Genomic DNA, 208,979 nt, shown 5'->3' with positions numbered 1-208,979 from the left:
TATTGTAAATAAACCAACTTATTAACAAAATTTATCAAAAGCATATCAAACATGATGAAATGATATTTTAAAAAAACAAAATGTCAAAGTGGCTTCAGTTCGCACTTAAATGGCTTCATGGTGCCCAGAAATCTTTCTTTTGCATTAATAAATTTAAATAAATCTTAATTTTTCAAGTATAATGACACATTTCCTAAACTTTATTATGAATATATGTATTACAAAGTAATCATTTCAAAATAATTCTCTTACATATCCAAACAATTGTCAACGGATTATTTGTGACTTTTGTCCTGTGACTGTTAGGTGATTTTTTGTCCTGTGACTTTCTGTCCGTTTACCAAAAAATAGATAGGGCTCTCTGATCTGTTTTTGGGATTGTGATCTATTATAGATAAGAACTGTCACAAACGGCTCCAAAGGGTATAATCAATTCAAGTAAATGATAGCTAAAATATATATATGTATAGGAACATAGCCCCCTATGACTTTTTTCAAAGCGCTGTTAGGACTATAGGACATGATTTTTTTACTAAGGACATGTATGTGCCTTGAGCCTTTATCAAACAATCGTATCTTCGGAAAAGTCATAGGAATCGTATCATTAATCAAATCGACTCTTAGATGTAATTTCAATTTAACAAAGTTGAAAACTTAATCGTTCTATTCTATAACATAAAATAAAAGATGAAAAAGGGTTTCAGTCAAGAGTGAGACTCCTTCCTAAAAATGGGAACTTTATATACTTCATACAATGCTATTCTTAAATCTGTCCCGAAGTCAAACTATTATGTGCTTTAAATTTCTTACGAAAATGATCTTAAATTAAAATATAATTATTTATTTTGATCAATTATAACTGTTAAAACCAAAACAACTTGAAGAACCAAAATATACGTACCGTATTCTATCTTTGTTTTCTCGTTGACGATATTCCATTACCATTCTTCTTTTTGCTGGATGAAATACTGTCGCTCTGTCGAAGTTCAATTGCAAAACTACATATGACAGTACTTTTTTTAACCAAAGCATTTTGATTAAACCAATCAAAATACCTACATTGAAAGACTTGTTCCCTGTCCTTTAAAGGATATCTGAGATACCCGGTACGGTATATTAGAGATAGAGGACCAGCCTATTGTATTTCTGCATGGTTTCGAATTCTAGATATCATGTGTTATTATATTATTTCTCACTGAACCTACATTTACTAGAAGTATTTTAAAATTATAAGCGAATTAAAACTGAAAAAATACCGTATTCTGTCATAATAAATAAATTGAAGTGCAATCAGCAAAAGGTTCTGTTTGCAACATGTTTGTCGCGTTTGTGTTACATTATTTATCAAATAGCACTAACGATATTTTTTCTATTATTTATTTATGCTTCATAGGTTTGAAGGCTGTACAGATATGATAGACATGTATATACAAGTTTAAACAACGTTCGAACCTATGATTGCTTTGGATTTTGTTTTACACATGTGCATGCAAAACAAATTTCTTGGTAGAGGGGTCTAAATACAGCACAAACAACGTTTTATAAAAAGACCGAACAGTGAACAAGTATATTTTGACAAAACGCATTTGACTGACAGGTCGAACAAAGGATGTTAATCCTATGTTCAGTATTTTAGTACTTGATTCAATATAGTAACAATTTTTTCGTATTTTTTTGTTGTAAAACTTGTACTTTACTATATCAAGATTTGTTTGCTTTTGTTTTTGTGAGGGCGAGAAAAAGTAAACTTGAAGTAGTTGAAAACTATACAGGTACATACACATGTCCGACTTTATTTTAATATGTCGGAATTATATGCCATAATATAGAAAGCAAAAAATAACCAATTAATCAACTGCCATGGACATAGTTTTGTTTTGTAATTCCAAAATGTTTTAAATCAAAATATAAATAAAACAGATAATTTGCTTCGGTTTAAAACATATGCGGTATGGGCTTTGCTCATTGTTGGGCGCCGTACGGTGACCTATAGTTGTTAATTTCTGTGTCATTTTGGTCTCTTGTGGACAGTTGTCTCATTGGCAATCATACCACATCGTCTTTTTTTTATATGTGTCTGTGTGTGGAACAAAAATACAGTAACCAAAACAATTTGGCAAGTGGAACTTCTTATTGTCCCTTTATTTAGCTGATCATCAAACGTCTTTAAATTTTGCTCATAGGAATCTTTACTCTACAATCATTTACGGTACCAACGAAACAAACACAGAAATAGGACAAGTAGCTCCTCATAACATATCATTTCCCTTGTGTAACTCTGTTAACTTATATAATAAATATTTGTTCAGATTTCTCATGCCTCATGCGTAGGCCTCAAAATATATATGTACGATACATTGACCACTGTTATACTACTAGTTCCAATCTATATATAATTCGTATAAATAGCAAACGGCGAAAATCCAATTTCAAACAAAAAGAAATATATATTAATATGAAATGGAATGAAGTTAGGTGATAACTAATCGCCATCGTGGCGGGTTGAGCATGCGTTTACGACTTTTCCTTCCACAGACATGTAGGTTGAAAAATCACAAACGTTCATGTAAAATTGTAACCAATTAGATAATTGGTTATTTTGATACATTTCCATGTCTTCATATGAATTGGTAAAACAGTTAACAGTAATTAAGTAATTTTTATTATAGTGACATGTGTAATATATCAGTTCAGTAAAGTTCAAAATATATATTACATACACAACAAGTGTGGACACAGATTAGTGTGGATAGTATGTTTGTAGGTGTGACAGTGTTTTATATGACAAAAGGAGTTCTGCGATTTTCCTATATGGTGTTATTAATAATGTTAACTGAGACACTAATTGCATTAATTACCAAATGATTTTTACGATAGAATATGACCGTGTTCACATCAAACGCCGTGTACAGTAAGCATGTTTACACTTGGTTTAATGTAATCTACACTAGTTTCACATAAGATTTGTCCAAATCTATACACCTTGTTTAGGTACCTGTACATAAGATTTGTTCACACTTGTAAACTATATGTCATTTAAATGTCATTACGTAGAACCGAACTCAAATTTTTAACAACTTTTCCAGCAGTAAGGGAACGACCATTTTACTTTAAAAAGGGGAGGATGGATTTTCCCACAATTTGATTAAAAAAAATCGGGTCATACAGATGATAAAATGAAAATATAGTCTGATTCCAAAGTTTCCCCATACATTATAGTGTTAAATATTGAATTGGTACCATCGAACAAAATTGAATATTAACTTTCGCGCGAGAAAAAATTCAGACTAAGACCCCCCCTTTTTTTAGGTAAAGTGGTTGCTGCTTTAAAAAGTCATTTTGGATGATTTGCAGTAGTTTAAAGATGCCTCGACTACGGATTGAAAATACAGGCTGCATCAGCGTGCTTAAAGACAAAGAAAAAGAATTGCGATGTTAAGGATCACTACATTTCTATCTTTTCTGTTTGTTTCAAATTATATTTTTTCTCCAAAGAGTATTTAGCAAGAAAGGAAAGGGTGATGTTTTTTGTTTTTGTTATTTCTTACTAATTAACGGATCTGAGATAGTAAACCTCACCCTTTTTCAGTAATGCATTTTTGAGTGAATCATTGTTTGAGTAAAGGCCAGTGGCAAATATTTCTGTCAGTGTGTACGTCCAGTCGATTCGGGAAGACCTTTTCAAATGGATTATGTGCTCGGCAATAATGGTGGATGAGTCTTGTCTGTCTTGACATGGGGTTAATAAGGCTACGTAAAGTGTTTTTATAACAAATAAATATATCAAGTATAGAAAAACATTTTTGTAAATAACTTTATTCATAAGTGTTATAAGTATCAATTTTATATAAAAATTGCTTCTTTTTTAAATATACATGGGAAAATAAGAGTTCTGAATGACTAGTTTTTTGTACACTTAACCTACACAAGGCCTACATCGACTATCGACTGCATGTAGACAAAACATAATTTACACTACATGTAAACATTGAGTTTTATCAATGGGAACGTAATTATGTTTATTTTATGTGTGAGTTACACGAACACAACACCGAATTTAGGTCAATGTGAACACGGCCTATGTCCACATCTTTGATTTTGGATACATTTTGTAGCTAGGAGAGCAACACATAAAATGTTAGTTTACATTTGTTTATATAATAACAATAATTGAGGTTTCTGTATTCAACATCAATGTGAAATCATAATGCAGAGACTCTAAAGACACATGCAGCGCTTATGTGAACCCTTGGTCGGTTGCTTTCTGTCAAATTAGTTTTTTTCTATCAGGGTTTTAAAAACCATTATTTAAGAATTGAATGCTTCTTTTTGTAACTCCATCGGGATGTAAAAGCGTTGAACGAAGTATATTTTGTACGAAGCGCGGAAGCGCTCCATTTAAAAAATGTGCACACGGTCAACGCTATTACAACCTTACGAAGTTACAAAATGAAGCATTCAATACTTATAATTACATTTCTTTTAGCTAGGATCATGAAAACACGGTTTTTATCAAGTTTTTATTTAACTTACTTGTGCACTTTATTGTGGAACCTCGGCTTGTCATTATGCATGAGAAATTTTATTGTGTTATGAAGTTGATTAAGGAATAACGCGAGATTGCAATGTAGCCAATCAAAATAACGTGTTATAATGAAACCTACATCTAGTGTAATTATATCTTCATGGCAATGGTTTAAACTTTGTTTTATATTATGTAAGATGTTGTAAGATTGACAATGACTAAATGTTATCCTCTGTATGTTGTCGCAAGGCCCTCAACAATGAGCCAGATTCATGTTTTGTTTCATAGTGAACATTTACGACACCCCTGTTTGAAAGAGAGACATTTCAGAAGCAAAACCGATCCCAGAAATATTTTGCGATTTAAAAAAAAATAAAAAAATTCAGATATCATTTTTGTACCAGAAACAAAAGGAACCACGAAATGTTTAATTTTAATCTTTGACCAACCTGATGTTCCAAGTTTATTTTCCTCTATACTCCACAAAGAAATTATATTAAATGTGAAAGAAGTGAAGAAAGTGTTTCGTGATTAATGTACTGACCCATTAAAGGGCATTTGAAGTATACAAATACGAGAAAGATATATTTGATTTGAATACCAAATATTCATCTCTCTTTCATTTATCTCTTTCTTATTTGTGTTACTTTTTATATAAATCATCACAGAAACAAGCTATTGGAACCATATTTAACGTATAACTCTTATGAAAAAACTACACCTATTTGTCACTGCACGAACTCATTATTAAACTGAATATTAATTTCAAGCACTGAGAAGGACTTCAATCTGTTATTTTTACGAATGTTTCCTTGATTTTGATTTAAACGTTCTGAGAAGGAATTCAATCTGTAATTTTTACGAATGTTTCCTTGAATTTGATTTAAACGTTATCCTGAAACACAAAAAGGCCATAAAAATGTGCTCCGGAATATTCCGGACTGGATTGCAATTTCAAAATTGGGCATGGTAAGTGAGTCCGGAATATTCCGGAGTGGTCGGAGTCCGGAGCCCAGGTGACTCCGGAATATTCCGTACCAGTCCGGAATATTCCGGAGTAAGGGAATCGGGATTCATGTCCAGGTCCAGAATATTCCGGAGTGGTCCGGAATATTCCGGAGTGAGGGAATCGGGATTCACCTGGGTCCGGAATATTCCGGAGTGGTCCGGACAGATCCGGAGTGAGGGAACGGGGATTCAGGCGGAGGGAATCGGGATTCGGGCGGAGGGAGGATCCCCTGCAAAAATTTTAAGATTCAAGATTTTATTCATAACCTCAGACACATACTTGTGTACAAGAGGACAGTATATATACAAACATATTAAGATAATACATAACAAGACTGGACAAATGAAACACAAATACATAATATATTATAAAAAGACAATTGGTATAATTAGATTAAGTATTTTATACTTTTCTTTCGAAAAGAATCATTTATATACACAAGGAATTGTATATTTAAATATATATTATTCCTTGATATACCCAACCAATATACATGTATTGCATACATACAATGTAAATAGTATTAAAGTTTGTTTTTTCCGTAGCCTTTTTCAAAAGTATTGTCAAACATATTTCGCCGAGCGGAGCGAGGCAAACCTTTTTTTGAAGGGTTATGGAACCGCCGAAGGCCCAAGAAGTTAAAGACCTGCTGAGTTATTTATTTTCAATACATTACAAGTCAGGTAATTTATTTTCAAACTACCAAAGAACAAACCATTTATTTTTGTAATTATCAAGGCTGAGTTATTCATTTTCAAAATCCTCCTGCCCCCCCCCCCCCCCCAGAATATCAAATGGTCGTCCCCTAAATAAGTACTAGGCATTTTTAAATAATGTTATAGTAATGTGCTGTCTAAGCTGTCAATTTTCATTCAAAAGGTAGACGAAATGCTTGTCTAATTTAAAACTGTTATATACAGAGACATATTTCTGAAGAGTGTATCATTCAATAATGTATACTTTTTGTATTATGAACTATTTTGTACATGCCTACCCTTCCGGAGCACCTGATATAACCCCTAGTTTTCGGTGGGGTTCGTGTTGTTTATTCTTTAGTTTTCTGTGTTGTGTTATGTGTACTAATTTGACTGTCCCTTTGGTGTCTTTCGTCCCTCTTTTGTAACTACTAATGTAAATAATATGCTCCTGTTACGCAGTATTCTGCGGGTGAGTTTTCTTTAATAAACTAAACTAAACTTAGAAAAAGAGATAAAAATAACCAATTATGAACGAAACTATAGTGTGTTTATTTGAAAATTTAGCAGATATAATTTTTTTAGCAATCAACAGTAGTCATATATGTTTTATTTTACATAAAAGTTGACGTGCTTTGTATTCGCGGTAGAATCCGCTACTCTTCTAGATGAGGGTACGGAATCGGCCGAGTAGAGACGAATGCTCTGAGCTGCGCCGGATAGAACTCGACCGAGATGCACGTAAACATAGCCAGTACTCCGGTACTGGAATGAAAATACGGATTTTTTGTGTTATTAAATTTGCTGTTACAAAATATTAAAAAAAAAACATAATCAAGGATTGTATCTCCCTCATGCAAAGCTCTGATTCCTTTCACAGATTTGGCAATACTTTTTGGAACTTTTGGATTATAGCTCTTCATCTTTTTATATACGCTTTGGATTTTACATATTTTGGCCACGATCATTATTGAAGAGACATGTATTGTCGAAATGCACATCTGGTGCAGAAAAGTTGGTACCGTTAATGTTATTACATACTTTGCATACATATTTTTCAAAAACAGATATATGTAGCTTTTAACTTTGTTGTCATAACATCACTGAAACACCGGTGTCACTACCCTCCAAAATCAGTGGCCATGGCTCTATTAGTTCACATCTTTGCTGCAATTGTCGCTTTAAATCTTGTTGGACGAGCCGTTCTGGAAACGGACCAATCATATATATTTACTGATCTATTATGGGAGTTTGATAGTATGAAAAGGAGTTACCAGACTATACAGTCTGATTTAGCAACAGTCAAATCGAGGCTTCAAAGTTTGCATCAACATATTTATATTGAAAGAGTATGGTATGATAAAAGACATAATTTGGTCGAACACAATTACTTTACCTTGACAATAAGCTGCGAAAAATATTATTGGTGGGTTTGCCATATTTATATGATGTATGTAGTACCAAAACGTCACTTTGTGAAGTGCTAAAACATACTTATACATTTCTACCTGAAGACGGATAAAAAGACCTCAAGAATAAAGATTTTTTTGTACGTTTTCTTTAAATTCTTTGAAAAACATGCAAATATTTGGACAACTAAACCATTTGTTCAGCATAATATTTGAAATACTCATGTCCTATTAACGAGTTCAAGCGGTCAAATAAGTGGACTGATCATAACTTCTGTATTTTCTACACATTTCTTCTGGAACAGAATTCAAAGCAAAACTGTCCAAATTTATTTTGAAAACATGGGTTATCATTTATCTATGTCAGAAATATATGAATTTCTTATAGACTATATATCAAATCTCAGAAATTACATCAAAATATATTGATACTTAAGAAGACAAGGTCGGAATACAACATAAAATTTAATAAGTAAACATAATAAAAAGTTATCTATACAATATTTGTTGTAACCACCCATATGTAGATACACCACGTTATTTTTCACGGCTACTTTAAGGATGTACTTAGGTGAGATTTTGGAATAAGTGTCAAATTTTCGAACTCCCAATCTTTTTCCATACGATACAAGGTAAAATATGTTGCCCTATAGCACCCATTTATCTTTTAATATAAGACGTAATTGCTCGTAAAAGGTCATTTGACAAAATTTAAGCAGATTCTCGATTTTCTTTCTTTTAAATTGAGACCCAAATTATACCAATGGAAATATAAGGTAAAGGTCCAAGTCAGCCGTTTCCCGCCATATTTTTTTAATCAAATATCTCGAACAGTACTGTAGCTCCAAGACCTATCCATACTTTAAGCTTATTTTGATCCTTAACTAATATTTCTCCTGCATAAAGTATCAATTTTGAATATTTGATCTATTTAATTACCTAAGATCAACTAAGTACATTCTAAATGTAAACTGACATGTATAGGCAGAGGAAAATATGTCAAATGTCATTTTAATATTCTTTATGTTTTAGTTTCAGAACCCCGTCCGGCCTTCTTAGCAGTGTGGACAGCAATTATTGATTATTTGAGGAGCAGTGATATAATCAAATTTAACAAAGTTGTCACAAACATAGGCAATGATTATAGTCCCAGTACAGGAAAATTCAAAGCGCCAAAACAAGGTACCTACTTTTTTGGAGGTACAGTAATGTCTGCTCCCCTAGTCCACTTAGTATGAAGTTTATGAAAAGTGGAACATCAATAATGAATCCCTATGCAAGCCAAACACAAGGGGATAGTTACACGTTTACCGCCGTCTTGCAATTGAATGTAGGAGATACCGTTTATGTCGAGAAAGATAATAGACTGCATGGGAGCGGAAAAGGCGTTTGGGCTTTCCCATTCTACATTCTCTGGATTCATGATATCTGAACCTGAAAACTGAACTGTCTGTACATAATATATTGGGATTTCCAAATGCAAATTATATTGCTTATTTCTCCTGTAGCCAGTAATAAGTTTAGTCAGTTAGTAAGTTTCCAGATAAACTGATGGTAAACTATCCAAAACATCGTAACAAAAAATATTTAATAGTCACATGAGATAACAGAAATATCAAAATACTACACATGAGATAACAGACATTTCAAAATACTACACATGAGATAACAGAAGCATCAAATCACCACACATGAGATAACAGAAGTATCAAATCACCACACATGAGATAACAGACATATCAAATCACCCCACATGAGATAACAGAAGTATCAAATCACCACACATGAGATAACAGAAGTATCAAATCACCACACATGAGATAACAGACATATCAGAAAACCACAAATGAGATAACAAAAGTATCAAAACACCACGTAACAGATAACCGAGATGTCAAACTGCCATTTCCGAGGAAACAAGAAATTACAAACTGTCAACGTCTTAAAATGAACTGAACACACCTGCATAGATATTGCTTCGCTTACATCATGTACATATTAGTGCACAAATAAATACTTATTTCAAATTTACTTGATTTGCGTTTTTTTTATTGTTCTTAAGTCCGTCAGGATAAGCAATTCACATTCTCGAAGAACCTAAGGACCCCCCCCCCCCCCAAAAAAAAAAAAAACCCCAACAAAACAAAAAAAAAAACACACACACAAAAGCTTGTTCCAAATTCAAAGAATGTGTGCATTGTTCCGAACATAGGCGTCGGTATATTTGGAGACTGACATATGCGTTGTATTTGGATCTGTATTACGCATGCATATCTTCACGCATCAAATGAAATATTTCTAAATCACGATAAAAAAATACAGTAACCCAGCGACGAACACTTGTAAAATAAATTTAAATTATTTTATAGCGACAAGCATACAGAGGGGGGAAATTTGAAAAGCCGACTTGAAAAGTTGCAGTGTCTAGGTCAAATACGTTAACTTGGAATTGCAGCACCTTACAGTCATACTAAATGAATAAGAAACAACATGTGCATCATTTAAGAGTTTAGAAGTGTTTTAAGTTGTTGAAATATATTAAATACATGCAAATTTGATAAAACTCATTTTTCTGCAGTAGTCAATATACGCATGTGGACACACCTTTTATTTGATTTAAAGAATGGGTTTATTCACAACGCCAAAGAATCGAATTTTAAGCACACACACAGCTGTAAAACAGCATATATCGAACTTTTGTTTGATAAAATGACATTGCTTTGAAAAGAAATTTAAAGGAAACTAACCACTGTTTCATTTATTTCATATATTTGTTCTCAGTGAAATTACATATTTGAATAAATAGATATATGAAGATGTGGTATGAGTGCCAATGAGACAACTCTCCGTCCAAGTCACTAATTATAAAAGTGAACTATTATAGGTTACGATACGGTCTTCAACACGGAACCTTGGCGGCGGTATTTAACCTTTAAATGGTATGTATCCTTCTCCCTTATAACAATAAAGTATCAACTTATTTACAAATGGGGTTTTGTTTGAACTATATCAGTTACGCAGACAGCATGGAACGTCACCTCGCTATCTCTTTAAATCGTCATTTCAGCTTCTTTGAATTAAAAACGACCTTTGTAATAACAATATTCGAAAGCTTAACTTTGGATTGCGTAAACTTTACAAAAAAAAATTGAACATGTCCAAAACTAGAAACGGGACTTACCATAACAGAAAAAATTAGTTCCTCCATAAAGTTTACTGTAACTATCCAAATGAAATTATAATTGTTGACAGCAAAGAATCAACAGAAAAATAAATAAGGAAACTCTTACGAAATTAAAAATGCTTTCAATGAAGTATCAATACAGAGCAAAGTAACAAAGACAGAGAATACAAAACTAAAGATAGAAAATATCAACCGAGAAAAAATAATACAAACCTAGAGAAACAAATTGAAAATGTCTATCAATGCAAAACAAATTAACCATGAATCTACTAAGAAGAGAGACGCGAAAAAGAATATACAAGTCCTTAAAACAAATATTAAATACTTAGAAAAAATACATATTAAAACAGTTAAAATCATATGCAGAATGTAGAAGAAAAGGCTAAATGGAACAATAAAGTATTGGGAAGGTATTGACAATAAAACCCGTCACTAACAGCAACCAGCACTCAAGAAATACAGATTCAAGAACTCAGAAAAAAGGTTAATGCAGACGAAATTAAAAAATATTCAAAAATAGTAAATGAGCAAGCAGAACAGATTGATTATCTTACAGATTTAAATGACCGTACAATTGATCTTACTACCGAATCCAAAAATGGTCAATACACTTTTTACAGTCACACAGATCAGTGTGTAGTGGACCTTCTTGACTGTGGACTTTCGTTTGCGAAAGATGGACCAGCAATTAAAAATGTTTTATATATGTGAGGATTACGACCAAGATATATCATAAGAGGTGAAAGACCTACAACTGTTCTCTGAAGTTGTCTTTTCAAGGATGTTCGCTACTCTGTTAAAAATAACAATCTTTTTAAAAGACTATAATGATTTGATAGTATATAAATAAAGAAACTAAAAAATAGAAACAAATGAAGGGTTCGCGTGCTCGTTTTCGAGATCAAAGCCATTTAGAATTACGCGGGAAATAATTCTCTCTAGATTTTTCTTATATTTGACATTGGCACTTTATTTGTTTCAAAAACTATGAAAATATAACAAAATTTTTATAAAATTTGACTGTTTAAACTGTTTGTAATATAATTATAAAAAGAAAAGTAGGGGTTAGTTGGATTTTTTTTTAATGACAATACATGGATAAAACCAAAGGATTCCGAAAATCTGGCAAAAATAAAAAAAAATGGAGGAGCAAGCATCCTTAATTGTATCTACTTCGTGCATGGGCGGATCCACCCATTTTAAAAAGGGGGCTCCCAACCCAGTACAAAGAGGGGTGGGGTGGTCCATCTATATGTCCCCATTCAAATGCATCGATCGTAAAAAAAGGGGGGTTCCAAACCCCGGAATCCCCCTCCCCTCCCCTGGATCCGCCATTGTTCATGTATCGTTACGGAGGTGGATCTGTTACAGGATACACTTAATCTCCATATGAAACAAGATAACAATAACCTTAGTGATCATTACGGATACGTATCTGTTTCCGGGATACATGTCATACTTGACAATGCTATAGATGTATACTCACTGAAAGATTTATATAGTACCCTCTTATAGAATATCTGACGTAAAAGACACCTCTTCGTTGTTATCCATTTGTTTGATGTTTTGACGCTTTTGTTTTGCCATTTGATTTCGACTTTCTATTTTGAATTTTATTTTTTTCGCGGAGTTCGCTACTTTTGTTATTAAAATTTTTAAAATTAACTTAATTTAATCATTTCGGGTAATCAACATCATCTAAAACATCAGGATGTTCACGTTATAGAGAATGCATGTTTAAGAATTTGTTTTCGTAGAACACATCATGGGGTGTCAGGATTTATCGAACGAAAGACCGACTGGAGGGAGGTATTTCTTAAGGCAATTCTGACAACCCGAAGTCTCTTCTACGACTAGAAACACCTTAATAGTTATCAAAGGTACCAGGATTATAATTTAGTACTCCAGACGCACGTTTCGTCTACATAAGAGTCATCAGTGACGCTCATATCAAAATATTTATAAAGCCGAAGTACAAAATTGAAGAGCATTGAGGATCCAAATTCCCAAAAGTTGTGCCAAATACGGCTAAGGTAATCTATGCCTGGGATAAGAAAATCTTTAGTTTTTGAAAAATTCAAAGTTTTGTAAACAGGAAATTTATAAAAATGACCACATTATTGATATGTATGTCAACAACGAAGTGTTAAAGATGCATTGTCTAATCGTGGTACCTTTGATAACTATTGATATATCGTAAAAAAAATATCATCAACAATGTTTTGCAGAATTACCATGCAAGTCACTTTGTAAGTAATTTATTTGACCAATTTAGTTAAAGTCATATGAAACGAGTGAGTGATGAAAAATAATGTTTATCCAATTCTTGAACCAATGCATAAAATTAGTCTTCTGCATGTGCACAATTTTCTCATTTTTTACGCAAATATATCGTATGATCTTCATTTTTTTTCTCTCTCTGTCTATTATGATTTAACAAATATGGCTGCTCATAAAATGCCGTGTTTTGAAGCCGAAGTTGACCGATTGTCACCTTATATAAACAAATAGTAAAAAGCATGGGTATTGAGCACGTGTTTAACATGTACAATTAGATACTTCTTTATTCTAATGACAGATGCATGCATATTGCGATCACCGGATTTTTACGAGAAGAGTTACGGAAAACATGTCGGCGAATTGCTTTCTGGAACGAAACATCTAAAAATAAGTAAACTTCTTCTAAATGTGGACAAATTAAAGAATTTTTCCAAGAAAAAAGAAAATATACATAAGTTGTATAATAAAAACTATCGATTCAGTTATAAAAAAAACATATGCATGTTTTTTTTATAATTTGAGGTTTATTATGCCTTTAATGGAAGGGGATGCTATGAAGTGCTTTTGTCTATTTTTTAGTCTATTTGTAATAACATTTGTATGGCGTAAAAAATATTTTTTCAAGGATGTTTACCAATGAACTACTTGTTTCCAGAATATAATTTTCTTTTAAATAGCAATACATGTTTATTTAATTCTATATTCCCCGACCATAATGTGCAGTGCGTGGCTATCTTTTATTATAATATTAAAATCTGTAATGAGGACTGCGTTCAATATTGTAGCAGCTACGTAGACGCTTTGTAGCTGCTATCAATATCTATGTAACAACTAGTCTATAACTATACGTTCAATAGTCAAAATCTACGTAGCACTACGTAGCTGCGACGATATTGAACGCAGCCCTGTTGATCGTTTGATAGAGTAAGTAAGATGTGTAAAGAGTTAAGAACTGACACGAAGAGAGCACGGAATTATTTAACATCTACACGTTACACGAAAATTAATATCAATACAAGAGCACCCCATATAACCCCGATACAAATTAAACCGGACGTTGACGCGTTCGAAGCGATAATCAGGACAACATTTGGGATGACAATAATTTTGAATGCCTCTCTAGAACTTATTTGAGTATATATAAATATGTCAATGAGCATGTTAGTTTATTTATTCAATTATACAGTTGTGGTAAGTTTTAGATATTGTATAAAACGTTTGATAAAAATGCTAGATGCAAAACGCACAGACATGGTGCAATTTCATACGGTTTATGATATAAACAATGCTGAATATCTTTTCGTGCATACACCTTTGCGTATTAATACCTTAAGCAATACTAAATAACTATACATTAAACTACCACGTGCCTTCAAATTTTCCCTAGAACTTAGGATAAACGCAATATCATACAAAATAAATTGTCTCTTACTGTATTGTTCGTGCCACCAAATGTGTCGTGTTCGTTGTGCGTTTTGAAATAATCACTGTACAGTTCGTTGACAAAAACCGTCACAAATCACTTTCTTGTCAAGGTTTTCGAGATGGTGTCGGCGACCCTTTTTCTTTATTTTATTGTAAATGTTCATCTGTTATCTTAGTCAAAGTAGTTGAACTTAAAATATCTGTCATACAAAGCCAAAATTGAAATATTTAACCAGCGTACATCTGCTTGGAATGTTTCTATTGCAAATTGAGACTTTCATTGTTTTTTCCAGATGAAATGAACAGTTAATAAATATATTCCAGAGGATGTAAAGTTTCAAAAAATATATAATGACACCCTTTTTACAATTTGAGGCTCTTCCAAATTCGCCTAGACGAAAGCAGACATACATGTAGGAGCTCGTTGAACTTAATTTGCCGAAAGCCATAGATGGCATTCCAACTGCTTTATTTTTTTTATTATTTTTTTTTTACATATGAAGCTTTGTAGATGTGGTGTTATGGCCAGTGAGAAAACTTTCCACCAAAGTTTAAATGAAGTGGGTGTATAAAGCAACTATTATAGTCCGATGTACAACATTTAGCACTGAGGAAAACCTATACCATACAGTCGGCTAAAAAAGGCCCCCATATAAAGAAAAAATATGAAAAATTAAAACGATACAACTCACGGTAATTAATTTATAACTTATGAATTATGTAAAGAAGAAAAAGAATGACAGATCTATAAAACCAATGTACTACAGGATTCTGACCTTGTACCGACAAAAAAAAAGTGCCGCGGGATTAAACATGTGAGCCCCAACCCTTTCCTTAACCTAGAACACTGGTGTTACTGCACAACATGGAATCTAATAAAACAGTTCAGTTGCAATTGGCTAAACTCAAAATGTCGTTACAAGGCACAAAAAACGAATTACAGCTAAGATGTAAATCATGTATCTAAAGTGTTAATCAGTATATCCTACGTTTTTAGGTAAAGAGGTAATAAAGCGCATGAACTTGTGCAATGCCAAATATAAACAGTATCGAGAGGATGTACGATATTATGAGTTCTCATAAGTGTGCATAAATCGGAATAATGCTAAGTGATGTTTTGATTTAACTGGTACAGCAAAACTTTCTATATTGTGGTCCAAAAAAAATTGGCCACAATATTAGAAAGTTTTGCTGTACCTGTTTTTTAGCTCATCTGGCCCAAAGGGCCAAGTGAGTTTTTCTCATCACTTGGCGTCCGTCGTCCGGCGTCGTCCGTCGTCGTTAACTTTTACAAAAATCTTCTCCTCTGAAACTACTGGGCCAAAATCATCATTGGGGTATCTAGTTTAAAAAATGTGTCCAGTGTCCCGGTCAAACATCCAAGATGGCCGCCATGGCTAAAAATAGAACATAGGGGTACAATGCAGTTTTTGGCTTAAAACTCAAAAACCAAAGCATTTAAAGCTAATCTGACTGGGTTTAAATTGTTATTCAGGTCAAGATCTATCTGCCCTTACATTTTCAGATGAATTGGACAATCCGTTGTTAGGTTGCTGACCCTGAATTGGTGATTTTTTGGTTAATATCTTGAATATTATTATAGATAGAGATAAACTGTAAACAGCAATAATGTTCAGCAATGTAAGATTTACAAACAAGTCAACATGAATAAAAAGGTCAGTTGACCCCTTTAGGAGTTATTGCCCTTTATTGTCAATTTTTATCCATTTTTCGTCAATCTTATCAATCTTTTAGAAAAATATTCTCCTCTAAAATTACTGGGCCAAATTCAAATGTATGTTTTAAAAACTATGAGGTACGATAAACATAAAGTTTTGGATGTTTAAAAATACCAAGCACGTTTTATCATTGATATCGTCGTGCGTTTTTTTATGTTTGTATATAAAAATGTCACATATTTTAAAAACCTTTTAGTAACTAATGAGTATTATGGCCAAGAATATATTGGAGAAAAATATCCGAAGAATAGATATTGGATTGTCTTTAAAAGTATTAATTCCTTACTGACTGAACTCAGTGTTACAAGGTGTGTTCGACTCGAACGCATCAACGTCCGGTTTCATCTGTATCGGGGTTATACAGGGTGAAGAGTGTTATGAAAAGTTAAACATTAAAAATCATCTCACATATATGATGATGTTTTTTTTATTCTTATTGTAACAATAAATGGACAAACCATTACGTTTGTTTCTAAAGTGAAAATGTGCGTCCATGACGATTGTTTGTTAAACCTATCAAAGATTTTCACCAACAAACTATCAAACGAAGTAAATATTGATGTAAATTAAAGTTTGCATTTTTATCAAGGAAATAATGACCTCACACTGGTAATTATTATTTTTATGCCTTGAAGCATAGTACATTTAAACATAGAATCGTCCACGTTGATTTTTCGAAAGAATGACAGATCGTTCTGAAAGAAAATAACTCCATATATGTATATATTATACACTTTTTATAAGTGAAAGTATATTTTTACTACACTGTACATACACGATGTAAGTATTATCATCGTCAAGTGTATTTACAAAGTTGTCTGCTTGATCAGAATGATATCGAGTTTAGGTATTATGTATGTTTGTGTCGACCAGTATTTTCGATGTGACAGAGCTATAAACAGTTTAGAAGCTGTTGGGATACAGTTGAAAGATTTGGGTAGCTGTATAACCCGGTTAAGATAAAGGTAGCAGTATACCGCTGTTCGAAATTCATAAATCGATAGTGACAAAACAAATCCGAGTTACAAACTAAAACTGAGGGAAACGCATCAAAGAGAACAACGTCACAACGGAAACACAACATTAAAATGTGAGACACACAGAAACGAACTATAATATAACAATGGCCATTTCCCTGCCTTGGTACAGGGTATTTGAAGAACAAAATGGTGGGTTGAATCTTGTTTTGTGGCATGCCTTCAACACCCATCGTTTTTTTCTACCAGAAAACCAAATCGGGAATACGAACATTGTTTTCCATCTGTACCTTTGATTGATATAGTCGACGCGTTTCATTGATTTATTCTTTTTGGATTAACCTCCTTAATTTGTCTTTATACTAAAAATGAATTCTACAATGGGAATAAAGTCACTGAGATTCATTTCTATTATATATGAATTAAGACATCTTATTGTTGAGATACATTGTTCAGCCGATTTGACCATCATCACTTTTAAAAGAGTGCATATAAGGACTTCTAGTTTCAATTCCAACCGCAGATCAAATTTGTTTGAACTGAAATGAAATAATAAAATTCTACAAAAAACTGTCAAACACATAGGAAGTGGGAACAATGCTACAACTGGTCACTAAAACTAAAAACGTACTTACGTCTTCAGAGAAACAATGATGCTTCATCCACCTGATTCACTTCGATTTATAAATAGGTGGAGCAGATTGAATACATATATTGACCGGTAATGCAACTGATAATTAATGTACACATTTACTGCTGTCTTGAACAAGACTACTGGGGTATGATTTATTTTACAAAAAAATACAATTCTACGGAAATGCGTTTAGTCGCTATTATTCAACTTTTTCTGTTTCAATTATATCGTATCATATCATTTATAAATACAATATACATATATAATATACAACAGGGCTATTGTAATGTGTTAAAATAAATTTTTCACAAAAGGGAAACTGTATCTGTTTGAAGACATTTGTATCAACTTGATAAACTAAACCGGATGACTTACGGAAAATATGTTTCCTTCGTAATTTGCCGAACAAACAAATTATATCCGCCTTCAGGATAACATGTTTTCCTGTGTAATGTAATATTATATTTGTTGTTAATATGCTATACATTTGGTACAATGACCATTTTATTGTCCTTAGCGGCCTCGGTTATATTTCACTATAAAAATAAAATATAGAATATAAAAACAAGGAGATGTGATAACTGCTTTTAATGTTCGCAAACAGTATGTTACTGACCAAATGAAATAGGAGTTATCAAGTCCCACATTGCCTGTTACGATAAGCAACTCCTATACCGCATAGCGAGCTATAAAACGCCCAAAAATTAGTAGCTATGTAAACTAATGCAACTTTTCCATTTATGTTAAACATCGTTTAGTTAAAGGAAGACAAAAATAAACTGCAATAGTAATACATCGTTCGAAAATCGAAACAATCGACTATTGTAAACAATTCATAATTGAAAGTGATGTTTTTTAAAAGACTTGTGAATATAATAGTAATATTATCACATACTTGTTCGAGGGTAGTATGTAAATCTACGTAAGCCTAACATTCTATATTGACTTATGCCCGTGTAATAAAAGCCAAAATTTAAAAAAAACACTTTAAGATACAGAAAAAAAGAAGAGGTAGTATCCATCGTTAACCTAAGTTGTCAATATCGATGGGTCCGTGCTCATAAAATCATCAGAGAAGGCGGGAAATGTTTAACACAACCAACACATTGATAACGCTTGGACAATGATAATTGTAATACGGTTTTTGTTTACCTTTTATAGTTGTTCAAAATGTTATATCACTGTCATGTTTTTATGGTTATAAGACCCCCCCCCCTTTTATGATTGTAGTGTCTAGGGAATTCTTGCAATCGACGATGAGCTATAGTCAACCAATTTATCCAACCGTTTCTCGAGTACAACTTTTCCTTTTATAGGATGATCTCAAGTTGTAGATTCTAGTTGCTGATTTTGTCCATCTTTTTATTTACTTTACAGTTTATCCTATATCTATCTTTGTACTATTATGTTCCTATTGGTCGTATAACTTATGACGTTACTTGGTATTTATGCATAAACAACTAGCTTGTAAATATAAGAAGATGTGGTATAAGTGCTAATGATCGAGACAACTCTCCATCCAAGTCATAATTTATAAAAGTAAACCATTATAGGTCAAGGTATGGTTTTCAACATGGAACTGTGGCTCACACCGAACAGCAAGCTATAAAGGACCCAAAAAAATAACAAGTGTAAATATATTCCAACTGGAAAACCAACGCTATAGTCAATATAAAAAAGAAGAAACGAGGAACACTTATGAACCACATTAACAAACGACAACTATTGAACAACAGCTGTATTTTTATGACAGATATATCATGTAAAACATTACTTATCTGGAAGTTGTTTTAGTTTAAACATATTTATTTAAAGTGGAGTGGGAAACAATTCATTGTTACTTATATTAATCCCTTTCCATTTTGCGCGTGCGAGTGCTGCCTTGCTCTTTTTTTCGAAATCTACAAGGGTGTCTTTACGTGCAAAATATATTGCTCTCTCTCTTAACAAGTGTCAGTCATTTAGCGTCCTCTTCCGACGAACTATCATTGTTTCCTTGAGACCATACTTGCAAATGGTGTCAAGGGAGAGCCGAAAATTAAGTCCCTGAAATTTTCATCCCGGAACGGGAATCGAACCAGGAACCTTTGTGTTAGTAGTCCGATGCACTTACCACTACACCACGGCTGTCTAAGTTGTGTTACACATTTATAAATCAAGTATCAGGGTAAGAATATCCTTATAACTGATGGTGTCTGAGGTTGTGATAACTCAGGGTTAAAAAACAGTCAATTACAAATCTGAAATATTGTCTACTGTATTATCACTTAATAATTCAATTTTAGATGTAATGCGTCTTCTGATTGGCTGACGTTATTTTGATATCAGACCATAGAATAATTAAGTCATGTGACCGTGACGTCATCAACGTTTTTTTAAGGTTTTCTACGGTTTAAAATGGAATTTAGAACTAAATTATAAGAAATGACTGTAATATTTTTTCTGTCTATTTGAAATAACATAAAAAATGTGGTGCACACTGTTAAATAACCCGCTTCGCGCGTTATTCAGTGTGCACCAAATGTTTCATGTTATTTCTTCAAAGACAGAAAAAATATTGTACAGTCATTTATTAAATATAATCAAATAACGTATCTTACAGTAGTAACAAGAGTGCACACACTGAAATGTCTCGCCTTCATTACTAATCATTGATACTTATCTTGATAGACCTAAATATAAAGCTTTATTACAACTGTCACATAAACTCAACATTAACCAAGAAAACGAAACATTGATCAATGAACCATGAAAATGAGGTCAAGGTCAGATGAACCATGCCAGGCAGACATGTACAGCTAACAATTCTTCAATACAACAAATATAGTTGACTTATTGCTTATAAATAAAGAAAAACAGACCAGAATACAAATACTTATCACTTAGCAATGGACCGTGAAAATGAGGTCAAGGTCAAATAAAACCTGCGTAACCGACATATAGATCAGAAAATATTTCCATACACCAAATATAGTTGACCTTATGCATAAAGTATTAGAAAAATAGACCAATACTAAAAAACTTAACTTTGACCACTGAACCATGAAAATGAGGTCAGGGTCAGATGACACCTGTCAGCTAGACATGTACACCTTACAAGCATTTCATACACCAAGTATAGTAGACCTATTGCATATAGTACATGTATAAGAAAAACAGACCAAAACACAAAAACTTAAGTATAACGACTGAACCATGAAAATGAGGTCAAGGTCAGATGACATCTGCCAGTTGGACATGTACACCTTACAGTCCTTCCTCACACCAAATATACTAGCCCTATTGCTTATAGTATCTGAGATATGGACTTGACCACGAAAACTTAACCTTGTTCACTGATCCATGAAATGAGGTCGAGGTCAAGTGAAATTAGTCTGACAGGCATGAGGACCTTGCAAGGTACGCACATACCAAATATAGTTATCCAATTACTTATAATTTAACATTACAAAAAATCTTAACTTTTTTTTCAAGTAGTCACTGAACAATGAAAATGAGGTCAAGGACATTGGACATGTGACTGACGGAAAATTTGTAACATGAGGCATCTATATACCAAGTATGAAGCATTCAGGTATTTTACCTTCTAAAATATAAAACTTTTAAGAAGTGAGCTAACACCGCCGCCGCCGTAGCCGCCGCCGGATCACTATCCCTATCTCGAGCTTTCTGCAACAAAAGTTGCAGGCTCGTCAAAACGATGAAAGTCACATGTGCAGTAGATTATAACAACCCTACCCGAGCTCCTGAGACCACCCTGGTTTTTGTGTGGTCGTGCTGCTAAGTCTGTGTTTGTTATGTTGTGTTCTATGTACTGCTGTTTGTCTTTTAGTCGCTTTCTGTTTTTCGCCATGACATTGTCAGTTTGTATTCAACTTGTGTGTTTGACTATTCCTATGATATCTATCGGCTCAGATTTATTTTATGATTTTTGTTAGCGGTTTTGAAGGCCGTTTATACTTCTAGTAGGCGAATGTCTCATAACTTGGTTGTGACAGTTTGGCTATAAAATCCTTTTCCCCTTTCGTACATTATACAATTACTGTCTATTGATTAGGAAACTTACATCACATTTTCCTATATCTAAATATGTAGTTTTATTGACTTTAAAAAAATTATATTCACTGAGGCCAATGGCCGAAGTGAAAATCATATTTTCAAAAGTCAATTTAACCACATACTTACCAAAACAAAAGACAGTAATTTTTTTGTTCTATATTCCTAGAAAAATGTATGTAATGGCATTTTTTTAAAACCGAAATCACTTGTACATCAAACGTATCTTATCAAAATAATGCACGTAAAAGCACGCTACGTTTTGCGCTATGGTTATACTTTTTTTTATACTAGGTGAATATGCTTATTTATTCACAATCTCATTCATATAAAAAAAAACCTACTTAAGTTTTATCAATATGGAATAAATATGTGTTAATATTGATATCTTCGCAATATACTAACTATACTCGAACGTGGTGTGATACTATTACTACACATTTAACGTGGTGTGATACTATTACTACACATTTAACGTGGTGTGATACTATTACTACACATTTAACGTGGTGTGATACTATTACTACACATTTAACGTGATATTTAAAGCAGCTAGGCCAGCTAACGTTCAAAAGTAAAAGTTACGTAAAACTACGTAGCCGCTACGATATTGAACGCACCCCTGTTAGTAATTCATAATTCGTGTATATGTCTTATTATACAGTCGTCATCAATTCAACGTTTTAAATAGTTGAGTCACTTGTATCATATGAATCTAGTCTTTACAAGGAAATAAGACATTTATGCAGATATATATTTTATTACAGAAATATAAATAATGTTCTAGCAAAGGATCCTATCTGATACACGAGGCGTAGATTAATATTGTACATATTCTGTTTAAAGAAGTAAAATATACACATTTCAAAATAATATTATGAGACACCAGTGCAGTCTAAAAATGGATAGAAGATGGCTAACCTATTTACAATGCATCAAAGCGAGTAACTTTTCCAAATCATTGTATGGTGTCTGAATGTTTCAGCTGTATGCATTTCCTATGCCACATAATCTAGATACAGTTTTTTCAGTTCTTTAACCGACGTTTTACCCAATTATTTTCCACATTAAAACCATATAATAAACTACGCTTGCAATGCATGAAAGAATTTACTTTTCAAAAAGCTTCTTAATTGTTTTGTGACTGACTAACAAATCGTTATTATTACATAAAGTTATCGTTGATTTGTTGAAAAATATCTCCTTTCATTAATGATTTGTTGATTTTTGCCTTTGTGAAAACATTACTTGTCTCATTTCTTCCCAATTATGATTAATTAAGAGTTACGTAGGGAAATGTACTCATAAGTAATAGGTTTAAGAGGAATTACATTAACTTTGAAGTAATTTTACCTAAAGATTTTTCTACTAAAAACAGATACGAAAATCAAAATACAATTTTTTCCTGAATTGCACTGATTATGTTTGTCAACGTCTATACTTTTAAGCTAGTTCATTAAGAAAGTAGAAGATTTTGTAATAAATAAGACTTGAATCTATGCTGGAATCATGCGAACATTTAAGGGGAAAAACTGGTTGTGCAATGAACGAATTTGATGTTTCCCGAAGTGGAACAGGCCGTTTTGTTTACACAGTTGTTTCTTGACGTAAGCGAGTCAACCTGGGATCCTTCCATCCAGGCACAAACACATGACGTCTGACCTAGTTGACGCGCTTGATTGAACAGTTGTGTCGATGCAATATTGGAACCATTCAGCTTGCAAAGATTGACCGCCTTATCATAGCTGAAGTTTTCAGTAATGCTACCAGAGAAACGTATGTTGATGAGTTTGCCTGAAAAAGAGTAAATAATTTCACTCCATGTAAGCATGAGTAAAACAACTATTGTGTAATACTATGACCATCTTTTTTAATTCTGGTCGATCATTTACGGTTTTTCAATAAAACAAATATTTGAAGGGAAAGAGTTCGTTTATTATAGTTTCAACAATAAGATAAACAGGTTAACATGTTCTATGTCATAATAAAATGATGGAATGACAAACATGACATAAAAGGTTTTAATACAAAGAAGATATGAGAAGACCACATTTGTGGCCCATTGAGCTTAAACTATCAAATAAAATTCTACAGATGTTCATTAGACATATTTGCATAAGAACTTCAAACGTGTTATATTTAGAGCAAAACAGGAAAAGAAAACCAAAATGTCCCTTTAGTGTCTTTCACCTAGTTTTCACGGAAGACATGCTACAGAAAATATAAGGATATATCATAATACCAAAGAACAAAGGAAATAATACTTTCCACAAAACATGCCGTTGTAGTAACTCTGTGATCCAACAGGACATGATTCACATTGTTATACTCCCCACAAAACAGGTCATTGTAGTAACTCAGTGATCCAACATGACATGATTCACATTGTAATACTCACCACAAAACAGGTCATTGTAGTAACTCAGTGATCAAACAAGACATGATTCACATTGTAATACTCACCACAAAACAGGTCATTGTAGTATCTCAGTGATCCAACATGACATGATTCACATTGTAATACTCACCACAAAACAGGCCATTGTAGTAACTCTAATCCAACAGGACATGATTCACATTGTAATACTTACCACAAAACAGGCCATTGTAGTTACTCTGTGATCCAACAGGACATGATTCACATTGTAATACTTACCACAAAACAGGCCGTTGTAGTAACCCAGTGATCCAACAGGACATGATTCACATTGTAATACTCACCACAAAACAGGCCATTGTAGTTACTCTGTGATCCAACAGGACATGATTCACATTGTAATACTCACCACAAAACAGGCCATTGTAGTTACTCTGTGATCCAACAGGACATGATTCACATTGTAATACTAACCACAAAACAGGCCGTTGTAGTAACCCAGTGATCCAACAGGACATGATTCACATTGTAATACTCACCACAAAACAGGCCATTGTAGTTACTCTGTGATCCAACAGGACATGATTCACATTGTAATACTCACCACAAAACAGGCCGTTGTAGTAACTCTGTGATCCAACAGGACATGATTCACATTGTTATACTCACCACAAAACAGGCCGTTGTAGTAACTCTGTGATCCAACAGGACATGATTCACATTGTTTTGTCATCTCTGAGTAATACTGTTTGTTCTGAGGACAACATAAATCTCCACTTGACCTGTGTCTGCGTACGCTGCAAGTATATACGTCATTGGTGAGTAAAAAGTTATAAGTATGAGTAATTAATGAGTAATAAGTTATAGATATAAGTTATTTTAAAGAGTTATAAGTTATTGGTATATGTAATTGGTGAGTAACGTAAAGAACCCTTGGAACAATTCTTTGACGGGCCCGTAGGTGGCCTTCTGCGAGGCAAAACTTGTGTTCCTTTCTATTTTTCCAGTCAAAATTTCACCGAACTTCGAACCGGACGGACTCTAGTAAAGGACCTACATATTGTATATATTGTAAATTTGTTCTCGTCCTGAATATGCATGAAATACTTGCCACTGGACGTTAAATAACCGACAATCAGTCATTCAATCATGTCCGTAATCCTGTTTTCTCTATTCTTACGCTGCTTTAGTAAAAGTAATTGTGACATCTAAAAAACTCTATAATCATTAGAACGCTTTTCTAAAGGAACCGATCGTTCATCTTCGTGGGACAACCCATTTCTTTGGTAACTTGAATAAAATAACCAAACAATCTGAATTGTATAACATACAGGAAACCCCGCCCTTAATTTTCAATGGAATCAGACGATTTTTATCACTTCCCTCCTGAAACAAACGTATTTGACCAAAAAGAAAGGAATGTTAACATTTTATATACCGGCTCCCACACCCTTTTTCTAAAAAGAATATGAATTGGTTCTGCTGTTTCAAAAATTACAGAGACATTTATTCAATTCAATGTATAGTACATGTATATTACTGGTGTGAATGTAATAAAACCCGAAGTAAAGATGAGAACAAAATTAATATGAAACCAGTGTTCTATACATGAAACTAATTGTAAACAGGTTTACAGAACGCGACGTTGAGTGTCAACACGGCCATCGGAGGACAAAAAGAAGACTACTTGATTAATGTCGTGCGCCAAAATCTAGTTTCGGATTTACTTTCATCAAGTATAGTCAAACCCAAGCATTTGTTAATAGGTTAAGTGAATCAACGGATAATTTACTAAAAGTGCGTTAAAGATCATGACATGAACAGAACAGTAAATTAGACCTGAACGGATACGAATCTTATCATTAATAAAAGGCTCATAATTAAGTACGTGAGACACGTAATTGTTCTTCAAATGACTCACTTGTAGGGCTCGAATCAACACAACTGGAAGACCGAAGACGCCGGTTAAAATATTTTATTTTAATTTAGAATAAACTAGTAGTACGTAATGAGAATTTTAGATGGAAACCAGGTAAATGTAAGATACTTAGACAACTAGTTCGTGCTGCTCAGTCTTCTTTGTTGAGTTTTGTATACTGTTGTTTGCCTTTTGGTCCTTTTATTGTTTTGCCATGCATTGTTAGTTTATTTCGAAGTTTTTTAAAATAAAAGAATTGATTAAACATGTATGTGACATGATCCCAATTGTTTACGTAGTATAATACTAGTAGTGTCTATTTTCATCAAATTATACAATAGTCCTTAATATCCGGGCTTGCCCGGAACTCATGTTAAAGTAGAAACCACTTGACTGGTCGAGATAATTTACTAAACACTTCAAAATGTTGTAGAAGCCATAAAGTCACCTCCGAACTTGATGTTAAGTGATTTGTTAAATAAATAACTGAAACTGCATGGGCTGTCTCTGGATTACCGCAACAGCGAAGACAAGAATTTCGCATTATACATACCTTTGAATTTCTCTTTTCCGCCGTTGCAGAGGTCTAGATGGATCAACTGAACAGAACTTGATGCCAATTTTCAGAGGAACATCGGTGACTGGTTCATCAAGATGAAGTTGTTCATATCCCTCCACTCGTAAATTAAACTTTGAGTAAATGGACGGTAGCAGTATACTTTTGTCTACCTCGCCTGTAAACAATACTTTTTTTTTTATAAAAAGGTTAAGCTATAAGTAACTATCAATATACCAGTGTGCATTGTACATGCATAAGGTGAGCACAAGGTTCATGTAACGTATCGTAAATCGTGCAATAAATGCAGATGTTATGCAGGCATTGACTTATCTAATGATATTGGCATTGTGTTTATCGATGACGATACGGTAGTAACATAATTAGAATGAGGAATGATGAGTTCACTTCAAACAATTTGAAAGCATATATCTTATTGCAAAATTTCAAATTTCAAATATAAACCAATTTGAGTATTTAAGTTCTGGCGTTTTATAGGAATAGATAGATTGTTTTTTTTAATAAGATCCAAAATAGTCTAAACATAAAGTTGCTGTCTGATCTGAGTGTATCCTATATCTCGGTATAGTAATTGCAAACCGCAAATTAAACTACAAATACAAATTATTATTACTTATTGAATTAGGGCATATCTGTGGAAAAGATGATCGTTCCTTCCTGCCACATACTCGGTATGGATTGGGTATTCTTTGCTGCCGGCAACTTGAACCATGACCTTCTGTGTAGGATATCTTGAGGCGGTCAGTCATCTGTTTAAGCGGTGATATGATGTAGTTTGTCTTAGCATCTTGAAACAATTTGTTGTCGACGTTCGTTGGGGTGACTTGCACAAGTACCTAACGAAGAAAATAATTAAGTAAAGTAGGAAAAGATAGTCAAAACAAACCACGATACACATTCCTTTCTAAATAGTTAAAATTATCTCAGACACTATTCTCAAACAATACTGGACATTTGGATTCATCTGACATACAATATCCTGTCAAAATGTGAAACAGGAAGTAGAAATACTATTTTTCCTTCTATGCTTAATACGTTTTACATTTTTTATACCATGAATAATCTCTATTTGAAAGTCTAGTTTTTAAAAGACGATTGGAAGTTATAACACATAAATGAAGTAAAAAAAAATTGTTTTCAGAAATTATTCGATTGCAGTTTTTTACACTGATAAAACAACAAATTATTAAATTTACTATAAAACAAATAAAATATTTACCGGACGGGCGTCTTCGCTAACAATCGGCATATATATTTCAAACCCAGCCAGATAAAAGCTATGACTTCTTTGTGATGGTAAAAGTTGACCATGCTGCATCCACCAGTTTACGTTTGGTACTTGGAAGGGAACAGTTTTACCACGGAATAACATAGAAAGGTCTAACCAAGAATAGTCACCAGTTTTGTTCGTCCTTTTTGTTGAAACTGTTATAAATTTTAATTCAGCGTGACATTCGCTGTCTCTTGATGCTAATAACTTGTCTATATCTGTAGCCAATCCGTTACACAACTGTGGCTTTCGTCCCTGCTTATATTCCAAAATGTTACACAGCATTTGAACGTTAGTTGTCTGTAAGATATTGTACGACATCGACGAAACTGCTACTAATGTTTTAATAGTGTCAATGGATAAACCACTTGGATGCTGAGCCTTTGGACCTGCGCCGAGAAGTTTAGAGCTTTGTATCTGAGTAAGGCTTCGCATTAAATTTGCCATTGTTTCCATGAGGTCAAACTGAAGGTCATAAACTTCCTCTTGTGTTGCTACCAATTGTGCAGCGGTAATTTTCGCTTCACGACACTTGCCAGTTGCACCAGTAATTCCACGTATTGCATTTGCAGCTATACTACTTGTGGAAGCAATGCCCTCGCATATTTCGTTGATAAATTCTTCCCAATACAAACCTAATTTGGCTAGATCATCTTTTGTAACTTCGGGGGAATAGGCAGTATAGTCTCTCAAAAAATTGGACTGCATTATTTCATACCCATTTCCAGACGACTCTACAATCTTCGCAGCATTATCCATTATCTTGCCAACATTCTTGATCATCTTCTCATTTTTTGCCAGTTTCTTTGCAATTTCAATGCTGTAATCCACAAGCTTATGGAAATTGACTGCACTTCCAATGGCATGTGTTAAACGTCTAGATGCATCCGCTATTTCTGTTGCAGACTCCAAAATATCATCTGAATTGCCACTATCAGTCAGCCATTTAAATGGATTTGCAGCCATTGCCATTCGTAAAGCCAGCTTTAAAACGGCTTGAAGTAAATCTTCCAAGGCACTACCAATGTAAATAACTAGTAACTTTTTTAGCTTTACCTTGAGTTCATCTACATATTTGAAAAATCGTTTTTGATAGTCTGCAATTCTACCTTTAAGATAGCCAACATCAGCATCTAGCTTGGCCTTCTGGTACGAGGCTACTTTCTTAAAGTATGCTCCAAGTTGTTGAAATCGGTGTTGTACATCATTCTTGATATCCGTAGCAACGACTTGTAAACTGACTGCATTCTTCTCTGCCAGCTCTTTTATTTGAGTAACTTTTAAATTCTTTATATAATCCCGAAAGTCAATATCTGAAACCAAAAATTTGCGAGGTAAAACATCAGCGTTACCGGTCCCATAGGTTTGAAGGTACAAACGGAGTTCGTTAAATACCTTAGCGCATGAGCAAATCAACCATTTGAATGATGGAAATGGTGCATTGTAATCACACGGTAAATACTGACTTTTGGGAAGTATCTTTAACAGTTTGACAGCTAGCGTTAGGTCATTGGCTTTAAAATCGTCATACATTTGAAAAAAGATGCTAAGTATTCCTGTTTTGACAGCTTCCTCTGTTGTGCTGGTGTCATACAGGTTAATAATATGTGTCGGCATTTTAACCCTCATACTATAGAAATTGATATACGCTGCACTTTTAAAGAACTTAAAGTTTGATGAACTAGTTTGCCATTCTGTTTGGGGAACAATGTTGCATATATTTGTCATTGAATCTACCAAGTCCAGCACCGGTTCTAGTCTACAGATAGGTTCTGTAGCTCTAAAGTCGCAAATCTTCTTCACTTCTTGACGTAGATTTCGTGCCACTGTTTTGTCCAACGGTTTTGACCAAGTGCAGAAATTACTCCGGGAGAGTAACTGCTTACTCCACTTAGCTACATACTCCCACTGAGATGTCGGACGTGGCGAGTTGACATCCACTGGGCCACAATTAAGATTTAGGAAGACTCGGTCCATGTACCACGTCGACAGAAGCACTGTATACATGTACCATGAATCTTTGAATCCGGTCCCAATGTTACTTTCTAGTCTTCTCAGATCATCAATCATATGGTTTCCAACGGTTGTTATCCTGTGGTAAGCGCATTTTGGGGAAGAACTGTCCATGAATGTGCATATCTTTCCGGCCTCTTCCATTCTTTTACTGTGTGGAATGTTTCCGAAGATATTCTTGCCTACTTTTTCGAGTTGGGCATCGAAGAGATTCTTGAAGCCGTTAATATCGGGACCATTTTTTCGTCCTGGTAAAGCAAACATCAAGCAAAATACTCTCATATCAGAATTTTGTATAATCGGCTGCGTAGCCATTCCATGATTCAAAACAAAGACAAGTACTGTCACTATAAACCATAGTCCCGTCATCTCTGTAAAGTTAACGAGATTTTTGAATGAGATCATGAACATCATAATTTAATAATTCAACAGACTAAAATGTTGTAATGCTGGCAATAAGTAAGGAGCAAAGGTTAATAAAGGCAACAGTAGTACACCGCTGTTCTAAATTCATAAATCGATTGAGGAAAAAAACAAATCCGGGTTACAAACTAAAACGGAGGGAAACACATCAAATATAAGAGGAGAACTACGACACAACAGAAACACAACATTGAAATGTAAAATACAGAAACAAACTATAATATAACAATGGCCATCTTCCTGACTTGGTACAGGACATTTTAAAGAAAAACAATGGTGGGTTGAAACTGGTTTTGTGGAATGCCAAACCTACAGCTTTTATTGCAATGTTAAATATAGCATTAAAATGACAACATTACATGACAGGACTGCAATACAAATAAATGGGAGAACATATAGGACAGGGAAACACACGAATAATAGCTAACAAAAGGTACCAGATCTAAAATTTAATAAATCATATGGAATATAAGAGGTAACCTAATTAACCATTAAGAAGATATCGTGAAAGTGTAGAAAAAAAACTCGTTATAGATAACAGGATTAAATTTGGTATTTACGCCAGACGCGAGTTTCGTCTACAAAAGACCCATTAGTGACACTCGAATCCATAACTGTTAAAAAGGCCAAATAAAGTACGAAGTTGAAGAGAATTAAGGATTATAATTCCTAAACGTTTTGCCAAAGCTGAGGTTATCTATTCCTGAGGTAGAAAAGCCTTAGTATTTTGAAAAATTCAAAAGTTTTGTAGAAATGACAGTTGTTTAATGTGCACGGTTTCGTTTATGCTATTGTAATTTAAGCTTTCGAAATACGGGTATTGGTCTATTTTTTCGAGTATCCAGTTAAATACCAAAATTAATCAACAATTGAATTTAATAATTTTCAAGTTTGTGGGTGGAAAATAATTTTGTTATTCCATTTCATTTATTAAAAAAACATGTTTTTACAGTTAAAAGATATGAGAAGCTAAACATGAAGACATAACTATTTTTGTTTAAAGGAAATATATTACGAGACAGTTAAAGAGGTCGACTTTTCTCTTTCAGCGTTTTTATTCGTTGATAAAGTTTGCCTCATACAATTATTCTTTACAATCTTGTTATTGGTAGTGTTAATGGAAATACAGATTGGTGTAAGAATTTAAAATATGTGCTTGATAATTGTGGACTATTTAATATATGGAACACTAAATATTTTATAAGTAAAAACTGGTTGTATGAAAGTGTTAAATTAAGATAAACTGAAATCTAAAAATCTCTAAAGTATAAATTATTCAAAAATAGTATAAATTTCGAATTTTCGTTGATATTTTTGATGACAAAAATATAGCTTCTTTTTGTAGATTTAGAACTTTGAACACACAAAAGTCTTATCGAAATTGGTAGATGGTATTATATTCAGAGAGAAAATCGTATTTGTACTTTTTGCAATTCCAGTGATATTGGCGACGAGTTCCATCATATTCTAAAGTGCTCGGCAGTAGACAACAATAGAAAACTGCTACGGAACAATCATTTTGTAAGAGACCAAATATTTTAAAATTCCAAGGTATAATGAATAGCAACAACTCGTCTAAACTCAACAATCTATACAAGTTTATAAGAATTTTATAACATGCCTAGAATCTCCTAGGTAACTTATGTATGTTTCTACATTTGTAATTATACTATGGATGCTTATTTATTCATAAATATCTCTGTTCCATTATACTTTGGTTTACGACAAGAAAGATATGTATTTTGTTTTATATATGAGTCGTTCAAATCTGGTGCCCGATCGTGATTTCCTTACGTTTAAACTGTTAAAATTGTGTCGTACTGTATTCAAATGTATGTTGTTAGGATAATATAATAAAATTCTGGTTTCATATTACCATATGAATTGGAAAAAAGACCAATAAACATGAACATAAATAATTAATGTCTCACCTCTTAGTTAAAAATATCCGCTATCTACCACATAAGTGGTAAAAGTGGTTTGGGATTTGTCGTCCATGTAATTATACAAATACAGGCTCCGAAACAAATGATTAAGTTAAACTTCTAGTTTTTAAAAAGAAACCGCAAATGTCTCTATATATATTTGTTAACGTAAGCAACATTAGACTCGGAAAGTCTGTTTCCTTTATGATAAAACATTTATATTGAAGGGATACATCATCTTTCCGGGCGATATATAATTTTTTTTTTAACATGTTTTGGTTTTCCAACTTTTGTAAATTAATCAATGTATATTGTCGTTTACAGTACTTTACTAGTCGTGATCACTTTAATTTCCTTTATATTTTTATCTTATACTATTTAGTTTTTCATTGTTTGTGGAAGTCCTGGCCTTGGAGGCATAAAACTTTGCTCAGTGCTCTGAGCACAAAAAGCATGCTCGAAACATGAAATCCAGCAATTTGATTGGTTGATTTCCGAGTCCGAGTACAAAAATCATGTTCGAAAGTTTTATGACCGTGAGGCCTGATATACACTCTTTAAACAATGCTGATGGTCAAACCGGCTGACATTGATATCTTAACAATAAGATGGCCTCTTACATACATTTTGAATATATTTACACTAGTAATTTTTGGGGCCCTTTATAGCTTGCTGATCGGTGTGAACCAAGGCTCCGTGTTAAAGGCCGGACCTTGACAAATAAGGGTTTACTTTTATAGATTGTTACTTGGATGGAGAGTTGTCTCATCGGCACTCATACCACATCTTCCTATATCTATTTTTGTAGAACGAATTTGAGTGACTTTAACCCTCAAGATTTGAATTGACAAATATGATATAAAGAAGAATTAACATGGTTGATTCAAAAAGGGGGAAAGCAATAACACCTGACATAACGCTCGACTTTATCAATCAAAGGATTAAATGGAAAAAAATTGTCGTATTTCAGACTTTGTACTGACATTGATAAAGAACGTGATGGGTTAAACCTGGATAAACAACTCCGCCACATCGAAAAACCAGGAGATACAAAACAGATATACTAAGTTTATGTGACAATAGTAGCACCCATCAACCAAAACTGTGTAATCAGACATGTAGTTGAGAGTATATACATCGTAGAAAAATGTGTTTTCACTTTCCCAAATATTGTAAATAAGCAATTTTTACGATCATGTTGTTAACCAAGCCCGTAAAATAAGATACAATTCGGATAAACTAATCGAGCATTGAAATAAACTTATTCTAAAATGAAACTAATTTAACACAGTTATAGAGATCTTTCAGCAGTGTGTTTGCAACAGTCCTATCTAGATTTTTAATATCAAAATTGCCAATATAACTGTAATGTTTGGAAATGATTCGATGCAAAAATGAATTTGTATGTGGTTGCAAACACTTTATATGCTTGTAAATGCCCTGTGACCTTATCAGTTACCAAATCAATCAAATTTCCACGTGTTGTTCTTTTTTGGTAGTATTTAGACACCTAAAAAAATCAAATTCAGATGTCTGTCATCAACTCCATGTGTTTGACACAAAGAGTGAACAAAAATATCAGAACATACGATGCTTACTATCCAGAAAGAGCGTGAATAGAAAAGCGCAATATAAAAAAAAAAGATTAAAGATCGTTGAACGACTATGTCTAGCTTAAAGTTTAAACTATAATAGAAACATAACGACCTGAATTCATTTTGCTCCTTCAAATTGATAACAATTTAGTTCCCTTAGAAGCATAAAACTTAGTTTATGTAAAGGAGCGTCCTTTTTCCTTGAAGATTTATGTTTACAGAAAGATTTTTATAATACTCTAAAGTTAGACATTATATCCGAGGGTTTTATAAAAATGTTCCAGTTAGTATAAAATATCAGTAAGTATAAATCTTTTCTATAAGCCGTTGCTTTGTCAAGTTCTTGATAAGCATGACATGTATGTCTGTAAACAGATGTGCATCCGTACTGATCAATAAGGTTATTGTTATGTTGATTCATATGGAGGTTTAGTGTTTCCTTTAAAAGATCTGCATCCGTGACGATAGATAATATACATACAATGATGATATATACAGTGGTAGATGTCCTTCAGACTTGGCCTATACTCAAGGTCCTTCACTTTGGGACAACTTTCTTTAAAAGAAGAGTAAAAACTGAAATCAGGTTTAAAAGTAATATAAATTTAATCTAAATCAGTGGCAGAATTACTTAAAGAAACTACATATTTGTTTTTCTGATCCCAGCGCTTTGATTTCGGGTGCGTTTTCTGTAATTAATCGGAAACCAATCATAATATGAACTTTTATCACATGTGGTCAGGAATGCACAGAGCTTCATTAAGAAGGAATTTACTACTGTTGAATTGGAGCTTTCTTTTTTCCTTTAGTCGTAACTATATGAAAAATATACAAACAGGCAGTCGTAGGTTGAATTTTCTAAAAAGAGCTCTTTCTTTTTTTCAGTTTTTGCCAAATTTAAGCAGCATCCATATAGAAAAGCATCTTGCAAAATTCTTCATCTTCACTTTCAAATTTATTAATTGATGATGTTCTGTCACTCAATAACTCACGTTGCTGTCAATATAATGATATATATTCTATGCGACTGTCATAAAAGTGAGGGGTTTAGCTAGTCATACAAGTGAGAGGTTTAGTTAGTCATACAAATGAGAGGTTTAGCTAGTCATACAAGTTAGAGGTTTAACTAGTCGTACAAGTGAGAGGTTTAGTTAGTCAAACAAGTGAGAGGCTTAGCTAGTCATACAAGTGAGAGGTTTAGCTAGCTTTAAAAGTAGCTTCAATCGTCCATTTTCAACATGAGGAAATGCGTGTACCACGTCAGGAATATGACAGCTGTTTTCCAATGGTTTAATCTCTTGAGCTTCTGTTTTTGTAATCTGATTAGGGACTTTCCGTTTTAAATTTCGGTATTTCTGTTATTTCACTTTTCACGTTTCAATGATTGCTAATATCTAATATTTCAAAGTAAATTTAGAATACGGATATAATCGAAAGAAAAAAACCCATTCTATTTCATATTTCCTCGATATTGACACATATGATCGTCTTCAAAATAAAATATGTGACAGACTTAATGATAGCAAAAAAGGTGAAAGATACCAAATGGACAATCAAACTCATATATATCGAAAATCAACTGACAACATTTCGCAGTTTGAAAATGCGTTACACTCGAGCATTTTTACAATTTACGAAATTTATTTACAGGGTGATCTCAAGCAAAAACTGCATCGACAAAGTTGCAAGTTCACAATCACGAATTGGTGACGCATCTGGTCTGTTTCCTTTGTAACTAATCATTTAATGCGTAAAAGAAAATTTAGGCAAATACTACATTCAACATCTTTGATTTTCGCTTAACATCTCTTGTCGGTTAAAATAATATGAATTAAAGCATTGCCCTTTTTCATTTAAAGAATATAAAGATCATTTCTGAAAAACTAAGAATTTTATCATTTTTTTCAGTTTTTGACGATTTTGTTGCAAAAGCTAGCTTTTTTTCTCCAAAAATCATATTAGTTTTACAAAGAATTTTGTTTGATCTGATTATATCTATATCAAGATTAGCATTCTCTACTTTGGTTTGATTAAGAAACAGTTAAAACTCTATATTGGTGTTTTCCCAGTTTTTAATGATTTTTTGATGATTTTGCTTCATTCATTTACCCAATTAAGAATTGCTGTAAAGTTTTGAAATGATAAGAATGAAGGTTTTTGTCTTTTTTAAAATATCAAATGAACTCTTATTAGCATTTTTTTTTATTTTTCCTGTCGTTTTTTTTTTAATCAATTCACGCTTTGGGAATCTCAAATTCCAACAAAAATCTGATGTTTTCACCAAAAATTTCAAGTTTATAAATATTTAATGTTTTCTTTTAATTTCATTACATAAACACTGTACAAACTGTTGATTTGAAGTGATTATCATCCAAAATAAATATTTAACAAGCTTTTCCCATTTTTTTTACTATTTTTGACAAATTTTGCTATTTTTCACACAAAAAATCCATCTTCCCACCCAGGTATATTGATTGGTAGACTTTCAGTATGTTAAAAAAAAAGCCTTTTAAAAATGAAAAATATCAAAAGTAATTCTGTTGCATTATTTTGGAGGTTGGCCATATTTTTCATCTATTTTGACTAGACTATTTAATTTAAAAAAATAACTAAACCGATATGGAGGATGATCTCGATAGCGACTTCATAAGTCTTGGTTATGGTGACTTTTCATGTGTTGAACTATACCATTGCACTTTTTAGGATTTGCATCATGTCAGGTAAACACTTTATTCATTAATAATTATATATTGAGGTTTCACACTATGAAAATAAATGCAAAATTACCATATTTCCATTTTCGTCTACCTGACATGGTGTGAGGAAATAACGCTTACCCACGTGATATTTTTTTCAAATATAATTTATAGCGTTGCAAATCATTCAACTGTATGTACTGGTTAATTATGTATTGTTAAAATAAGACATGAAAAAATTTATAAATAAGCATGATCACTTCTGCGAAAATCTTTGGGATGATACATTACTTATTTCTCCCAGCATCATTGGAGAATTGTTCCTGCTTTCATTTTATAATCATTGATTTGAATTGTTATAATATAAAGAGATTAAATATTATCGACGATTAGACAATTATCCACCAATACACTTAAAAGGACATGACAGTAAGGTTCAAGGTCACAATACAACATTCATCTATTACGAAGAGAGGATTGCTACTCACAAGGAACGCTATTGAACCAAGAGTTCCAAATGGTGAAGTTGAAATCATCACTTCGTAAATTTTACGGACGCCATCACGAGTTGGTAGGCAATAACCGTTTTACAGATGATATCGGATATGATCCTTGATTATATATGTCGTAACTACAATACCTTTCCCTTTTCACGATTGTGACCCACCGAATTAGACTTTTTACCGGGTTTGTAATAAGATCTAATAACATAAGCAACACGACGGATGCCACATGTGGAGCAGGATCTGCTTACCCTTCCGGAGCACCCGAGATCACCAACAGTTTTTGGTTGGGTTTGTGTTGCTTAGTCTGTAGTTTTCTATGTTTTGTATTCTGTACTATTATTTGTCTGTTTGTCTTTGTATTTTTAGCCATGGTCGTTGTCAGTTTATTTTCAATCTATGAGTTTGACTACCCCTCTGCAATCTTTCGTCCCTTGGGGCTTTTAATTGGATCCCTCCCCTTTATCCTAGGTTGGGACCCCTTTTTTAAATGGCTGGATCTGCCCCAGTGTTATTCCAATTTGTTCTGCATATTAAATACCTAGGATCTATCATCAATATACTTGTAATTTTACGGACGCCATCACGAGTTGGTTAACCGTAATGGAATAACCGTTTCACAGATGATATCGGATATGTTCCTTATGTCGTTACTACAATACCCTTTCCCTTTTCACGAATGTGACCGACCGAATTAGACTATTTACTGGATTTGTAATAACATAAGCAACACGACGGGTGCCACATGTGGAGCAGAATCTGCGTACACTTCCGGAGCACCTGAGATCACCCCCAGTTTTTGGTGGGGTTCGTGTTGCTTATTTAGTTTTGTATGTTGTGTCATGTGTACTATTGTTTGTCTGTTTGTTTCATTTTTAGCCATTGCTTTGTCAGTTAATTTTCGATTTATGAGTTTGTCTGTCCCTCTGATATTTTTCGTCCCTCTTTTACATAAATGAGTTTCATACAAAAATTGCCAGCGTGAGTATGGTATACCTTGGTGAAATTACTTTTCAATGCATGCTTATAAACCCAACTAATCAGGATGAACTTTCATGAAAAACAATATTGAAAAAACATCACTGAAAAAACAAAAACAAAACAAAAAACATGCTTCTTTTTTGTCAAAAGTCAGCGAAAATATAATTGTAACTTTTAAACGATTACTAAAATATCAAAAGACTTCCTTAAAGTATATTTTAATCATTCTTTCTAAAAGTTGTTTATTCTGAGTCAATCCGAAAATAGAAGTTAAGGTAACCAAATATGGATGAGACGATCGGCTGCTGAGACAATCCAGGGCGTTTTACCAAACAAAGTACGCCGATTTACGTCTCTTTGTCTCTTCTCCATGAAGAGACTATTGAGATTGAACACAATAATGATTGTGGAAATCATCTGTGCAACGATGATGAAAACAATGATGATTGTGGAAATCATGTGTGCGACGTGGATGCAACTTTTTGTTAAATTTGTTGGCCCGTCATAGGACGATTAGTTGAAAGTAGGAAAGTCAACACGTCTCGCATTTGGTCCTCTGTGAGAGGATTGGTTGAATGGACCGTCGTTCGTTTCGACAATTCACAATTCTGCACACAGTAATATTAGTTCACCTCTTCTAACCAACGAATCAGTGAAAGGAGAAATGAAGTACGGGCTTGTCGGGATATCTATAAGCTCAGTCTGGCTGATGTATGGAATTGTACCTAGTTCCATACGGTTTCCAACTTAGAGACCCTGGTAAACCAAATAATAGCAAATTACAATGTCTTTGGATGAAAATTTACAAGGTTTACTGTAAGGTTCCTTTCGAAATATAGAAAATTATACTATATAGGTTTCTTAAAATTACATACTTTTTAAACCCCTACTTAGACATTTGAGGACAAAAAAGGGGGCATTGAAACCAAGCTCTGTTGTTAACCTCAAATATTTTGTGGATTTTTTATTTCATAGAAAGATTTGTAAGACTACCTACTTACAACCCTTGATAAAAATGTAAATTATTTTGCGAGTTTTGTTACTTATAATGGGCCGGATACCTTAAGGAGTTATTGCCCTTTAAAGTATTTTTTTTTCTATTTTCCGTAAATTTGTTTACAAAAATCTCCTCCTCTACTTGGCAAAATATAATTAAACTTAGCCACAATTATTATTTGAGTACTATCTTGATTGAAAAATGTATACAATGACCCTGCCCTACAACCAAAATGGCCCAATTGGTAATAACAGAACACAGGGTTTTCTATAGAAGTCTATGGGAAAAATGTAAAAATGGTCACAACTTCAAAACTAGCTATTATTTTACCTTTTCGTTCAGCATACTTATTTGGGTGAATGCCCCGCAGACCCGGCGGGTTAGTTGGGGAAAGGATTATCCTTGCCAAATTGTTTTAAAGGATGTTTCATAAAAACATTTAAAGGCATTTCAGGATTATACAGGCACTGTGTGAAATAAATTTAGATTTTTGTTTTTTTGGTTAATTATCTTGAATATCATGAAACATTCAGATATACTGCAAACAGCAAAACATAGCATAGAAATATCTACAAATAGGTTAACATGACCAATTGGGAATTGGCAATTGACATCATGTTGGAGTTATGTTCTGCGATTTACTGGTAATTTTACTTGTGTTTTGATTTGAACATTATTTTACATGATTTTCAAAACAATAAGTTATACAGGTGAGCGACAGAGGCTCTTGGGAGTCAATAGTTATTGTTTTTAACTAGTAGACATTCATAAATGCGCAAGTGCAGATGTTTAACCATGCTCTGCAAGATTGAACAATTTCAGCAATTTTGCAATCGTATAACGGTATAAAGCTGCTTTTGTCTGTTACCTCTCTGTCCATGTATTTGTTCGCCTGTTGAAATTTTAGATAGTATTTATTGTTTTGATTAATGCGTATTCTTGTCCATTTTAGTGTCAGCAAGTTTTTACCGCATTTACTGTCAACACATAAGGTAAAATAAACACCGTGTTACCAATATTAATATTATTACCGGCTGTCTCTGCATGCCACTGCCGGCGGACGTTTCGTCCCTGAGGGTATCACCAGTCTAGTAGTCAGCACTTCGATGTTGACATGGATATCAATTATATGGTCAATTTCTTTTTATAAATTTCCTGTTACAAATCTTAGATTTTTTTGAAAAACTAAGGATTTTCTTATCCCAGGAATAGATTACTTTTTGGAATTTTGGGTCATTAATGCTCTCCAACTTTGTACTTATTTGCTTTTATAATTTTTTTGATCGGAGCGTCACTAAGGAGTCTTATGTAGACGATACGCGCGTTTGGCGTATTAAATTATAATCCTGGTACATTCTGCATAGTGAAGGGTAGACAACACCTATTCAGATGAAGGTTGTGAAATGATGCATGTTATTTGTATTTTTTTTCATCTATAAATCTTAGAACATAATCTCACTATTCTATATTTGACCTCAAAAGTTCAAGAGTTAACTTTCACATGTAATGCAATATTATTCTGTTTTACTTTGTATGAAATTTCAGCAGTAATATTTATGATGAGATTAGTTTCAGAAAAACTACTTATTTTAAGCAATGCTATTTTATATGAAGTTGTTTAAACATTTGCAAGTCTCATTCTAATCATCATGGTCCATTGGATTTAGAACTTTTGCATAGTTAACAAGTTGAGGTGTGTCAAACCGTGTGTGTTAAACATTAGTTAAAAGGTAATACCTTCTGATAAATAAATTTTATTTGGTATGACATTTTACAGTGCATATAAAGTGTGAATCCAGCTAGTTCATTTTCACTATCATATGCGAGAATGTCTATTGTAGAATAAAGGATCATGGGAAAACGGTATTTGTTTACGTTTCGAAAATATCAAAATAATTGATTTGAAAGCAAGTTTCAACATATTTTCATTGTGATATGTCTTTTTTAGTGTACAAAAACAGCATTCAAGTTCAAATAATTGTTATAAAAGCAACACAATATAGCATATCGATTATTGAAAGCGATCCATTTTAACTATAGATGCGATGAATTATCACTATTAGTGCAATCATTTCTGATGTAGAATTTTCGAAGATGCAAGGAATTGTTATTGTAGATTTATGTGATAAATGGACTTGCAACAAATAAAAAAAACTTAATTGATGACTTTAGTATTTATGACATTTTCAAGTTAAAATACAAACTCCTCGTTCATCCTTTATCAAATATATAGCTGTTCAAACTTGTAACAAAAACGCTTCTCAAAATGTCATATTGTATTCTTAACATTACGTTTGTCCTTTATTATAACAAAAATTCAAATGACATCTTATTTCATCAAGTAAAGTGTGGAATTTATTGTTTAGAGATGGAACAAATTATATAGTAATTGTCTGTGAAAAAAGTTCTCCCAGAACATATTTTCTGTGATATAAGTTCCACTGGAACTTTGTTCATAGGAGCAAATTTTGGCTCATACTATCAGCTCGGGGCAAGATCTCAAGTAAACATGAGTAGTATAAATGTTTTTTAAACAGTTACTTTGAATCAGTAATCCGATTAAATTTTAGGATTTACTTCATTATTTTATTTTTGATCTAATATTGCTAGAACTACATCAGAATGTTCAAGGCTTTGTCATACTTTATACGAAATGTCAACTCAAAAAATTGTACTAAAATCAAGGTGAATGTAATTAATGTATACTTGATGCAACTGGCTTAATAATTTCAAATTGAAACACCCCATATTATTTTCTGAGACATCAACAGAAAGAGAAATAATCATTTTAATTCGACGAGATGAAGAAGGTTTTTTAATTTTTTTCAAAATGAAGATATTACAAACGCCATAGCATATACGGTGGTATTGGATTATTAAAAGTCAAACTTCGTAAGTATTCCTCACAGACAATCCTTATAACATGTATAATGCAATATTGCCTGCTAGTTTTAAATCACCTGCACGATCTGTTCGTGAAATGTCCTAAATATTCACCTATTTTGGTATATTATTCACAGCTGGATGGCTAGGCGCGATAAAACCCCGTTTACATCTCTTATATTGTCTTAGTAGTATTGTTTATTTCTAAACATATACATTTTAATCATTTTCTTCATTTTCTTCAAAAAACAAAAAAAAAAAATCGTCTGTTTATTTATCATTCTACATCAGAAAATTATGGCACATGCAGTGAAAATTATATTTTAGGATCCGCACTTTACATACACTGTTTTATATGAATTTGTTTAAACATTTGCAAATCTCAATCTAATGATCATGGTCCATTGAATTTAGAACTTTTGCATAGTTTACAAGTTAATGTGTGTCAAACAGTGTGTTAAAGTTAGTTAAAAGGTTCTACCATCTGATAAAACAATTTTATTTGGTATGCATTTTATAAGTAATGATATTTCTCGTTTCCAATCAGGTTACTCATTTGACAGTCTACCTTCACTCATGGTACATTCAATGAAAATACAGTGAAAATTATATTTTAGGATCCGCTTTTTAGATACACTGTTTTATATGAATTTGTTTAAACATTGCAATTCTCAATCTTATGATCATGGTCCATTGAATTTAGAACTTTTGCATAGTTTACAAGTTAATGTGTGTCAAACCGTGTGTGTTAAAGTTAGTTAAAAGGTTCTACCCTCTAATAAAACAATTTTATTTGGTATGCATTTTATAAGTAATGATATTTCTCGTTTTCAATCAGGTTACTCATTTGGCAGTCTACCTTCACTCATGGTACATTCAGTGATTGACTGAATGTTTTTCACAGTGAACAAATTTAAATATTGCTGTTTGATTTGTTCAATTGCAATTTACTATCAAAATTGCAAAGTGAGACGTATCTCTGTGTCATCAGTTTACTTAGACATTGATATTTGTAACTGTAATCATTTTACTATTTATAGTATACTTGTAGCATAAAGGAGATGTGGTACGATTTACCATTGAGACAATTTCAACCAGAGTTCAGATGATTGTTATTTTGGTAACTGCAGGTCCTACAACATGATAAATGTGGAACAATTCAACTTGTTTGTGAACGCTGAATAATACCATAATATGGGACAATCGTTGTTAAACAACACGAAAATATACCGACAACGTCATAGCTTAAAGAGAAAAAGACATAAAGACATAGAAATCAATTACAAGCATTGTTACAAGCATTCAATAGATCTGCTATACACATAGAAAAATAAAAAAAAGCCCCCCCCTCCCCCAAACAAAAAAAAACCCACTAAAAATGCACTTGTATTATTATGTTCATGCAAAATATTGATTTGCAAAACAAAAAAACTGAAACTTATATACACAGAGTCCACAGAGGGAAAACACTGTTTATATTGACGTGTCAAGGTTGAATCTTAAAAATATGAAGAGATGAAGACATTTGCAAACCATCCAGTATAAATACTTATATAAGCGACATTTCACCAAATCTATATATAAAGAGAGGCAAACCCATTAACTGCTATATGACATCAGGGATGCTTATTAAAAGATGCAATGTCTCCAATTGTTAACATAATGGAATCAGCAATAATTATACCTGTAAAACAACCAAATATCAAAGGAACAAGGTTTCTGCCAGTAACGAATGAAACAAATTATATTATGCTTTCTGAAATACCTAACAAAACATTTTAATCAATTGACGAAGATTATTACCAAGAGGGATTGAATAAAAACATCAACTTAATTCATTAAACTTACACTCAAACTGATAGAATAACATAGAAAACATGACAAAGGGTCAATTTGCTAATGAAGAATGATCTCGTTAGAAAATAAGGGCAATAACTGCAAGTAAGGTTGTCCGTGAACTAAGTGAAAAAAAAAGATTCGAAATAATGTTTTGATTTATATTATGAAAAGCAAACAGATGGTCTTTTAAAGGTAAAACCAATTAAGGTGGTACCTAACACTACAGGGAGATAACTCTGTAAAATCGGCTAAGCGTTTTAATTACGTTGTATTGTAAGGGAACTATTAAGCTTCTCAATGATCAAAATTAGTGTTTGCCAAACTGCTATCTATCCAACCATTTTTTTCCGAGAAAGTGATTGGTTCAAATTTTCTGAATTTTAAAAAAAAAAATTTCGATGGGTCAAAGTAAATATTTTGTCAAAATTTTATGAAATTAAAACTAGCCAAATCAATTTTAGTCAAGGTGTTGGGTACCACCTTAAGTCGGGTTTGAAACGTAAACTAACGGCTTTGAAACAAATGAAAAATTGTATGAGGCATCATATACAAATCTTGAAATTGTTAAGCCAGGTTTACTAGTGGATATAACATATTCATATCTAAGAGCGTCTCCATTTTCAAGAATGACATGTGATTGCCATGCACACCTGTAATTGCAATCAAATGACCCTATTCGTGCAGATACATAACTCAAGAACACGGACTTCAATAATGACAAATAAAAACATACCACAAAGTCATAAACTCAAACCAAAATAACAAATGTGAAACAATGAAAGGAGAAAAACTGAAGTCATTACTTATGTACGAAGCCATGAACGAGAAACACATTTGAAATAAAGCAAAATACGGCAACCTCTGAATTGAAATTAAAAAAATGAACTCCTTTAAGTCAATAACATACATATATGTTTTTATGATTATCTCATCATTTGGGATTGAAAAGAATGTCAGGAATTAAAAGACTGTTAGGTTTTTAAAGAACTGGAACTTATGATATTCTTCTAATTGTGAGACCACAAGGTACCTTTGATTCGTAATCAAAGAAAAAATTACTGCATGTGAAGCAGGTAATATTTACTGTGAACATTAAACTTCATAGGAGTGAGAACAATGTTTTTCTCAGAGTGAGAATTGACAAATCACAATTATTTTATTTTAATTTTGAAATTCTCAATTCCCCATGCCTTAGTGTATCACTAAAACGAAATTATTTACAGCAATGACACACCACTTCTCAACCAAGTTATGTAAAAAAATTAGGGAACTGTATATCTGACCAAACACAACAGGTGAGAAATGTGTTCATCTAAAGTTGTGACTTCAAATACTTTTTTTTTCAAATTCATCGAGTTTTATACAATCAACTAATGTTTGCCAAATTAAACAGATAATGAGAAAAGTCAATTTGATAATTAAACACGTGCAGTTTTTGTAGATTGTAAAAGCGACACATGGGGTTAAATAATTGTTCAAGCTCATTATGATTAATCTCGATCTATTTGTTTTTTAGCCGGGTAAGATGCATTTTAAAAGCTCGGCAGATAATATATAACTTAAGTAGAAAATATTAAATAACAATGACTAAAAGCATTCTCCGTGTTATTGCCTTTTTAAAAATATTTAAATCATGAATAAAAAATGCTTCATTTTTCATCAATTGAAGTGATTCAGGTAGAACATTAATGTTCCAACAAAGAACAAAGAGGAAAGTACGGTTTTGAAGATTTTAACTTACCAGTTGTATCATTATACCCACTTGTTATGAATGTGACAATTAGAGGTGAGGTTTGGGTTTGCAAACTATAAGGTACAGGTAGAAATGTTTAGTACTGTCGATTGTAGATAACAATGGATTGGCTATTTTTTAGTACAGGTTAAATGTCTAGTTTTGTCAATTTTGTGTGACAATGTGTTTAATATGATAAGGCACGGATAGAGATTTCTGATACTGTCTTATTAGTTGATATTATATACAGAATAAGATATGTAGTCCTGTTAATTTTACAAGCATAAGTTGTCCAAACGATCTGTTGTTTGCCTTTGTTTGCGTGTATTTTGTCAGAAGAATCAAGTGCTGGTTGTTCTGGTTTAAGTCGTACTTTGATGATTTGTTTTGTTTGTGTGTAATTTTGTGGACGATGATTGAAAGTTCTTGTGTTCTGTTGCTAAGTTTTGTGTGTATTTGTCATATAAGTTGGATGTTGGTTGATCCTAGAATCTGTTGACCTTTGGGTTTTTCTTCTTTGTTTGTATTTGTGAAAGCAGTCGAGTGTTGATGTGTTTTTACCTATCAATTAAATCCCTTAATTTGACAGCATTACATAAAACTGCCAACCAACATGGCATTCTGTTTTGATCAATATATAATTGAGATACCTGTTTAATTTCATGAACATCCAAGTTGATTTTGAAAAGAACATGCAACTAGAGGCTCTAAAGAGCCTTTGTCGCTCACCTTGGTCTATGGAAATATCACACAAAGCACACTTTCCAACATTGTATACAAGAAAAGACCATGACAAAAATCTTTATTTTGTTGATCTTGTATTACTGATCTTTCAGTCTGTTTAGTTTCTCTGACTTATTGATAGATCTTGCCTTGCTGATAATTTTTGTGATTTTGAGTGGTTTTTTATCTATCATAATGAGGCTTAACAGAAAAAAATATTTTTTCTCTAAATATCATAGTTTTGCATGATAATCAGCCAAAATGAAAAAAAAAATATATCATAGAATTTGTCTAACAGTTTTGACGTATATATTGACAATTGTTAGAGCTTCAGTTTCAGAGCTTTAAGCCAAAAACTGCATTTTACCCCCATGTTCTATTTTCAACCATGGCGGTCATTTTGATTGATAGGCAGGGTCATCGGATACATTTTTTAAACTAGTTACCCTAAGTATGATTCAGGCAAAGTTGCATTCAATTTGGCCAAGTTGTTTCAGACGAGGAGATTTTTGTGAAAAACTTAAAACAATTTACGAATAGGTGGGAAAGTTGACTTTAAAAGGCAATAACTCTTTTTGGGGTGAATTAACCATTTGGTTATGTTGACTTATTTGTTGATTTACTTTGCTGAATAATTTTGCTTTTTACAGTTTATATCTATCTATTATAAAATTCAAAGATAAAGATAATAACCAAAAACTGAAAAATTTCCTTAGAATAACCAACTTATAGGCAGAAACCAAACAGCGAGTTGTCTGATGTGTCTGAAAAATTTGTGGCGGATAGATCTTGTTCTGATGAACATGTCTATCCTTGTCAGATTTGTTATAAATGCTTTTGTTTTACAGCTTCAAGCCATAAAATGCATTTTACCCCCATGTTCTATTTTTAGCCATGGAGGCCATCTTGGTCATTGGCGGGGTCATCGGATACATTTTAAAATTAAATACCCTAAGAATGATTTGAGCCAAGTTTGGTTTCATCCTGTAATTTCAGAGAAGATTTTTCTTAAAAAGAACGCTCTTTTTGGCCAGATGAGCTAATAAAATCATACTAAAGGTAACTACCTGAATTTAGTCCAAAATGAAAATTCTAGCTTTTTTTAATTCGAATTAAATCCTTATTTTTGACAGCAATAAACAAAACTTCGACACAACTTGGTATTCTATAAGATCTATGTAGAATTATATATGTAGAGTTTTATGAAAGTTCATGTTGATTTGTAAAAGTTATTGAAAAGGTTAAATGTGTCTAACTTTAATTAAAACTGAAAATTCTAGTTTTTCTTTCACCTATTAACTATATACTTTACTTTGACAGCAACGCACCATACTACTTTTGGAGAAGACGTTACTAAGTTGAAAAACTTTTGTCTAATCCATTTGTCTTTTTTTGGAACAATAAAATATGTTTAAACTAACCATACTACCAAATAACTTAATTGTGTGCCAATATTTAAAAAAATATATATCAAGCCATAGGATATCATATTAATTCATATGTATAGTCCGATCAATATTGTATATCAATTATCCTAAACTATGTAGGGCAACTCAATTATTTCACACCATTTGTTTCATAAAGGTCTGTAACTGATTTTCACATATACAACGTTCATGTATTTACATGCCCTACCAACAATTTTGCATTTTTTTAAAAACTTGAGATCAATTCATAAATGCGTATGAGCATTCAAGAGTGAAATGTGTGTAAGATTGTTAGGTCAAAATTTCAGGGAAAAATTGATAAATTGGAAGGAATTTCTTGAAGACATTCAACAACATTTTGGATGGAAAAACTATTTTTTTTTAGGAATGATTTAATTCGTTTGGTTAAAACAGTTTCTTCATTAAATATGAACAGTGTATAATATTGCATTACGATAGTCTTCAGCTAAATTACATCTCCAAATATAAAAATATTTCATATAACTCATTGCGCTTTCGCGTAGTTTTATGAAAATATGTCTTCACAACCTAACACATACCCCATCTTTCAATATAAAACTACTGCGCTTCGTATTCATCACATCGGATGGTAAATTGTCGACCATTAAATTGATACAGGGTGGCATTTACCAACTGCGTTAAACAACAAGCAATCAATGAATGAATAATAGGCTAAAACAAAAAAAATCTATGTTTCATAATTTGTTTGAACAAGACATATAAGAAGGGTTAGTGGTGTTTTTATTTAGAATTTGAGCTAACATATATTACACGATTATTCAGGACAGTATTTTTGCAAATAGAAAGCCTACAAAAATCACACATTTTAAAGAGATAAGATAATAGCAATTAGATAATATGCTTGGACGATAAGTGGAAAAAGTATTGTAATGCTATGTTAGGGTATTGTTCTTTAAATGTGCGAAGGCCTTGTGTGAGACTTTCAATTGTATGTGGAATAATGAATTTATTATTATTATCCTTATTAGTATACATTAACGAGACAGTACCCTAATTATTCTAAAACCGATTCAATATAAATGAACAAGAAATCATTCGGCAAGAGACAAAAAGAGTGTAAACAATGAGATCACCCCAGTGTTTAAGTTTGTGTTGGTGTTACCTGTTTTTATATAAGAAATGACTGTAATATTTTGAAGAAATAACATAAAAAATTTGGTGAACACTGAATAACGCGCGTAGCGGGTTATCTAACAGTGTGCACCACATTTTTTATGTTATTTCGAATAGACAGAACAACTATTACAGTCATTTCTTATAATTTAATTTTAAATTCCATTTTAAACCGTAGAAAACCACGAAAAAATGTTGATGACGTCACGGTCACATGACTAAATTATGTCTATGGGCTGATTACAAAATAACGTAACCAAATCAGAAGACGCGTTACATTCACAATTGAATTATTCTATGTTGTGTTTTGTATACTGTTTTTTATGATGTTTTTCGATTTTTGCGATGATATTGGGAATTTTGTTTTAGACTGATGCAGTTTTGAGTTTAAATGTATCTTTTATATCTTTCCCCTCCCCTTCAGATTTACGAGTCTTTATGAAACCTTTCAAATAAGATTTTACTAACACAAAAAAGGAGAAAAAGAAGCACTCTGTACAATTCATTAAACATTAACTAGAGTTGAACGCTTGTACTACAAACTGATCGGCTATACACTAAACACCAGTGTTTTACGTCGATTTATCTATGATTGATGCCAAGTAATTACGAATGACATAGATTTGAGAATAAAAAGTAGCGTAACTATAAAAAACGGTCACATTTAAATTGTGAGACGACTCATTTTGCCATTAGTATAAAAGGAGGTCATCCTCTTTTTCTGACCCCCCCCCCAAACAAAACCGACAAAACAATCAGGCATATACAGAATAAGCACAGCTTTTGAAGAAGTAAAAATTTGGTAATTGTGTTTTGAATACAGATTTGCAGGATTTTTATTTTTTATTTTTTTTATTGAGTTGTAAGACATGATTTTAAATTGTGTTCTTATGTTATAATGATTGTAGTATATGTTTAGTCTAGCTATCGAGGGTGAGTTGCAGCTACTTAACAATGATCGAGTACAACTAGCCTTCTTATGAATTAAAAATATTGTACAACCACGTGGTAATGTCCTTATCTGACATGTATATTTATAAATTAGCTAAATTATTCATGACGGAAATATTTACTATACCGTAGCACATATGGTTAAAACTAGGGTGACTTTTGTCTTGATAGTCTTTGGTTTGTTTAAAATGTTTGTCAGTAGATTGATCTGATTGGCACTTACATTGGTTTGCTCTTTCTGGTTTCTATTTCATATGCACTATGAATTTGGTTTTGGTATAAAACATCAGTTTTTAGATTTTCATGTTCGACAGGGTATGGGAAAAGAGTATTCACGTTAACGCGCTAAGCATTTTATCTCTCATAAATCTGGTAAGGAATAGAAATAACATAAAGAATCGCTATCATTTCAATACGTTTTGATGCTTAATCTTGTACTTTAACTTCATGAACTTCCTATAAGAGTAAACATTTTATCTATAGCTAATTGATGAGTAAAATGGGATGATTAACGCACAAACTGATTACAAATCCAAAGGAGGTTCATGATACGTGTGTGAGTAATCGACCTGGTTAACACATCAATAACATTTTGAACACATGGAAGTTTGTTCTAATGATGCTAATGCCAAACATTCGCAATTTTTATTATAATATTTAAATAAGTCATCACATGCACAATTGACATAATCATTGTTTCTACAAAGACACGTAAAGCTTAAAGTAATATTATCATATTCTGTGTCGTATATAGTAACAAGCTTAATACCAGGTAACGAATGAAACTAGCCGCCATATAAACTTTCGAAAATCAAAAAATGATCGATGACTGCAATTCAATCTAAAATGAAAGAACACCTACCTCATTTTAATGAGATAGTATACGAATTTGAAGCATACAAATACTAGTAACACAATTTTCCTTCAGCTGGCGTCTTTTCATCCGTGCTACGTCATGTTTGCCATGTCACTAAAGCGCCAAAATCACAGAACTTAATTTGATTTCAATTCATATATTTTTGAATATTCAATGCTCACTTTTTTTCTTGATAGCCGTCTCATTGGCAATATTTAATCACATGTTCTTACTTTTTTTACTTTCTATTAGTTTTGCCTTTAAAAGGAATAAAAGCAATGCCACTCTTTTTTAAATCTCAATTTGGTTAGATCTCTTTGAACCCATGCATATATGTATCTTGCATGGACTGTGAAGGTAACGAAATACGCTGCGGAAACATGGTCGATCGAAATGTAAACAAACGCAACACAATTCTAACAGACTCAAGTATTTGTAGTACTTGTAGACATGTAAATCATACAAGAATTATTAAATTATAAGTCATTTACTTTTTAGATGATCATTTGATTTTTGTATGAATGACATATGATATTATTTGGGTTCTCATTCCATGTTCCAGAGTATATAAGGTTACCACAATTTATGTTTTGAATAAATTCAATCAGATTTTCGGGAGGTCCTTCTCTTAAACTAACCAATTTCTAATTTCTATGTAGTTACATACAGAAGCGTCTTCGTACGTGGAACACAGTGCGCATTCAGTAAAAAAAACCAAACAAGGATGCATTTCGCCAATATGTCAAAAACTGGCATTAAACTCTAAATAATAGTATTTGTATGCAGAATTTCCTGAAATATTCATTATTCAGCAATCTCAATAAAATATCCCAGCAATAACTGAATTTTTTTTTCATACGATTTTCCAGGAGTTGTGTTTTTTCTTCTTTCATGACTCAATTTATAGAATTTTGCTGTTTGAAATGAAGCTTTTAAGCGGAGTTATCCTATTGGAAAAGCTGGACTTGTCTCTTAATAGGTACGCTGACGCCATATTGATATAGTTGACTGTTTTGTAATAGTTGTCACAGATAACCACTTGTATGTTGCCAAGGTGAAACCACAATCCCATGTTCTGTTCGCGCAGGGTAGTTAAGGCAGTGCCCCGGTCTAAAAATGACCAAAATTGTACATTTTATGTGAACACCTCACAAGAGCTTTATATCTAAGAGTTGTAAACAAACTTTTATGGTCACCTGATAGATATCGTCATTCCGAATTGAAATCATTTTTAAACCACTAAATATAGTATGCAAATTAGGTCACGTGACACGAAAAGTGACTGAAAACGAAAGTAAAAAGAAATGCAGAATTGCAAGGGCTAAAACACCATATTTTTTCGTATGAATGCCCGTTTTGGAATCGCCAGACACTGGAAATATAAAATACTACTGCTCATTTGAATGACAAATCCTTTTGGTAGTCCTACCTTGTAAATTCTAACATCTCGCATCTGAAAACGTCAACTTTCCAAGTTCAATCAATATTTATTTCCGTAATCAATTTATTTTACATAATGAGCAGTACTTTCCTTTTAGTTCGTTTAGAAATCCATGTGCCAGTCAAATTTTTACTCGATCCGTTTAGTTTTAGCCCTTGCAATTCGCATTATTTGTACACACATTTATGAAAATAGAGAAATAAACAATTTATAAAACGTATTAGCGATCAGGTAAGCGGAAGAAGGGATCCCGTAGACCGCCCTACGTCACGATTCATGAATTATGCATATTCTATTTATAGGCTATTTATAAACGATTCTGAAAATATTTATTCTAAGAATAGAATATTCTCAACATGTACAACTATTAAAAAAAACACCGATTCAAAATCATTAACTTTCATGCAACACGGTGAATTTGCTTTATTTATTTTTTTATCACATGAAAAAAAAAGGAAAATGTACCGCATTACAGTAGCATATATCATAGTACAAATATATATACAGATTCCTCCTTTTAAAATACACATGATACATTTCATATAGATATGATAAACAGTAGTATTTAGTGCCTTAATTATGTTGTAAAGACCTGCAAATGTCACATGCACGTGGTCCCATGGCTTTGGATATACTATTGAGTTAATAATATTTTTATTATCCGTTTAAAAGAGTATTTTTATGTAGGCAAATTGAAAAAAGTCATGTCACTAAGCTTACACATGTTAAACATGTTACACGTACTAAGGCTTTACAGGAGTGTGAGAGGGTGTTTAAACTGGTCTGCGTTTAAAGAAACGAATCTGTAATGTTACCCCCTGTTGTCTGACCATTCTACTATTGCTGGACGTTCTATAGGAACCATTGTTACTTGTTTACAATAAAGCTACTGTTAGGGCGTTCTACAGGATCCCCTGGTCGTTCTACATGATCCCCTGTTGTCTGAACCTTATATATCTACTACAAAACGTTCTATAGGATCCATTATATTGTTTGTTTATCATGTATACACTAAAGGACGTTCTACAGGATCCACATGGGCAGTCTACAGGATCCCTTGTTGTCTGAATATTATATATATATATCTACTATATATAGTATAGAACGTTCTATAGGAACAAGTTTTTGGTCAGGATTTTTCTGAAAAAGCTCATACCAAATTTATAAAATATATTCTTGGTGTAAACAGAAAGTCAAGTAATATAGCTGTAATGTCAGAGATTGGTAGATTTCCTATGTATTTTACTATAATTTTATCAATGTTAAAATATTGTCATAGACTGGAACGTTTGAAAGAAGGATTATTATTTGATGCATTTATATGTTGTAAACATACAGTTACATAGTTCTAATGTAAATACATGGTATTCTAGTATAGATTATATTCAGAGAGATTGAATTACCAAATTTTGACCAATCAATTGGTTCTTTATGTCAGTATGTTAAAAATAAACTATGCAAAAGTAATTTCACATTTTGGAATAAACTGAAATATCAAACAATTAACTCCGAAAAAGGGAAAAAATTGTTTTAAAAAAGAAAAATATTTAGAATTACAGGACTTAAAAAAAAGACAGTCAATTTGTAAATTAAGAATAAGCGCTCACTCTTTAAAAGTTGAGACAAACAGAAATTTAAAAAAACATGTAGAATGATCTGATCGTCTTTGTTCTAATTGCTCACTCGGTAAAGTTGAAGATGAGCTTCATTTTTTATTAGAATGTCCTCTCAGTTATGATATTCAAAGGGACGATTTTTCCAAGACATTTCTAACAATTGTTATAATTTTATAAATTTAAATAAATCTTCTGAATTTTATGGCTCTTGACCCAAGAAAATGTTACTCTTATGGAAAAACTGGGCTGTTGTATTGGTGACTTTTTTTAATTAAGGAGATCAGATATGAACACTGACACTAAGTCAAGTAAACAATTTGAGAATAAATACATATATAATGTAATTTTATTATTCTTTTATTCACAATATATATGTGGTTTTTGGCTTGATTCTGACCAATGCTTATATTCCAAATATATATGTATATGCCTCTATTATTGTTGTTGTTACCAATTATGTAAATCAATTGCATCTGATTCTATGCCCTTTATGGGCCCTGTAATTTTTGGAAAAAATATATATAGGATCCCATATTGTTTGTTTATCATGAATATACTAAAGGGCGTGTTCTCCAGATCCCCTGTTGTCTGAACATAATATATTAACTATAGAACGTTCTTTAGGATACCCTATTGTTTGTTTCTGATGTATCTACTAGGCTAAGAGAACGTTCTATAGAATCCCCTGTTGTTTGTTTATCATGTTTATACTAGAGGACTCTCTACTGGATCCCTTGGTTGGTCTGTGGGATCCACTGTTTTCTCAAAATTATATATAAACTATAGAACGTTCTATAGGATACCCTATTGTTTGTTTTTGATGTATCTACTAGGCTAAGAGAACGTTCTACAGGATCCCCTGTTGTTTGTTCTTCAAGTGTATACTATAGGGCGTTCTACAGGATCCCCTAGGCGGTCTACAGGATCCTCTGTTTTCTCAACATTATATATCTACTATAGGACGTTCTATAGGGCCCCTGTTGTTTGTTGTTCATGTTTATACTATAGGGCGTTCTACAGTATCCCCTGGGCGGTCTGCAGGATCCCCTGTTTTCTCAACATTATTTATCTACTATAAGACGTACTATAGGATCCCCTGTTGTTTGTTTTTCAAGTGTATACTATAGGGCGTTCTACAGGATCCCCTAGGCGGTCTACAGGATCCCCTGTTTTCTCAACATTATATATCTACTAAAGGACGTTCTATAGGGCCCCTGTTGTTTGTTGTTCATGTTTATACTATAGGGCGTTCTACAGTATCCCCTGGGCGGTCTGCAGGATCCCCTGTTTTCTCAACATTATTTATCTACAATAAGACGTACTATAGGATCCCCTGTTGTTTGTTTTTCAAGTGTATACTATATGGCGTTCTATAGGATCCCCTGGGCGGTCTACAGGATCCCCTGTTTTCTCAACATTATATATCTACTATATGACGTTCTATAGGGCCCCCTGTTGTTTGTTGTTCATGTTTATACTATATAGGTCGTTCTACAGTATCTCCCTGGGCGGTCTGCAGGATCCCCTGTTTTCTCAACATTATTTATCTACTATATGACGTTCTACAGGATCCCCTGTTGTTTATTTTTCAAGTATATACTATAGGGCGTTCTACATGATCTCCTGGACGGTCTACAGGGTCCCCTGTTGTTTATAAAAATTATGCATTTAAGATAGGATCTTCTAAATGTTCCCTTGTTGTTTATTAATTATGTATATACTATAAGGCTTTCTATAGGATCACTTGGTTGGTCTGCAGGATCCCCTGTTTTCTCAACATTATATATCTACTATAAGACGTTCTATATGATCCCCTGTTGTTTGTTGTACAGGTTTATACTATAGGGCGTTCTACAGTATCCCCTGGGCGGTCTGCAGGATCCCCTGTTTTCTCAACATTATATATCTACTATATGACGTTCAATAGGGACCCTGGTGTTTGTTTTTCATGTTTATACTATAGGTCGTTCTACAGTATCCCCTGGGCGGTCTGCAGGATCCCCTGTTTTCTCAACATTATATATCTACTATAGGACGTTCTATAGGCCCCCCTGTTGTTTGTTGTTCATGCTTATACTATATAGGTCGTTCTACAGTATCCCCCTGGGCGGTCTGCAGGATCCCCTGTTTTCTCAACATTATTTATCTACTATACGACTTCTACAGGATCCCCTGTTGTTTATTTTTCAAGTATATACTATAGGGCGTTCTACATGATCCCCTGGACGGTCTACAGGGTCCCCTGTTGTTTATGAAAATTATGCATTTAAGATAGGACCTTCTAAATGTTCCCCTGTTGTTTATTTATTATGTATATATTATAAGGCTTTCTATATAATCACTTGGTTGGTCTACAGGATCCCCTGTTTTTTCAACATTATATATCTACTATATGACGTTCTATAGGGACCCTGGTGTTTGTTTTTCATGTTTATACTATAGGGCGTTCTACAGTATCCCCTGGGCGGTCTGCAGGATCCCCTGTTTTCTCAAGATTATATATCTACTATAAGACGTTCTATATGATCCCCTGTTGTTTGTTGTTCAGGTTTATACTATAAGGCGTTCTACAGTATCCCCTGGGCGGTCTGCAGGATCCCCTGTTTTCTCAACATTATATATCTACTATATATATATAGGACGTTCTATAGGGCCCCCTGTTGTTTGCTGTTCATGTTTATACTATATAGGTCGTTCTACAGTATCCCCCTGGGCGGTCTGCAGGATCCCCTGTTTTCTCAACATTACTTATCTACTATACGACTTCTACATGATCCCCTGTTGTTTATTTTTCAAGTATATACTATAGGGCGTTCTACATGATCCACTGGACGATCTACAGGGTCCCCTGTTGTTTATGAAAATTATGCATTTAAGATAGGACCTTCTAAATCTTCCCCTGTTGTTTATTTATTATGTATATGCTATAAGGCTTTCTATAGGATCACTTGGTTGGTCTGCAGGATCCCCTGTTTTCTCAACATTATATATCTACTATAAGACGTTCTATATGATCCCCTGTTGTTTTTTGTACAGGTTTATACTATAGGGCGTTCTACAGTATCCCCTGGGCGGTCTGCAGGATCCCCTGTTTTCTCAACATTATATATCTACTATATGACGTTCTATAGGGACCCTGGTGTTTGTTTTTCATGTTTATACTATAGGGCGTTCTACAGTATCCCCTGGTCGGTCTGCAGGATCCCCTGTTTTCTCAACATTATATATCTACTATAAGTCGTTCTATATGATCCCCTGTTGTTTGTTGTTCAGGTTTATACTATAGGGCGTTTTACAGTATCCCCTGGGCGGTCTGCAGGATCCTCTGTTTTCTCAACATTATATATCTACTATAGGACGTTCTATAGGGCTCCCTGTTGTTTGTTGTTCATGTTTATACTATAGGGCGTTCTACAGTATCCCCTGGGCGGTCTGCAGGATCCCCTGTTTTCTCAACATTATTTATCTACTATAAGACGTACTATAGGATCCCCTGTTGTTCGTTTTTCAAGTGTATATTATATGGCGTTCTACAGGATCCCGTAGGCGGTCTACAGGATCCCCTGTTTTCTCAACATTATATATCTACTACATGACGTTCTATAGGGCCCCCTGTTGTTTGTTGTTCATGTTTATACTATATAGGTCGTTCTACAGTATCCCCCTGGACGGTCTGCAGGATCCCCTGTTTTCTCAACATTATTTATCTACTATATAACGTTCTACAGGATCCCCTGTTGTTTAGTTTTCAAGTATATACTATAGGGCGTTCTACATGATCCCCTGGACGGTCTACAAGGTCCCCTGTTGTTGATGAAAATTGTGCGTTTAAGATAGGACCTTCTAAATGTTCCCCTGTTGTTTATTTATTATGTATAAACTATAAGGCTTTCTATAGGATCACTTGGTTGGTCTGCAGGATCCCCTGTTTTCTCAACATTTTATATCTACTATAAGACGTTCTATCTGATCCCCTGTTGTTTGTTGTTCAGGTTTATACTATAGGGCGTTCTACAGTATCCCCTGGGCGGTCTGCAGGATCCTCTGTTTTCTCAACATTATATATCTACTATAGGACGTTCTATAGGGCTCCCTGTTGTTTGTTGTTCATGTTTATACTAAAGGGCGTTCTACAGTATCCCCTGGGCGGTCTGCAGGATCCCCTGTTTTCTCAACATTATTTATCTACTATAAGACGTACTATAGGATCCACTGTTGTTTGTTTTTCAAGTGTATATTATATGGCGTTCTACAGGATCCCGTAGGCGGTCTACAGGATCCCCTGTTTTCTCAACATTATATATCTACTACATGACGTTCTATAGGGCCCCCTTTTGTTTGTTGTTCATGTTTATACTATATAGGTCGTTCTACAGTATCCCCCTGGACGGTCTGCAGGATCCCCTGTTTTCTCAACATTATTTATCTACTATATAACGTTCTACAGGATCCCCTGTTGTTTAGTTTTCAAGTATATACTATAGGGCGTTCTACATGATCCCCTGGACGGTCTACAGGGTCCCCTGTTGTTGATGAAAATTATGCGTTTAAGATAGGACCTTCTAAATGTTCCCCTGTTGTTTATTTATTATGTATAAACTATAAGGCTTTCTATAGGATCACTTGGTTGGTCTGCAGGATCCCCTGTTTTCTCAACATTATATATCTACTATAAGACGTTCTATCTGATCCCCTGTTGTTTGTTGTTCAGGTTTATACTATAGGGCGTTCTACAGTATCCCCTGGGCGGTCTGCAGGATCCCCTGTTTTCTCAACATTATATATCTGCTATAAGACGTTCTATATGATCCCATGTTGTTTGTTGTTAAGGTTTATACTATAGGGCGTTCTACAGTATCCCCTGGGCGGTCTGCAGGATCCCCTGTTTTCTCAACATTATTTATCTACTATATGACGTTCTATAGGGACCCTGGTGTTTGTTTTTCATGTTTATACTATAGGGCGTTCTACAGTATCCCCTGGGCGGTCTGAACGATCCCCTGTTTTCTCAACATTATTTATCTACTATAAGACGTTCTATAGGATCCCCTGTTGTTTATTTTTCAAGTATATACTATAGGGCGTTCTACAGGACCCCCTGTTGTCTTAACATCATATATCTACTATAGGACGTTCATAAGACCCCCAGTTGATTGTTTTTCAAGTCTATACTATAGGGCGTTCTGCATGATCCCCTGGACGGTCTACAGGGTCCCCTGTTGTTTATGAAAATTATGCATTTAAGAAAGGACCTTCTAAAAGAGGGACGAAAGATACCAAAGGGACAGTCAAACTCATAAATCTAAAACAAACTGACAACGCCATGGCTAAAAATGAAAAAGACAAACAGAAAAACAATAGTACACATGACACAACATAGAAAACTAAAGAATAAACAACACGAACCCCACCAAAAACTAGGGGTGATCTCAGGTGCTCCGGAAGGGTAAGCAGATCCTGCTCCACATGCGGCACCCGTCGTGTTGCTTATGTGATTACAAATCCGGTAAATAGTCTAATTCGGTAGGTCAAATTCATGAAAGGGAAGGGGATTGTAGTTACGACGTGAGGAAAATATCCGATATCATTTGTGAAATGGTTATTCCATAACGGTCAACCAACTCGTGATGGCGTCCGTAAAATTTACGAAGGGATGATTTCAACTTCACCATTTGGAACTCTTGATTTAATAGCTTCCTTGTGAGCAGTAACCCTCTATCAAGAAAATCATGATAGGAAATGCAAGCACGGGAATATCGTATCAATTGAGAGATATATACCCCGTATGCAGGTGCTGCTGGAATGTTGCTACTTAGAAATGGAAAGTTCACAATTGGAAAGCTGAAATCATCTCTTTTGTCGTAAAGTTAGGTTCCCCTGTTGTTTATTTATCATGTATATACTATAAGGCTTTCTATAGGATCACTTGGTTGGTTTGCAGGATCCCTTGTTTTCTTAACATTATATATCTACTATAAGACGTTCTATATGATTCCCTGTTGTTTATTGTTCATGTTTATACTATAGGGCGTTCTACAGTATCCCCTGGGCGGTCTGCAGGATCCCCTGTTTTCTCAAACATTATTTATCTACTATAAGACGTTCTATAGGATCCCCTGTTGTTTGTTTTTCAAGTGTATACTATAGGGCGTTCTACAGGATCCCCTAGGCGGTCTACAGGATCCCCTGTTTTCTCAACATTATATATCTACTATATGACGTTTTATAGGGCCCCCTGTTGTTTGTTTTTCATGTATATACTATAAGGCTTTTATGATCCCTTGGGCGGTCTGCAGGATCTCCTGTTTTCTCAACGTTATATATCTAAAATAGGACGTTCTATAGGGTCCCCTGTTGGTGTTGTTAGTGTTAATTTTAAAGGGCGTTCTACAGTATCCTCTTTTATCTGAACATTATATATCTACTATAGAACGTTTTATAGGATCCCATATATTGTTTGTTTATTATGTATATACTAAAGGGCGTTCTACAGGATCCACTGATGTCTGAACATTATATATCTACTATAGAACGTTCTTTATGATCCCCTATTGTTTGTTTATCGTATATATACTAAGGGGCGTTCTACAGGATCCCCTGTAGTCTGACCATTATATATCTACTAAAGGACGCTGTACAGGATCCCCTGTTGTTTGAATATTATATATCTACTATGGGACGTTCTATAGGTTAGACTGTTGTTTGTTTTTCATGTATATATTAGAGGGCGTTATTTATATGCTCCCATGGGCGGTCGATAAGATCCCCTGTGGTTAAATAGTTGTGTATCTGTATAGGGCGTTCTATAGGATCCCCAGGGCGGTCTATAGGATCCCATTGTTTGGTTATCATGTATTCACTAGATTTATTTACTAGAGAGCGTTCTATGGGATCCCCTGTTGGGTCTATAGGATCACCTGTTGTGTTAGAATCGTGCATCTGCTATAGGGCGTTCTATAGGTTCCCTGGGGAGGTCTATAGGATACCCTGTTGGTTGTTAATCATGAATCTATAACATGTTGTTCTATAGGATACCCTGGGCGGTCTATAGGACCCCGTATTGTTTCATAATCGCGCATCTGTTAAATGGAATTCTTTGGGATCCCCGGGTCGGTCCATAGGATCCTCTACATGTTGTTTGTTCAACATGTTTCTTCTAGAGGGTGTTCCATAAAATCCCAGGGTCGGTCCATAGAAGCTCTTTAGTTTTTCATCATGTATCTATTAGAGGGCGTTATATATATGCTCCCATGGGCGGTCGATATGATCCCCTGTGGTTTAATAGTTGTTTATCTGTATAGGGCGTTCTATAGGATCCCCGGGGCGTTCTATAGGATCCCATTGTTTGGTTATCATGTATTCACTAGATTTATCTACTAAAGAGCGTTCTATGGGATCCCCTGTTGTGTTATAATCATGTCTGCTATAGGGCGTTCTATAGGTTCTATAGGATCCCCTGTTGGTTGTGAAACATGTATCTATAACAGGTTGTTCTATAGGATCCCAAGGTCGGTGAATATGATCCCTGTTGTAAGTTCAACATGTTTCTTCTAGAGGGTGTTCCATAAAACCCCAGGGTCGGTCTATAGGAGTACTGTAGTTTCATCATGTATCTATTAGAGAGCGTTATATATATGCTCCCATATGCGTTCTTTAGGATCCCTTGTGGTTTAATAATTGTGTATCTGCTATAGGGCGTTCTAAAGGATCCCCGGGGCGGTCTATAGGATCCCCTGTTGTTTGTTCATAATGTATCTATAACAGGTTGTTCTATACGATCCCCTGGGCTGTCTATAGGATCCCCTGTTGGTTGTTCATCATGTATCTATAACAGGTTGTTCTATACGATCCCCTGGGCGGTCTATAGGAGCCCCTTTTGTTTAATAATCGCGCATATTCTATAGTGCGTTCTATAGGATCCCCGGGTCTGTCTATAGGATCCCCTATTGTTTATACCTTGGCGGTCTATATGATCTCCTTTTGTTTAATAATCGCACATATTCTATAGTGCGTTCTAAAGGACCCCCGGGTTTGTCTATATGATCCCCTATTGTTTAATAACCTTGCATCTGCTATAGGGCGTTCTATGTTATCCCTTTCAAAGGTCGAGGGGGCATATTGTTATTGGTTGTCTTTTTTTCTTTTTCTTTTCTTTTTCCCCATAATTTTATTGTCCCGACAAGTTCTCGGAAAAAGATAGACACATTCATCTTTATGGAATTATGGCATAATGTAAACCATTATATAAAGATGTGCTTTTTAATAAGGGGATGGTCCAAGATGGTCTCTATTACTATAAACACTGGTCAACAGTATTTTTTTTAATGTTTTTTGTATATAATTCTAGTATTCCTGAGCATAGAACCATGATATTCAATATACAAAGTAGGTGTCAACAATTTGTATGATCCTCAGAACTACATGTACCTAGCAGTAGGTAGTTGTGTTTTTTAAGTATAAATTTTATTTCAAAATTGCTGACGGTAACCTAGCAATGGTAAGGTCGTCTGGAAACTTGACTACAGTATGACATCCGCCTTTGCTCGCAATGCCAATTCTATTTGTTTTCGTATTCTTATGGATTTGTACAGACAGGAGAAAAGAAATTGACCCGTCTTTTAATATCCCTTTCCGATATATTGATGATGTACTGTCTATTAATGATAATAGATTCAATGAGTATATATGGCAAGCCGTTTTACTATTTATTCTAACTTCAAGATAGCTCATATAATATATCAGATATTTCAAATGATATATAAAATCTCTCTCTCATATATAATATATGAGATATCTAATATACTATACAAGATATCTCATATAATATATATAATATATAAGATATTTTATATAATTTACTCTTTATAAGATATCTTATCAACTTTAAAAGATAGCTTATATACTTTATAAGATATCTTATTAATTCAATAAGATATATTATACACTTAAGAAGATATATTACAAACGAAATGAAAAAAAAAAAGAAACGAACAATAACAATATGCCCCCTTTGAAAGGGATAACAAAGAACGTCCTATAGCAGATGCACGATTATTAAACAAGAGGGGATCCTAAGACCGACCCGGGGATCCTATAAACCGCCCAGGGTATCGTATAGAACACCCTGTTATAGATTCATGAACAACGAACAGGGGATCCTATAGACCTCCCTGGGAATCCTATAGAACGCCCTATAGCAGATACACGAATATTGCACAACAGGTGATCCTATAGACCCAACAGGGGATCCCATAGAACGCTCCCTAGTAGATACGTGATTACCAAACAACGGGATCCTATAGAACACCCTATAGCAGATACACAATTATTAAACCACAGGGAATCCTATAGACCGCCCAGGGGATCCTGTAGAATGCCCTCCAATAGATACATTATGAACAAACAACAGGGCTCCTATAGACCGACCTAGAGATTCTATGGACCGACCCGGGGATCTTAAAGAACGCCCTATAGCAGATGCACGATTATTAAACAATACGGGATCATATAGACCACCCAGGGAATCCTATAGAACGCCCTATTATAGATACATAATGAACAACCAACAGGGGATCCAGCATGCAGATACACGACTATTAAAGAACAGGGGAGTCTATAAAACGCCCTCTAATATATACGTAAAGTAGATACATGTTTTAAAAAAACAGAGGAACCTATAGAAGGTCCTATCCTAGATGCATACAAATCAAACAGGGGATCCTGAAGAATATATAATGCTCAGACAACAGGAGATCCTGTAGAACGCCCTATAGTATAAACATGAAAAACAATCAACAGGGGATCCTATAGAACGTCCTATGATAGATATATAATATTGAGAAAACAGGGGATCCTGCAGACCGCCCAAGGGATCATAAACGCCCTATAATATATACATAATAAACAAAATACAGGGGAACCTATTGAATTTCCTATCTCAGATGCATATTTTTTTTAACAAAAGGGGATTCTGTAGACCGCCCAGGGGATCCTGTAGGACGCCCTATAGTATAAATATGAAAAACAAAGAACAGGGGAACCTATAGAATTTCCTATCTCAGATGCATATTTTTTTTAACAAAAGGGGATTCTGTAGACCGCCCAGGGGATCCGGTAGAACGCCCGATAGTATAAACATAAAAAAAAATCAACAGGGCATCCTGTAGACCGCCCAGGGGATCCGGTCGAACGCCCTTTAGTATATAAATAATAAACAAACAATATAGGGATCCTATAGAACGTCCTATAGTAGATATATAATGTAAATACAACAGGGGATCCTGTAGACCGCCCATGGTATCCTGTAGAACGCCCTTTAGTATAAACATAAAAACAATCAACAGAACGTCCTATAGTACATATATTATGTTGAAAAACAAAGATTCCTGCAGACCGCCCAAAGTTTCCTGCAGACAGCCCAAGGGATCATATAGAAAGCCCTATTGTATAAACATGAAAAACAATCAACAGGGGGTCTTATATATACAACGCCATTTAGTACATATATAATGTAAGACAACACGGGATCCTGAAGACCGCCCAGGGGATCCTGTAGAACGCCCTTTAGTATATACTTGATTAACAAACAATAGGGGATCCTATAGAACGTTTTATAGTAGATATATTATGTTGCGAAAACAGGGGATCATGTAGACCGCCCAGGGGATCATGTAAAACGCCCTATAGTATATAAATGAAAAACAAACAACAGGGGATACTTTAGAACGTCTTATAGTAGATATATATTTTTAAACAAATAGGGATCCTGTAGACCGCCTAGTGGATCCTTAGAGCGCCCTATAGTATAAACATAAAAAAAAATGAATAGGGCATCCTGTAGACCGTCTGGGGATCCGGTAGAACGCCCTTTAGTATATACATAATAAACAAACAATATAGGGATCCTATAGAACGTCCTATAGTAGATATATAATGTAAATACAACAGGGGATCCTGTAGACCGCCCATGATATCCTGTAGAACGCCCTTTAGTATAAACATGAAAAACAATCAACAGAACGTCCTATAGTACATATATTATGTTGAAAAACAAAGATTCCTGCAGAACGGACAAAGTTTCCTACAGACCGCCCAAGGGATCATATAGAAAGCCCTATTGTATAAACATGAAAAACAATCAACAGGGGGTCTTATATATACAACGCCATTTAGTACATATATAATGTAAAGACAACAGGGGATCCTGAAGACCGTCCAGGGGATCCTGTAGAACGCCCTTTAGTATATACTTGATTAACAAACAATAGGGGATCCTATAGAACGTCTTATAGTAGATAAATAATGTTGAGAAAACAGGGGATCCTTTAGAACGCCTTATATTATAAACACGAAAAACAATCAACAGGGGGTCTTATAGAATGTCCTATAGTACATATATTATTTTGAAAAACAGGGATTCCTGCAGACCACCCATAGTTTCCTGCAGACCGCCCAAGGGATCATATAGAAAGCCCTATAGTATAAACATGAAAACAATCAACAGGGGGTCTTACGAACGTCCTATAGTATATATATAATGTAAAGACAACAGGTATCCCGTAGACCGCCCAAGGGATCCTGTAGAACGCCCTTTAGTATATACATGATTAACAAACAATAGGGGATCCTATAGAACGTCTTATAGTAAATATATTATGTTGAGAAAACAGGGGATCCTGTAGACCGCCCTGGGGATCCTGTAGAACGCCTTTTAGTATATAAATGAAAAACAAACAACAGGGGATACTTTAGAACGTCTTATAGTAGATATATATTTTTAAACAAACGGGGATCCTGTAGACCGCCGAGTGGATCCTGTAGAACGCCCTATAGTATAAATTTAAAAAACAATCAACAGGGTATCCTGTAGACCGCCCAGGGGATCCGGTATAACGCCCTTTAGTATATAAATAATAAACAAACAATATAGGGGATCCTATAGAACGTCCTATAGTAGATATAAAATGTAAAGACAACAGGGGATCCTGTAGACCGCCCAGGGGATCCTGTAGAACATCCTATAGTAGATATATAATGTAAAGACAACAGGGGATCCTGTAGAACGCCCTATAGTATAAACATGAAAAACAATCAACAGGGGGTCTTATAGAACGTCCTTTAGTAAATATATAATGTTCAGACAACAAGGGATCCTGAAGACCGCCCAGGGGATCCTGTAGAACACCCTTTAGTATATACTTGATTAACAAACAATAGAGTATCATATAGAACGTTCTATAGTTTATATATAATGTTCAGACAACAGGGGATCCTATAGACTGCCCAGGTGATCCTGTAGAACGCCCTAATAGAACATGTAGCTTCATTATAAACAATTAACAGGGGAAACGAAGACCAGCACCACCCCCTCACACCCCGTAAAGGAAATTTCTCGTGTCTAAGAACGTGTAAGCTACATGTTTTTTTCAATTTGCCTACATCAAAGTACTCTATTAAGCAGATAATAAAAATATTATTAACTCCATAGTATATTCAAAGCCAGGGATCACGTGCATGGGACATTTGCAAGTCTTTGCAACATAATTAAGGCACCACTACTGTGTGTCATATATGTGTGAAATATCATATATATCTTAAAAAGGAATATGTATTTGCTTAATGAGGGCACAATGATATATGCTACTGTAATGCGGAACATTTTCCTATTTAAGACACCATTTCACGTTGAACGTGAAATAATTTCTGTCATGAACGTTGCACAAAAAATAAAGACTTTAAGGTGAACCTTTTGTGACTGAGTCACTGTCCTCTTGTATATATGAACTCTCTGTTTTACTTAATATTCCCTATTTAGTGTGTACACATTTATGATATAAATGATTTACAGCTTTTAAAAAAGTATATAAAGATATTCTGAACTTTTAAAATGCAAATAAAGGAACAACATCATTGGCCTTGCCGCCTTATCATTTCACGGAAACAAAATTAAATCAATTTGTAGAGAGCCGTGGTGTTTTGGTTAGTGCATCGGACTACTAACACTTAAGGTTCCTGGTTCGATTCCCGTTTGGGATGAAATTTTTCAGGAACTCAATTTTCGGCTCTCCCTCGACACCATTTGCGAGTATGGTCTTGAGGAAACGATGATAGTCCGTCGGAAGGGGACGATAAATGGCTGACCCGTGTTAAGAGAGAGCCATATCTCTTGCACGTTAAAGACACCCTTGTAGATTTCGAAAAAGATTAGGCTTATGCCGCTACAAGGCAGAACTCGCACCCGCAAAGTGGAAAGGGATTAATATAAGTTGCAAAACTTGTTTCCCAATCCACTATAAATAAATATGTTTAAACATAAATCAATTTAATTCGTTCCTGACCATGTTGACGATCCCTGTCTGGTGTTTGATTTTTTTTTGAAAAATACTGAGCACGCAAAATAAGCATTAGAATCACGAAGCACGTATAAAAATTACATAAGCAGAACAAGTTGAACACCTAGCTGTTTTGCACGACTGAACGTGTAATAAAAAAGTAAAAACACGTTGAACGTGAAATAAAAAAACGCGATCACGTTCCACGAAAATAACCCTTTACCACTCTCCATGAAAGTTAATGATTTTGCATCGTTTTTTTAAAGATAGTTTTACATGTTAAGAAAATTCTATTTTTAGCATTAGTATTTACCGAATCGTTTAAAAAATAGCCTATAAATAGAATATGCATAATTCATGAATCGTGACGTAGGGCGGTCTACGGGATCCCTTCTTCCGCTTACCTAGCGATCAAGAAAAGTAAAATGTGGACGAAACCGGAAAAATACGGAATTCCGTATATGTGTAAAGAAAGACAACTCTGTTGACGTGGCAATAGCCAACTTTTCAACGCGGTAATTTTGTTTTTTTTTATTTATTTTATAATTGTTGGTAGTCCAGTTTTGCTAAATTAATATTTATAAATACATAATTTTATTTATTTGAATTATTTTGCAGATTTCCATGTTTATAGAAGAGGCCTCAACAAGGAAAATATTTCTTCAAACTAAAGTGACTGTATATTTCGTAGTACTATTTGTTTTTATATGTATTCACGAGTATTATCTATAGTTTTATCAATAAATATAAAATACCTTGTATCTGTTTCACTTCTGTTCATCAAGGGTAATACAAACTTGATGCCCCTTCAGTCCTCTTTTCCAAATTCGATATCCTAAATATTTTTATTTTTTGTTTCTGTTGACAGTGTAACCATTCTTTTTTTTATTTTGTATGAAAGCAAGTCTCTTATATGATAAAACCTTTTTTTATTTGAACTTCCTTTACACTTCCCTCCAAATCAAAAGTGCCACCAGATGGCACTCAGACAGACATATTGGAAAAGAAAATGCAGCTTTTGTGAATTTTTTTTATACATTTGAAATTAATCATTTGAAAATGCCATAAACAGAATGAATTTGTGCAATTTTGTAAAAACAATCATAGCTCGTGCTACCAAAGACCAGACAGCACTCGACTATTGGGAAACACATCAAAACAAACCCAATGAACTACCAAACAGTCCTGAAAAGCTGGTGCCAAAATTTAATACAAATTTCAGTGTTTCAAAAAGATTTATTTCTTATTCAAATATAATGAAAAACTACAGTAAAATGCAAATAAATCAAGAAAAGTTCAGGCTTCTTCTACCAAGAATACAGAAATATGTAACACAAAATACAAAATGGAAAAATGGCAATACCAATGGTCAAAAACAATTGTTTATTAATACATTTTCTATATATCAGTGGATGAAGTTATCTGAAAAGGACAAGGCTAAGCATACTTTAACAGACTGTGAACAGTGTATGGTGTTTGATGCGTCCCTTCTACACAAGTCATCAGAAGTGGTAAAAAAAGACTCACTTGTTGGGGCATGCCAGAATGTGGCAAATATCATCCTTGAAAAGTCACCTCCAATGTCAAAAGCAGCTGAAAAAAATGTTGAAAATTTTGTCAAAGTCTTTACCCCTATAGCATCACAAAAACTTGGTGTAGATATTATCAAAACTGTTTCAAAGGTGATGAAACTAACACCAAAAAAGAGTAAATCCCAAAAGACAAAAACAGCTACAAAAATCTTGAAAAGAAACAACATCAAAATTAAAAATAAATTATCCTCCAATGGGCAGGATGTGCGCCATTTTTTGGCCTCTGGAAAGTCCTTCAGAAAACACGATAATGATCGAATGTCAATGTATTTTGTGACAAAAGCTGAGGCTCAGCAAAAGTTGAAGGTTAAAATTGAGAAACAAAAAAATGCTTTATTAAAGCCAAAAAAAACACTATGGTAACTTCGACCATTATACTTTTGAAAAAGAAGAATTCCTATCAGCATTGAGGCAATTCCCTCATGGATCCCATGTTAATTGGAAAAAACTTGGCGAACAGTTTAATCTGACCAACAAAAAAGGGGAAAGACCAGCCAATGCAGGCCAGATATTGATGGGCTTTGCCCAATATAACAAAATAAATACGGACCAGTTCAACATCAACATGCGAGTAAGCAACCGCGATTATATTCAGAGAGTAAGGAGGGCAAAAAAACGATTATCTAAGGGCTTGACCATACCATCAACAAGATCAGCCAAAACTATTAGACAGGACATAAAACATCAGATTGACAATGGAGTGATTGATTTAGGAGAAAAGATTGCCCCCTCCCAGATATCATCAAACTATATTGATAACACGGGTAGGTTGATGTAAAATTGGTAATTTATATAAATAATTTACCATTTGGGAGCATATGTATTGGTTATATTCCGAAGAATTCTCCAAAAAAATAATGATTGATACAAAAATAAACATCAATTTCAAATGGACAAGTGGCACAGGGAGAAAATCTGTAAAAAAATATGACAATATAGAGTATAACAATATTCAAGAATATAACAATAGTATGACAACAGGTGGTGTAAAAGTAATTTCAAGCACAAACAAATCAAGTCTTAAATTGACCAAGCTTGGCACTCTAGAAAAAGTCCTCCATAATCATGATAATATACATTACACAACTTTAATATAAGTGCATAATATTATTTTTTTATTATCCAAGGATCTGACTTGAAAGTGAAGGGTATTTGATAATTCAAAATGTGAAGTTTTCTGTAAATTTAGGTGAAAATAGGTCAGCGCTTAAGCCTAGTTTCTATTCACAAAAATCTGACCACAAAACTTGATTACATGAATTTTACACAAAAAGTATTTTTCAACGCGAGATTTTTTGTGAAACGAGTCTGAAGAAAAAATTCAGTGCAATCTTTTTGTACTTAAGGTGGTACCCAACACTTTAACTAAAATTAATTTGGCTCGTTTAATTTTCTTGAAATTTTGACAAAGTATTTACTTTGACCCTTTGACAAAAATATAAAAACTTTACAAAATTTGAACCAACTGTTTAATCAGAAAAAATACACTGGTTATATAGCAGTTTGACAAACACTTATTTTGATCATTGAGAAGCTTAATATTTCCTTATGAACACAACGTCATTAAAACGTTCTGCTGATTTTACAGAGTTATCTCCCTGTAGTGTTAGGTACCACCTTAATGGCAAAAAAAATTGTAAGGTTTCAGTGGAACATAGTGACTCTCTCCTACTGTTGCTGTTGGTGTTTATAGCTTAATCAACAAAAATTATCTAAGTCCATTTATGAATAAGTGACTTTCATAAAAAGAGGTACACCATTTTAACAAATTGTTTTCTTAGATACTACTATCTGATTATAACAAAGTCTTGTCTAAGTTTGATACAAAGTCAGGATTGTTTAAGAAAGTTATTAAAATTTCAAACAAAATCACCAGAAAAAAAACCTATTTTAATTGATCAGTTAAATATGAGGAAAAGGAGATAAATATTTACTTAATTTACTTAATTTACTTCTGAATACTTTCTTATGATAATAAACAAGCTTCTGTCCTAGTTTTGTTCAAATCCAGAATAATTTAAGAAAGTAATGAAAACTTTAAAAACTTTAACCACAGAGTGAATGTTGTGTCTCCTGGCAGAAAAAAAACCAAGTCAATTCATAAGTAAAATACTTGGGTTTGAAAGACAGTTTTTGAAAGTTATTAAAATTCTGAAAAACTACAGAGTGAATATTTGTAGACGCTGACCCTGACGATGTAATGTCAGATTGCTATGTCTGGCTCGTGACAAAAAAAAATCATTCAAGGCATTCAAATATTAACATATTGGACAAATATATACATTTCCCTTAACATCTGATCTTTAATTCTCCAGAAATACATTATGATTTTAAATAATAAAGGTTTTTATACTGCAAAAACAAAAGTTAAGCAAATAATCACAAGAACAAATAATTTCTCACTGGTCAATGTTTTCTATTTCACAGAATTAATCATGAAATACAACAAACTTAAATTGAATATACAATATGAATTTAAAATTACACAAAAAATTGTAAATGAATACACGTAGTATATAAAATTTTACATTATACATAGATGATACAGGATAAGTAAAAGATACAGATTAAATAAACAATATATAATATATAATTAATATATAACAATTAATACTTGCTTCAACTCTGATCACAAATAGTTCTAGATTATAACAGAAATAAAAAAACAAGTATCTGTTTTATAAAAAGATTTTGTCAACAACAAAACAAATACTCTATGGTATAGCTAAAATTAAGTATGTTAGAAACCAAAAAAGGAAAACACTATCAAATGCAGGCTAGATCTTGTTGGTGTTTGCAGAACAAATTAAACATTGATCACTTTGAACAACAAACAATGATAACTGTACATGTACAATTTATGTATGTTATTGAAAAATATAAAATTTATTTGAATGAGCTTTAGAAACAGGACAAACAGCTAGGCTCTGCTGAGCTTTTCTCCTGTTTCGTAGCGAGTACAAATAAATTTTTTATTTACTGACAATGTAAAGCAAAATTTATTTGTATACCGGTCATTTGTACAAAAGATGGCTAATTGCAGGCTAAATGAATATATATAACATAAAACAAACAGGTTTAAAACAGAGTTGTGTCAAAAACAGGTCTTCACATTATACATGAAAATGGTGATAAAAGGTGTTTAATAACCTAATACAATTACCTTAACAAAAATCATGGTAAAAAAGCACACACAGGTCTTGCATTGAAGATTAAAAAATGAAATCTATATAAATTCATTAATACATCAGAAATCATGAAGTTGTAGGATGTTAAAAAAAGTCTTGCTATTAAAAATTTGTCAACGGCATCAATAAAAAAAATGTGAGATTAGGTTGGAAGACATTTTTAAGCGCACCTGTCCCCGCCTTAACAATTGACATAACCAATTTATGAGGATAAAGAATATTTATAAATATGAAATCACAGTGACACATGTTATACCTAAAAAAATCACACCATATATTTATCTTATTGGATTGCCAAACAATAATATCTTACATACAGGGTATACATAGAAATAAACAAATTGTATTTCACCATGGCTTTCAAAGTTGTTATTAATTAATAATTTGAACAAAATTTCAGGCAAACTGTTAGAGAAGAAAACAACAATCTACAGCAGGAAATTCGAACTTACAAAACTCAGACAGAAAATATTAAATGAACATGCTGAAGGTGGACTGATGCGACTATATGATGATGAACACTATGATCAGTTAACTGCAAATGAATTGAAAGAAAGGTACGTGTATGACCAAATTATAAAAAATCATAAAAATAAGTGGATGTGGTATGATTGCCAATGAGACAAGTATTCTCAGTTTTGCATAGCTATACATAGGCCCCTACCAGGGTAAAATCCAAACATTATATACGATGTAATACAATGCATGTCTATTTTTACATTTAAATCAAATATCATAAATATTTCCAAATATTTTTGTCTTTAATTTGTCAGAAACTTATTATCTCCCTTTGTAAAGGAATATGGTTTAGCATAGTACTCCAACATTTGATATGTATCATACCTCGGGACTAAATCATCAGACACGAAAACAAATTCTAAATTGATCTACTGATCTATAACTTGCCATGATAAAACTAAATACCAAATATCAATTTCTTCAAGAACGAGGAGGAGAAAGGTTGGAAAACTGATTTGCCGTACCGACCAATGAACAGTGCAAACCTTTTGTCCCCTTCAACGTTGTCAGTAGGCGTCTAATAAAAGTTGCATGCTATTTTATCTACAGGAAATTCTACATGTATACTATGATACAAAACATCTGTGACATTTGCATTTCTATTTACAGGTATAAAAGATTAGGACAGCTGTTTACACCTAACAGTAACAGTAATGAACTGAAACATCTGGAGAGGATACGTATGCTAAAATTCTGGCATGACCATTCAGATGTACTGAATCATACTTTTGTAAGCTTTATGCTTAGCATCATTTATGACAAAGCCCTGTACTTAACAAATGAGGAATATAAGGCAAAATTTCCAGAGAGATCCAACCTCGACGTACAATCTGTGGTTGAACGTCCCCACCTTTACATCTTGGGGAGATCCAAAAGCACAAATGATGAACAGTTAAGCTTTGTTGCAGAACGGGTCAAAGACCTTATGAATTTAGTTCAACCCACATGTATAAGAGGAATACAAATTACTGATGAGCTCAGAATTTTCAGTGGTGATGGACCAGCACGCCAATTTGAAGCTGGCCAGCAGCAAGGAGGCAATTTTTGTGGTATTCAAGCAGAAGACCATAGAAATCTGCATTGTGCCTATAATACAACCATGAAATCCTTAGAGGAAAGAAGACAGATTTTCGTCAAAGGTCTGCATTGGAGAAATTTTCCTGAAAATTCATGTCCTCTTTCTCATCTGAAAAAGGATGACATGGCAGATGAGTTAGAAGCCAGGGGATATAACACCAACAGAAAATCAAAAGCTGAATTGGAACAGCACCTCAAAAATGAACTTAAGGGTATACAACGACCACCAGCACTAATGTGTCATAACCCTCAAAATCCAGCAGACACAATAAACTGCTCAAAATATGAAGTTTTAGCCTGTGAACCTCTGCATGACATAACGAACATTGTACAACATATTATCATGGAACTGCCACATCACATTCAAAACAGTGAAGTCAAAAAACAATTAGAAAAATTTAGTCAGTCAACTATTGGGGAAAAAAATCAAATCAAAGGGTCGGATGCAAGACTATATGCAGTTAAGTTGGCGAAATTTATACAAAACCTTCATCAAGAGAAAAAAATACAGAATGATGTATTGAATTTAAGCAATGCCTTGGTAGAAATAATCAACATCTGCTACAGTGGTCATGATGCTAGGAACCAGAGGTCTGTTCTAAGACTGCATAATCAATGCTTTGTTTTTGCTCTAGCATGTCTAAAGGTGATAGGATCCCCCCAAAAAATGACTGCAAGGAAGTTCTATGGAAGTCATTTCCATAGTTTGGTCATACATGCACCTGAAACATACAGATTGCTTTGCCTTAGATCTGTTGTTCCTGAGGAAGAAGAGAGAACATTTGGTGATATTAGATCAATATCAAAAAATACAAGCAATCGTCAACCAGAATATGTAGTTGACAATGCTGTTATGCGGTTTAATGCTCAACAAGAAAGCCATAGTGTAATCGAGTCTATACAGAAACAAGAGTCTGTCATCAGTCAGCAAGCAAAGTTTCTTGACAAGAAAACGAATACAACAATTAAAATTACTGACATCATTAAAAACCCTTATCAGTTTCAATGCCATCTTCAGAGAATACCAGATTTCCTCCTATGTGGCAAAGGCGTGTGGTGGTCTCTTTCAGCCAGCTCTGTGATCTTCCATGATACTGTAGATCAGGATCTGAACAGCAATAATCCACCATTACATAATCTCAGGTCTACAACATTAGTAGAAGAACAAAGTTACTTGTTGGAGTGTTGGGATGAAGTTCTAAAAAGAGTGGAGAAAAGTACAATTAAAATTCCTGTTCATAAAATCAAGTGTTACAGAAATGATCAACTTGTCAAGACTCTCTACACTGACATTTTTGAGGATGAAAGTTCTGATGAAGAAAACACTGGTAGGTGTTTATTATTTAACATAAAATTTCCAAGTAAAATCATTTTAAAGATAAATAATTTATTTAAAATTCCTCATGAAATTTATGTAGATATTCATTTGAAAAGTGCAACACCTAGACTTTATAGGTATAAAATATGGTAAACATACAATTAAGTGTGTATTTTTATATATTTTCTCGTATGCAATTGTTTCATAATGATTTTTTTTCTTTTTCTTATATACTATCTGTGTCAATACAATTATTTATCTTTCTCTCATGTAATGCCATCTGTTTCATTACAATGCTGTTAATTTTTTTTTATCTTATCCTTGTATGCAGAGATTTCCATTAATTTTTCATTTGCTGGCAAGCTTTTATTTAAGAAATGAACTGTTCTTTTTGTAACTTCATTGCGGTGTAAAAGTGATGACCGAAGTATATTTTCCCCGCTTCATTCTAAAAATGTGTGCAAGGTCAATTTTTTTTAGCTAGGATCATGAAAATATGAATTTTATCATTTTTCTTATCTAATTCACCTATGCACTTTAATGTCAGGACCTCGTGTTATCATGCATGATAAGTTTTATTGTGTAATGCAATTGCTTAAGGAATAACACGTGATTTGCAGTTAGCCAATCAGAATAACATATTATAATGAGACATACAGCAGATGTAATTATTTGATAAATATAAACTTGGAACATTTTGTGTAAACCACACAAGTCATAATCAATAAATACTTTAAAATATCAATTTTTGCATCTGAAACTACAACTTATCATTAATGTGTCAACATGTGCAAGAAGTACTTCAATACATTTTTTGGCAGTGTGTACAGATTTATTGAAATTATTCTTACAGAAATTATTCATCCCATTGCATCTGCCGTAATCCACAATGAAGAGGAAACTATCAACAGAACTAGGAGTCATGGTAAGTTTCTTGCTGTTGTACACATTTTAACTTCTAAATCTTCAAAAAACATAAGAAAGAATATAAAAGCATGTGAACACCATAATAAATAAAAAGAAAATATAATTTGGGTTGCTGTCACATTGATCTGAAATTATCAATGGCAAATTATAGCTTTGCATATATTGGATTGAATTTTTTTACTTTTGCTGAAATGTTCATTGGCATACATTTGGCTAAGTAACTGTCGTGACTGTCTCAATATCTTTTATTCATGTTAAAACACGAGTAATAATTCACTACTTGGTCAGTTATATACATGGGATAGTGTAAGTGCTTTCTTATGTGCTGGTCACAAATAATCATTTACTTAATACACTATATCTATATCCATTAAATCATTTGGGATAGACACATGATTTATTACCAATAAAGGTAATAAATCATTACAGCAATGTCCATAAATTAAGGTAATGCACCCTAACATGTTGATATTTTGTGTTAACAGAAACTGATGAAAGCAGTGAAGAATCTGAAAGTAATGATGGAATGAATACAGATACAAGTTCTGAACTGGAAAACTTGGGTACTGTTTTTATAACTTGCACATACATTAATTGATTATTAATCCATTTCATTATTTATTAACGAGAAATGTTCATGAAAATACTATTCTTTTACTTATAATTTCAAATTGCCTTTCTACAAAACATTCAAGATGAAAAGGTTCTTGAAAGCTTTTAAGAATAATATCTACACAAATATGAAAAATAAAGTCTTGTATGATTTTTAATTTTAGTTTCTTGTGTATACTTTGGAGTTTAGTATGACATCCATTATCACTGTACTACCCTGCTTTCATGATATTCATGTATTCATGAATAAAGTAGAATATTCATGAATATTCATGAATATTCCACTTCCATTCATGGTTACTATTCCAGTGTCAAAATTATTCATGAATATGAAACATGAATTAAGTGGAATATACATGAATTCTTAATAACTGTTTGGAGACAACAAATAAATGTTCTTAAAATGCTAGTCACTTACTATATCATAGTATAATCAAGTTTCCTTCATTCAAAATTGTTTTTTTGTGGTAATAAAACCCTTTTTGTCAATATGAATAAACATGAATAAGAATGAATGTTTGGACTTAGAATTTTTTTGCATACATTTCATGAATAAGAATGAATAATGAGGAATAAATTTTGGACTTAGAATATTTTTTCCATTGTGTGACAAACATGAATAAGCATGAATAAAGCTGCATGATAATGACTCAGAACTATTTGTGGTAAACGGCATAAAAATTGATAATGAAATTTGTTCTAGGACTTTTGTATACGTATATTTTTACTTGATTGTTGATGCGGAATAACATACATGTACATGTATGTATTCCACAGTTAAATGAAAAAAATATATGATAATTTTAATAGATATGTAACCGAGGGGCGTGGTTACGGGGTCATGATTTTATTTGTAAAATCATTAGAAAAACAATTACACTATGACAGTCACCAATATCTCAGGAACTAGTTGCTGCAGTTCACGAAAATCCAACACATTCAAGTTATAACATTTAATTCCAAGCCAAATACTAGTATAACATATACAAAGGATAACGTCAATATAATGTGACTCCTACTGTATCTAATGGATCTTACTATTTCTCTCTTTCTCAACTAAATTTACAAAGTTTACAATAAGTATTTATACTAGATATCAAAAATAGACAATACTCAATTAACATGACAATACTCAAATTAAAAATGACATTTCAAAACTTTAAGCTATAAGTGACAGCATTCACATTAATTAATACAAAAGATAATTATAATCTATAATACTCATATAATCTCATTCTTTCAATAATTTTCACACCTTTAGTATGAATTAATATCTTTCATATTGATTTCTGTAACTCAATAAATCTGTCTCAAATATTTGAAAATCATATGTCACTAATTAAGATTAACACATTATTTGTCTATACATGTAAATATTTAAATTTGTAAAATAATATCTTTTCTAAAAGTTCAATTTCTAAATAAATAATAAAATTAAAATTAAGTCCAAATTAGCCTGGTGACAAATGGCTCCTCCTCAACAAAAACACGTCCTCGTGTTAATAAAAGTTAATAAAATCGTCCTCTATTGTTGTAACTAGAACTAAACGATTGTCTTTGGTTGTAAACATTCGGTGGTTGATGCCACATCTGCTGTTGCGGTTGTTGTTGGTTTTGTTGTTGCTGTTGTTGTTGGTTTTGAAATTGTCTAATCTGCATTTCAAGCTGTACTATTTTTATTTCATATTTATCTCTTTCTTCTTTTCTACCCATTGTTGATTCTTTACATAAATCTAATGTTTTTTGTAATTGATCAAAATCTAGTTGAAGTTCTAAATATATTGGATGTCTTTTCACTATTTCATTGTACTCTACATCAATTTTGCTTTTCTCTAAATGTTGTTGTTTCTTTAAATCATTACTCACTGTTATTATCCTTAAATTTTCAGTCCTTAAGAATTCATTTTGCCAATAAAGATCATTAATATTTAGGTTTTCTGGTGTTGATTTTAATTTATCCAATTCTTCACGAAATTCCTCATTTTGTTTCACATAAAGTTGAGCTCTTTCCCACATTGTATGTAGTTGTTCTTTCAGGTTGCTTATTTCCTCATCTTTCATATTATGTTGATCCTTAATTTTTTCACTGTTGATATTTTTCTCCTTTAATTTTTCTTTTACTCTATTTAATTCCACTTTAATTGAATGATTTGTTTCTAAAACATTAACGAAGGCTGCATTTCTGATATTAGAAAATGGCAATTCGAACATTGGCTGTTTTCTGTCCATATGTTGAATCCATCTTGATCTGTCCCGTTCTGTTCTCCTTTTACTTTTCACTTTGGTTTTATTTATTGTTGTTTGTTGTTCTTTTGCTTTCATTGACGGTATACGAGCAAAACACATTCTTGCATAATGTCCCTTTCTTCCACATTTGAAACACGTTTTAAAATTAGCAAAACAAATTCTGTTATGTAATATTCCACATTTGCCACATACGGGTCTTTGACTAGGAAAGTTCCAGAGTCTCCATTGAGGTCTTAAATTAATATCCATGTTGTTAAATTTGTTGATGAAACTGGGAACACTCACTTGCTGCTATTAAAGGTACTGGAATCGTTGTTGAGCATAGAAGTCAACATGCCGCGGGTCGTCCACCATAATGTAACCGAGGGGCATGGTTACGGGGTCATGATTTTATTCGTAAAATCATTAGAAAAACAATTACACTATGACAGTCACCAATATCTCAGGAACTAGTTGCTGCAGTTCACGAAAATCCAACACATTCAAGTTATAACATTTAATTCCAAGCCAAATACTAGTATAACATATACAAAGGATAACGTCAATATAATGTGACTCCTACTGTATCTAATGGATCTTACTATTTCTCTCTTTCTCAACTAAATTTACAAAGTTTACAATAAGTATTTATACTAGATATCAAAAATAGACAATACTCAATTAACATGACAATACTCAAATTAAAAATGACATTTCAAAACTTTAAGCTATAAGTGACAGCATTCACATTAATTAATACAAAAGATAATTATAATCTATAATACTCATATAATCTCATTCTTTCAATAATTTTCACACCTTTAGTATGAATTAATATCTTTCATATTGATTTCTGTAACTCAATAAATCTGTCTCAAATATTTGAAAATCATATGTCACTAATTAAGATTAACACATTATTTGTCTATACATGTAAATATTTAAATTTGTAAAATAATATCTTTTCTAAAAGTTCAATTTCTAAATAAATAATAAAATTAAAATTAAGTCCAAATTAGCCTGGTGACAGATAGCTCATGTAGGTGATATTCATAACATCTTCATACAAAACACTGCCCCTGCGAGATGAAATTCATGAACTGATGAACCACCATGAACTGTTCATGAATGTTCATGAACAATGCATGACTGTTCATAATGAGTTCATTAAGTTTCGTTCATGAATTTAGTTCATGAATAGTTCATAAAATGCAGTTCATGAATATTTTCTGAACTTTAATGAACTGTAAGTCAGTTCATAATGTTCATAAATTGTTCATAACACATGTTCATGAACATTTTATGAACTTTAATGAATAAATGAATACATAAAGTTTATAAAAAAATTCATAAATTTGACTGTCATACAAGTTCTCAAATTTGACATCCATTACATTGTATCATGACATCACAATTAAAGTGCTTTTAGCATGACCTCTAGTTTATTCATTTACAGATCTTGAGATCATTTTGAGACAAAATTCAGTTGAATAGCAAAAGTGTAAATACATGTATGAGGGGGAGGACAGGGGTAAGGGAGACAGGGAGGAAGGGTGTAGGAGAAAGGAGAAAGGGTGTAGGAGAAAGGAGAAAGGGGGTAGGAGAAAGGAGAGGAAGGCTGGGAGAAAGAGAAAAAGTTGGAGAAAAAAAATAAAATATGAAAAAATAAAATATCTCTCTTTTTTGTGGTAAATTAAAGAAAATAAAATAATCATTAAAAAAAAATCATTTAACAACAGATATTAGCTCAGCACCTTTTTCTTTTTTTCATACTATGCCAGAAGAGTGTTACATTTTTAGAGTCATACAAAATTTGGGACTCACTTTGAAGTTTTGTAACTTACTTTGAGCTGGAGATGTTTCTCATGTTTCGTTTTTACAATCATGACAAATTTGGTAAACTTAATTTCTTTCTTCTCAAGATGTAATTTCTGATTGTCTCTCAAAGTTCAAACATGTGCCTTTCTTAACCTTCATACGGCACATAGAGGAACTTGGAAAATAAGGACAGATTAACCCTCTTGCTGCCGACCGTTTTTCAAGGTTGCATTTCATATGCCGGAAAATACGACAGCTCAACGTCTGTAACGTAACAGTTGGAAAGCAAGTCCTTGGAAACGTCCGTTGTCGTCAAGCTTTATCAGCAACAATAGCAGGGGCAATTAATTAGGTGGCGCTACAGTCGTCCGTAACGTCAAAAAGTCCGCCAAATCAATCGGCTAAAAGATTGACGTTTAAAGTATTTTTTGCAACTTGTCATGCTTTTATTACAATTAAATTTTAAAATTTGTAGGTTTTGTGACCAATATAATTTCTTTACGACATACAAACATTATAAAAAATAGCTTGTTATTGCTATTCCTTTATCCTGTCAGTTCTAAAAAAAATTAGCCATCTTTTTTGTTCGCCAAAAAAATCGATTTTTCCTAATTTGACGTTTGCGTATCCAAATACAGAAAAGAACGGTGATAATCTTAAATGAAACCGGGGAACCTATTTCAAATTTATACACTGTTTTGAAGCCATCATTTTTTACTTTTATACATCAATTTTAGTGACCACCAGCCATGTCAATTTTGATCTGGTTTTAGCTACGTTTCTACTTCAAAACAGTAAAAATTAGCTTCTTTTCATTGTACCTGTTTCAAAGTGCTCTAAAATACTGATTTTATTAAAGACATGAATGAAATTTTGATTAAAAGTTGTGGATTTTCACAATTCCATACGATACTTGTATTTTAAAGCAACTAAAACCCCTTTTGATCCCCTACACAAATTGACGGTGACATTGTTTTCTTTTTTCAACATACGTCATGTAACGTTTATAACAAAATATGTGTCAGGGTCATGTGCATAGTAAAAATTTACACATTGGAAAAGTGAAACAACAAACAAAGATCTTCTTTATTGCGTTTAAAGCTAAACGTCTTGGAAAATTCTGACAGATCTGACAAACTATTGATAGCCTACTGTATGGATGGACAAAAGCACAAAAATAGCAATAGAAAATGCATTGCAAAGAAAATTCTGTAGGAAAAAAACATATGAAAAAAGAAAATGAAGGTCAGTTAATAAAATCTTGCTTATATTATTATCTCTTTACTTAGTAAGCTATATTTCCATTCTCAATTTTATAGTAATAAGAGCAAAAACTAGCTTATCAAGCCAAGTCAGCCAAACAAGAAGTTTATTCATAGAGATGTGTTCTTACAAAATTTAATTTATTCAAATGGCAAATTCTTGTCAAATTTAAGCATCTTTGATCATTATTGAAATAAAATGCACAAAATTTGTCCCACCAGTTTCATTTCATTTCCTATTACTAGTATTCAGGTAAAGTATATATACAATACTTTGTTTATAAATATGTAATTATTTTAAGAAGCTGATACAGCAACCTGTTCAAGAGAAGAAGCCCCATTTTTTCCAAAAAGTTTACTTTCATAATCTATAAAATACCCTGAGAAATAAGACAAAGGGCTACTGTGCAAGCTAATCTAATAGTTTAATTTTACAATAATAATAATTCCGAAATTCAAAATTTTGTCACTTTCACTTATAATTTAAAGCATATATTTTTTTTACAGAATTTCTGTCAATATTTTTGGTATATAACTTATTAATCCCTTTTTTGTATTTTTCTGTTCAACTAAGAAACATAGGCTTGAGTTTAAAGGCTCTCTTAATTTGAAGAAATTTGTTGAGACTCTTGGTCACTCTTTATAGAATATAAAATATATATGATCAGTACTATTTATTTAATAATTATATCAGTTTTCAGAAAGATTATTGAAATTGTATAAACTATGTTTTATTGCATTAAATATAATCAGAAGTGTTTAAAAAAATTCTGCATGTAGTATATTTCATCCGCCAGATCTAATTTTTTTCAATATAGCTAGGTTTTTAATTTTACATGTAGGTGTCATTATCCACATTTCTGAATTGTTTTTTTTTTTTACTGCAGTAATATTTTGTCTTTTAATATTTACATTTAATTAGTCCTTCTCTGAAAAATAGGGGGAAGTATCTCTTCTTTATATTATCATAACATAGTTATGAATCGAGTTTCGTTTATTTTCTTTCTAATTTTTGTAAAGTAAACTCCTTTTTTAATTTTTATGCATTTTGCTGGGTTTTTATTTTTGACTGGTGATATTAAGGGGAGATAACCACTTGCACAAATCGGCATAAAAACCACCGCTTCGGTTTGAAATCAATTTGACGTTTGCGTATCCAACATCCTATTGCCGAGATATTCATATCGAGTGTTTGTCTTAATGAGATGCTTTATTAAATTTAAATTCAGCCCATCATTTTTAGTTTCCTCGTAAATATTTAGATTTTTCGTTCAGGAGACTTGACAATTTTCACCCATACTCCAAGTTTGCAGATAAAATAAAGAATAAAAGACTTTGATTTGATGTGTGAACTTTGACGAGAATAAACTATGGATACTCAAGATTAGTTAGGTCAATAAGTTTTTATTACGACAATAGTATTCATTGAGTTAAAATGAGGTTTGTCTCATCCGTTTTTTTACTGAATTTTCACGGTCACGTGACTCTATTGTTGCTGATAAACTTGGGGTCAAACCGTGACCTGCTTTCCAACTGTAACATGCCAAACAACAACGTCATTCGATATATGACGTCACGACAAAATGACCACTACATTTGGGACCAATTGGAGAAAAACATAACCCTGTTTATTCTTCCGTATTTTAATTGAAAGAGATACAGCATTGATAAGAAGCTTGCATAAATTTATCCATGGACATATGTGTCCCTCCGGCACTGCCGGTTTGGACATATGTGTCCCTCCGGCAGCAAGAGGGTTAATGACAATTCATTCTTTCCCAAACATTGCAGACTGGTGTCAATAATTATCATTATTAATGAATTACGTTTACCTATTGTAAAACGCTTCAATGACTTTGACAAAAGATTACAATGTAGACAAATGATTACAAGTGACTGGGAATAGAAAAACGTCATAATGACGTCAGCAAAATGATGTTTTTGACGCTTACAATACAAATGAAGATGTTTGATGAGGAGTGAAGTAATATAGCTGTCAAAACAAAGCAGATTTGTTATCAGATAAGTAAATTATATATATTTTGATTATATTTTTTTGCTGAATAACTATTTGTTGAAGCATTTTATAATAATTATTGATTAATTAAAATAAATATAAAACACCAGAAAGTAGCCTTTACATTTTACAGTGTTAGTTTAATGATTTCCATTCAGGAATAACTGATAGATTTGTACAATATATTGTATTTCAAGGTAAAAATAATTCATGCTTCAGCCACTCTTATGATTGTGTGTGGGTAAATTAAAAGGGGAAAAAGGGGGGTAGGTACATTATTTGAAATGTCATGAAAAGGCTGAAGTGATATTCATGTTATTAATCTTACTCTATTGATATTTTAATAAAAACAACATTTATTAGATTAAATTATTACATTGTATTATACCTGTTAGAAACTGTTTAATCTTGAGTGCTTATTTATAAAAACAAATATCAAGGACTTTTGATTCTTTGTGGAGTGATTTTTGATTTTGCAGGGGGAAACTCAGATGCATTTATTGATTAAAAGATCTGTTCAACTGTGAAGAATTTCAAGCAGAACAACTGCACCAAGATGTTATTTAGCATTTCTAGTTGGAAGTCCTGATACAGCAATTTTAATTACAGACAGGAAGAGAAGTTTACTTATGATAATAACACAAAAAATGAAAATTCAAAAAAATCCTTTTAAATTATTTCATGAACTTTAGATGAACAGTTCATGAACTACAAGTGGACAGACAATGTTCATGAATTAAATTACTAATGAACAGTTCATAAACACAGTAGTTCATGTGTTCATGAATGATTCATGGACTGGTATGGTTCATGAACAAATTCATGAATCATTCATAAAAAAATTCATGAACTATACATGAACAGGACATGAACTACAAATGGACAAGCGTGTTCATGAACTATAAAATCATGAACAATTCATGAATAATAAAAGTTCAAGAACTATTTTTGTTCATGAACTTTAATGAACCAAAGAGTTCATGAACACTTTCTGTTCATGAATAGTTCATTATTCACTGGTTCATGAACGTGCTTGTCCATTTGTAGTTCATGTCTAGTTCATTAACTGTTCATGAATCTTTTATGAACAATTCATGAATTATGTTCATGAATCATTCATGAATCATCCATGAACATTCATGAACTATTCATAATCATTTCGCAGGGGCAGATGTCAAGAAAATAATAAGCAACAAAAGTGACTTTCAGTCATGTGTCATAGATGTTTTCCTGTTCATTTTTGGAGAAAACTAGCGGGTTGGGTAAAGTTAATGAAAGGAAGAAAAGCCAATGCAAAGGACGACGTCAAGCCAGCATTAGATAGGCCTACATAAGAATTATTGACAATAACAATTTTTGAACAATTCCCAGATAAATGAGAAAAAATATCATTGCATAATTACAAAATGTTCAAAAAGCTATCCGACTAAACAGGTTTGGATTAAATTCTAGATTAAATAGTGGACAATTTTGCTAGCTTTTAATGAAAGTGATTGTAAAATTCATATTTCACAGCTATCATGATTAAAAAATATTTTAAACTTAAATGTCTGTATTTGCTTTTGGTTTTCAAAAAACCTCTCAAGGACACTTATTTCAATATTCATGGTTAATCTAGAATATTCAACCATTCAATATTCATAGTTATTCTAGAATATTCAACCTTTCAATATTCATGGTTATTCTAGAATATTCAACCTTTCAATATTCATTAAATATTCAAGGTTATTCTAGAGTATGTATTAAGCATTCAAAATTGGGATAGATATATATTTTTCATTCATGGTGATTCTAATCATGCATTATTCATAGACATCCTATTTCATGTTCATGAATATTCTACAGATAATTATTCATGTTTAATCGTGGTTATTCAGTTCATACAATATTCATGTATATTCAAGCTTATTCAGCTCATACAATATTCATGTATATTCAAGCTTATTCAGTTCAAACAATATTCATGTATATTCAAGGTGCCATTTAACATTCATGAATATTCATGAATATTCATGAACTGTTACCTTGAATATTCATGAATATTCATGAATATTATTCATGAATATTCATGAATTGTTCATGAATATTCATGAATAATTCAAGGTCAGGAAAGCAGGGTAGTAATAAGTATGCATATTTTTAAGGGCCAGCTGAAGGACATCTACGGGTGCCGGAATTCTCGCTACATTGAAGACCCATTGGTTGACTTCGGCTGTTGTCTGCTCTATGGTCGGGTGATTGTCGCTTTGACACATTCACCATTTCCTTTCTCAATTTTATTTCATTGTACTTACAAGTGTTCTATGTTCTGTTATCTTGATTTACAGAAATGCTACCTATTGCAACACCAATCATTGATGATGATTGCAAAGACAGTGAACCCATACAGCCAGAAGATGCAGATCTTGAACTGCCACAAATATGCCAATCTGTCAATCCTAGTATGTTTCTTGATGTAGTATTCAGTAAAATAAAAAAAAAAAAATTAAAAAATAATTAATGAAATTAAAAGAAAGAAATTCAGTTCCAGATTAAAACATAAACAGATTACTTTTGTAATTTGAAACATTTTGGAAACTTTCACTTTATAGATTAGGTGTCATCTTCTCATTTCTTCTTTTTTCATCATGAGAGTAAGATTTTTAAAAAGACTTCTTATAAAATAGTGTGAAACTTTGAAAGGTTTATTTTTTTTAGTGACTGTGTTTGTTGTCTGTATGCACTTTTTATTTTTTAATCTTGGTTTTCTTCACTAATTTGTTCTGCTATCAAATATTTTCCTATCAAAAATTAACTCACTAATTTCATCTGTATAAATTCATTTTTACAGCTCCAACAATTGATGACAAATGTGGTGTTCCTGTAGTAGCCAAAGTCAATTTATATCCAAACCCTGAAAATGATGAAACTAAAAAGTTGTACAAGTCTTACATGAAAGGTAAAAAAATATTTCAAATTAATATATATGATATAAATCATGAAACCAGGTCAAAATCTTAACTGCTAGTAATTATAAAACAGAAGATGAGACAACTCTCCACAAGAGACTGAAATGACACAAATATTAACAACTAGGGGTCATCATACGGCCTTCAACAATGAGCAAAGTCAATACTGTATAGTCAACTATTAAAGGCCCAGCAGTTACAAGGTAAAACAATTCAAATATGAACCTAACCCCTTTATTTATGTACAAAAAATAAACTAAAATAAAAATGTAACACACAAAAGACAACAACCACTATATTACAGGCTCCTGACTTTGGACAGGCACATACACGCATACAGAATGTGGGAAGATTAAACATATTAACGGAATCCCAACCCTCCCCTAAACTGGGACACTGGTGTAACAGTAAAACATAAGAATTAACTAAAAATATCAGTTGAAAAAGGCAAAACTCAGTAGATGGACACAAATACAAACTAATTGAAGGCCATACATTGACCTATAATGGTTTACTCTTTTTTAAATTGTTATTTGGATGAAGAGTTGTCTCATTGGCACTCACACCACATCTTTGGATATCTAAATACTACTAATAATATAATGTCTATTGAAAAACCTTTTTTCTAGATGAAAAAAAAATAGAAAGTTCTTATTTTTATACTTTATATCATGTATATGTATTACAGATTTAAAAAAAAGGAATGATTTTCATTTTTTAGTTCTCAAATGGTCTCAAAAAGAACTACATACATGTACTTATTATCCAATTGAAGTGAATGCAATAGTTAATAATTGCAAAAGCAATACCAGTAAGTACATCTATTTCATACTACAATATTTTAATTAACATTTAACCATACAATTTTTTGAAGCAGCACAGTAAACAATATTGCTATATGGTATTTAGTTCAACTTTATTGTTCTCTCATTAGGACAGAAACCAATTATGGCCATTTACATATTAACATATTATAATATTGATAGTATAAAGAAAGGCAACATGTATACTATTAAAGTTTTAAGTTCAGATGCATAGCCCGGAAAAGATAATGCTACGAAATATGGACATAAAAATAGCCATTACCCACATTTAATAATCAAACTTTTCTTTCCAACATACATTTTAATGGAATAACCATCAGTCAGGGGTACTGCTTGAAGAAGTAAAAAAAAAATTTACACATATAAGATAATTATAATGTTTAAATAATCTCCCTTTAATTATCTTCAAAAATTACATATAAAGGAAATTTTTCTAACAATCCCAACAAAATTCTCAAGTTGTGAGATGTAAAATCATTGCTTTAATGATTTAGGTAAGCTCATATCTTTTTATTAGAGTTCAATGTTTCATCTCATTAATTCAACAAATTACTGATTTAGCAAAGATCTGAAGTATTTGGCAACCTTCAAAAATTGCTCCTTTGGAGCTTGTAAATTAGCAGTGTCAGATAAATGGAATTAATAAAGACATTTGCAAAGGGCAGATAATTAAAAAATATTATTACAGCAAAGAAATCCTAAGAATTCAATATAAGAAGATAGAAGGACTTTTTTTTTTTAACTTATACATAAAAATATGAATGTCTAAGGAACAAAACACAGCCAATATTTTTTTCCCTATACAAGTAAATATAATTCACTTTAAAAAAAAAGTTTTATAAGTATCCTACAAATTTACTTATATCAGTATATTAATATTACTTTTTCAAGTAATTAAAAATAACTTGTACAAGTAGTATCCCTCACTGACCACTGACCATACAGCACAATAACAAAAAAAGATTGCTTAAGCTGTAGTGAACAATGTATAAACCCCCAACAAAAATGTGATTATTTAATAAACTACTTGTATACCCATTTGCAGAATCCATGGAACTCTCAGCAGGAAACGCACAGATTAGCCACGATAATGTCAAAGACTGTACAAAGCTACCAAGTGATCTTCAATCTAATTGCCAAAGTTGGTGAATTCTAAAAAAAATCAACAACACAAAACTATATAGAAAAAGTTTAAAAGAAACTATCTAAATTTTAAAATATCTTTAAATAATTGCTATTAAAAATATAAATGATCATATTTAAAGAAATATTTCAATACAAATATCTAAGTTAAGGTTATCTAAGATGCAGCTATTGCTCAACCCTTCTTTTACAAAACAATCAGATAAGGACCCAATACACAGCAATATGAACATGTGTTACAAAAAATATATTTTTTTCAGGACCTACACAAGTTCTATCCAACGCTAGACAAGTTAGCAATTATGCTGCAAAGAAATACACAAAACTTCCAATTACAAAACCATCTGAATGCAAAGGTTTGATTTGACTTTATAACAAATTATTGATTTTTCTCTTTACATTATATATAAGCATTAATTCTATATAACAAATGATGAAAAGAAAACACATATCATCAATTGATCAAAATTTAAAAAAAAAATAAATGAAAAACAATTTTGGTCAACACATAATTTTTACCAGATTTTGACAATCCAAAATAAAATAATTAAAATTTGCTGACCCACTGACCCTATTTTTCAAAAATATATAACTGGAACCACACATTTTTTTATATGACCTAAGTATAGCAACCAAGTTGCATTAGCATGACAAAAGTGTATTTGATATAACAGACATTTCATTAAATTTTATTCAAAACAGGACAAGCAAGAGGAGCTGTCAAGAGAAAATTGAATTTTGGAAAAGAGAGGGACGATGAAGGTGAGAGACTTAAACTTGACATCAATTTCAGTATTCCTAATCTTTGACTCAGCTTGCATCTAAGCAGAGAAGACCTAGGCCTCTGTTGCACATTCTTAATGAATTATCATATTTCTAAAGATTACCTTTTTCTATGTTTATTTTCAACTTTGGTATTGAACATGTTGAATGGTCTGCAAAAAATACACCTCTGTTGAGGACAGGATATCTATAAAATAAGTAAGTGATATTATGTAAGATGCAAAACATTTCTACTTTATTGTATTACAGCACATTTCAGTGAGTATGTAGCTAATGGTAATATCTTTGGTAAGCTTGCTTGTTAGCTGAACCGTGAAGTCATTGTTAGGTAAGGTAAACTACCCTCCTTTTAAAGTAGCTTAGTCCTACAGAGAGATAGATTGGTTATCTGTAGGACTAAGCTACTTTAAAAGAAGGGTAGTTTACCTAACCTAACAATGACTTTACGGTTCAGCTAACAAGAAGCTAACCAAAGATATTACTATTAGCTACATACTCACTGAAATGTGCTGTAATAACTTCAATAATCTGTTTTACATGTAATGCTTCAAAGGACTAAACAACATATATTAAATTATTCATATTCTTAGTAATGTTCATTTCAGAAAAGGAAAATCACCAATGGAAAATGGTTACTTCTAATACAGCATCATCTGAAATTGAGAAGAAATCAACTAGACAAAAAGAAAGCAGCAACAGTATGTAGCTTAAACTGCTTTAAACTGTAATGTAAATTGTTGTTAGCAATTAAAAAGAATTACATTTGGTTGGCATTTTTTTAATTGTCAGTCTTACAAACTTTGCATGTACCATTGTGCTGTAGAAAGCTTGATTGATAGTATAATACTTAGCTTGTCATACATCCCAAACAAAATTTTCTGCACTTCCAAAAGGATTCTTTTATCTGATTTTTCTGCTGATCAGTTGAAATGTTTAACCTGTCCAGTTACTAAGTAGTGTTACAACTTCAATTATATGCAACACATAAGTAGTAATTAGAAAGGTCTATTTTTTTTTTTTTGCTGGAAATTTAATTAGAAAGCATTATATGAATTTATAATCTATAAATAAAATCCTGACCCTTCTGCAAAAAGACAATATTAATACATGTAACAAGTATAGAGATAAAGATCTGGATATAGCCTTTCTTTCCCCAAATTTATGTGCTTATTGAGTATTTAAAATATGTTTTAAGTCTTTGACCAGTCCCTACCATAGGTTAGGAGGGTAGGAGGGATCCTGATCCCGAAATCCTGGGCTTAAAAACCAGAAATCAAGAAGTCCTGAATTTAAATAAATTTAAATCCTGACATTGGTAAAAAGAATTCCCTGATCCTGAAACTCCGAGCTTAAAAACACCCTTTCCCAGAGTCCTGATAAAGGTCCCCGCCTTCATAGGCGCTTTATAGGAAAACGTTGCCACCCAAGTATCTTTAACTTCTATCTAATTAATTTGCAAACAAAATGAAGATGACTAGTAAGATGTTGGTGTTTCCTAAACAATTAAAGAGGTTTTTTACTGGAGAGCATCTTTAAATTTGTAGGCAATATTTATCTTCCTTTGCCTGCTTTTACATGCATTTTCTTTGTTTCATTATTGTCAATTGCATTCTTTCTGTATTAATTACCCAGTCAAGATGTTTTTTCATCAGATATTTACCCATCTCAATGAACAATGATCAACACGTTGCAATGTTCACTCAATCATGTAAAATTAAAATTTCACTTCCGTTTGATGATAGATAAAACCTAATCAACAAGCCCCGATCTACACAATAATTATATTTGTGAGACTCAGATTTAGTTACACAATTCTTTTTTTTTTATTTAGCAATGTTTAGTATTTCAATGTTTTTTTATACTTTTTTGTCATGAACCTTGATATTAGACTTGAATCATGTAAATATTGATTTCATACTGCAATTTTTGCATTAACACGTTCATGAGTTGTAATTTTTTTTTATTTCAATGAATTCTGTCAAGTTCCTTTTTTTATATTGGCCATGGGCAAATTGGTTTTAAAAAATTACTTTTTTGGTTGTTGAAATGCGCATACTATTTCCATGCTGCTCCCTGTTCTGTATAAATTTGAATGCCTATCCCAACACACTTTTCCGGACAGGTGTTGATTTTATTTTTCCTTTTAGATAAAACGCAAAAAAAAATGACCAATATGACAGAGATGGAAAAATTGGAACTGCTTTTTGGAGAGACTGAGGAAATGAGACAGCTTAAAGCAGATTCTGACAGAATTCAGAGATGTCCTGGTGTGTCTTCATTTCAGACAGCACTTGATTGCAGCCATGCCAAAATTCAGACAAAAGTGGTCCAGAAACAGTCAAAACTTCAAGGTTTGCTATCGAAATCACCAGAAAACAAAAGACTGCTTTTTGAAAAGACTCTGGCTGAACTGCTACTTACGTCATGGAACTGCTATTATGAGGGCTCAGGAAAGAGAATTTAGATAACTTGTAATTAGAATATTGTAAATACATCATTTTTCTATGTCAATTTTGTATACTTTTTGTAAAAAAAAAAAAATCATCTAGTTTTATAAAAATATGAATAAACATACAGTCAAATCTAGTTTAGTCCAGTGAACATTTTAAAAAGGGAAAGGTTAAAACATTTTGATTCATCTTAAGTTAAGTCAGGAGTTACATTTGTCATTTCTTGTTCCGATATTTTGACTTCATTGTTAACATGGTTAACCTTGAGGCGGAAAAAGTAGTAGTTATTCCCATTCATCATCATCTGTGGTGTACATTTAACAAATAATTCATTCAATAACTAGTATGCATGGTGTTAACAAAAGATAACAATCATAGTGGTATAAAATCCTTAAGTACTTGTTAAAAAAAAAATAGTTTTTGATTTATTTTAGTGTATAAATGTATTTGTTGTGTGCAGTCTTTTTTCTTTAAAAGTTTATCTTAATTATGTCGTCTTTTATTGGTTCTTCTAGGTTTGCAAAATTTGGGTCTATTTTTTTACAATTATCAGAGGTAAACTGTATTCCACAATTATTAGTTCTTCATGGTTAAACAAGAAAGCAGTCAACAAACAATAAGTTTAATTTGCAATTTTTATTTTATAAATACTAAAAAAATGAAGATAGTATATTTTTAGGCCTAAATAGTGAGGGGGGATAGGACCTTTATCGGGACTCCGGGATTGGGTGTTTTTAAACTCGGGATTGACCCTTTCGGGATCCGGGAATTCTTTTTTCCAATTTCGGGACCTCTGGATTTCGTATTTTTAAGCTCGGGATTTCTTGTTTTCAGTTTTTAAGTCCGGGGTTTCGGGATCAGGACCCCTTCTACCACCCCCCCCCCATAGAGGGAACATAAAATGTTTAACTTTACTTCAAACTTAGATGCATCATTTTTAATTAAGCATTTGGGTTAAGTTTTCTCAAGGCGACTTTAAAACATACTTGGATGATCAAGATTTTACATCGCAAAATTCTGACTGGTGATAAGGAGAAGTGCATTGACAAAATTTTACTAAATAACTGACAACATACCTGAACTTATCCAGAGTTATCAACACAACAAGGTTTGACTGTATGCAAAAAAAAGGGGTGATATTTATTTTTTCTGTAAATTGGTGTAAAAAGTTAAGTGGGAGGGAGGTGGGTAATGCAGCCAAGATTTATTCTTGCCAGTCACCAGCCTGGGTAAATGCAGAGTGACCATCTTTTAAAGGAGTACTAAAATTATCAAATCAAATATTAATTCCCTTTATTTTCATTTACAATTAACAATTGATTGTATTTGTTGGGTCATTTAAAACAACACCATATATATATGTGTGGTCATAAATATTATAATTTCCTCTATATGTAAAATAAGGAGATGTGGTATGATCAGTGCCTATCCATGCTATCATGGCTATGAGTCAACCATCACTAAAATTCAAATAAAGTATAGGTAATTTATTTCATTAAATACATGATAAAAGTTAAAAGAAGAATAGAAATATATCCATTACAACACACATATTTCTTATAAAGGTACATGCATTAGTATCATCTTCATATATATATTATATATCATGTATATGTTCCAATTTCAAACATGAAATCAAACAGTCCTAGACATAAACCTTATCCCTATTAGTCCGCCATTACTGGATATCACACAGGTTCCGGTAAAATTTTGACAGCACAATACAAAATATCTGACGCCACAATGGAAAGGGAATTGTTGTACGAGTCAAAAGTTCAAGCGGCTGGATCAGCCGCGATTAGCTATTAGGTATAATGGGGGTTCCAATCCAGGATCCCACTTACTGTACACTATGTACCTAATTCTCATTTTTTTGTCATTTACTGGGTCCCACTAGACCCCATTTCCTGTTTTTGCTACATAATAATTTGACTTTCACATGTCAGGCTTACAAATAATCAGCCATCCCGCCTCGTGCTTAGACCCCAATGAGACCCACGAGACATACATTACATTCTTACATGACATTTTTAAACTATTTGAGATATTATTATTCCTTTTGATATGTCGCTTATGTCTATTTTTTCGTTTTTTATTGTAAATTGATTGATTGTTTGATACTAAAAAAATTTAATGCCCAGTCACAAATATTTCACTGCAGTTCAAATCAGTGTGAAGTGGATGTTTAAAAAGCAATCAAAGGCAACCTTTAGGCTTTCATCAATGACAAACCCAATACAGTAGAGTCGTCTAGAAAGGCCGGACATGAAAAGTGATAAACAATTCAAACTAAACATGCTAAAAAATCAAATTGTCAAATATACATAACAAAACTTTTTACAAAATATCAAATATGAGTAGAGACAAGAACCATCGACAACCATTAAACTTAGGACAGGAACAGTAAAGAATATGACGGGCTGATCTTGATAAAAAAAATTGAAAATATTTGTTATGATGTCAATGAGAAAACACTGACTTCACAAGAGACCAAATCACACAGAAATTAACAGCTTTATGTAATATATACGTCGAAGAAATCATGTCATAATAAAAAACAAATGAAAAAGTACTTTGATAAAATAAAGTCTTATATATCATTATTACCATTTTTTACAGGTGAAGTACAGGTAAAAATACAGAAATATAGTATCTATTTTTTGCAGAAAAGTAGTGCACAAACATGTGGAAACATAAAACTTGATTTTTGCTAAATTTGCACAAACGTAATTGGCCCATCTTTTTTGATTCAACATCGTTTTTAACTTTCATTTAGACTGTACAACAGTCACCAATTTTGAAAAAAATGTGCAAGCAAGTGCAGCGGACATACATTATAACAAAATTTAAATGTATGATTTAACGTTGTTTTCTATCAGTTTCATTAAAATGGAGATAAAAATATTGTATATTAAACCCAAACAGCAGCAATTGTTGATTTGAAGGTGGCAAATACCTGTTCTCTGGCTCTGCTAACTTGTCACCTACTAAACTTAATTTGGGACCATTAAAATCACTTTTGTGAAATAACAATTTCATTTTGTCTCTGTCAGTGGCCACAACCCCAATTTGAAAATTATTACACGATGTCATGCGATGTTTACGAGAGCTGGGCAATAATATTTCATCAAACTTAATTAAATGCCTGAATGATTACAAAAAAAGCATACCAAACATATTGATAGAAAGGTGAAGCATATGTTTTTGCATATATATTTTTGTCTTAAAGAGGGTTTTTTCTACCCGACATTTTCATGGGAAAAAGCTATAAAACAGCAAAATAAAAAACCGTGGTCTAAATGAAGATAGGCAGATCCAGGGGAAAAATTAAGTTGATAACATAGGGCATCTGTGAAGCATGACTGAAGCGGGACACGCTTATGAAAAGTTATGAATCCGCCACTGATTGCAGCAAATACAATGTTGTCTGACACACTGACAATCAGTTCCATTTTTAATTCTATACTGGCAAAGTCTTTACACTAAACCACAGCAACGGACCCACTAGTCCAACTTCTTAATTACCACTATAATAGCAATAAAAGAAACTAACTAATCTTTTCATTTATAAAACCAACTTTTCATAAGCAAATGCACGAGATTTGACCAAAACTCAAAAAGATCAAAGAAAAATGCTGCCAAATATAAAGTATAAACATGCACCAGTCTTGCGTTAAATGTGCAAGACTTGGCAGCCCTGTAAAATTTAGCTTTTGGTCTGTTAATGTAGATTCAGGTTGATATCAAAGACTGCTGGCATAGACAATATATTAAGTAAAACTACTTCCAATTCATACCTATTATTGCAAATATAGGCACCTGAAAATTGAATAATTATATGATAAAAAAAATTATTTCCCATTTTTTTAAAGCTATAATCCTCTATATATCATGTATGTTATTAAAGCTTCAGGCAACTGTATTTTATAAGACATATTTGTGTGTGTCAGGAGTATTGGACATAGACTAGTCCAAATAATTATGAGGTCTTGGAAGGCCATTTTAAATTTTTCAACCAGAGTTTTAGCTAGAATTGGGTACTTTGGGGGCCTTGGTTGGTCCAAGTTGTCTCCTACTTTGGTTTGCGTTTCCACCGAGTGGCCCAGTGGTTCTATTCAAGTACTTCAGCTTCCTTCACAAAACAACCGACTTCCCGCGGTGTCCTACATGTAGCACTCCCATTGTGTTGGTTGGGGATTAAATTGTCCTTGTAAAAATAATTGTCGTACAAATATACATTGGCGACACATCTCCATTAATCCTGATGGATTAGGGAGTGTAAATGGATACCACTGTGTAACACACGCAGCTTTCGAGGGGTTCTTCGGATATCAGAGGCATTTACCAAGCGTCAAGAAAAAAATATAATAGCCTTTCAAGATGTCATACTTATTTGGACTAGACATTCCAATAAATTGAGATAGGTTGAAAAATTTAGCTATATATAAATATTAAGTCTCATCCCAGGCAATAAAGTCTGACATTTTCAAATAAATCGAAATTATATCTCTAAATCGTGGACAGTACCAGTGAAAATTTCTGAAACACGTGAAAGATATTTTTTGCACTGCTCGTTCGCTGTTTAAGACAATGGTGGTCCCGAAATTAAAAATAAATACAATGTAAAGACCTCTTGGTGTCTTGTCTTAAAATGTATGCATATACATGACATTATATTGAGTTCTTAGTGCTGACTGGAGCGATAGAAAAATAATAGATTGGAATAATTGATAACGGAAAGCACGTGGTTATGCAATTTCCCTTCTTGTAATTACTTTAAATTCACTTATAAATATTATTTGTACTAAAAACAGCAAACCCCGTGTGTGTGTGTGTTACCTTTGTCGTTTATCAAAGGATGTGAATGCTGAAAATGCTCGCTAATCTGTAAAAGTTAGATCATTTATGTATCGCAACAGGTGCTCTTCGTGTCCGCCATCCAAGCATCTTCTAGACAGTGATTAACAATTAGTAACCTCCGATTGGTCGAACGGCAACAGAAGGCGTGGCTAAGTAGCGGACGATTAAGAAGCAAAAGAACGTCTAGCCTACCAATCTTTTTTACAATTTATAGAATTTATAGCATCTGATGTATTCAGTAAATAATTTAGCATCATATGCATACTGTTTACCTATTCTTATATCCGTAGGTTAACTGTAATCCGCTATGCTACCAGCAGACGCGCTGAATTGTCAAGCCGCCATAGCGTGAATATATAATGAGTTAATCCAGAGTTACGTCCCCTTACAAAAAAACGGGAATATTGCCTTAACTACCCTGCGCGTCATTTTGTACATCATGAGGAACACGATAAAGTTATATTTTCATAGCAGCAAATCACTTTTCTCTGACAGATGTTTATAATCTTTATCTATTATGTTCCTTTCTAGTAAAACATTTAGAATGATGTTAAAGTTCGAAACCCTTGAAACTTATATGCTGGAGTCTTGATAATGTATGTAAAACATTTGTTAACCTTTTAACACTATACATAACTTTGATGAATTTTGAACTACTCCTGTCAAAAACAACATTGTAGTTAACTATTTGCAAAGTTTATTTTATTCGTAACCAGAATCATACATAATTAATAAAAACATGCACATAAACAATAAGAAAACAGTAGGTTCAAAATGATTACTATTGTTCAGTTCAGAAGGAAATATATTTTTATTTCTATTTCTGGCAAATGCTTGTTACAGGCCGTCTATTTACTGTTCTTTGATTACCGTCATCCATCTGAAAACATTAATACAATGAAATTATATTATCATTGTTATGTATGCATCATAATTCCATTATATATATTTATGTACGTGGCGGAAGAATTTTATCGTATGATAATTCTATTTATATAACAATAGAATTGTAACAGGTTTTATGAACCCGAGTGTATTTAAATACGGTGGACTCGATTTGAAATTATCGATAAGGGCGTTGACCATTCGCATGTACACACGTAGTTTTTTTTAGTTATACTCAAGCACATATATATTTGAAAACAGTATTAAATACTGTTTGTAACATTTTGTTTGTTTTTTGTAGATTGTTGAGGCAACCTTATTTAGTTTATTTAAACAGAGGACTTATTTTGTGATGTGGACTGTATTTACACAATTACAAACCTTTGTAATTTGTTATCATTTGATAAACATGTATTGCAATTATTTGATATTATATAAAAAAGAATGGTCATCGTGCCTGACAAGTTCTAAAACTAGTGTTTTAGTTATTTATATTATGAATAAGATAAGAAACAGATTGGGCCGAGGTAGATAGAAACTATATAGTCTAGTATATAAATAATTTATGTTCGTTTGAACGAAGATAATTTAGAAAATAATTTCATTTAAAATAAACGTATACAGTCATGTGTACTCTGTGCGATTTGAATGCAATTGGTTTATCCTTCATGAAACGCATGGCAAGTTGGTCAACGGTGCGGGTGCATGTTTTGCTTAAATACTTTTAGTCTTTTCCAGCAGTGGTATTTTGTAGTTTTTAAATGACAAATTGGTTTAATATACTGACTAAATCAGTAGAGGCTGTTGTTCATGTTGTTGGTTATTTCTTGCTCTTGTATTTGGGTACGATTTGACTCGATAAACAGTTGGTATTGATGTTGACATTCGGCTTTTATTGTACAAAAGTCATAAACCTCAAAGCTTCCGATGAGTAAATATCGTACTCTATTGTTCAAGTTGTATTTTAGACACTCTTTAAGAGTTCATGACATTTCTGTGTTTTGATTTATGTATCATATATATATATATATATATATATATATATATATATATATATATATATATATATATAAACGTTATGCGTTTAAATATTCTTTGTTCGGCCAGTAGTAGTATTATACCTTATCAGTTCCCTTCTAAAGAACCTAATTGTAAACATAAATTAAGTCATTCTTCATCTCTTTGAAAAGTAAAAAGGATTTCTCTGCATATTCATGTCGACCTGTTTTGTAATTAGATTAAAGAATGCGTAGTAAACGCTGATTGGAAGAATCAAACATGACAACTCAAAATAAGCATGTCATACTTCGTTTAATTATATTACTAATACTAATACTAAAACTACGATCTCTACCTCTTTGTATGACTTATTCATACTATGTACTGCCAAGCAATAGAAAAGAAATATGGATAGTAAGTTTCATCTAAAGTACTTACCCTCCACACGAACAGCTAAAATAAGAAAATATTATATTATGTAGAGCGAGTCGCTCGGACTTACTAGTCGAACTTATCAGTGAAAGTTTTCACGTTTGAATTACTTCACATACTGTCATGAAGGGATCTCTTCAACTTATTATTATTATAATGCCAATTATTAAAATAAGTAGGCTAAAGTTTTGTTACTACCACCTAATGTCATTATGCTTCTTCTTGATAGCTGCCTCATTGGAAATATTTAATCACATGTTCTTATTTTTACTTCCTGTTTTTTTTTATATAAAGGATTTGTTATCAAGGCGTAATCAATCTGATTAAAGTATCCACGTTTATTTGATCCCATGGAAACGAAATCGTCCCGCTGGTTTTTCGTTATTTTGTTGTTGTGTATTTTGTTGTTTGTCTCTTTATGCTTTTGCCATGTCGTTGGCAGTCTTTTGCCATGTCGTTGCCAGTCTTTTGCCATGTCGTTGCCAGTTTGACTGATGAGTTTGAATCTCTCCTTGGCATCTTTAGCCTCTTTTGTAGTCGGAACACGTGTCTGAGATAATCTCTCTTTTGCATCTTTAGCCTCTTTTGTAGACGGAATACGTGTCTGAGATAATATCTCTTTGGCATCTTTAGCCTCTTTTGTAGACGGAACACGTGTCTGAGATAATCTCTCTTTGGCATCTTTAGCCTCTTTTGTAGACGGAACACGCGTTTGAGATAATCTCTCTTTGGCATATTTAGCCTCTTTTGTAGAAGGAACATGCGTCTGAGATAATCTCTCTTTGGCATCTTTTGCCTCTTTTGTAGACGGAACAAGTGTCTGAGATAATCTCTCTTTGGTATCTTTAGCCTCATTTGTAGACGGAACACGCGTCTGAGATAATCTCTCTTTGGCATCTTTAGCCTCTTTTATAGACGGAACACGCGTCTGAGATAATATCTTTGGCATCTTTAGCCTCTTTTGTAGACGGAACACGCGTCTTAGATAATCTCTCTTTGGCCTCTTTAGCCTCTTTTATAGACGGAACACGCGTCTGAGATGATCTCTCTTTGGCATCTTTAGCCTCTTTTATAGACGGAACACGCGTCTGAGATAATCTCTCTTTGGCATCTTTAGCCTCTTTTGTAGACGGAACTCGCGTCTGACATAATCTCTCTTTGGCCTCTTTAGCCTCATTTGTAGACGGAACACGTGTCTGAGATAATCTCTCTTTGGCATCTTTAGCCTCTTTTGTAAACAGAACACGCGTCTGAGATAATCTCTCTTTGGCATCTTTAGCCTCTTGTATAGACGGAACACGCGTCTGAGATAATCTCTCTTTGGCATCTTTAGCCTCTTTTTAAGACGGAACACGCGTCTGAGATAATCATTTAAAGGGTATATTTATTGATTTACTTAAGTATTCTACTACCACCATGTATAAAATGAATTGCATATGCATTTGTACGCTATACTTATCTGTTTTGTATTTGACACTTACTTGCTGAAAAAATCAAATGAATAATTATAAAATAAAGCATACAATTCAGCAATAAATTAATACAACGTCAATGGAATAATTTGAATAAGTAGTAATGTGAGAGAAGAACATTTTAAGATGAGAATTTGTTATGTCAGATTATTAAAAATTATTTAAATTTAATGGGATATTTGTATGATTTGGCGCCTTATGATAAAGAATGTGTAAATCAAATTTGGCTCATCATTCTCAAGAAAGTTGACGTAAAGACGATATATTCATATTTTTGAATATGCTCTATGGACATAAATTTCAACAGTTTTTATTATTATACGTCATAGGTTTTATACATTTCCGCTATGGGTATTTCCTATGAAGGTTAATCTAGAAAACAGCGAATTTCGCCGTGACGTACACAGTTTACATATGACTAATTATGTCTATTCCATAGATTTAAAAAAAAAATATTTGTTGTTGGTACATAAATTTCTGTTTAAATGATTTACAATAATCAAGGAGCCACCGACTTCGTTTTTACGGTTTATATCATTCAAAGTATTGTTCTAGGTAAACAAAATTAGCACTTAATGTCAAAAAAGAGTAATATCATCGCGTTAAAGGCCATAACATATCGATTGTTTTTAAGTTTTTATCAAGCAACTTGATGACGGATTGGTAAATACCATAAAACAAAGTTGATGACCCCATGATTAATTTACATATTAATTAAAACGAAAATTCATGTTCCAACAACATTAAGTGTTTCAGGGAAAATCTATAAAGTCGAAATTTCAGTTGAATGGTTTAAAGACAACTTTAAGAACGTTTTTGCTTCTTTTAACTGCTTGCTACATGTTCTAGACAAATATTCTTTTTTTTTATATAAAGAATACAATTAGTATTATTTCAGACAATAATAGAGATAAATGCCTTTTTTCGATTTTCAGTTGTATTTAAATGCAAAATTATACCACAATCTGTGACCTAGCCAATTTACTAGTTTACTAAACTCATAACTAGAGGCTCTCAAGAGCCTGTGTTGCTCACCTTGGTCTTTGCGCATATTAAACAATGTACACAGATAAATTCATGACATGAGTGTGTTTTGGTGATGGTGATATGTTTGTAGATCTTAAATTACTGAACATTCTTGTTGCTACAATTATCTCTATCTATAATGAACTTAGCCCAGTACTTACAGTGGAAAATATTTTCTAAAAATTTACAAAAATTTTTGAAAAATGTTCAAAAATTGACTATAAAGGACAATAACTCCCCTTAAGGGGTCAATTGACTATTTTGGTCACGTTGACTTATTTGTAGATCTTAATTTGCTGAATATTATTACTGTTTACAGTTTATCTCTATAGATTATAATATTCAAGATAATAACAAAAAACGGCAAATTTCCTTAAAATTACCAATTCAGGGCAGGTACCTAACAACGGGTTGTTCGATCCATCTGAAATTTTTTAGGGCAGATAGATGTTTTGACCTGATTAACAATTAAACTCAGTCGGATTTGCTTTAAATGCTTCGTCTTTGAATTATAAGCCATAAAACTGCATTTTACCGCTATGTTCTATTTTTAGCCGTGGCAGCCATCTTGTTTGGATGGCCAGGTCACCGGAAACTTTTTTTTTTAATTAGATACGCCAAAGATAATTGTGGCCAAGTTTGGTTTAATTTGGTCCTGTAATTTCAGAGGAGAAGATTTTTGTAAAAGATTACTGAGATTTACGAAAGATGGTTAAAATTGACTATAAAGGGCAATAACTCCTAAAGGGGTCAACTGACCATTTCGGTCGTGTTGACTTATTTGTAGATCTTACTTTGCTGAACATTATTGCTGTTTACAGTTTATCTCTACCTATAATAATATTCAAGATAATAACCAAACAGCAAATTTCCCTTAAAATTACCAATTCAGGGGCAGCAACCCAACACCAGGTTGTCCGATTCATCTGAAAATGTCTGAAATGATAATCAAGTTACCCCATGTCAGATTTGTTCTAAATACTTTGATTTTTGAGTTATAAGCCAAAAACTGCATTTTACCCCTATGTTCTATTTTTAGCCATGACGGCCATCTTGGTTGGTTGGCCAGGTCACCGGACACATTTTTTAAACTAGATACCCGAATGATGATTGTGGCCAAGTTTGGTTTAATATGGCCTATAGTAGTTTCAGAGGAGAAGATTTTTGTAAAAGTTAACGACCACGGACGACGACGACGACGACCGACGTCGACGGACGACGACGCCGGACGCCGGACGCCGGACGCAAAGTGATGAGAAAAGCTCACTTGGCCTTTCGGGCCTGGTGAGCTAAAAATATTGAATTCACAACGGAAAGGCCTTAACCAAATTGCAAAATCAGACGCTCAAACACATCAAACGAATGAATAACAACTGTCATATTCTTGATTTGGAAAAAACATTTCTAATGTGGAAAAATAGCGGATTAAACCTGGTTTTATAGCTAGTAAAAACTCTCACTTGCATGACCGGAACATTTGGAATACAACTTACAACTTGTTGTGTCCAATTTTTTAATACTATACACTACAAAAAAGTCTGAAATGGCCTAGATCTGTACTCGACTGTTCTGTTTTTTTAACGACCATGTAATGGTAATGTAATGTTAATGGAATATGTCAAAAAGGCACACATATGAAAATAAAATATAGACAATAGAAATGGGGTATGCCAAAGAGACAAAAATATGAAAATAAAAAATAGACAATAGAAATGGGGTATATTAAAGAGACCAAAATATGAAAATAGAATATAGACAATAGAAATGTGGCATGTCAAAGAAACTAATGTATGAAATAGAATAGAGACAATAAAAATGGTGTATGTCGAAGAGACAAACAAACGAAAATAGAATATAGACAATAGAAATGAGGTATGTCAAAGAGACAAAACTATGAAAATAGAAGAAACAACTTAATAAAAAAAGTTCTACTTGATATAAAAAATATGAAGCACTGTTTTTTCTGCATAAAAAAATGAAAAAGAAATTTCTGTATACAGTTGTTTTTTTAATTTTTTGAACTTTTGATTTTGCCATGTATTTTCTGTATAGTTTGGTATTTTTGGTTATTTACTTTTTAAAGCAACAAATTATCACAATGAATTGTTTACACTTAACATGAATTCCTAACAACAACAAAAAGACAACAAAGATAAACATATTAAAACATAACCCTTAAAAACCAATCGAAAAAAATTAATAAAAATACAACATATATTTAGGCCAGTAATGAAAACATATGAAAAACATATGTTTGTAGAAAATATTATTTTAAATACATATGTTTTTCATATGTTTTCATTTTCTTTTATATATGTTTGAAAACATATGTTTTCATGTCGGGCCTAAACATATGTTTACGTCTGTTTTCAGACATGTGAAAAACATATGTTAAACATATGAAAATATATGTTAAACATATGGAAACATATGTTGCAATTTTTCCTATGTACCGTCGCCGTTTTTGGCACAACTTTTGGGAATTTTGGGTCGTCAATGATCAACAACTTTGTACTTGTTTGGCTTTATGACTATTTTGATCTGAGCGTCACTGTTGAGTCTTATGCAGACGAAACGCGCGTCTGTCGTATTAAATTATAATCCTGGTACCTTTGATAATTTTCAACATAAAATTTTCCTATTTCGGGAAAAACACCACATACAGCATTCACTATTACGTGTTCTTATTTTCTTAACTTTTGTCAACTAATCACAATATACTTATCTGGTTGGTATATAACACTTACTTTTTCCTGAAAAATAAATATAAATTAGTTTGAAATATTAAGAGTAACATAAGACAATCATGATACAGTAAAAGCAGTTTATGAATTTTACTAATACGTTCAGCATATTGTTTTGAAGTGTATTTTTTTACTTGAATGTGGTTGCTATTAACACGAAGCTTAAATAAAATATCAAACAACGTGGTGAACATGAATACATGTATCTCCTTTAAAAATGTATATGGCTGTTCAAACCTTATCATTTTGTCTTTTGGAGATCAATGTTTAAAGTTGTTTTAATGTTTTTGAAAGACAGAATGATAATATATGCATAATGTATACACTTGCCGAAATTTTTCTCCACATATGTATACAACACACTGGTAGTATTCAATGTAACGTTAAACGCGGATGTGTGTCATATTTAATTTCTTAATAGAGGTATATCAGTGTTTATGATAAATAACAACCTAAAATTGTAGGATTTAAATCATTCTTTTGTTATAGAGAAATGAGAAATGAGAAATTATAAGTGTGTCGTTAGACATACATCATTGGTTTTTAATTGATTGGGTACTACACAACATACATATTATCAACATACTATTGTATCGATAATATGAGTCACTTTTGCTGACCATCTATTGATGTTTAGGTACTGACTGCATAGTCAAAATAAGGACACGCAAGAGTGTGACATTAGGAACAAAATTAAATATTTTGGACGTAACTACCACATTAAGGTTTACACCAACCTGCATTAATAAGCACACGCTTACAGCTTTACAAACTATGTATCGAATACCATAATCATGTCAGATTATTTAAAAAAAGCTGATACAAATGCTGTGAGTTTTTGGCCGAAAAAAATTTATGTGTGATTCCATTTACACCTAAAATAATAGTTATTTAAGGTAGATAATTGTTTTCCTTTTCTTTTATGTGTTTGTTTTTACATTATTCATATGGGAGTAACATTTTGACTTAAAAAAACGCTTTATGAAAAACAACAAAAAAGTTCTTTAGGGTAGGCTGTTATTCAGACTAAAAAGTATTGGAGGTAGGGTAACTGGAATCACACATGCCTTTTCTTTTATTATTTTCCTCATTATCTTTCCAAAGAGTCGTTTTAAAAAACACAGATAATGGTAATTAACCAATCAACGTTTAAACAATTTAAGAATATTTCTTTCTTAAATACCATGTTAATCGTTAAACTTTGCTAATCTATCATGTCTATTAAGACCATTTTATAAACATCGTTATATCATAAATTGCATATATAAGTGTATGCTATATTTATTTGTTTGTAGCTTAACATTTACCGGCCAAAAAGGGAAATAATTATTCATAGAATACAGCATACTATTACGCAATGAAGTATAAAAATTACAGTACAATTAATTGAATAAGTAGTAAAGCGATTGTGCAGCATGTTGAGATGTCAGCTTGTTCTTTCAGACTAGTGAGTATTATAGTCTTTTATCAATTATTGAAATGTGAAAAGGTATAATTTCAAAGTGTCGATTTATAAATTCATAAATTATAAAGAAATTTAGGTTTCATCAGCCTTTAGGAATGTTGGACTAGGGTTGATTTGACCAGTTTTATATATGTTCTCTATGGTCATATAGTTCTTTAAAATGGTAGTTATTAGTCGTCTTTGGGTTTCATCATCTCAGCTTTCAGCGTCTCCCATGCAGTGAAATCTTGGCAATTGTGCACGAAATCGTCCCGTTGGTTTTTCGTTATTTTGTTGTTGTGTATATTGTTGTTTGTCTCTTTATGCTTTTGCCATGTCGTTGCCAGTTTACATTTGACAGATGAGTTTGAATCTCTCTTTGGCATCTTTAGCCTCTTTTGTAGACGGAACACGCGTCTGAGATAATCATTTAAAAGGTATATTCATTGATTTACTTATCTATTCTACTACCACCATTGTATAAAATGAATTGCATATGCATTTGTACGCTATACTTATCTGTTTTGTATTAGACACTTACAACCTAAAAAAAATCAAATGAATAATTATAAAATAAAGCATACAATTCAGCAATAAATTAACACAACGTCAATGGAATAAGTTTAAAAAGTAGCAATGGGAGAGAAGAACATTTTAAGATGAGAGTTTGTTATGACAGATTATTGAAAAGTATTTATGTCAGTAATGATGCCTAATATTGATATGGGATATTTGTATGAATTGGCGCCTTATACATTAAGAATGTGTTAATAAAATTTGATTGATCATTCTCAAGAAAGTTGACATAAAGACAGTATAATCATATTTTTGTATGTGCTATATGGACATAAATTTCAACAGATTTTGTTATAATACGTCATAGGTTTTCATTTTCGCTATAGGTATTTCCTATGAAGGTAAATCTAGAAAACAGCGGCTTTTGCCGTGACATAGACAGTTTACATATTACTAATTAATTTGATCGTCTATATTCGGTAGCTTCTACCTCTTTTGTAAAGGAATGGCCGTCTGACATTCATCATTGTAATGTTATGTGTATGGTTTTACTTTACTACACTAATCACACCTTATTTTATTGTAAATTAATGTAGAAAATCAAGACATGCAATGTTGGTTCTTTTTAAGACATAACGCGCGTCTAGCATACATCATATGCATGGTATAATAATGTTTATACTTTACTCATTTGTTTTAATATCTTCATATAATGAACCTCATATATATATATATTCTAACATTGTTGGGTTGATGTTTAGACGAGTTGTATATATATATATATATATATATATATATATATATATATATATATATATATATATATATATATAAGTCTGAAAATTATACCAAACAGGGTTAGAGTTAGACTTTATACTGACAAATTTTTGTCCGTCCCTCAGCGGGATTCGAACTCACACCTTTGATACACTACAGCACCAATCGCTTAGCCTCATGTCCAGCGCTCTAGACCACTCGACCACATCCGCTATATTCTGTCCAAATTTGGTAAAAATTCAGGATGGTTTATAAAATCTAATAAATGTCTTAAAAAAACTTAAACTGCAGAACTGCAGAGTGGATGTTATGTTAACTTAACTGAAGAAGAAAATATAGTCCGTTTATATTTGAAAATAGGATATTTATTTTTACAAACTTTACCTCTGGATATTATCTTATGATCATAAACACGCTTCTGTCCAAGCTTGGTAGAAAACCAGGATATTTTCAGAAAGTGTTAATGTAATGTTAACTGTCATAAAAACTAAGTCCAATTATAAGTAAAATGCGGAAAAACTTGATTTTATTTTTACAAATTTATCTTTTGATCATAAACAAACTTCTGTAAGTTCAAGTTTGGTAGATATCCAGAATAATTTAAGAGGGTGTCCACTGAAAAACCAGGCAGTGGATAGCATATGACATATTTTGTTTTCAAAATTTTTTCATCTATTTCATATCACAAATTCATTCTTTATCGAAATCAGATTATGTTTTTTTATTACCTGCAACAAATAAAGACGAAAAAAACCATAGAAAGCACTGAAAATTCATTGAAAAGGGGAGATAACTCTTCATTTTGTACAAAATTTTGTTGCGTTGTTAGTGAACTTTAAAATCATTTTCTGAGCCATCATCCACTGTTGATTTAAAAAAAATCTTTGACATATATATCCTTTGTATGATATTAAAATTGCATTGGAACCAAAAATCAGTGGGAAAAAAATGATGTTGTGCCACGCATATCATAGGATTTGCCTGATATTTACTTGGACAGCCTCTTAAGAAAGTTATCAAAATTTTAAAAGTTTTAACCACATAATATTTGTGGACGCTGCTGGCGACGGAATTAAAGTTGGTTCCCTATGTCTCGCCTTTGCGACAAAAGTAGCAGGCTCGACGAAAAGGATAAGAATATCAACATTGAAAGTAAAAGAAAATGATGGACCATTTTGTTGACTTATTCAATCCACAAAAAGATCATTATTATACAGGTAGAAACGATGAAAAATTTGGTTGCAGGTATAAAAGCTTCAGTTTGGAGGTCTTGAGAAACTTATAAAAAAGATAAACACAGAAACGTGGAAATATGAAAATGCAAATATCTGACAAATGAAGTCGTAGTTAAACCTATTTTGTAAAAGGTATTTATCTCATGTCATTAGCCAAGTTGATATACAAAGTTTGTCTGATGGAGATTTTAATTTAACAAAATTATGAGATTTTAAGAGTTATCAAGATCATTTAACCAAATTTGGCAAAATCTATCTTATAATATGTCTATCTTAAAAAAGAGCTAGCTAAGTTGCCTATAAACTTCTCAAACATGTATTTCTCAATTTTGGATTGATATCATTGTCTTGCATGTTGAAAATGATTTTTTAGGGAGTTTCAAAACTTATAAAACTACCATTTTCCAGTTTCAATTCACAAACACTAAAGAGTATGCATTTTAAATGTGCCTTATAGTCCTTAATCCTTAAGTAAGCCCTTAAAATCCCTACTCCTTTACTATCTTATTTGTTATCTTAAATTACGTTTTTAATTTTTAAACAAAAATATCAAGTTAGTAAATAGCTGTAAAAATGACCAAAAAAATCAGTGAATACCAGTAATCACTGAAACAACTAGTAAATACATGTAATTACTAAATTGAATAGTAATTACAGGTATTTCCTGAAATGTTTAGTAATTACGTGTAATTCCTTATTTCACCTATTTACTGTAACATATATAAGTACGTCTGAATCAGTGACAACTCTACAACAGATGTATCCATCGGATCATCAGCAATGACGGTGATACATGGCTGTGTACATTATGTATATACAACTCGTCTAAACATCAACCCAACAATGTTAGATCTGTAAATTTGCTTTCGGGATTCAAACCCATGCTTCTGAGATATCGTGACACTAAATCGCCTGCACTGTAGCCGTCTCGCTAGACCACACGACCAGGTTGGGTTGATGTATAGACGAGTTGTATAAATATATATATATGCGTGTATATTCAGAAATATATCATACCAATACCAATGGAATTTATTGGATGAATAGTGAAGGTCAATTTACAATAAAGTGGCTAAGTACAGCGACAACTTTGGCTCGTTGTAATTTAACTGAATATCGAAAAAAAAATCATTTATCTTTTGTTATTTTTGAAATATAACTGATAAAATTATTTCAAAATAGGTAAAAATTTATTAGAAATCAAATAGACGAAAAACGTTCCTAAATTTGTTTTAAAATTTTCCATCTCAAATGTCTATTCCACAGATTTTTCTTTAAAAAAGCTATTTGTTGTTGGTACAATAATTTCTGTTTAAAAGATTTACAATAATCAAGGGGCTACCGACTTCTTTTTTACGGTTTATATCATTAAAAGTATTGTTCTAGGTAAATCAGAATTAGCACTTAATGTCAAAAAAGAGTAACATCATCGTGTCAGAGGCAATTAAATGTCGATTGTTTAGGTTTTTATAAAGCAACTTGATAACAGATTGGTAAATACCATAAAACAAAGTTGATGACCCCATGATTATTTTACATATCAATTAAAATGGAAATTCATGTTCCAACAACATTCAGTTTTTGAGGGAAAATCTATAAAGTAGAAATTTCAGTTGAAAGGATTTTAGACAACTTAAAGAACGTTTTTGCCTCTTTTAACTGCTTGCTACATGTTTTATACATATATTCTTTTATTTATAAAGAATACAATTAGTATTATTTCAGACATTAAAAGAGATAAATGCGTTTTTTTTCAATTTACTAGTTTACTAAACTCACAAAAATACTGAATTCAAAACGGAAAGTCCTTAACCAAATTGGAAAATCAGAAGCTCAAACACATCAAACGAAAGGATAACAACTGTCATATTCTTGATGTGGAAAAGACATTTTCATTTTATAAATTCATAAATTATAAAGAAATTTAGGTTTCAACACCCTTTAGGAATGTTGAACTTGGGTTGATTTGACCAGTTTTATATATGTTCTCTATGGTCATATAGTTCTTTAAAGAATGATGGTTATTATTCGTCCTTGGGTTTCATTATCGCAGCTTTCAGCGTCTCCCATGCAGTGAAATCTAGGAAATAGTGCACGAAATAGTCCCGTTTGTTTTTCGTTATTGTGTTGTTGTGCATATTGTTGATTGTCTCTTTATACTTGTGCCATGTCGTTGCCAGTTTGACTGATGAGTTTGAATCTCTCTTTGGCATCTTTAGCCTCTTTTGTAGACGGAACACGCGTCTGAGATAATCATTTAAAAAGTATATTTATTGATTTACTTAAGTATTCTACTACCACCATTGTATAAAATGAATTACATATGTATGTGTACGCTATACTTATCTGTTTTGTATTTGACACTTACCAGCTGAAAAAATAAACAATTATAAAATAAAGCATACAATTCAGGAATAAATTAATACAACGTCAATGGAATAAGTTGAATAAGTCGTAATGTGAGAGAAGAACATTTTAAGATGAGGGTTTGTTATGTCAGATTATTAAAAAGTATTTATATCAATGTTGATATGCGATATTTGTATGATTTGGTGCCTTATAATAAAGAATGTGTAAATAACATTTGGTTCATCATTCTCAAGAAAATTGAGGTAAAGACGGAATAATCATCTTTTTGTATGTGCTCTATGGACATAAATTTCAACAGTTTTTGTTATTATACGTCATAGGTTTTATACATTTCTGATATGGGTATTTCCTACGAAGGTTAATCTAGAAAACAGCAAATGTCACCGTGACGTACACAGTTTACATATGACTAATTAGTTTGAACGTCTATTTGGTAGCTTCTATCTCTTTTGTAAAGGAATGGACGTCTGACATTCATCATTGTAATATAATGATTGTTTTACTTTACTACACTAATCACACCTTATTTTATTGTAAATTAATGTAGAAAATCAAGACATGCAATGTTGGTTTTTTTAAGACATAACGCGCGTCTAGCATACATCATATCAGGGTGTGGAAATGCTATGTCCGACTCGCCAGACTCGTACATTTGAAAAACCGGACAAGTAATTATTTTTGTCTTAGTTGCCCGTGGACAAGTGAAAAAATATACAACATTTGTACAAGACAAAGTTCAAATCAAACAAAAACATAAAATTAATTTCAAAATGTATAAAGATGTTTATTTTATGTAAAAGAAACCAATCTTCAGCAAGTAAAAACATCAATGTTCATGACAATAAATATTACATGATACTGGAAATAGATCGATTACCAAAATAAATAGAAATAAGTATGCGAACCAGAGTCGCGTAACATTGCATTGGCTTTGTCCATTGACCCTGGATTGTCGATTAAGTTTTATCCATCATTTACCGGTTGTGTCATTTCTTTCAATTTTGTATCGAGATTCAGATTGACAAATACATAATAAAAAGCTGGGCAAGCAAGACAAAAAGAATCATGAGTCGAGTAGAAAACCTTAAATGCAAACGGAGGACACAGAGTATTTAAAAAAAAGGAAACGGAATCACTGTCCTCAAATTTAGTATATTATGTACCTACTGGCTACAACTTTTATTCCAAAACTACTGCAAAATTGTCCTGTACATGTCATTTTATTGGTTGGTTTGCTGTTAGGTTTCTGTCCCACTGATGTTAACCCATTTCCTACTTAACTAATTTGTTACTCATATAAACAAATGGATTTCATTTAAAAAAAAGTTAAAAGTTTAATTCTAGAAATTTTAAGCTCCTGGGAGGTGTATATCCTAAACACTTAAGATGTCAAAATATCTCTATGATTTTTACTTCTGTGCAATTGCGTCTTTGTTTACTGAAAACCTTTTTTTCCAATCATAGATATCAGGACTAAATTTAGTATATACGCCAGACGCGCGTTTCGTCTACAAAAGACTCTTCAGTGACGCTCGAATCCCAAAAAGTTATAATTGCCAAATAAAGTACGAAGTTAAAGAGCATTGAGGACCAAAATTGCTAAAAGTTTTGCCAAATACAGCTAAGGTAATCTATGCCTCAGGTAGAAAAGCCTTAGTATTTTAAACAAATGGAAAATTTGTAAACAGTTAATTTATAAATATAACCATATCAATGACAATTCATGTCAGCACAAAAAGTGCTGACTACTTGGCTTGTGATATCCTCGGGGAAATAAATCTCCACCAGCAGTGGCATCGACCCAGTGGTTGTAAATAAACTCATCATAGATACCAGGACTAAATATAGTATATACGCCAGACGCGCGTTCCGTCTACAAAAGACTCATCAGTGACGCTCGAATCCCAAAAAGTTAAAAATGCCAAATAAAGTACGAAGTTGATGAGCATTGAGGACCAAAACTCCTAAAAGTTTTGCAAATAATGTTAAGGTAATCTATGCCTCAGGTAGAAAAGCCTAAGTATTGAAAAAAATTCTAAAATTTGTAAATAGTAAATTTATAAATATAACCATATCAATTACAATTCCTATTAGCACAAAAAGTGCTGACTACTGGGCTTGTGATACCCTCGGGTAAATAAATTTCCACTAGCAGTGGCATCGACCCAGTGGTTGTAAATAAACTCATCATAGTATTTTATTTGTATCAATACAGTCCCAATTAAGGATAGTATGTGCAAAGCAATACTACGAGGTTTCTACAAGTTTCAGTATTAACAGTTGTTAGAGAAAATTAAATTATTGATACAATCATCAAATTGTATTTGATATGCTTCTTGTAGCTAGATATACAAATACATGTACATAGAGACCGTCTGGAGTTTCTTTACAATGGCAACAAAATTTTACAGAGTTGAGTTCATTCAATAATTAAATAAGTCCATGTGTTTAGTAGTTTTTGATATTTGTTGAATATTTTGATAGAAAAGAGTAAACCTCTCTTTATTAATTTTCTTTATCAACTATGCTAACTATATCTTGATGGAAACATGTTTAACTGGTGATCAAAGCTCATCAGTTTGATAAGAGAGGCAAATCAACAACAAACATGAAGAATTACATGGTCTCTTATCGATGTACGTCAATGGAGTAAATTATTTCTGATGTACATGTTTCACTTGCACTGCAAATCATAATTTCGTCAAAATGGCGATATCTGGAATACGATACGAAGTGTTAATTTGAGAATCAGACAACTGTTATTATAATTAAAGATCCAGGAAACCTTGACATGTCGTTAGTAAGATAAGACCCATCAGCCTTAATTGTGACTGTAAAGTTATGTGATATCGAATCAGTATGTGAGTGCTGAAAATGGGAAAATGATAAATGGATAGTTGAAATTGTTTGTCACAGTTACTAGATGGAAGATGTCAATTCTGAAGAAAAATCAAAATAAGAAGCATAACTTGTTCTTTCGGTTATATCCTTAATTTTAAGTTCCCTGTGATATATGAGATATAAGCACACATTGACATGTGGTTTATTGATTAACAAGACATCATCGATATACTTAATTGTTAGGTAAAAGAACATTGCATTTTTTTCATCAATGCCTTTGAGATAATTTTTGAAATCAAAGTTATGATTATTTTGTTTTGTTAGATCAGACACATATAGCGGAAGGTGTACATCCTACAATGTTAAACTGTTTTATACTTAGAAATGTGACATGAACAGCGAAATGACACTTCTATAATCTGTCGCAGTTTGATGTTGTATCACCTTTGTTACATAACTATGGAGATGTAATACATTTGCTAATAATATATCTCTGTACGGGCTTTATAAACCAGGTTTTATCACACAATTTAATTTTAAAACATGCATTTTATGATTGCTTCATTGATTGTTTTTATATATATAATAAGCAAGCATTGATTTGTTGTTAGTTAATACAAGCCGAGGAAATAAATAAAATCCGTTTTTAAACACTTAATGCCAATGTAACATACTTGTTAACACATTTTCAAATTAGTTAACAAACAAACAACAAAGGACAACATAACTTCGAAATCATCATCAGTACAGAATAAACTAAATAAAACAATGTTAAGTTCCACTCCGATTTCACTGCTGCAATAATTGACACTTTAGTATTTCTTTTTTCTTAAATATATTATTACTTTAAACCAACATACAAGACAACAAATAATTCAAAATTGAAAGTCCTTTATCAAATGACAAATCAAAACCTTAAACACATCAAACGAATAAAAACATTTGTCATATTCCTGACTTGGTACAATCATTTCCCCATACGGAAATGAGGGAGTAAATTTGGTTTTATAACTTAACCTGTAATCTGCATGACAGTCGCATATAATTCCCTTAAATTGACAACAATGTGTGGGCGAAACAAATATAATATGTTATAAGTGGACCATTATGTCGATTCCAGTATTCTGTTTATATTATATAATATAATAGTTTATTTTCTCAAAATACATGTTCAACAAGACACCATGGGCATTCGAAAATCATAAAAACCAATGAAAAAATACAACACCTGGACAAAAAAAGACAACAAGCCAAACAACAATTTTAAAACAATACATAGAAAACGCAGATGTAGCATTCGTCGTGTTATTCACAAGGTAAAAATCAGGTTTTGACAGAAAAAAGGTTTAATTCTAGAATTTTTAAGCTCCTGGGAGGTGTATATCCTTAACACTTTACATGTCAAACTATCTCTATGATTTTTACTTCTGTGCAATTGCGTCTTTGTCTACTGACAACTTTTTTTTTCAATTTCAATACACACACTTAAAAATATTTACTGTGTATTATCCTTTCGTTTATATCTTTCGTGTAACTAATTACAATATACTTATCTATTTGGTACATAACACTTACTACGCACTGAAACAATAAAAATAAAAATGCAATCTTAAATAAGTATAAGGAAACATCACTTTGTAAATATAGCCAACTATTGTTTTGAAGTGTTAATGATTTTTAGATAAAACTTTAAAGATGTGCTTATATCGAGTTACATGTATTTTATCTGTATCAATACAGTCCCAATAAAGGATAGTATGTGCAAAGCAATACTATGAGGTTTGTACGAGTTTCAGTATTAACATTTGTTAGAGAAAATTAAATTATTGATGCAAACATCAAATTGTATTTGATATGCTTCTTGTAGCTAGACATACAAATGCAGGTTCATGCGGAGTTTCTTTACAATGAAAACAAAATTTTACAGAGTTCAGTTCATTTAATAATTAAATAAGTCCATGTGTTTAGTAGTTTTTGATATTTGTTGAATATTTTGATAGAAAAGAGTAGACCTCTCTTTATTAATTTTCTCTATCAACTAAGCTAACAATATCTTGATGGAAACATGTTTAACTGGTGATAAAATCTCATCAGTTCGATAGGACAGGCAAATCAACAACAAACTTGAAGAATTACATGGTCTCTTATCGATGTACGTCAATGAAGTAAATTATTTCTGATGTACATGTTTCACTTGCAATGCAAATCATAATTTCGTCAAAATGGCGTCATCTGGAATACGATACGATTGGTAAATTTGAGAATCAGACAACTGTAATTATAATTAAAGAACTAGGAAAACCTTGACATGTCGTAAGTGAGATAAGACCCATCAGCCTTAATTGTGACTGTAAAGTTATGTGATGTCGAATCAGCATGTTAGTGCTGAAAAATGGAAAAATGATGAATGAATAGTTGAAATTGTTTGTCACAGTTACTAGATGGAAAATGTCAATTCTTAAAAAATAAATAAAATAAGAAGCAGAACTTGTTCTTTCGGTTATATCCTTAATTTAAAGTTCACTGTGATATATGAGATATAAGCACACATTGACATGTGGTTTATTGATTTACAAGACATCATCGATATACTTAATTGTTTCATCAATGCCTTTCAGATAATTTTGAAATTAAAGTTTTAATTAGATATGACATATATAGCAGAAGGTGTACACCCTACAATGTTCAACTGTTTTATATTTAGAAATGTGGCATGAACAGCGGAATGACACTTCTATAATCTGTCGCAGTTTGATGTTGTATCACCTGTGTTACATAACTATGGAGATGTAATACATTTGCTAATAATATATCTCTGTACGGTTTTATAAACCAGGTTTTTAGCACCCAATTTAATTTTAATGAATGCATTTTCTGATTCCTTCGTTGAATTTTTTTATATAATAAGCAAGCATTGGTTTGTTGTAAGTTAATACAAGACGAGGAAATACATAAAATACGTTTTAAACACTTAATGCCAATGTAAAATACTTGTAAACACATTTTAAATCTATTTAAAAAACAAACAACAAACAACATAACTTCGAAATCATCATCAATCCCGAATAAACAAAATAAAACAATGTTAAGTTCAACTCGGATTTCACTTCTTCAATAATTATCACTTTAGTATTCCTTTTTCCTTAAGGATTCAAAAATATATTATTACTTTAAACCAACATACAAGATAACAGATAATTCAAAATGGAAAGTCCTTTACAAAATTGCAAATCAAAATCGTAAACACTTCAAACGTATAAAAACATTTGTTATATTCCTGACTTGGTACAATCTGACTTGGTACAATCATTTCTCATACGGAAATGAGGGAGTAAATTTGGTTTATAACTAATTTAATCTGTAATATCTATGACAGTCGCATATAATTCCCTTAAATTGACAACAATGTGTGGGCGAAACAAATATAATATGTTATAGGGGACCATTTTTTTCAATTCCAGTATAATAGATATAAACTGAAAATGTTCCCAAAAGACATTTTCAACAAGATACAATGGGCATTCGAAAATCTTAAAAACCAATGAAAAAATACAACACCTGGCCAAAAAAAGACAACAAGCCAAACAACAATACATAGAAAACTCAGATGTAGCAGTTGTGTTGTGTTACTCATGTAAACATCTTGCTGTTTGGGGAGTAAAATGTCCTCTGTGCTATTAGTATTCCGCAATCAAGTTATCATGAAAAGTCATTAGTTACCTGGTTGAAATTAGAAAATAAAACTAACAAACCTAATCAAACACTTCAAAAACTAAATCGAATGACAAGAAAATATCGTAAACATGGTATTTTCAATCATATCCAGCTGATATCATGATGATCATATTTTAATATTGCAGTATGTATCTAATGGTCAGTGTTTAGTATTTATTCTTTTATATCAGGTGTAGTATAGAACGATCAAATGATTGAGATACACAAAATGTATTTGTAAAACTCGTCTGTAGTAGATGACCGTTTTAAATGTTTTTCAATTACAATAGACGTAGATAATACTTACGTATATCTGTTTTCCCATCTGAAAGAAGAAACAGATCAATGGTGTCAGTTATATATGTATAAGTGAAAGATCTCTAAACAAACAGACCAGTATATTTGCTTCTGTTCAATGTGAATTGTGATATGTCGTTCATTATTGAGGACTGAGGTTGTTCATTGTTGTTCTGGAATTTTCAATCAAACAGACATCAATGGTTTATCAAGAACTGAGTATAGTATTGGACGACCTTTTTTCTAAATTATCCTCGCATCATACATGCTTCCACTTAAGACAGTCATCTATGCAAAATTGAGAATGGAAATGATGAATGTGTCAAAGAGACAAAAGCCAGACTTAAGACTAGAAAACAGCCGACGGCCATCAATGGGTCTGTAACACAGCGATAAAGTCCTGCAAGTTCTGTGAAAATAGACGTCATACTTATCTCCAATCACATTAATGAACTGAAATAAAATTGAAAAGACAAACAAAGACCAGAGGCTTCTGAATTTAGAAAGACGCAATAAAGCGGCGGCGTTAGAGAAGTTTAGTGAGATCTCAACTTTCCCTATGCTTAAATATCAAAGTATTTACAAGTTGGGAGGTAGAATTTTGCTCTTAAACACTCTTTCTGTTTTTTTGTTTTTTTTCATCAATGGGTTTAAAAGATTTCTGAAACATTGCAACCATCTACAATGTATGTGGCTTTAAATAAGAACAAATGACAGAAGTTGCATATTCGAAGACCAAACATATTCTGCACTTCATTGAAATTATGGAATAACCACGTTTTGTCTTCATACTTTGGATACGCCATATGATAAATATATACATCTTTGTGTCATGTCCATAGAAACAAGGAACTTACCCACACTTGTCGCATTTGTACAGGAATCCTCGTCGCTCTTTTGGGTTCACTTCCTGTTTGTAATCACTATAATGAGCAACACTAAGCTATTAATAACTGGTAGACACATAATCAGTGCAAAAATAGCAAACAGCATTTGAAATATATACAAGAGTCATATACCAAGTTAAAGAATCTCGAATTAATTGAAAAAATAATCTATAAGAAAGAAAAAAATCTGCTCACACCCAGACAGAGATACAATTGTTTACCAGGAAGATATATTGCTTAAATTCAGAGATGTTTCATATGGTTCAAAGTAGAACAGAAGCTGTTTACCCACCAATAGTATCACAATTCACCATTTGTTGTAAGTGGGGGTTGTCGTTACCTTATGATTAATTTCGACTTTTTATTTAATCTAATTGCTGTATGTCGTTTCTTTAAACCAAATCGGATGACATCATCAAAACAATATAAGAGTTTACACCAACAAGGAAACAATACATTAACGTCATTCTTTTTTATATTACAAATCCTTATAGAATTATTCCTCATTTGCATTCCCCTTTTCCCTCCTTTTCCCTGTCTTTCTTACAGACAATAAAAAGGTGAATGTAAGACGAACTATTTTAATTTAACCATTCATAAAACAGCATATTTGTAATCTCGTTTCAACTTGTTGAAGAACTATATACGATAAATCCAATCATTTTGTAATGACTGATAGTTCTCATATTATACAATTGAAACCCCTTGTACTAACTGCATCTCGATTCGGAAATGTGACTGAAAAAATCATTCACCCCATAAAGAAAAGTCGATTGTGAAAGTGACTACTACGATTGTAAATGTGAATGTTTAAGTGGTTGAACTCTTCATTGACAGTCGATTGCGAATAACTTTGTCAATCGATAATATGTTAAAAAGAGGTGAAAATATCACAACGAGGACAATTTCATATGAGGAAAGATATGACATACAAAGACTATTTACAAAAGGACAAACTACACTTAACAAAACATAATGACTTTGTTATGTTGTTGTAAAACAGTATGACGTCTTTTGATTATACGTGCCTCAATAGTCCAGATAATTGTGATGAATAACTTTAATATTTTGCTTATATCGTATAAGTTTAAAGAAGCTCTAAATTTTTCAACATTTTTAGACAAGCAGGCACATTTTGACGAGCAGTATATTTACGAAAATTAAATGCAACAAAATCTAAACATTATTGAAAATAATTTATGCTTCTAGTATGCGTTTGCATATCATAAGAAGATTTCTTAACTTAAATGCAATCGTGCTCGAGTCAGTGTGTTCTAACGTACGTAGTGGAAAAAAGAGGAGAAACATAAACCAGAGAGACATTCTAATTGATTTATCGAAATAAAATTAAACAGTGTACTGGTGTACGCGATTTATAAAACAAACATAATCAGAACCCTTGCAACGTCAAATGGTGAGGTATGCAAGAAGATAATGTGTAATTCACTCAAGCTGTATATACAAATATATTTCCCTACCTCTTTGGTGAAGGCAATTCTCTTTCTCTGTTCATGGTTTGTTGTGTACGCATTTCACTGATAAAAGAAAAACTGAAAGTTTTACATTTTTTTCTCAAAATGTTCTGTCAAGTGTCAGGCGTATGACAGTTGTTAACAAATAGTCCTTTTCTTTGTATGTTGGTGTTTGTTTTTGTAGCAGTACAGTGTTAATATTGTTCCGTTGCTTTCCACTTGTAATTAATGTGTTTCCCGTAGTTTTATTCGGATTTTTTTCAGTTTAATCGAATTATGACTATTGTAAAGCGGTATACTTCTATTGTCTTTATATATATTATAATATTGCATAAATGCATGAAATTAGAATAAAATTTCTAAATAACGAGAAAAACAGATATATCTGTATTAGTTTGAAAGCAAGTATTTTTGCATTTTGTACGTATTGTCATGGTTGGTACATATACATGTATCAATACAACTTAACATGTACACTGCCATATACCCCGTATTTATCCGCACATTGTGAAACCATAATATTAAACAATACATTTGTAAAGACCACATATTTGTATTTCATGAATTATCTCTTCGTCGTCTGTCATAGTATATCCAGACATAAGTTGATATTTAAAAAAACAACATAATTTTGATTTTGCAAAAATACGTGTCTTTTAGATACTATAAAATTGAGAATGAAAATGGGGAAAGAGACACCAACCCGACCATAGAACAGACAACAGCAGAAGGTCACCAACAGGTCTTCAATGCAACGAGAAATAATTGCACCCATAAGTGTCCTTCAGCTGGCCCCTAAACAAATATATACTGGTTCAGTGATAATGAATACCATACTAAACTCCAAATTGTACACAAGAAACTAAAAGTAAAAATAATACAAGACAAACAAAGGCCAGAGGCTCCTGATTTGTGACAGGCGCAAAAATGCGGCGGGATTAAACATGTTTGTGAGATCTCAACCCTCCCTCTTTACCTCTAGCCAATGCAGAAAAGTAAATGCATAACAATACGCAAATTAAAGTTCAAGAGAAGTCCGAGTCTGATGTCAGAAGATGTAAGCAAAGAAAATAAAAAAAATGACAATAATCAAAATAATATCAGACTACTAGCAGTTAACTGACATGCCAGCTCCGGACTTCAATTAAACTGATTGAAAACATATGTCTTCATCATATGAACATCAGGCACAATCCTCCCCGTGAGGGGTTTAGTATCATACCATCATAACATATATGAGAAGAGCATAACCCAACAACTGGTTTATTAATAATAAATGTGTTTAGTTCCAATTATGGTTAGATTGAAAAATGAATGACGACTACAAAATGCTCAATTATTTTTAGTAGAATTACCTGATTATGTAGTTACCAAACAGCTGTTTAACGTCGTTATCTGTTGCAGACTTAGCAGTATACTGTATGTTAGGAAATTCAGGTATAGGCTTTACCGTCAGCTTTGCGATGTAATCTGTAAGCTTATGTAAAGACTGCAACAATTTTCCATCGTTTCTTGTATTGTTGAGTTCATGTATTTTCTTGTCTAAGTCGCGACCTGCCTTCAAATCCATTTGAGTATCTTCCAATAGCTTTGTTAATTTGTATCTTTCCTTCCTGGATTGATCCTTGACCGATGCAATCTTCTCTGAGATACATTTATCAACCATAGATTTTATCTTTGTACCTTCTTCTGTAATAGCTTTGACTATTCCTTCCACCTTTACATCAAATGTCTTCAGACCTTCTTCTATTTGCTTCATATTTTTTGTTGCCTCATGCACCTTACTACGCAGGTCTGTTGTATTCGTCTCCCTCAGCTGTGATATGCTGTCGAGAAGTTTGGAAAAGGCATGCCCTGAGTGACTGTCAGTCACACAACTGTTACATACCGCTACGTTACAGGTATTACATACAAAACTTACGTCTTCATTGTGGTCTTTACATTTGGATTTACCTTCCGGTATAACATCAGAGGAAGACTGGAACTGGTGGTGCTTTGTCACTCTCTGCCGTTTATGAAAGCCTTTACAATTGTCACAAAAGTACTGTTCACACTCTAAGCAGTAATGAGATCCAGAGGCACTAACACATATCTCACATGATTTAGAGGCTGCCTGTCCCATTTTGTTACTCATCGTCTTCGATGTATAATACACTGGAACCAATTGCCAACACTGCTATCGAATTAAATCAATAACGAGTATATGTGTACGCTCTGTATTTAAATGTAACGCTGTAAAACATCAAACTTAATATATAGTTTGGATATGCAATGAACATTTACATACAATAATCATTTAAATGCCTATTGTATTATTGATCAATGTTCTGATTTATAGATACTAATATTTTTTGACTGGTGTTATTGACTGGTGTGTGTTATAACTATGGATGGCAACGCATAGTAAGACATAACAGATAAAGTAACATACTATTATGTGTTAAAAAAAAACCGTAATAATCTGAGTGTTGAATTTTATTTGTAAATAAACAATTTGCTTTGGACTTCAAATTTAGTTTATTGAAGGACTTTCTGTCTTATTTTTAAAATATACATTAAATTACAAAAAAAATAAATAAAATAGCTCTCGCCGCGTTATAGCAATTTTGTGAATATGCGGCATAAAGCATTTTGCAAATCAATCAATTAATCAATAAAAAACTATTTACGTATACATTGGCATACATTTTTGAGAAAATTGTATTTCGGTAAGTATAAAAAAGAAGATGTGGTATGATTGCCAATGCGACAGCTATCCACAAAAGACCAAAATGACACATACATTAACAAATATAGGTAACCGTATGGCCTTCAACAATGAGCAAAGCCCATACCGCAAAGTCAGCTATACAAGGCCCCGATAACACAATGTAAAACAATTCAAACGAGAAAACTAACGGCTTTATTTATTTTTAAAAATGAAAGAAAAAAACAAATATGTAACACATAAACAAACGACAACCACTGAATTACAGGCTCCTGACCTGGGACAGGCACATACATAAATAATGTGGCGGGGTTAAATATGTTAGCGGGATCCCAACCCTCCCCCCTATCCTGGGAAAGTGGTATAACAGTACAACATAAGAATTTGTAGCAGATCCTAAACCGATGTTACATACGACTAGACTGAATAGAAAACACATTTACATTCCATTTGTAATAAACGCGATTCCAAATGTTTTAGTAAATTTGAAGATTCAAAAATGCATCACAATGTAAATCCACATTACATTTTAAATTTAAAAAATCGCAAATATAACACAATAGGTAAATTTACAGTATATAAGACTATTTTGGTATTTAAAGATAAATGACCATGTAAACATGTAACCAGTGAGGTGAGACACAAATACAATTAATACGAAATATGTGATTGAATTCAGTTATAAGTCGACCAGTTGTGTCAATATCGAAGACATAACCAAGTAATGAAGTAGACCTTCAACATTCCATAATATTCTCAATCTCAGTGTCACGGTGGTATTTGGTGTCGCTTATCTAAGCGGACGAACCTAAATCGCCAAAATAAATTTTGCCAATAAGTATGACATTTTGATAAATATGTGAAATAGCTAGAGCTGTTATGAACAGCTTATGTATTTAATAGTATCTATATCTATTATGAAGCATCTTTAAGGCTTTGTAAGCAAATATTAAACAGTGTCAAATTTAACTACAGTTGTTTGTCAACCATACTACACTCAAACAAATGATGTATTTTATTAAATGTCAAAATGGTGCGTGTTGCTTTAAATTAGTGACAGAAACCCTGATTAGTCCACAGATAAACTATATATACAATAATAATATGATCAATAACTCCGATGTGAAGTTATTTAAATTAGTTAAGATTGCTAGATATTATAAAATTAAGTATATATGCTGTCTACAGCTATGTACGTTATCTATATTGATTTATCTAATTTGTAATAATTAATTAGAGATTATTAATCCCGATGACACGAAACTAATCCAAAATATACCGTATCATTTTTAATAAAACACACAAATCTGTACAACAGCGAGTGGAATTATCTATACGGTTAGTGATACAAAAGCTCACTGATTCATAAGTGAAATGAGTTACAGGACATGATCGATATATTTGAAAAATAGAAATCGTTACACAATGCATGTTGTTGGCCTAAGAAAAAGCCTTAATCCCCAGCTGCATTGAGTTAAATTCAACATCTTCTTCCAGGACATTTAAGAAAAAGAAAGAGTACTTTCCTTTTATTATTTGCTAAACAGTGTGTTTACAACTGGATCACTTGATATTTAAATAGAAAATACATGCCACAAAGTAATATTTTATGACAAAACGCATGAAATATAATTAAACAGTGGTTCAGGGTTTAAGTATGACAATGTGGTATAAAAATTACCATGGACTAGAGACAAGGACATACCTGACAACAAAGGCTATTATGAGCAAGGGTTCCTGCAGGGGATCCAGAAAAAACAACAGTTCTAGCTCCAAAATGTTGCAGTTACCTCGTGCAAATTTTTCAATGTGAGGATATGAGATACTTATGTATACACTTTTTCTTTTTCTTTTCAAATAAATCAAAAAAAAAAAGTTTTCTATTTTTTATTCAACAACAATATATCACATGCTGTTAACAGATTTCTTCACTGGTACAGCTAATTTAGTAAAGAGTTCTGTATGTTAATACCTTAAGACCAGGGTATCTTCAGGTAGTATATTTATAATTTTGTTAGTTTATATATACTGAGTGCCAATGAAAACGCAACACTTTTGTTTTTCCAAAAAATCTTATAATTTTTATTTTATTTATATTAGAACTTTGTATAGTTGGTGAAAATGACTTTTAAGACAATTTTCGACAACTTTACGGTTGAAGATTTTTGGAACAAATGCGAAGTAAGGGTTATTTTGAACGAACAAAAACCGAGTTCACCGCTTTTCAACATACGCACCATTTTCACGATTTTGTCATTTAAAGCTTGGCTAATGTCATGAATTTTCCCGCCCTTATTGTTAGGAAACTGCAATAAACATCTGAGTAAATGCCAGTACTTTCCGACAACCAGCGACATGCAGTTTTGGGCATGATCCAACGAAGCCTTTCACAGTATACAATTACGAGAAGACTGAAGTTGTAGCCTCTACAATAACCCAAATCATCCACAAATTCAACCAAAATTGCCACATCCCGGGGTACAAAAAGCAAGAAACGCTCAGCAAGACCGATACATTTGGCCTTTCACATATCCGATATCGATATGATGGCTGTCCAAAGGTCAAAGAGTTCAATGGTGGTCACGGTAGAACCTTTGGAGCAATTCAGTTGAAAGCACCATTTGCGCAGAAATTGTTTAAGAGCACCACAGTCTTTCCTTAGTGACATTTAAACGACCGTCTGGCATAAATATCGAATTCTGTAGACCAAAAACCATTCATTATGTACAAAAAACGTCAATGGTGGTTACATAGACATTTGGCACCCGCCTTGGCTAAAAGTCATGCTTTTCGCCGGATTTTGGTCCGATCGACCAAATTTTGCATCAGATTTGACATGTTTTAGACGATGAAAACCACCTCCAATATCATAAAGTCAGCTTGAGTTTGCTTTGCGGGACAAGTGGAATAACATTCCTCGGGATCACATTAAACGTCAGTGATGATCAATTCCACGGCGCTGTCGAGATTGCGCTGCACCACGGGGTTGTAACATTTTTTTTTAGGACTGTAAGTTGATGATTCGACATTGGATGTTTCGTTTACCTATTGCACCCGAAAGATGACAATAAAACATTTTTGTTTGATATCGATCTATTGTTAAATTGGTACATTTCTCTGTTCATGTTTTTGAATGATATTCTTTTTTCTATATATAAGATACTTAGACAACTAGTTAGTGCTGAAACCGGGTACTAATGTAAGATACTTAGACAACTAGTTCGTGCTGAAACCGGGTACTAATGTACGATACTTAGACAACTAGTTCGAGCTGAAACCGGGTACTAATGTAAGATACTTAGACAACTAGTTCGAGCTGAAACCGGGTACTAATGTACGATACTTAGACAACTAGTTCGTGCTGAAACCGGGTACTAATGTAAGATACTTATGACAACAAGTTCGAGCTGAAACCGGGTACTAATGTAAGATACTTAGACAACTAGTTCGTACTGAAACCGGGTACTAATGTAAGATACTTAGACAACTAGTTCGAGCTGAAACCGGGTACTAATGTACGATACTTAGACAACTAGTTCGAGCTGAAACCGGGTACTAATGTAAGACACTTAGACAACTAGTTCGAGCTGAAACCGGGTACTAATGTACGATACTTAGACAACTAGTTCGAGCTGAAACCGGGTACTAATGTAAGATACTTAGACAACTAGTTCGTGCTGTAACCGGGTACTAATGTAAGATACTTAGACAACTAGTTCGAGCTGAAACCGGGTACTAATGTAAGATACTTAGACAACTAGTTCGAGCTGAAACCGGGTACTAATGTACGATACTTAGACAACTAGTTCGTGCTGAAACCGGGTACTAATGTAAGATACTTAGACAACTAGTTCGAGCTGAAAATGGGTACTAACGTAAGATACTTAGACAACTAGTTCGAGCTGAAACCGGGTACTAATGTAAGATACTTAGACAACTAGTTCGTGCTGAAACCGGGTACTAATGTACGATACTTAGACAACTAGTTCGTGCTGAAACCGGGTACTAATGTAAGATACTTAGACAACTAGTTGGTACTGAAACCGGGTACTAATGTAAGATACTTAGACAACTAGTTCAAGCTGAAACCGGGTACTAATGTACGATACTTAGACAACTAGTTCGAGCTGAAACCGGGTACTAATGTAAGACACTTAGACAACTAGTTCGAGCTGAAACCGGGTACTAATGTACGATACTTAGACAACTAGTTCGAGCTGAAACCGGGTACTAATGTAAGATACTTAGACAACTAGTTCGTGCTGTAACCGGGTACTAATGTAAGATACTAAGACAACTAGTTCGAGCTGAAACCGGGTACTAATGTAAGATACTTAGACAACTAGTTCGAGCTGAAACCGGGTACTAATGTACGATACTTAGACAACTAGTTCGTGCTGAAACCGGGTACTAATGTAAGATACTTAGACAACTAGTTCGAGCTGAAAACGGGTACTAACGTAAGATACTTAGACAACTAGTTCGTGCTGAAACCGGGTACTAATGTAAGATACTTAGACAACTAGTTCGTGCTGAAACCGGGTACTAATGTACGATACTTAGACAACTAGTTCGTGCTGAAACCGGGTACTAATGTAAGATACTTAGACAACTAGTTCGTGCTGAAAACGGGTACTAACGTAAGATCCTTAGACAACTAGTTCGTACTGAAACCGGGTACTAATGTACGATACTTAGACAACTAGTTCGTGCTGAAACCGGGTACTATTGTAAGATACTTAGACAACTAGTTCGAGCTGAAACCGGGTACTAATGTACGATACTTAGACAACTAGTTCGTGCTGAAACCGGGTAAATGTAAGATACTTAGACAAATGGTTCGTGCTGAAACCCGGTACTAATGTACGATACTTAGACAACTAGTTCGTGCTGAAACCGGGTACTAATGTAAGATACTTAGACAACTAGTTCGTGCTGAAACCGGGTACTAATGTAAGATACTTAGACAACTAGTTAGTGCTGAAACCGGGTACTAATGTAAGATACTTAGACAACTAGTTCGTTCTGAAACCGGGTACTAATGTAAGATACTTAGACAACTAGTTCGTGCTGAAACCGGGTACTAATGTAAGATACTTAGACAACTAGTTCGTGCTGAAACCGGGTACTAATGTAAGATTCTTAGACAACTAGGACGTACTGAAACCGGGTACTAATGTAAGATACTTAGACAACTAGTTCGTACTGAAACCGGGTACTAATGTAAGATACTTAGACAACTAGATCGTGCTGAAACCGGGTACTAATGTAAGATACTTAGACAACTAGTTCGTGCTGAAACCGGGTACTAATGTAAGCTACTTAGACAACTAGTTCGTACTGAAACCGGGTACTAATGTAAGATACTTAGACAACTAGTTCGTGCTGAAACCGGGTACTAATGTAAGATACTTAGACAACTAGTTCGTGCTGAAACCGGGTACTAATGTAAGATACTTAGACAACTAGTTCGTGCTGAAACCGGGTACTAATGTAAGCTTCTTAGACAACTAGTTCGTGCTGAAACCGGGTACTAATGTAAGCTACTTAGACAACTAGTTCGTGCTGAAACCGGGTACTAATGTAAGATACTTAGACAACTAGTTCGAGCTGAAACCGGGTACTAATGTAAGATACTTAGACAACTAGTTCGTGCTGAAACCGGGTACTAATGTAAGCTACTTAGACAACTAGTTCGTGCTGAAACCGGGTACTAATGTAAGATACTTAGACAACTAGTTCGAGCTGAAACCGGGTACTAATGTAAGCTACTTAGACAACTAGTTCGTGCTGAAACCGGGTACTAATGTAAGATACGTAGACAACTAGTTCGTGCTGAAACCGGGTACTAATGTAAGATACTTAGACAACTAGTTCGTGCTGAAACCGGGTACTAATGTAAGATACTTAGACAACTAGTTCGTGCTGAAACCGGGTACTAATGTAAGATACTTAGACAACTAGTTAGTGCTGAAACCGGGTACTAATGTACGATACTAAGACAACTAGTTCGTGCTGAAACCGGGTACTAATGTAAGATACTTATGACAACTAGTTCGAGCTGAAACCGGGTACTAATGTAAGATAATTAGATAACTAGTTAGTACTGAAACCGGGTACTAATGTAAGATACTTAGACAACTAGTTCGTGCTGAAACCGGGTACTAATGTACGATACTTAGACAACTAGTTCGTGCTGAAACCGGGTACTAATGTAAGATACTTAGACAACTAGTTCGTACTGAAACCGGGTACTAATGTAAGATAACTTAGACAACTAGTTCGTGCTGAAACCGGGTACTAATGTAAGATACTTAGACAACTAGTTCGAGCTGAAAACGAGTACTAATGTAAGATCCTTAGACAACTAGTTCGTACTGAAACCGGGTACTAATGTAAGATACTTAGACAACTAGTTCGTACTGAAACCGGGTACTAATGTAAGATACTTAGACAACTCTTTCGTACTGAAACCGGGTACTAATGTACGATACTTAGACAACTAGTTCGTGCTGAAACCGGGTACTAATGTAAGATACTTAGACAACTAGTTCGTACTGAAACCGGGTACTAATGTAAGATACTTAGACAACTAGTTCGTGCTGAAACCGGGTACTAATGTACGATAGTTAGACAACTAGTTCGAGCTGAAACCGGATACTAATGTAAGATACTTAGACAACTAGTTCGTACTGCAACCGGGTACTAATGTACGATACTTAGACAACTAGTTCATTCTGAAACCGGGTACTAATGTACGATACTTAGACAACTAGTTCGTGCTGAAACCGGGTACTAATGTAAGATACTTAGACAACTAGTTCGTACTGAAACCGGGTACTAATGTACGATACTTAGACAACTAGTTCGTGCTGAAACTGGGTACTAATGTAAGATACTTATGACAACTAGTTCGACCTGAAACCGGGTACTAATGGAAGATACTTAGACAACTAGTTCGTACTGAAACCGGGTACTAATGTAAGATACTTAGACAACTAGTTCGAGCTGAAACCGGGTACTAATGTACGATACTTAGACAACTAGTTCGAGCTGAAACCGGGTACTAATGTAAAATACTTAGACAACTAGTTTGAGCTGAAACCGGGTACTTATGTACGATACTTAGACAACTAGTTCGTGCTGAAACCGGGTACTAATGTAAGATACTTAGACAACTAGTTCGTGCTGAAACCGGGTACTAATGTACGATACTTAGACAACTAGTTCGTGCTGAAACCGGGTACTAATGTAAGATACTTAGACAACTAGTTCGTGCTGAAACCGGGTACTAATGTAAGATACTTAGACAACTAGTTCGAGCTGAAACCGGGTAAATGTAAGCTACTTAGACAACTAGTTCGTGCTGAAACCGGGTACTAATGTAAGATACTTATGACAACTAGTTCGTGCTGAAACCGGGTACTAATGTAAGATACTTAGACAACTAGTTCGTGCTGAAACCGGGTACTAATGTAAAATACTTAGACAACTAGTTCGAGCTGAAACCGGGTTCTAATGTAAGATACTTAGACAACTAGTTCGTACTGAAACCGGGTACTAATGTAAGATACTTATGACAACTAGTTCGAGCTGAAACCGGGTACTAATGTAAGATACTTAGACAACTAGTTCGTACTGAAACCGGGTACTAATGTAAGATACTTAGACAACTAGTTCGTGCTGAAACCGGGTACTAATGTAAGATACTAAGACAACTAGTTCGTAATGAAACCGGGTACTAATGTAAGATACTTAGACAACTAGTTCGTACTGAAACCGGGTACTAATGTAAGATACTTAGACAACTAGTTCGTACTGAAACCGGGTACTAATGTAAGATACTTAGACAACTAGTTCGTACTGAAACCGGGTACTAATGTAAGATACTTAGACAACTAGTTCGTACTGAAACCGGGTACTAATGTAAGATACTTAGACAACTAGTTCGTGCTGAAAACGGGTACTAATGTAAGATACTTAGACAACTAGTTCGTGCTGAAACCGGGTACTAATGTACGATACTTAGACAACTAGTTCGTGCTGAATCCGGGTACTAATGTAAGATACTTAGACAACTAGTTCGTGCTGAAACCGGGTACTAATGTAAGATACTTAGACAACTAGTTCGTGCTGAAACCGGGTACTAATGTAAGCTACTTAGACAACTAGTTCGTGCTGAAACCGGGTACTAATGTAAGCTACTTAGACAACTAGTTCGTGCTGAAACCGGGTACTAATGTAAGCTACTTAGACAACTAATTCGTACTGAAACCGGGTACTAATGTAAGATACTTAGACAACTAGTTCGTGCTGAAACCGGGTACTGATGTAAGATACTTAGACAACTAGTTCATGCTGAAACCAGGTACTAATGTAAGATACTTAGACAACTAGTTCGTGCTGAAACCGGGTACTAATGTAAGATACTTAGACAACTAGTTCGTGCTGAAACCGGGTACTAATGTAAGATACTTAGACAACTAGTTCGTGCTGAAACCGGGTACTAATGTACGATACTTAGACAACTAGTTCGAGCTGAAACCGGGTACTAATGTACGATACTTAGACAACTAGTTCGTGCTGAAACCGGGTACTAATGTAAGATACTTAGACAACTAGTTCGTGCTGAAACCGGGTAATAATGTAAGATACTTAGACAACTAGTTCGTGCTGAAACCGGGTACTAATGTAAGATACTTAGACAACTAGTTCGAGCTGAAACCGGGTACTAATGTAAGATACTTAGACAACTAGTTCGTGCTGAAACCGTGTACTAATGTACGATACTTAGACAACTAGTTAGTGCTGAAACCGGGTACTAATGTACGATACTTAGACAACTAGTTCGTGCTGAAACCGGGTACTAATGTAAGATACTTAGACAACTAGTTCGTGCTGAAACCGGGTACTAATGTAAGATACTTAGACAACTAGTTCGAGCTGAAACCGGGTAAATGTAAGCTACTTAGACAACTAGTTCGTGCTGAAACCGGGTACTAATGTAAGATACTTATGACAACTAGTTCGAGCTGAAACCGGGTACTAATGTAAGATACTTAGACAACTAGTTCGTGCTGAAACTGGGTACTTATGTAAAATACTTAGACAACTAGTTCGAGCTGAAACCGGGTTCTAATGTAAGATACTTAGACAACTAGTTCGTACTGAAACCGGGTACTAATGTAAGATACTTATGACAACTAGTTCGAGCTGAAACCGGGTACTAATGTAAGATACTTAGACAACTAGTTCGTACTGAAACCGGGTACTAATGTAAGATACTTAGACACCTAGTTCGTGCTGAAACCGGGTACTAATGTAAGATACTTAGACAACTAGTTCGTACTGAAACCGGGTACTAATGTAAGATACTTAGACAACTAGTTCGTACTGAAACCGGGTACTAATGTAAGATACTTAGACAACTAGTTCGTGCTGAAACCGGGTACTAATGTAAGGTACTTAGACAACTAGTTCGTGCTGAAACCGGGTACTAATGTAAGATACTTAGACAAATAGTTCGTGCTGAAACCGGGCACTAATGTAAAATACTTAGACAACTAGTTCGAGCTGAAACCGGGAACTAATGTAAGATACTTAGACAACTAGTTCGTACTGAAACCGGGTACTAATGTAAGATACTTATAACAACTAGTTCGAGCTGAAACCGGGTACTAATGTAAGATACTTAGACAACTAGTTCGTGCTGAAACCGGGTACTAATGTAAGATATTTAGACAACTAGTTCGTACTGAATCCGGGTACTAATGTAAGATACTTAAACAACTAGTTCGTACTGAATCCGGGTACTAATGTAAGATACTTAGACAACTAGTTCATGCTGAAACCGGGTACTAATGTAAGATACTTAGACAACTAGTTCGTGCTGAAACCGGGTACTAATGTACGATACTTAGACAACTAGTTCGTGCTGAAACCGGGTACTAATGTAAGATACTTAGACAATTAGTTCGTGCTGAAACCGGGTACTAATGTAAGATACTTAGACAACTAGTTCGTGCTGAAACCGGGTACTAATGTAAGCTACTTAGACAACTAGTTCGTGCTGAAACCGGGTACTAATGTAAGCTACTTAGACAACTAGTTCGTACTGAAACCGGGTACTAATGTAAGCTACTTAGACAACTAGTTCGTGCTGAAACCGGGTACTAATGTAAGATACTTAGACAACTAGTTCGTGCTGAAACCGGGTACTAATGTAAGCTACTTAGACAACTAGTTCGTGATGAAACCGGGTACTAATGTAAGATACTTAGACAACTAGTTCGTGCTGAAACCGGGTACTAATGTAAGCTACTTAGACAACTAGTTCGTGCTGAAACCGGGTACTAATGTAAGATACGTAGACAACTAGTTCGTGCTGAAACCGGGTACTAATGTAAGATACTTATGGCAACTAGTTCGTACTGAAACCGGGTACTAATGTAAGATACTTAGACAACTAGTTCGTACTGAAACCGGGTACTAATGTAAGATACTCAGACAACTAGTTCGTGCTGAAACCAGGTACTAATGTAAAATACTTAGACAACTAGTTCGAGCTGAAACCGGGTACTAATGTAAGATACTTAGACAACTAGTTCGTACTGAAACCGGGTACTAATGTAAGATACTTAGACAACTAGTTCGTGCTGAAACCGGGTACTAATGTAAGATACTTAGACAACTAGTTCGTACTGAAACCGGGTACTAATGTAAGATACTTATGACAACTAGTTCGAGCTGCAACCGGGTACTAATGTAAGATACTTAGACAACTAGTTCGTACTGAAACCGGGTACTAATGTAAGATACTTAGACAACTAGTTCGTGCTGAAACCGGGTACTAATGTAAGATACTTAGACAACTAGTTCGTACTGAAACCGGGTACTAATGTAAGATACTTAGACAACTAGTTCGTACTGAAACCGGGTACTAATGTAAGATACTTAGACAACTAGTTCGTGCTGAAACCGGGTACTAATGTAAGATACTTAGACAACTAGTTCGTGCTGAAACCGGGTACTAATGTAAGATACGTAGACAACTAGTTCGTGCTGAAACCGGGTACTAATGTAAGATACGTAGACAACTAGTTCGTGCTGAAACCGGGTACTAATGTACGATACTTAGACAACTAGTTCGTGCTGAAACCGGGTACTAATGTAAGATACTTAGACAACTAGTTCGTGCTGAAACCGGGTACTAATGTAAGATACTTAGAGAACTAGTTCGTGCTGAAACCGGGTACTAATGTAAGATACTTAAACAACTAGTTCGAGCTGAAACCGGGTACTAATGTAAGCTGCTTAGACAACTAGTTCGTACTGAAACCGGGTACTAATGTAAGATACTTAGACAACTAGTTCGTGCTGAAACCAGGTACTAATGTAAGCTACTTAGACAACTAGTTCGTGCTGAAACCGGGTACTAATGTAAGATACTTAGACAACTAGTTCGAGCTGAAACCGGGTACTAATGTAAGATACGTAGACAACTAGTTCGTGCTGAAACCGGGTACTAATGTAAGATACTTATGACAACTAGTTCGTGCTGAAACCGGGTACTAATGTAAGATACTTATGACAACTAGTTCGTACTGAAACCGGGTACTAATGTAAGATACTTAGACAACTAGTTCGTACTGAAACCGGGTACTAATGTAAGATACTTTGACAACTAGTTCGTGCTGAAACCGGGTACTAATGTAAGATACTTAGACAACTAGTTCGTGCTGAAACCGGGTACTAATGTACGATACTTAGACAACTAGTTCGAGCTGAAACCGGGTACTAATGTAAGATACTTAGACAACTAGTTCGTACTGAAACCGGGTACTAATGTAAGATACTTAGACAGTTCGTACTGAAACCGGGTACTAATGTAAGATACTTAGACAACTAGTTCGTGCTGCTCAGTCTTCTTTGTTGAGTTTTGTATACTGTTGTTTGCCTTTTGGTCCTTTTATTGTTTTGCCATGCATTGTTAGTTTATTTCGAAGTATTTTAAAATAAAAGAATCGATTAAATATGTATGTGACATGGTCCCAATTGTTAACGTAGTATAATTCTAGAAGTGTCTATTTTCATCGAATTATACAATATTCCTTAATATCCGGGCTTAATCGGAACTCACGTTAAAGTAGAAACCACTTAACTGGTCGAGATTTTTCACTAAACACTTCAAAATGTTGTAGAAGCCATAAAGTCACCTCCGAACTTGATGTTAAGTGATTTGTTTAATAAATAACTGAACATGCATGGGAGGTCTCTGGATTACCGCAACAGCGAAGAGAAGAATTCCGCATTATACATACCTTTGAATTTCTCTTTTCCGCCGTTGCAGAGGTCTAGATGGATCAACTGAACAGAACTTGATGCCAATTTTCAGAGGAACATCGGTGACTGGTTCATCAAGATGAAGTTGTTCATATCCCTCCACTCGTAAATTAAACTTTGAGTAAATGGACGGTAGCAGTATACTTTTGTCTTCCTCGCCTGTAAACAATACTTTTTTATAAAAAGGTTAAGCTATAAGTAACATGCATAAGGTGAACACAAGGTTGATGTAACGTATCGTAAATCGTGCCATAAATGCAGATGTTATGCAGGCATTCACTTATATACTGATATTGGTATTGTGTTTATCGATGACGATACGGTAGTGACATAATTAGAATGAGGAATGATGAGTTCACTTCAAACAATTAGAAAGCATATATCTTATTGCAAAATTACAAATTTCAAATATAAACCAATGTGAGTATTTAAGTTCTGGCGTTTTATAGGAATAGATAGATTGTTTTTTTTTTAAATAAGATCCAAAATAGTCTAAACATAAAGTTGCTGTCTGATCTGCGTGTATCCTATATCTTGGTATAGTAATTGCAAACCGCAAATTAAACTACAAATACAAATTATTATTACTTATTGAATTAGGGCATATCTGTGGAAAAGATGATCGTTCCTTCCTGCCACATACTCGGTATGGATTGGGTATTCTTTGCTGCCGGCAACTTGAACCATGACCTTCTGTGTAGGATATCTTGAGGCGGTCAGTCATCTGTTTAAGCGGTGATATGATGTAGTTTGTCTTAGCATCTTGAAACAATTTGTTGTCGACGTTCGTTGGGGTGACTTGCACAAGTACCTAACGAAGAAAATAATTAAATAAAGTAGGAAAAGATAGTCAAAACAAACCATGATACATTCCTTTCTAAATAGTTCAAATTTTTCTCAGACACTATTCTAAAATAATACTGGACATTTGGATTCATCTGACATACAATATCTTGACAAAAAATGTGAAACAGGGCGTAGATAACTTTTTTCCCTTTTATGTTTAATACGTTTTAAACCATGAACAATCTCTATTTGAAAGTCTAGTTTTTAGTCTAGGATCTGCTTACCCTTCCGGAGCACCTGAGATCACCCCTAGTTTTTTGGTGGGGTTCATGTTGTTTATTCTTTAGTTTTCTATGTTGTGTCGTGTGTGCTGTTGTTTGTTTGTCCTTTTCATTTTTAGCCATGGCGTTGTCAGTTTGTTTTAGATTTATGAGTTTGACTGTCCCTTTGGTATCTTTCGTCCCTCTTTTTTTAAAAGTCGATTGGAAGTAATAACACATAAATGAAGTAAACTGATTAAAAAGTGTTTTTCAGAACTGATCAAATTGCAGTTTTTACACTGATGAAACAACCAATTATTAATTTACTATAAAATATTTACTGGACGGGCGTCTTCGCTAACAATCGGCATATATATTTCAAACCCAGCCAGATAAAAGCTATGACTTCTTTGTGATGGTAAAAGTTGACCATGCTCCATCCACCAGTTTACGTTTGGTACTTGGAAGGGGACAGTTTTACCACGAAATAACATAGAAAGGTCTAGCCAAGAATAGTCACCAGTTGTGTTCGTCCGTTTTGTTGACACTGTTATAAATTTCAATTCCTCGTGACATTCACTGTCTCTTAATGCTAATAACCTGTCAATATCGGTAGCCAATCCGTTACATAACTGTGGCTTTCGTCCCTGTTTATATTCCAAAATGTTACACAGCATTTGCACGTTAGTTGTCTGTAATATATTGTACGACATCGACGAAACTGCTACTAATGTTTTAATAGTGTCAATGGATAAACCACTTGGATGTTGGGCTTTTGGACCATTTCCGAGAATTTTGGAGCTTTGTATTTGTGTTAAGCTTCGCATTAAATTTGCCATTGTTTCCATGAGGTCAAACTGAAGGTCGTATACTTCTTCTTGTGTTGCTACCAATTGTGCGGCGGTTATTTTAGCTTCACGACACCTGCCAGTTGTACCCGCAATTCCTCTTATTGCATTTGCATGAACACTACCCGTAGAGGCAATACCCTCGCATATTTCTTCAATAAATAGTTCCCAGTAAGACCCTAGTTTAGCTAGATCATCTTTTGTAACTTGAGGGGAATAGTCATTGTACTCTCTCAAGAAGTTGGACTGCATTGTTTCAAACCCATTTTCAGATGACTCTACAATCTTCATAGCATTATTCATAATATTGCCAACATTCTTTATCATCTTCTCATTTTTTGCCAGTTTTGTTGCAATTTTAGTGCTGTAATCCACAAGCTTATGGAAATGGACTGCACTACCAATAGCATGAGTTAGAAGTCTGGATGCTTCCGCTATTTCTGTCGCGGACTCCAAAATATCATCGGCATTCCCACTATCAGCCAGCCATTTAAATGGATTTCCAGCCATTGCCACTCGTATTGCCATCTTTGCTACGGCTTGAGCTAAATCTGCCGCAACAGTACCTATGTAAAGCCCCAGTAATGTTGTTAGTTTTCCTTTGATATCTTCTACATAATTGTTAAATCTCGTCTGATAATCTTCAATTCTGCCTTTGAGATATCCAACGTCTGCTTTTAGCTTGCCTTTTTGGTACGTAGCTACTGTCTTAAAGTATTTTTACCCAGTTGTTGAAATCGGTGTTGTACATCATTCTTAATATCCATAGCAACGACTTGAAGACTAACAGCGTTCTTCTCTGCAAGCTCTTTTATTTGAGATACTTTTAAGTTTTTTATATATTCCCGAAAGTCAATATCTGAAACCAAGAATTTACGGGGTAAAACATCAGCGTTACCTTTACCATAGGTTTGAAGGTACAAACGGAGTTCGTTAAATACCTTCGCGCATGAGCAGATCAACCATTTGAATGATGGGAATGGTGCATTGTAATCACATGGTAAATACTGACTTTTTGGAAGTATCTTTAGCAGTTTGACGGCTAGCGTTAAGTCGTTGGCTTTAAAGTCGTCATACATTTGAAAAAAGATGCTAAGTATTCCTGTTTTGACAGCTTCTTCTCTTGTGCCTGTGTCAAATAGATTAACAATATTTGTCGGCATTTTTACCCTCATACTATAGAAGTTGATGTACGCTGCACTTTTAAAGAACTTAAAGTTTGATGAACTCGTTCGCCATTCGGTTTGGGGAACAGTATTGCATAGATTTGTCATTGAATCTACCAAGTCTAGAACCGGTTCTAGTCTACAGATAGGCTCTGTTTCTCTAAAGTCGCAAATCTTCTTCACTTCTTGACGTAGATTTTGTGCCACTGTTTTGTCCAACGGTTTTGACCAAGTGCAGAAATTTCTCCGGGAGAGTAGATTCTTACTCCATTTAGCTACATACTCCCACTGAGATGTCGGACGAGGCGAGTTAACATCCACTGGGCCACAATTAAGATTTAGAAAGACTCGGTCCATGTACCACGTCGACAGAAGCACTGTATACATATACCACGAATCTTTGAATCCGGTCCCAATGTTACTTTCAAGTCTTCTTAGATCATCAATCACGTGGTTTCCAATGGTTGTTATCCTGTGGTAAGCACATTTAGGGGACGAACTGTCCATGAATGTGCATATCTTTCCGGCCTCTTCCATTCTTTTTACTGTGTGGAATGTTTCCGAAGATATTCTTGCCTACTTTTTCGAGTTGGGCATCGAATAGATTTTTAAAGCCGTTAATATCGGGACCATTTTTTCGTCCTGGTAAAGCAAACATCAAGCAAAATACTCTCATATCAGGATTTTGTATAATCGGCTGCGTAGCCATTCCATGATTAAAAACAAAGACAAGTACTGTCACTATAAACCATAGTCTCGTCATCTCTGTAAAGTTAATGAGATTTTTTAAAGTAGATAAATAAGAGCAGCTCAAATTGAAGAAAGCTGTTTCTGTCATAAAAATTCAATGTACTCAAATATTGTAATGAACTCAATAAGTAAGGAACAAAGGTACATATTGAATATAAGTGATAACCTAATTAAGCCTGTAGAAGTAATCTTTAAAGTGTAAAAATGACAGTTGTGTTAAAATGCACGATTTCGTTTATGCTATTGTTATTTGAGATTTCGAAATACGGATATTGTTCTCTTTGTTTGAATATCCAGTTTAATACCAAAAGTAATCAACAACTGAATTTAATAATTTTCAAGTTTGTCGTTTGAAAAATAATTTTGTTATTCCATGTCATTGTTTGTGGATTTATTAAACAAAACATGTTTTTACAGTCAAAAGTTATGAGAAGCTAAACATGAAGACATAACTATTTTTGTTTAAAGAAATATATTACGAAACAGTTAAAGAGGTCGACTCTCCTCTTTCAGCATTTGTATTCGTCGATAGTTTTTGCCTCATACAATTGAGTCGTTCAAATCTTGTGCCCGATTGTGATTTCTTTTCGTTAAAACTATCAACATTTTGTCTTGCTGTCTTCAAATGTATGTTTATTGGAAAAAATATTGGAAATCTGGTTTCAATTTATTAATTACTGTATTAACTTAAAAAAAAAGACCCATAAACATGAACATAACTAAATAATTTCTCACCTTTTATTTAAAAATATCCGCTATCTACCACATAAGTGGTAAAAGTGGTTTGGGATTTGTCGTCCAAGTAATTATACAAATACAAGCTCCGAAACAAATAATTAAGTTAAACTTCTAGTTTTTAAAAAGAAACCACAAATGTCTCTATATATATTTGTTAACGTAAGCAAGATTAGACTCGGAAAGTCTGTTTCCTTTATGATAAAACATTTATATTGAAGGGATATATCATCTTTCCGGGCGATATATGGAGTGTTCCGGACAACTATTTGTAACATGTTTTGGTTTTCCCGCTATTGGCAATTAATGAATTTATATTATCTTTTACAATACAATACTAGTCGTGATTACTTTAATTTACTTCTATATTATACTTTTTGGTCTTTCATTGTTTGTGGAAGTCCTTATATACACTCTTTAAACAATGCTAATGGTCAAATCGGCTCACATTGATATCTTAACAATAAGACGGCCTCATACATACATTTTGAATAAATTTACACTAGCAATTTTGGGCCCTTTATAGCTTGCTGATCGGTGCACGTGTGAACCAAGGCTCCGTGTTAAAGGCCGGACCTTGACAAATAAGGGTTTACATTTATAGATTGTTACCTGGATGGAGAGATGTCTCATCGGCTCTCATATCACATCTTCCTATATCTATTTTGTAGAACAAATTTGAGTGACTTTAACCTCCAAGAGTTTAATTGACAAATATGATATAAAGAAGAATTAACATGGTTGATTCAAAAAGGAGGAAAGCAATAAAACCTGACAAAACTCAACGCTCGACTATATTAATCAAAGGAATAAATGGAAACATAAGTCGTATTCCAGACTTTGTACTGCCATTAATGAAGAACGTTATGGGTAAAGCCTGGTTATACAGCTCCGCTACTTCACTGGTATTAATGAAGAACGTGATGGATAAAGCCTGGTTATACAGCTCCGCTACAACACTGGTATTAATGAAGAACGTGATGGATAAAGCCTGGTTATACAGCTCCGCTACATCACTGTTATTAATGAAGAACGTGATGGATAAAGCCTGGTTATACAGCTCCGCTACATCGAAAAATCAGGAGATCCAAAAATCAGACATAATAAGTTAAGGTGACAATATAAGCACCCATCAACCAAAACTGTGTAAACAGACATGTAGTTTGGAGTATATACAGCATAGAAAAAATGTATTTTCACTTTTCCAAATATTGTAAATAAGTAGCGGAAACTGTGTAAACATACTAAATTTTACGATCATGTTGTTTACAAAGCCCGTAAAATAAGATACAATTCGGATAATCGAATCTTTCTAAAAACTTATTCTAAAATAACATCAATTCAACACAGTTATAGAGATCTTTCAGCAGTGTGTTTGCAACAGTCCTATCTAGATTTTTAATATCAAAATTGACAATATAACTGTAATGTTTGGAAATGATTCGATACAAAAATGAATTTGTGTGTGGTTGCAAACACTTTATATGTTTGTAAATGCCCTGTGATCTGATCAGTTACCAAATCAAGCAAATTTCAACGTGTTGTTCCTTTTTGGTAGTATTCAGACACCTTAGAAAATCAAATTCAGTTGTCTGTCATATACTCCATGTGTTTGACACAAAGAGTGAACTAAAATATCAGAACACATCGATGCTTACTATCCAGAAAGAGCGTGAATATAAAAGCGCAATAAAAAAAAAGATTAATGATCGTTGAACGACTATACATGTCTACTTTAAGGTATAAACTATTATAGAAACGTAACGACCTAAATTTATTTTGCTCCTTCAAATTGAATAGCTTTAGTTCCCTTACAAGCATAAAACTTAGTTAAAGCGAAGGAGCGCCCTTTTTCTTTAAAGATTTATGATTACTGGAAGATTTTTATAATACTTTAAAGTAACACATTATATACGAGGGTTTTATAAAAAAATATTTCAGTAAGTATAAATCTTAATTGTTAGCTGTTGCTCTGTCAAGTACTTGATAAGTATAACATGTATTCCCGGAAACAGATGTGCATCCGTATTTATTATAAAGGTTATTGTAATGTTGATTCATATTGAGGTTTAGTGTATCCTTTAACATACCTGCATCCAGGACAATATATAAGATACTTTCTTTGAACTGAAAACAGGTTTAAAAGTAATATGAATTGAATTTGAATCAGTGACAGGACTACTTAAAGAAATTACATATTTGTTTTTCTGATGCCAACGCTTTGATTTCGGGAATAAAATAATCGTAAACTTATAATATTATGAACTTTTATCACATGTGGTAAAAATGCACAAAGCTTCAGTAAGAAGGAATTTTCTGCTTTTGAATGAAACTTTCTTTTGTCTTTTGTCGTAACTATATGAAAAATACACAAACAGGCAGTCGTAGGTTGAATTTTCTAAAACGAGCTCTTTCCTTTTTTTTAGTATTTGCCAAATGCAAGCAGCATCCACACAGATAACTATTAAACGTGTTTTTAGTCCTTCATGTTCAACATGTGTGCACCAAGTCAAGAATATGACAGTTGTTTACCATTCGTTCGATCTTTTGAGTTTCTGATTTTAACATCTGACAAGGAACTTTCTGTTCTAAGTTTCGGTATTTCTGTTATTTTACTTTTCACGTTTCAATGAGTGCTAATAACTGATATTTCCAAGTAAATTTAGAATAAGGATACAACCGAAAGAAAAAAGTTAATTTCATATCTTGACAATGTCATCGATATTGACAAAGATTGTCGACTTCAAACTAAAATCTGTAACAGACTTAATGATAACAAAAAAAAGGGCTAAATATACTAAATGCACATTCAAACTAATATGTCGAAAATCAACGGACAACGCCATGGCTAAACAATGAAGTAAACGCTCATTGTTTCTAAACGTTGTCTATTCTGAGTCAATCCGGAAATAGAAGTTAATGTAACTTAATATTGATGAGACGATAGGTTGCCGAGACAAATAAGGGCGTTTTACCAATCAAAGTAGTCCGATTTACGTCTCTTCGTCTCTTTGTCATGTGGAGACTAATGAGATTGAACACAATAATGATTGTGGAAATCATGTGTGCGATGTGGATGCAAATGGTTGTTAAATTTGTTGCCCCGGCGTAGGACGATTAGTTGAAAATAGGAAAGATAACAGGTCTCACACTTGGTCCACTGTGAGATGATTGGTTGAATGGACAATCTTTTCGACAATTTACAATTCTGCACACATCAATATTAGTTCACTACTTTTAACCAACAAATTAGTGAAAGGAGAGATGAAGTACGGGCTTGTCGGGATATTTATAAGTTCAGTGTGGCTGATGTATGAAATTGTTCCATACGTTTTTCAACTTAGAGAACCTAGTAAACCAAATAATAGCAAATTACCTTTTGTTTTGGTGTAATTTGACAAGGATTTACTGTAAGGTTCCTTTCGGAATATAGATTAGTAAATTATACTATATATGTTTCTTAAAATTACATAATTTTTAAACCCCTACTTAGACATTTGAGGACAAAAAAGGAGGCATTGAAACCCAGCTCTGTTGTTTACCTCAAATATTTTTGCGGATTTTTTATTTTATAGAAAGATGTTTTAGACCCCCTACTTACAACCCTTGATAAAAATGTAAATTATTTTGCTAGTTGTTTATTTGCTAATAATGGGCCAGATACCTTAAGGAGTTATTGCCCTTTAAAATCATTTTTTTTTCTATTTTCTGTAAATCTGTTTACAAAAATCTTCTCCTCTACATGGCCAAATAGAATTAATCTTAGCCTCAATTATTAATTGAAAAATGTATACAATGACCCTGCCCTATAACCACAATGGCCCTATTTGTAAAATAGAACACAGGGTTTTCTATAGAAGTCTTTGGGAACAAATGTAAAAATGGTCACAACTTCAAAACTAACTATTACTTTACCTTTTCTTTCAGTATACTTATTTTGGGTGAATGCCCTGCAGACCCGGCGGGTTAGTTGTGATCAGGAGAACCCTGTCAAATTCTTTTAAAGGGTTTTCCATAAAAACACTTAAGGGCATACGATATAGTTTTGATCCCGTATTTACATTTTGATAACAATTTCCATATAGACTTTTTTTTACCTGATTAAATCAAATATGTAATAAAAAATATACCTTCATGTGCTACATTTTGAGTAAATTGAGGTCGAAATTTTGTATATTTGATCAAAATTCGGATTTGTAGCCGTATTTTCCCTTTCGAAAGAACGACATTTTTTGTTTTAAAAAATAAACACAAATTGTTTTTTGTTAAATAATTTGTAATTTCTGTATTTTATAATTATCCTAAAAGTTTATACATTTTATATTCTGAAACAACTAAAATTTATCAAATGTTAATGAATGTAGTAAAAAACATCATTTTTTGCTGTATATTTATCAAATTTCAAAAAATTGCACTATTTACGTTTTCAGGAAAAATGGCAAAAATAATCTTCTTGCGTAATCAAACAAAATGGTATTTTAAAAAAGAGGTTCATGAACTCGTTTTCAAGTTAAATTAGTTTGAATGATAAAAAATCTGTCGAAAACTGAATCTTTTCCCGATAAGTCATAGTTTGACGTCGCGAAAATAACAATTTACGTTAGCAACGTCATTACCCCCCCTGCAACTGTATCGTATGCCCTGAAAGGCATTTTAGGATTAGACAGGCCTGGGTAAAATAAATTTTGATTTTTTTTGGTTAATCATCTTGAATATCATAATATATTGAGATGTACTGTTAGCAGCAAAAATGTCAAGCATAGAAATATCTAAAAAATAAGTTAACTTGACCAATTGGAAATTGACATCATATAAAAAAGAAGATGTGGTATGATTGTCAATGAGACAACTATCCACAAAAGACCAAAATGACACAGACATTAACAACTATAGGTCACCGTACGGCCTTTAACAATGAGCAAAGCCCATAACGCAAAGTCAGCTATAATAGGCCCCGATAAGACAATGTAAAACAATTCAAACGAGAAAACTAACGGCCTTATTTATGTACAAAAATGAACGAAAAACAAATATGTAACACATAAACAAACGACAACCACTGAATAACAGGCTCCTGACTTGGGACAGGCACATACATAAATAATGTGGCGGGGTTAAACATGTTAGCGGGATCCCAACCCGCCCCCTAACCTGGGACAGTGGTATAACAGTACAACATAAGAACGAACTATAAAAATCAGTTGAAAAAGGCTTAACTCATCAGATGGACAAAAATACAAGTATATCATGTTGGAGTTATTTTCTGCTATTTACTGGTAATGTTTTGTAAATTTTTCCGAAAATTCTATGCTTTTAATTTAACTACTGGGCGAAATTAAACCAAAATTGGTTTCAATCATTATTAGGGTATCTTTATGATTTTAACATTATTTTACATGATTTTCAAAACAACAATTTATACAGGTGAGCGACAGAGGCTCTTGAGAGTCTATAATCATTGTTTTTAACTAGCCGACATTCATAAATGCATCCGTGCAGATGTTTAACTCTGCAAAACTGAATAAGACGAAACGCGCGTCTGGCGTATCAAATAGTAATCCTGTTACATTTGATAACTATCTGCATAGTGAAGGGTAGACAACACCTATTCAAATGAAGGTTGTGCAATGATGCATGTTATTTGTAAGGTTAACATCCAATAAAGTTGTATGATTATTTGTTAATTTTTTCATCTATAAATCTTAGAACATAATCTTACTATTCTATATTTGACCTCAAAAGTTCAAGAGTTAACTTTCACATGTAATGCAATATTATTCTGTTTTACTTTATATGAAATTTCAGCAGTAATATTTGTGATGAGATTAGTTTCAGAAAAACTACTTATTTTAAGCAATTTTAGGCCACACCAATTTGATTCCTTGTTCGACGGACCCGCCCGCACCTATTTTTTTCAAAAGAGAATTTTTTTTATATTCCCGCTTCCCGCATCCGGAAATGTAATCATGTCCATTTCCTGCACCGTTTTTTTGTAAATATTATAAAAAGAACAAAAAATTGGTTACTTTCCCCCTTACTTATATTCCCTATTAAAAAATGTTCGTTTTTAGAATAAAGTACAAAGAACTTCTGAAGGATTTGCCTTCAACTGCAATTATATTGTATGCTGGCGAAACAAAACTATCCATAGCCGCTGCATGTTTATGCACCTGTCCTGATTGATTCAGGGGCCTGTCGTTCAGCAGTTATCGTTTGTTGATGTTGTTCATTGGTATTTTCCCGTGATATATAAATTAGATCGTTGGTTTTCCTCTTCGAATTGTGTACGCTAATAATTTTGGGGTCCTTTTTAGCCTGCTGTTTGGTCTGTATCAAAGCCCTGTGTAAAAGGCCGTACTTTGACCTATGTTTGTTATTACCAGATTGAGAACAACCCTCCCTCAGACAAGGGGTCATTTTACTGATGTAGAAAAGCAAATAGAAATACCAAGGATTTGTATAGTTCTTCTATACAAAACCTTTTAAACTTAGAATTTTGTACTCAAAAAGAGGAGAGTTGCATCATATTTTAAACAACTTTTTCTAAAAGAGGGGTCCACTTATTTTGAATAATATTAAACTGTTAAAGTAAATGTGTTAACATGGTTAAAGTCCAGGAATATTACAAAATTCTTGGACATGTTTTGACCATTTAATACCAGATAGATATATAGTTCTTTGAGAAAATATGAGCCTTTTGTACAAATATATTATAACTTATATTGATCCCTCATAAAACATGTAAAAGGGATATTTATAACATTAAGGGGTTGTCCCCAAACTGATTATGACTTGGAAGGAGAATTGTCTCATTGTCAGTCACACATACATAACCCAGATTTAATTATTTCTTGGTGAACAGGGAAAAAAATACTTCAGAAATTAAAGAAATGTCAAAGTACAAGTGATAAATCAAGCTTTAATATTGTCAAAACCTACTATTTTATGTTTACAAAAAAAAAAATTATAATCGCTCGCCTTTACTGTTCAAGCTTCGCCTCAAAAATTTGCAAATTTAATATTTTTTTATTAAAATTTTCAAATCGCTCGCTCGCCCCAAATTTTGGAGTCCAAAAATCCGTAGAACAAGAAATTAAATTGGTGTGGCCTTATATGAATTTGTTTAAACATTTGCAAGTCTCATTCTAATCATCATGGTCCATTGGATTTAGAACTTTTGCATAGTTTACACGTTGAGGTGTGTCAAACCGTGTGTGTTAAAAGTTAGTTAAAAGGTATACCTTCTGATAAATAAATTTTATTTGGTATGATATTTTACAGTGCATATAAAGTGTGAATCCAGCTAGTTCATTTTCACTATCATATTCGAGAATGTCTATTGTAGAATAAAGGATAATGGGAAAACGGTATTTGTTTACGTTTCGAAAATACCACAATAATTGATTTGAAAGCAAGTTTCAACATATTTTCATTGTGATATGTCTTTTTTGTGTACAATAACAGCATTCAGGTTCAAATAATTGTTATAAAAGCAACACAATATCGCATATCGATTATTGAAAGCGATCCATTTTCACTATAGATGCGATGAATTATCACTATTAGTGCAATCATTTCTGATGTAGAATTTTCGAAGATGCAAGGAATTTTTATTGTAGATTTATGTGATAAGTGGACTTGCAACAAATAAAAAGAACTTAATTGATGACTTTAGTATTTATGACATTTCAAGTTAAAATACAAACTCCTCGTTCATTCTTTATCAAATATATAGCTGTTCAAACTTGTAACAAAAACGCTTCTCAAAATGTCATATTGTATTCTTAACATTACGTTTGTCCTTAATTATAACAAAAATTCAAAAGACATCTTATTTTATCAAGTAAAGTGTGGAACTTATTTTATAGAGATGGAACAAATTATATAGTAATTGTCTGTGAAAAAAGTTCTCCAAGAACATATTTTCTGTGATATAAGTTACACTGGAACTTTGTTCATAGGAGCAAATTTTGGCTCATACTATCAGCTCGGGGCAAGATCTCAAGTAAACATGAGTAGTATAAATGTTTTTTAAACAGTTACTTTGAATCAGTAATCCGATTAAATTTTAGGATTTACTTCATTATTTTATTTTTGATCTAATATTGCTAGACCTACATCCGAATGTTCAAGGCTTTGTCATACTTTAAACGAAATGTCAACTCAAAAAATTGTACTAAAATCAAGGTGAATGTAATTAATGTATACTTGATGCAACTGGCTTAATAATTTCAAATTGAAACACCCCATATTATTTTCTGAGACATCAACAGAAAGAGAAATAATCATTTTAATTCGACGAGATGAAGAAGGTTTTTTTTTTATTTTTTTCAAAATGAAGATATTACAATCGCCATAGCATATACAGTGGTATTGGATTATTAAAAGTCAAACTTCGCAAGTATTCCTCACAGACAATCCTTATAACACGTATAATGCAATATAGCCTGCTAGTTTTATATCACCTGCACGATCTGTTCGTGAAATGTCCTAAATATTCACCAATTTAACTTGTTTGTGAACGCTCAATAATACCATAATATGGGACAATCGTTGTTCAACAGCACGAAAATATACCGAAAACGTCATAGCGTAAAGACAAAAAGACATAAAGCCATAGAAATCAATTACAAGCATTGTTACAAGCATTCAATAGATCTGCTATACACATAGAAAAATAAAAAAAGCCCCCCTCCCCTCCCCCAAACAAAATAAAAACACTTAAAAATGCACTTGTATTATTATGTTCATGCAAAATATTGATTTGCAAAACAAAAAAACTGAAACTTATATACACAGAGTCCACAGAGGTACAAAACTGTTTATATTGACGTGTCAAGGTTGAATCTTAGAAATATGAAGACATTAACAAACCATCCAGTATAAATACTTATATAAGCGACATTTCACCGTATCTTTATATAAAGAGAGGCAAAACTCATTAACTGCTATATGACATCAGGGATGCTTATTAAAAGATTCAATGTCTCCAATTGTTAACATTATGGAATCAGCAATAATTATACATGTAAAACAACCAAATATCAAAGGAACAAGGTTTCTGCCAGTAACGAATGAAACAAATTATATCATGCTTTCTGAAATACCTAACAAGACATTTTAATCAATTGACGAAGATTATTACCAAGAGGGATTGAATAAAAACATCAACTTAATTCATTAAATTTACACTCAAACTGATAGAATAACATAGAAAACATGACAAAGGGTTAATTTGCTAATGAAGAATGATCTCGTTAGAAAATAGGGGCAATAACTGCAAGTAAGGTTGTCCGTGAACTAAGTGAAAAAAAAGATTCGAAATAATGTTTTGATTTATATTATGAAAAGCAAACAGATGGTCTTTTAAAGGTAAAACCAATTAAGGTGGTACCTAACACTACAGGGAGATAACTCTGTAAAATCGGCAAAGCGTTTTAATTACGTTGTATTGTAAGGGAACTATTAAGCTTCTCAATGATCAAAATTAGTGTTTGCCAAACTGCTATCTATCCAACCATTTTTTTTCCGAGAAAGTGATTGGTTCAAATTTTCTGAATTTTAAAAAAAAAAATTTCGAAGGGTCAAAGTAAATATTTTGTCAAAATTTTATGAAATTAAAACTAGCCAAATCAATTTTAGTCAAGGTGTTGGGTACTACCTTAAGTCGGGTTTGAAACGTAAACTAACGGCTTTGAAACAAATGAAAAATTGTATGAGGCATCATATACAAATCTTGAAATTGTTAAGCCAGGTTTACTAGTGGATATAACATATTCATATCTAAGAGCGTCTCCATTTTCAAGAATGACATGTGATTGCCATGCACACCTGCAATCAAATGACCCTATTCGTGCAGATACATAACTCAAGAACACGGACTTCAATAATGACAAATAAAAACATACCACAAAGTCATAAACTCAAACCAAAATAACAAATGTGAAACAATGAAAGGAGAAAAACTGAAGTCATTACTTATGTACGAAGCCATGAACGAGAAACACATTTGAAATAAAGCAAAATACGACAACCACTGAATTGAAATTAAAAAAATGAACTCCTTTAAGTCAATAACATACAAATATATGTATTTATGATTATCTCATCATTTGGGATTGAAAAGAATGTCAGGAATTAATAGACTGTTAGGTTTTTAAAGAACTGGAACTTATGATATTCTTCTAATTGTGAGACCACAAGGTACCTTTGATTCGTAATCAAAGAAAAAATTACTGCATGTGAAGCAGGTAATATTTACTGTGAACATTAAACTTCATAGGAGTGAGAACAATGTTTTTCTCAGAGTGAGAATTGACAAATCACAATTATTTTATTTTAATTTTGAAATTCTCAATTCCCCATGCCTTAGTGTATCACTAAAACGAAATTATTTACAGCAATGACACACCACTTCTCAACCAAGTTATGTAAAAAAATTAGGGAACTGTATATCTGACCAAACACAACAGGTGAGAAATGTGTTCATCTAAAGTTGTGACTTCAAATACTTTTTTTTTCAAATTCATCGAGTTTTATACAATCAACTAATGTTTGCCAAATTAAACAGATAATGAGAAAAGTCAATTTGATAATTAAACACGTGCAGTTTTTGTAGATTGTAAAAGCGACACATGGGGTTAAATAACTGTTCAAGCTCATTATGATTAATCTCGATCTATTTGTTTTTTAGCCGGGTAAGATGCATTTTAAAAGCTCGGCAGATAATATATAACTTAAGTAGAAAATATTAAATAACAATGACTAAAAGCATTCTCCGTGTTATTGCCTTTTTAAAAATATTTAAATCATGAATAAAAAATGCTTCATTTTTCATCAATTGAAGTGATTCAGGTAGAACATTAATGTTCCAACAAAGAACAAAGAGGAAAGTACGGTTTTGAAGATTTTAACTTACCAGTTGTATCATTATACCCACTTGTTATGAATGTGACAATTAGAGGTGAGGTTTGGGTTTGCAAACTATAAGGTACAGGTAGAAATGTTTAGTACTGTCGATTGTAGATAACAATGGATTGGCTATTTTTTAGTACAGGTTAAATGTCTAGTTTTGTCAATTTTGTGTGACAATGTGTTTAATATGATAAGGCACGGATAGAGATTTCTGATACTGTCTTATTAGTTGATATTATATACAGAATACGATATGTAGTCCTGTTAATTTTACAAGCATAAGTTGTCCAAACGATCTGTTGTTTGCCTTTGTTTGCGTGTATTTTGTCAGAAGAATCAAGTGCTGGTTGTTCTGGTTTAAGTCGTACTTTGATGATTTGTTTTGTTTGTGTGTAATTTTGTGGACGATGATTGAAAGTTCTTGTGTTCTGTTGCTAAGTTTTGTGTGTATTTGTCATATAAGTTGGATGTTGGTTGATCCTAGAATCTGTTGACCTTTGGGTTTTTCTTCTTTGTTTGTATTTGTGAAAGCAGTCGAGTGTTGATGTGTTTTTACCTATCAATTAAATCCCTTAATTTGACAGCATTACATAAAACTGCCAACCAACATGGCATTCTGTTTTGATCAATATATAATTGAGATACCTGTTTAATTTCATGAACATCCAAGTTGATTTTGAAAAGAACATGCAACTAGAGGCTCTAAAGAGCCTTTGTCGCTCACCTTGGTCTATGGAAATATCACACAAAGCACACTTTCCAACATTGTATACAAGAAAAGACCATGACAAAAATCTTTATTTTGTTGATCTTGTATTACTGATCTTTCAGTCTGTTTAGTTTCTCTGACTTATTGATAGATCTTGCCTTGCTGATAATTTTTGTGATTTTGAGTGGTTTTTTATCTATCATAATGAGGCTTAACAGAAAAAAATATTTTTTCTCTAAATATCATAGTTTTGCATGATAATCAGCCAAAATGAAAAAAAAAAATATATCATAGAATTTGTCTAACAGTTTTGACGTATATATTGACAATTGTTAGAGCTTCAGTTTCAGAGCTTTAAGCCAAAAACTGCACATTACCCCCATGTTCTATTTTCAACCATGGCGGTCATTTTGATTGATAGGCAGGGTCATCGGATACATTTTTTAAACTAGTTACCCTAAGTATGATTCAGGCAAAGTTGCATTCAATTTGGCCAAGTTGTTTCAGACGAGGAGATTTTTGTGAAAAACTTAAAACAATTTACGAATAGGTGGGAAAGTTGACTTTAAAAGGCAATAACTCTTTTTGGGGTGAATTAACCATTTGGTTATGTTGACTTGTTTGTTGATTTACTTTGCTGAATAATTTTGCTTTTTACAGTTTATATCTATCTATTATAAAATTCAAAGATAAAGATAATAACCAAAAACTGAAAAATTTCCTTAGAATAACCAACTTATAGGCAGAAACCAAACAGCGAGTTGTCTGATGTGTCTGAAAAATTTGTGGCGGATAGATCTTGTTCTGATGAACATGTCTATCCTTGTCAGATTTGTTATAAATGCTTTTGTTTTACAGCTTCAAGCCATAAAATGCATTTTACCCCCATGTTCTATTTTTAGCCATGGAGGCCATCTTGGTCATTGGCGGGGTCATCTGATACATTTTTAAATTAAATACCCTAAGAATGATTTGAGCCAAGTTTGGTTTCATCCTGTAATTTCAGAGAAGATTTTTCTTAAAAAGAACGCCCTTTTTGGCCAGATGAGCTAATAAAATCATACTAAAGGTAACTACCTGAATTTAGTCCAAAATGAAAATTCTAGCTTTTTTTAATTCGAATTAAATCCTTATTTTTGACAGCAATAAACAAAACTTCGACACAACTTGGTATTCTATAAGATCTATGTAGAATTATATATGTAGAGTTTTATGAAAGTTCATGTTGATTTGTAAAAGTTATTGAAAAGGTTAAATGTGTCTAACTTTAATTAAAACTGAAAATTCTAGTTTTTCTTTCACCTATTAACTATATACTTTACTTTGACAGCAACGCACCATACTACTTTTGGAGAAGACGTTACTAAGTTGAAAAACTTTTGTCTAATCCATTTGTCTTTTTTTGGAACAATAAAATATGTTTAAACTAACCATACTACCAAATAACTTAATTGTGTGCCAATATTTAAAAAAATATATATCAAGCCATAGGATATCATATTAATTCATATGTATAGTCCGATCAATATTGTATATCAATTATCCTAAACTATGTAGGGCAACTCAATTATTTCACACCATTTGTTTCATAAAGGTCTGTAACTGATTTTCACATATACAACGTTCATGTATTTACATGCCCTACCAACAATTTTGCATTTTTTTAAAAACTTGAGATCAATTCATAAATGCGTATGAGCATTCAAGAGTGAAATGTGTGTAAGATTGTTAGGTCAAAATTTCAGGGAAAAATTGATAAATTGGAAGGAATTTCTTGAAGACATTCAACAACATTTTGGATGGAAAAACTATTTTTTTTTAGGAATGATTTAATTCGTTTGGTTAAAACAGTTTCTTCATTAAATATGAACAGTGTATAATATTGCATTACGATAGTCTTCAGCTAAATTACATCTCCAAATATAAAAATATTTCATATAACTCATTGCGCTTTCGCGTAGTTTTATGAAAATATGTCTTCACAACCTAACACATACCCCATCTTTCAATATAAAACTACTGCGCTTCGTATTCATCACATCGGATGGTAAATTGTCGACCATTAAATTGATACAGGGTGGCATTTACCAACTGCGTTAAACAACAAGCAATCAATGAATGAATAATAGGCTAAAACAAAAAAAATCTATGTTTCATAATTTGTTTGAACAAGACATATAAGAAGGGTTAGTGGTGTTTTTATTTAGAATTTGAGCTAACATATATTACACGATTATTCAGGACAGTATTTTTGCAAATAGAAAGCCTACAAAAATCACACATTTTAAAGAGATAAGATAATAGCAATTAGATAATATGCTTGGACGATAAGTGGAAAAAGTATTGTAATGCTATGTTAGGGTATTGTTCTTTAAATGTGCGAAGGCCTTGTGTGAGACTTCCAATTGTATGTGGAATAATGAATTTATTATTATTATCCTTATTAGTATACATTAACGAGACAGTACCCTAATTATTCTAAAACCGATTCAATATAAATGAACAAGAAATCATTCGGCAAGAGACAAAAAGAGTGTAAACAATGAGATCACCCCAGTGTTTAAGTTTGTGTTGGTGTTACCTGTTTTTATATAAGAAATGACTGTAATATTTTGAAGAAATAACATAAAAAATTTGGTGAACACTGAATAACGCGCGTAGCGGGTTATCTAACAGTGTGCACCACATTTTTTATGTTATTTCGAATAGACAGAACAACTATTACAGTCATTTCTTATAATTTAATTTTAAATTCCATTTTAAACCGTAGAAAACCACGAAAAAATGTTGATGACGTCACGGTCACATGACTAAATTATGTCTATGGGCTGATTACAAAATAACGTAACCAAATCAGAAGACGCGTTACATTCACAATTGAATTATTCTATGTTGTGTTTTGTATACTGTTTTTTATGATGTTTTTCGATTTTTGCGATGATATTGGGAATTTTGTTTTAGACTGATGCAGTTTTGAGTTTAAATGTATCTTTTATATCTTTCCCCTCCCCTTCAGATTTACGAGTCTTTATGAAACCTTTCAAATAAGATTTTATTAACACAAAAAAGGAGAAAAAGAAGCACTCTGTACAATTCATTAAACATTAACTAGAGTTGAACGCTTGTACTACAAACTGATCGGCTATACACTAAACACCAGTGTTTTACGTCGATTTATCTATGATTGATGCCAAGTAATTACGAATGACATAGATTTGAGAATAAAAAGTAGCGTAACTATAAAAAACGGTCACATTTAAATTGTGAGACGACTCATTTTGCCATTAGTATAAAAGGAGGTCATCCTCTTTTTCTGACCCCCCCCCCAAACAAAACCGACAAAACAATCAGGCATATACAGAATAAGCACAGCTTTTGAAGAAGTAAAAATTTGGTAATTGTGTTTTGAATACAGATTTGCAGGATTTTTATTTTTTATTTTTTTTATTGAGTTGTAAGACATGATTTTAAATTGTGTTCTTATGTTATAATGATTGTAGTATATGTTTAGTCTAGCTATCGAGGGTGAGTTGCAGCTACTTAACAATGATCGAGTACAACTAGCCTTCTTATGAATTAAAAATATTGTACAACCACGTGGTAATGTCCTGATCTGACATGTATATTTATAAATTAGCTAAATTATTCATGACGGAAATATTTACTATACCGTAGCACATATGGTTAAAACTAGGGTGACTTTTGTCTTGATAGTCTTTGGTTTGTTTAAAATGTTTGTCAGTAGATTGATCTGATTGGCACTTACATTGGTTTGCTCTTTCTGGTTTCTATTTCATATGCACTATGAATTTGGTTTTGGTATAAAACATCAGTTTTTAGATTTTCATGTTCGACAGGGTATGGGAAAAGAGTATTCACGTTAACGCGCTAAGCATTTTATCTCTCATAAATCTGGTAAGGAATAGAAATAACATAAAGAATCGCTATCATTTCAATACGTTTTGATGCTTAATCTTGTACTTTAACTTCATGAACTTCCTATAAGATTAAACATTTTATCTATAGCTAATTGATGAGTAAAATGGGATGATTAACGCACAAACTGATTACAAATCCAAAGGAGGTTCATGATACGTGTGTGAGTAATCGACCTGGTTAACACATCAATAACATTTTGAACACATGGAAGTTTGTTCTAATGATGCTAATGCCAAACATTCGCAATTTTTATTATAATATTTAAATAAGTCATCACATGCACAATTGACATAATCATTGTTTCTACAAAGACACGTAAAGCTTAAAGTAATATTATCATATTCTGTGTCGTATATAGTAACAAGCTTAATACCAGGTGAAGAATGAAACTAGCCGCCATATAAACTTTCGAAAATCAAAAAATGATCGATGACTGCAATTCAATCTAAAATGAAAGAACACCTACCTCATTTTAATGAGATAGTTTACGAATTTGAAGCATACAAATACTAGTAACACAATTTTCCTTCAGCTGGCGTCTTTTCATCCGTGCTACGTCATGTTTGCCATGTCACTAAAGCGCCAAAATCACAGAACTTAATTTGATTTCAATTCATATATTTTTGAATATTCAATGCTCACTTTTTTTCTTGATAGCCGTCTCATTGGCAATATTTAATCACATGTTCTTACTTTTTTTACTTTCTATTAGTTTTGCCTTTAAAAGGAATAAAAGCAATGCCACTCTTTTTTAAATCTCTATTTGGTTAGATCTCTTTGAACCCATGCATATATGTATCTTGCATGGACTGTGAAGGTAACGAAAGACGCTGCGGCAACATGGTCGATCGAAATGTTAACAAACGCAACACAATTCTAACAGACTCAAATATTTGTAGTACTTGTAGACATGCAAATCATACAAGAATTATTAAATTATAAGTCCTTTACCTTTTAGGACTTTTGATCATTTGATTTTTGTATGAATGACATATGATATTATTTGGGTTCTCATTCCATGTTCCAGAGTATATAAGGTTGCCACAATTTATGTTATGAATAAATTCAATCAGATTTCCGGGAGGTCCTTCTCTTAAAATAACCAATTTCTAATTTCTATGTAGTTACATACAGAAGCGTCTTCGTACGTGGAACACAGTGCGCATTCAGAAAAAAAACCAAACAAGGATGCATTTCGCCAATATGTCAAAAACTGACATGAAACTCTAAATAATAGTATTTGTATGTAGAATTTCCTGAACTATTCATTATTCAGCAATCTCAATAAAATATCCCAGCAATAACTGAAATTTTTGTTCATACGATTTTCCAGGAGTTGTGTTTTTTCTTCTTTCATGACTCAATTTACAGAATGTTGCTGCTTGAAATGAAGCTTTTGCGCGGAGTTATCCTATTGGAAAAGCTGGACTTATCTCTTAATAGGTACGCTGACGCCAGATTGATATAGTTGACTGTTTTGTAATAGTTGTCACAGATAACCACTTGTATGTTGCCAAAGTGAAACCACAATCACATGCTCTGTTCGTCATTTTGTACATCATGAGGAACACGATACAGTTATATTTTCACAGCAACAAATCACTTTTCTATGACAGATGTTTATAATCTTTACCTATTATGTTCCCTTCTAGTTAAATATTTAGAATGATATTACAGTTCGAAGCCCTTGAAACTTATATGCTGGAGTCTTGATAATGTATGTAAAACATTTGTTAACCTTTTAACGCTAAACATAACTTTGATGAATTTTGATCCTGTCAAAAACAACATTGTAGTTAACTATTTGCAAAGTTTATTTTATTCGTAACCAGAATCATACATAATTCATAATAACATGCACACAAACAATAAGAACAGTAGGTTCAAATTGATTACTATTGTTCAGTTAAGAAGGAAATATATTTTTATTTCTATTTCTGGCAAATGCTTGTTACAGGCCGTCTATTTACTGTTTTTTGATAAACGTCAGATATCTGAAAACATTAATACAATGAAATTATATTATCATTGTTATGTATGCATCATAATTACATTATATATATTTATGTACGTGGCGGAAGAATTTTATCGTATGATAATTCTATTTATATAACAATAGAATTGTAACAGGTTTTATGAACCCGAGTGTATTTAAATACGGTGGACTCGATTTGAAATTATCGATAAGGGCGTTGACCATTCGCATGTACACACGTATTTTTTTTAGTTATACTCAAGCACATATATATTTGAAAACAGTATGAAATACTTTTTGTAACATTTTGTTTGTTTTTTGTAGATTGTTGAGGCAACCTTATTTAGTTTATTTAAACAGAGGACTTATTCTGTGATGTGGACTGTATTTACACAATTACAAACCTTTGTAATTTGTTATCATTTGATAAACATGTATTGCAATTATTTGATATTATATAAAAAATATTGGTCATCGTGCATGACAAGTTCTAAAACTAGTGTTTTAGTTATTTATATTTTGAATGAGATAAGAAACAGGTTGGGCCGAGGTAGATAGAAATTATATAACCTAGTATATAAATAATTTATGTTCGTTTGAAAGAAGAGAATTTAAAAAATAATTTAAGAACCTAATTGTAAACATAAATTAAGTCATTCTTCATCTCTTTGAAAAGTAAAAAGGATTTCTCTGCATATTCATGTCGACCTGTTTTGTAATTAGATTAAATAATGCGGAGTAAACGCTGATTGGAAGAATCAAACATGACAACTCAAAATAAGCATGTCATACTTCGTTTAATTATATTACTAATACTAATACTAAAACTACGATCTCTACATCTGTGTATGACTTATTCATACAATGTACTGCTAAGCAATAGAATAAAAATATGGATAGTAAGTTTCATCTAAAGTACTTACCCTCCACACGAACAGCTAAAATAAGAAAATATTATATTATGTAGAGCGAGTCGCTCGGACTTACTAGTCGAACTTATCAGTGAAAGTTTTCAAGTTTAAATTACTTCACATACTGTCATTTAGGGATCTCTTCAACTTATAATACGGTATCATAATGCCAATTATTAAAATAAGTAGGCTAAAGTTTTGTTACTACCACCTAATGTCATTATGCTTCTTCTTGATAGCTGCCTCATTGGAAATATTTAATCACATGTTCTTAATTTTACTTCCTGGTATTTTTTTTTATAAAGGATTTGTAATCAAGGCGTAATCAATCTGATTAAAGTATCCACGTTTTTTTTATCCCATGGAATTCACAGTAACATTGTTCTGCATTTTGAATTCAATTTTGAACATTACATCATACAAATGCACCACATATTAATATTGGCCGTTTGTCATATATTTTCTATAACAACAAATGCTCAAAGCTATTATTCATACTTATCGGTTTGCTAAGTGACACTTACCGACAAAAGGTTATGACCATTAAAACATTGAAATTGTCAATGATATAAAACTTGTTTTAGAGAATATAAAGGACGAACAAGTTGTGTGGTCAACCATGAATAATTTAGTATCGCATTAATATAGGAACGTTGTCATTTATTGTTTTAATAGATGTAGACAACATCTTCAATTTGTTTTAATTTGACAAAGGTGATGTTGATGATAATCTCTGAAGGACTGCCTGGCTATTTTTCATTTGGAAACTATTTTCCTGATGTGTTCCCCAGTTTGTTGCATATTCAACCTTTGTCATCGATGATTATATAAATTGAAATATAGGTGTCATAAAGATACTCACAGGGACGAACAATAAGCTGTGTCATTAAACAAGTGAGTATAATAAGTCATACACCAGTAATATAAGTTAGAAAACTCTGCTGAGATAATGCTTGCCCGTAAAAGTGGAAACATTTTACAATACAGACTGTAAATGTGAGTTGTAAAATTGACATATTTAATCAGTACTGTACACGAACAAACTATAAACACTGAATTGCAGGTGGTGGATTTTGTGAAAGTTCATAGTTATGTGGCTATACGTCTCCCTAGCATTGGATTGACAGCATAATTAATATGCCAAATGCCAAAAACAACTTTAAAAGGCTTTATCTAAATCAATACATAGCAAATCAACAAATAACACGGCCAAATGCCTTAACATACCGACCAAATAATACAAAAAGTAAGCTAGTACATCTATCAAGCTCAAAGTATGAACTTATTTATACACACATGTTTTTTTAAAGCTAAATAAGTACGAATCGACAATTGTGTGTTAAAAAAAATACCATATTCAGTGCCAAAATCAAACGCAAGATGTAAGGTTTACTATTTAATAGAATGCTTAAATAATGTTAACAAAAGTAGTTGCTACATCAACATGTGATATCAATACGCATTTAAGATATAACGTTGGTTCTTATTATTATTTGTCTTATATCAAAGCAAAACTTAAAATGTGTATAAGAACACTTTACCCAATAACAAAGCTACACGAAGTTTTGATAAATACGGATATTTCAGAAAAATGTCATGGCATACATGCCAGTATACAATATTAACCATGCACAAATAGACATGCAGCAAATTTAATGCTGATGTAAAGCTATATGCATGAATGTACTTTCATTAGTTTCAATAAACAATTACTAAATAAAACATTACAGTCTTGTAATGTGAGACATCATCTGAAACAAAACAAACAGTACCAATTTTTCTGCACCAGATGTGCATTCCTACATTAATGTGCAATGATGATCGAGGCCAACATATTTGAATATCTAAGCTTATATTAAAGATATAAAGAGCTACGAACAAAACAAAAACTACAAAAAAGTATTATCCGAATAGGTTATGTTACTTTTATATAATTATATCTTTAATCATTTTTTCCCCCATTCAATGAAAACGACAGATACAATTTCACTATCACTTATTCTTTTATTCTTCATTTTTCGTAACTCGTCACAATATACTTATCTGTTTGGTACTTTACACTTACAGTGGACTGAAAAATAGAAATATAAATACAGTACAAAAACTCATAAATAATTTGAGAGAACCACCAAAGGGTAAATACTCATATTTTTTCATATGTTACGAAGGACATTGAAAAATAAATGTTTTGAGAAAATGTCAAAATTTGTAATTTGACTCTCACATACATTTATTCATTTATTATCTATATAATGGATTTCTTTCTCAAACATGAAAGTGTACTCTTCCCACTAAATGCCACATCCACCGGTGTCAACGTGATGATCGTAACTGCAATAATGATCATCCCAATATGGCGGACACATATTTAGGGAAATTTCTAAAGGCCGATTTCTTCACTTTAACAGCTTATTTTCAGATTTGTATTACGTGAAAAAATATCCTTATAAGCATTGCCATTGAAATATTTCTTAATAGTTAATATTTCTAGAATATTCAGTGAAAGTTTTGGCCTGGCCTGTATTCTCTGAAAAAAAGAAAAAAAACATCAACCATATAAGCCTGCTAATTCCCTCCTATGTCATTTCTTTTCGACAAAAAGCAGTGTTCCAGACCCTCATACTCGGGCCGGGGGCGGGGCGTTTCGCTCTAATACTTAATTAATAGGGGTGCCACTGGGGTTCTGTTACACCACACTTTTCATAATTTAAATTTTAAAAATGTATACCTTTTCCCATATTGTTAGAATTGTGTGTGGTGTGTAATGTAAATGTTGAATATCGAAGTGCCAAAAGAGAGAAAATATGTCGATAAAACACAGCGCGGAACACCAAAAAAGATGACAGACGAAATTATTGCAACTTTATTGATCTTATCATATAATCTTGATAGTTCCCGAACTTTTCACATTTTTTAAGCTTGAAAAGGTGACCTATTCCAGCGGCACGTCCTATCACCTTGTATATCGGTAGTAGACCAACCGAGCCCTCATATAACGTAAATGTACGAAAGCTTGCATGGTACGTCGAATACGAAAAGCCGGAAATCTTTTCACGGTTACCGTTTTTTTTTTTATATTATGACTCAAAATCCATGGACGCTAACGCGATCATCTGCTGCTGTTTTTTATTAAGTTTTGAAGAATGGACAGAGATAGATGATACAAAGAACTTTGGTTTTTTCATACTTGTGAACCAACATTTACTATAAACAGATACATTGAAATGGGTGACTTGTCGATTAACTGGAAGAAACCGGGGAACGAATTTGCAACATGGAAAATTTATGAAATTCAATGCAACAAAAACGTTTTTGTTTTGATGGATAATTTTATGTAACCTAAACGCACAACGAAAGATATTATAAGGTACATTTTGTTTGATGATTTAACAAAAGCAAGAAGATTTATTTTTCACGAAAAACTATAATCGGACTAAGACTGTAGATATTAATAAACATATACGATATCGTAATATCAATTTAATTGCATTGGGTAATCCGTTTCATTACCTATTTATATATATATCATGATGAAGATGTTACAAGATAAAGACACACATACATACCAAATAACCATATAATTTGTAAACCCTTTAGACAATAAGACAAACTTGCAAAAAAGGGGGGACATCATATATCTGATGTAATGTATTGAAATTGGTTATTTAATGTCACTACAGGACTTAATTATTTTTACTGATGCAAACCTGTATAATCGTGTCTGATGATGTGTGGTATTTGTATTTGTTTACCAGTTGCTTTAAAGCCATGAAACTGTGCAAACAAATTTATTACCTCTCTAGCAATAAATATTTAGCTATTTTACATTTAGATAGGGTGTCCCTGGGGATCAATTACTCCCCTCTTTTCATATAATTTAGATTTAAAAATGTATATATACCTTTTCATACATTGCGTAGGTAATAATGGACATGTAACCTTTTCCCAATTTTAAGTATGAGTGATTCCAGGACATGCAGGAGCGGACAATTATCACATTATGGAATTACCGAGACAACCATCCCATTTGATTAAAGCTCAAATCTGAGGCTCCAAGTCCTTATGCTATGTTTACTTTAAGACAAAACGAGACTTGCAACTAAAAAATATACAGGGCTTTGCATATGACAGTTTAAGTATAATAAGCCTTAATTAACCTGAGTCTGAGACTACTATTACTGAGTACTATAAAAATAAACATCTATTAATTATCAGCCTTATCATACATGTATTATACCTCTGATAGTTGTTCACCCCTATTCATATATTTTTGAGCTGAAAAAATATGACCCAGTCTATTACAGCGGCAGGTCTTATTACCTTGTAAATTATAAGAAGTGGACTACTAGAGTGCATGAATGGTCTACTTTACATATACTTAAATGTAAATATAGAAATAAGAAGATGTGGTATGATTACCAATGGGAAGAGTCCTATTCTCCACCAGAGATCAAACGACATAGAAGTAAAAACATATAAACTATGATACAAGTCTGAAGATGGCTTAAACAATGAACAAAGCCCATACCACAAAGTCAGCTACATGTATTATTTAAAAGACATTTAATGAAAATGACAAATGCAAAACAAATGTGAACAAACGACATCTTGAACTGCTGAATTACAGGCTCCTGACTTACGGCATTGTGCAGGATTTGATGGAGTCAGACTAGTTTATTAATGCCAAACCCTCCCCTTAAGGGAGCTATAATTTGTTTTTTTATGTGTGTTGGGGGGAGGGGGAGGTTTGGCCTGGACGAAAGGCAAGATGAAACACTTTGAAAAAAAAGACATGATGACAATTGATGTAAAAAAAAGTCAGGATACACTATAAATAGAAAAAAAAAGACTTTAGACCGTTGGTTTTCCCGTTTGAATGGTTTTAAACTAGTAGTTCTTGGGGCCCTTTTTTGTAGTTTGCTGTTCGGTGTGAGCAAAGGCTCTGTGTTGAAGACCGAACCTTGACCTATATAAATGATTTACTTTTATCAATTGTTACTTGGATGGACAATTGTCTCATTGGCACCCATACTGCATCGTCCTATAACTAGGACTGAATAGAATGGAAAACTAAAATTGCGGAACAATATTTTTCATCACTTCATACAACGGTCATATGGATTTAATAAACATAAGATCGATTATATAAAAAGAAGATGTGGTATGATTGCCAATGAGACAACTCTCCACAAGAGACCAATGACACAGACATTAACTATAGGTCACCGTACGGTCTTCAACAATGAGCAACGCCCATACCACATGGTCAGCTACAATTGACAATTTAAGACTATTCAAACGAGACAACGAACGGCCTAATTTATATACAAAAAATATGTAACACATAAATAAACGACAACAACTAAATAACAGGCTCCTGAACGTTCAAACAATTCAATACTTTTTATATAGTAATTTTTTTTCAGGTCAAGTCAAGATCTGTTGTTTTTGTTTTAAAAGATCAAAAATAGCCATCTTAACCATATATCTTGTTTATGCAATTTGGCAAATATATTGTAATTTCATTCTTATTATAATAATAATAAACATGTCATACATTATTTCTTTTAGCATTTTCAATGAAAGTACACCTTGTACATTTACTTCAAGAAGTAGAATAATCTAAGCAACAGAAAATAATTCATTTGAGGCATTGCTTTCTAGATTATATAATGGAGTCATAGATTGTCATATTGATTTATGTACATATAACATGTATAAGGAGCAGCAGGTAATAATTATTTTGTAATGAGAGCTAAGTAATGAAACGGATAACTTTGTTTAAATATTTTGTTGTTGTCAGACTCTGTTTCCATGTTACAAGTTTTGAGGTCATAGAGTTGAATGTTTTGATTCTTGTTGTGGGCTATTTCTATAAGCTGTGACAAATTATTATTTTTTTAAAGGTTAATTTTATAGAAAATAGCGTTGAAAGCTCTATTAACACTTTATTGCTTGTTCTTTTTTTTTGTCTTGCAACAACAGTAGTGAAGGTCAGTCTTAGGCATGCTGTTTTTATTAGAAGAGAAGTCATAAAAATGTTGTTTAAAATTGTGATTAGGTGAGTTTAAGAAAAACCACAAAATAAATCCCTCAGTCATGGTTGATTGAATTTGATATTTTTACTTAACTTAAATGTAGAAAATGTCTGAACCAATAATGACAAATCATTGATATTTGGTATGTGCGTATTGTTATTCGTTTACTTTTCTGCATTGGCTAGAGGTATAGGGGGAGGGTTGAGATCTCACAAACATGTTTAACCCCGCCGTATTTTTGCGCCTCTCCCAAGTCAGGAGCCTCTGGCCTTTGTTATTCTTGTATCATTTTAATTTTTAGTTTCTTGTGTACAATTTGGAGTTTAGTATGATGTTCATTAACACTGAACCAGTATATATTTGTTTAGGGGCCAGCTGAAGGACGCCTCTGGGTGCGAGAATCGTTCGTGTCATTAAAGACCTGATGGTGACCTTCTGCTGTTGTCTGCTCTATTGTCGGGTTGATGTCTCTTTGACACATTCCCTATTTCTATTCTCAATTTTAGTTGTATATATCAAAGTACTAGCACCTTTCATATCCCTTGTTTTTATTTTGCCTAGCCATAGTCATACATGTAGTATATTGGTTTTGAAACTTCGTCAAATCTTGGATGATGGTGTATGTATTTTACATTTCTCTTGATTTGGCTTTTTTTTAGATACTAAAAGTATACTTTTATTAGGTGAACTACTTTATGTTTATGGAATGATTGTTAGGTGTTTATATTTGTCCTGCCAGCTTTAACTTGTCCTATAGGTTAATATAAGCATATTCCAGGTCAAGTTTTATAATTTTGGCCGATCAAATTTTTCCAAAAGAGTTATGCCCCTTGGAATCAATGGATATATTAAGTTTATGGAAAATGGTCTGGTAAATGCTCTCAATTTTCTTTATAAAACTTATAGGAACTATTATAGTAATGCCTTTGTCTTTTAAGTTTGAAGGTCTGTTTGAAATATTTATTTTACAAGAAAAAGATTCCCCCCCCTTCCAAAACACGTTTGTTTTATTTATAAATATTTTTGAGAACAAAATAACATATTTTTTTTTAATATTGCCAATTGATAGATAAAAAAAAATGTGAAAAGTAAAGAATCAGAATCAAAGAACATTTATTTTAAATTAATACAATATTGAACGTAAAGTCAATCTAGTTGTTTTTCTTAATCATACAGGATGTTTCCAAAAAGCAGTTGCATATACCTGCACCAGTAGTAACCAGCAGTGAAGATAATTACATATCTGTGTATGTTGATATAGCAATAGAAATATCAAATACACCATATGAAAATAAAATAAAATATAGACAATAGAAATGGGGTATGTCAAAGAGACAAAAATATGAAAATAGAATATAGAAAATAGAAATGGAATATGTCAAAGAGACACACATATGAAAATAGAAAATAGACAGTGGAAATGGGGTATGTCAAAGAGACAAAAATATGAAAATAAAATATAAAAAATGGAAATGGATTATGTCAAAGAGACTAACGTATGAAAATAGAATATAGACAATAGAAATTGTGTATGTCGAAGAGACAAACAAAGGCAACAGTAGTATACCGCTGTTAAAAACTCTATGGACAAAAAACAAAATTGGGGTAACAAACCGAAACTGAGAGAAACGCATTAAATATAAGAGGAGAACAACAACACAAACAAACCAAAATAGAATATAGACAATAGAAATGTGGTCTGCTAAAGAGACTAAAATATGAATATAGAAGAAACAACTTAGTAAAACAAAAGTTCTACTTGATATAAAAATGATGGAGCACTGTTATTTTTCTGCATAAAGGAATGCCTGTATACAGTTTTTTTTTATTTCTTTGAACTTTTGGCATGTATTTTCTGTGGAGTTTGGTTTTTTGGGGTTATTTATTTTTTAAAGCAACAACTTATCACAATGAATTGTTTACACTCAAAATAAGTTCCTGACAACAACAAAAAAGACAACAAAAAACCCTATTAAAACATAAACCTTAAACACCTATGGCAAAAAAGACCACAACATATATTTAGGCCAGGTATGAAAACATATGAAAAGCATATACTTTTAAAAAATATAATTTTAAAACCATATGTTTTTCATATGTTTTTTTTATATATTTTCCTTTTTTTTTTATAGATGTTCGAAAACATGTCTTTATGTCGGGCCTAAACATATGTATACATATGTTTTCAAACATATGAAAAACATATGTTAAACATATGAAAGCATATGTTGCAATTTTTCCTATGTACCTTAGCCGTATTCGGCACAATGTTTTGGAATTTTGGGTCGTCAATGCTCCACAACTTTGTACTTGTTTGGCTTATAACAATTTTGATCTGAGCGTCACTGATGAGTCTTATGCAGACAAAACGCGCGTCTGTCGTGTTAAATTATAATTCTGGTACCTTTGATAACTTTCAGAATAAAATTTTACTTTTTGGGGAAAAACACCACATACAGCCCTCACTATTACTTGTTCTTATTTTCTTTACTTTTGTCAACTAATCACAATATACTTATCTGGTTGGTATATAACACTTACTCTTTCCTGAAAAATAAATATAAATTAGTTTGAAATATGAGGAGTAACATAAGACAATCATGATACAGCAAAAGCAGTGGATGAATTTTACTAATACGTTCAGCATTTTGTTTTGACGTGTATTTTTTACTTGAATGTGGTTGCTATTAAAACGAAGCGTAAATAAAATATCAAACAAAGTGGTGAACATGAATATCTCTTTTAAAATGTAAATGGCTGTTCAAACCTTATAATTTTGTTTTTGGAGATACATTTTTAAAGTTGTTTTAATGTTTTTGAAAGACAGAATTATAATATATGCATAATGTATACACTTGCCGAAATTTTTCTCAACATATGTATACAACACACTGGTTGTATTCAATGTAACCTTAAACGCGGATATGTGTTATATATAATGTCTTAATAGAGGTATATCAGTATTTATGATAAATAACAACCTAAAATTGCAGGATTTAAAACATTCTTTTGTTATAGAGAAATGAGAAATAAGAAATTATAAGTGTGTCGTTAGACATACATCATTTGCTTTTAATTGATTGGGTACTACAAAACATACATATTAAACATACTATTGTATTGATAATATGAGTCGCTTTTGCTGACCATCTATTGATGTTTAGGTACTGACTGCATGGTCAAAATAAGGACACACAAGAATTATAAAGAAATTTAGGTTTCATCAGCCTTTAGGAATGTTGGACTTGGGTTGATTTGACCAGTTTTATATATGTTCTCTATGGTCATATAGTTGTTTAAAATGATGGTTATTACTTGTCCTTGGGTTTCATCATCTCATCTCAGCTTTCAACGTCTCCCGTGCAGTGAAATCTAGGAAATAGTGCACGAAATTGTCCCGTTGGTTTTTCGTTATTTTGTTGTTGTGTATATTGTTGTTTGTCTCTTTATACTTTTGCCATGTCGTTGCCAGTTTGACTGATGAGTTTGAATCTCTCTTTGGCATCTGTAGCCTCTTTTGTAGACGGAACACGCGTCTGAGATAATCATTTAAAAGGTATATTTATTGATTTACTTAACTATTCTACTATCACCATTGTATAAAATGAATTACATATGCATTTGTACGCTATACTTATCTGTTTTGTATTTGACACTTACAAGCTGAAAAAAATAAAATAAATAAAATAAAGCATACAATTCAGCAATAAATTAATACAACGTCAATGAAATAAGTTGAATAAGTAGTAATGTGAGAGAAGAACATTTTAAGATGAGAGTTTGTTATGTCAGATTATTAAAAAGTATTTATGTCGATATTGATATGGGATATTTGTATGATTTGGCGCCTTATGATAAAGAATGTGTAAATCAAATTTGGTTCATAATTCTCAAGAAAATTGACGTAAAGACGATAGAATCATATTTTTGTATGTTCTCTATGGACATAAATTTCCACAGTTTTTGTTATTATACATCATAGGTTTTTATCAAGCAATTTGATAACGGATTGGTTAATACCATAAAACAATGTTGATGACCTCATGATTATTTAAGCTATTAATTAAAACGGAAATGCATGTTCCAACAACAATAAATTTTTAAGCGAAAATCTAAAAAGTAGAAATTTTAGTTGAAAGGATTTTAAACAACCTAAGGAACGTGTTTGCTTCTTTTAACTGCTTGCTACATGTTCTATACAAATATTCTTTTATTTATAAACAATACAATTAGTATTATGTCAGACAATAAAAGAGATAAATGCCATTTTTTCGATTTTCAGTTATATTTAAATGCAGAATTATACTACAATCTGTGACATAGCCAATTTACTAGTTCACTAAACTCACACAAATACTGAATTTTAAACGGAAAGTCCTTAACCAAATTGCAAAATCAGAAGCTGAAACACATCAAACGAATGGATAACAACTGTCATATTCTTGATGTGGAAAAGACATTTTCATTTTATTAATTCATAAATTATCAAGAAATTTAGGTTTCAACACCTTTATGAATGTTGAACTTGGGTTGATTTGACCAGTTTTATATATGTTCGCTATGGTCATATAGTTCTTTGAAATGATGGTTATTATTTGTCCTTGGGTTTCATCATCTCATCTCAGCTTTCAGCGTCTCCCATGCAGTGAAATCTATGAAATAGTGCACGAAATCGTCCCGTTGGTTTTTCGTTATTTTGTTGTTGTGTATATTGTTGATTGTCTCTTTATGCTTTTGCCATGTCGTTGCCAGTTTGAATTTGACTGATGAGTTTGAATCTCTCTTTGGCATCTTTGGCATCTTTTGTAGACGGAACACGCGTCTGAGATAATCATTTAAAATGTATATTTATTGATTTACTTAAGTATTCTACTATCACTATTGTATAGAATGAATTGCATATGCATTTGTACGCTATACTTATCTGTTTTGTATTTGACACTTACCCCCTGAAAAAAATCAAATAAACAATTATAAAATAAAGCATACAATTCAGCAATAAATTAATACAACGTCAATGGAATAAGTTGAATAAGTAGTAATGTGAGAGAAGAACATTTTAAGATGAGAGTTTGTTATGTCAGATTATTAAAAAGGATTTATGTCAATGTTGATATGGGATATTTGTATGATCTGGCGCCTTATGATAAAGAATGTGTAAATAAAATTTGGTTCATCATTCTCAAGAAAGTTGACGTAAAGACGATATATTCATTTTTTTGTATGTGCTCTATGGACAAAATTTCAACAGTTTTTGTTATTATACGTCATAGGTTTTTATACATTTCTGCTATGGGTATTTCGTATGAAGGATAATCTAGAAAACAGTGAATTTCGCCTTGACGTAGACAGTTTACATATGACTAATTATTTTGAACGTCTATTTGGTAGCTTCTACCTCTTTTGTAAAGGAATGGACGTCTGAAATTCATCATTGTAATGTTATAATTATTGTTTTACTTTACTACAGTAATCACACCTTATTTTATTGTAAATTAATGTAGAAAATCAAGACATGCAATGTTAATTTATTAAGACATAACGCACGTCTAGCATACATCATATGCATAGTATATTAATGTTTATACTTTACACCTTTGTTTTAATATCTTCATATAATGAACTTCACATATATGTATATATGTGTGTGTATATTCAGAAATAAATCATACCAACACCAAAGGAATTTACTGAATGAATAGTGAAGGTCAATGTACAGTAAATTGGCTAAGTACAGCGACATCTTTGGCCCGTTGTAATTTAACTGAATATCGAAAAAATGCATTCATCTTTTCTTATTTCTGAAATATTACTGATGAAATTAAATCAAAATAGGTACAAATGTATTAGAAATCACATAGACGATAGACGAAAAACGTTCCTAAATTTGTTTTTAAATTTTCCAATCTCAAATTTATATTCAATAGATTTTTCTTTTAAAAGCTTTTTGTTGTTGGTACACTAATTTCTGTTTAAATAGTATACAATAATCGAGTGGCCACCGACTTTGTTTTTACGGTTGATATCATTCAAAGTATTGTTCAAGGTAAACAAAAAATATCACTAAATGTCAAAAAAGAGTACATCATCGCGTTAGAGGCCTAACATGTCGATTGTTTAGGTTTTTATCAAGAAAATTGATAACGGATTGGTAAATACCATAAAACAAAGTTGATGACCCCATGATTATTTTACACATTAATTAAAACGGAAATTCATGTTCCAACAACATTAAGTTTTTGAGGGAAAATCTATAAAGTAGAAATTTCAGTTGAAAGGATTTTAGACAACTTAAAGCACGTTTTGTCTTCATTTAAATGCTGTCTACATGTTCTATACAAATATTCTTTTATTTATAAAAAATACAATAAGCATTATTTCAGACATTGAAAGAAATAAATGCGTTTTTTTTTCAATTTTCAGTTATATCTAAATGTCAAATTATACCACAATCTGTGACATAGCCAATTTACTAGTTTACTAAACTCACAAAAACACTGAATTCAAAACGGAAAGTCCTTAATCAAATTGGAAAATCAAGAGCTCAAACACACCAAACGAATGGATAACAACTGTCATATTCTTGATGTGGGAAAGACATTTTCATTTTATAAATTCATGAATTATAAAGAAATTTAGGTTTCAACACCCTTTAGGAATGTTGAACTTGGGTTGATTTGACCGGTTTTATATATGTTCTCTATGGTCATATAGTTCTTTAAATATGATGGTTATTATTCGTCCGTGGGTTTCAACATCTCAGCTTTCAGCGTCTCCCATGCAGTGAAATCTAGGAAATAGTGCATGAAATCGTCCCGTTGGTTTTTCGTTATTTTGTTGTTGTGTATATTGTTGTTTGTCTCTTTATACTTTTGCCATGTCGTTGCCAGTTTACATTTGAGTGCTGAGTTTGAATCTCTCTTTGGCATCTTTAGCCTCTTTTGTAGACGGAACACGCGTCTGAGATAATCTTTCTTTGGCATCTTTAGCCTCTTTTGTAGACGGAACACGCGTCTGAGATAATCTCTCTTTGGCATCTTTAGCCTCTTTTGTAGACAAAACACGCGTCTGAGATAATCATTTAAAAGGTATATTTATTGATTTACTTAAGTATTCTACTACCACTATTGTATAGAATGAATTGCATCTTATGCATTTGTACGCTATACTTATCTGTTTTGTATTTGACACTTACCAGCTGAAAAAAAAACAAATCAATAATTATAAAATACAGCATATAATTCAGCAATAAATTAATACAACGTCAATGAAATAAGTTGAATAAGTAGTAATGTGAGAGAAGAACATTTTAAGATGAGAGTTTGTTATGTCAGATTATTAAAAAGTATTTATGTCAATGTTGATATGGGATATTTGTATGATTTTGCGCCTTATGATAAAGAATGTGTAAATCAAATTTGGTGCATCATTCTTAAGAAAGTTGACGTAAAGACGATATAATCATATTTTTGTATGTGCTCTATGGATATACATTTCAACAGTTTTTGTTATTATACGTCATAGGTTCTATACATATCTGCTATGGGTATTTCCTATGAAGGATAATCTAGAAAACAGCGAATTTCGCCGTGACGTACACAGTTTACATATGACTAATTATTTTGAACGTCTATTTGGTAGCTACTACCTCTTTATTAAGAAATAGACGTCTGACATTGATCATTGTAATGTTATGTGTATTGTTTTACTTCACTACACTAATCACACCTTAATTTATTGTAAATTATTGTAGAAAATCAAGACATGCATTTTTGGGTTTTTTAAGACATAACGCGCGTATAACATACTTCATATGCATGGTATGCTAACTGTTATACTTTACACCTTTGTTTTAATATCTTCATATAATGAACTTCATATATATATATATATATATATATGTATATTAAGAAATAAATCATACCAACACCAATGGAATTTATTGAATGAATAGTGAAGGCCAATTTACAGTGAATTGGCTAAGTACAGCAACATCTTTGTCTTGATGTAATTTAACTGAATATCGAAAAAAATGCATTTATTTTTTCTTATTTTTGAAATATTACTGATGAAATTAATTCAAAATAGGCAAATATTTATTAGAAATCACATAGACGAAAAACGTTCCTAAATTTGTTTTTAAATTTTCCAATCTCAAATGTCTATTCCATAGATTTTTCTGTATAAAAGCTATTTGTTGTTGGTACAATAATTTCTGTTTAAATGATTTACAATAATCAAGGGGCCACCGACTTTGTTTTTACGGTTTATATCATTCAAAGTATTGTTCTAGGTGAAAAAACAAAATAGCACCTCATGTCAAAAAAGAATAACATCATCGTGTTAGAGGCAATAAAATGTCGATTGTTTAGGTTTTTATCAAGCAACTTGATAGCGGATTGGTAAATACCATAAAACAAAGTTGATGACTCCATGATTATTTTACATATCAATTAAAATGGAAATTCATGTTCCAACAACATTAGGTTTTTGTGGGAAAATCTATAACGTAGAAATTTCAGTTGAAAGGATTTTAGACAACTTAAAGAACGTTTTTGCGTCTTTTAACTGCTTGCTACATGTTCTATAATACAAATATTCTTTTATTTATAAAGAATACAATTAGTATTATTTCAGACATTACAAAAGAGAAAAATGCGGTTTTGTTTTTTCAATTTTCAGTTATATTTAAATGCAAAATTATACCACAATCTGTGACATAGCCAATTTACTAGTTTACTAAACTCACAAAAATACTGAATCAAAACGGAAAGTCCTTAACCAAATTGGAAAATCAGAAGCTCAAACACATCAATCGAATGGATAATAACTGTCATATGCTTGATGTGGGAAAGACATTTTCATGTTGTAAATTCATAAATTATAAAGAAATTTAGGTTTCAACACCTTTTACGAATGTTGAACTGGGGTTGATATGACCAGTTTTATATACATTTGTATGTTCTCTATGGTCATATAGTTCTTTAAATATGATGGTTATTATTCGTCCTTGTATTTCATCATCTCAGCTTTCAGCGTCTCCCATGCAATGAAGTCTAGGAAATAGTGCACGAAATCTTCCCGTTGGTTTTTCGTTATTTTGTTGTTGTGTATATTGTTGTTTGTCTCTTGATGCTTTTGCCATGTCGTTGCCAGTTTGACTGATGAGTTTGAATCTCTCTTTGGCATCTTTAGCCTCTTTTGTAGACGGAACACGCCTCTGTGATAATCATTTAAAAGGTATATTTATTGATTTACTTACGTATTCTACTACCACCATTGTATAAAATGAATTTCATATGTATTTGTACGCTATACTTATTTGTTTTGTATTTTACACTTACATGCTGAAAAAAAAAATCAAACAAATAATTATAAAATAAAGCATACAATTCAGCAATAAATTAATACAACGTCAATGGAATAAGTTGAATAATTAGTAATGTGAGAGAAGAACATTTTAAGATGAGAGTTTGTTATTTCAGATTATTGAAAAAGAATTTATGTCAGTAATGATGCCTAATATTGATATGGGATATTTGTATGATTTGGCGCCTTATGATAAAGAATGTGTAAATCAAATTTGGTTTATCATTCTCAAGAAAGTTGACGTAAAGACGATATATTCATTTTTTTTTTGTATGTGCTCTATGAACATAAATTTCAACAGTTTTTTATTATTATACGTCATAGGTTTTATACATTTCTGCTATTGGTATTTCCTATGAACGTTAATCTAGAAAACAGCGAATTTCGCCGTGACGTACACAGTTTACATATGACTAATTATTTTGAACGTCTATTTGGTAGCTTCTACCTCTTTTGTAAGGGGATGGACGTCTGACATTCATCATTGTAATGTTATAATTATTTGTTTGTATTTCAAATTAATGTAGAAAATCAGGACATGCAATGTTGGTTTTTTTAAGACATGACGCGCGTCTAGCATACATCCTATGCATGATATATTAATATTTATACTTTACACCTTTGTATTAATATCTTTATATAATGAACTTCATATATATATATATATGACGCCCGGCAAGCAAAAACGACCCTTATGGCAACAATTTTGAATTATCAGATTTTTTTATTAACTTAACAGAAAATACTAATGCCAACTCAATGTAAAAAAATTGAAAACGATCGATGAAAAACTAGTTGAGAAAATGTGTTCTAACGTAAAATTCAACGTAACGTTGAAATCATACATTTTAACGTTGATTTAAGTTTGCTGCAATTTACTAGTTTACTCATTTCCTGGTGCTTCACAAAATGTAGCCTGATATTCCTTCCTAGCATATGGACGAATTTTTTATATAGATGTTCCTACTTAACACGTGCAATTCCGGCTGCAGGAATGTCTACTGGACGAGCCAACGGATAGAACTGTTGTAAAGGACGATGAAGAGTATCTACAATGTATTTCTTTTTATTTTGTGCATTTCTTTTGCAAAATAAATTCTTAATAAATCACGAGGAACGATGAAATAATGGTACTTTCTGATACCGTAGAATAAGTTTAATCAAAAAAGATAAAATTGGTTTCTAATCTCTCCATTGCTAAGTAGTTTCATCGTTCTCTTGCTTACACTGTTCAACGACTTATTTTTTTGATGGCGATTTTCGGAAGAATTCTGCTACATGAGATACAGTATCACATTTTTATCGTCAGTATTTGTTTAGACTGACAAAATCTACCAAACGTTTAGTATGATCAAAGGCTTATTTGTCTAATATCGTCCAGTTAGCACACACAAAGCAAGATAATCAGTCATATACCGAAAATTTTTCTCCTACAATAACAGAACAATAAAGACTTTCATTTGTTTGATTTCAAATATAAAAGAATTATTTTTATTTTGGTAGCGATTTCATTTATTTTTCAGCGTTATCTTTAATATAATAAAAAAGCACTAAAGTGTGAACTCCTCAGTCTTGTAGGGCACTATTTGTTTTTTGATGGGGTTCGTGTTGCTCAATTTTCTAATTTCTGTGTTATTTTTTGTTTCACTCGTTTGTTTTTAAGACATGGTCATCTGAGTTTTCTGTTTATGATTTATGATTTCACGCGTGGTGTCTGTTTGTATTTATTTGATATTAAGGATCAACTTGACTAATTTTTACTCTCATTCGATCTTTCTCGGGTTCAGATTGAATCAATTCATTTTGCCAGTTAAAACAGTTTGGCCATTCAAAATCAAATTGACAATAAAATTCGAAATGATAGTTATCAAAGGTACCAGGATTATAATTTAGTACACCAGACGCGCGTTTCGTCTACATAAGACTCATCAGTGACGCTCATATCAAAATATTTATCAAGCCAAGCAAGTACAAAGTTGAAGAGCATTGAGGATTCAAAATTCCAAAAAGTAGTGCCAAATACGGCTAAGGTAATCTAGGATTATAATTTAGTACGCCAAATATAGAATAAAGGAGCTCATTGTGGGAATTTGTCGTGGAAGGTCAGTGTTTTGAACATTTAATCTAAAGGAGTGGAATATATTTTGCCAATAGGGCGTTTATACTGGTATCAATTTACCGCTGATTCTATTGAGTGTGAAGGCAAAGGTAATATCTTTGGTTAGCTTGCTTGCTAGATTTACCGTGAAGTCATTATTAGGTCAGGTAAACTACCCTCCTTTAAAAGTAGACTCATCCGACAGATAACCCAATATATCTGTCTGTAAGACTAGGCTACTTCAAAAGGATGGTAGTATACATTAGCTAACCAAATTTATTACCACTTAATGGAATCGGCTGTAATCAATTAAATTGTTTCATATTTTTCATATCGGGGTCTTTTATAGCCGACGATACCGTATGTTTTGTCTCAATGTTGAAGGCCTATAACTACGACCTTGGACTATAATACTAGTCTAAGAGTCCTAGCTACGACACACATCAGAATATAATAGATGCAAATATTATGTGCGGACAACAAGGCGACCAGACATTTGTCCATTCTGTTAAGTGGACACATCTAGTCTATAAAGGCTCCCTGTTGAAGACCGTATACTTTGACCTATAAGGGTTTACTTTTTTAAATTATGACTTGGATGGAGAGTTGTTTCTCTGGCACTCATACCACATTTTCTTAGACTAAAAGGGGAAAATCAATGGTGGTATTATTGGAAGCTGTACATGCACCTTTGATCTTGTGAGTAATCTCATGTGTTAAAATTTCTTGCTATTTAAGTGAAATAGATTAAAAAATGAAATATTCTGAGTGGATTGAGTCTTCAAAAACACATTTTATGAGTAAATTTTCTTGAAATAGGACTCTACCATGAATATTCAGTTGACAGAACAAGCCACACTAACGGGGGGGGGGGGGGGCTTTTTCTCCTTATTTCTTCTATTCTGCTATGATAGAACATTTTCCTAGGAAATACTTAAATAAATATATAGTTATCAGTAGATTAAATTATTTTTAATGACGTAACGACAAATTATTTACTTAAAGAGAAGCCTTTTATGTCCCTCTTTGGAACGCAGCTTTAATTTAATTTTTACGTAAGGACTTATTGAAACCTCCTTGGAGACAGTAAACTTTTATATGGATTGTTCATTCTGCTAAAATGCTTCAATTACTCATTTCTTATAACATTTCTACAATAACTGAGTGAAAGTTACCCCATTATTTTTAGTTATTGGCCTGAAAAGTTGACATTTTGAGGAAATGAGAGGTATAAATCAACCAAAAGAGACCTTATAAGGAAAACAAAAAAGGTCCATTAGTGGTATTTATCTTCCTGAAATCATCTTGTGTATCATATTCAACTGTTTGTAGGCAGATAAGATAGATATTTGATCATTTATTGATCCACACTCTATTCTATCTTGAAGCGACTTGGTTTGGATTTGTCAAAGAAATTTTGCTCGAATCGCTGTAGATGTCGTCTTTCATTATACTAGATTTTTCTCAAACTATTGAACTGATTATGACAAAACTTAATAAGAAATGCTTGAAATAACCAGTATTACAAAGGGAAAAAGTTACGTTCAGTTTATTGAACAAAAATGTCTTCTTTAGGTGTAATACCACCAAATCATGGTACGTCACATCCGGTTGTATACTAAAGTATGTCGAAAAAAATATTCCCTTGAATATGACAGTCGTAGGTAATTAATCCTACGTTTTATTGCAGTAAAGCCATTTCTGTGTCATAAACATATGTCTTGGGTATTTCAAAACACCATTATTTTTTATTTGGGATTTCTATAAAAAAAATTGTAATCTTGAGATAACATGGTGACTAAACCTTGTACACAGATAAAATAAGGGGAGAAATTTGATTGGTTAACTTCCAATGATGGTTATTTTCTTATATGCAATGCAATGTTATGTAAATTTTGTTCTGTAGAACTGGACAGGATAAAACTTTACTCATGCCAAGTATTTTTTTATTTGAAACAAGGATAAATTCTGCACATTTTTTTGAAAGTGCAAATTTAACAAAGACTAATAGGGAAAAATCAATGGTGGTATTACACCTCTATCAAAATTTTAATATTTTCTTGGTGTATTTATTACTGTTGATGTGTTTATTCAAAGATTTTAAACGAGACTCTTGAATACTATAGGTAACAGAAATACATCTCGACAAACTTATCTGTCGTCAAAAGTATACGTAAAATTTTGTTCGTTTTTGCTCGCCGTATCTAGAACGGGATTTATCTACGCCTTTTGATTTTAATTTACCCAATAAATACATATCATTGCCTTCTTTGGATAGTTCACGCATAGAGAGTATGTGCCTTATGATTTCATTCTGTTCAAATTGGTTAATACATATAACAAGACAACGACAATCTCTAGTTATTTTGGCCATATTCAAACGTTAAAGTTATTTCTACATGTATTATCTTCAATGTTATTATTAAATAAAAACTTGATTAAATAACATTAAAAAGAAATCTCAATCTGTCCGTGTTTGTCACATATATTACTAAAAAAAGTTTCGCCTGGATATCCCTTATCAGAGAAATTTGATTCGAAATCATCTCGAAAATTTCAATAAAGAATAAGAATATTTATTATTCCAATCAAGGGCCCTTGATGGGCAACAGAACATGTACACATAAAACAATACATTATGATTTGTAATAGAAAAAAAATATTTTCATATTAAAATGAAATATTTAAATGTTTAGACAGATGTCATTATCTTCATTCTATAAAAATCACATACAATATTATGCAAAAGTAAAATAGATTGTTTTGTAACATCTAAAGTATGACACTTCAAGATTAAAAAATATGGAGAACAACACGATTATTTGATTTGATCTAATTGTATGGGGCTTTTTTTTAGCTTGTGCTGCCTCAATTAGTCCTTGCCACATATTTAATGATCATTTTATTATATCCAGCATCATCTTTTTTGAAAATTAACGCAGCATTGCAAAATTACATTTGTGTCTGTTTCTGATTTTACATGGCGTTAAAAAATACCATTGAAAGTTTATTAACGGATTGTTAACCTTATCTACCCTTGAATTTAAAGATTTACACAACGGGTGATACAGTCAGTGACTTCTGATCGTTATGTCAAAAACATCAATTTAAAAATTGTCTTCTCGTCGTTGTATAACCTTTAGTACTAGAGTTGCATATTTATTTCAACATAGTTAACAACTCAATTTAAGTCAAACAATATCCTGCATCTCATTTTATTCATAATCAAAGAAAATTAATACAAACGAAATTGAACTGTGACCATTATATAGTATTCATATATTTGACAACATTGTAACAGTGATTAACCAGCTTAAACAATGTCGTGTATGCATCCAAAATTGTTAATCATTTTTCGAATTAGCTCAAGCCTCTAGCATCATTTATTATCTAATGATTACTGATGATTTTTCTTCCATTCTTTGTTGATTTGTTTCTTCATGGCCTACCACACAGAACATTCAAGAATAAAAGATTTTTGTTTTCGAATGGAACGTTCTGCAGAATACCTATATTTTTTTTACTTTTAGAAAATGTAAAACAAAAATTAAGATAAAACTTGTCCAGAACAAAATTGAGAAAGGAAATGCAACAACCTGGCCAAAGAACCGAATTGCAGGTTTATTAAAGTTTTTGTGTCGTATGAGCCGAGTTACCTCCAACCCCTTTTTTGGCGATTTTAGTAGGCGATTTTAGTAAACTTCAAAAGCGTGTAAAACAAGTAAAACGTTGAGCTACTTCGGCTTACTGATGATACTCCGCCGAAATATTTTGGTAAACAGGAGGTTGTTGAGTGATAAATCTGAAAACGCATCACACGATATAACTGACTTATATAAACCCTGAAACCAAACAGAAATCCTTGTAATGTAGTTCCTGAAAAATATGCGACGAACCTATTCATGGGACGAACGGAAGGACTGACGGATGGATGAACTAGCGGACAGACAGAGGTAAAACAGTATACCTCACTTTTAAAAGTGCGTGATATAACTATGACCTGGTATTCGTTTCATACTTACAGTTTTAAACGCAAATGCAAACTTGTTGATATATTTTCTGATAAAATACTCGTAGAATGTTTTCATTTGAACAAATTTATTGTTTACAGTAATATCTAAATATTTCGGATTAAAGCGTGGCAAAATGAAAGACGAAATATTTCAGACAGACTTTCTTCTCTGTCGTACTTGATTTCTTTGAAGCAAATTGCACTCGTGTGATCGATTTTCCGCATTTGGCATGCATAATGTTGCGCCAAATATTAAATTATTTTCTTGGGTTCTTCATACAATAACTTGCCGCACCAAAATTATGAAAGAAATCTAGCTGCGGAAAATAACTTTTAGTGGTTTCTAGAAAATATTTACTTTAGTGTATTTTTTTACACAACATTGGTATTGTTTATATATAGTAAAAGGTTAATACCTGTATTGTATTGCATCAACACATATCGTGGTACTATGTCATAATGAGACTTGGTGATGTGTGGGATTTTTTTATATTGTTTATAAATCATTCCTCTAAAGACAATAAGTAATATTTTGAATCGTAAATACGGCATTATTTTACAGAAGTAATGTACAATAAGAACATACTATTCAATTCGCATGGATAACGCTATGTTTAGAAAAATATCTCAATTTTAACGTGCAATTTATCGGTTTGTTGTACGTTACATTCTAGCGTTGACTACCGATAACGACGTCAAATGCGATAAGGGTTGTTTTTGCTTGACGGGCGATATATATATATATATATATATGTATATTCAGAAATAAATCATACTAACACCAATGGAAGTTATTGAATGAATAGTAAAGGTCAATTTACAATTAATTGGCTAAGTACAGCGACATCTTTGGCTTGTTGTAATTTAACTGAATATCGACAAAAATGCATTTATCTTTTCTTATTTTTGAAAAATTACTGATTAAATTAATTCAAAATAGGTAAAAATGTATTAGAAATCACATAGACGAAAAACGTTCCTAAATTTGGTTTTAAATTTTCCAATCTCAAATGTCTATTCCATAGATTTTTCTTTAAAAAAGCTATTTGTTGTTGGTACGTGAATTTCTGTTTAAATGATTTACAATAATCAAGGGGCCACCGACTTCGTTTTTACGGTTTATATCGTTCAAAGTATTGTTCTATAGTAGGTAAACATATGTTTGTAAAAAGTATGATTTTAAAAAACATATGTTTCTCATATGTATTTCATATGTTTTTCTTTTTTTTTTATATATGTTCGAAAACATATGTTTTCATGTGGGGCCTTAACATATGTTTACATATGTTTTCAAACATATGAAAAACATAGGTTAAACATATAAAAAAACATGTGTTAAACATATGAAAATATTTTTACTATGTACCTTAGCCGTATATGGCACAACATTTTGGAATTTTGGATCGTCAATGCTCTACAACTTTGTACTTTTTTGGCTTTATAACTGTTTTGATCTGAGCGTCACTGATGAGTATTATGCAGACGAAACGCATGTTTGTCGTATTAAATTATAATCCTGGTACCTTTGGTAACTTTCAACATAAAATGTTCCTGTTTCAGAAAAAAAACCACATACAGCATTCACTATCACTTGTTCTTATTTTCTTTACTTTTGTCAACTAATTACAATATACTTATCTTGTTGGTATATAACACTTACTATTCCCTGAAAAATAAATCCAAATTAGTTTGAAATATGAAGAGTAACATAAGACAATCATGATACAGCAAAAGCAGTTTACGAATTTTAATAAATACGTTCAGCATATTGTTTTGAGGTGTATTTTTTTACTTGAATGTGGTTGCTATTAACACGAAGCTTGAATAAAACATGAACATGAATATCTCCTTTAAAAAATTAAATGGCTGTTCAAACCTTATCATTTTGTCTTTTGGAGATCAATTTTCAATATTTTTGAAAAACAGACATACATCATTTGCTTTTAATTGATTGGGTACAACAAAACATACATATTAAACATACTATTGTATTGATAATATGAGTCGCTTTTGCTGACCATCCATTGATGTTTAGGTACTGACTGCATAGTCAAAATAAGGACACGCAAGAGTTTAACAAAAGGAACAAAATTTGATATATGGGACGTAACTACCACATCTAGGTTTACACCAACCTGCATAAATAAGCACACGCTAATAGCTTTAAAAATTATGTCTCGAATATCATAATCATGTCAGATTATTTCAAAAGCTGGCACAAATGCTGTGAGTTTTTGGCCGACAAAATAATATGTGTGATTCCATTTACACCTAAAATATTAGTTATCTAAGGTAGATAATTGTTTTTTCTGTTCTTTTATGTATTTGTTTGACATTTTGACTTAAAAAAAAGCGCTTTATGCAAAACAACAAAAAAGTTCTTTAGGGTAGGCTGTTATTCAGACTAAAAAGTATTGGAGGTAGGGTAACTGGAATCACACATGTCTTTTTTCTATTATTTTCCTCATAATCTTTCCAAAGAGTCATTTTAAAAAACAAATAATGGTAATTAGCCAATCAATGTTTAAACAATTTTAGAATATTTCTCTCTTAAATAGCATGTTTATCGTTAAACTTTGCTACTCTATTAATATAAAAAAGAAGATGTGGAATGATTGCCAATGAGACAACTATCCACATAAGACCAAAATGACACAGACATTAACAACTAGAGGTCACCGTACGGCCTTCAACAACGAGCAAAGTCCATACCGATAAGACAATGTTAAACAATTCAAACGAGAAAACTAATGGCCTTATTTATGTAGAAAAATGAACGAAAAACAAATATGTAACACATAAACAAACGACAACCACTGAATTACAGGCTCCTGACTTGGGACAGGCACATTCATAAATAATGTGCAGGGTTAAACATGTTAGCGGGATCCCAACCCTCCCCCTAACTTGGGACAGTGGTATAACAGTACAACATAAGAACGAACTATAAAAATCAGTTGAAAAAGGCTTAACTCATCAGATGGACAAAAATACAAGTGGACGTGGCCCGGTACTTATACATCCCGACACAAACAGACACAATGAACAGATCTGAGAGTACTCGCAGTTAACACTGTTTTATAAACATCGTTATATCATAAATTGCACATATAAGTGTATGCTATATTTATTTGTTTGTAACTTAACATTTACCGGCCAAAAAAGGAAATAATTAATCATAGAATACAGCATACTATTTATCAATGAATTATAAAAATAACAGTACAATTAATTAAATAAGTAGTAAAGCATTTGTGGAGCATGTTGAGATGTCAGCTTGTTCTTTCAGACTAGTTAGTATTATAGTCCTTTATCAATTATTGAAATCTGAAAAGGTATAATTTCAAAGTATCGATTTATAAATTCACAAATTATAAAGAAATTTTGGTTTCAACACCCTTTAGGAATGTTGAACTTGGGTTGATTTGACCAGTTTTATATATGTTCTCTATGGTCAAATAATTCTTTAAAATGATGATTATTATTCGTCCTTGTGTTTCATCATCTCAGCTTTCAGCGTCTCCCATGCAGTGAAATCTAGGAAATAGTGCACGAAATCGTCCCGTTAGTTTTTCGTTATTTTGTTGTTGTGTATATTGTTGTTTGTCTCTTTATGCTTTTGCCATGTCATTGCCAGTTTGAATTTGACTGATGAGTTTGAATCTCTCTTTGGCATCTTTAGCCTCTTTTGTAGACGGAACACGCGTCTGAGATAATCATTTAAAACGTATATTAAATTAAGTATTCTACTACCACCGTTGTATAAAATGAATTGCATCAAATTATGCACTTGTACGCTATACTTATCTGTTTTGTATTTGACACTTAAAAGCCGAAAAAAATCAAATAAATAAAATACAGCATACAATTCAGCAATAAATTAATACAAAGTCAATGAAATAAGTTGAATAAGTAGTTATGTGAAAGAAGAACATTTTAAGATGAGAGTTTGTTATGTCAGATTTATAAAAACGTATGTATGTCAGTAATGATGCCTAATATTGATATGGTATATTTGTATGATTTGGCGCCTTATAATTAAAAATAGGTAAATAAAATTTGGTTCATCTTTCTCAAGAAAGTTAACGTAAAGACGATATAATCAGATTTTTGTATGTGCTATATGGACATAAATTTCAACATTTTATATTACTATACGTCATAGGTTTTATACATTTCTGCTATGGGTATTTCTATAATCTAGAAAACAGCGAATTTCGCCGTGACGTACACAGTTTAAATATGACTTATTATTTTGAACGTCTTTGTGGTAGCTTCTACCTCTTTTGTAAAGGAATGGACGTTTGACATTCATCATTGTAATGTTATTGTATTGTTTTACTTTACTACACTAATAACACCTTATTTTATTGTAAAGTATTGTAGAAAACCAAGACATGCAATGTTGGTTCTTTTTAAGACATAACGCGCGTCTAACATACACTATATGTATGGTATATTAATGTTTATACTTTACACCTTTGTATTAATATAATGAACTTCATATATATATATATATATACGAGTCTAAATTGAAAACTACGTTCAAACCTATGATTGCGTTGAATAAAAACCGCAATTTTTATACGTGTGCATGTAAAACAAATTTCGTTGTAGAAGGGACTAAAAACAGCACAAACAACATTTTCCAAAAGACCAAAAAAGTAAAAAAATATATTTAAACAAAACGCATTTGACTAACAGGTCGAACAACTGATGTTCTTAAACCCTGCTGACTGCCATTGGTGATTGCCAAATAAAATTGATCACAAGGTGTAACAAAATGGATCTTAATATAAATTAAATACTAAACAGAAAAAAAATTAACGTGTGGCCACGATGTTATGCCACAAACATACGGTGTCAATATCTTTTTTGAACACCAGATCCGGATTTCGACAATAAATGTCTCTTCAGTGATGTTAGGGATTGAAACGGTATTTGGAAGGCCATATAAAAAGTACACTCATTTTTAGATAGACTCTTGAATTTTAAGAGTCAATACAGGATGAACGGATCATATAAACCGGAGGGAAAATATGATACAAGCCCAAACGAAAAAATATAAACGAGTCTAAATTGAAATCTACGTTCAAACCTATGATTGGTTGGATAAAAACCGCAATATTTATACGTGTGCATGTAAAACAAATTTCGTTGTAGAAGGGTCTAAAAACAGCACAAACAACATTTTCCAAAAGACCAAAAAAGTGAAAAAGTATATTTAAACAAAACGCATTTGACTAACAGGTCGAACAACTGATGTTCTTAAACCCTGCTGACTGCCATTGGCGATTGCCAAATAAAATTGATCACAAGGTGTAACAAAATGGATCTTAATATAAATTTAATACTAAACAGAAAAAAATTTAACTTGTGGCCACGATGTTATGCCCCAAACATACGGTGTCAATATATATATATATATATTTATTTATATTCAGAAATAAATTATACCAACACCAAAGGAATGTATTGAATGAATAGTGAAGGTCAATTTACAGTAAATGGGCTAAGTACAGCGACATCTGTGCCTCGTTGTAATTTAACTGAATATCGAAAAAAAAATGCATTTATCTTTTCTTATTTTTGAAATATAACTGATGAAATTAATTCAAAATATGTACAAATTTATTAGAAATCACATAGACGAAAAACAAGCTATTTGTTGTTGGTACAATAATTTCTGTTTAATTGATTTACAATAATCAAGGGGCCACCGACTTCATTTTTACGGTTTATATCACTCAAAGTATTATTCTAGGTAAACAAAATTAGCACTTAATGTCAAAAAGAGTAACATCATCGCGTTAGAGGCCAAAAAATATCGATTGGTTAGGTTTTTATCAAGCAACTTGATAATGGATTGGTAAATACCATAAAACAAAGTTGATGACCCCATGATTATTTTACATATAAATTAAAACGGAAATTCATGTTCCAACAACATTAAGTTTTTGAGGGAAAATCTATAAAGAAGAAATTTCAGTTGAAAGGATTTTAGACAACTCACAGAACGTTTTTGCTTCCTTTAACTGATTGCTACATGTTCTATACAAATATTCTTTTATTTATAAAGAATACAATTAGTATGTTATCAGACAATAAAAGAGTAAATGGTTTTTTTTTCTCGATTTTCAGTTATATTTAAATTCAAAATTATATCACAATCTGTGACATAGCCAATTTACTAATTTACTAAACTCACAAAAATACTGAATTCAAAACGGACAGTCCTTAACAAAATGGCAAAATCAGAAGCTGAAACACATCAAACGGATGGATAACAACTGTCATATTCTTGAAGTGGGAAAGACATTTTTCTGATGTGGAAAACAGCGGATTAAATAAAACTGGTTTTATAGCTTGTAAATCCTCTCACTTCCATGACCGGAACATTTGGAATTACAACTTATTACTTGTGTCCAATTATTTAAAAGTATACACTACAAACAAAAAAAAGTCTGAAATGGCCTAGATCTGTACTCGACTGTACTGGTTTTTACACGACTAGTCTTAATTGGTCTTAAATTTACTCGACATTACTCGACGCAACGCCAGTCTGTACCATACTCGAATATTCATTTAACATATCACAACCGATCAGAGAGTATTTAATTCAGAATAACATACATTCCAAATTGCAATATACTATTTAACTTAAATCACAAGGCCTTTTGACTCCACTGGATAAGTAAAACACAAGATTATAAAAAATGGGATTTCTTTTTACCTGTAAAGTACACATATACTGAGGTAATTACACCTTGTATAAGTGCTTCTTGTATGTCATGTCCTTAATTTAAACAACGAAATATTTAAATTCAATTGAAATGGATGTGTTCTGCAAAATTAGAACGCATGTCCTTATCTAAAAGGTAATAACTGATAACTATAGTGTTATATATAGAATCTAAAGAAAGTTGCCATTTTCTAACTTTATGAGGTTGTTTATATACTATGTTATATATATGTATATATATATATATATACAACTCGTCTAAACATCAACCCAACAATGTTAGATCTGTAATTTGCTTTGGCAACTTTTTTGTTCTTCCCTCGCCGGGATTCGAACCCATTTGATATTGTGTATCGTGAATGATCGTGTACAGCATTTTGATGATCGTAAAAAGGATCTCAAAAGATTTGTTTCCACTTATTCGTTATTTTAAAAAGTCCATGAAAACAATCAAATCTTTCTTTAAACAGGTGATAATTTATTATTGTAATTGGTACATCAAAAGATTGGACTTACATAACTTATTCCACTTCACTTTTGTTTGTGAAAAGATTTATGGTTCAATGCCATTGGGTCTGATGATTTTTTAATACTACACCAACTAGTTTTCTTATAAAATAAAAGTCCGTCTGTCTGTTCTGCATAAGTTTTATGTTGTTTTTAAAGTTTAGATTTTCTCAACCGATTTCCGTTAAGTTTTATGCACAGTCATAGATATTTATAAAACAAAGATCCTTGTTGAAAAAAGACATTGATAAAAAAAAAAAAAAAAAAAAACAGCAGAAAAACAACTGACATATTCCTGACTTTAGCATAGTCATATGCCTAACCAAATGGGGTGTTTAATCTCCCTTTCTTTCTTGGATATTTATTTGTCTAAAAGTCTAACTTTTCGTTGTAACTTGGGTGTACTGTGTGGTCATTTAATAGCAATGTAATAATGTGTATCAATTATTTTTTCACCAAAATCCATATGATAAATTATTGTACAAGTTATAAGTGAATTTTTGTCAATTTTTGTACAAATTTTAATTTGTACAATATTTTTGTACAAATTATAATTTGTACAAAATGATAACTTGTACACAACATATACAAAAGATGTTTTCTTAATATTGTTACATTAGTGTTTATAATAAATTTCAACCGAAAATTGCTATGACTTAAAATATTCTTTTATAATTGAGAAAAAATGTTGTTTGTATTTATGTTTGAATAATATTTTGCCATGTTGTCAGTTAACATTTGAATAATGAGTTTGCATGTCTCTTTGATTTATTCTGCCTCTTCTGTAGACAGAACTTGCGTCTAATATTCATCGTGCTAATAATATGCATATTGTTTTACTGTACTGCACTAATAACATGCAATCAGCTCCCTTTTTTTGGCAAACTGTTTGTTTTTTTGTCTGTCTAGGTTCATATCATGGCGTTGTGTTGTTAGTGTATTTTCAACAAATATATTTGAATTTTCGCCTCGTTTGAATACATTATGTTTAATTATCTGTTTACTTCTTGACACTTACAAACTGAAAGAAAAAAATCCACAATCGGAGAATACAGCAAACCATTCAGAAATGAATACTAACAACGACAATAAAATTAGTTGAATGGGTAGTTTATTGATAGAGGAACATTTTTAGATAACATTTTGTTTTATCAGACTATTAAATTGTATGGGTAACAATTTGTTTATATTATACGTGCTCATTTACTTCAATTGTTTTGATTAATATACGTTTTGGAACAGATTAATCATGTTATGGAGGATTTTTTGCAAACAAAAACAGTCGAGAGACTGCTGAACTTCTTAAACCACTAGGCAAAGGAAAGTTGGTCCCAAAGACAGGTATGTTTCGCAAATAACCCACATTTACATGATATGTCTGTTTAATTATACCGAATAGATTTTAATTGAAACTCTCTATACTGGAAAAAGAAAATATTTTTTGTATTAGTAAGCTGTTATTGTAATATATTTACATTTGTATGCATAATTTTAAGGATAAGAAGAGACTTTCATAATACCGTGGGAACTATACCTGTACTTAAACGCGTTAGCATTGTCTTTAGGTAACGTCGTATCCGAGTAATGTCTGGTGGGAAGAGGCTTGCAAGGGTAAAAAGTGAATATCCAAAATGACAAATACCACGGCATAAGGGAAATTTGAGGCAAATGCAGCGGCAGTGGTGAAAAACATGCAAATTCGTTTGATATGAGAAAATATGTTTGATTGTGCGAAAAGTACACGTATTACCAACCAGTAAAAATCCAGCTTTCTTATATTAGGTGTAATAAAGGCTTTATAGTTTTTGCCTTAAGCGTTATCTATTAAAGTAAATCCAGAAAACAGCACAAGAAATAACCACGGGTGAGTTTATATTCATCTTATAAGTTCAAATGTGTGCTTGGTATCTTCCGTCTCTTTTGTAGACGGAGCATGTATATTCCGACATTATTTTAATCCTGGTATTTTTTTTTTGTACTGACGTTTCGGTGAAATATGTTACTTCTGAGAGTGTATTGTTATTTTTTTGCAACAGATACATCAAATTGGATGCATTTTGGTCTCTTCAAAATTAACGACTTTTTATCAAAATACATTATTTGTTGGATTAAAAAAAAAGACTACTGTGGGTTCATTAAATTTCGTGGGTACCATTTTTGTGGATATCTAAATTCGTGGTTTTGGCGAAGTTTGCATACAATCCTTTTTAAAACTTGTATGTCGTTGAACATTTAAATTTGTGGTTCCACTGGTCCCACGAAATCCACAAAAAATAGTATCCAACAAATATCAATGAATCCACACTATTACATTGACTGTTATAGTTGAATTCATCACTGTAACCATGTTTGTCATAATAAAAGAGAACAGAAATGGTTGCTGTTCGACATTTGTATTGACATTGTTAATTAATTTCCGTTTGAATTCAAATTACGAAGATGTTTCTTAAATTTATAATACTGATACGAAATTGTTTAAACGTTTGGGTTATACATGTTATACTAGTATGGACACATTTGGTATAAATTAAAGTGCAGTAATAGTAATAGCTTTCAAGGCATTAGTTAAACATTGTTTTGCAAATAGATATAAGAAATTGTGGTGTGATTGTCAATAAAACAACCATCCGTCCATGTCGCAATTTATAAAAAAAAAAATTGTATAGGTTAAGGTACGGCATTCAACACGGAGACTTGGCCCACAACGCACACCAAGCTATAAAGGGCCCCCAAAAATACTGATGTAAAAACATTCAAACGGAAAAATCCACGGTATAATCTATATAAAAAACGAGAAACGAGAAACACTTATGAACCACATCAAAAATCGACAATTACTGAACATCAGATTTTGGACTTTGGACAGGTGCAAACAATTGCAGAGGGATTAATCGTGGAACCACACCTTCTCCCTTATCTGAAACAATAGTGTAACATCACAACATAGAAAGGCACACTATATAATATCAATTGAAATGGCTTAACTCAATCAGAAAACACAACTGATCAGACACTGAACGAATAAATTTGATCTATAATAAATACATGTTTAAATATGAATGTACTGGTATTGGTTACAGAAAGCATTAATTTCTTTGACATCACAGTCATAAAACAGTACTTTAAACCGCACCGTTATTACAACAGTAGGTATATTTTATATCTAGGACAACCTTCCTAAATTACCTCATAACACTTATCATGTCAAAATATCTCCATGATATCTATGATTTTCATATACTAAAAATGATTTATTCGTACTTCTATGCGTCTTTCTCTACTGCAACCTCTATTTAATATTTTTTCTTGCAAATTACAATGCAAGCACTAAATTAAATATTTACTGTGTATTATAATTTCATTCATAGTTTTGTGTAAACTAATTACAATATACTTATCTGTTTGGTACATTGCACTTAAAAATAAAGACAAACATGCAATTTTTCAAAGTATAAAGACGCATCGCTTCATAAATATGACCAACTTATTGTTTTGAAGTGTTAATATTTTTTTAAATAAAAAGTATTTGCTTTTGTCCAGTTATATTATTTGTCACCACAGTCCTCGTAAAGGATGATATGTGGAAAGGAATACCATGAGGTTTGTTTGGGTGTCATTATTAACAGTTGTTAAAGAAAACAAAATCATTTAAATCGTCGTAAAATATTAATTGATATGCATGTTGAAGGTTGCACTTTGTAAATCACCTGTGATTTGCAAGTAACGCCTCTTTTGGGGAGAAATTGAATACGCATTAAATACTGCTACTGTTTACATAGTTGTTGCCAGGGAGGCAAAGTATTTTTTTTAATTAAGACTTGATTGGAGAATAAAATGGATATAAATAAAAATGTCTACTTATTTAACTTATTTTGCAGAAGGACTGGAAGACATTTGGGTGTTGAGTCAAATTTAGTGGAAAAATTCAGTGCGAACCTTCAATGTTTATAAATGGAGGGCAGTAAAACTTGAAAATATGCCGCACATCTATATGTTTTTATCTGTGCAAAAAAAGTAGTGCATGTCTCCTTACTAGGGAAATATAACATTCTCATCAAAACTTCCTGAATGAAGAGTGACTGCATATACAATTTAGGCAGTTCCTATGGAAAATTGCATTGCTGGTTTTACACAAGTGCAACCTGAAGTTAGATATACACATAGTGGTAAACAGATAAAGTCTATAGTTTCTCTACTATGGCAAAACAAGTTTACACAATTTAAAACATTCAATAATTACATAAGTCAATTTGTTTAGTAGTTGAATATTTGTTTTATATATATTTTTTTTAAATTTCATTTTTTATTGAAATTTGTACATTTGTTAGTAATGAACACATCGAATACCGATACCGTATACCGGCCTTGTTAATGTTATCAAATATAACATGTAATTACATATAGTTAGTATTTGTAAATTCATTTTACAAAACATTTTTCAGCTTTAATTTCTTAATCCTGTTAATATACACATGGAAAACAGTATTGCAACACCTTGATGTTGAAAACCTTAAAAAAACAGCCTCTTATTTTGGATAGAATATAATAAAATATTAGTAAAATAATATTGCAACATAAATGTAGTTAATGATAACATTGGCATTAAAACGAATAAAAAAATGTATGCAAATAAATGTTTTATCTAACCACAATTTTGATAACAAAATGAAGTATTTTTGTGTACAAAAAAAATGCATTTTACAACTTTTACTCTAGTCGAACTTTACAATGTCAGACATTACAAAATTTATCTTAAGATGATTGTTGTTATCATGGTTGATCGTTATACGCCAAAGAATTAGTACTTTGTGCGCAGCCTCCATTCAAACGGATAACCGCCTCTTAACGTCTTCTTATTCCTGCCACCAGTCGACTAATTTGTTGCTGAGGTAACCGTAACCATTCCTGATGAAGGACATTGTTTATTTCATGACGTGTTTGAACTGTGGTCGTCCTTTCGCGCACTTTACGCCCGATAAAGTCCTATATATGCTCGATATGATTCAAATCCGGACTAAAATCGGACCAAGAAAAATAAACCGAATTACACTGGAACAATGAATCTTCCTCCACAATGTTAATTTCCAAATTTGGAGAGCTCTGCACTACATTGGATACGTGCATCTGTATGTCTGTTCGTAAGCAAAGGTCCCCGAAATGGTCTTATCGCACGATAACCAGTAGCGATGAGTCGATCTCGAACAGTTCTTGTTTAAAGTCTCCTGTATGGCAACCACTCCCTTTTTATGATTATATTGTTTGCAATAGGTTGCATTCTGACCAACCTTCATTATACTTGATTTTCCCTAGCAGATGTAACAGGGGGTCTTCTTGATCTCGGAAGGTCTTTACCATCGTTTGTTGCTTGATTTTTATTCTCAAAACGACTTATAGTGGAATGGTGATGACCAACAATACGTGCAATTGTCACAACGACATACCTGCTTCTCTCAGGCTAATAATCTTGCCATCTTGCTGCAGTTAAGAGTTTTGGAGGACCCATTACAAGATGCCAATCACATAACTTTATAAACTTGGTTATTTAAAGTGTTGAAAACAATGAGGATACAAACGTTTGTTTTATTGTTTACGGGTACAATAGCTGCATGTGCAGATAAGAACTTATCGAGTCGATATTTATTGATTAAACTGAGGTGAGATTTAATGTTTAACTAGTTATATTTCAACAAATTATATGGCAAAAAAATAAAGAGTGCTTTTTTAATTTCAATTCGGTGCTGCAATATTATTGTCCATGTGTATATAATACCACATTTATAATTTGCATTTAAAAATTAAAAAAAATAACAAAATAGCATGTTAAAAAAGGACCACAAATGAAGGTATGCTCAAATTAGAATAATTATTTTACATAAAGATATTCAAAGTTTGATAGTTTAATAAGAATGGAAATATTGAGGAAAAACAAATACATCAAAAAAAAAATATTCTGATGATTTTTTTTTAATTTTAGCTAACAAATCAACATTCGATTATGTCATTCACACATGAAATATTAGAGATCCTAATTACAATCGAACAAATGAGTAAATTGAATCCACAATTTGTAGAAACTCTCAAATTTATCAGTTCTTACTGCTATACACTTCTCTAAATTATAAAGATCTTTTAGTTTTTTCTTCACAGCATGAATTGATAACATTTTCGTGAAATATCTTGTGTTACAAATATATTGTTTAAGACACAGAAAAATCAGGTTTGAGATTTCCACCAAACATGTGAGACATCAACCAAAAATTTAATATTTTTGGTGAATGAGATACTTATGCCATTGGATAAAAAACATATATCAATTTCTTCTATAAATTTGTTGAATATTTTGATAAAAAAGAGTAAATTTCTCTTTAATTTTCTTTTTCAAAACCAATCCATTCTAACAATATCTAGAGTAGATGGAAAATGTTTAACTGGTGAACAAATCTCATTAATTCGTACTGGAGAGTCAAAGCAACCAAAAACCTTGAAGAATCGCATGGTCTCTTATGGGAGCCCAGTCAGCGTACGTCAAGGCGTACGTCAAACTTTCTGATGTACATGCATCACTTACAATGCGAATCATTATTTCGTCAAAATATCGATATCGGGAATCCGATACGAGTTTTAAATTTGAGGATCAGACAACTGTTATTATAATTAAAGATCTACGAAAACCGTAATATCTCGTTAGTGAGATAACCCATCAGCCGTAATTGTGACTGTAAAGTTAGGTGATGTCGAGTCAGTTTGTTAGTGCTGAGAAATGGAAAAATGAGAAATGGATAGTTGAAATTGTTTGTCACAGATACTAGATGGAAGATGTCAATTCTGAAAACAAAAATCAAAATAAGAAGCAAAACTTGTTCTTTCGGTTATATCCTTAATTTCACGTTCAGTTCAAACGGGGGGATTGACTCCGCAACTATTTGTATTTTAAACGTCAAGAAATACCAAAGCTTCGGCAAACAAAGAGAAGGAAAGGAAACACAACAGTTAACAAAACATATTCACATTTTAGACATTTAAAGGAAGATACGCAGTATGACTCTGTTATGTTGTTGTGAAACACTATGATGTCTTCTGATTATACTATGTACAACGTGCCTTAATAGTCCATATAATTCTGATGAATGCATTGGACATTCAATGTTATGGTTATATCTGAAAAAAGTATTAATTGGTTCTAAATCCTATTGATGATGTACTGTCTCTTACTAATAATAGATTCAGTGATCACTTACATTTAATATATCCAAATGAACTTGCAATTAAAGATACTACCGACACAGTTAAATCTGCTTCATATTTAGACCTTCTCGTAATGACTACTGATGGTAGATTGAATACCAAAATTTAGAACAAACCTGATTATTTTAATTTTCCTATAGTCAACTTTCCATGTCTGTGTAGCAACATCCCAGCGGCACCAGCATATGGAGTATATATATCTGAATTGATACGTTACTCTAGAGCTAGCTCAAAGTACCCTGATTTTGTTGAACGAGGAATACTGCTTTCTCAAAAGTTGCTAAGACAGGGCTATGAATCTATCTAATTTTAAGGTCATCACTCAAGAAATTTTACGCCATCATGAGCTGATTGGTCATTATGACAAAAGTGTGTCAGAAATCATATCTGATATTATTCCTCAGTCATAATAACCTTCCATCATTACCGGACTGAACAAAGAAATAACACGACGGGTGCCGTATACGTTGCAGGAAATGCTTACCCTTCCGGAGCACCTGCTTTCACTCCCGGTTTTTAGTGGAGTTCGTGCTGTTTCCTAATTATTATTTGTAACTGTTGATGTAAATGTCCTTTGTTTTTTGTAAGTCTTTGTTTACTCCTTGGTTTTGATTGTTATTGTCTTTTTCCCTCAGGGTTGGTATATCTGCTGGTGGACAATTTGTCCCCGAGGATACTGATCGCCCAGTAGTTTGTTACCAAACATAAAATCTAAACAAAAAAGGAATTCTACAGTGGCTCTGAGGTCGCCTACTGTAAAAAGCCCAGGACCTGGCGTTGCTGCGGACACGGTAACGTCAGATCAGGTAGGTGTCCAACCCAATGTTTTTACCTCTACAGAGACAAATACACAGTATTCAGATCTTGATATGTCGAACAAAAACTACAGTCAATTCATTATATTAAAAGCCTTGCACTGTAAAATTAACAGACGTTTTACATTTCAATGACAACGAACAACAATGTTATATATCTGAGTGTAATTCTAGATATAATTGTAAAACGTGCGACATGCTTATAAAGGACACGTGTTTTACCAGTAGTTAAACTAATAAAATTCATAATACACGTAAGCATGATGATTTGGATTGTAAGTCCTCTAATCTTGCTTACGGAATTGAGTGTACTTTGTGTGGTTTGATATGTAGGCGAAACAAAGAGCAGATTAAACACCCGAATAAATGGACATAGGTCAAGTGTGAACGATATTCATAACCAACAAATCGTTTACCAACATTTCAACCAAATTGACCATTCAGGAAATTCCATTAAAGTTCGCATTTTAGAAAAAAATTATCACCACACCAATAATCCAACATTAAGTACACCGTTTCGCAGACATAGCAAAGAGAGCTGGATCAGAGAATTAGGTACTGCAACACCTTATGGATGTAACGACAAAACAGATATTGTAGGTAACTTGAGTAGACCTATCTGTAGTTCAGTTAATGTGATGGAATTATTCAGTGGGTCGTCTTCGTGAACATAGTCGCTATAAACCACCTGATATGCATGATGTTTCTATAGATGGCCTTGCCGAACATATCAATAAACCTCTTGGAATTCATCACATTCGCTCTAAACTGTACTCACTTCCGCTTTCTAGACATAACTTTCAATTGAAAGCGTGTGAGGAATGCCACAGTACAGATAGTCGATCTACGAAGTATAAAATAGTTGCCATGGTGATGAATATTGCTAACCATAGATTATTCAGAACCGTTTTGAACATTTCGAGGAACTGCAAAAACGTTCATTCTTCAACTTGAAGTTCACTGACAAGGGTATTGATGCTATAAATATACGTAATATTCTTCACCATAAAAGAGTAAAACACAACATTCCTTCTTACTTAAAGGATCAATCTTCTCCTATAGTATCGTATTCCTACACCAACCCTGTTGCATCTAAAATATTTAATTACAAAAAGTTTTGCAGAATCTAAATATGGATGACTTCAAAGCTAAACCACCTGATTGTGCCTGTTCACATTCCCATTTCGTGTATAATCCTGCTGGCCATGTAATTTCTGGAGACCTAAACATAGTCACTAACTACAAGTTAAGACAACTTTTGTCCAAGGGTTCGAAATACAAAGAGCCACAGCCAATCAATTGGAAGAAGAACTTCAAACTACTAATGGATTCTGTTGAGGGTTTTGCAAAAGACTGGGCAAAAAGAGAAAAGGTTGAGGTTGACACTCTTTCGGAGTGGGTAAAATCAGTGAGGTCATTGATTCAGATAAGAGTAAGTAAGCTTAAAGGGTCAATGAGCACCAAAGCTCCTTCCATCTTTAAAGACCCTCAGATCATAGAGGAGTTGTCTTGCCTCCATGACAAATATGTTGTCGTTCTAGCTGAAAAAAGTCTCAAACAATATTGTTTTTGTTTGCAAGAAACACTACATTGACTGCCTGATTAAGGAATTGGGGACACTTGGAAATCCTACATATACCCTTCGTACGCTTACGAAGCAGGAGATCCTGGAAAACCACATATCGGTTCTAATCGCCTTTGGTATTAATCCAAAGGATGAAGACCAGGATCTTCCATCCTTATACTGGATTCCTTAGCCTTATAAGAAAAGGTATGTTGCAGATTCTTCCAAGTGTTCCACTAAACCCCTTTCTAAAGTTCTTACTGCCATACTCACTGCAGGACTTCAGAAATATTGCATATCACCATCAGATGTATTTATTTAAAACGCAAAGGTGTTCGAAGCAGAGGTTGCTTACGTTCACAAAGTATTACTAGGAAAAGTGTCAACAGTTGAAAACACAGGGACATTCTTACTCAAGAGTCGAATATGCAAATAAAACGATTAACTGGTGTACACAATATAGAATATAAACTTAACCAGAACCGTAAATAGATTGGCTCCATAATGTAAAAATATAAGATAATGCACTCAACGTTTGAAAAAAAATTATATTGTCAAAAACAGCGTATTAAAATTTAAAACTGTATACTATACACATATCTGTCCTTACCTTCTCGAGTGAGGTACTGCTCTTTGTCTGTTTATGATTTTTTGTGTACGCACTTCAATGAAAAAAGAAAACTAAAACTTTTAAATTTTTCTCCAAAATGTTGTTATCAACTAATTCTTTCTTTGTATGTTGACGTTTGCTTTCGTAGCAGTTCAGTGTTTATATTGTTCCGCTGTTTTCCACTCGTAGTTGATGTGTTTCCCTCAGTTTTGTTCGGATTTTCCCCGATTAATAGATTTATGACTATTAACAAGCGGTATACTACTTTATCTTTAAATACATGATACCAACATAAAACATTCAAATAATTCATTTCTGTTCTAGTTTGAAAACAAGTAGTCCTGAATTTCTACAGAAGTTTACGTAGTTTTGAGAGTGTTATGAATACAATTTAAAATGTGCATTACCCTATATCACATATTTATTTACTAATGCTCCTTGTGAATTCATTATATTAAGCAATACATTGGTATTTAATGAATTATCTCCCCTCATTCTGTAATGAGATATACAAAAAGAAGATGTGGTATGATTGCCAATGAGACAACTGTCCACAAGAGACCAAAATGACACATACATTAATAACTATAGGTCACCGTACGGCCTTTAACAATGATCAAAGCCCATAACTCATAGTCAGCTATAAAAGGCCCCGAAAAGACAATGTAAAAGATTTCAAACGAGAAAACTAACGGCCTTATTTATATAAAAAAAATGAACGAAAAACAAATATTCGCTTTAATCTTTATATCAATGTTTGTATTATTTAATCAATAATGTTAACACAGATTTTAAATAACATGTCTTTTAACAATGAATGTAGATTAAACAATGTCCTTGATATACGACGAACTCCCCCACCCACAAACAGAGAAATAAGGATGAAACATGTCAGCAAATATGTTGTTTGATATTTCGATTTTAAACAAGTGTGTCTATTATGATGTTGTGTACACAGGGAATGCAATATTAACGAATGTGGGACCAGTGCCCCGTTTTTATATATAGGATCAAATGAGACATCGTTGTGGAAGCATCAACTCCTCTGTACCATCATGATCGTTAAACCCGCTTTTCAGTTTTAGATTAAAAGAAAAAAAGGAAATAAAACATACGTATTCATCTATAAACTATCCGTTTTAAATTTTCTCTAAGTTCAGTATAAATTTTTGTTTCACGTTTTTCGCACTGATCGTTGAAAATATTACACTTATACACTTTTACAGGTTGTAATTAAAAACAACATATTTTCAATGTGTGCAGTTAATGTATGATGTAAATATGTACGGTAGTTTCTCGCTACATTGAAGACCCATTGGTGGCCTTCAGCTGTTGTCTGCTCTATGTTTGGGTTGTTGTCGCTTTGACACATTCCTCACTTTCTAAATTTTAATGTATAGCTATTTAAGAACTATTATATTATTTCAATAACAACTTGTTGAACAAAGAATTTCCCTTCATTTTCTAAAACGAATCACGTACATGTGTCACCTTGTATAACATGTTGAATAGCTAAATCGGTTTTCACTCTTATCTTGCATATATGACGTACTCACATTCCTTTTAAACTAGGTGAAGATGTAGATAGTATACAAACAAAATCGATTTAGCATGGATACATTTCTACTAACATAGAAATCATTCTTCTCATACTGACCCCAAAACGTGTCCTTGATAGAGTTTAATTGTTATAAATTAACAAGTGCAAAACGCAATAATCAAATTCAAAATTGTATCGTCTAAACATGGATTTGAAGACGTATATGACGTATATATACATGTACAAAAAGAAGATGTGGTATGATTTTCAATTCTCCACAAGAGACCAAACTGACACAGAAATTAACAATGTACAGTGAAAACGGGGTAAATCGAACCCTGATAAAACCGAATTTCAGTTTAAACCGAACAATTTTCAAAATCCCACAAAATTTTCCTGTCATTTATCGTTAATCTAACCTGAAAAAACGAGCCCTGTCAACACCGAATTCCAAAGGGTCGTTAGGAAATGTAACCTGTTAAAATCGATCAAAAGCAATCAAAACACAAAAATAATATTTTTAATTATTTGCATGATATAATTAAATAAACACAGGATGACAGAGTATCCTCTAGGTTATTTGAGGTTAAATTAACTGGTGAGTTGTTATAACAAACTAATAAGCATGTTTGTGTCCATGTATAAAGTGATTTTTTTAGGTAAAGAAACTTAAACGTGTCAGCTACCAATCGACGATAACAGCAAGAAAAGAACTTTCACCCAGATCAATTAAATGCATGTTACTCAAATAATAAAGGCCAAAAAATCGTTACTTCCATTCTGTAGGTAAACTGTTTAATTGAATAATAGGTTTAAAGCCTTTCACTGGATTAAGAAGTCGTGCAACACAACAAGGTGAATGCCAATCGATTGCCGAAATCCCTTTAGAGGCCCTATATATTTGATGTGGATGCTCCCGAAGACTTCCGGTAGCTCATTAGCAACGATTAAGTCCGAGAATAAAAAGGACCCTGTTGGTGTTTCACTCAAATTGTGTGCCGAAAAATTATTCGGCAGGTGGCCAGTTTGGTTCGAGAACTCGTGTGTACAATGACGATTTCGATATAAAGGTTTAAATTCGTCATATTCCTGACATGTTACAGGCATTTGTTTCTGTTCATATGTAGAATTTAACCTGGGTTAAAATTGATAGCTAAACATAACATTCAAAGGATGTATCTGTACGTGTAGGGAAGTTCATCATTTGTTTTTGTCCGTTAACTGATAAGAGCTATAAAAAAGTCGGATTGCGCCTGGTTGGTGTGTATGGTCGTTTATTTATTCTGCCCAGTTGATATCTGGTTTGGTAAAGTGGCCTCTGATGTGGATCATTTCATATCATGCTTCATCCTGGTAGCATACATTTAGTTATTCTCTTTGATTAGATAAGTTTCTGTTTTATCTTATAGTCTATATGATGCAAGAGTTAGCAGTTGTACATATGTGCTTCCAACTATGTTGCCCAGCTGATCAGTTGGTTTGAAGCTTTTATATCTGAGAAGAAGGGGTCTATTAGGGCGATTCCATTGTTCCTTATCGTAACGAAAATAGTATTTTCTGATATTGATTGGTTTGATGATGAGGTGTGCCTATGTTTCTGTGCCTAGAATTCGGTATGTCGCAATGAACACAGTACTTGCTTCAAGCAGTTCGACATTTGTTCCTAGGTTTTGATAATTTATCTTCAATAATGTTTGCTGCATTGTGCCGGTTGGCTTGAGTAGGTGTGAGTGATAATATCATGGTCAGAACATCTTCCCTCTTCCAGATGTTAATTGAAAGTTGGAAAGTGAATGATTGAATCTAATAATGAAATGATTGATACATCTGATATACCGGCCGACGTCAGTTTGAACGTCTACTGTCTATTACGTGATGCCATCTCCATTTTAAATACATTGTCTTCTGTTGACGATTTTTTTTGTTTGGATAATACTGAAAAAGTTCCTGTGTCTTTGCCTTTGCCTTTGCCTAGAGTGTTGTATTAAGGTAATTCAATCATTATTCTTGACTGAAGTTAGTCTATGATTTGTTCAATGTTTGATTGCATATTATTGTTTACAAAAGTCGGTCTCAGTTTTATTTTAATTTATCTTTATCATTTTGTTTAAGGAAGTTTACTTCAAAACAATAGATTGATTTTAAACAACTTCGGTATTTCAAATTTCATAAGAACACTTCCACTTTATCTATGAACAAATCATACATTTTCTTTATCTGTTGCAATTATTCAAACATTATGTATCAGTCCATTTTCAAATTACTAAAACCAGTACGCCCATTCGTAATATTTTAAAGTAAAGCAAGTTTACAGGACACCACAGCAACTAACATCTTCTCATTTGAAAGTATAGAACAACATTTATGGAATTTGATGCAACTGTTGTACAAGTGAGAGGTTTAGCGCTTTACAACCAGGTTCAATCCACCATTTTCTACATTTGAAAAAAACTGTACCAAGTCAGGAATATGACAGTTGTTGTCCATTTGTTTGATGTGTTTTTTATTTAGTTTTGCCATTTGATTAGGGACTTTTCGTGTTTAATATCCATCGGAGTACTGAGGTTCTCCTATATACACCATCTCATTATTTGACAAGGTTGAGATTTTGGCGAATAAAGAGTCATTCAAGGCTTTTCTGAACAGTACCATGATTACATTGAACAGTTAATATAAGGACTTACCTTGGTTGAGAACCCAAGCTTCACAAACATTGTAAGACAATAAAATGAATGTTCATACAAATATTTATTATAAAATATTTATGTTAGTTTTAAACGTCATATAGCAAATGTATGATATAGTATAGTCTAAATGTACATAATATTGAGTACGAAATACGAAAACTTCCGATTGAATCTGGTCCGAGACCACAATTATTTCGTAGTGCATTTCTTTTAGAATTAGAACATAAATGAAAATTAAAAACAACCCACCTGCGCTTTCTCAAAGAATCTTTTACAGTGTGTTGTACTACTTTTGGGACAAATTATATCAAAATTATAGAAAAAATCATCGCCTCAAACTTAAAATATGGACAATTTTATCTTTAGGGCGTCTTGAAATCGTTTGACAGCTTCCGAATTGCTATTTTTCAACCTTTTTTACCTGGACCAAATCACTACTTTCCTTTAAAATTCTGGACCCAAACTTTTGTACAGTGTAATTTTACCCCCCCCCCCCCCCTACTTGCCATTTGAGGCATAAAACATGGAGAAATAAATTTGGAAGGGGTATAAAAATTAATGGCAAGTAACCCACTGTCAACACTAGGGACTATATTTGTGAATAACGAAAATCAATGGACGACAATGGTGGTCTAAATTTTGATATCGTGTAAGGTATAGACATCTACCATTTACATAGTGTACATTCGAACAATATGTTGAAGGTACTTGTATTTCTGTTCATTTTTTTTTAAATGTTTAGAATCAATTGCGATGGCTAAAACGATAGATAAGTTGTATTACGCAACAGTCTACATGTACAAAAATGATTTGTGGAAAAGTGAAATCGAATTTAGAATGTTAGATATGTCTAGCAAAACTAACTGATTCAAAATTAATTAAAAACAAAACCGAAAAAAATCCCAGTAAAGCTATTGCATTACATTGTTATCTGAAATAAGACAATATGAACATAAAACAAATACTTATGGTACAAGTACAAAATAGCTTATGGTGTAAGGTGGAACAAACAACATTGCAGTTAACTGTTAACTAAGTGAAGTTATCAGAATCATGATATAATTCAACATATAGATAGCATGCAAATACAACCGACAAATATTAGATCCATATTATATCTCATTGTTTATACGTCAGGCGGAAGTTTTATATTATGGATTTTGCGTGTAAATGGCTGTCTCTTAACTGTTAGTCGATCAAGTCCATATACCTGCAGATATGAATAAAATGATTTTTCATTTCAATATATAATTCATACTTAAAGTATTTCGCTTTTAATATAAACGTATATAGTTGTTGTTATCAATTGTTTCTTGAATGCAATGCTTCTATCATTCTTTAATGCATTTCAAACCGATTTCGTCAACAGACTTGGTGTATGATTTACTAAGATTGGAGCGGACTTTCTGTTTCAAAAGTAACCTACCTGTTTTCGTTTTTGAAATAACAAATTCGTTTGATATACTAAAACATATTTAGGCTCTTTTGTTTGTTCGTGTATGTTGTATTGCGCGTGATACCTATATTAAAATAATAACGGTTTATGTCAGAGTAAATCAAACGAAAAGTGTCTCTGATAGAAGTACTTCTTATTTTTAAATCCGGAAATCTTCAAAATAACAAGTTTAAAAGGGATTATCTCAAACATATAGCATATTTTGCATATTATGTTGTACCCTTTAAGTAATAAAATGTATAATACTTGTAAATGTAAAGTTTGTGTATCGAACACATTAGAAGCAAATACACATGTTATACTTCGTTGAAGGTTTTCGTGTGTTTAAAAGTACGATCCTTTTTCTTTTCCATGACTCACTCATGTCTTGTGTTATAGCAGACGAATATAACTCGTTAGTTTTATTGTCAATACTTACATGCCACAACACCTAAAACGAGAAAGTAGTATTTCATTTAAAACGACTTTTGTCAGAATTTACTTGAATCTCAGTGTACATTATCTCGTTTGTATTGCTCATCATATTATAATGAAGTGACATTTGTATTTTCGATGGATTTTTGCTGATTTTAGTCATACATTGTAACTTATAGTAATACAGGTTTACAATGAGCAAAGCAGATCATGTTGAGATAATTATTGTGTCTGTTACTACTGGTAAATAAAGTATACAGTTTGAGCACACATATTCGCACATTATAAATTTAAAATGTTCATTTAAATATGCATTTCATTTTGTTTCTTTTTGAGTTAATTGGGCAATGTGATTTATAGAACAGAACAAAAAAATTCAAACTCTCCACAGATTCAACATTACTTATACAAGCATGCACTTTATCAAATATTTTTAACCGAAAAATATTCAAAAAAATAAACTCACCATTTTCAAAGGCCTTATTTGAACAATTTATTACCATGAATTAAGTGTACTAAGTGGGTGCACTAGTAAGTCGAACAAACAGTTAAGTAGTGACACAATTACTTGAAGACGAACTAACTAAATATTTGTAAAGGTGTTTTGTGCAGCTTCTGACTTGGAAAGACGCAACCCTCCTAACCCTATACCTCTCGTCAATGAAGGAAAATAAACACATACTAATCCGCAGAGTAAAACTGGAGGAGTCTGAACCCGATGTCAGAATAGGTAACAAAAGAAACTAAACAAAATGACAATGATGCATAAATTAACATAAGACTACTAGCAGTTACTGACATGTCAGCTCAAGACGGCATTAAACTTAATGAAAGATTGTGTCTTCTTTAAGTATGTTTTAACAGCTTTTTCCCTATCACTCGAACATTAAAGTCTTCAATAAAGTGTTGAGATGTGTTTTTGACGTGTGGTCATATTCCATTTTATTCTAAAAAAAGAAAACTCAAGTCAAAGTATCGTGATGTATCTAGGGTTTCAACAGGTTTGGTAATTCTATATGATTTCGTCATTATTTATCATAACATTTTCATATTTCCCATTTAAAATAAAATATTACATACAGCTTTCACTGTATTTGTTTTTTATATTCATTCTTTTGTAAACTAATCACACTATACTTATCTCTTCTTGACACATATCACTTACCGTGGACTGAAACTATAGGCTCTAAAGAGCCTGTGTCGCTCACCTTGGTCTTTGTGAATATTAAACAAAGGAAGTAGATGGATTCATGACAAAATTGTGTTTTGGTGATGGTGATGTGTTTAATTTGTTCACTTTACTAAACAGTTTTGCTGTTTACAATTATAATGACCTGATGAACAATTTTACCGCATGTCAGATTTGCTCTAAATGCTTTGGTTTTTGAGTTATAAGCCAAAAACTGCATTTTACCACTATGTCCGATGTCAGAAGATGTAACCAAAGAAAATAAACAAAATGACAATAATACATAAATAACAACAGACTACTAGCAGTTAACTGACATGCAAGCTCCAACCTTCAATTAAACTGACTGAAAGATTATGATTTCATCATATGAACATCAGGCACAATCCTTCCCATTAGGGGTTTAGTATCATACCATCATAACATATATGAGAAGAACATAACCCGTTTCATGCCAACAACTGGTATTTGAATAAATGTGTTTAGTTCCGATGCGAAGACCCTAAATCAATATTAACGCCAAAATATGCAATCTTTAATGACCTGACAACAGTATCGTAACTATATCCCTTCTTAATAAGTCTATTCAAAGGTTTTGTTAGTTTTTGAGGTGAATACTGACACCTTTGTGCTTTATAAAGAATATTTTCATAAAATATTGGATGTGAAATACCTGAACGTATAAGAAGTCTGCATGTTGAGCTATATTTACGAAAGATGTCTTTATACCGATGGTAAAATTTAGTAAATGTTTTGACTAGTTTGTGATATCGAAAACCCTGGTGTTATAATTTTTCAGTAATACATAAATTTCTCTCGTTAAAATATAAAACATTGTTACATACACGAGCAAATCGTACAAGTTGAGATATATAAACACCGTAAGATGGTGACAAGGGAACGTCACCATCTAAAAATGGATAATTAACGATAGGAAATGAAAAATCATCTCTTTTATCATAAATTTTGGTATTCAGCTTTCCGTTAGTGATATAGATATCAAGATCGAGGAAAGTAAAGTGGTCATTGTTAGTATTAGCTTTATTCAAAGTAAGTTCAGCAGGATAAATTTCTTTAATATACATACTGAAGTCGTCATTATTGAGAGCCAAAATATCTTCCAAATATCGAAAAGTACTATTAAATTTGTGTATCAGATGTTGTCTTGATGGGTCTTTGCTTACTTTTGTCATCAATTGTAACTCATAGCAATACAAAAACAGGTCCACAATAAGTGGTGCACAGTTAGTCCCCATTGGAATTCCGATAATCTGACGATATACGGAATTCCCAAAGCGAACAAAAATGTTATCAAGTAAAAATTCAAGGGCATATATAGTATCAAAGCATGTCTAATTGACATAGTTTTTTTTGTTTATTGCTACTAAAAAATGACCTAAAAGAGTTTGAACATATATATTCACATTCTGATTTTTTAAATGCCCATTTAATTAGGTGTGTGAATTTTTTCTTAATGAGAATGTGAGGCAATGTGGTATACAGGGTAGAAAAATCAAAACTTTGAACAGATTCAAAATCACCAATATAAGCATGCAATTTATCAAGTACTTCCAACGAGTTCTTGACACTCCAAAAGGAATTAATTCCACTATTTTCGAAGGCCTTATTTGAACAATTTATTATCAGATTTTTAATTGTACCAAGTGTGCTGGTAGGAAGAATAGACAATTTAGTAGTGGAACAATGGCTTGAAGATGAAATAAATCTATATTTGTAAGGTGTTTTGTGTAGCTTCGGAAGCCAGTACATAGTTGGGATTTTCATTGTATTTGGCTCTGCTTGTAAAGCGGTAGCTAAAAGTTTATGTTTGTTACAGATGTCGTTTTCTGAAGTCAGTTGGAATGTTGGTGAATTGGTGATTTCTTTTTTCAGAACCTCAAGTAAAATTTACGTCAAACAATAGTAATGTTATTAGCAGCTTTATCGGCCGGGACAAAAACAAATTTCATGGCTAGTTCTTTTAGTTTATGTTTGATACGAGAAGTAGGTTTTTTGTGGTTATTGTTAATAGTACAATGTTCTTTAAAATGTTGAATACGTATATCAACTATCTTCATTACTGAATTAAAAAGAGTCCAAAGATTTATTGTCAGCTTTTTCCCGTTTTATCCATTTCATACAGTACGTATGGAGTGAGTCGTGGATGATATTACGACACTCATTCCATTAATAATTGACGGGGGACGATATTTAGGTCCTTTACTGAGGAATGATTTTAACTCTCGGTCTTGAACGATGTTAAGATCTCCTGTTATAACATGGGAAATGGGTCCATAAATATATTCGGAGGTACTACAATTACAATAAAGTAGGTGTATTTTCACTGATATTAACATCTTTACACAGTTGACTATAATTAAACACAAATTTCCGGGTAGATTTCTTGTAAATATTACAAATAAGAGGAAGCTCAGTATTGTCAAAATATCGAGGAATTTGTTCTTTAACAGAACATGAATATGTATGTAACACTCCCAAACGTGTCCTTTCTCCCAAACGTGTCCGACTCCCTCAAACGTGTCTATTCCCCCAAAACGTGTCCGTAATATTCAATGTTGCCCAAACGTGTCAGATTTTATAACCCCCAAACGTGTCCGATTATTGTCATTCGCCGAAACGTGTCCACTGTTATACGCCAAACGTCTCACGTCTTTTAGCGCTAATACACGAATGTCCTAAATGACATCAATAACGTTTACGGCAATTCTATGATGGGGGAAACAGTTGGTAAAAAGTAAAAAGTATCATTAGTTTGTTAAATGCCGGTTGTTAACGATTATCACATTTGCAAATTTAATCTGTAACATATTAATAAACTTTTGACTGAAGTGCTCATTATCCAGTTGCAAGTATATGATCATATGCATTACGACCGAACAAACAAACAATTATAGTACAGTTGAATTACTAAGTGAAATATTTTATACTAATAAACTCCAATGATGCCTTCTATATTAATCTATTAATCCGAATATTGCACGGCGGACTTTTAGCAGAATTAACTTCCCTTTTTTCAACAGTTCTGGTATTTTAAAAGCTCTTCAAATCATAAACTGGTAATCATTTTTTAAAATATATGTTAGGTTTCGAGCATCACTTAATACACATGAACAAGAGACATACCGTCCAGTGACAAATATTTCAGGTTCTATTATCATACCGGTTATTCGGATGGAATTTTCATCTAAAAATTTTAGAGCAAGTAAAGACCGATATTTTATTACTTCTCCGTTATGTAACAGAGGCCGTTTTACATAAAAGTTGCGGAAATTTAAAAATAAAGGTTGCCATACAAAATACAACTGATGAAATGAAAGAGTGAAATGCTACAAAGATTTTTATGCGCAGAGAATGAGACATTCATCTACACGAGGTATCTGATTTAATACCTACACATTAACTGAACATGGCTGCTTACATTTACATCCAACATAGCCGAACTATTACCAGGGGTATACTGCCTAGCTAAAGTATTTTTTTAAAATGAAATAGAAAAATGAATATACGTTTTTAATGAAATAACAATAACTAATTAATCTACGTATTTATAATATGGACACGAATGATAGTTCCAGTAAAAGAAATAAACTAAGCTTAATATGGACACGTTTGGGCGTTTATACAAATGACACGCTGTGGCGCACTTTTACATTTAGACATTTTTTGTAGTTCAGTGACGTTATGTAGACACGTTTGAGGGGATCGGACATGTTTGAGGGGAAGGACACGTTTCTGAGTGTTACATGTATAACAACCAACAAGTTGTAAATGACTATTCAAACCAAATAATTTTGTTTTGTTTTGGAGATAATTCACAACATGAAAGCATCAACAGTTTCTTCTGTGTTTTATTTGTATGAAACCCATTTGTACCAGAGGTGGCGGGTTTAAACATGTTAGCAAAAAATTTGAAAAAAAAACATTCAGAAAAACAGACAGATACTGTGTTACAAGGTACCTAGTCGGTGTGGTATTATACATTATGTGATAATCAGATCAAATGGTATTGCACGACTATAGTCCGATTCACAAACACGAGTGCACTGATATTAGTCTGGCAAATTTAGTATTTTCTAAACCAGTAAAAATTATAAATTATCCTGTAAATAAATAAAGAAATGAAAGTTTCGTAGAATCAAATCTTTTACGATCCATTTTCAATAAGCGGTTTCCGATCTTCACGATAGAAAAAAATAATTTTTTGAAATAATTTTGATTATGCTACTTTTGTAACACAAATCAACGTTATGACCATTTGAATCACTTAAATAGAATAACTTTAAATACAAAAAGTTGGTTAGGCATTCGAATTATGATAATAAAATCTTGGTTGATTACATATTTATTGTTAATACAATGTCGAGGAGCAATGTGCCTTTTGTAATTTTGTAAAAACGTGTACATTTAAACCTTAAGTTTTCTGAAATATTGATCACTATGCTGAACAGTTTATTTTTTGGGGTTATTTAAACAATTAGTTAATTAATTAGATTAGTATTTGACATTAAAAATGGCTTCTAGATATGATTCTATTGTAGATACCAGAGCTTTTACGATCTTATTTTTATATACCGAATGATACCCGTGAACCTGCTATGACTAAAAACATTGAGGCCTTTTGTAATTGAAAAAATAAAAGTGTGTTGATAGACTTAAATAATTTTAATTTAATATTTTGGTAAACCAAACAATGCATATTATTCAAATACTATTTTTTGATAAATGAGAGTTTTGTTTTTGCTGATATCTATTTATAATCAGGAGTAAAAACATACGAATAAACAAGATTAAAC

General features: G+C 32.5%; 2 protein-coding genes and 1 pseudogene across 3 annotated transcripts; 1 reads left to right on the top strand and 2 right to left on the bottom strand.

Annotated features, from left to right (window-relative positions):
• The first annotated feature begins 7,371 nt into the window (after positions 1–7,371).
• LOC143052845 (complement C1q-like protein 4) lies at positions 7,372–9,762 on the top strand (annotated as a pseudogene).
• A 12,911-nt stretch (positions 9,763–22,673) lies between these two features.
• LOC143052841 (uncharacterized) lies at positions 22,674–139,574 on the bottom strand. 2 transcript variants are annotated; one of them, XM_076225947.1, is made up of 6 exons: positions 139,432–139,574; positions 28,025–30,459; positions 27,419–27,641; positions 26,782–26,962; positions 24,980–25,107; positions 22,674–23,727 (listed from the first exon to the last, which is right to left on the bottom strand). In XM_076225947.1, the coding sequence occupies exons 2-6, from the start codon at positions 30,455–30,457 to the stop codon at positions 23,453–23,455; spliced, it is 3,240 nt and encodes a 1,079-aa protein (XP_076082062.1). In that variant the 5' UTR covers positions 30,458–30,459; positions 139,432–139,574; the 3' UTR covers positions 22,674–23,452. The 2 variants fall into 2 exon arrangements, with proteins under 2 accessions (XP_076082062.1, XP_076082061.1); XM_076225946.1 differs by lacking the exon at positions 139,432–139,574 and adding an exon at positions 32,443–32,597.
• Positions 117,485–121,611, bottom strand: LOC143050917 (uncharacterized). The gene is made up of 4 exons (XM_076224020.1): positions 121,193–121,611; positions 119,844–119,900; positions 118,336–118,401; positions 117,485–117,506 (listed from the first exon to the last, which is right to left on the bottom strand). Exons 1-4 carry the CDS (start codon positions 121,594–121,596, stop codon positions 117,485–117,487), a joined length of 549 nt encoding a protein of 182 aa, XP_076080135.1. The 5' UTR covers positions 121,597–121,611.
• Positions 139,575–208,979: the final 69,405 nt, after the last annotated feature.

The sequence above is a fragment of the Mytilus galloprovincialis genome, chromosome 11, assembly GCF_965363235.1.
Source record: "Mytilus galloprovincialis chromosome 11, xbMytGall1.hap1.1, whole genome shotgun sequence".
Classification (NCBI taxonomy): Eukaryota; Metazoa; Mollusca; class Bivalvia; order Mytilida; family Mytilidae; genus Mytilus; species Mytilus galloprovincialis.
The sequence above is the reverse complement of the archived record's forward strand: the minus strand, read 5'-3'. Positions and strand labels throughout refer to the sequence as shown.

Excerpts from the sequence above, each read along its gene's own strand:
- LOC143050917 (XM_076224020.1), bottom strand. The coding sequence starts at position 121,596 with ATGAAGCAAATAGAAGAAGGTCTGAAGACATTTGATGTAAAGGTGGAA. Across the intron at positions 119,901-121,192 it reads TTTGGTAACTACATAATCAG|TGAAATGCGTACACAACAAA; the intron begins GTAATTCTACTA and ends TTCTTTTATCAG. Across the intron at positions 118,402-119,843 it reads GAATTGCCTTCACCAAAGAG|TGATTACAAACAGGAAGTGA; the intron begins GTAGGGAAATAT and ends TGCTCATTATAG.
- LOC143052841 (XM_076225947.1), bottom strand. The coding sequence starts at position 30,457 with ATGACGGGACTATGGTTTATAGTGACAGTACTTGTCTTTGTTTTGAAT. Across the intron at positions 27,642-28,024 it reads TTAGCGAAGACGCCCGTCCG|GTACTTGTGCAAGTCACCCC; the intron begins GTAAATATTTTA and ends TTTCTTCGTTAG. Across the intron at positions 25,108-26,781 it reads CGGAAAAGAGAAATTCAAAG|CGTACGCAGACACAGGTCAA; the intron begins GTATGTATAATG and ends ATATACTTGCAG.